Here is a 243,793-nt window from a genome sequence, read left to right on the forward strand (position 1 = left end):
GACACTTACCCTAACCCTCACCCTGATCCTAACCCTAAACCTAACCCTAAACCAAACCTTAAACCTAACATTGAGCCTAACTCTAACCATAACCCTAACCCTTAACCTGAACCTGACCCTAAAACTAAACCTAACCCTAACACTAACCATAAATTTCACCCTATCCTTAACTTAACCCTTACCTTAACCCTAAACCTAACATTGACCCTAAACATAACCTTAGCTTTAAACCTAACCCTAACCCTCACATTGACACTTACCTTAAACCTAACCGTACTCAATCCCTAATATTGACCCTAAGACTAACCCTAACCCTGACAATAACGCTTAACCTAAACCTAACCCTAAACCTAATCCTACCCTAACATTGACCGTAACCTTAACCTAATATTGACCCTAACACAAACCCTAACCCTAACCCTAACACTAAACCTACACTAACCCTAACCCTAATCATAACCCTAACCCTAACCCTAACCTAACAGTAACCCTAACCCTAACCCCAACCCTAACCCTAACCTAACCCTAACCCAAACCCTAACACTAACCTTACCCTTACACTAACCCTAAACCCTAACCCTAACCCTAACGCTGACCTAAACCTAACCCTAACACTAACCCTAACACTAAACCTAACCCAAAACCTAACTCTAACCCTAACACTAACCCTAAACCCTAACCCTAACCCTAACACTAATCCAAACCTAACTCTAAAACTAACCCTAACCCTTAATCCTAACCCTAACCCTAACCCTAATATTTACACTAAACCTAACCATCACCCTAATCCTAACCCTAACCATAACCCTAACCATAAAACCTAACCCTAAACCTAACTCTAACCCTAACCCTTACCCTAACCTAACCCTAACATAAACCCTAAACCTAAACCTAACCCTAACGTTAACCTTAACCCTAAACCCTAACTCTAACCCTAACACAAACCCTAACGATAACTACCCCTAACCCTAACCCTAAACCTTACCCTAATCGTAAAACTAACCCTAACCCTACCCCTAACCCAAACACTAATCCTAACCCTAACCCTAACTCTAAACCTAACCGTAAACTAAACCAAAACCTAACCATAACCCTAATCCTAATACTAACACTAACCCTAACACTAACGCTAAATCTAACCCTAACCTTAACATTTACTATAACCCTAACCCTATCCCTAACCCTAACACTAACCATAACCATAAACCCTAACCCTAACACTAACCCTAACCCTAAAACCTAACCCTAACCCTAAACCTGACGCTGACCCTGACCCTGTCGGTGACTCTAACCCTAAACCTAACCCTAAGCCTAAGCCTAACCCTAACCCTAACCCTAAATCCTAACCCTAAACCTAACACTAATCCTAAACCTATCAGTAATCCTAACCCTATCCTAAACATATCCCTAATCCTAAACCCAACCCTAACCCTAACCCTAAGCTAACCCTAACCCAAACCCTAACCTAACCCTAACCCTAACATTTACCCTAACACTAAACCTTACCCTAAACCTACCCCTAAACCTAACCCTAACCATAACCCTAACGCTAAACCTAACCCTAACATTTACCCTAAACCTAACCCTAATCCTAAACCTAATCCTAACCCTACCCCTATCCCTAACCATAAAACCTAAACCTAAACCTATCCCTAATCCTAACCCTAAACCTAACGCTAACATTTACCATAGCACTAACCCTTACAGTAAACCTAAACCTAACCCTAACCATAACACTAAACCTAACCCAAATCTAACATTCACCCTAACCCTAACCCTAACGTTAAACCTACGCCTACCCTAACCCTAACCCTAACCCAAAATCTAACCCAAAACCTAAACCTAACCATAACCATAACCATAAACCTAACCCTAATATTTACCCTAACACTAACCCTTACATTAATCCTACGCCTAACCCTAACCATAACCCTAACCCTATCTCTAAACCTAACACTAACCCTAACCCTAACCTTAACCATAAACCCTAACACAAACCTATCACTAAACCTAACCCTAAAACCTAACCCTAACCCTAACCGTAACCCTTAACCTAACCCTAACCCTAACCGTAATCCTAACCCTAAACCTAACCCTAACCTAAACCTAACCATAAACTTAACCTTAACCCTAACCCTAACCTAACCCTAAACCAAACCCTAACCCTAATCCTAACCCTAACCCTATCCCTAACCCTAAACCCTAAGGATAAACCTAACCCTAAACCTAACCCAAACCTAACCCTAACCGTAACCCTAACGCTAACCTTAACCCTAACTTAACCTAAACCAAAAGCTAACCCTAACACTAACCCTAACCTTAACCATAAACCCAAACCCAAACCTAACTCTAACTCTATCTGTAAACCCTAACCCTAACCCTAACTCTAACCCTCAACCTAACCCTAATCCTAACCGTAATACTAACCCTCACCCTAACCCTATCTTAACACTAATCCTAACCCTAAACCTAACCCTAAAACCGAACCCTAACCTAACCCTAAACCTAAATCTAACCCAAACAGTAACCCTAAACCTAACACTAACACTAACCTTAACCATAAACCCTAACCCTAAACCAAACCCTAACACTAAACCTAAATCCTATCCCAAACCATAAACCTAAAACTAACCCGAACCCTAACCGTAACCCAACCCTAAACCTAACCCTAACGCAAACACTAATACTAACCCTAACCCTAAACCTAAACCCTAACGCTAAACTAAACCTAAACCTAACATAAATCTAACCCTAACCCTAACACTAACCCTAACCCTAACCCTAAACCTAAACCCTAAACCCTAACCCTAACCCTAACATAATCCTAACCTTAACCCTAACACTGATTTGACCCTCACCCTAACCCTAACCCTAACCCTGACACTTACCCTACCCTCACCCTGATCCTAACCCTAAACCTAACCCTAAACCTAACCTTAAACTTAACATTGAGACTAACTCTAACCATAACCCTAACCCTTAACCTGAACCTGACCCTAAAACTAATCCTAACCCTAACACTAACCATAAATTTGACCATATCCTTAACTATAACCCTTACCTTAACCCTAAACCTAACATTGACCCTAAACATAACCTTAGCTTTAAACCTAACCCTAACCCTCACATTGACCCTTACCTTAAACCTAACCGTACTCAATCCCTAATATTGACCCTAAGACTAACCCTAACCCTAACACTAACGCTTAACCTAAACCTAACCCTAACACTAATCCTACCTTAACATTGACCATAACCTTAACCTAACATTGACCCTAACACAAACCCTAACCCTAACACTAAACCTACCCTAACCCTAAACCTGACCCTGACCCTGACACTGACCCTTACCCTGAGCTAAATTATAAACCTAACCCTAACCCTAAGCCTAAGCCTAACCCTAACCCAACCCTAAAAGTAACCCTAAACCCTAACACTAAACCTAACACTAACCCTAACCCTAATCCTAACCCTAACCCTAACCCTAACCTAACACTAACCCTAACCCTAACCCCAACCCTAACCCTAACCTAACCCTAACCCAAACCCTAACACTAATCTTACCCTTACCCTAACCCTAAACCCTAACCCTAACCCTAACCCTAACGCTAACCTAAACCTAACCCTAACCCTAACCCTAAACCTAACCCAAACCCTAACCCTAACCCTAACACTAACCCTAACATTTACCCTATCCCTAACCCTAAAACTAACCCTAACCCTAAACCTAACCCTAACCCTAACCCTAACACTAACCCTAAACCCTAACCCTAACCCTAACACTAACCTAAACCTAACCTTAACCCTAACCCTTAATCCTAACCCTAACCCTAACCCTAATATTTACCCTAAACCTAGCCCTCACCCTAACCCTAACCCTAACCATAAAACCTAAACCTGAACCTAACCCTAACCCTAACCCTTACCCTAACCTAACCCTAACCTAAACCCTAACCCTAAACCTAACCCTAACCCTAACCTTAACCCTAAACCCTGACTCTAACCCTAACACTAACCCCAACGAAAACTAACCCTAACATAAACCCTAACCTTAAACCTAACCCTGACCCTAACCCTAGCCTAACACTAACTCTAACCCTAAACCTAACCCTAACCCTAACCATAACCCTAGCATTCACCCTAACACTAACCCTTACAGTAACCCTACCCCTAACCCTAAACCTAACCCTAACCCTAACCCTAACCCTAACCTAAATCTAAACCTAACCCTAACCCAAACCATAACCCTAACCCTAACACTAACAGTAATCTTAACCCTAAACCCTAACCCTAAACCTAACCCTACCGTAAACCTAACCCTAAACCTAACCCTAAACCAAACACTAATACTAACCCTAACCCTAACCCTATAACCTAACCCTAAACTAACCCTAAACCTAACACTAACTCTAACCCTAACCCTAACCCTAACACTAACCCTAACCCTAACCCTAACATTTACTATAACCCTAACCCTATACTTAACCCTATCCCTAAACATAACCGTAAACCCTAACCCTAACACTAACCCTAACACTAACCATAACCCTAACCCTAACCCTAAACCCTAACCCTAACCCTAAACATGACCCTGACCCTGACGCTGATCATGACCTGACCGTGATTCTAACGCTAAACCTAACCCTAAGCCTAAGCCTAACCCTAAACCTATCGCTAACACTAACCCTAACCCTAACCCTAACCTAACCCTAACCCAAACCCTAACCCTAAACTTAACCCTACCCTAACCCTAACCCTAAATTTAACCCTAAACCATAACCCTAAACCTAAACCTAACCTAACCCTAACCCTAACCCTAAAACTAATCCTAACTCAAACCCTAACCCTAATCCCTAACCCTAACATAACTCAAAACCTGACGCTAAAACTAAACCCTAACCCTAAACCTAACCCTAACCCTAAACCTATCCCTAACTCTAACACTAATCCTAACCCTAACCCTAAGCCTTACCATAAACCTAACCCTAACATTTACCCTAACACTAACCCTTACCCAAACCCTACCCCTAACCCTAACCATAAAAATAACCCGAACCCTAACCCTAAACCTAACCCTAACATTTACACTAAACCTAACCCTAATCCTAACCCTAATCCTAACCATACCCCTAACCCAAAACCTAACCATAATCCTAACCCTAACCCTAACCATAACCCTAACCCTAACCCTAATCCTATCCCTAACCCTAACCCTTACCATAACCCTAAACCTAACATTGACCCTAAACCTAAACTTAGCTTTAAACCTAACCCTAACCCTAACATGACCCTAACCTTAAACCTAACCCTACTCAATACCTAACATTGACCCTACCCCTACCCTAACCTTAACCTTGACCCTAAACGTAACCCTAACCTTAATTCCATCCCTAAATATAAGCCGAAAACTAACCATAACCAGAACATTGACCCTAAACCTAACCCTAACCCTAATATTGACGTTAACCATAAAACTAAACCTAAAAACAATCCTAAACCTAACCCTAAACCAAATCCTCACATTGACACTAACGCTAACCCTAAACCTAACATTGACTCAAGCCCTAACCCTAAGCCTTACCCTAACATTAACCCTAACACTAAAATAGACCCTAACTCTACCCTAAACCTAACGCGAGCCCTAAACCTAACATTAACCCTAACACTAACCCTAACCCTAACTATAACCCAGCATTTACTATAACCCTAACCCTAACCATAACCACAACCATAAACCCTAACACTAACACTAACCCTAATCCTAAACCTAACCCTAACCTTAAACACTAACACTAACGCTAACCCTAACCCTAACGCTGACCCTGACCCTGACCATGACCCTGACCCTAACACTAAACCTAACGCTAACCCTAAGCCTAGGCCTAACCCTAACCCTAACCTAAACCTAACCGAAACCCTAACCCTAAACCTAACCCTAAACCCTAACCCTAACCCTAAACCTAACCCTGAACCTAACCTAACCGGAACCCTAACCCTAACCCTAACCCTAACCGTAACCTAATCTAACCCAAGCGCTAACCCTAACCCTAACCCTAACCTAACCCTAACCCTAATCGTAACCCTAATATTTACCCTAACCGTAACACTACCCCTACCCCTAACCCTTATCCTAACACTAACCCTAACATTAACCCAAAACCCTAACCTAATCCTAACCCTAACCGTAACCCTAACCCTAACCCAAACCCTAAACCCTACCCTAACCCTAACCCTCACCATAACATATACCATAACTTTAACCCTGACCCTCACCCTAACCCTAAACCAAACCCTAACGCTAACCCTAACCCTAAACATAACCCTAACGCTAACCCTAACCCTAATCCTAACCCTAACCTAACCCTAACCCTAACCCTAACCCTAACCTAACCCTAAACCAAATCCTAACCCTAACCCTAACCCTAACCCTAAACCCTAAGGCTAAACCAAACCCTAACCCTAAACCAAACCTAACCCTAACCTAAATCTAACCCAAAACCTAACCCTAACCCTAAGCCTAACCCTAACCGTAACCCTAACCTAACCCTAACCCAAAACATAACCCTAACCCTAACACTAAACTTAACCCTAAACCCTAACCGAACCCTAACCCTAACCCTAACCCGAAAACGTTACCCTAACCCTAACCCTCAACCTAAACATAACGCAAACCGTAATCCTAACCTAACCCTAACCCTAAACCTAACACTAATCCTAACCCTAAACCTAACCCTAAACCCTAACCCTAAACTAACCCTAAACCTAACCCTAACCCAAACCATAACCGTAACCCTAACCCTAACACTAACCCACCCTAAACCTAACCCTAACATTTACCCTAAACTTAACCCTAAACCTAACCCTAAATATAAACCTCACACTAACCCTAAAACTAACCGAACCCAACCCTAACACTAACCCTAATCATATCCCTAATATTGATCCCATTATTGATCGTAAACCTAACACTAAACCTAACCCTAAACAACACACTCACCCTGAACCTCACCCTCACACTCACCCTCACCCTCACCCTCAAGCTTACGCTCACCCTTACCATCACCCTTACACTAACCCTAACCATAACCCTAACATTGACCCTAACCCTAACCTTAACTCTAACCCTAACCCTAATTCGAATCCTAACCCAAACCCGAACCCTAAACCTACCCGACATTGACACTAACACTGACCCCAACACTCACCCTAACCCTAACCCTAAACCTCATACTCAACCTCACCCTCACCCTAACCCTAACCCTAATCAGACCTTAACCCTAACCTAACCCTAACCCTAATCCTAATATTGACCCTAACACTGACCCTAACACATACCCTAACCCTAAACATAAACATAACCCTAAACTGAACCCTAACCCTTACCCTAACATTGACCCTAAACCAAACCGTAACTCTAACCCTAAACATAACCCTCACACTAAATCTAAACCTAACCATACCCAACCATAACCCTAACCCTAATCATATCACTAATATTGACCCTATCATTGATTCTAAACCTAACCCTTACCCTAATCCTAAATCTCACCCTCACCATCACCCTCACCCTCACCATCACTTTCTCCCTCACCCTCAAGCTCACACTCAACCTCACCCTCAAACTCAACGTAACCCTAACCCTAAACCTAACATTGACCCGAACACTTACCCTAACCCGAACCAGAAACTCAAACCGAATCCGAACCCTAACACTAACCCTAAAACTAACCATAACCCTAAACCTAATATTCACCATAACCCTAAGTCTAACCCTAACACTAAACTTAACCCTAACCCTAAACCTAACATTGACCCTAAACCTAACCCTAACCATAACACTAAACCTAAACCTAACCCTAACATTGACACTAACCCTAACCCTAACCGTAAACCTAACCCAAACCCTAAACCTTAATCTAACAAACCCTAACCCTAAACCTAACATTGACACTAAACCTAACCTTACCCTAACACTAACACTAAAATTGACCCTAACAATAAACCTAAAACTAACCCAAACATGAACCCTAACCCTAACCCTAACCTAACATTGACACTAACCATAACATTAACCCTAAAACTAATGGAAACACTAACGCTAAACCTAACACAACCCTAACACTAACATTGACACTCACTCTAAACCTAACCCAAACCCTAACCCTAACCCTAACATTGAACCTAACACTAACCATATCCAAAATGTAACCATAACCCTAACACTAACACTAACCCTAATATTGACCCTAACACTGACCCTAAGCCTAAACCTAACCCTAACAATCACCGTAATATTGACCCTAAACCTACCCCTAATCCTAACCCTTACCCTAACATTGAACCTACTCCTAACCCTAACCCTAACGTTGACCCTAATCCTAACACTAAACACAACATTAACCCTGACATTGACCCTATCCCTAAACCTATACCGAACCCTAACCCTACGCTACCCCTAACATTGAACCTAACCCTAACCCTAACCCTAACCGTAACATTGACCCTAACCATAAACCTAACCCTAATATTAAACCTAACCCTAACCCTAACACTAAAATTGACCCTAACCCTAACCATAAACCTAACCCTAATATTAAACCTAACCCTAACCCGAACACTAAAATTGAACCTAACCCTAAACCTAACATTGACCCTAACCCTAAACCTAACACTAACCCTAATCCTAAACCTAAAATTAACATTGATCCTAAATCTAACCCTAAACCTAAACCTAACACTAACCCTAAAATTGACCCAACCCCTAACCCGACACTCACCCTCACCCTCACCCTCACCCTCAACCTCATCCTCAACCTCACACTGACCCGAACCCTAAACCTACCCTAAATCTAACCCTAAACCTAACCCTAACACTAACCCTAACCCTAATCCTAACCTTAACACTAACATTAACCCTAACAATGACACTAACCCTGATCCTAAACCTAACACTAACCCTAACCCTAACCCTAAAATTGACCCTAAACCTAACCCTAACCCTAACCCTAACACTAATCTGAAAATTGACCCTAACCATAACCTTAGCCTAAACCTAGCCCTAACCCTAACATTGACCGTAACTCTAACCATTACGCTCACCCTCACCCTCACCCTCACCATCACCCTCACACTCAACCTCACCATAACCCTAACACTAACCCTACCCTAACTCTAAACCTAACCCTAACCCTAACTCTAATTATAACCCTAACCGTAACCCTAACCATAAAATTGACACTAAACCTAACCCTAACGTTAATCCAAATTCTAACATTGACACTAACCCTAACCCTAACACTAACCCGAACACAAAACCGAACCTGAACCCTAACCCTAACCCTAAACCTAACCCTACCATCACCCTAAACCTAACGCTAACCATATCACTAACCCTAACATTGAAACTAACCCTACCCCTAACCCTAACGTTAACCCTAACCATAAAATTGACCCTAATCATAAACCTAACCCTAACCATACCCCTAACCCTAACATTGAAACTAACCCTAACCCTACCCTAAACCTAAATCTAATCCTAACCGTAACCCTAAACTTAACATTGATCATAACCCTAAGCCTAACCCTAACCCTATAACTAACATTGACACTATCCATAACCCTAACCCTAACCCGAGCATTGACCAACACTAAACCTACCCGTATCCCTAACCCTAAACCTACCCCTAACCCTAAACCTAACATTGACCCTAAATCAAACACTAAACCTAACAGTAAATCTAACCATAACCCTAACATTGACCCTAACACTTACACTAACCCTGAACCTAAACCTAACCCTAACCTTAACCCTAACACTGACACTGACCCTAACACTACCCCAATCCTAACAGTAACTTTGAACCTAACCCTAACCCTAACCCTAACCCTATTCTAACATTAAACCTAACACTAACCTTAACCCTAACACTAACATTGTCCATAACCCTAACCCTAAACGTAACCCTAACCCTAACATTGACCCTAAGCCGAACCGTAAATGTAACCCTCCCCCTCAACCTCACCCTCAAACTCACACTCACCCTAATCCTAACCCTATCCTTACCTAAACAAACACTATCCCTAACCCTAACCTTAACCCTATACCTAACCCTACCATTGACCCTAACATTGACCCTAACACTAAACCTAAACTAAACCTAACCATAACCCTAAACCTAACCCTAACTTTTACCATTATCCTAATCATAAACCTAACCTTAAAACTGACCCTAACCCTGACCCTAAACCTAAACCTAAACCTAACACTTAATCTAACCCTAACCCTAAACCTAACCCTAACATTGACCTTAACACTGACCATAACCGTTATCGTAACCCTAACCCTAACCCTGAGACTAACCCTAACCCTAACCCTAACCTATCGCTAACCCGAAACCTAACCATAAACATGTCATTGAAACTAACCATAACACTAAAACTAACCCTAACCCTAACCCTAACATTGACGCTAACCCTAAGCCTAACCCTAACACTAAACAGAACCCTTACCCGAACGCGAACCCTAACCCTATCCCTAAACGTAACACTAACCCTAACCGTAAACGTAACCCTAAACCGAACCCTAACCCCATCCCTAATCCTAACTCTAACCATAACATTAAAGCAAACACTGACCCTAAACCTTACCCTAACGCTAAACCTTAACCTAACCCTAACCCTAAACCTAACCCTAACCCTGAACCTAACCCTAATATTTACCCTAACCCTGAGAGATCCCATACCCTAACCGTAACATTGACCCTAACCCTAACCCCAACCCTAACCCTAACGCTGACACTGACCTATCCTACCACTAACCCTAACACTAACCTTAAACCTAAGCCTAACCTTAAAACTAACCCTAACCATAACATTGACACTAACACTAACCCTAAACCTAACACTCACCCTAAATCTAACCCTAACCCTAACACTAAAATTGACCCTAACCCTAACTTCACCCTAAAACTAACCCTGACACTTACATTGAACCTAACCCTAACCCTAACAGTAAACCTAACCCTAAACCTAAAACTAAACCTAATATTCACCCTAACTTAATATTGACTCTAACCCTAACCCTAACCAGAAACCGAACCCGAACCCGAACCCTAATCCTAAACCTATCGCTAAACCTCACCCTCACCATAACCCTAACCGGAAAATTAACCCTAACCCTAATGTTGACCCTAACCCTAACCCTAATCCTAACCCTAACCCTAACATTGACCCTAACCCTAACCCCAACCCTAACCCTAACATTGACACTAACACTAACACTAACACTAAAACTAAACCTAAACCTAAGCCTAATGCTAACCCTAAACCTAACATTGACCCTAAACGTAACTTTGACCCTAACCCTAAACCAAACCCTAACACTAACATTGACCCTAAACTAACCCTAACCCTAACCCTAATCCGAACATTGACCAAACCTAAACCTAACCCTATCCCCGACACTAATCCTAACACTAACACTAACCCTAACCCTAACATTGACCCTAAAACTACCCTAACCCTGACCCTAACCCTAACTGTAAACCTAACACCAACCCTATCCCTAAACCTAACCCTAACTCTAACCCTAAACCAAACATTGAACCTAACCCTAACTCTAAACCTAACACTAACACTAACATTGAACCTAACCCTTACCCTAACCATAACATTAACACTAAACCTATCCCTAAACCTACCATTGACCCTACACCTAAACCTAACCATAACGCTAACCCTAAATCTATCATTGCCGCTAACCCTAACGATAACACTAACCATAACCCTAACCCTAACATTGACCATAAACCTAAACCTCATCCTAACCCTCACCCTCATATTGACCCTAACCCTAACCCTAAACCCAACCCTAACGCTAACGCTAACATTGACACTAACACTAACCCTAACCCTAAACCTAACCCGAAACCTAACCCTAACCCTAACCCTAAACCTAACATTGACACTAACCCTAACCCTAACCCTAATCCTTACCCTAACATTGATTCTAATCCTAACCCGAACCCTAACCCTAACCCTAATATTGACACTAAACCTAAACCTAATCCTAACCCTAACCCTATAATTGACCCTAAAACTAACACTAACCCTAACCCTAACCATAACATTGACCCTAACTCTAAAACTAACCCTAACCCAAACCCTAATATTGACCCTAATCCTAACCCTAAACCTAAACCTAACATTGACCCTAAACCTATCCCTAACCCTAATCCTAACCCTCTCCCTAATATTGACCCTAACCATAACCCTAACCCTAATATTGACACTAACCCTAACCCTAAACCTAACCCTAACATTGAACCTGACCCTAACCCTTACCCTAATCCTTACCCTAACATTGACCCTAATCCTAAATTTAACCATAACCCTAACGCTAACCCTAACATTGACCCTAATCTGAACCCTAACCCTAACATTAACCCTAACATTGAATCTTAACCTAAACCTAAACTGAACACTAACCCTAACCCTAAACCTAACATTGAACCTAACCCTAAACATAAACCAAACCCTAACACTAACCCTAATCCTAATATTGACCCTAACCATAACCCTAACACTAACCCTAACCCTTACCCTAAACCTAACATTGACCCTAACTTTAAGCCTAACCCAAACCCTAACCCTAACCCTAACCCTAACATTAAACCTAACCCTATACCTAAACCTAACCCTAACATTGACCCTAACCCTAACACTAATATTGACCCTAAACCTAGCCCTAACCATATTCCTAACCCTAACACTAATCCCATCCCAAACCCGAACACGAACCCTAGCCAGAATCCTAACCCTAGCCCTAACCCTAATATTGAATCTAACACTGAGCTTGTTCCTTAACCTAATCCTAAGATTGACCCTAACCATAACCTTAAACTTAACCCTACCACTAAACCTAAACCTAACCCTAAACCAAACCGTAACATTCAACCTAACCCTAACTCTACCCTTATACTAAACCTCACCCTCACCCAAACCCTAACCCTAATCCGACATTAACCCTAAACCTAACCCTGATCCTATCCCTAATCCTAAAATTGACCCCAACACTGACATTAACACTAACCCTAACCCTAACCCTAAACCTAACCCTAAACCTAACCCTAACCCTAACACTAACATTGACCCTAAATCTAACCCTAAACCTAACCCTAAACATAACCCTCAACCTAACCCTAAAATTTACCCTAACCCTATCCCTAACCCAAAAACTAACCATAAACCTAACCTTAACATTGACTCTAACCCTAACCCTAATACTAACTCTAACCCTACCATTGACCCTAACCCTAACACTAACCGTAACACTAAACCTAACACTGACCCTAACACTTACCCTAACCCTAACCCTAAACCTACCATAGCCAATACACTAACCCTAATCCTAATTCTAACCCTAACTTTGACCTAACACTGACCCAAACCTTACACTAAATCTAACCCTAAACCTAACCCTAACCCTAACATTGACCATAACCCTAACCAAAACACTAACACTAACATTGACCCTAATGCTATACCTAACCGGAATCCTAACACTAAACCTAACATTGATCCTAAACCTAACCCTAAACCTAATCCTAACCCTAAGCCTGACATTGACCATAATCCTAACCATAACAGTAACCCTTACATTAACCATAACCCTAACCCTAAAAATGACCCTAACCTTAACTCTAAACATAACATTGACCCTAAATCTAACACTAACCCTAACCCTAACCTGAAACTGAACGTGAAACCGAACACTAACGCTGAACCTACCCCTAACCTTAACCCTCAACCTCACCCTCACCCTAACCCTAACCCTAACATTGACCCTAACCCTAATCCTAACCCTAACCCTAACCATAAACTCAATCTGAACCTGAACACGAACCCTAACCCTAACCCTAACCCATACACACAACATAACCCTAACCTTAAACCTAAATGTAACCCTAAATGTAACATTGACCCTAACCCAAATTTGACCATGTCCATAATCCTAACACTAACCCTAAACCTAACACTAACCCGAACATTGACCAACCCTAACCCAATCCCTAACCCTAACCCTAACCTTAACATTGACCATAACCCTAACCCTTACCCTAACCGTAACCCTAACCATAACCCTAACTTTTACCCTAACACTGACCCTAACCCTGGTCCTAACCCTAACCGTACACTAAACCTAACACTAAACCTAAACCTAAGCCTAACCCTAAACCTAACATTGACCCTAACCCTAACCCTAACCCTAAACCTAACACTAACATTGAACCTAACCCTAACCCTAATCCTAACCCTAACCCTTACCCCAAACCTAACATTGACCTACCTTTAAGCCTAACCCTAACCCTAAACCTAACATTGAACATAACCCTAAACCTAACCATAACCCTAACAATAACCATAACCCTAACATTGACCCTAAACCTAACCCTAAACCTAACACTCACCCTACACCTAACTCTAACCCTAACACTAAAATTGACCCTTACCCTAACACTAAATCTAACCCTTACCCTAACCCTAACCCTAATATTGACCCTAACCCTAACGCTAACCCTAATTGGAAACCGAACCAGAACCTGAACTCTAATCCTGACCTTAACCCTAAACCTAATCCTCACCCTAACCCTAAACCTAATCCGAACTCAACTCTACACCAAACCCTAACCCTAACCCTAATCCTAACATTGAACCCAACACTGACACTAACACTAACCCTAAACCTAACCCTAAACGTAACCCTAACCCTAACACTAACCCTAACCCTAACATTGACCCTAAATCTAACCCTAAACCTAACCCTAAATATAACCTTCACACTAACCCCAAACCTAACCGAAACCAAACCTAACCCTAAACCTATCAATAACCATAATATTGACTCTATCATTGACCCTAAACAAAACCCTAACCCTAACCCTAACCCTAAACCTGACAATGAACCTAAACCTAAACCTAACCCTAACCTAACACACACCCTAAACCTAACATTGACCCTAACCCTAACCCTAAACCTAACACTCACCCTAAACCTAACCCTAACCCTAACATTAAAATTGACTATAACCCTAAATCTAAACCTAACACTTACCCTAACCCTAACCCTAATATTAACCCTAACCCTAACCCTAACTCGAAACCGAACCCGAACCCGAACTCTAATCCTGGTCCTAACCCTTAACCTCACCCTCACACTAACCCTAATCGTAAGCTTAACCCTAACCCAAACTTTGACCCTAAACATAACCCTAATACTAACCATAACCCTAACATTGACCCTAACCCTAACCCCAACCCTAACCCTAACATTGACACTAACACTAACACTAACACTAAAACTAAACCTAAACCTAAGCCTAATGCTAACCCTAAACCTAACATTGACCCTAAACGTAACTTTGACCCTAACCCTAAACCAAACCCTAACACTAACATTGACCCTAAACTAACCCTAACCCTAACCCTAATCCGAACATTGACCAAACCTAAACCTAACCCTATCCCCGACACTAATCCTAACACTAACACTAACCCTAACCCTAACATTGACCCTAAAACTACCCTAACCCTGACCCTAACCCTAACTGTAAACCTAACACCAACCCTATCCCTAAACCTAACCCTAACTCTAACCCTAAACCAAACATTGAACCTAACCCTAACTCTAAACCTAACACTAACACTAACATTGAACCTAACCCTTACCCTAACCATAACATTAACACTAAACCTATCCCTAAACCTACCATTGACCCTACACCTAAACCTAACCATAACGCTAACCCTAAATCTATCATTGCCGCTAACCCTAACGATAACACTAACCATAACCCTAACCCTAACATTGACCATAAACCTAAACCTCATCCTAACCCTCACCCTCATATTGACCCTAACCCTAACCCTAAACCCAACCCTAACGCTAACATTGACACTAACACTAACCCTAACCCTAAACCTAACCCTAAACCTAACCCTAACCATAACCCTAAACCGAACATTGACACTAACCCTAACCCTAACCCTAATCCTTACCCTAACATTGATTCTAATCCTAACCCGAACCCTAACCCTAACCCTAATATTAACCCTAACCCTAACCCTAACTCGAAACCGAACCCGAACCCGAACTCTAATCCTGGTCCTAACCCTTAACCTCACCCTCACACTAACCCTAATCGTAACCTTAACACTAACCCAAACTTTGAACCTAAACCTAACCCTAATACTAACCATAACCCTAACATTGACCCTAACCCTAAACCTAACCCTGAGCCTAACCTTAACCCTAACGTAACCCTAAACCTAAACCTAAACCTAAGCTAAACCTAATATTGACCCTAAACCTAACCCTAACCCTAAACCTAACACTAACATTGAACGTAACCCTAAACCTAACACTAACAGTAGCCCTTACCTTAAACCAAATATTGATACTAACTTTAACCCTAACCCTAACCCTAACCCTAACATTAACCCTAACCCTAACCCTAAACCTAACCCTAACAGTGACCCTACCCTAACCCTAAACCTAAAACTAACCCTAACCCTTACCCTAAAATTGACCCTAAACCTAACCTTAACCCTAAGATTGATCCTAACCTTAACCCTAACACTAATCCTAACCCTAAAACTTACCCGAACCCAAACCCGAACACGAAACCTAACCCGAATCATAACCCTAGCCCTAACCCTAACATTGACCCTAACACTGACGGTAAATTTTACCCTAACCCTAAGATTGACCTTAACCCTAAACTTAACCCTAACCCTAACCCTAAACCTAAACCTAAACAAAACCCTAATCCTAACCATAACATTGACCCTAACCCTACCTCTAACCCTCATACTCAAAATCACGCTCACGCTCACCCTCACCCTAACCCTAATCCTAATCCGACATTAATCCTAAACCTAACCCTGATCCTAACCCTAATCCTAACATAGACACCAACACTTACCCTAACACTAACCCTAATCCTAACCCTAAACCTAAACCTAACACTAACCCTAAATCTAACACTAACATTGACCCTAAATCTAACCCTAAACCTAACGCTAAACATAACATTCATCCTAAACCTAAACCTAACCTAACCCAACTCTAACCCTAACCCTAAACATATCCATAACATTGACCCTATCATTGACCCTAAACCTAACCCTAACCCTAATCCTACATCTCACCCTCAAGCTCACCCTCACCCTCACCCTCTCCCTCACCCTAAACCTAACCCTAACCCTAATATTGACCCGAACCCTAAACCTAACCCTAACCCAAACCCCAAACCGAACCCTTACCCGAACCCGAACACTAACCCTAATACTAACCATATCCCTAACCCTAACCCTAAACCTAACCCTAAACCTAACCCTAACCCCATCCCTAACCCTAACTCTGACCTTAACATTGACCCTAACACTGACCCTAAACATTACCCTAAACCTAACCTTAACCTAAACTTAACCCTAACCCTAAACCTAAACCTAACCCTAAACCTAACATTGACCCTAACACTGACCCCAACACGTACCTTAACCCTAACCCTAAAACTAAACCTAACCATAACCCTAACCCTAACACTAACATTGATCCAAACTGTAAACCTAATCATAACCGTAACATTGACCATGAACCTAACCCTAAGCTTAAGGCTAAACCTTACCCTAACATTGACCATAAAACTAACCCTAAAAATAACCCTAACCCTTACTCTAACATTGACCATAACTCTTACCCTAAGCCTAAACATAACATTGACCCTAACCATAACCATAACCATAACCCTTACCTAAACATTGATCCTAATCCTAACCCTAAACATAACCTTAACCCTAACCCTAACATTGACCCTAACCCTAACCCTACCCTAACATTAACTCTCATATTGACGCTACCCCTAAACCTAAATTGCACCCATACCCTAACTCTAACACTACATTGCACCAACCCCTAAACCTAAAACTAACCCTAACACTAACCCTAACCCTTTCATTGACCCTAAACCTACCCCTAACCCAAACACTAAAATTGACCCTAAACATTACCCTAAACCTAACCCTTATCGTAACCCTAACCCTAACATTGACCCTAATCCTAACCCTAACCCTAACACTAACCCTAACCCGAAACCGTACAAGAAGCCAAACCCTATTCCTAAACCTAACCGTAAACCTCACCCTCACACTAACCCTAACCGTAACCTTAACCCTAACCCTAACATTGACCGTAACCCTAACCGTAATTCTAACCCTAACCCTAACACTAAAACGAAACCTAATCCGACCCGAAACCTAACCCTAATCCTAACCGTAACCCTAACACTAACCCTAAACCTAACCCTAAACCTAACCCTAACCCCATCACTAACCCTAACCGTAACACTAACATTGACCCTATCACTGACTCTAAACCTTACCCTAACCTAACCATAACCTAACCCTAACCCTAACCCTAACCCTAAACCTAACCCTAACCCTATCATTGACCCTATCACTAACACTAACCCTAACCCTAACCCTAACATTGACCCTAACTCTAAACCTAACCCTAACCCAAACCCTACATTGACCCTAAACCTAACCCTCACCCTAAACCTAACCCTCAACCTAACATTGACCTTAACCCTAATCCTAAGTCTAACATTGACAATAACCGTAACCCTAACCTTTACGCTAACCCTTACCCTAAAATTGACCCTAATCCTAACCCTAATCATAACCCTAACCCTTACCTAATATTGAACCTAACCCTAAACCTAATACTAACATTAACCCTGACATTGATCCTAACCCTAAACCTAAACCGAACCCTAACCCTATCCATAACCCTAACATTGTACCTAAACTTAAACCTAACCCTAACCCTAACACTAACCCTAACCCTCAAATTGACCTTAAACTAACCCTAACACTAACCCTATCCCTAACCCTAACTCTAACACTAAAATCGAACCTAACACTAACCCTAAACCTAACCCTTACCCTAACCCTAACACTAACATTGACCCTAACGCTAAACCTATACCTAACCCTAAAGCTCACCCTCAACCTAAACCTAACCGTAACCTAACCCTAACCCTAAAACTAACCCTAACACTAACATTGACCCTAACCCTAACCCTAATCCTAACCCTAACCATAACACTTACCCTAACCCTAAACCTAACACTAAAATATACCCGAACCCTAACCCTAACTAAAATATACCCTAACCCTAACCCTAACCCTAACCCTAAACCAAACATTGATTCCAATCCTAACCCTAACCCTAACACTTACCCTAACATTGATTCTAATCCTAACCCTAAACATAACCCTAACCTTACCAAAACATTGACCCTAATAGAACCTTAACCATAACCCTAACCCTAACCCACATTGACCCTAACCTTAACCCTAACCCTAACATTAAACCTGACATTGACCCTAATCCTAAACCTAACACTAAACCTATCCCGAATCATAAACCTAACACTAAAATTGCCCATAACCTTAACACTAAACCTAAAACATACCCTAACCCTAACATTGACCTAACCCTAACCCTAACACGAAACCAAACAGTATCCAAACTCTAATCCTCAGTGTAACCCTAAACCTCAACCTAAACATAACGCTCACCGTAACCTCAAACCTAACCAAGACTTTGACACAATCCCTAACCCTAATCCTAACCCTAAACCTAACATTGACCCTAACCCTAACCCTAACCCTGACCCTAACCCTAACCCTAACACTAACACTTACCATAAACCTAAACCAAAGCCTAACCCTAAACCTAATATTGACCATAACCTACCCTAACCCTAAACCTAACAGTAACATTGAACTTAAACCTAACCCTAACCCTAACCCTAACCCTTACCCTAAATCTAACATTGACCCTAACTTTAAGCCGAAACCAAACCCTAACATTAACCCTAACCCTAAACCTAAACCTAACCCTAACATTGACCCTAACCCTAACCCTAATCCTAACCCTAACCTAATTTGACACTAACCCTAACCCCAACATTGACACTAACACTATCCCTAAACCTAAATTTATGCCTAAACCTAAACCAAACCCAAACCCTAAACCTAACATTGACCCTAACCCTCACTTTGCCCCTAACCCTAACTCTAACCCTAAACCTAACCCGAACACTAACATTGACCATAATCCTAAACATAACGCTAAACCTAACCATAACCCGAACATTGACGATACCTAACCCTTACCCTATCACTAACCCTAACCGTAACCCTAACCCTAACATTGACTCTAAACCTAACCCTAAACGTAATCATGACACTAACACTAACACTAACCCTAACCCTAAAATTTACCCTAAAACTGACCCTAACCCTAACCCTAACCCTGAACCTCACACGAACCCTACCTCTAAACCTAACACTAAAACTAACCCTAACCCTAAACCTAACATTGAAATTAACCCTAACACTAACCCTAACCCTAACACTAACATTCACCCTAAACCTAACCCTAACCCTTACATTAAACCTAAACCTAACATTGAACCTAACCATAAGCCTAACCCTAACCCTAACCCGAACATTGACCCTAAACCTAAGCCTAACCCTAACCCTAACCCTAACATTTACCCTAACCCTAACCCTAACCTAATCCTAACATTGACCCTAACACTGACACTAACACTTACCCAAATCCTAAGCCTAACCCTAAACCTAAACCTAACCATAACCCTAAGCCTAACATTGACCCTAACTGTAAACCTTACTCTAACCCTAAGATTGACCCTAAGCGTAACCCTAACCCTAATCCTTACATTGACCCTAACCCTGAACTTAAACCTAAACCTCACCCTAAAATTTTCCCTAACCGGAACCTTAACACTAACCCTAACCTTAACATTGACACTAACTCTAACCCTAATCCTAACCCTAACCATATCATTGACCCTAACCCTAAAACTAACCTAACCCTAAACCTAACATTGACCCTAACCCGAACACGAACCCTAACCTAATCCTAAATGTAACCCTAACCCTAACCCTAAACTTAACATTAAACCTAACTGTAAACCCAACCGTAACCCTATCCCTAACCCTAACATTGACCTTAAATTTAACCCTAAACCTAACCCTGACACTGACCCTAACCTGAACCCTAACCCTAACGCTAACATTGACCCTAACCCTAAACCTAACCCAAATCCTAACACTAAACCTAACATTGATGCTTCCCTAACCATAACCCTAAAACTAAAATTGAGCATAACCCTAACTCTAATATTAACCCTTCCACTAACCTTAACCCTAAAAATAACCCTAATATTAACCCTAAACCTGACATTGACCCTAAATCTAACACTAACACTAACCCTAAACTGAAACTGATTACCCAAACCCGAACACTAACGCTAAACCTAAGCCTAAAACAAATCCTCAACCTCACACTAACCCTAACCCTAAACCTAACATTGATCCTAACCCTAACCCTACCCCTACCCTAACCCTAAACCAAACCTAAACCCTAACATTGACACTAAACCTAATCCTAACCCTACACTAACCCTAAAACTTACCCTAACCCTAAACTTAAACCTAACATTGAGACTAACTCTAACTTTGACCCTAACCTTAACCCTTACCCTAAACCTAACCCTAAAACTAACATTGACCCTAACCCTTACTCTAACCCTAACATTGACACTAACAGTAAACCTAACCCTAAACATAACCCTACCCTCACACTAAACATAACCCTAACCCTAAATCTAACCCTAAACATAACATTGACCCTAACCCAACTTTGACCCTGTCCCTAACCCTAACACTAACTCTAAACCTAACACTAACATTGATCCTAACCCTAACCCTAACACTAACCCTAACCGGAAATTGACCAACCCTAACCATAACCTATCCCTAACCCTATCCCTAACACTAACCCTAACCTAACATTGACCCTAACCCTAACGCTTAACCTAACCGTAACCCTAACCATAACCCTAACTTTTACCCTAACACTGACCCTAACCCTGGTCCTAACCCTAAACCTACCCTAATCCTAACCCTAAACCTAAAACTAAGCCTAACACTAAACCTAATATTGACACTACCCCTAACCCTAACCCTAACCCTAACATTGACCCTAACCCTAACCCTAACCCTAAACTAAAACCTAAACCTAACCATAACCGTAAACCTAACATTGACCCTAATCCGAACCGTAACCCTAAACCGACCCTAGCCCATATACAAACCCAGATCCTTACTCTAACCCTAATATTGACCCTAACACAGACCCCAAGCTTAAACTAAACCTAATCCTAATCCTAAACCTAATTCTAACCTTAACCCTAATATTGACCCTAACCTTAATCCTAACCCTAAACCTAACATTGACCCTAACCCTAACCTTAACACTCAACCTAACCCTAAGACTAACATTGACCCTAAACCAAAACCAAAACCTAACCCTAACCAGTACATTCACCAAACCTAAACCTAACACTATCCCCAAACATAATCCTAGCCCTAACACTAACCCTAACCCTAACATTGACCCTAAACCTAACCTTAACCATACCCTCACCCTAACTTTGACCCTAACCCTAACCCTAAGTTAAACCTAACTCTAACACTACATTGAACCTACCCTAAACCTTACCCTATCCCGAAACCTAACCATAACCCTAAAATTAACCCTAACCCTAACATTGACCCAAAACCGAACCATAACCATGTTCGTAACACTAACCCTAACCCTAAACCTAACCCTAATATTGACCCTAAACTGCCCTTATCCCTGACCCTAACCCTAAACGTAAACATAACAATAACCCTAAACCTAAACCTAACCCTAACCCTGAAAGTAAAATGGAACCTAAACCTAACCCTAACCCTAACCCTAAAACTAACATTGAATCTAACCCTAACCCTAACCATAACACTAACACAAACCCTAACCCTAACCCTACCATTGACCCTAAAACTAAACCTAACCCTAACAATAACCCAAAACCGAACATTGACCGTATCCCTAAAACTAACCCTAACCCTAACCCTAAACCTATCATTGACCCTAACCCTAACCCTAACACTCAACCTCAACCTCACCCTCACCCTCACCCTCCGCGTCACCCTAAACCTAAACCTAACCCTTACCTAACCCTAAACCTAACCCTAACCCTAAACCTAAACATATCATTGCTCCTAATCCTAACCCTAACCCTAACCATAATATTGACCCTAACCCTAAATATAACCCTAACCCTATAATTAACCCTACAATTTACCATAACCCTAACCTTAAACCAAACCCTAAACCTAACATTAACACTAACCCTAAACATAACCATAACATTGACCCTAACCCTAACCCTAATCCTAACGCTAACATTGACACTAACCCTAACACTAACCCTAACCCTAACCCTAACATTGACCTTAACCCTAACCCTAACACTAACACTAACCCGAAACCTAACCAGAACCCAAACCCTAACCCTAATCCTAACCGTAATCCTAACACTAATCCTAAACCTAACCCTAAACCTAACCCCAACCCCAACCCTAACTCTAGCCCTAACCCTAACTATGACCCTAACACTAACCCTACCTCTTACCCTAACCCTAACCCTAAACCTAAACCTAGCCATAACCCTAACCGTAACCCTAACATTGACCCTAAACCTAACCCTAACCCTAACCATAACATTGACCCTAACCCTAAACCTAAACCTAACACAAATATTGACCCTAACCCTAACACTAACCCTAACACTAACCATAACTTTAAACCTACACCTATCCCTAAACCTAAACCTGACCCTATCCCTTACCCTAACCTTAACATTCACGATAACACTGACCCTAACCCTGACCCAAAACCTACACCTAACCCTAACTCTAACTCTAACCCTAACCCTAAACCTAAACCTAAACATAAACCTAACCCTAACCCTAACAGTGACCTTAACTCTAAACCTTACCCTAACCCTAATATTGACCCTAACCCTAACCATAACCCTAACCCTCACCATAACCCTAACCCTAACCCTAACTTAACCCTAACCCAAACCCTAACCCTAACCCAAATCCGAACCCTAACCCTAATCCTAACAGTAATCCTAACACTAATTATAAACCTAACACTAAACCTAACCCTAACCCCAACCCTAACTCTAACCCTAACCATAACTATGACCCTAACACTAACCCTACCTCTTACCCTAACCCTAACCCTAAACCTAAACCTAGCCGTAACCCTAACCGTAACCCTAACATTGACCCTAAACATAACCCTAACCCTAACCATAACATTGACCCTAACCCTAAACCTAAACCTAAAACAAACATTGACCATAACCCTAACATTAACCCTAACCCTATCCCTAACCCTAACCCTAAACCGTACCCTAACCCGAACCCGAACGCTAACCCTAAACCGAACCCTATACCGAACCCAAACACTAAAGCTAACCCTAACCGTAACCTTAAACCTACCCCTATTCCTAAACCTAAATCTAACCCTATCCCTTATCCTAACCTTAACATTCACGATAACACTGACCCTAACCCTGACCCAAAACCTACACCTAACCCTAACTCTAACTCTAACCCTAACCCTAAACCTAAACCTAAACATAAACCTAACCCTAACCCTAACAATGAACTTAACTCTAAACCTTAACCTAACCCTAACATTGACCCTAACCCTAACCATAACCCTAACCCTAACATGGACCCTACACCCAAACACTAACCTAAACCTAACACTAACCATAACACTGAGCCTAAACCTAACCCTAACCCTAACCTTAACTCTAAACATAACGCGAACCTTAACCCGAACCCTAACATTGACACTTACATTAACCCTAACCTTAATGCTAAACATTACCCTAAAATTGACCCTAATCCTAACCCAAACCATAACACTAACCGTTACCTAACAGTGACCCTACCCCTAACCCTAAACCGAACCCTAAACCTATCCTTAACCCTAACATTGAACCTAACCGTAAACCGAACCCTAAGCCTATCACTAAACCTAACCCTAATATTGACCCTAACCCTAACCCTAATACTAACCCTAACCCTAACACTAACACTAAAACTAAAATTTACCCTAAACCTAACCCTAAACCTAACCCTTACCGTAACGCTAACCCTAACATTGACCCTAAACCTAACCCTACTCCTAACACTAACCCTAGAGCTCACCCTCACCCTAACCCTAACCATAACCTAATCTAACCCTAACATTGACCCTAACCCTAACCATAATCCTACCCTAACCCTAACATTGACCCTAACCCTAACCCTAACCCCAACCCTAACACTAACATTGACACTAACCCTAACCCTAACCCTAAACCTAACCCTAAACTTAACCCTAACCCTAACCCTAAACCTAACATTGACCTTAATCCTAACCCTAAACCTAACACTTACCCTAACATTGATTCTAATCCTAACCCTAGCCATAACCGTAACCCTAAACCTAACATTGACCCTATACTTAACCCTAACCCTAACATTAACCCTGACATTGACCCTAACCCTAATCCTAAACCGAACCCTAAACCTAACATTGAACCTAACCCTAAACCTAACACTAACCCTAACCCTAACAATGATCCTAACTCTAACCCTAAAATTAACAATAAACCTAAACCTAACCCTACACTAACACTAAAATTGCCCCTAACCCTAACCCTAAACCTAACCCTAACACTCACCCTAACCCTAATATTGACACTAACCCTAACCCTAACCGTAACCCTAACCCTAACCTAACCCTAAACCTAACCCTAACCCTAACACTAAACCTAACATTGACCCTTACCCTAACATTGACCCTATACATAATCCTAAACCTAACGATAACCCTAACCCTAACACTAAACATAACCCTAACCCTAACCCTAAACCTACCTTTGATGCTAACCCTAACCGTATGCCTAACCCTAACCCTAACCCTAATATTGACCCTAAACCTATCTCTAAACCTAACCCTAACCCTTACCTTAAACCTAACATTGACCCAAATCCTAACCCTAAACCTAACTCTAACCCTAACCATAATATTGACCTTAACCCTAACCCTAACCCTAACATTGACCCAAACACTGATACTAACACTGACCCTAACCCTAACTCTAACCCTAATCCTAACGCTAACCCTAACCCTAACCCTAACATTGAACCTAACACTGACCCTAATCCTGACCCTAACCTAAACCTCACACTGACAATAAACCTAACCCTAAACCAACCCTAACACTAACACTATCCCTAACATTGACCCTATCATTGACCCTAACCCTAACCCTAACCCTAAACCTAAACCTCACCCTCACCATCACCCTCACCCTCACCCTCACCCTAACCCTAACCCTATCCCTAACCCTAACATTGACCATAAACCTAACCCTAAACCTAACCCTCACACTCACCCTAAACCTAACCCTAATCTAACCCTAAACCTAACCTTAACCATATCCATAACATTTACCCTATCATTGAACCTAACCCTAAACCTAACCCTAACCCTAAAGCTCACCCTCACCCTCACATTCACCCTCAACCTCACCCTCAACCTCAACCTCAACCTCACCGTCACCCTCACTCTAACCATAACCTTAACCCTAACTTTGACCCTAATCCTAACCCTAACCCTACCCTTATCCTTACATAACATTGACCATAAACCTAACCCTAACCCTAACATTGACCCTAACACTAATCCTAACCTAACCCTAACACTAAGCCTAACCCTAACACTGACCCTAAACTTGACCCTAACCTAACACTAACCTGAACCCTAAACCTAACCCTAACCCTAATCCTAATACTACCCCTAAACTTAACCCTAACCCTAAACCTAACCCCAACCCTCACCCTAACATTGACCCTTACCGTAAACCTAACCCTAACTCTAAACCTAACCTCAACATTGAACCTAAACCTAAACCTAACCGTATCCCTAACCCAAACCTAACGCTAGCCCTATCCCTAATATTGACACTATCATTGACCCTAATACTAACCCTAACCCTAATCCTAACCCACACCCTCACGCTCACACTCATCCTCAACCTCGCCATCACCCTCAAGCTCACCCTAAACCTCACCCTCACTCTAAACCTAACCCTATCCCTAACATTCACCCGAACTTTAATCCTAACCCTAAAACGAATCAGAACCGAAACCCGAACGCAAAACCTAACCCTAACCCTAACCCAAAACCTAACATTGACAATAACCCTAAACCTAACCGTAACCCTAACCCAAATATTGAACCTAAACCTAAACCTAACCTTAACCCTAGCCCTAACATGACCCTAATCCTAACTGTAACCCTAACCCTAAACATAACCCTAACATTGACCAGAACCCTAACCAGAACCCTAACACGAACCCTAACCTAAACTTAACCTAAAATTAACCATAAACCCTAACCCTCACCGTAACCCTAACACTAACGCTAACCTAAGCCTAACCGTAACCCTAATCCTAAACGTAACCTAAGCCTAACACTAACCCTAACCATAAAGCTACCCATAACAATAACCCTAAACCTAACACTAAACCTAACATTAAAACTAACCCTAACCATATCCCAAAACCTAACCTTAACCCTAAACTTGACACTAACTCTAAAACTAACCCTAACCGTAAACCCTAACCCTAAACCCAACCCTAATCCCTAACCCTAACCCTAACGCTAACCCTACCCCGAAACGTTAACATCAACCCTAAATTTAATCCTAACTTAACCCTAACCTTAACGCTAACCATAACATAAGCCTAACCCTAAACATAACCCTAACCAGAGCCAACCTTAACCCTAACTATAAACCTAACCCTAACGCTAATGCTAAAGCCTAATCTTAACCCTAAACCTAATCCTAACTCTAACGTAACCCTAAACTTAACCCTAACTCTAAACCTAACCCTAAACCTAAACCCTAACACTAACCATAAACCTAACCCTAACTTTACCATAACCCTAACCCTAAGCCTAACTTAACCAGACCCCTAACCCCAACCTAACCGTAATCCAAACAGTAACCCTAATCCTTAACCTAAACTAAAACTAACCCTAACATTAAACCTAAACCTAACCATAACCATAACCCTTACCCTAACGCATTCATAACACTAACCCTAACGCTAACCCTAATCAAACCGTAACCCTAACCCTACAGGAACCCTAATCTACCCCTAATCCTAACTCTAACACTAACACTAGCACTAATCCTAACCCTAAACCCTAAGAATAACCGTAACCCTAATCCGAACCTTAACCTAACCCTAACCCTAACCCTAAACCTAAACTTAACCCTAACCCTAACCCTAACTCTACTTAACCCTAATCCTAAAACTAACCTAACACTAACCCTAAACCTAAAATTAACCCTAACCTTAATCATAACCCTAAACCAAACGCTAACATAACCCTAATCCTAACAATAACCTAACCTTAAACCCTAACACTTACCCTAACCCTAATACGAACCCTAACCTAACCCTAACACTTACTGTAACACTAAACATAACCATAACCCTAATCCTAACCCTAACCAAAACCGTAACCCTAACCTAACCCTAACTGAAACTCTAACCCTAACCCTAACCCTAAATTAACCAAACCCTAACATTAACCCTAAACCTAACACTAACCCTAAACATAATGCTAACATAACCCTAACCCTAACCCTAACCTAACCCTAACCTAACCGTAACCCCAACCCTACCCCTAACCGTAACTGAAACCCTAAATAGAACCCTAACCGTAACCCTAACATTAAGCCTAACCCTAATTCTAACCCTAACCCTAACGCTAACATAACCCTAACCCTAACCATAACCCTAAACCCTAAACCTAACCTAATCCGAACCCTAACCTGACCCTATACCTAACCCTAAACTAACACTAACCCTAACCCTAACCTAATTCCTAACCTAACCACAACCCAAACCCTAAACCTATCCGTAACCCTAACTCTAACCTAACCCTAACCCTAACCTAACCCTAATCCTAACCCTATCCCTAACCCTACCCTTAAACGTAACCCTAACACTTATATTACCCTAACCATAACCCTAACCCTAACTTAACCCTAATCCCAACCGTAACCTAACACTAATCCTAACCCTAAACTTAATGAGAACCCTAACCCTAACACTAACCTAACCCTAACTCTAAACCTAATTCTAAACCCTAACCCTAAAACTAACCCTAACCCAATCGTAAACCAGACCAAAACCCTAACTCTAACCCTAACACTAACCCCAACCTAAACCTAAACGTAACCGTAACACTAACCCTAAGCCCCTAAGCCTAAACTAAACCTAACACTAACATTAAACCTAATCCTGTCATAAAAGTACCACGCGCTAACCGATTACAATAACCCCAATAAATTTAATTTAAAAAAAAAAAAAAACTAATCCTAACCCTAACCCTAACCTGAACAGGAAACATATCCCTAAACGTAACCCTAAACCATAAACCTAACCCTAACCCAAACATAAACCCTAACCCTAAACTTAAAAGAAACCCTAACCCTAACCCTAACCCTAACCTAACCCTAATCCTAACCCTAAAACCTAACCCTAACCCTAAACCTAACATACCCTAATCCTAAACCTAAAACCTAACCCTAACCCTTACCCTAAACTAACCCTAACTCTAACCTTAACCCTAACCTAAACCTAACCCTAACGCTAATCTAACCCAAACCCTAACCCTAAGACTAACGCTAAACCAAACCTAAACCCTAACCCAAAACCAAACTCTAACCCTAAAGCTAAACCTAACACTAATCCAAAACATAAACAAATCCCTAACCCTAACCCTTACACTAACCCTAACCTAATCCTAAAATTAACCCTAAGCCTAACCCTAACCTAACCGTAATCCAAACCCTAACCTTAACAATAACCCTTAGCTAACCCTAACCCTAACATTAACTCTAACCATAACCCTAAGCCTAACCCGAACTCTAAAATGATACTAACACTAATATTAACCCTAACCCTAAACCTAACCCTAACCCTAAAGCTAATATAACCCTATATCAAAACAAAACCATAACCTAACATTAACCGTAACCTTAACCTAACCCTAAACCTAACCCTAACCCTAAACATAACCCTAACACTAAAGTAACTCTAACTCTAAACCCTAATCCTAACCCTATCCGTAATCCTAAACTAACCCTAACACAAACCCTAAACCTAACCCGAACCTTAAACTAAACCTAAACTTAATATTAGCCCTAACAATAACCCTAACGCTAACATAACACTAAACCTAAACCTACACCAAAACCAAACCTTAACCGTAACCCTAACCCTAACCAAAACCTACCCCAAACCCTACAACTAAAACTAACACTAAACAAATCCCAAACCTAACATTAATCCTAACCCTAACCCTAACACTAAACTAACCCTAACCCTAACCATAACCCTAACCCTAACCTAACCCTAACCCTAAAGACTATTCCTAAACCGAACAGTAACAGTAACCTAACCCTAACCCAAACCCTAACCCTAACCCTTATCCTAAACTATTCCTAAACTTAAAATAATCCCTAACCCTAACCCTAACCCTAACGCTAACATTACCCTAACTCTAACCCTACCCTAAACCTAACACTATCCCTAACCCTAACACTAACCACAAACCTAACCCTAACCTCACCCTAAACCTAACCCTAAACCTAACTTTAACCCTAACCCTAACCGTAAACCTAAATCTAACCCTAACGCTAAACCTAACATTAACCCTACCCTAACCCAAACCCTATCCTAACCCTAACCCTAAGTCTAACCCTAACCCTAACCCTAAACCCTAACACTAACCCTAACCCTGAACCTAAAACTAACCCTAAACCTAACACATAATCTAACACCAAATCTAACCCTAACCCTAACACTTACCTATCCCTAACCGTAAATCTAAACCTAACCCTAAACTTAACCCTAAAGCTAAACTAACCCTAACCCTAACATTAACCCTAACCCTATCCCTAACACTAACGCTAACATAACCCTAAACCTACTCCTAATCCTAACTTCTAACCTTAACCCTAACCCTGAACCCTAACCCTAACCCTAAACTTAACCAAACCATAATCCTAAACCTAACTCTAAACCTCACCCTAAACTTAACCCTAACCCTAATCTATCCTTGACCCTAACACTAATCCTAACCCTAGCCTTAACCCTAACCCTAACCCTACCCTAACCCTAAACTTAACCTAACCCTAAACTCACACTAACCCTAACATTGACCCTAACTATAAACCTAAACCTAACCCTAACCCTTAACCTAACACTACCCCTAAATCTACCCTAAGTGTAAACCTAACCCTAACCCTAAACATATCCCTAAACGTAACCCTAAACCATAACCCTAACCCTAACCCAAACATAAACCTAACCCTTAATTTAAATGTGACCCTAAAACTAACCATAACCTAACCCTAAACCTAACATTAAACCTAACCCTAACTTTAACCCTAACCCTAATGCTAACATAGCCCTAACCCTAACCCTAACCCTACCATAACCATCACATTCAACCTAACCCTAAATTTAACCGTGACGCTAATGCTAACATAACCCTAACCCTAACCCTAACCCAAACCCTAAACTTAACACTAACCCTAAACTAAACCTAAACTTAACATTAACCCTAACCCTAACCCTAATTCTAACGCTAACATAACTCTAATCCTAAACCTAACCCAAACCGTAACCTAACCGTAATCCTAACCCTAACCTAAAACTAACCCAAACCCTAACCCTAAACTAACCCTAAACCTAACATTGATCCTAACCCTATCCCTAACCCTAACGCTAAACCAAATATAACCCCTAACACTTACCCAAACCCTAACCTAACCCTAACCCTAAACCCTAACACTAACCCTAAACCTAATCCGAACATTATACGAACCCTAACACTAACCCTAACCCTAAAACCTAACATAAACCCTAACCCTAATCCGAACCTTAAACTAACTGTAAACCACCCTAACCTTAACCCTAACCCTAAACGTAACCCTAACACTAAACCTAACCCAAAAGCAAACCCTAACCCTAAACGTAAGCCTAACCCTAACCCTAACCTAACCCTAAAACTAAACCTATACCAAAACTGTAACCTTAACTGAAAACGTAACCCTAACCTAACCCTACCCTACACCTAAACCATAACCATGAACATAACCTAACCTAACACTAACCCTAACCCTAACCCTAACCTTATCCCAAACCTCACCCTAACCCAAACAGTAACCCTAACACTAAGCCTAAACTAAACCTTACACTAAAATTAACCCTAAACCTAACCCTAACCCTAACCCTAACCCTAACCTAAACCTAACCCAAACACTAACCGTAACACTTACCCTAAACTAATCCTAACGCTAACATTACCCTAATCCTAACCCTAACCTTAATTAACCCTAATCCTATCCCTAACCTAACACTAACCCTAAACTAACTGCAATCCTAACCCTAACCCTAACGCTAACGCTAACCGATTCCTAAACCCTAACCCTAACACGAACTCTAACCGTAAACATAACCCTAACACTAACACTAACTCTAACCCTAAACCAAACCTTAAACTTACCCCTAACCCTAACCCCAACCCCAACCTAACCCTAACCCAAACACTAACCCTAACACTAACCCTTAACTAACAATAGCCCTAACGTTAACCCTAACCATAACCCTAACCGTAACGATAACATAACCCTAACCCTAACGCTAACACTAACCTAAAACCCTAACCCTAATCCGAACCGTAACCTAACCCTAACCTTAATCTATCACTATCCGTAAACCTAAACCTAACCCTAAACCTAACCCTAACGCTAAACTAACCCTAACCCTAATATTAACCCTAACCCTACCCTAACCCTAACCCTAAATCTAACCCTAAACTCACACTAACACGAATATTAACACTAACCCTAAACCTAAACCTAACCTCTAACCCTAACACTAACCCCGAACGCTACCCAAAGTGTAAACCTAACCCTAACCCTAAACATATCCCTAAACGTAACCCTAAACCATAACCCTAACCCTAAACCTAACCTAACACTAACCCTTTCCCTAACACTAAACTCTAACTCTAACCCTAAACCTAACCCTAACCCTAACCCAAACCATAACAGTAAACCTAACCATAACACTAAACCTAACATTAACCCTAACCCTAACCCAAACCCTAACCTATCCCTAACCCTATTCCAAACCCTAACCTAACCCTAATGCTAACACTAACCCTAAACCCTAACACTAACCCTAACCCTAATTCGAACCTTAAGCTAATCCAAACCCTAACCCTAAACCTAAACCTTAACCTAACCCTAACATTAACCCTAACCCATAACCTAACCCCAAATCTAAACCTAACCCTAACCCTAACTTAACCCTAACCCAAACACTGACCCTAACACTAACAATAAACTTATCCTAATGCTAACAGTACCCTAATCCTAACCTTAACTTAACCCTAATCCTAACCACAACCTAACACTAACCCTAACCTAACCGTAACCCTAACCCTAACCCTAACGCTAACGCTAACCCAACACTAAACCCTAACCCTAACGCGAACTCTAACCCTAAACCTAACCCTAACTCTAACCCTAACCCTAAACCTAAAGCTAAAATTACCATAACTCTAACCCTAACCCTAACTTAACCATATTCCTAAACCTAAGTTAACACTAACCCTAAACCTAAACTTGACCCTAAGCCTAACCCTAACCCTAACCTAACCCTAACCCTCACCCTAAACCTAAACCCTAACCCTAAACCTAACCCTAACCTAATCCTAAATCGAACCCTAAACCCTAACACTAACCCTAACACTAACGCCAACCTAAACCTAACCCAAACCGTAACCCTAACCCTAAGCCTAAACTAAACCTAACCCTAACATTAAACCTAAACCTAACCCTAACCCTAACCATAACCCTAACCCTAACGCTCACATAAACCTAATCCTAACCCTCACCCTAACCCTAACCCTAACCTAACCATAACCCTAACCCTACCCTAACCCTAACCCTAACCCTAACCTAACCATAACCCTAACCCTACCCTAACCTTATCCAAACCCTAACACTAACCCTAACCCTAACGTAATATTAACCCTAACCCTAAGCCTAAGCCTAACCCTAACCCTAACGCTAACATAACCCTAACCCGAACACTAACCATAAACCTAAAGCGTAACACTAACCCTAAGGCTAATCCGAACATTAACCTAACCCTAACCCTAACCCTAACACTAACCCTAACCTAAACTTAACCTAAAACTAACCATAAACCCTAACCCTTACCGTAACTCTAAAACTACCTAACCCTAACCAAAACCTGTTTTGTTTCCAACAGTAACCCTAACCCTATACTGGTTCGAACACTAACGCTAAAACTATTGGTTCGAACCCTAAACTTAACCCTAACCCTATCGTTGTTCCATCCCTAAACCTAACCCTAACCCTATCCTGTTTCGAACCCGAACCCTAACCATAACCCTAAACCTAACCCTATCCTGGTTCCAACCTTAACTCTAAATCTAACCCTAAACCTATCCTGGGTCCAAACCTAACCCTAACGCTAACCCTATCGTGGTTCCAACCCTAAACCTAACCTTAACCCTATCGTGTACCAACAATAACCTTAAATCTCTCCTGGTTTCAACGCTAACCAGAACCCTATCTTGGTTCCAAACCTAACCAAAGACATTACACTATCCTGGTTCCAACCCTAACACTAACCATAAACCTAACACTATCCTGGTTCAAACACTAACCATAACCCTAACCCTATCCTGGTTCCAACCCGAACCCTAACACTAACCCTATCCTGGTTACAATCCTAACCCTAAACCTAACCCTATCCTGGTTCCAACACTAACCCTAACCCTAACCCTAACCCTATGCTGCTTCCAACCCTAACCGTAATCCTAACCCTAACCCTATCCTGGATCCAACCCTAACCATAATACTAATCCTATCCTGGTTCAAACCCTAAACCTAACCCTAACACTAACCCTATCCTGGTTCCTACCCTAACGCTAAACCTAACCCTAACCCTATCCTGGTTCCACCCCTAAACCTAACCCTATTGGTTCCAACTCTAACTGTAACCCTAAACCTAAACTGGTTCCAACACTAACCCTAAACCTAAACCTATCCTGGTTCCAACCATAACCCTAACCCTAACCCACACCCTATCGTGGTTCCATCCCTAACCCTAACACTAACCCTATTGTGTAGCAACCATAACCTTAACCCTATCCTGGTTCCAACCCTAACCCTAACCCTATCCTGGTTCCAACCCTAAACCTGCTCTATCCTGGTTCCAACCCTAACCCTAACCTTAACCCTATCCTGGATCCCACCCTAACCCTAAACCTAACCCTATCCTGGTTCCAACCATAACAATAACCCTATTCAGGTTCCAACATTAACCTTAACCCTAACCTTATCCTAGTTCCAACTATAACACTAACACTATCCTGGTTCCAACCATAAACTTAACCATAACCCTATCCTGGTTCCAACCCTAACCCTAACCCTAACCCAAGCCCTATGCTGGTTCAAACCCTAACCCTAACCCTAACCCTATCCTGGTACCAACCATAAACCTAATCCTAACCCTAACCCAATCCTGGTTCCAACCCTAAACCTAATCTTAACCATAACCCTATCCTAGTTCCAACACTAAACCTAACCCTAACCATATCCTTGTTCCAACACTAACCCTAACCCTAACCCTAACCCTAACCCTTTCCTGGTTCCAACCCTAACCTTCACCCCAACCCTAAACCCTGCCCTGCCCTGGTTCCAACCATAACCCTAACCCTAACCCTATCCTGATTCCAACCCTAACTCTAACCCTAACCCTATCCTTGTTCCAACCCTAACCCTAACCCTAACCCTAACCCTGTCCTGGTTCCAACCCTAACCCTAACCCTCTCCTGGTCCCACCCTAACACTAACAGGATCCTGGTTCCTATGCTAACCCTAAACATAACCCTATCCTGGTTCCAAACCTAACCCTAACACTAACCCTATCCTGGTTCCAACCATAACAATAACCCTATTCAGGTTCCAACACTAACCTTAACCCTAACCCTATCTTGGTTCCAACCCTAACCCTAACTCTAAACGTATCCTGGTTCCAACTATAATCTCTAAATCAAAGAGATATGTTGTTAAAAGTCAGAAAAAAGGACTTCCGGAAAAATGGCGGAGTGAGGTGAGCCTTTGTAAAGCTCCCCTGGAATTTACAAAGAATCGAACAACAAAAACTCCACAAAGGACTCCCTGCACAGCAGACAAGCAACACGAAGAGGCCCACTACCGACTGATATCACCTACAGGTGGGAGATTCGCGCGAGTGGAGGGAGGAGGAAAGGGAGAAGCGCGCGGAGACGGAGCCACGCGGGCGCAGGACGCAGACCTCGCTCAGTGCGCCGAGCTCGCTGCTTCCCGGAACTACCGCAGCTGCGGGAGAGGGAAGAACTCGGACTGCTAGGGCTCCGCCAGGGCTCCACAGGGCTGAGGGGACAGCATATAACACGGCTGAACCCAACGCTCACGGCAGAGACCTCGGAGAAAAGACTGAGGGAAAAAGGCTGAAAACGGTGGTTTAAGCCCGCACTGCCGAGCAGAGAACGGAGCCTTAGGCACTGAGACTAGCCGCCCCCTCCCTCCCCTCCAAGAGCTCGCCCCGGCCCACCTGTCCGGTGCTAGAAGCGAAACAGTAGCAGTGTCAGATCAAAACAACAGAAAATTTGCTGTTTTGAGATCTGTGGACCGCAAACACAAATTCACAGCCCAACTAGTTCCAGCAAAGGGGAGAGAGCTGTGGAAGCAGGACCGGCTGTGGTGGTGGTCGCCGCCATTGCTCTGGGCCACCTCTCACAACTCACCCCGCCCCTGACCCCACCTATCTGGGCAGATCCCTGCAGGAGTAAACAGAACTGCTGAAATATACCGGCTCTGAATCAGCAGCTGGAAGAGCTTTGGAACATCAAAAGCTCTCCGCATACCCACCGGGACACTGCGCCCTGTGACCTAGACGAACTATTAACAGAGGAGAAGCCCGTCTCCCAGGGAATTCCCCCATTGCGTGAGAAGTTGGAATAGTGCAGAGAAAACATAGCAGTACTGTGTGGGAGAAGAAAAATAAGTTGCAGTTGGAGAAATAATAAAACATTCTACCAACAAATACTGGCAAACAAAAGAAAGATCGCTTCCTATCAACCTGTTGCAGAAGTCACTCCTGTAGATGTCTAGGAAGAGAAATAGTAAACCAGTAATCGCCATGAATAATCAAGGCAACAACATAGCTCAGAAAGAAAGTGAAAAATCTCCAGAGAAGGCACTTAAAGATACAGAAATATGTGACTTAAATGACAGAGAATTCAAGATTGCAGTTCTGAAAAAACTCAACGAAATACAAGAAAACACAGATAGGCAGTTAAAGGAACTCAGAAACTCAATCAAAGAACAGCATGAACATTTTACGAAAGAGATTGAAATCTTAAAAAAGAACCAAATAGAATTTCTGGAGATTAAGAACTCAATAGAAGAAATTAAGAATGAAATAACCAGCTTAGGTAGTAGAGTTGACCAGATGGAGCAAAGAATCAGTGACATCGAAGATAGAAACCTGGAAATGACACAAATTGAAGAAGAAAGAGACTTGAGACTTAAAAGAAATGAAAGAACTCTACAAGAACTTTCTGACTCCATCAGAAAGAGCAATATAAGAATAATGGGCATACCAGAAGGAGAAGAAAGAGAGAAGGGAACAGAGAATATATTCAAACAAATTGTCGATGAGAACTTCCCAAATTTGTGGACAGAACTGGACCCTCGAATCCTAGAAGCAAATAGAACACCTAGTTACCTCAATCCCAACAGACCTTCTCCAAGGCACATTGTATTGAAGCTGTCTAAAATCAACGACAAAGAAAGAATCCTCAAGGCAGCCAGGGAAAAGAAGACGGTAACTTACAAAGGAAAGCCCATTAGATTATCATCAGATTTTTCAGCAGAAACTCTACAAGCCAGGAGGGAGTGGAACCAAATATTCAAACTATTGAAAGAGAGAAATCATGAGCCAAGAATAATATATCCAGCAAAGATATCCTTTAGATATGAAGGAGGAATAAAGACCTTTCCAGACATACAGAAGCTGAGGGAATTTTCTAATACACGACCTGCACTACAAGAAATACTAAAGGAGGCTATTCGACCACCATCAACAGGGACAATTTGTGGCAACCAAAACTCAAAAAGGGGGAGAGTAAAGGCCTGAACCGGAATATGGGAATGGAGAAAGTAAGCGTGCTGAAGAAAATGGAATACTCTAAATATCAAACTTTCTTTTACATAAACTTAAGGGTAACCACTCAAAATAAATCCAGAATTGAAATATATACTGAAATAAAAAAAGAAACAGAGGGAAACATCATAGAATACCACCACACAGAAATAATAGACTAAAACAAAAAGGCAAAGAAACAATGGAGACACAACCTTACCAGAAAACTAAGGATAGAATGACAGGAAATCCTCACATATCAATAATCACCCTAAATGTAAATGGACTGAACTCACCAATAAAAAGGCACAGAGTAGCAGATTGGATCAAAAAACTAAACCCAACCATATGCTGTCTCCAAGAGACACATCTCAGCTACAAGGACAAGCATAGACTCAAAGTGAAAGGGTGGAAATTGACACTCCAAGCAAATGGTACCCAGAGAAAATCAGGTGTAGCCATAATGATATCAGATGAAACAGACTTCAAGGTGAAAAAGATAACAAGAGACAAAGATGGACATTTCATAATGGTGAAGGGGACTGTACAACAAGAAGACATAACAGTCATCAATATTTATGCCCCCAATCAGGGAGCACCGAAATACACCAAGCAACTACTAACAGAACTAAAGGGAGAAATTGACCAAAACACAATTATACTAGGGGACTTAAATACATCATTGAGAGCTATGGATAGATCATCCAAACAGAAAATAAATAACGAAATAGTAGCCCTAAATGACACATTAGATGAAATGGACATAATTGACATTTATAGAGCACTTCATCCTAAAACATCAGACTATACATTCTTTTCTAGTGTACACGGAACGTTCTCAAGGATAGACCATATATTGGGACATAAAATCAGTCTCAACAAATTTAAGAAGATTGAAATCATACCATGCATATTCTCTGATCACAAGGCTTTGAAATTGGATATCAACTGTAAAAAGAAAGCGGGGAAAAACACAAATACATGGAGACTAAACAACATACTTTTAAAGAAGGACTGGGTCAAAGAAGAAATTAGAGGAGAGATCAAAAGATACATAGAAACAAATCACAATGAAAATACATCCTACCAAAATTTTTGGGATGCAGCGAAAGCAGTTTTAAGAGGGAAATTTATCTCATTACAGGCCTATCTCAAGAAACAAGAAAACTCCCAAATAAATAACCTCATGTTACACCTTAAAGAACTAGAAAAAGAAGAACAAGTAAAACCCAAGGTCAGCAGAAGAAAGGAAATAACAAAAATTAGAGCAGAACTAAATGAAATAGAGAACAAAAAGACAATAGAAAAAATTAATGTGACAAAGAGCTGGTTCTTTGAAAAGATTAACAAAATTGACAAACCCTTGGCTAGACTTACTAAGATAAAAGAGAGAAGACACTGATTAACAAAATCAGAAACGTAAAAGGGGAAGTTATCACGGACACCACAGAAATACAAAGGATCATCCAAGAATACTTGAAGGACTATATGCCACCAAATTCAACAACCTAGAAGAAATGGACAAGTTCTTAGAAACATATAGCCTTCCAAGGCTGAACCATGAAGAACTGGAAAATCTAAACAGACCGATCACCAGTAACGAAATTGAATCAGTCATCCAAAACCTTCCCAAAAGCAAAAGTCCGGGACCAGATGGCTTCACTAGTGAATTCTACCAAATCTTCAAAGAGGATCTAATACCAATCCTGCTCAAACTCTTCCAAAAAATTGAAGAAGAGACAGCACTCCCTAACTCATTTTACGAGGCCAACATTACCCTGATACCAAAACCTGGTAAGGACAGCACAAAAAAAGAAAACTACAGACCAATATCTCTAATGAATACCGATGCAAAAATCCTAAATAAAATTCTAGCAAATCGAATACAACAATGCATTAAAAAGATTATTCATCACGACCAAGTGGGGTTCATCCCCGGGGCACAAGGATGGTTCAACATACGCAAATCCATCAATGTGATACATCACATAAACAAAATAAAGGACAAAAATCAGATGATTATATCAATTGATGCAGAAAAAGCATTTGACAAGATACAACATCCATTTATGATTAAAACACTTAATAAAATGGGTATAGAAGGAAAATACCTTAACATAATAAAGGCCATATATGACAAACCCTCTGCTAATCTCATAATTAATGGAGAAAAACTGAAGCCCTTTGCTCTACGTTCAGGAACACGACAGGGATGTCCCCTATCACCTCTGCTTTTCAACATAGTGTTGGAAGTCCTTGCCAGAGCAATCAGGCAAGAGAAAGAAATAAAAGGCATCCAAATTGGGAATGAAGAAGTTAAATTATCACTCTTTGCAGATGACATGATGCTATATATAGAAAACCCTAAAGACTCCACCAAAAAGCTATTAGAAACAATCAACGAATACAGTAAAGTTGCTGGCTACAAAATCAACGCACAAAAGTCCATTGCCTTCCTATATACTAACAATGAAATCTCAGAAAAAGAAATCCAAAAAACAATTCCTTTTGCAATTGCAGCAAAAAGAATAAAATACCTAGGAATAAACTTAACCAAGGATGTGAAAGACCTATATGCTGAAAACTATAAGACATTTTTGAAAGAAATTGAAGAAGACACAAAGAAATGGAAAGACATTCCATGCTCATGGATTGGAAGAATCAACATAGTTAAAATGGCCATATTACCCAAAGCAATATACAGATTCAATGCAATCCCCATCAAAATCCCAATGGCATATTTTAAAGAAATAGAACAAAAAATCATCAGATTTGTTTGGAACCACAAAAGACCCTGAATAGCCAAAGCAATCTTAAGGAAAAAGAACAATAATGGAGGTATCACACTTCCTGACTTTGGCTTGTACTATAGGGCTACAATAATCAAAACAGCATGGTATTGGCAGAAAAACAGACACATAGACCAATGGAATAGAATTGAGAACCCAGAAATAAAACCACATAAATACGGACAGATAATTTTTGACAAAGAAGCCAAAAACATACAATGGAGCAAAGACAGCCTCTTCAATAAATGGTGCTGGGAGAATTGGATAGCCACGTGCAAAAGAATGAAACTGGACTGCTATTTGTCACCATGTACCAAAGTTAATTCAAAATGGATCAAAGACTTAAGCATAAGACCTGACACAATAAACTGCATAGAAGAAGACATAGGTACTAAACTTATGGACCTTGGGTTCAAAGAGCATTTTATGAACTTGACTCCAAAGGCAATGGAAGTAAAAGCTAAAATAAACGAATGGGACTATATGAAACTTAAAAGCTTCTGCACAGCAAAAGAAACCATTGACAAAATAAAGAGGCCACCAACTGAATGGGAGAAGATTTTTGCAAACAGTGCCTCCGATAAGGGGCTAGTATCCAGAATATACAAGGAACTCATGCAACTCAACAACAAAAAAACAAACAACCCAATTGAAAAATGGGCAGAGGACTTGAAGAGACATTTCTCCAAAGAGGACATACAAATGGCAAATAGACATATGAAAAAATGCTCAACATCACTAATCATCAGAGAAATGCAAATCAAGACCACAATGAGATATCACCTCACCCCAGTCAGAATGGCTATCATCAACAAGACAAATAATAACAAATGTTGGAGAGGCTGTGGAGAAAAAGGAACCCTCATACACTGTTGGTGGGAATGCAGACTGGTACAGCCATTATGGAAGGCAGTGTGGAGGTTTCTCAAAGAATTACGAATAGAATTGCCATATGACCCAGCAATCCCTCTTCTGGGTATCTACCCAAAAAATCTGAAAACATTTAGCGATAAAGACACGTGTGCTCCAATGTTCATTGCAGCTTTGTTTACGGTGGCCAAGACATGGAAACAACCAAAATGTCCTTCGATAGATGAATGGATAAAGAAGTTGTGGTATATATACACAATGGAATACTATTCGGCAGTAAGAAAAGATGATATAGGAACATTTGTGACAACATGGATGGATCTTGAGAGAGTAATGCTGAGCGAAACAAGTCAGACAGAAAAAGCAGAGAACCATGTGATTTCACTGATATGTGGTATATAAACCAAAAACAACAAAATAACAAGACAAACATGAGAAACAGAAACTCATAGACACAGACAATAGTTTAGTGGTTGCCAGAGGGTAACGGGGGCGGGGGGTGGGGGGTGGGAGATGAGGGTAAGGGGGATCGAATATATGGTGATGGAAGGAGAACTGACTCTGGGTGGTGAACACACAATGGGATTTATAGATGATGTAATACAGAATTGTTCACCTGAAATCTATGTAATTTTACTAACAATTGTCACCCCAATAAATTTAATAAAAAAAGAAAAAAAAAGAAAAATTAAGAAAAAGCATAAAAAAAGAAAAAGAAAGAAGAAAAACAAGCAAGTTTGTATAAGCTGCAGAAAACCTTCACCTCTGTTGGAAAGCTCTCCAAATTGTATCCCTAATATTCCATGATTTTTCAGACGTTAACGTTTGCCACAGAAAAGTATTGTCAAATCGGGATTAAGCAACCTGAAACACTTCTTTAGTAATAGGCATATAGAGCACAGCTTTATAATACTTCTCAAACACAGGTGATCTTTCTGGAATCTTCCTACTGGGGCACAGTAATTGATTTCTGGTAAAGTACATATTCTTTGGAATATAATGTAACAAACACTACCCCAGAAATAGTTATTTAGGTTATCAATTCAATAAAACGACTTAAAGCATTTGTGTCTATGTTTTCGAGCTTGGAGATACAGGGATGAAGAATAGCCCCTGCCCTCCAAAAGCTCCCGGTTCAGACGGGAACGATGAAATAATTGCAGTGCAGTGCGGTAGAGACTGTGATAGGAGCACAGATTCTTGGAACCAGGGCTGTCAGTGTTTGAGGGGAGTTCTGGAGAATGAGGTGGAAGTTCATCCGTTGGAGAGGAAGAAGGAGGATATTTTAAAGGGAAGAGCCGCAGATGACAGCACAGAGGGCTACTTTTTATTTACTTTCTCTAGTGTATGTTCAAGTTTAGAGGATCTTTTATGAGTTTTCAAATTCAATTTAGAACTATGTAGCTTTTTAAGCTATAAATTGTTTTCTCTGTTTTACAGTTTGATGTTACACCACTTTTAGTTGCTGTGCGTAAGAATGGACAGAAAATGGTGGGATTTTTACACAACAGACATGCAAACATACATGCAGTTGACAAGTGGAAAAGGTACAGTTATTTGTTCTTTTTTTAAAAAACTTAGTATTGTTTTAGAGTGGTAACAGTCACTCAAGTCACAAAGATTAAATTGATAAGACGATTATCCTATAATTACAAAGTTATAAATATCAGCACATCATCAGTTAGGAAGAAAAGCAATTATTCTGACTGGTGAACAGGAAGAACCGTATCCTGCATGATTCATATTCATTTATGATATTGACTGATGTCATTTGTCATTGCAGTTTTTGGTCACATGGTATTATATTAGCTAAAGGGTTTTCACAGTAATTTTACTAGTTTTGTATAGTATGGACTCTAACTTTTAGTTTAGGATACAATATTAGATTTAGTCTCTCTGACAGTTTTTTTAATCTCTACTGTATATTCAGTTTTCCTTAAAAGATGCACGTTAAACATAAATCAGAGTTGATTTGTTGTTTGGATGGCTCTGCTTTAAATTGTTGTCTTCAAGGAATGCTGATGTTATAAGGTTTTCCCTAAGTGACTGTGAATTACTACCACTAGACATTCCTCAGTTTTTATCCTTCTTTATTTCTAGTCTATTTTGATGTTTGTTTGTTTTCTTATTTTTAATTGGTATTTAACCGAATAAACTTTTTATTTAATGAAGACAAGTCATGGATGGGTGATAAAAAAAAGAGATGGGCTTTTGGTTCACTCAGGACTGGGTTCAATGCTCAGCTTTCCTACGTGTCATGTGTGTGACCATAGGAACGTTACTGTCATCACCACACATGTTTCCCAATGTGGAAACGAGGAAAATAATATCTCCTTCAAGGATGGTCATGTGTCATGACCGAACATGTGATTCAGTGCCCAGCACATGAGCACCATTAACTCAACGATGACAATGATTACTAGAATTATTACTGATATTATTGTTTTGAGCCTGCCAAGTAGCTTTAACTTACCTGACTTCTAGCTGACTTTGGATGCACCATATATAAGACTAAGGAAGAAACGGGAAATTCTTCATTGAAATCTTCACCTACTTCAGATAAATGACCTCAGCAGAGTTACTTGTCTGTTAAAGAACTTTAAATTAGCAACTTCTAGGTAGTACCCAAGTGGGGCAAGAGGCGTTTTTGTTTGTTTGTTTTTTTGTTCCTTGATTGTAGCCTTGGACATAATTTACAAGATGAACACTTAAGCATGTAAATGGTTGATTTTATACAGACAAGCAATATATTGAACTTGGTAAAGTCTATCAATGTTGCTGTTTACGTAACTTAAAGTTCCTAAGGGTGAAGTGATCTCTCTGTTATTTCAGAACGGCCCTCATACTTGTTGTAAAGGATACATCCTCAAATACAGTCCGGCTTCTGCTTCAGGAAGGTGTTGATGTCTTTGCTTGAGATTGCATTGGATGGACTGCAGAAGACCAGGGGTTTATTAGAGGTTTGAAGGCATAAGTGTTTACATTGAAATGCTAGTTATCACAAAACTGAGCTTCAAAATACTTTAACTGTTACTTCTTAGGTAACAGGTGAGACTTCATAACTGGGTTCAGGCAGTGGGGGAATGGCAGTGAGTTAGTAGACATCCTCAGCCAGAAACCAAGCAAACGGTCAGACACGTAAGACGTAGCAAAGGGACAGATTCCTTATCCCAGAACTTTGAAGACCTTTATCTCTAGGGATCCCAACATTCTCCATTTCATTCCAAGCATAACCCAGGGTGTCAGGTACCAATAATGTCTCTTCTCTGACTTTTCCAACTAGTTATTTGGGAGTGTAAAGTGTACAGTTTAGCAGGAAATTCTCTATTTTCTGGAGGCTATCGGCTATGCTCCTCCCTTGAATTTTTCAAGAAGCCAAAGTGTTCCTTAAGTCCAAGGGGGACCAACCTCTTTCACAAGTCAGATGGAGAGGGAAGGAAGGTCATTCTAGTCATTCATTGGTTTCCATTGAGTGTGTTGCTGCACGGTTTTATAGAAATGGGTCCTGTCGTCATGACTACCTGTGCTCCCAGGTGCCCTTGCTGATCCCGAGTCCTCGGTGTTCATGGTTTTCCACACTTGGACTTCCAAGTGATGATATTTTTTACTTGACACACATGTGCTTGCTTACATTCTCAGCCCCTATTCCAGAGTACCAGCATCCTGTCATGGGAGCTTGGACTTCTAGCTTTAGCCACACACACCCTTCCCCAACACTGAAAAACTATGCGGGGCCCACATCTTGGCCCAGACCTCATGATGACTTACCCTTTTGAGTGTCTTGTTGTGTCTTCTGCTAGCACATGTTAGTTGGAACATTCTGAGCTGTCAGAGAGGTGCCAGTAATGCTGCAGGAAAAGATCAGACTTTCCTTTCTCCTTTGTTACCAGATCTGTACCCCAACGCCACTTGCTATCCCATGGAGTATCTTTCCTTAGGTCCTGGAAGGTCCCATAACGCCTTTCCCAGAGTAGCAGGCACTAACTTGCCTGTGATTCCTTAGTTAAGATGAGGCTCAGTGATCTGTTTTCCAAAATAATGAAAATCTCTCAAGTGATTTGACTCTCCCTCAGGTTTCAGAATATTTAAAGTTTTGCCTGACATGGAAGTCAGTAAACAGAAAGCTCTGGATCTAAAGGAGGTTACTTGGTGTTAGAATAGCTGCACCCCTTCCATGTCCCATGAATGTGCATGTGTTATATCTTCTAAGTCAACTGGGGATGCCTAGGAAGGTTAGAAAGCTCTGATAGGTCAGAGTTTCAGGAGGTAGACATGAGACAGAAGTAGTCCAAGCCAGGTCTTGACTTCTGTCAGTTTTGTGCCACTGGTGTGATTAGCTACAATAACGGGGCAATTATGTTATCTCACTTATTGAGGTAACATATTTCTAAATGCCTTTAATTACAAATTACATAATAGCTGAGATGTACTGAATTACAAACCACAAAGAAAGAGTAGCTAATAACCAACATTTAAAACATTTTCTGTAAACTGCAACATTTGAATCTTAGATAGAACCTATGAAAAGCACACATTAGTTTATTTGAAATTCCAAAATAATTTCAAAAACTAAAGCTCAAAAAAACTTATTCCATTGGCTTACCATTTTGCTGTATTATCTGTTTGATCCTCTGACAACCTGTAAAATAAGGCAGCGAGATGCTTGGTTTGTAGAGGAGAACTCTGAGCCAAACAGCAGTGACTTCTCCGAAAACGGATCTTGTGGACTATGGAACTAGGATTTCTGAGTTCACGCCACTTGCCCCTGCTAATTCTAATTAACCGACTGAACTATTCTGCCCTCAACATGACTGGTTCACCTTGCTTTTTTGTCTTCTTTAATCACAAGCTTAAGAAAAATTTTGTACAACTTATCATGTTTTTTTTAACTTAAATTTATAGGGATGACAATGATTAGTAATATTACATAGGTTTCAAATGTACAATTCTTTAATATATTGTCTATATATCACATTGTGTGTTGACCAACCAGAGTCAGTTCTCCTTCTGTCACCATATATTTGACCCCCTTTACCCTTTTCTACTATCTATCCCCTCTTCCCCTTACTCTCACAACCACTGAACTGTTGTCTGTGTCAATGAGTTTTTGTTTCTTTATTTGTTTGCCTTTAGAACTTACAAAAGTGAAGCGTATGGGATAATTCACATTTTTATATTAGCTCAGAGATTACCTGAAATACTCTAAGAATTCCATGTATTTGATAAATGTTTTCCTGTCAGTATTAAGACAGTAATATTATCACCTCTTTTATACATAGCAACACCATACTAATTTCTGATTTTAAAAAAGAAAGATGTAAAAAGTCTTCCGACAATAACAGTCGAGGTAAGACTCCTAATAGTGAAGTATTCTTTGTTGTCCTACCAGACATACAGTAAGACTAAGAAAGTTTTACTATTGAAAAAGCTGTTAAAAAAATGTGTATATTGCATGTATATTTTTTCTTTCTTAATTAATGTCTTTCTTAATAATCTAGTATTCAGAATTATTAGAAAGGTTCATTGTAGGCAATTTAAAATCTGAGAGAGTATTGTGTGAAAAGAAACTCATTGATCTAGTCATGACCCCTACAATCCCATATGATATTTGTGTAAATAAGAAAAAAATTTTGTGAGTTACTATGTTGTATGTTTCTTCTATAATCACCTTGCAACAAGTTGGACTTGTTATAAAAACGTATATTTGTTTAAATTTTACACCAAATGGATAACATCTAGTGAATGAATTCTTGTTACTACACAGTGGTTTGTCTCTCCAAAATGTAACTAACACTAGGAACTCCACAATACCTTCCTAGTCCCGTAAACAAATGGCAAACAATAAGAACTGCAAAACTTAGCCAGTGTGAAGGAATGGCAGTGAGACTGTTTTTGAAAGGTATCTCCTGATACAAGTCAGTAAAGCTGTGCCTTGCTGAGAAGCATGGGTTATTTTCCACGTGGATATGCCAACAAGGTCTCACTATTATCACCTTTCTTCCTCATAAGTCAAAACAGAGTGAGACGTGTTGATCTCATTAGAAGAAGCTGTTTTCTTCTGTTAGTTGGATAGTTGTCATGACAGTACAATTTCTCTAGAACAAGATGCTCTGTAGCCATTAGTCAAAAGATAATCGTAATAAATGTTCCCATAGCCTAACTTAGGACTCAAAAGATTATGTTAAAAGCACAAAAATGTTTCACAATGACAAAAACGCTATTCTACTCACTGGATGTGGCACCTTGTGCATTGTACAACATGAAATGCCCGAGGACCCCTTAAACATAGTAGACCTCTATCAAAGCACTGTGTCAGTGACAGTGTGCAAGTTATAGGAAACACAGAGATGAAACGGAATTTGATCTTTAATGTGCCCCTAATACTTTAGAGCTGTCCCTGGTTTATTTCTATGGTTTCTTAAAACAGAATTTTCAAGGGCAATCTTTTCATTCATTTATTTATTTGCCTCTGTAGCCGTTTGCTATGTTACCATCAGGTGTCTTTTAGGTACTAAGTGTTATTTTGATGTTGCAGAACACAAGCATTTTAAAACCACAGTCCCTACCCTCCAAGAGCTTGTTATTATCATTGTCATTTTTATTATTTACTGTACTTTACACAGTGCTTACTAGGTGCCAGAGCCCACTGAGAGCTTATCATTATCATTATTGTTTTTCATTGGGTGTGTAGTATGAGATCTGACAATTAAGTTCAAGAACTTGCCAGCGTGCACTTACATTATTAGCAGCACTGTACAAACAGCTCAGTAAGGTTTCATAACCTTGGTATATCAGTGTCTCAGAGCTGTGTTCGTGTTGACGTGTGGCAGTGTCTTGCTGAGTGGCGCTCATTATTGTTGTTGCATGTTTTTGTGTGCCTTTGCGAGGCTGTCTGAGCTTGAATTAGAGCTATGATCAAACATTAAATTTCTTGTTAAACTTGGCAAGAGGGGAAGTGAAATCAGGAACATGTTAGTCCAGGTTCATGGGGATAATGTCATGAAGAAAACGGCCGTATACAAATGGATTAAACATTTTTCTGAGGGGAAAGATTGCGTCACTGATGAAGAGATGTCATGGTGGCCAGTAACGACCAGAACTGAGGAAAACTTTGCAAAAATTCATCGAATTGTGAGTCAAAATCATTGGCTGACTGTGAGAAGCATAGCAAATCCAGTAAACATCGATAGAGAAACAGATAGGAAAATCTTAACTGAAAATCTTGGCATGAGAAAGGTGTGTACAAAAGTGGATCCAAAGGAGCTCACCGATGAACAAAAGCAAAGGAGAGTCAAAGTTTGTCAAGACCTTTTGGAGAGTGAAGACGATGTTTTGGGCTGTGTTTTCACTGGTGATGAAACATGGGTGTACCGATACGATCCTGAAACAAAGCATTGAAGTGTGCAATGGAAGTCAGCTAATTCTCCACGACCAAAAAAGTTCCATTAGTCCAAATCAAGAGTCAAAACAATTTTGCTAACCTGTTTTGATAGCAAAGGAATTATATATTATTTGGACCTACTGGCCAAACAGTTAACCAAATTTAGTATTTGGAAGTGCTGAAAAGGCTGCATGAAAAAGTTAGAAGGAAACAACGTGAACATTTAGCCCACAATTCATGGCTCTTGCATCACAACAATGCACCAGGCCACACGGCACTGTCTGAAAGACTTTTTAGCCAGTAAACAAATAACTGTATTGGAGCACCCTCCCTACTCACCTGATCTGGCCCCCAATGGCTTCCTTCTTTACCCGAAGATAAAGGAAATACTGAAAGGAACACATTTTGATGACATTCAGGACATCAAGGGTAATATGACAACAGCTCTGATGGCCATTCCAGATAAAGAGTTCCCAAATTGCTTCGCAGGGTGGACTAGGTGCTAGCGTTGGTGTATAGGTTCTGAAGGGAAGTACTTCAAAGGTGACCATAGTGATATTCAGCAGTGAGGTGTGCAGCAATTTTTCTAGGATGACTTCGTGAACCTAATTATCAGACCTCGTGGGCCATACACTTTATGTCCATGATGACGATTTTGGTTGTAAAAATCTGGGTAGGATTTAAGGGAAGTATGCAGCGTGAGTGGGAGTTGTCCAGCTAAAGAGGCAGAAGGACCGTGTTGGGCAGGGGAACCAATAACAAGATTACAGGTTTGGCAGAAAGAACTGCAGACATAGGCTAAGATACACAGTGAACTTTACAGGATTTACGAGCAGTTCAGTTTTGATGGTATAAAAAGCGTGCTATGGGAATGGTTGAGAAGGTGGTGAATACCTAGGTAAGGCAAGCTTAGGAAGGAGTTGCTCTTATCCTGTAGGCCTTGAGAAATATATCAGTTAGAATGTTTTAGCTGCAGGTAATATGTGACCTAATTAACAGTGGTTACAACAGGAGGAACCAGGATGGTTTTGGGGGTTCAGTGATGCCATCAGGATCTCTGTTGTTGTCCCTGTTTCAGTTGTGAGGTCGTCAGTGTTTTAAGTCTCATTTGCTGGCTGGTTAATTAGCAACGGCTCCAAGCATCATATTCTCAACATGACAATATCCAAAGGATGAAGGACTGTTTTTCTGTACATGTTTCTATTTTCTTTTTATGTGTTATTAAAATATAGTTGGCATACAATATTATATCAATTCAGGTGTACAACATAGTGACTTGACACTTATATACCTTGAGCGGTGATCACCACAATATGTCTGGTAAGCATCTATCACCCTTCAAAGTGACTGCGATATTATTGATATTTTCCCTGTGCTGTAAACTACAACCCTGTGGCTTAGATATTTCATCACTGGAAGTTTGTACTTCTCATTCACCTGTTTTTCATTCGTCCCCTCAATTCCCTCTCTTCTGGGAATCATCACGTTGTTGTTTTTTTTAGCTATGGGTCTGTTTCTGTTTTGTTTGTTTTGTTTTTTTAGATTCCACACATAAATGAGATCATAGGTATTTGTCTTTCCCTGTCTTGTTTCACTTAATGTAATACCTCTAGGAACTTCCATATTGTTGCAAAGGGCAAGATTTCATCTTTTATGGATGAGTTATTATTATATCAGTTATATTATGGATGAGTTCATTATTCTAATATCAGTCATAGTATTACTGTATACACACACACACACACACACCCTACAGACACACATATCAAATCCTCTTCATCCATTCACCTATCGAAGGTCACCTATGTTGCTTCCATATCCTGGCTATTACATATACTGCTGCAGCGAACATAGAGGTGCAGATATCTTTTCAAATTAGTGTTTTGGTTTTCTTTGGACAAATACCCAGAAGTAGAATTGCAAGGTTTCATGGCAGTTCTATTTTTAATTTGTTGAGGAATCTCCATACTGTTTCCCACAGTGAATATAACAATTTACAAATCCCAAAAGAGTGCTGGCTCTGTTTTCCCTTTCCTCCACTTCCTTGCTGACATTTGTTATATGGGGCCATGTTGATGATAGCTACCTGACAGTTATGAGGTGGTATTGCACTGCGGTTTTGATTTGCGTTTCCCTGATAATCAGTGATGTTCAGCTATGTGATTCTTTTAAATAGGAAGAAAACTGAGAGGCTGCCAGTAGATACCTTAACATTTACAGGCTGGGGTACGGCACAGGCTGGTTCCCACGCCAGTTAGTGGTAAAGCAGTTACTGATTAGCTTAGTATAATCATTTTTCTTTGTGGAGCTGGAGAGAGGCCATGTTCTTTGTTTATTGGGACAGGAAATATCCACACAGAGTTGTGGTTCTCCAGTGAGAATGAAGACGAACAAATGGCAGGTGGGCAGGGACTCAGCAATGGTTACTGCAGGGATCATGGGAGAGTTTTGAGGAGGTGAGGAACAAGATGAGATGGCATTTGGACACTCTGGTTGTGGTATAAAGTAGGGACCAGCAAGCTTTTTCTGTAAAGGGCCTGATTTTAGGCCATGTGGTCTCTGTCATACCTACTCAAATCTGCCATTATGCTGTGAAAGCAGTCGTGGGCCAACTGAATAGGCAAGACTGTGCTACAGTAAAGCTTTATTTACAAAAGCTGATGGCAGGTTGGAGTTTGCTGGCCCCTCAGATAGAGGATAGATTGAAGAAAAGCACATAAAATAACTGGCAGACAAAGGAGGCTTTTACTTCCTTGGACTAGTATCAGTCCACCATGATGTTTTTACCCATCCACGCTGAAAGAAAAAAATCAGGAAGCTCAATTTATTGAATTTAACATGTTGGTCTTTGCTGGCTTATGTCTTTCTCATTTGTTTTGCTGAAAATAAAACTTATTTAGTTAAGAAGTAACAATAACAGTCGGTTATTAACAGCCATCTGCTAAGAGCCCCTGTTTGACTAGGGCAGTGGCTGTGGCAAAATAAAGCAGAGCCTGGAGAGTGTTATGGTTAATACGATTTTGTGATGATTGAATGTAAAAAGTTAGTGGAGAGAGAGAAACTCAGATGATTCCTAGGTTTCCAGATTGTGCACTAGCATTTCAATGGGACATGAGAAGAGTAATCAGGACGTTATCAGATGGAGAGAGAAGAGCAGCAGGTCAACAGGGAAGACATGTTTTTTTTCTCTGCATGTTGAGTTTGATAGTATATCCATGGGTAACTCATCCTACATGTTGGATATAATTTTTTGTTTTATTTTCACTTATTCTGTTAACCACTTCCTTCTCATAGCAAAGGTATGTTTTTAGTTTTATAAGAAATGAAAAAATTTAGAAACCAAAGGAACTCTATAATCAGTGCACATTATTATACAAGTGATAGTTATATGTTTTTCTGTAAGTATCCCAGTTACTTGATCGATTCATAACTATTATAAAAATAGTTTTCTGCCTAGTTGCAGAAAATTTTCTGCCTAGTTGCAGAAAACTGACAACGAGATCCCTTCATTTTCTCTATAGGAATTGATTCAAGATGTTGCCATTAGGATGTTCTATTTTTTATTCTGATTAAAATAGGATGGTTGCTTGTTTTACAGTATTTTCTGACATCATTTCATTTATCCCCTTTATGCCTTTATTCAAATATATCTAGCTCTACAGGAATCTGCAAAAGAAGAATCAATAAAAAGAAATTTATCAACAGGTAATCTGCAAAATCACCATCTGACCTTAATCATGTAGAAAGCATCCACCCAAATAATGAAAAGTTCATATAATGCAATTTATTAGAGGTTCTTAACACCACAGTTAGGTTTGGTTATCCACTAGAGCACTTTACAGGACTCATCCTGTAGTAGTACTCACACCTGTGATTTATTACAGTGAAAGCAAAATCAGCAAAGAGAAAAGGTGTATGTAACAGGGTCTGGAGGGAACCAGGCACAAGTTTCCAAGACTCATGTCCTGTGGAGTTAGCAGGATGTGCTTAATTTCTCCACTGTTAAATTCTGGCACCACCCGTGAAATGCTGTCTAGTGGTACCAGAGTCTCATTAGACTCAGTGCCTAATGCTTTCATGGCACGCCAGTCACATAGGCAATGTCCCCCTAGCAAGTACCAACATTCCTGATTCCCAGAAGGAAAGCGAGTGTTCAGCACGAACCACCTTGTTTGTACCAGCAGTTCAGGCACCGTGAGCCACCCTTAGTTAGGGAATGGTGGGAACCCTCCCCATATTCAGGTTTCCAGACACCAGCCAAGGGCCAGCCATTCAAGTAGGACTTTCAAAGGATAGCAGTCAGGCCTGCTGTGTGAAATCTTTTCTGCACAACAGTTATAGGCCTGACTTAATTTTGGGTGTAGCTTAAAATATTAATAGCAAGTAATATGGTGACATGCCTTGGTAATGGTTTCAGTTGTATCATCCATTAAAAATGATAGTGCTGGTTACTTTTTTGCCTTTTGGTGAATATTTCACAGGTATTTGTACATACATTACTATGGCAATAACCATGGCAATTTTAATCTTTCCTTTTTATCTGATTAATGTTTCAATATAGCTTTTAAATAAAATCAGCATAATGATTTCTGATTTAAAATTAGGATAAAAGTTGTCCTTTAAGTGTAGGGATGATTCCCTTTTGATTCACTTGGCACTACATCCCTATTCACCATGGTAAAGTGAGATGTTCAATCACATTTATCAGTTATTTTCTTGCCTAAGCATTCCAAAAATTGATTTGCTTTGTTTATGGATTTTCATATGCTTCATTCAGTTGGGCGAATAATCATATTCTGATACTGGATCTTTATATTCATCTTCAAGGTGACTGTTTCGAAAATAGCATTAATGTTTTCATATCTGGTAATAGCAGGTTTAGTGGAAAACTTTTTTGTTTTTTAATTAGTAAGCCTTCGTTATTAGAGCAGGTTTAGGTTCAGGGCAAAATTGAGTGGAGAGTACAGAAAGTCCCCTCAAAGCCCGTATCCCTGTACACACAGAGCCTCCCTCACTGTTGACACCCTGCACCCGAGTGGTACATTTACGACGATCGATGAACTGCACTGACTCAACATTACCACTCACAGCCCACACTTTACATTAGAGTTCACTCTTGCTGTTGTACAATCTGTGGGGTTTGACAAACGTATAAGGACATGTCTCCATCCTTCCAGTATCACACAGAATAAATTCACTCCTAGATATCCTCTGTGGCGTTTCCTCAGCCCTCCCTTCTCCCTAACCTCTGGAAACCACTGGTGTTTTTACTGCTTCTATAGTTTTGCCTTTTCTGAATGTCGTATAGTTGGAATCATACAGTGGCCATCTTTTCGAATGTTTAAAAAATTGAAACTCCAGGGTCATTTAATGTAGTTATTCAAGATAACTTCTTTGTCTTTCAGGGGGGTTTGTTTGCTGTTATTCATTGGCTGAGCATCTGATGATATATGACTTACAAGCTAAAAAAACACGGTATCTATACACATTTGCCACTATGGGGAAGATTGAGAAAAATGGCATCACACAGTGCTGCACAGCAATAACCCTTTGGACCTTCCTACTCTATAAGGTAGGTCCAGATAGACTATCTACCAGTGGAGGGAAACAGTCTCAGGATTTATACTTGATAAAACTGGAATCACAAAGTCTTTCATACTTACCCTGCAATTGGAGAGATGGCCAATTGCTATCTCTGTTGACAGACTCTGAGAGTCTGTTTTCTGTGTTTGGCCGTGCTGCAAAGTAGACTGCCTCTTGACTAAGCTGCTAATGACAGGGTGTTTCATCCTAAACTGAACACCCTTGACTGAAGAGTGGCACAAGCGGTACTGTGTAACAGCAAAGCAAGTGTACTCTCTTCTAACTGCTCTTCATGACAGAAGTCCAGAAAAATCATGCTATTTAAATTTGACATTGTTAGTTTATGATACTGATTTTACTAAAGATACCATTTTCGTCCAGTCTGATGGGTTTGGTTAGGATTACAATCATTGTACGTAGCACTTGACTTGTAGGTATCAAATTTTGACGCATCCCGTTCATTTTTCTTTCATTTTATATAAATATATCCATACATGCACACATATATGTACCTGTATATGTGTGCATATGTGTACATATATATAAACATAAATGTATATATACACACACACACATATATATGAGAGGAAGTAGAAGTTCTTCATGTATTAATTTCCTACCAATTGTATCATTAATATTCACTTTACTATAGTCTTCAGGGGTTGTCCCAAAGAAATATTTTCCATAACTTCACTCTGATAGTTTTAAAGTTCTGTCTTTTTCTATTGTGGATTTACAATGTATTTGAATTTTTTCTTTAATAGTGGATGAGTGTTCTGAAAGAGACCCTTCAAGCAGGTAGGATTTTATGGATTTTTCAAACTCACATGTTAACTGAGAGTACAGAGAGAAGCGAGTAACCTTTATTGACTGTTCTGCTCTGGGCGAGACCCTATACTACGTGCCTAACATTGGTTGTCTTAGGTCCTCGGCACAGTAGCTTTGCACAGTAGCTGTGCTGTTCTGCCTAGTTTTTATTCATTAGACGAGTGTGGGTCCAGGAGGTGGATTAATTGATCCCTGGTTCAATAGTTACCAAGTGGCTGACCCATGATGTGACCTTCAGCCTACTTGTCTTCCAAGTCCATTCTCTGGTCCTTCAGCCTGTACAGAGAAGTTGCTGGGTAGCTCTGGGTTCAAGATTCAGGTACAATTCAGGTGATCTCAAAGAGTCCAATTTAGTTTTGTGTTAACGCTGATTTAGAAGTTTCCTACCAAGTCCAGTTAGCCCAAGCTTTTGTCTAAATGTACTTGACAATTTCAGCAGTAACGAGAGCCTTCTTTTCACCATCAGTGTTTAGGCCAGATCTCAGTTAGCTGTGGCCACAGAACCACAGGTTGTACATAAGCAAGACCTAATCAGGCAAATGTTTTCAGGTATAATGCGATGTACCCTTCTTGGGATGAATCGTTGTTCTGTAAGTGAAGAACATCTACGTATAGACCATGTTGTGTTAGTTCAGCACAAATTGAGAGGCTATTTCTAATTGATTTCTCTACTTACTGAATCCCCAGCCTGTGTTTCCCTTCTGGCTAATACCTTTCCCTTGTTCTAGGAAGTTTTTTCTTTTTTTTCCTAGAGTCTTTCTTCCTTCTTCCATGAGTCTTCTTCATTTTATACTTTTTTCTCTGTTGTTCTCGGGGTTTTTTGTTGTTGTTGTTGATCTGTTGTTTTATTCCACTTCTGCCAGCTAAGTATTCTCCATTTTTCTAGACAGAATAAAAAGTACATAGAATTCCACGGTTTTAACGAATGTTAGCAATTAATTATTCAAAACACCCAGTAGTTCTTCATTCTGCCATGAATGTTTTGGTCAAGTGGTTATTCACATGGAAAGTTTGAAACTCAAAGCGATTATGCAACTTATTTGAGTACAGTGAGTGATGAAATGAGATTAAGTGTAGGTGTCTAAGCCCAGTACACTTCCTTTGTTATCATCTTTTAGGTGAGTGTTTTAATAATGGAAAGGTCTAATGAATGCAGTGGACGAGGATAAGAATGGAATTAGCAAGGGAATCCAAGTTTTAAGAGTAAGGCTTTTAGAATAGAGATCAGATAAGGGAAAAGAGATGAGAATAGTAGGCTATGACAATTTAAAGAGATATTACAAGAAGGAAGAACAAAGGATGTTGGTAGTTTTCTCAAAAAGCAGATTAAAATAAGGTGTTCAAGGGCATCCTGTACAGGTTGCTGCTTTTCTGTTTGTTGAATTGGAGGAACCAGCCTAATTTAAGAATTTATGAAAACATATTAAAATATTTGAGCCCCTGGAAACATTCTCTTTATAGCAAATAGGAATGTGGTATCATCCACCTGCACCCCAACTTAGGGAGGCGGGCTTATGTCCCCTCGAGTTCTAAGGCACTGGATTTTGCTGAACTACATAGATCTATGGCCCAAGGCAGGTGTCTCGTCACCTCCACCTCTTTTCCCAACGTGCTGATGTCCTTCCCATATATATGGAGGGTTGGGCAGAGGGAATACTGCTTGTCAAAACAGTAATGCAGTTGGGTAGGTGGTAACATGCCTGTGTTGGGAGTGGATGACTCCATTTAGCTTATTTTCCAGGAACAGGGAAATAGAGAACTCCTACTGGGTCATTTGAGCCCATCCTTGTTTCAGAACTCTATGCCTTCATAAGCTGAAGTTTTCAAGGTTGGAATTTGCCAGGACACTGTAAGGACAAGTGATCTGGGAGTGAGAAGGCTAACAACATACATATTTGTTCTTTGACTTTTGTACGTGTAACTTGCAAACATTATAAACACTTCAGGGAACTCACTATAGTGTTTTTGAGTGAAAAGATGGAATGGGTAAGTTTAGTAACTGCTTTGTATGTTAAAGAACCAAGATTGCTATTTTTGACTGACACAGGTTAGTCTTTGAACCAGGGACAATGGGGAAGGGACAGTGTATCTTTCTATCTTGATTTAGGTCATCAGTTTTGTCCCAGTTCAGGTTCCAGTAATGTCAGCTATTAATTGGGTTTTCAATTCAGCCTTCAGGACTTTTGGTGAAAACAAAGTAATCTCAGGCATTGACAATATATTGACTGTCATTCTTTGTTATGGACACTTAGAGTGTATCTTCATTAAATATTGCATGAGTTGGGAGTGGTAGAGGCAGAAATAGATAACTAATAGCTTTCCTAAAACAGAGTCCAAATTTTAATTAAATCAAGCAAGAAACTTCATTTAATACAGAAATAGCTGACCTTTTACTTTTTGTTGTTGTTGTTGTTGCTTTTGTAAAGAAATGAACTCACTTATTTTTGTTGTGTTTCTTTACCCTAAAGTCTTACCTGCAAACCTGGCACTAATGATTCAAGGTCTGTATCAGCTGATGGACTCTTCGAAGTTGATACCAAGGTAAAATGCTCCTTTGTGGAATTAACTTTTTTGCTCTGAATTTAGTTTTGTGTAGCACTTACTTGTAAAATTTAGTAGTGGTCCACCTATCATTGTTTTATGTTTGTAATGGAAAATTGGTCAGCATGAACCATTTTATAAAATATGACCATTTGAGGCTTTTTTTTTTTTTTTTTTTAACTTTAGAAAGTATTGAACATAGGAGTTGAAAAAAAGAAGGGACTGGGAAATATATAGTGATAGGATAATTATATTGGGAGGTATCCCACAGTGATGGAGATATGAAATTTGGTTAAGGGTAAGGATTGTTAATATATCTTTTACATTATTCCAACATGACTTTTATAATACTCGTGCCTAAATGAAATCTTTGATGGATTCAATTACATATTGTCATAGTCATGTAACCTTCCTGGTACCTTTCAGTTTTAAAACTATATAGCATATAACATACACTTCTTTTTTTGTTACACTTTGTATTTTGGTATCATATAGTTGTTAGGAGCGAGTGTTTTCCCTATTTTTTTTCTTGTGTTTTTTAGTTATATTCAGTTGACATTCAATAATATTTTATATAAGTTTCAGGTGTACTGGGTTCATAATTTAGACTAAATAATAGTAGAAATTGTGACAATTTAGAATTCAAGTTCTCTTTCTTAAACCCCATATTATAAAGGGATTCCACTATGTTCTAAATCGTTGCATTATGACTATATTTAAATGTCTTCATCTAATTGAGGAGTACATGTTTTGCATAAAATAATAACCAATTTTAGAAGCAGATATTCTTAAAAACCATATAGTAAAATATCAAATTTCAGGATTTTTTTTTTGTTTTTTAAATGTAAAGATTTTCATTTATGTTAGAGTTGACATTGAATATTATGTTAGCCTCAGGTGTACAGCATAGTGGTTAGGCATTTATATCATGTATAAACTGGTACCCCAATTAGTCTGGTATCCCTGACAGCATACTTAGTTATTACAATCTTATTTACTATATTCCTTGTACTGTAACTGACATGTTCATGACTATTTTATAACTGTCAATTTGTACTCCTTAATCCTTTTACCTTGTCAAGCATTCCCCCAACAATCCTCGAACTGGGCAACGATCAGTTAGTTCTCTGCACCTATGAGTTTGTTTCTCTTTTCTATGTCCATTTTTTTTTTTTAGATATCACAAATAAGTGAAATAATGTGATATTTGCCTTTGTCTGTCTGACTTATTTCACTTTGAATAATACCCTCTAGGTCCACCCACGTTGTCACAGATTGTAAGATTTTATTCTTTGTTACAGCCAAGTAGTATATTGTTGTATATATGTACCACTTCTTTTTTATCCAAGACGATGGATACTTCGGTTGCTTCTTTATCTGGAGTATTGTAAATAATGTGACAAGGACCATACAGATGCATACATGTTTTCAAATGAGTGTTTTGGATTTCTGTGGAGAAAAGCCCAGAAGTGGGATTGCTGTGCCACATGGTAGTTCTGTTTTCAAACTTTTGAGGAACTTCCATATTGTTTTCCATTGTGGCTGGTCGGATTTGCAGTCACACCAACAGCGCATGGGGGTTCCCTTCACATCCTCACCAACAGTTGTTGTTTGTTGATTTATTGATGATGGCGATTCAGACAGTTGTGAGGTGATAGCTGATTGTGTATTTAATTTGCATTGCTCTAATGATTAGTGCACTGAGCATGGTTTCGTATGTTTCTTGGCTATCTGTGTGATCTCTTTGGAGAGAAGTCTCTTCAGGTACTCTTCTGATTTTGTAATTGCATTGTTTGTCTTTTGGTGTTAAGTTTTATGAGTTCCTTATATATTTTGGATATCAACCCCTTTATCCGATATATGATTGGCAAATATCTTCTCCCATTCATCTGGTTGTGTTTTCATTTTGTTGATGGTTTCTATTGCTGTGCAAAAAATTTTTAGTTTGATGTCATATATATGGGTCTTGTAGTCCTATCCATTCAGCCACCTTATGTCTTGACTGGAGCATTTAACCTATTTACATTTAAAGTAATTATTTATAGGTATGTGATTATTGCCATTTTATTATTCATATTTCTTCTCCTCTTCGTCCTCATCCTCCTCCTTCTCCTCCTCTTTCTGTTCTTCTTCTCCTCCTCCTTCTCTTTCCTCCTCTTCTCCTTCCCCTTCCCCTTCCCCTGCTCTTTCTCCTTCTCCTTCTTCTCTTCCTCCTCCTCCTCCTTTTCCTCCTTCTCCTTCTTCGTTTCACATTTCTTGTAATACTGGTTTGTTGGTGTTGAACTCCACCATCTTTATCTCTGGAAAGTCTTTACCTCTCCATTGATTCTAAATGAGAATCTAGCTGGATACAGTACTCTTAGTCGAAGATTATTGCTTTTCATCACTTTCAGTATTTGCCAATCCCTTCTGACCCGCACATTTTCTGTTGAGAGATCACCTGACAGTCTTATGAGATCTCCATTGTACATGACTAACTACTTTTCTCTTGATGGTTTTAATATCTTCTCTGTGTCCTTACCCTTTGGCATTTTAATTACGATATGTTTTTATGTGGGCCTGTTTGGGTTCATTTTGTTTGGAACTCTTTGTGTTTCCTGCGCTTGTGTGTCTATTTCCTTCTCCAGGTTAGGAAACATTTCCATCGCTGTGTATTCCAATAGGTTTTCAGTTCCTTGCTCTCTCTCTCTCTCTCTGTCTTCTCCTTTTGATAGTCTTACAAATGTTGTTATACTTGCTACTGTCCCAGAGGTCCCTTAAAGTATTCTCTGTCTTTATTTATTTTTTTACTTATATTCATTTTTTTTTCTGTTCTGATTGGGTGTTTTCTGTGACCTTGTCTACCAAATCACTATTTGAACCTCTGCTTCACCAAATGTGGTGCTGATTCCATCTATAAATTATTCATTTCAGATACTGTATTCTTAATTTTTGACTTTTTTTATGATTTCTATGTCCTTTTTATGTTTGCTGTCTCTTCATTGAAATTGTACTGAGTTTATCTATTCTTCTCCTAATTTCAGTGGTACAATCCAGTGGTACAATCTCCCTGGTCACCGGAGCCAGGAGTTCCAGAAGCTCGTGTGGGTGGTGTGTGCCCTCCTGTTGTACTTGAGCCTTATTGCTGTTGGCGCATCAGTGTGTGGAATGGACGCTCAGGACGACTGGCTGTGACTACAGTAGATGAGCTGATGTGTGTGGGCTGACGTCACAGAGTGGGATCGGCTGTAGCAGGGCTCCGGTGTCTGCTCAGTCCATGGCTTGGGCGTGCCATTTGTGGAGCTAATTGGGTGTTGTTCTGGTGTTGCTGAAGCTGATCACCAGGTGTGTTGGATTTGGGGCCTCTTGGGAGGGGCTGTGGGGCAGGCCCAGGTCAGCTGCTGCTTGTGCCCAACCCGGAGCACCCAGTGGAAGCCAGAAAGTGACCTACTTTTGGTAGCTGCCTTTGTGGGTTTGGAGGCCCCTGGGAGAGGCTATGCTGTGACGCAAGACAGGATGATACATAGGATACTAGAAAGAAACGGAGGTCCTCAATAGCAGCCTTAGTGACTGTCTTAAAACAGAATTGTGATGATGCAACACCTCTGCTTACTGGGTGACTCCCCAGTATGTGAGGGTAAAATTCATATGCTAGCATGACACGTGCCTTCTTTGATTTGGTTCTGAAGTTGCAGCAGTATCTCTATCCCATTCTCAGTGTTCCAGGCTTACCCCATCCCTTTGCGGCCCTCACTTGCAATATGTTGTTTCATCCTCAGGCTTTTGCTCCCTCTGCCCTTCTGGATTCCCCTTCATGCCTTCCCTCAGCCCTCGTATAACTGTCGAGATGCAGCCCTATCTTTGCCGCATCTGCTGAGCTTGCCGGGTACAACTGATTGTTGTCTCTTTTATGTTATGCCCTTTACTATACTTCATTCACTTCAGGTGTACAAGTAGCGAGCGGTACTTTTCTGTTCTTATTTTTTCCTGTATTATAATATCTCTACTCCTACTAGAATGTAGGACAAAATGTTTCATTTGTATTTCCAGCTTCCCCTGGGTCTGTGCCTATGATTTGTTGCCTACAGTAAAGTTTTCTTGTCCCACCGATGGATGGACTGAGTGAGTGAGTGAACGAGTAAATGAATATGATGTTTTCTGAAGTTGGGTTTTTCTTTCTTTTTTTTTTTTACTAGAAAGAAGCAACCAAGCCGGCAATTGGAAAAAGAGAAAATCGTGTGGCTATTATTGAAAGTGCTCAACAAGACCAAACAAACAATGATAATTTGACTTGTGTTGACAGTGCACACCAGGATAATATACGTGGTAATTTAGTGACTATCTATGAATTCTTTCTAGCTTAAGCTCTGCTATAAACAAATCTAACATGTGTAGATCCAAATGTGATACTCATTTCTTTTTTTTTTTTTAATTTTATTTTATTAAATTTATTGGGGTGACAATTATTAGTAAAATTACATAGATTTCAGGTATACAATTCTGTATTACATCATCTGTAAATCCCATTGTGTGTTCATCACCCAGAGTCAGTTCTCCTTCCATCACCATATATTCGATCCCCCTTACCCTCATCTCCCACCCCCCACCCCCCACCCCCCTAACGCTCTGGAAACCACTAAACTATTGTCTGTGTCTATGAGTTTCTGTTTCTCATTTGTTTGTCTTGTACTTTTGTTGTTTTTGGTTTATATACCACATATCAGTGAAATCACATGGTTCTCTGCTTTTTCTGTCTGACTTATTTCGCTCAGCATTACTCTCTCAAGATCCATCCATGTTGTCACAAATGTTCCTATATCATCTTTTCTTACCGCCGAATAGTATTCCATTGTGTATATATACCACAACTTCTTTATCCATTCCTCTATCGAAGGACATTTTGGTTGTTTCCATGTCTTGGCCACCGTAAACAAAGCTGCAATGAACATTGGAGCACACGTGTCTTTATCTCTAAATGTTTTCAGATTTTTTGGGAAGATACCCAGGAGAGGGATTGCTGGGTCATATGGCAATTCTATTCATAATTTTTTGAGGGACCTCCACACTGCCTTCCATAACGGCTACACCAGTCTGCATTCCCACCAACAGTGTATGAGGGTTCCTTTTTCTCCACAGCCTCTCCAACATTTGTTACTATTTGTCTTGTTGATGATAGCCATTCTGACTGGGGTGAGGTGATATCTCATTGTGGTTTTGAAATGCATTTCCCTGATGATTAGTGATGTTGAGCATTTTTTCATATGTCTATTTGCCATTTGTATGTCCTCTTTGGAGAAATGTCTCTTCAACTCCTCTGCCCATTTTTCAATTGGGTTGTTTGTTTTTTTGTTGTTGAGTTGCATGAGTTCCTTGTATATTCTGGATACTAGCCCCTTATCGGAGGCACTGTTTGCAAAAATCTTCTCCCATTCAGTTGGTGGCCTCTTTATTTTCTCGATGGTTTCTTTTGCTGTGCAGAAGCTTTTAAGTTTCATATAGTCCCATTCGTTTATTTTAGCTTTTACTTCCATTGCCTTTGGAGTCAAGTTCATAAAATGCTCTTTGAACCCAAGGTCCATAAGTTTAGTACCTATGTCTTCTTCTATGCAGTTTGTTGTGTCAGGTCTTATGCTTAAGTCTTTGATCCATTTTGAATTAACTTTGGTACATGGTGACAAATAGCAGTCCAGTTTCATTCTTTTGCACGTGGCTATCCAATTCTCCCAGCACCATTTATTGAAGAGGCTGTCTTTGCTCCATTGTGTGTTTTTTGCTTCTTTGTCAAAAATTATCTGTCCATATTTATGAGGTTTTATTTCTGGGTTCTCAATTCTATTCCATTGGTCTATGTGTCTGTTTTTATGCCAATACCATGCTGTTTTGATTATTGTAGCCCTGTAGTACAAGCCAAAGTCAGGAAGTGTGATACCTCCATTATTGTTCTTTTTTCTTAAGATTGCTTTGGCTATTCGGGGTCTTTTGTGGTTCCAAACAAATCTGATGATTTTTTGTTCTATTTCTTTAAAATATGCCATTGGGATTTTGATGGGGATTGCATTGAATCTGTATATTGCTTTGGGTAATATGGCCATTTTAACTATGTTGATTCTTCCAATCCATGAGCACGGAATGTCTTTCCATTTCTTTGTGTCTTCTTCAATTTCTTTCAAAAATGTCTTATAGTTTTCAGCATATAGGTCTTTCACATCCTTGGTTAAGTTTATTCCTAGGTATTTTATTCTTTTTGCTGCAATTGCAAAAGGAATTGTTTTTTGGATTTCTTTTTCTGAGATTTCATTGTTAGTATATAGGAAGGCAATGGACTTTTGTGCGTTGATTTTGTAGCCAGCAACTTTACTGTATTCGTTGACTGTTTCTAATAGCTTTTTGGTGGAGTCTTTAGGGTTTTCTATATATAGCATCATGTCATCTGCAAGGAGTGATAATTTAACTTCTTCATTCCCAATTTGGATGCCTTTTATTTCTTTCTCTTGCCTGATTGCTCTGGCAAGGACTTCCAACACTATGTGGAAAAGCACAGGTGATAGGGGACATCCCTGTCGTGTTCCTGAACGTAGAGCAAAGGGCTTCAGTTTTTCTCCATTAATTATGAGATTAGCAGAGGGCTTGTCATATATGGCCTTTATTATGTTAAGGTGTTTTCCTTCTATGCCCATTTTGTTAAGTGTTTTAATCATAAATGGATGTTGTATCTTGTCAAATGCTTTTTCTGCATCAATTGATATAATCATATGATTTTTGTCCTTTATTTTGTTTATGTGATGTATCACATTGATGGATTTGCGTATGTTGAACCATCCTTGTGCCCCGGGGATGAACCCCACTTGGTCGTGATGAATAATCTTTTTAATGCATTGTTGTATTCGATTTGCTAGAATTTTATTTAGGATTTTTGCATCGGTATTCATAGAGATATTGGTCTATAGTTTTCTTTCTTTGTGCTGTCCTTACCAGGTTTTGGTATCAGGGTAATGTTGGCCTCATAAAATGAGTTAGGGAGTGCTGTCTCTTCTTCAATTTTTTGGAAGAGTTTGTGCAGGATTGGTATTAGATCCTCTTTGAAGGTTTGGTAGAATTCACTAGTGAAGCCATCTGGTCCCGGACTTTTGCTTTTGGGAAGGTTTTGGATGACTGATTCAATTTCGTTACTGGTGATCGGTCTGTTTAGATTTTCCAATTCTTCATGGTTCAGCCTTGGAAGGCTATATGTTTCTAAGAACTTGTCCATTTCTTCTAGGTTGTTGAATTTGGTGGCATATAGTCCTTCAAGTATTCTTGGATGATCCTTTGTATTTCTGTGGTGTCCGTGATAACTTCCCCTTTTACGTTTCTGATTTTGTTAATCAGTGTCTTCTCTCTTTTTATCTTAGTAAGTCTAGCCAAGGGTTTGTCAATTTTGTTAATCTTTTCAAAGAACCAGCTCTTTGTCACATTAATTTTTTCTATTGTCTTTTTGTTCTCTATTTCATTTAGTTCTGCTCTAATTTTTGTTATTTCCTTTCTTCTGCTGACCTTGGGTTTTACTTGTTCTTCTTTTTCTAGTTCTTTAAGGTGTAACATGAGGTTATTTATTTGGGAGTTTTCTTGTTTCTTGAGATAGGCCTGTAATGAGATAAATTTCCCTCTTAAAACTGCTTTCACTGCATCCCAAAAATTTCGGTAGGATGTATTTTCATTGTCATTTGTTTCTATGTATCTTTTGATCTCTCCTCTAATTTCTTCTTTGACCCAGTCCTTCTTTAAAAGTATGTTGTTTAGTCTCCATGTATTTGTGTTTTTTCCCGCTTTCTTTTTACAGTTGATATCCAATTTCAAAGCCTTGTGATCAGAGAATATGCATGGTATGATTTCAATCTTCTTAAATTTGTTGAGACTATTTTTATGTCCCAATATATGGTCTATCCTTGAGAATGTTCCGTGTACACTAGAAAAGAATGTATAGTCTGATGTTTTAGGATGAAGTGCTCTATAAATGTCAATTATGTCCATTTCACCTAATGTGTCATTTAGGGCTACTATTTCGTTATTTATTTTCTGTTTGGATGATCTATCCATAGCTGTCAATGATGTATTTAAGTCCCCTAGTATAATAATTGTTTTGGTCAATTTCTCCCTTTAGTTCTGTTAGTAGTTGCGTGGTGTATTTCGGTGCTCCCTGATTGGGGGCATAAATATTGATGACTGTTATGTCTTCTTGTTGTACAGTCCCCTTCACCATTATGAAATGTCCATCTTTGTTTCTTGTCATCTTTTTCACCTTGAAGTCTGTTTCATCTGATATCATTATGGCTACACCTGATTTTCTCTGGGTACCATTTGCTTGGGGTGTCAATTTCCACCCTTTCACTTTGAGTCTATGCTTGTCCTTGTAGCTGAGATGTGTCTCTTGGAGACAGCATATGGTTGGGTTTAGTTTTTTGATCCAATCTGCTACTCTGTGCCTTTCTATTGGTGACTTCAGTCCATTTACATTTAGGGTGATTATTGATATGTGAGGATTTCCTGTCATTCTATCTTTAGTGTTCTGTTAAGGCTGTGTCTCCATTGTTTCTTTGCCTTTTTGTTGTTGTCTATTATTTCTGTGTGGTGGTATTCTATGATGTTTCCATCTATTTCTTCTTTTATTTCAGTATATATTTCAGTTGTGGGTTTATTCTGAGTGGTTACCCTTAAGTTTATATAAAAGAAAGTTTGATATTTAGAGTATTCCATTTTCTTCAGCACGCTTACTTTCTCCATTCCCATATTCCGGTTCAGGCCTTTACTCTCTCCCTTTTTGAGTTATGGTTGCCACAAATTGTCCCTGTTGATGGTGGTCGAATAGCCTCCTTTAGTATTTCTTGTAGTGCAGGTCGTGTATTAGAAAATTCCCTCAGCTTCTGTATGTCTGGAAAGGTCTTTATTCCTCCTTCATATCTAAAGGATATCTTTGCTGGATATATTATTCTTGGCTCATGATTTCTCTCCTTCAATAGTTTGAATATTTGGTTCCACTCCCTCCTGGCTTGTAGAGTTTCTGCTGAAAAATCTGATGATAATCTAATGGGCTTTCCTTTGTAAGTTACCGTCTTCTTTTCCCTGGCTGCCTTGAGGATTCTTTCTTTGTCGTTGATTTTAGACAGCTTCAATACAATGTGCCTTGGAGAAGGCCTGTTGGGATTGAGGTAACTAGGTGTTCTATTTGCTTCTTGGGTTCGATGGTCCAGTTCTGTCCACAAATTTGGGAAGTTCTCATCGACAATTTGTTTGAATATATTCTCTGTTCCCTTCTCTCTTTCTTCTCCTTCTGGTATTCCCATTATTCTTATATTGCTCTTTCTGATGGAGTCAGAAAGTTCTTGTAGAGTTCTTTCACTTCTTTTAAGTCTCAAGTCTCTTTCTTCTTCTATCTGTGTCATTTCCATGTTTCTATCTTCGATGTCACTGATTCTTTGCTCCATCTGATCAACTCTACTACCTAAGCTGGTTATTTCATTCTTAGTTTCTTCTATTGAGTTCTTAATCTCCAGAAATTCTATTTGGTTCTTTTTTAAAATTTCAGTCTCTTTCGTAAAATGCTCATGCTGTTCTTTGATTGAGTGTCTGAGTTCATTTAACTGCCTATCTGTGTTTTCTTGTATCTCGTTGAGTTTTTCAGAACTGCAATCTTGAATTCTCTGTCATTTAAGTCACATATTTCTGTATCTTTAAGTGCCTTCTCTGGAGATTTTTCACTTTCTTTCTGAGCTATCTTGTTGCCTTGGTTATTCATGGCGATTACTGGTTCACTATTTCTCTTCCTAGACATCTACAGGAGTGACTTCTGCAACAGGTTGATAGGAAGAGGTCTTTCTTTTGTTTTCCAGTACTTGTTGGTAGAATGTTTTATTATTTCTCCAACTGCAATTTATTTTTCTTCTCCCACACGGTAGTGCTATGTTTTCACTGCACTATTCCTGCTTCTCACACAATGGGGGGATTCCCTGGGAGACGGGTGTCTCCTCTGTTAATAGTTCATCTAGGTCACAGGGCGCAGTGTCCTGGTGTGTATGCGGAGAGCTTTTGATGTTCCAAAGCTCTTCCAGCTCTTGATTCAGAGCCCGTATGTTTCAGCAGTTCTGTTTACTCCTGTAGGTGACTTCAGTCAGTAGTGGGCCTCTTCGTCTTGCCTGTTGCTGTGCAGGGAGTCCTTGTGGAGTTTTTGTTGTTCGATTCTTTGTAAATTCCAGGGGAGCTACAGAGGCTCACCTCACGCCGCCATTTTTCCGGAAATCCCGCTCATTTCTTTTAAGCATTTTTTTCTATCTTTTTTCAAAAGTATCCCCACTACTAACAACTGCTTCTTCTTGCAAATGCTTCAACCCCCTGAAATTCTTTTCTGCTATTACTTTTATGGAAATATTCATGACTGAATGTGTATTCAAAATGCATAGTAATATATGTTCACATTAATATATCTGTGGCTGCATTTTATAGTTAAAAAATCATCATTAGGATTAGGAAAAGAAGAAGATATAGAATCACCTTGGCATTCTGAGGTACTGTCTTTCACTATTATTATTATCATTATTATTTTAAATATCACCATTCTGTGATGTTAAAACGAAAAAGGTGTGCTTTGACTTTACTTTCTCACCTCTACATTTCCCCATACAAACCAATTTTTATGGTTTCGCCTATAATTATTAAACTGGCTATGTGTAATATAATAAGACAGTGTAGTACAATTCTGCTAACTTGACTTCCGGAAAAATGGCGGAGTGAGGTGAGCCTCTGTAAAGCTCCCCTGGAATTTACAACAAATCGAACAACAAAAACTCCACAAAGGACTCCCTGCACAGCAGACAGGCAACACGAAGAGGCCCACTACCGACTGAAATCACCTACAGGTGGGAGATTTGCGCGAGTGGAGGGAGGAGGAAAGGGAGAAGTGCGCAGAGACGGAGACGCGGGGGCGGAGGACGCAGACCTAGCTCAGTGCGCCGAGCTCGCTGCTTCCCGGAACTACCGCAGCTACGGGAGATCGGACTGCTAGGGCTCCGCCAGGGCTCCACAGGGCTGACGGGACAGCATATAACACGGCTGAACCCAACGCTCACGGCAGAGACCTCGGAGAAAAGACTGAGGGAAAAAGGCTGAAAACGGTGGTTTAAGCCCGCACTGCCGAGCAGAGACCGGAGCCTTAGGCACTGAGACTAGCCGCCCCCTCCCTCCCCTTCCAGAGCTCGCCCCACCCCCACCTGTCCGGTGCTAGAAGCGAAACAGTAGCAGTGTCAGATCAAAACAACAGAAAATTTGCTGTTTTGAGAACTGTGGGCCGCAAACACAAATTCACAGCCCAACTAGTTCCAGCAAAGGGGAGAGAGCTGTGGAAGCAGGACCGGCTGTGGTGGTGGTCGCCGCCATTGCTCTGGGCCACCTCTCACAACTCACCCCGCCCCTGACCCCACCTATCTGGGCGGATCCCTGCAGGAGTAAACAGAACTGTTGAACTATACGGGCTCTGAATCAGGAGCTGGAAGAGCTTTGGAACATCAAAAGCTCTCCGCATACCCACCGGGACACTGCGCCCTGTGACCTAGACGAACTATTAACAGAGGAGAAGCCCGTCTCCCAGGGAATCCCCCCATTGTGTGAGAAGTTGGAATAGTGCAGAGAAAACATAACACTACTGTGTGAGAGAAGAAAAATAAGTTGCAGTTGGAGAAATAATAAAACATTCTACCAACAAGTACTGGCAAACAAAAGAAAGACCGCTTTCTATCAACCTGTTGCAGAAGTCACTCCTGTAGATGTCTAGGAAGAGAAATAGTAAACCAGTAATCGCCATGAATAACCAAGGCAACAAGACAGCTCAGAAAGAAAGTGAAAAATCTCCAGAGAAGGCACTTAAAGATACAGAAATATGTGACTTAAATGACAGAGAATTCAAGATTGCAGTTCTGAAAAAACTCAACGAGATACAAGAAAACACAGATAGGCAGTTAAAGGAACTCAGAAACTCAATGAAAGAACAGCATGAGCATTTTACGAAAGAGACTGAAATCTTAAAAAAGAACCAAATAGAATTTCTGGAGATTAAGAACTCAATAAAAGAAATTAAGAATGAAATAACCAGCTTAGGTAGTAGAGTTGACCAGATGGAGGAAAGAATCAGTGACATCGAAGATAGAAACCTGGAAATGACACAAATAGAAGAAGAAAGAGACTTTAGACTTAAAAGAAATGAAAGAACTCTACAAGAACTTTCTGACTCCATCAGAAAGAGCAATATAAGAATAATGGGCATACCCGAAGGAGAAGAAAGAGAGAAGGGTACAGAGAATATATTCAAACAAATTGTCGATGAGAACTTCCCAAATTTGTGGACAGAACTGGACCCTCGAATCCAAGAAGCAAATAGAACACCTAGTTACCTCAATCCCAACAGACCTTCTCCAAGGCACATTGTATTGAAGCTGTCTAAAACCAACGACAAAGAAAGAATCCTCAAGGCAGCCAGGGAAAAGAAGACGGTAACTTACAAAGGAAAGCCCATTAGATTATCATCAGATTTTTCAGCAGAAACTCTACAAGCCAGGAGGGAGTGGAACCAAATATTCAAACTATTGAAAGAGAGAAACCATGAGCCAAGAATAATATACCCAGCAAAGATATCCTTTAGATATGAAGGAGGAATAAAGACCTTTCCAGACATACAGAAGCTGAGGGAATTTTCTAATACACGACCTGCACTACAAGAAATACTAAAGGAGGCTATTCGACCACCATCAACAGGGACAATTTGTGGCAACCACAACTCAAAAAGGGGGAGAGTAAAGGCCTGAACCGGAATCTGGGAATGGAGAAAGTAAGCGTGCTGAAGAAAATGGAATACTCTAAATATCAAACTTTCTTTTACATAAACTTAAGGGTAACCACTCAAAATAAATCCAGAATTGAAATATATACTGAAATAAAAGAAGAAACAGAGGGAAACATCATAGAATACCACCACACAGAAATAATAGACAACAACAAAAAGGCAAAGAAACAATGGAGACACAACATTACCAGAAAACTAAGGATAGAATGACAGGAAATCCTCACATATCAATAATCACCCTAAATGTAAATGGACTGAACTCACCAATAAAAAGGCACAGAGTAGCAGATTGGATCAAAAAACTAAACCCAACCATATGCTGTCTCCAAGAGACACATCTCAGCTACAAGGACAAGCATAGACTCAAAGTGAAAGGGTGGAAATTGACACTCCAAGCAAATGGTGCCCAGAGAAAATCAGGTGTAGCCATAATGATATCAGATGAAACAGACTTCAAGGTGAAAAAGATAACAAGAGACAAAGATGGACATTTCATAATGGTGAAGGGGACTGTACAACAAGAAGACATAACAGTCATCAATATTTATGCCCCCAATCAGGGAGCACCGAAATACACCAAGCAACTACTAACAGAACTAAAGGGAGAAATTGACCAAAACACAATTATACTAGGGGACTTAAATACATCATTGACAGCTATGGATAGATCATCCAAACAGAAAATAAATAACGAAATAGTAGCCCTAAATGACACATTAGATGAAATGGACATAATTGACATTTATAGAGCACTTCATCCTAAAACATCAGACTATACATTCTTTCCTAGTGTACACGGAACATTCTCAAGGATAGACCATACATTGGGACATAAAATCAGTCTCAACAAATTTAAGAAGATTGAAATCATACCATGCATATTCTCTGATCACAAGGCTTTGAAATTGGACATCAACTGTAAAAAGAAAGCGGGAAAAAACACAAATACATGGAGATTAAACAACATACTTTTAAAGAAGGACTGGGTCAAAGAAGAAATTAGAGGAGAGATCAAAAGATACATAGAAACAAATGACAATGAAAATACATCCTACCAAAATTTTTGGGATGCAGTGAAAGCAGTTTTAAGAGGGAAATTTATCTCATTACAGGCCTATCTCAAGAAACAAGAAAACTCCCAAATAAATAACCTCATGTTACACCTTAAAGAACTAGAAAAAGAAGAACAAGTAAAACCCAAGGTCAGCAGAAGAAAGGAAATAATAAAAATTAGAGCAGAACTAAATGAAATAGAGAACAAAAAGACAATAGAAAAAATTAATATGACAAAGAGCTGGTTCTTTGAAAAGATTAACAAAATTGACAAACCCTTGGCTAGACTTACTAAGATAAAAGAGAGAAGACACTGATTAACAAAATCAGAAACGTAAAAGGGGAAGTTATCACGGACACCACAGAAATACAAAGGATCATCCAAGAATACTATGAAGGACTATATGCCACCAAATTCAACAACCTAGAAGAAATGGACAAGTTCTTAGAAACATATAGCCTTCCAAGGCTGAACCATGAAGAACTGGAAAATCTAAACAGACCGATCACCAGTAATGAAATTGAATCAGTCATCCAAAACCTTCCCAAAAGCAAAAGTCCGGGACCAGATGGCTTCACTAGTGAATTCTACCAAACCTTCAAAGAGGATCTAATACCAATTCTGCACAAACTCTTCCAAAAAATTGAAGAAGAGACAGTACTCCCTAACTCATTTTATGAGGCCAACATCACCCTGATACCAAAACCTGGTAAGGACAGCACAAAAAAAGAAAACTACAGACCAATATCTCTAATGAATACCGATGCAAAAATCCTAAATAAAATTCTAGCAAATCGAATACAACAATGCATTAAAAAGATTATTCATCACGACCAAGTGGGGTTCATCCCCGGGGCACAAGGATGGTTCAACATACGCAAATCCATCAATGTGATACATCACATAAACAAAATAAAGGACAAAAATCAGATGATTATATCAATTGATGCAGAAAAAGCATTTGACAAGATACAACATCCATTTATGATTAAAACACTTAATAAAATGGGTATAGAAGGAAAATACCTTAACATAATAAAGGCCATATATGACAAGCCCTCTGCTGATCTCATAATTAATGGAGAAAACTGAAGCCCTTTGCTCTACGTTCAGGAACACGACAGGGATGTCCCCTATCACCTGTGCTTTTCCACATAGTGTTGGAAGTCCTTGCCAGAGCAATCAGGCAAGAGAGAGAAATAAAAGGCATCCAAATTGGGAATGAAGAAGTTAAATTATCACTCTTTGCAGATGACATGATGCTATATATAGAAAACCCTAAAGACTCCACCAAAAAGCTATTAGAAACAATCAACGAATACAGTAAAGTTGCCGGCTACAAAATCAACGCACAAAAGTCCATTGCCTTCCTATATACTAACAATGAAATCTCAGAAAAAGAAATCCAAAAAACAATTCCTTTTGCAATTGCAGCAAAAAGAATAAAATACCTAGGAATAAACTTAACCAAGGATGTGAAAGACCTATATGCTGAAAACTATAAGACATTTTTGAAAGAAATTGAAGAAGACACAAAGAAATGGAAAGACATTCCGTGCTCATGGATTGGAAGAATCAACATAGTTAAAATGGCCATATTACCCAAAGCAATATACAGATTCAATGCAATCCCCATCAAAATCAATGGCATATTTTAAAGAAATAGAACAAAAAATCATCAGATTTGTTTGGAACCACAAAAGACCCCAAATAGCCAAAGCAATCTTAAGAAAAAAGAACTATAATGGAGGTATCACACTTCCTGACTTTGGCTTGTACTACAGGGCTACAATAATCAAAACAGCATAGTATTGGCAGAAAAACAGACACATAGACCAATGGAATAGAATTGAGAACCCAGAAATAAAACCTCATGAATATGGACAGATAATTTTTGACAAAGAAGCAAAAAACACACAATGGAGCAAAGACAGCCTCTTCAATAAATGGTGCTGGGAGAATTGGATAGCCACGTGCAAAAGAATGAAACTGGACTGCTATTTGTCACCATGTACCAAAGTTAATTCAAAATGGATCAAAGACTTAAGCATAAGACCTGACACAATAAACTGCACAGAAGAAGACATATGTACTAAACTTATGGACCTTGGGTTCAAAGAGCATTTTATGAACTTGACTCCAAAGGCAATGGAAGTAAAAGCTAAAATAAACAAATGGGACTATATGAAACTTAAAAGCTTCTGCACAGCAAAAGAAACCATTGACAAAATAAAGAGGCCACCAACTGAATGGGAGAAGATTTTTGCAAACAGTGCCTCCGATAAGGGGCTAACATCCAGAATATACAAGGAACTCATGCAACTCAACAACAAAAAAACAAACAACCCAATTGAAAAATGGGCAGAGGACTTGAAGAGACATTTCTCCAAAGAGGACATACAAATGGCAAATAGACATATAAAAAAATGCTCAACCTCACTAATCATCAGAGAAATGCAAATCAAAACCACAATGAGATATCACCTCACCCCAGTCAGAATGGCTATCATCAACAAGACCAATAGTAACAAGTGTTCGAGAGGCTGTGGAGAAAAAGGAACCCTCAAACACTGTTGGTGGGAATGCAGACTGGTGCAGCCATTATGGAAGGCAGTGTGGAGGTTCCTCAAAAAATTACGAATAGAATTGCCATATGACCCAGCAATCCCTCTCCTGGGTATCTACCCAAAAAATCTGAAAACATTTAGAGATAAAGACACGTGTGCTCCAATGTTCATTGCAGCTTTGTTTACGGTGGCCAAGACATGGAAACAACCAAAATGTCCTTCGATAGATGAATGGATAAAGAAGTTGTGGTATATGTACACAATGGAATACTATTCGGCGGTAAGAAAAGATGATATAGGAACATTTGTGACAACATGGATGGATCTTGAGAGAGTAATGCTGAGTGAAATAAGTCAGACAGAAAAAGCAGGGAACCATGTGATTTCACTGATATGTGGTATATAAACCAAAAACAACAAAAGAACAAGACAAACAAATGAGAAACGGAAACTTATAGACACAGATAATAGTTTAGTGGTTGCCAGAGGGTAAGGGGGGTGGGGGGTGGGGGGTGGGAGATGAGGGGAAGGGAGATCGAATATATGGTGATGGAAGGAGAACTGACTCTGGGTGATGAACACACAATGGATTTATAGATGATGTAATACAGAATTGTACACCTGAAATCTATGTAATTTTACTAACAATTGTCACCCCAAAAAATATAATTAAAAAAAAAAAAAGAAAAATGGGCAGACAACCTGAAGAGAGGTTTCTCCAAAGAGGACATACAAATGGCAAATAGACATATGAAAAAATTCTCAACATCACTAATCATCAGAGATATGCAAATAAAAACCACAATGAAATATCACCTCACCCCAGTCAGAATGGCTACAAAAAGACAAATAGTAACAAATGTTGGAGAGGCTGTGGAGAAAAAGGAACCCTCATGCACTGTTGTTGGGAATGCAGACTGGTGCAGCTGCTATGGAAGGCAGTGTGGAGGTTCCTCAAAAAACTATAAATAAAATTACCATATGACCCAGCAATCCCTCTCCAGGGTATCTCCCCAAAATATCTGAAAACATTTATACATAAAGACACGTGTGCTCCAATGTTCATTGCCACTTTATTTACGGTGGCCAAGACATGGAAACAACCAAAATGTCCTTCGGTAGATGAATGGATAATGAAGTTGTGTTATGTATACACAATGGAATACTATTCGGCGGTAAGAAAAGATGAAATAGGCCATTTGTGACAACATGGATGTATCTTGAGAGTATAACTCTAAGCTAAATAAGTCAGACAGAAAAAGCAGAGAACCATGTGATTTCACTGATATGTGGTATATAAAACAAAAACAGCAAAAGAACAAGACAAACAAATCAGAAACAAAAACTCATAGACACAAATAATAGTTTAGTGGTTACCATAGGGCAAGGGGGGCGGGGGGTGGGGGGTGGGAATTGAGGGTAAGGGGGAACAAATATATGGTGATGGAAGGAGAACTGACCCTGGGTGGTGAACACACAATGGGATTTATAGATGATATAATACAGAATTTTACACCTGAAGTCTATGTAATTTTACTAACAATTGTCACCGCAATAAACTTAAAAAAAAGAAAAAAGAAAAATAAATAAATAGATTGAATATTTGGTTCCACTCCCTCCTGGCTTTTAGAGTTTCTGCTGAAAAATCTGATGATAATCTAATGGGCTTACCTTTGTAGGTTACCGTCTTCTTTTCCTTGGCTGCCTGGAGGATTCTTTCTTTGTCATTGATTTTTGACAGCTTTAATACAATGTGCCTTGGATAAGGCCTGTTGGGGTTGAGGTAATTAGGTGTTCTATTTGCTTCTTGGATTCGAATATCCAGTTCTTTCCACAAGTTGGGAAGTTCTCATCGACTATTTGTTCGAATATACTCTCTGTTCCCTTCTCTCCTTCTTCTCCTTCTGGTATGCCCATTATTCTTATGTTGTTCTTTCCGATGGAGTCAGGAAGTTCTTGTAGAGTTCTTTCATTTCTTTTAAGTCTCAAGTCTCTTCTTCCATGCATGTCATTTCCATATTTCTATCATCGATGTCACTGATTCTTTCCTCCATCTGGTCAACACTACTACCCAAGCTGGCTATTTCATTCTTCATTTCTTTTATTGAATTCCTAACCTCCAGAAATTCTATTGGTTCTTTTTGAAAATTTCTATCTCTTTGGTAAAATATTCATGTTGTTCTTTGATTGTGTTTCTGAGTTCATTAAACTGCCTGTCTGTGTTTTCTTGCATCTCCTTGAGTTTTTTAAGAACTGCAATCTTGCATTCTCTGTTATTTAAGTCACATATTTCCATATCTTTACGTTAATTTTCTGGAGACTTTTCACTTTCTTTCTGAGCTATCTTTTTGCCTTGGTTATTCACGGTCAATAATGATTTATGATTTCTCTTTCTAGACATCTACAGGAGTGGATTCTGCAAGAAGTTGACAGAAAAAGGTCTTTCTTTTGTTTTCCAGTATGTGTTGGTAGAATGTTTTATTTTCTCTCCGATTGCAGCCTTTTATTCTCTCTCACACTGTAGTGTTATGTTTTCTCTGCACTATTCCAGCTTCTCACACAATTGGGGGATTTCCTGGACAGTGGGCTTCTCCTGTGAACAGTGGCCTTAGTCATATGACACCACCTCCGTGGAGGGATGTGGAGAGCTTTTGAAGTTCCAAAGCTCTTCCTGCCCCAGATTCAGAGCCTGTGTGCTTCAGCAGATTTGTTTACTCCTGCAGTGATCCACCCAGATAGGTGGGGAGAGGTGCAGGGTGGGTTGTGAGAGGGGCCAGAGCAATGGCAGCGACCACCATCACAGCAAGTCCTGCTTCCACAGCTCCCTCCCCTTTGCCAGAACTAGTTGAACTGCGAGCCCGTGTCTGTGGACCACAGTTCTCAGAACTGCAAATGTTTTGTTCTTTTGATCTCACACTGTTACTGTTCCACTTCTAGCACTGGGCAGGTGGGGGCGGGGCAAGCTCTGGGAGGGTAGGGAGGGGGCGGCTAGTCTCAGTGCCTAAGGCTTCCATTCTCTGTGGCAGTGAGGGCTTAAACCGCCATTTTCAGCCTTCTTCCCTCAGTCTTTTCTCCAAGGTCTCTGCCGTGAGCGTTGGGTTCCGCTGTGTTATGTGCTGCCCCCTCAGCCCTGTGGGCTATAAGCGAAGAGCTAGCAGTCCGAGTTCTTCCCTCTCCCACAGCTGTGGTCATTCTGGGATGCAGAGAGCTTGGAGCACTGAGCTAGGTGTGCATCCTGTGCCCACGCAGCCCCATCTCTGCACTTCTACCTCCTCTCCTCCCCCGCTCATGCAATTTGCCCACCTTTAGGTGATTTCAGTAGTGTGCCTCTTAGTCTTGCCTATCTGGTGTGTTAGGAGTCTTTCGTGTAGTTATAGTTGTTCATTTTGTTGTCAATTCCAGGGGAGGTTTCCAGAGGCTCATCTCACGCCACCATTTTTATGATGTCCGCCTATAGCATTCTTGATAACATCAAAGAAAGAAATTTGAAATTGGAGCTTGATCACACCACTCTCCTACACCCCCCAGCCACACCCATCCTGCCATTCTTTTCAATGGACTGCCATAACGGGCAAGATGCAGTCCAAACTCTTTAGCATGATTTGAAAGGCCTCTTCAGTTTCCATTCCTCCTCGCCTCTCCAGCCTCACTTCTGTCTACTCCGTCATTGAACTCATATTTCATAAGCGCTGCTATGAGAGGCCCTGAGCTCAGTCCCTGCTTTTCTATGGGCTGGCTATAGTGAAGAGCTTGCAATGCCCCTGGCAGATTTTTCTTGCTTCTACAAGTTTTTGGGAGCTGCGCCCTCTGGTTTGACCATGGTCATCCTTCCCAGTTCCTCTGCCCCTAACTTCCCTGGTTAGATCCTCCCCATCATTCAGGACCAAACTTGGGGTCACCTTTTCTGGAAGACTCCCCCTTCCTCCGTTAGATGCCCTTTCTAATGGCAGTCTATCCATAACTTCTCCTTTGCACAGGGCTGAGACAGAGGACAAATAAGTAGCAATTATGGCACTGTATTGTGATGGACTGTTTGTTGGACTATTTCCCAACAGTAAATGGTAGAAGTAAATGGTAGTCTTGATGGTAGAAATAATTACTTATTGATCTTTTATCTTTACTGGTTCCAAGGCAACTCAATATTATCTGTTGAACACATGGAATGAATGTATAAAAGAATGAATGAAAAGGTAATCCAAAATCCCCATATGTCAGTTATAAGCAAAGTTATGAATAGATTGAAATGTTATAGCAAAAGATACTAATCCATGGCAGGAATAAGACATGGGTCAGAGACATGCAGGAGAATTCCATGTTTAGGTTGGTAGGTTTCTGGGGGAGCATAAGTAAGACTGCTGTGGTTAAAATTCCTTGATATTCAGGTTTGGTAGAAGTTAGGTACAAATTTAATTGTATGGGAACTAACACCCTCTAACAAAACAAAGAAAACTTACAGTTAGAAAATCAGCCCAAAACACAGTTTCACAGCTACCCACATGTTCTGCTAACTCTTAGAAAGTTCTCCAGCTTTTAACTATGTAGTGGAGTGGCTGATCAAATGTATTATCAACTAGGGAGTGTTTCAAAGGGAGGACAAAGAGAGAAAATTTGAGCACATCTTTTGAGCCACAATTATATCCACATGTTCAAAAGAAGTAGAATTGTCATAGAAGAGAATGAACATATACTTTTTGTACTGTCCCTCTCAATCTTGACATACACGTCTTGAGAATTTTCACGTGCAGGATTCTACATTATAGAAGAGGTTATTTTCTGGTGGATACATGTCATTAAAAACAAAACAAAATTAGACAAGGCCCTGCCCTCCTGGTGATTTAAACTGGCAATAGACCCGGCACAACAGACAACAAGGAGGCTCTAAGTGCTAACGGAGATCAGGGCAAGTAGTGGAGGGGTAGAGATGAAGTCTCCTCGTCAGGGATTCCCTGAAGTCCTGGCAAGTAGTGAAGGAACAGAACGGGGTGAGGACTGACCCAAAGTGGGCATCTGTCTAGTGCCTGGGAAGGAGAAGACAGAGTGAAGAAGTGACAGGGAGCAAGGGAGAGGAGATAGGGAGGGGCTTGACCAGGAGCAGGAGCTCAGCCTCATCAGAGAGTGAGGACGCAGGAGAAAAAGAGCGAACCTTGAACCTAGTTGAACACAGGCGGATGTTGACGGAGACTGAAGGAGAAGGTCAGACAGGGACAGAAATAGACTGATAACGTGGGGTGTGGGTGCTGAGCTGCTGCCACCCATGGTTGCTGACTGAGTGCATGGCCTATGGTTTGGGGATCTCTTGGGTAGCCTTGGGTGAATCCTCACTGTTTTCCCAGGCTTTCCGTATATGCCTTTAGACACCCACCGCCCAGGCCTGAAGTTCCCACACCAGGCAACCCTCTGGACCAGAGAGTGGCCCCGGCCTTGGACAAGACACCTTATGCCAGGGAAAAGCTGAGGGACTGTACCCCAACCCACTGGACAGGTCCAGCTACTACAGCCGTGCAGGGGAGCAGCTCTTCCAGCAAAGCTGCCCCAGGAGCCTTGTGTTCAGCACCCCCTGCAAATGCTGGACTTGGAGTGGAGTCCCTGAGACCCCTTCAGCCCCAGCACCCAGGCCAGAGCCTGAGATCCCACCACAGCCTGCCTCCCCAGCTCTCCCTGGGGGCTGCAGTCTGGCTCCTGCAGGCCCCTCTGTGGCCTTTCCATACCCAAGCATTAGGCTTTCAGACCTGGGTTCCTTTTGGCCTGGTCTTCCTGGGCTGCCTCTTTTACGTGCAAAATAAATATTTGGTTTACACCCCACTGCCCCAAGATATGGTGATTTTCAGAGACTCTCTAAGCACACTGTTAGTTCAAAAATGGCCCTGGGGAAGGTAGGGAGAGAAGAGGGGAGGGTGGCATAAGCCATGCATAGGTGACAGCCAGGTGAGAAGGCAGTTAATTCAGTTGTGCCAAGCCCTGTGCTGTGTTTCACTGTGAGGACTCCATATCCCAATGGGCAAATTCCAGGACACAGATGACTGCACCTGGGGCACAGCCCTGGGTCTGACACATGCTTCATTGTCTCAGAGACCTTTGGAAAGAACTTTTTTCCAGGTGACCTCCACTCTGGTGTTATTCCTGAGATGCACACGAGATGACAACAAAGACCAGCTTTTCCCGGTGACCTCCTCTCAGCTGTCATTTCCAAGATGTACAATAGATGGCAGTAGAGTATAGCATTTCCAGGTGACATACAAACCGGTGTTATTCCAGAAACTCTTTGGCCCTTCACATGTTTCATCTCACCTACTGCTCCCATTTTCCAGATGAGACAGAGACAATTATTAACTCCATTTCACAGGTATTTAAACGGAAGGCTGATTCTAACACAGTTCTGAGCCCAGAACCAAGGCCAAAATGGGCAAATAGAGGGGCACACACGGGATCCAGACAGAGTAGTAATTCACATAGTCCTTGCAGCATGGGGTTGAAACTTGGTTATTTTATTTGAAGAAAATGTGTACATGACCTATTGGCTCAGCTTGCCGTGCACTCCCCAGGCTGGTTTCAGGGTGGGACCAGGGTAGGCAGCTGCAGACGGGGACAGATGAGGAGGCAGGAGGTGGCCTGGCCCTTCACAGGTTACAACCAGCACCAGATCCCTAGAACAATGATCCCCACTTCTGCGCCCTGCCACCCTTTGGGCCTTTTTAAATCTGTTCTTCAGCCCCGAGGACAGGTCTTCTTCTACCCACGTTCCCTTCCCATGAGGTCACAACTTACAAGAGTTTCCTGGCTGCTCAGAATGGAGTCTGGGGTGGCAGGTTCCTAATTGGGGGGGGGGGGGTTTGAGCCCCAGACGGGCGAAAAGCTGACTTCTGTCCCCTCCAAGAACTAGCTGTGTGACTTCAGGCAAAGAACTAGAAAGTCAGTCTCCTCGCCTATCAGATGGGGTGGCTGTGCAGTTGCGTGAAATGATGCCGGTCAGCTCCTGCCCCACACGTGATGGGCCCTCACTCCCCCTCCCTCTTCCCTTCTCAGTCCTTTCTCTACCTCCATGGGCTGGAAGGATCAAGAGTTTAGCAAACAGTCTCCTTGTGGCAGAATAAGCTCTCTTGTTGGTGTCCACACAGCCACAGTCCCCTGAGTGCTGACTCTGGCATCTGTGCCAGTTTCATCCACAGCGCAGCCCTCACCACAGCCCCTCCCTGGACTTCACAACCCCGCTCACCTCCAAACTCATGGTCCCCGCCTCAGCTCAGGCCAGAGCGCCTCTCACGAGTCTTCTCACGTCTCCCTGCTCCAGTCCCTCTCTTGTCCAGTGCAACCTCCACACTGTGACCAGCTACAACTTTCTAAATTAGGGGTCCTGTCCCTTCCTGTGCATAGAACTACCAACAGCTTCACCTCAGGCTAGAGAATAAAGTCTCTATCATCAGCAGTGTTGAGAATTTTCAGCCCATTTCTTCTCCTGATCTCATTTCCTATCATAGCACCGCAATATGGTCACAGGTACACCAGCTGTCAGCATTAACCTGTCTGGTTGGGTGACTACTCTGGGCTTTAACAGATAGAGGCACCAGCACTGAGACTGAGTTTGAATGCAGGAACCTAAATATTATAAAATAGAGACTTTAGTGAATAATAGTGTATCAGTATTTGTTCATTAACTGTAAAAATTCTGGAAAGAGAGTAGACATTGAAAGTAAAATAAGGGAAACACACTGCACTAAACTGGAAACCTAGAGGAAATGGGTGATTTCCTAGTGAAAATACACATTAATAAAATGAACCCTAAAATAGGGAAAATGCAAACAGATCAATTAGCCATCTACGACCTCTTCCCCCAGCTGGATTTCCTCTCATTGTTGTGGGGTTCTGGGACCTTTTCCCCTGCTGGTTCTCTTCTCGTTGCATCCAGAAGATGGACCGGGGGTTGGCTTGGTGTGGGGTCAGCCCTCTGGAACTGTTTGGGGTGGAAGCAGGTGGGATGAATTCCCATAGGAAAGCTGACATGCTGGACTTGGGCCAGAAAACACATGCTGGGTCAGGGAAAGCGACTGATTCTACATCACTGACAGCCCACTGCACTGCTGAGGGATCCGAAGTCCACAAAAGGAGGGTCCCAGTGTCACTGATGGCCCACTGCATGGCTGAGGGATCCGAAGCCCATGGCAGGTGGGTCCCAGGGTCACTGACAGCCCACTGCACAGCCGAGGGATCCAAAGCCATTGTAAGGGAAGGCTCACAAGGTTGGGGGCTGCTGTCGTCCCACAAAGGCAAAAAGCTTTTCCACTTGCTGAAAAAGCAACGCTGTTGATAGTAAACTCCAGGTTCCTGCCTTGGGCATCAGGTCCTCACATCTCAGACATTGGCCCAGAATAGCCCATGTACCCTCAGAAGGCACACAGACCTCGTTCGTGTCCCTGGGAGGTGGGAGCTTGGAGTATTGAAATTATTCGCACGCAGGTCCAGGGAATTAAAAGAACTAAAAAAGAGAGAGAATTGTTCTATTTATTGATTTAATGTAGTGGAATAATACTTTTAAACCAAGTTAAATTTTATAGTTATCTTCAGGTATCCAAACTACCTAATTTTCCAAACTTCCAAAAATATGTTACTTTTTGAAAGGCTGTTTTTAAGGTTAATTCCTCATAGCACAAACATGTTTTCTATTCACACAATGTTTCTAGGTGTCCAAGACAATACAACTCTGGAACTTTCAACATACTCCAAGTTTTCAAGAATGGCCTTTCTAGATACATGGTACCCAATGAAATCTTATCTCTGGTCTCTGCCATCTTTGGCAGTAATGTGGCTACCATAAACATTCTCTCCATAACACTTCAGCAAGTGGGTAATGAATTTATTTTGTCAGTGAAAATATTTTCCTTTTTATGCCTTGAAAAATTGAATCTAAAGAAGCACTTGGACCACATGTTTAGGAGAGAGTGACAGTTTTAAACTAAGGTTTACATGAAGACATAAACAGTTGCAGTGGCTCCATGTTAAGTGCTAGACACCTCAGAGTGATTATTCCATGTGCAGAGCTCAAATAGGTGGTCCTTTCATACCACAGCTCTTTGTGTTGTGTGCATGTGATACAGCAATTTATAGAGACCTGTAGCACTTTACAGAAAGAACATCAACAGCTACTTTTCTCAAATTTTAGTCCCTAAAATCACTTAAAAAGACCATCACTGTTTCATGGCCTAATGGTCTTACTCAAAATATGTTTGCTATGTTTAGTTCCTCTAAATAAGTGATTCTGTGTGTTCACACTATATACTAAACATCTATCTCTTTACTACTTTATTCTGAGACATAAAGTTGGTATTTACTGTTTGCCAGACACATACAGACATGAGTAAGATAAAGCCTGCGCCCTTCAGGAGATTATAGATTCAACATAGTGACAGGTATATAAACAAATAAAGCTTAACACATTAATTAAAGTTGTGTCATGGGCTCATAAACTGTATCTTCTACCTGTGTGGATTGCATCAGCTCACTGTTTTGTAATTTCATAGGTATCTTTTGTCATCCACTCTTCTCAGATGTCTTGTTAAATTGTGTTGTATTACAAAAAGAATCAATTAATTCACAGATTAATTCAACAAACACATTAGAAGGCAGTTAATGATAAATTCCTTGGGTTAGAGAATTTGGAATAATACAGTATATTGATTATAGTTACCATAAACTTCTAATAACAAATGTTATACAAAATGCTCCAAGGACAGGCCAAATGCGTTATTTTCATTCTTTCCAGATGTCCTATAGCCAGGAAAACATGAGACAACATTTGATTTCTCGGTGTTACTCTGTCATATTAAATACTCAGAAACTCATTTATATTTGCAAAAATATACCCTTCTGAGGAATTAGACCTCTTCTTTCTAGGAAGGGAATTTGGCAATGCAAGGACAGACAAAAATTCAAAATGTTTTTGATTTCTCAGAGAACTGCTAATGGATAGTTTACAAAGTAAGATTATATCACATAAATATTACTTGCTGTATTTGGAGGTATTATAGACCATATATTAGGCCACAAAATAAGTCTCAATAGATTTTAAAATATAGATATGATACAAAGTATCTTTTCTGTCCACAATGGGATGAAGTAGAATTTTTTTTAAAAAAGTAAAAAATTAAAAAAGAATATTTACAGAATTGTGGAAATTGTGTAATACACTTTTTTTTTTTCTTAAAGATTTTATTGGGGAAGGGGAACAGGACTTTATTGGGGAACAGTGTGTACTTCCAGGACTTTTTTTTTTTTCCAAGTCAAGTTGTTATTCTTTCAATCTCAGTTGTGGAGGGTGCCGTTCAGCTTCAAGTTGTTGTCCTTTCAGTCTTAGTTATGGAGGGCGTAACTCAGCTCCAGGTCCAGTTGCCGTTGCTAGTTGCAGGGGGCACAGCCCACCATCCCTTGCGGGAGTTGAACCAGCAACCTTGTGGTTGAGAGGATGCGCTCCAACCAACTGAGCTATCCAGGAGCTCAGTGGCAGCTCAACTCAAGGTGCCATGTTCAATCTTAGTTGCAGGGGGCAGAGCCCACCATCCCTAGCGGGACTCGAGGAATTGAACTGGCAACCTTGTGGTTGAGCACCCACTAGCCCATGTGGGAATTGAACCGGCAGCCTTCGGAGTTAGGAGCACAGAGCTCTAACCACCTGAGCCACCGGGCCGGCGCTTATAATACACTTTTAATCAACGAGTGGATGAAAAAAGAAATCACAGGGGAAAGTAGGAGTAATAAAGCAAAATAACATGGGATACAGTGAAAACAGTGCTAGGGAGAAATTTATACGTATAAATGAAAAAAAAAAAAACAAGGAAAAAACTCAAATCAACAATCTGACTTTACAACTTAAGGAACTAAGAAAAGAAGAACAAACTAAACGAAATGCTACCTAAAGGAAGAAAATAATACAGAATAGACGAGAGACTAGAAAAAAAACAATAGATAAAATAAATGAAACCAAAAGTTGGTTCATTGAAAAGCTCAACAAAATTGACAAAACTATAGCTCAAAGGACTAAGCAAAAAAGAGAGAAGACTGAAATTACAAAAATCATAAATGAAAGTTAGGGACATTACAATTGATTCTATAGAAATGAAAAGTATTATAAGAGATACTATAAACTGTTGAATGCCAAGAAATTGGATAACCTAGAGAAATAAACAAATTCCTAGAAACACAAAATTTATCAAGATATATCATGAAAAAATAGAAAATGTGAATAGACCAATAACTGGTAAGGAGATTGAATCAGTAATCAAAATCTTCCAATAACAAAAAGCCATAGACGTGTTGACTCCACTGGGGAATTCTACCAAAAATTTAAAGAAGAACTGATATCAAACCTTCTCAAACTTTTCCAAAATATTAAAGAGGAAACACTTCCTAAATAATTCTATGAGATCAGTATAATCCTGGTACCAAAGCCAGAAAAAGACACTAAAAGAAAACTATATTATTGACTGTATTCCCTGTGTTGTACACTACATCCATGTGGCTTATTTATTTTGTATCTGGAAGTTTTTAGCTCTTATGGTTATTAGACTTATTGAGCTGAACATATTGTAAGGTATATAAATGTTGAACCACTTTATTTTACACTTGAAACCAATATAATATTGTATGCCAATTATACTTTAATAAAAATTTTTAAATGAAAAAAGAAAACTACAGACCAATATCCCTTATAAATATTGATGCAAAAGTCCTCAACAAGGTACTAGCAAACAGAATTGAATAGCATATTAGAACAATTTTATACCATAACCAAGTGGAATTTATTCCTGGAATGTAAGGATGGGTTGATACTCAAAAATTGATCAATATAATATGCCACATCAACAAAATGAAGTTCAAAAAGAAACCATGATTATCTCAAGTGATGCAGAAAGAACTTTGACAAAATTCAAACCCTTTTATGCTAAAAACACTCAACAAAATAAGAATAGAAAAACTACCTACACATAATAAAACCATATATGTATCAAAAACCCATGTGAGCAACATATTCAATGGTGAAAGGCTGGTAGCTTTTCCATTGTAATAAATAATCTCTTTATAGGACAAAGGCTGAACATAACTGGTGAGATTGACAATGCCTAGCATGTTTTTAAAAAATAAAGAAGAAGATATGCAAGAGACAAGAGAAACAGTAGGAAAAATCTGTTAACTCGTGAAGGATTGAGGGAGAATGAAATATATGCATGTCTTACCAAACTGCTAACCTAGCAACTTCTTAAAGTCATATATAAAATAAATAACAGGCGATTAACTAGGCAGATTACTTTTTGTTTATAATAAATATCTGTAATGTCAAGATACATCAATTCTATTATTGTACCATAATAATGATTAAATCACTTTTATCTCCAGGTATATTCTACGAAATATATGTTCCTTTGAAATTTTTCTATTTCTTATGATCATACTTAGGCATAAGAACAAATTTAAAGTTTGTAAGTCTACATTAAGTTATTAAACTATAGAAAGATTACGTGTAATATATATTACATTGTAATAGCAGCTCAGATTACTCTTTTTCACTTGGGGACAAGAATCTTCTAAAAATTGTTTCTGAGGAGAACAAATATTTCCTTAACTGGCCAGAGGTAAACAACTATAAGGGTATATTATCCAAATGGCAGCCACTAACCACTAAACTTTAAATTAAATGAAATTAAACATTCAGTCAATCGATTGCACTTGGCTGCATGTCAAGTGCTTGCTAACCACATGTGGCTGGTGGCTACCATACTGAATGGAGCGGACACAGAACATCTGCATCATCACAGAGCCTACCCTTGGCTGTTGCTGCCGGAAGGAGAAGCCTCCCAACGCAGAGCAAATAGGGAGATCAGGAGTGTGGGGAGGGCTATGACCTCACTGACTATTTCCTCGATGTGAGGCTATGCCCCCTCGTTTTTAAACCAGTTTCACCACATTATTTGGGAGGAAATACATGAATGCTTTTCTGTCTTTTGGAGTTTGAGAGAAGTGTTGCTTACCCTGTGCTGAGCTGAATCAAAAAAAATTGATTGTGGGAAAAATGGCGGCGTGAGGTGAGCCTCTGTACAGCTCCCCTGGAATTTACAAAGAATCAAACAACAAAAACTCCACAAAGGACTCCCAGCACAGCAGACAAGCAACACGAAGAGGCCCACTACCGACTGAAATCACCTACAGGTGGGAGATTCACGCGAGTGGAGGGAGGAGGAGGAAAGGGAGAAGCGCGGAGACGAACCGCGCGGGCGCAGGACGCAGACCGAGCTCAGTGCGCCGACCTCGCTGCTTCCCGGAACTACCGCAGCTGCGGGAGATCGGACTGCTAGGGCTCCGCCAGGGCTCCACAGGGCTGACGGGACAGCATATAACACGGCTGAACCCAACGCTCACGGCAGAGACCTCGGAGAAAAGACTGAGGGAAAAGGGCTGAAAACGGTGGTTTAAGCCCGCACTGCCGAGCAGAGAACGGAGCCTTAGGCACTGAGACCAGCCGCCCCCTCCCTCCCCTCCCAGAGCTCGCCCCGCCCCCACCTGCCCGGTGCTAGAAGCGAAACAGTAGCAGTGTCAGATCAAAACAACAGAAAATTTGCTGTTTTGAGATCTGTGGACCGCAAACACAAATTCACAGCCCAACTAGTTCCAGCAAAGGGGAGAGAGCTGTGGAAGCAGGACCAGCTGTGGTGGTGCTCGCTGCCATTGCTCTGGGCCACCTCTCACAACTCACCCCGCCCCTGACCCCACCTATCTGGGCGGATCCCTGCAGGAGTAAACAGAACTGCTGAAATATACCGGCTCTGAATCAGCAGCTGGAAGAGCTTTGGAACATCAAAAGCTCTCTGCATACCCACCGGGACACTGCGCCCTGTGACCTAGACGAACTATTAACAGAGGAGAAGCCCGTCTCCCAGGGAATCCCCCCATTGCGTGAGAAGTCGGAATAGTGCAGAGAAAACATAGCACTACTGTGTGGGAGAAGAAAAATAAGTTGCAGTTGGAGAAATAATAAAACATTCTACCAACAAGTACTGGCAAACAAAAGAAAGACCGCTTTCTATCAACCTGTTGCAGACTCACTCCTGTAGATGTCTAGGAAGAGAAATAGTAAACCAGTAATCGCCATGAATAACCAAGGCAACAAGATAGCTCAGAAAGAAAGTGAAAAATCTCCAGAGAAGACACTTAAAGATACAGAAAAAGGTGACTTAAATGACAGAGAATTCAAGATTGCAGTTCTGAAAAAACTCAACGAGATTCAAGAAAACACAGATAGGCACTTAAAGGAACTCAGAAACTCAATCAAAGAACAGCATGAGCATTTTACGAAAGAGATTGAAATCTTAAAAAAGAACCAAATAGAATTTCTGGAGATTAAGAACTCAATAGAAGAAATTAAGAATGAAATAACCAGCTTAGGTAGTAGAGTTGACCAGATGGAGCAAAGAATCAGTGACATCGAAGATAGAAACCTGGAAATGACACAAATAGAAGAAGAAAGAGACTTGAGACTTAAAAGAAATGAAAGAACTCTACAAGAACTTTCTGACTCCATCAGAAAGAGCAATATAAGAATAATGGGCATACCAGAAGGAGAAGAAAGAGAGAAGGGAACAGAGAATATATTCAAACAAATTGTCGATGAGAACTTCCCAAATTTGTGGACAGAACTGGACCCTCGAATCCAAGAAGCAAATAGAACACCTAGTTACCTCAATCCCAACAAGCCTTCTCCAAGGCACATTGTGTTGAAGCTGTCTAAAATCAACGACAAAGAAAGAATCCTCAAGGCAGCCAGGGAAAAGAAGACGGTAACTTACAAAGGAAAGCCCATTAGATTATCATCAGATTTTTCAGCAGAAACTCTACAAGCCAGGAGGGAGTGGAACCAAATATTCAAACTATTGAAAGAGAGAAACCATGAGCCAAGAATAATATATCCAGCAAAGATATCCTTTAGATATGAAGGAGGAATAAAGACCTTTCCAGACATACAGAAGCTGAGGGAATTTTCTAATACACGACCTGCACTACAAGAAATACTAAAGGAGGCTATTCGACCACCATCAACAGGGACAATTTGTGGCAACCACAACTCAAAAAGGGGGAGAGTAAAGGCCTGAACCGGAATCTGGGAATGGAGAAAGTAAGCGTGCTGAAGAAAATGGAATACTCTAAATATCAAACTTTCTTTTACATAAACTTAAGGGTAACCACTCAAAATAAATCCAGAATTGAAATATATACTGAAATAAAAGAAGAAACAGAGGGAAACATCATAGAATACCACCACACAGAAATAATAGACAACAACAAAAAGGCAAAGAAACAATGGAGACACAACCTTACCAGAAAACTAAGGATAGAATGACAGGAAATCCTCACATATCAATATTCCCCCTAAATGTAAATGGACTGAATTCACCAATAAAAAGGCACAGAGTAGCAGATTGGATCAAAAAACTAAACCCAACCATATGCTGTCTCCAAGAGACACATCTCAGCTACAAGGACAAGCATAGACTCAAAGTGAAAGGGTGGAAATTGACACTCCAAGCAAATGGTACCCAGAGAAAATCAGGTGTAGCCATAATGATATCAGATGAAACAGACTTCAAGGTGAAAAAGATGACAAGAGACAAAGATGGACATTTCATAATGGTGAAGGGGACTGTACAACAAGAAGACATAACAGTCATCAATATTTATGCCCCCAACCAGGGAGCACCGAAATACACCAAGCAACTACTAACAGAACTAAAGGGAGAAATTGACCAAAACACAATTATACTAGGGGACTTAAATACATCATTGACAGCTATGGATAGATCATCCAAACAGAAAATAAATAACGAAATAGTAGCCCTAAATGACACATTAGATGAAATGGACATAATTGACATTTATAGAGCACTTCATCCTAAAACATCAGACTATACATTCTTTTCTAGTGTACACGGAACATTCTCAAGGATAGACCATATATTGGGATATAAAATCAGTCTCAACAAATTTAAGAAGATTGAAATCATACCATGCATATTCTCTGATCACAAGGCTTTGAAATTGGACATCAACTGTAAAAAGAAAGCGGGAAAAAACACAAATACATGGAGATTAAACAACATACTTTTAAAGAAGGACTGGGTCAAAGAAGAAATTAGAGGAGAGATCAAAAGATACATAGAAACAAATGACAATGAAAATACATCCTACCAAAATTTTTGGGATGCAGCGAAAGCAGTTTTAAGAGGGAAATTTATCTCATTACAGGCCTATCTCAAGAAACAAGAAAACTCCCAAATAAATAACCTCATGTTACACCTTAAAGATCTAGAAAAAGAAGAACAAGTAAAACCCAAGGTCAGCAGAAGAAAGGAAATAACAAAAATTAGAGCAGAACTAAATGAAATAGAGAACAAAAAGACAATAGAGAAAATTAATATGACAAAGAGCTGGTTCTTTGAAAAGATTAACAAAATTGACAAACCCTTGGCTAGACTTACTAAGATAAAAAGAGAGAAGACACTGATTAACAAAATCAGAAACGTAAAAGGGGAAGTTATCACGGACACCACAGAAATACAAAGGATCATCCAAGAATACTATGAAGGACTATATGCCACCAAATTCAACAACCTAGAAGAAATGGACAAGTTCTTAGAAACATATAGCCTTCCAAGGCTGAACCATGAAGAACTGAAAAATCTAAACAGACCGATCACCAGTAACGAAATTGAATCAGTCATCCAAAACCTTCCCAAAAGCAAAAGTCCGGGACCAGATGGCTTCACTAGTGAATTCTACCAAACCTTCAAAGAGGATCTAATACCAATCCTGCACAAACTCTTCCAAAAAATTGAAGAAGAGACAGTACTCCCTAACTCATTTTACGAGGCCAACATTACCCTGATACCAAAACCTGGTAAGGACAGCACAAAAAAAGAAAACTACAGACCAATATCTCTAATGAATACCGATGCAAAAATCCTAAATAAAATTCTAGCAAATCGAATACAACAATGCATTAAAAAGATTATTCATCACGACCAAGTGGGGTTCATCCCCGGGGCACAAGGATGGTTCAACATATGCAAATCCATCAATGTGATACATCACATAAACAAAATAAAGGACAAAAATCATATGATTATAGCAATTGATGCAGAAAAAGCATTTGACAAGATACAACATCCATTTATGATTAAAACACTTAATAAAATGGGTATAGAAGGAAAATACCTTAACATAATAAAGGCCATATATGACAAGCCCTCTGCTAATCTCATAATTAATGGAGAAAAACTGAAGCCCTTTGCTCTACGTTCAGGAACACCACAGAGATGTCCCCTATCACCTCTGCTTTTCAACATAGTGTTGGACGTCCTTGCCAGAGCAATCAGGCAAGAGAAAGAAATAAAAGGCATCCAAATTGGGAATGAAGAAGTTAAATTATCACTCTTTGCAGATGACATGATGCTATATATAGAAAACCCTAAAGACTCCACCAAAAAGCTATTAGAAACAATCAACGAATACAGTAAAGTTGCCGGCTACAAAATCAACGCACAAAAGTCCATTGCCTTCCTATATACTAACAATGAAATCTCAGAAAAAGAAATCCAAAAAACAATTCCTTTTGCAATTGCAGCAAAAAGAATAAAATACCTAGGAATAAACTTAACCAAGGATGTGAAAGACCTATATGCTGAAAACTATAAGACATTTTTGAAAGAAATTGAAGAAGACACAAAGAAATGGAAAGACATTCCGTGCTCATGGATTGGAAGAATCAGCATAGTTAAAATGGCCATATTACCCAAAGCAATATACAGATTCAATGCAATCCCCATCAAAATCCCAATGGCATATTTTAAAGAAATAGAACAAAAAATCATCAGATTTGTTTGGAACCACAAAAGACCCCGAATAGCCAAAGCAATCTTAAGAAAAAAGAACAATAATGGAGGTATCACACTTCCTGACTTTGGCTTGTACTACAGGGCTACAATAATCAAAACAGCATAGTATTGGCAGAAAAACAGACACATAGACCAATGGAATAGAATTGAGAACCCAGAAATAAAACCACATAAATATGGACAGATAATTTTTGACAAAGAAGCTAAAAACATACAATGGAGCAAAGACAGCCTCTTCAATAAATGGTGCTGGGAGAATTGGATAGCCACATGCAAAAGAATGAAACTGAACTGCTATTTGTCACCATGTACCAAAGTTAATTCAAAATGGATCAAAGACTTAAGCATAAGACCTGACACAATAAACTGCATAGAAGAAAACATAGGTACTAAACTTATGGACCTTGGGTTCAAAGAGCATTTTATGAACTTGACTCCAAAGGCAATGGAAGTAAAAGCTAAAATAAACAAATGGGACTATGTGAAACTTAAAAGCTTCTGCACAGCAAAAGAAACCATTGACAAAATAAAGAGGCCACCAACTGAATGGGAGAAGATTTTTGCAAACAGTGCCTCCGATAAGGGGCTAGTATCCAGAATATACAAGGAACTCATGCAACTCAACAACAAAAAAACAAACAACCCAATTGAAAAATGGGCAGAGGACTTGAAGAGACATTTCTCCAAAGAGGACATACAAATGGCAAATAGACATATGAAAAAATGCTCAACATCACTAATCATCAGAGAAATGCAAATCAAAACCACAATGAGATATCACCTCACCCCAGTCAGAATGGCTATCATCAACAAGACAAATAGTAACAAATGTTGGCGAGGTTGTGGAGAAAAAGGAACCCTCATACACTGTTGGTGGGAATGCAGACTGGTGCAGCCGTTATGGAAGGCAGTGTGGAGGTTTCTCAAAGAATTACAGATAGAATTGCCATATGACCCAGCAATCCCTCTTCTGGGTATCTACCCAAAAAATCTGAAAACATTTAGAGATAAAGACACGTGTGCTCCAATGTTCATTGCTGCTTTGTTTACGGTGGCCAAGACATGGAAACAACCAAAATGTCCTTCGATAGATGAATGGATAAAGAAGTTGTGGTATATATACACAATGGAATACTATTCGGCAGTAAGAAAAGATGATATAGGAACATTTGTGACAACATGGATGGATCTTGAGAGAGTAATGCTGAGCGAAATAAGTCAGACAGAAAAAGCAGAGAACCATGTGATTTCACTGATATGTGGTATATAAACCAAAAACAACAAAAGAACAAGACAAACAAATGAGAAACAGAAACTCATAGACACAGACAATAGTTTAGTGGTTGCCAGAGGGTAAGGGGGGAGGGGGGTGGGGGGTGAGAGATGAGGGTAAGGGGGATCGAATGTATGGTGATGGAAGGAGAACTGACTCTGGGTGGTGAACACACAATGGGATTTATAGATGATGTAATACAGAATTGTACACCTGAAATCTATGTAATTTTACTAACAATTGTCACCCCAATAAATTTAATTAAAAAAAAATTTGATTGTGATGCCTTACTCTCACATTCAAGACGCAGTCGAATAAGCCTCCAACATATACAGTTTTCACTTATCTTAAATAAAGAATCGTAAACTAACAACTAATGAAGGTATAGGAATCTAGTTATAAGAGAAAAATACGCCCTTGACAGACCAATTGGGAGAAGTTGAACTTAACATTTTAGCGGTCTCTTAAATACCTATGGCCTCTTCTGACAAAAGGCATCTCTAAGCTTTATGAGTCTTCAAAGGTCTCTGCAGGACAGGCAGGCAGTTGTTAAACTGCTGCTATACAGGTTCAAATGGGCACAACAGTTTTGGAAAAGAGAAGGGGGAAAAAACGTGTCTCAGTTGAAAACTTCAGGACCTAAAGGAGACAAATGTGTTTGCACTTAAACATTGCCAGAACAGACAGAAAAAAATCTATTGCAGAGGATTTGATATAGAGTCTTTAATGATTTCATGAAGAAGGTTTTGTACTTGGGCCAGAAGATTGCATTTATTTTCCTACAGCTGCTAGGTAAACCAGAGGGTGTGTGTTTTCATTACAATACTTTCTTTGAATTAAAAAAAAGTACTCAAGTCATTTGCTTCAGTAGAAATTCTCCTGAGTGCTTGTATTTGTGTAGGTGGATGGCTACATTTTTGTAGGTGTGTGAGCACTGAGAGAGGCAGATTCAGTGGGAGTCTGCAGAGATGGTGACAAATGCTCCACCCTGCATCACGTCATCTCCAGAAAAGATTCAACAGGGAAGCACAAGTCACAGAGCCACAGCACTCACTGGCTTTAAGAAGTGAGAGAACAAAATAACAAAGTTAAAAAAACAGAAAGCAACTACATTAACCTGCAGTGAAGTAAAGAGAAAAACAAGTACATGAAGCAAGAACGAAATAAAAATCATACTTCTAGGCGAAAAAGAAAAAGGAAAATAAAGATGAAATTAGATTTCCAACCTTTCTCCCTTAATGAAGGAAAATAAGAAAAAATCTGATTCTTTTAATGCCCTCTGGGAACTAGTATAGTTCCTTGTACATAAATATATTATTAATTGTCATGGTTATATTGGTATAATCAGCACAGTACAATTGAATTGAACATATACCCCCCTTTAGCTAAAGAAAAGACAGCCGTCCCCCACCTACCCCAGGATCTCGAAAAGCAGCATCTGGCAGTGGGAAACTGATTCGCTTCTTTACTAGAACTTGTGCTGTAGACGTTTTAACTGTGCCGGGTATTAATTTTCCTCAGTAATTTCTGACTATTCCTGCTCTCTAATTTGCTAGAAGTGTTTTGTCTTGAGATTTAATTCAAACTTATTTCTTCCAGGACGTGTTCACCACTCTTTAGACATCCAAACTTCAGTGTGAAGAGAGAACCACCCTCACACCTGCTGTATGTACGCTGGAGATTCTTTCCCCATGGGCCATCTGGAACCACCCCTGAGTGGGACTGACACCCCACATTCTCAGGACCTTTCCTGCTGGGCTCCTCCACTCCAGGGGCTGGGCAGAACCATACACCCTTCCCTGCCCATTGTCCCTGTACGCACACCGGCTCCAGATGTGTTCAGATGACATACTCATTTCTGCTAGAGAGACTGGGAGTGGCAATTAGGGGTCAAAGAGGCTTCAGGCCAACACTTTTCTCATGAGTAATATTTCAGCACAAAATTCAGAGCCAGCTGCTCTCATTGATTCTTCACCTGATGTAGACCATTTCTATAAACTAGTTGGTCTGACTTTCCTGGAAATGTGATAGGAATGGAACAACGGAAAGGCCTGTGGACATATCCCTATATTCTTCTCTTCTTTCAAACGCTAGAAGGAGGAAAGGAAGTAAAAAAGGCAGGCAGGCAAACTGCTGTGGGTGCAGTTCCTGTGTCTGCGTTTGTGACAAAGAAAGTTTAGCCCATAGCAATGCAGGGTGCTTGTAAGGGTGAGCTGCCAGGTCTGTAAATGGGACACCTAAGAAACTATGTTGGCTCCATGGCTTGCCAGGGGCATATAGTCATTCAAAACCAAAACAGGCATAGCTAATGCACTCTCCCAGCAACCACACAGCAGGCCACCGTGACTAGGGGCCATTATTACCTCCAGCCAGGCATAAAAATACAGGCAGAGGACACTAGGAGGTTTGTTTAATGGTTACAATCGGAGCCTATGTAACCAAGACCCACAGAGACTCAAATGAGGGAATTCTTTACTGATGTGGAGATAGTGCATTCTGGGAGAGAGCACTCCTAATGTACATCAACGTACGCAGAGGTTTTATTACTGAGTTCATTTCCAGGGTCAAGCATGTCTGCTAAACACTTCTCTAATAGTGGCTACTTTCAAATAAAGGACTGGAAATTTAACTTGACCCACTTGTGCCCAAGTATATGAGCACACGTGATAAGCACATTTCACTCCTTTCTAAAAGGCATTATGTGACAAGAAGGTATCTTAGGAGAGAAAAGCTTCCCAATTCTCCTTTGTGTACATGGTACTATTTGGAAAATGACAGCCAAGTGCAGGAACTGAAGGTCACCTCTGCCTCTTGGGCCAGAATCCAGGGGGCTCACTGGCCCTGAAAATATGGATGTAAGCCATACACTACCCTGAAAAAAGGACTGTAATCTATTAAATCTCACAGAAGAAAGGAGGGGAAACATCTGCTTAGGATGATGAGTCCATGGGCAATTGCCAGTCGTGGATAACTCTAAAAAGGTAGCTCCTTATTTGATCTCCTTTGATAAAAGAATAAGAAAAACTTCTTTATCAGAATCGAATCAGTTCAAATATGGGAACTTATTTCTATTTCATGTTGTTACCTTGTCAAACTTTTAGAGAATAGTCCCTAGGATAAAACAAGAATGTTTCTGTATTTCATAACCACTGGACTTTAGCACAGGGCTTTCGTCTGAGAAGTGGCATAAGTGATACTCGCAAGTTCCTTGACTGAGATAGGCATCTGTGTGCTGGATGGGAAAAGGGACTCCACTTTTCTGAAATTAGTGACAGATACTGCATACACCTGACGTTAGTTTTGGTACATCATCAGGCACGCTATTCTAAGCTAGTTCTAAGTAATCTAAGTTCAGTTATTTGAATTATTATTTTATAGAATAATGTTATTTTAGTTTTAAATCTATATAGAATTATGTATTTTCATGCATCACGTTAAAAATTCTTTGTGATGATGTCTGCTAACACCACTTTTGGGTGATTGCTACAACCAGTTGCTACTCTGTTTCCAACAAAAATAATGAAATTTTGCATTGTCCAGGGAAGGAAATAAGCACTACAATATTTCACTGACTTTAGTAATTAGGTAAAACAGGGATTGTACTATTTTTCAAGTACTCTGTAAATACTTCCTATAAAACTATAATGTAGATTGAAAACTTTTGGTACTTACTTTTTAAAATTACCAATAAATTGCCTTGGTAAAAATTAATAGTCGTTAAGCTCATGCTGAATGTGGGTTTTGTTTTGTGAGATTTCTTCAGATCCAAATGAGGACATTTGGTGACACCAAGAAGAAAGCCCTCCCTGGCTGTGAGCTGGGAATGGCACCTTTGTTCTCAGTGGGATGTCTCCTCGGGGATGTGGTGATCAGTCTTATTTATCTGGGACACTGAGTTTGAAGGAGGAAGCAAGGCGATCGATCGTTCTATAGAAGAACCCAGACCTTCGGTGGGCAAGTGCAGAGGGAACGGTAATGACCATGGAACCAGATAACCGCCTCACTTGTGGTCAGATTCTGTAGCTTTTACATCTATAGCACAATTATGAGGCCTCTGAGAAGGTGCAGTGTCATATAAAAGTGGGGTTACATGTGTGAGCAGTTTCGGTTACAGTGAGGAAAAGATAACAGGAAGACAGTTTAAAGAAAAAATATTTTTCTCCTCTGTCTCTTTTTACGTAAAGGATGCAATATGGAATATGGGCAATTTTCTTACTGTGTGTGCCTCCTAAGACTGAGATCGAGGAACCTAGTGAGCGAGTAGGGTGCTCTGAGCAAGCCTCTAGAGAAGTGGTCCCTAGAGGGCCTTCGTCACCTCTGTGTGCCGCCACAGCTTGGGACACTGCACATCTCCTGGGATGCTCACACCCTCCTTGCAGACTCCTGCCCACCCCCATTTGGACAAGCCCTGCACACAACCCCCTTCTCCCTGGTGTCCCTTATTCTGAAGGAGGATAGCTATGGAAGAGAATGAAATAAAAAATATAAATTGTCTATTAAATTTCACTCTTGTTTTTACAAAATTATAAATTAATAACACACATTCTAAACATCTTATCATTCAGAAATTTTAATACCTTTGTAAACTTCAAAAATCTAACTGGATTACATGTTTCTAGAAAGACTTACTGCCTTCTCATGGTCCTCTCAACAAGACCACAGCATTCTTTGTCGGTTGACACTCAAAGTAGTAGAAGTTATTGAAGAATAAATAATAGGCAATTAAGAATTTAAAAGAGTATTGAACAGAAGAATCTCTTTCCCGTGTAGTCCATCAAGCACCTTTATTCATAAACTATATCTGCATACTATGAAATATTAACTAAAGTTGTGTTTGGTGTCTACACAGAATCACTTTTTCAGCCCCCTCCATTAACAAAAAAAAACCCAAAAAGCCAATGATTTCAAATTGTTCCCCTGGCTTTTCTTTCTTTTTTTTTTTTTTTTTAATTTTATTTTATTAAATTTATTGGGGTGACAATTGTTAGTAAAATTACATAGATTTCAGGTATACAATTCTGTATTACATCATCTATAAATCCCATTGTGTGTTCATCACCCAGAGTCAGTTCTCCTTCCATCACCATACATTCGATCCCCCTTACCCTCATCTCCCACCCCCCACCCCCCACCCCCCTTACCCTCTGGCAACCACTAAACTATTATCTGTGTCTATAAGTTTCTGTTTCTCATTTGTTTGTCTTGTTCTTTTGTTGTTTTTGGTTTATATACCACATATCAGTGAAATCACATGGTTCTCTGCTTTTTCTGTCTGACTTATTTCGCTCAGCATTACTCTCTCAAGATCCATCCATGTTGTCACAAATGTTCCTATATCATCTTTTCTTACCGCCGAATAGTATTCCATTGTGTATATATACCACAACTTCTTTATCCATTCATCTATCGAAGGACATTTTGGTTGTTTCCATGTCTTGGCCACCGTAAACAAAGCAGCAATGAACATTGGAGCACACGTGTCTTTATCTCTAAATGTTTTCAGATTTTTTGGGTAGATACCCAGAAGAGGGATTGCTGGGTCATATGGCAATTCTATCCGTAATTTTTTGAGGAACCTCCACACTGCCTTCCATAACGGCTGCACCAGTCTGCATTCCCACCAACAGTGTATGAGGGTTCCTTTTATTCCACAGCCTCTCCAACATTTGTTACTATTTGTCTTGTTGATGATAGCCATTCTGACTGGGGTGAGGTGATATCTCATTGTGGTTTTGATTTGCATTTCTCTGATGATTAGTGATGTTGAGCATTTTTTCATATGTCTATTTGCCATTTGTATGTCCTCTTTGGAGAAATGTCTCTTCAAGTCCTCTGCCCATTTTTCAATTGGGTTGTTTGTTTTTTTGTTGTTGAGTTGCATGAGTTCCTTGTATATTCTGGATACTAGCCCCTTATCCGAGGCACTGTTTGCAAAAATCTTCTCCCATTCAGTTGGTGGCCTCTTTATTTTGTCGATGGTTTCTTTTGCTGTGCAGAAGCTTTTAAGTTTCATATAGTCCCATTCGTTTATTTTAGCTTTTACTTCCATTGCCTTTGGAGTCAAGTTCATAAAATGCTCTTTGAACCCAAGGTCCATAAGTTTAGTACCTATGTTTTCTTCTATGCAGTTTGTTGTGTCAGGTCTTATGCTTAAGTCTTTGATCCATTTTGAATTAACTTTGGTACATGGTGACAAATAGCAGTCCAGTTTCATTCTTTTGCACGTGGCTATCCAATTCTCCCAGCACCATTTATTGAAGAGGCTGTCTTTGCTCCATTGTATGTTTTTAGCTTCTTTGTCAAAAATTATCTGTCCATATTTATGTGGTTTTATTTCTGGGTTCTCAATTCTATTCCATTGGTCTATGTGTCTGTTTTTCTGCCAATACTATGCTGTTTTGATTATTGTGGCCCTGTAGTACAAGCTAAAGTCTGGAAGTGTGATACCTCCATTATTGTTCTTTTTCCTTAAGATTGCTTTGGCTATTCGGGGTCTTTTGTGGTTCCAAACAAATCTGATGATTTTTTGTTCTATTTCTTTAAAATATGCCATTGGGATTTTGATGGGGATTGCATTGAATCTGTATATTGCTTTGGGTAATATGGCCATTTTAACTATGTTGATTCTTCCAATCCATGAGCACGGAATGTCTTTCCATTTCTTTGTGTCTTCTTCAGTTTCTTTCAAAAATGTCTTATAGTTTTCAGCATATAGGTCTTTCACATCCTTGGTTAAGTTTATTCCTAGGTATTTTATTCTTTTTGCTGCAATTGCAAAAGGAATTGTTTTTTGGATTTCTTTTTCTGAGATTTCATTGTTAGTATATAGGAAGGCAATGGACTTTTGTGCGTTGATTTTGTAGCCGGCAACTTTACTGTATTCGTTGATTGTTTCTAATAGCTTTTTGGTGGAGTCTTTAGGGTTTTCTATATATAGCATCATGTCATCTGCAAAGAGTGATAATTTAACTTCTTCATTCCCAATTTGGATGCCTTTTATTTCTTTCTCTTGCCTGATTGCTCTGGCAAGGACGTCCAACACTATGTTGAAAAGCAGAGGTGATAGGGGACATCTCTGTCGTGTTCCTGAACGTAGAGCAAAGGTTTTCAGTTTTTCTCCATTAATTATGAGATTAGCAGAGGGCTTGTCATATATGGCCTTTATTATGTTAAGGTATTTTCCTTCTATACCCATTTTAAGTGTTTTAATCATAAATGGATGTTGTATCTTGTCAAATGCTTTTTCTGCATCAATTGCTATAATCATATGATTTTTGTCCTTTATTTTGTTTATGTGATGTATCACATTGATGGATTTGCGTATGTTGAACCATCCTTGTGCCCCGGGGATGAACCCCACTTGGTCGTGATGAATAATCTTTTTAATGCATTGTTGTATTCGATTTGCTAGAATTTTATTTAGGATTTTTGCATCGGTATTCATTAGAGATATTGGTCTGTAGTTTTCTTTTTTTGTGCTGTCCTTACCAGGTTTTGGTATCAGGGTAATGTTGGCCTCGTAAAATGAGTTAGGGAGTACTGTCTCTTCTTCAATTTTTTGGAAGAGTTTGTGCAGGATTGGTATTAGATCCTCTTTGAAGGTTTGGTAGAATTCACTAGTGAAGCCATCTGGTCCCGGACTTTTGCTTTTGGGAAGGTTTTGGATGACTGATTCAATTTCGTTACTGGTGATCGGTCTGTTTAGATTTTTCAGTTCTTCATGGTTCAGCCTTGGAAGGCTATATGTTTCTAAGAACTTGTCCATTTCTTCTAGGTTGTTGAATTTGGTGGCATATAGTCCTTCAAGTATTCTTGGATGATCCTTTGTATTTCTGTGGTGTCCGTGATAACTTCCCCTTTTACGTTTCTGATTTTGTTAATCAGTGTCTTCTCTCTTTTTATCTTAGTAAGTCTAGCCAAGGGTTTGTCAATTTTGTTAATCTTTTCAAAGAACCAGCTCTTTGTCACATTAATTTTTTCTATTGTCTTTTTGTTCTCTATTTCATTTAGTTCTGCTCTAATTTTTGTTATTTCCTTTCTTCTGCTGACCTTGGGTTTTACTTGTTCTTCTTTTTCTAGTTCTTTAAGGTGTAACATGAGGTTATTTATTTGGGAGTTTTCTTGTTTCTTGAGATAGGCCTGTAATGAGATAAATTTCCCTCTTAAAACTGCTTTCGCTGCATCCCAAAAATTTTGGTAGGATGTATTTTCATTGTCATTTGTTTCTATGTATCTTTTGATCTCTCCTCTAATTTCTTCTTTGACCCAGTCCTTCTTTAAAAGTATGTTGTTTAATCTCCATGTATTTGTGTTTTTTCCCGCTTTCTTTTTACAGTTGATATCCAATTTCAAAGCCTTGTGATCAGAGAATATGCATGGTATGATTTCAATCTTCTTAAATTTGTTGAGACTGATTTTATATCCCAATGTATGGTCTATCCTTGAGAATGTTCCGTGTACACTAGAAAAGAATGTATAGTCTGATGTTTTAGGATGAAGTGCTCTATAAATGTCAATTATGTCCATTTCATCTAATGTGTCATTTAGGGCTACTATTTCGTTATTTATTTTCTGTTTGGATGATCTATCCATAGCTGTCAATGATGTATTTAAGTCCCCTAGTATAATTGTGTTTTGGTCAATTTCTCCCTTTAGTTCTGTTAGTAGTTGCTTGGTGTATTTCGGTGCTCCCTGATTGGGGGCATAAATATTGATGACTGTTATGTCTTCTTGTTGTACAGTCCCCTTCACCATTATGAAATGTCCATCTTTGTTTCTTGTCATCTTTTTCACCTTGAAGTCTGTTTCATCTGATATCATTATGGCTACACCTGATTTTCTCTGGGTACCATTTGCTTGGAGTGTCAATTTCCACCCTTTCACTTTGAGTCTATGCTTGTCCTTGTAGCTGAGATGTGTCTCTTGGAGACAGCATATGGTTGGGTTTAGTTTTTTGATCCAATCTGCTACTCTGTGCCTTTTTATTGGTGAATTCAGTCCATTTACATTTAGGGTGATTATTGATATGTGAGGATTTCCTGTCATTCTATCTTTAGTTTTCTGGTAAGGCTGTGTCTCCATTATTTCTTTGCCTTTTTGTTGTTGTCTATTATTTCTGTGTGGTGGTATTCTATGATGTTTCCCTCTGTTTCTTCTTTTATTTCAGTATGTATTTCAATTCTGGATTTATTTTGAGTGGTTACCCTTAAGTTTATGTAAAAGAAAGTTTGATATTTAGAGTATTCCATTTTCTTCAGCACGCTTACTTTCTCCATTCCCATATTCCGGTTCAGGCCTTTACTCTCCCCCTTTTTGAGTTTTGGTTGCCACAAATTGTCCCTGTTGATGGTGGTCGAATAGCCTCCTTTAGTATTTCTTGTAGTGCAGGTCATGTATTAGAAAATTCCCTCAGCTTCTGTATGTCTGGAAAGGTCTTTATTCCTCCTTCATATCTAAAGGATATCTTTGCTGGATATATTATTCTTGGCTCATGGTTTCTCTCTTTCAATAGTTTGAATATTTGGTTCCACTCCCTCCTGGCTTGTAGAGTTTCTGCTGAAAAAATCTGATGATAATCTAATGTGCTTTCCTTTGTAAGTTACCGTCTTCTTTTCCCTGGCTGCCTTGAGGATTCCTTCTTTGTCGTTGATTTTAGACAGCTTCAACACAGTGTGCCTTGGAGAAGGCTTGTTGGGATTGAGGTAACTAGGTGTTCTATTTGCTTCTTGGATTCGAGGGTCCAGTTCTGTCCACAAATTTGGGAAGTTCTCATCGACAATTTGTTTGAATATATTCTCTGTTCCCTTCTCTCTTTCTTCTCCTTCTGGTATGCCCATTATTCTTATATTGCTCTTTTTGATGGAGTCAGAAAGTTCTTGTAGAGTTCTTTCATTTCTTTTAAGTCTCAAGTCTCTTTCTTCTTCAATTTGTGTCATTTCCAGGTTTCTATCTTCGATGTCACTGATTCTTTCCTCCATCTGATCAACTCTGGTTATTTCATTCTTAATTTCTTCTATTGAGTTCTTAATCTCCAGAAATTCTCTTTGGTTCTTTTTTAAGATTTCAATCTCTTTCGTAAAATGCTCATGCTGTTCTTTGATTGAGTTTCTGAGTTCATTTAACTGCCTATCTGTGTTTTTTTGTATCTCGTTGAGTTTTTTCAGAACTGCAATCTTGAATTCTCTGTCACTTAAGTCACCTATTTCTGTATCTTTAAGTGCCTTCTCTGGAGATTTTTCACTTTCTTTCTGAGCTACCTTGTTGCCTTGGTTATTCATGACGATTACTGCTTTACTATTTCTCTTCCTAGACATCTACAGGAGTGACTTCTGCTATAGGTTGATAGGAAGAGGTCTTTCTTTTGTTTTCCAGTACTTGTTGGTAGAATGTCTTATTATTTCTCCAACTGCAATTTGTTTTTCTTCTCCCACACGGTAGTGCTGTTTTCTCTGCACTATTCCTGCTTCTCAAACAATGGGGGGATTCCCTGGGACACGGGCTTCTCCTCTGTTAATAGTTCGTCTAGGTCACAGGGCGCAGTGTCCCGGTGGGTATGCGGAGAGCTTTTGATGTTCCAAAGCTCTTCCAGCTCCTGATTCAGAGCCGGTATGTTTCAGCAGTTCTGTTTACTCCTGCAGGGATCCGCCCAGATAGGTGGGGTCAGGGGCGGGGTAAGTTGTGAGAGGTGGCCCAGAGCAATGGCGGCAACCACCGCCACAGCCGGTCCTGCTTCCACAGCTCCCTCCCCTTTGCCGGAACTAGTTGGGCTGTGAATTTGTGTCTGCAGCCCACAGTTCTCTAAACAGCAAATTTTCTGTTGTTTTGATCTGACACTGCTACTGTTTCGCTTCTAGCACGGGGCAGGTGGGGGTGGGGCGAGCTCTGGAAGGGGAGGGAGGGGGCGGCTAGTCTCAGTGCCTAAGGCTCCGGTCTCTGCTCGGCAGTGCGGGCTTAAACCACCGTTTTCAGCCTTCTTCCCTCAGTCCTTTCTCCGAGGTCTCTGCCGTGAGCGTTGGGTTCAGCCGTGGTATATGCTGCCCCCTCAGCGCTTTGGAGCCCTGGCGGAGCCCTAGCAGTCCAAGTTCCTCCCTCACTCACCGCTGCGGTAGTTCCGGGAAGCAGCGAGCTCGGAGCACTGAGCTGGGTCTGAGTCCTGCGCCCGCGCGGCTCCGTCTCCACGCACGTCTCCCTTCCCTCCTCCCTCCACTCGCGTGAATCTCCCACCTGTAGGTGATTTCAGTCCGTAGTGGGCTCTTCGTCTTGCCTGTCTGCTGTGCAGGGAGTCCTTTTCCCCCCTGGCTTTTCAATAACTGAACTGTTTCCATTGCTATCCTGAAGGTCCTGAATAGACACCATTCAAAAAGAACTTCCAACAATTAGCAAAAATAGAAACACACGTGGGTTTGCTAACTTCAGACTCTACTTCACCACTGGTCAAGAGTACATTATAACGAATACATGGAAAACACATTGTGTGGTTTTTTTGTGTGTGTTTTTTTTTGCTATCTGTAGTAATGTCTGCAGACACATTCCATGATGTCAGCCGTTGAAGATGACATGTTACTGACTGGAATGCAAGAAAGTGAAAGAGTAATTCCATATGAAAATAAACCCTAAAAGTTGGATAGGAATTCCCTGATTCACTTAATTGATTCTAATAATGAAATGCAACATTATCAAAGGTCTTTTGTTATGTTTAACTCTACTTAAATATAACAATAGATTTAGAATAAACTCTCTAAGATGAGATATCAGAAGTAATGGGGCACTAGACAACAATCCTTCATCAAATGTCACTGCCAATGCCATTACCACCTGTGGTACAAACTGAGTGGAACATGAGTGAGCACATTTCTGGCATTTCTCTCTCTCTCTCTTTTTTTCTTTTTTTTTAAGGAGGGCACAGCTCACAGTGGCCTATGTGGGGATCGAACTGGCAAACTTGGTGTTATTAGCATCACACCCTAACCAACTGAGCTAACCAGTCACCCCATCTAGCATTTCTCGATGCTTGTATGATGACAGAGCAGTCAGTACTCAACCCTCTGCTTGAATAAATTTCCAGAAAACTATTTTTGTCATTTTTAGGTCAATTTAACACATTGAAATTTCAGAACCTCTAAGGTTTATGAGATTCCACAGTATTATTTGAATGAATTGGTTGCGAGTTTAGAGTCACTAAAGTATTAGATAAGTATTTCTCTGCCCTTGTGTTATTAGGCACATCCATTTTAGATGCATTTTAGTTTTATTGAGACATAGGAGGAATTTACCACTGTATTCAGAATTTTAATCAGAAATCTGGAAAGGAAAATGCCAGGGTTAGAACAGCTGGAAAGTAATATCCCCAGGCATTCTGTTTAATTTAGCACCTTTGTGGCTTTTTTTACATGAGGGCAAAAGCACCTTGGGGTGATGCTCCTCAAGGTCAGAAGCACGGGACCCTGAAAACCCTTCCTCATGCTCACTCATTTTCAGCAAGCCAAAGAACTAGTAATCTCGGCAGAGTGCTCATTTTACATAGGAGGAAAACAAGGATGGATAAAACCACTTATGTTGTGTTCTTAATTTAAGTAAGGTAAAAAATGCATTTTGCTGTGTCTAGAGTGCTGATGTTTAACCTGACTTAGCTTAATGTTTAACCTTGCTTTTGTATTAATTGCATAGTGACATGTAATTCATTTTATTGGAATTTAATATAATACAAAGAAATCCCTTTTTCTCCTAGTCTTTCCTATGCTCTGGAAAGGCGGTTCCAGCTAAAGACCTGAGTCATTTCAGTGAGAAATGAAATTTACAAGTATTAATAATGAAATGTCATCTGTCTAGCATCTTTTAAATGAACAAATCTTTGTTAAGCACTTATGATTTTCCCAGTAATCCTAAAAGCTGCTGATAGTTGGGTACCTGCTATGTGTCAGGCACACAAGTTGTCCATACAGTTATGTCACATCAGGGTGTGGACCCTACCCAATACACCCAATAACAGGACATGGTGGGTATTGAATTATAATTTAAATTACAATTCTCCAGGTTAGTGAGCAAAGTAAAACTCAGACATTGCTTTCTCAAAGTCTCTATAATCTCAAGTTGGCATTTCAAAGAAGAAAAGTCAGGAAATATTTTAAAATATTTTGAAATAGATGAGAATAAAAAGACAACTTATTGAAATGTGTGGGGTGCAGCAGCAGCAGTCCTTAAAGGGAAATTGATAGCACTGGGTGCATAAATTACAGAAGAAGAAAGATCTAAAATCAGTCATCTAAGTTTCCACCTTAGGAAACTAAACTCATGAATACAAAACACAAGTTTTATATCAGTTTTGATATCTAAGTGCTATAGATACAGTCCCTGTAAAGAAACAATATATATTACCCTATATTTTATTTATATGTAATATGTTATATACTAAATATATGTCATTTAAAATAATTACTGTCTCAATTATGCTTCAGTAAACAGAAAGAGGTATTATTTTCTTGTTCCAATAATGGAGGAGAACAGACACAGAATAAAACAAAATTATATATATTAGAAGTAATGGTAAAATAAATGGGATGTTACTTCCTATTGACTACAGTTTTATTTGCAGAATAACAAAATCTTGACTTGGAAGAGCTGAGGAACACAGTCCTGAGTCCTCTTTACCAAAATATTTTTTTATGATCTATATCCTCGTTGCCAATAGATTATTCTCAAACATATTAAATTTGTTTCTCAAATTTCTTTCCTGAAGTAAGGAAAGTATTAATCATCACTCTAACCCGCACCAATCTGGCTTCAACTCACTGCCCCGAGAAAATGCTTGTGTGAAAGTCACCAGTAATCTCCAACGGTCGGCAACTTTTAGCACAGGAAAGCATGCCGTGCCATCAAAACATTTTCTGCTTTCACTTCTCTGACACCACACAGAACCAGCTTTCCTTCTTCACGAGCCAACTCTGGGTGTCCTCTGCCGACCTCCAGCAGTACCTGCAGAAGTCACAGCGCCTTCCTTCCAGCACCTTCCTTCTCCCAGGGTCCTCTCTGAAGGCAGCTACATCCATCCCACAACGGGAGGAAGGGCTCCGTGCCCGTGATTCCCAGATGCGTCTCCCAGGCCTCCCCTTTCTCATCAGCTCTGACTCCTGTGTCCATACCCATGTGCCTAACTGATATTTCTCCTGGTGTATCTCAAGCAAACTAAACATCAGGCATAAAATTCCTGATTCTGTTCTAAAAATTGTTCATCCCAATGTATTCTCCATCTCCAAAAATGGCAACAATACCCTTCTAGTTACTCCATCCAAAAATTTGTGAGACATGCTTAATTTTTTTCCTTCTCCTCATGGCTCTAATTCAAGACAATCAGAAGGCCTGTCAGCTCTGCCTTGTAAATGTGTTTCAAAACTGTTGGCTACCAGCCGGCTCCAGCGTCCGCCCAACTGCACGGATGGATATTTCATACTCAGGAACGTTATCAAGGACCCGACTTCCTTCTATCCTTCCATGGTCAAAAGGACAAAGTTCTACACCGATGGGTGTTTGAAGGCCTACTTCACCTCTATTGTGCATGATGTTAATTGCTAGGCTGTCTGGTTTTGACTTGTAGTATTTTAGGAATACAAATTATGGGAAATCACAGTGGTCCAGCTAATTTACAGGGGGTGTGTACTCCACAGACAAGAAGAAAATATATTCACAAGAGGTAAAAGAAAGAGAAAGAGGGATGGAGGGCAAAGCTATAGTTTCAAAATATTTTGCAAAATCCAAATATCAAATGGAAGCACCCTTCATATTTTTCTACATAATTAGGAACGGCACACTTATACAACTTTTAAGAATGCATTTAACATACTTAGTTTAATACAGATGAAGAAAACATGATATTAGTGAATTTCCTTCATTTGGTTATGTGTGATTTATACTAAGTTGTTTTTGACCTTGCATTTCATTTTAAAATTAGCTTCCTTTATTGCTTTTATTCTCAAGTTTAATAAATTTTTTAATTATACATAATATCGCAGAAGTTATTGGCAAACTGTAGATTTTAATCTCAACCAAATTGTCCAGCTTTCATGAAAATGCAGAGGGCCAGAGTCACACATAAAGGTGAATGTGATTTTATAAAAGTGCAATAATAGACGTTTCAATTAAAATTGCAATTTCAAAAGTTGTTATCCAGACTAAATTTTTAATGCTTTGATAAAAGGATTACTATTAAAAGAACCTAATAGTTGTAACTCTCAAACCTGATCACAGCTTTGCAATTCCTTCTCTGTATCTTTCATCATCAACCTAATCTTGCCGGAGGAGACTCCAAGAATATTAAACGTCTTAAAGGAAATAAATGAAACAACCAACATGGGCCTAATGGCAAATTCTATGGTTCTAAACAGTGGATGATCAATGGGAAATATTTTTTTCGCTTTGGGTGACTCATTTGAATACGATATTTCTTTTTCTTTGTTTTTTTCAGAGTTTTTCACATATCTAAAAACACTTGCTTAGTGACTGTACATCTTTTATTTAAAATTTTTATTATTTTGTTCTAATCCACAGAATAGAAATTTTAATACTAGGCAGGGAGGTTTCTTGTGTGTGTGACATTATAGGTACTTCTTTTAAAAATGTGTTCCTAACTAAGGAGTACATTGCAAATGATACCAGGAATAGCCTAGACTTCAGATTCTGTCAGTAGATAATCCTGGACTCAGCCTGAGTTCGGTCACTTGCCAGCTCTGAACCTAGGCAAGACATTTCATCTTTCTAAATCTCAGTTTCCTCTGAGTAAAATGGGAGTAATGAAGTTCTCAGTTGTTAAGGATGAAATGAGTGTGTCAAAATGAAGTGCAGCTCACCCCGCCCACCACCACACAGAGCTCAGAATATTGTAGTTATGAATAAAGGTCCTTATTGTGACGGGACTTAACAGTTGAAGGTACATTTACAGAAGAAATAAACTTTCTAACTACACCTCCTCACTATCATTCCAAGGTTTTTACTTTCATGAGCAGTATGAGGTCAGTATCACTATAAGTTTCAGTGTAAACTATTGAACTGAGTTCTAGAAGTTGAGTTTGAGGGAAAACTTACATGACACGCAATGAGCACTTTCTTCTAGTTGGACCACAGCTTATTCTATTGGATTACCATTTTCCTAAAGAACAAACATACTTATGTCTGGCTTCACCTTTCATTTTTCAAAATCTCACTCATGGATTCTGAAGACCAATGCTGGTAGTTTGAACAATAGGAAAATGTCAATATTCAATTGCTTTGACCTAGAAAAACTGGCTTTAGTTAAATATTACTATGACCAGCAGAGTTGTTCCTCATTTGACAGAATAAATATATTCATAAACATTTTAATTGGAAATAAATTTTCCATTCACTGTATTGTATGCTGCTTTTGAGGGTAGTCTCCTTAATATTAAATACAATTAAAGTTACAGAGCAAGTCTTCTAACATCAAATATTTTCAGAACTTTTTTATAATCATAAAATGAATATAGGAACAAGAAAATAAAAATATAAAATAGAAAAAAATAAGTCATATATAGTTTTATTTGCCAGACATAAATATATTTAGTACTTTGTCATATTTTCTTCTGGTCTTTTTTTTTATTAATAGGTATGTTCATGATGTGATCATTTTCTCTAATGTACAAGATCTGACAATTGAGTTCACAAACTCATCCTAGAAAGAGTGCTACGTACCTCACTGCTGAATATCACTATGGTCACCTTTGAAGTATTCCCCTTGGGAAGCTATGCACTGATACCAGCACCTAGTCCACCCTTCAAAGCAGTTTTGGAACTCTTTTTCTGGAATGGCCATAGAGCTGATGTCATTATTGCCCTTGATGTGCTGAATGTCATCAAAATGTCTTCTTTTTAATATTTCCTTTATCTTCGTGTAAAGGAAGAAGTCATTGGGAGCCAGATCAGGTGAGTAAGGAGGGTGTTCCAATAGTTATTTGTTTACTGGCTAAAAACTCCCTCACAGACAGTGTTGTGTGAGCTGGTACATTGTCATGATGCAAGAGCCATGAATGGTTGGCGAAAAGTTCAGGTGTCTAACTTTTTCACACCGCAGCCTTTTCAGCACTTCTGAATAGTAAACGTAGTTAACTGTTTGTCCAGTTGGTACAGATTCACAATAAATAATTCCTCTGATATCAAAAAAGGTTAGCAACATCGTTGCAACAGGTTCGTGAACTTAATTGTCAGACCTCATATATCTTAGTTTTTAATTTAACATAGAAAAATAACCTTTATTAACAAATTCTTTAATTATTATATAAATCCTTTCTATGACTAAATCACAGTTTATTTAGCCATGTTGCTAGTGTGTGTGTGTATGTGTGTGTGTGTGTGAACTTGCTGACATAATAGGCAGTTTACATAAAGGACTCCAAAATGTGTTTAACACATAACAACTAAGCATCTCTATAAAAACTCTTCAGTAAATATGAAATCAAAATAAATACATATGCATTTAAAACAAACAGCAAGAGTTTATTCAGTTAGACTTACCTAGAATGGAGGCACACACTAAAACTGTTTTATAATTTGAATTCAATATATTAGTAAATATATTAAAAATTCTGTACTTCTAAATCTTGTAATCTATAAATTCAATTAGTTTCTCTTTCAGCAACTGTCCTTTAAAAAAATACAATTAGTAATAAAACCCCCAAAATGTGCTAAGTTTCACTTTTTCTTTTACTTTCTTTGCCCATTCTGGGGGTTTTCAAACTAGGAATAAGAAAAAGAGAAATGAATGCAAATAAGAAAGGACAGCTCCCTGAATGGCAGGCACTGTGAGAAAGGTGACGAGGGAGGTGGAGAAAGCCTTGAAAGGCAGGGCTGGGTGAGAGGCTAAAACAGAGAAAAGCTCTGGATTTTTACACGCAGCTGTCAAGGAAGCAGAACTTCCTGTGTCTGACGTTCTCGGCGCAGTTAAATAAAAAGAGAAAAGGAAGTTGTGTTGTCTGCAGCTTTTCTCCGACTTTATCTAAATATTGCACATGAGCAAAAGAGACCATCAAGCGGTAGGTGCAGCGATAACGACAAAATCATTCAGGAAATATTTTTGGACTGTAGTAATTTTTAAGAAAGTGTAATTTAGCACTGCAGTTATTTGCTTTTAATTTCGCTGCTCCCCTAGATTTTTACTTCCTACTCATTTCATCCAAGAAATCTACAATGTTTTACATAATTTTCTTCAGCTGTTTGATGGACTTATCACCAGGTATTTCCTCAACATGCCAGGGAGAGGGTTAGAATACAACAGGACATTTTATGTTTCACTATTAGAAGATAATGTTTTCATGAACTATTTATTTAAAATTGTTGCTTGTCACCTAAGACTTTTGAAAATGTCTCTCAACTCTGTTGGTATAACAAACCTGAAACCTCCATAAAGATAATGTCACTTAATTTTATGTCAATTATGCAAATCTGAAAAAAATCTTCTCTAAATATTAGGAAATGGAGGATCTTTCAGAACAAGATACAGTTCCAAAGTCGCTGATGGAAAACTGATGTGTCCTTAAACATGGATTGGTGTGGGGAGGACCATAAATACCTAATCACAACTATCATGAAGGAAGAGAATAAAAAGGGAAATCTTAAATACTATACTCCACAGGACTGGGTGTTAAAGAAGCTCAGAATGTTTCTCACATGTTTTCCTTTGTTAGCACAAATAGGTGGTAATGAGAGAAAAGAATTTCTGCCTAATGTGGCACTGAGGGCCATGTGCTCAGATGCACTGTCACCATCACTGGGAATAAACCTGTATGAGACTGGGGAAGCCAGTGTCTCCTGTCTAATATACACTCACTACTGAAATCCTGCATAGGCTTGTCCTGTGTGCAGAATGTGAAAAAACTTGGTCCTCACTAAACAGTGACAAGATGTTGAAAGGGTGTCCCCAAGGAGAAATTGGAGGATGTATATAAAAATGTAAATGTATCTTCTGGTGTTTTATATGTTTAAAGGGAGAAGAAGGAGAAAGGACTCTACCTGAAGCCAACCAGTCTGATGACCTCTGCAGAGGCCAGGAGTCATTTAAGCCCAAACAAAACAACTACCAGAAGTGGGGAAAGAAAGAAGTGAAACCAGGGGGGAAGACAAATAAGGGCATGTGAACCAGGAAGTATACCTGATAAAGAGCTTGTGTAAAAGACCTTAGAATAGGCACAGACGATGGATTCCATGGACAAGTGTGAGGAGAGCCCTGGAGGTTGCGGCATCTTAAAGCACACTTAGTAGAGCTCCCTCACTTTACAAAGGAGAATGCAGATACCTGGAAAGGCTGCCATAGCCAAAATTACAGAACTAGTTGGAAGCAGTGTTTGGGGAAGAGGCTGTTGGGTCCACGTGGGCTGATACTTGCATTTCTTCTTTTCCAAGGTATAGCAATTAGGCCGCATCTGTCCTGGGGCTTGGCTGATGGAACTGAAAGTGTGAGGAAGCCACTTGGGGGGATGGGGACACGGGCTATGATTGACAGGTCTCCTGCTTTTATTATCCTGTGTCAGGCTCCAGGTTGTGGCACATTTTATAATCTGTAGCTCATTTAATACCTTGTTTATCCTGTAAAGTGGGTATTATTGTCCCCATTTTACAGATGATAATAATAACAGGAGCTATTAATTACTGAGCAGTTGTTCCAGCGAGGCACTATTATAGGAATTACACATTTTCTCATTTAATCTTCACCATGACTCTATGAAATAGGATAATGATATCTTTCCTAACTTAAAGATGAAGAAAATGAAACACAAATTGGTAAATAACTTGTCCAAGGTCAACAGCTAGAGAATGTTGGAGTCAGGATTCTAATCCAAACAATCTGGTGTCAAAAATCCATGCTCCTGGGCCGGCCCGGTGGCTCAGGCGGTTCGAGCTCCGTGCTCCTAACTCCGAAAGCTGCCGGTTGGATTCCCACATGGGCCAGTGGGCTCTCAACCACAAGGTTGCCAGTTCAACTCCTCGAGTCCCGCAAGGGATGATGGGCTGCGCCCCCTGCAACTAGAAACGTCAACTGGACCTGGAGCTGAGCTGTGCCCTCCACAACTAAGACTGAAAGAACAACAACTTGAAGCTGAACAGCACCCTCCACAACTGAGATTGAAAGGACAACAACTTGACTTGGAAAAAAATGCCTGGAAGTACACAGTATTCCCCAATAAAGTCCTGTTCCCCTTCCCCAATAAAATCTTAAAAAAAAAAAAAAAAAATCCATGCTCCTGACAAATGGGGAAGTTGAGGTTCAAAAAGTGAAATCATTTCCTCGACGTCTCAGAGCGCGTTGTAACTTGAACTTGAACTCGAGCGTTGTACTGCCAAAGCCTGTCTCTTTCTATGTGGTGTTGGAGAAGAGACAGGGCAAAAGCTAGGTCCCAGCTTAGGAGGGAAAAGACGCACAGGTGCACAAGCACCCTTTTCATGTTCTATGGCGAGCTGCTTTCCTTGAAATGTCCGGAAGCATGCTAGCTGGGCTGTGGTCGGTCCCCCTGTAGTAGCTACCGCACATTCACAGGCAGAAGCAGGAGACCTGCAGCACGAACCTGACCGGCGCTGAAGAAACTCCTGGACCTGCACCGGGGACCAGGCCTGATAGCTGGGAACCACGGAGCTGTGCAGGCAGCGGGGGACTGCACTTTCCACACACACAGAGCTCCTGTCTTACTTACACCAGAAATTTTTTTAAATTAAAATACGCATAGTGCCTGCTTCAGACTTAGCCACCAAGAATCGCAACCTCGGTGAATGGTAATTGCCGTGACAAGGTTGGGTCCACAACTTTCTGGTTTCAAAAACATGATTTTTAATCATCCAAGGCGATTAGGCACTTGGAAACTAAGCAACACTAGCTGAACTCATATATAGCAATTTAATACCAAAATATTAATTTACCTTGAGAGAAGATAGGGAAAAACTATATTCACATCTAAAATACTACCTAATACAAAAGACTATGAAATAAGCCAATCAGTAGTTAGAAACATACAGAATAAAATCAAAGGAAGTTTGTAAAATCAAAGAACAGCTACAAAATGTTTTATTGACCCCTGAGGCATTGTCACTCTGCACTCTGTAGTGGCCGGCTCCGTGGCCACTCACTTCAGCCTCTATCTTGTATTAAATAATGGTTCTCTCCACTCTGGGGGGAGAAAGGGGCTGTTGCATGTTTCATAGTAGGCCACAGTTCCTGTGGTTGTGAGTTTTAGTTCCCTCCCCTCATCAGGAAACACCTCTAAAGGTAAATGAGTGAAGAAGATACCATGACAAGGATAGCCTTGCACACTCGCATGCACTCATTTGCGACAGTGCACACTCATTACTAGTAACTGATTGCTTGTCGTCATATCTTACATTGCAAAACTATGTGTTTTATAGTACTGCACATAGACAAATTTTTACTCCTTAAGTCTCCTTTATCTGGATTGGCAGGTTCCAGGAGACACCGCAGGCACTGTGTCTGAGGGACAGTCCTCCTCTGCTCTGTTTTCTATGATGAGGCTCCAGATAAGATCTCACTGCCTTGTCATTGTGATAAGATAGTGAGTGTAAGGTAATAGTTACTTAAACCCACTTTCTGTGAGTTAGAGTAGTTAATCTCATTGATAAGTAAAACATTTATAAACCTTTTTTTATGGTGAGCTGCTTCTGTGACAATTACCCACATACATTTTACATTTATTTTTATTATGTTCAATTGCCTGACATTTATATTTTTTGGCTTTTTATATACATTTTGGGATGTGAACTATGTGTAGATTGCAGCTACAAATTGCTCTATGCAGTAACTAAAGAAATCAATGGAAAATAAGATTCTATACAACTTAAGTTTATAATTTGTTTTCTGAAAAGTATATATTCTTTCAAGTAAGTGATATCTACGTGGTGTGGTTCCCATGGGGGCAACCAATGTTTTGGGTTAGTTATTAATTTTTTTCCTGATTATGAACAAAGATTTTTTTTTAAAAAAGATACCTGTAACCCAAAGAAACATGCATTGTTAACATTTTCTCCTGCAGTATGTCCTTCTAATAAAGAATGGAGATCATATGTACGAGGTGAGATCAAAAAGTATGGTGAATGTTTAAATTTAAAAAATTATAAGAGTAAAAGACACATTGTCATTAACCCCCCTCAAAAATACTCCCCATCGCTCTGAACACACTTGGAAGAATTAGGGGTGTTGTATGGGTGTCCTTCTTTGGGTGGTGTTAAGTGTCCGAAACATTTCCGAGTTGATGACACACTATTCCTTGTGGCCCACTACTCTTTCTTTTTCTCCCTTGTCGTCTCTTTGCAATCCCGCAGATAAATTCGTGGTGTAACATAAGTTGTATGGAAATAACTATCTAGTCTTTGGGCCTCCTCCCAACTCCCAGTCCTGAACCACCGGTCCTGACTATTTCCTCCACCCCCACCCCGTCTTCCCTCAGCTGAGAGAAAAACGAGGTCAATAAAACTGTTGTGAAGGGAAAATAGAGCCAAGATTTTAAATTCTAGGCAAAATCGATAGAAAACCTGGGGATAACCTATCTAATTTACATTAGTTAGAATGAGAGATAGTATCTGGGTATAAAAACTGAAATTATGCCTAAAACATTTAATTGGAGAAAAATGTGGTGTCATACAGTCTTACAGTCACTTGTTTCGTAAGGTGAGCTTCCTTTTATACATATTAATATATAATGTTGTCTATTTTATAGATGATCTTTTTTAAGCCGTCCTTTACTTAAAGCTGTTAATTCCTTGCTCCAGCATTCGAACCGGGTATAGCTTGCTTTCGTTGACACCGTTTAAACTCTCTGCTGGATTTAAACGGCGTATATTTATGTGTAACAATAAAATGAGTTGAAGTTATTTGGGGATGTCGCTTGAGATAACCAAGAACTCTGTGGGGTGTATCAGAACCAGGGCTGTGAATGGCTGAAAGGTTGAATCTTTGACCTGTTCAAGTACCGCCCATTTCTAAATCCTGACCCAGTCTAGAGGCCAGCTAAGAAAGATTGACGACTTGGATCAGAATCTCAACACTTCTTGGACGGTGTCTTCCCAATGATTTTCAGGTCCATGTGTGCAATGGGATGCAGAGTGAGAAATTTTGGCCGAAAGGTCTTCTATCCAAACTCCTAGTGCAGAAAGGTCATGAGGGAAAACTTGCGGCGTCTGCAGAAGCACGCCGACCTCAGGGACTTCCTTAACCCACACAGTGGGATCCTCTCTGGTTAGACCTAGAATGAGCAGCCTCTTCCTCCTTGCACGAACTTGCAGTTTCTGCCTAGTTGAAAATGGGCGGCCCTGTCCGTTCGGAGTGTGTGTGTGTGTGTGTGTGTGTGTGTGTGTGTACAGAATACGGAATCAGGCAGCTCTGCAATTCCTTCTGAGAGCAGAATTAAAACGCTATCAAAGCCACGTCCCCAACTTCGCTAATGTGAGCATCCGCGCTCCTCCAAGGCCGGAGCTGCCCGGGCGGCGAGAGGCGGCGGCCCGCGGCGCGGCCGCGCGGAACAATGCGGGCCGGGACTTTGTGCGCCCGTCCGCGCCCGCGCGCCGGCACGTACGTCGCCTCCACGTGTGCGGCCGCGAGGTGCATGTGCGGCTCCGGGAGAATATGCTGGAACCGCAGGACGGAGGGAAGGTGGGTGTGGGCGCGCACGACGCCGGCCGCCGGGAGGCAGCCGCGCCGCGAGAGCGCACGGCGCGGCCGGCCGCACAATAAAGTCCGGGGGCGGGCGCCGCGGAGGAGGCCGCCTGGGAGCCGCGCGGGCCTCGCAGGACGCCGACAGCCCTGCGGCCGCACCGGCTTCCCGCCCGGCCCCCGGCCCGCCGCTCGGCGTGGAGACCCCGTAAGTGCGGGCGGCGGCGGGCCCCCTCCCGGCACCGCCGCCCGCGGCCCTGCACCGCCGCCTCTTCCCTCCCGGCGCCCGCGCGGCGGTGCTGCGGCTGTAAACATGGCGCCCCGAAGCGCGCGCCGGGGAGACGCCGGGGCGCGGGCGGCGGGGGCGGCGGGCTGCTGGGCGACGCCGGGGAGGGGGCCGGGGAGGGAGGGGCCCGGGCCGCGGAGCCGGGGAGGAGGGCGGCTGGGCGAGCGGGACGCCGGGCCCGCGGAGAAGCCGGGGCGGCAGGCGGAGGCCGGCGCCCAGGCGGGGGAGGCGGCGCGGCGCGGCCCGGAGCAGAACGGTGGGAAGGGCGCGGGGCCGGGCGGGGCGCGGGGCCGTGTGGAGCGCGGCTGGCTGCAGCCTCTCGGGGCGCCGATCGGGTGTGACCGTCGCTCGCCTTCTCTGCCCGCGGAGCTTTGTGTGCGGCGGGCCGGGCCTGGGGGGGTCCCGCCCGCGCTCCCCTGCCTTCGGCGGGCCCGGAGGGGGAGGAGGCCCAAAGCGAGACCTCGCGAGGCCTGCTGGGGCTGGGAAACCGGGGTGTCGCGTGAGCGCCGCCCGCCAGGTTGGCCCTCCTTGCGCGGCCAGGCCTCGGGGCCGGCTCGGACGCTGCTCTGTGCGCGCGTTCGCTGTAGCAGCTCGTTGATCGGGAGCGATGGTCGAGGTTGGGCTGGCGGCCCCCAAGGACCCACGCGGGGCTCGGTCCGCGTTCCCCAGGGCTGGGAGCCCGCGACAGCGCGGCCTCCGCCGCCTCAGCAGGCCGTCCGGCCCCTGGGACTGCCCGTGCTGTCCGCAAAGGAGCTGCCGGGCCCTGGCTCCTGGGGTGGCCCTGGGACCCCAGCTTCCACGTGCACCGCCCCTCGCGCTGCTCGCCTGGGCCGGCTGTGGACGCTTTACGGTGTGGGCCTGGTGCCGGGCCTGTCCGTGGTCCGGTGTACGTGGCGCTGCCCGGGTTGTATACGGCGTTTCCACTGTGCCCGGCGTGGCGTGGGTACGGAACTCGGTGTGCCTGCTGTACGGTGTGCTCAAGATACCGGTGTGTCCACGGTGCCCCGTTATACTTGGTGTGGGCATGGTGCCCGATGCGCACGTGTTACCTGTGTTACGCGTACAGTGTGTGGTAGTGCCGGCAATCCACGGTGCCGGTGTTATGTAGTGTCTGAATGGTACCTGGTGTGGGCACGTGATACCCAATGTTACATGCAGTGTGTCCGCGGGAGTCCTGTCCTTGCACGTATGAGGTGTCTGAGCTCAAAGCAGGTGGCCAGGTAGCTTTTTCACTCTGAGGTTAAGTCCTGGATCCTCCCGTCTACCTCACCCAGGTGTTCTGCATCCTACTGTGGGCCTTGTCCATGGAGGCAAGAGCCTGCTGAAACATCATCTGTCTGTTGAAAGGCAGAAAGTAAACATTTACTTATTTTACTTTTAAACTGAGAACTGTAGTTGAAGTGTATGTAGTAATTGTGGGGTACATAACCATTTCAGGATTTTGGGTCACTGATTCTAATTAATGGTTGAAGGTTATCAGGCAGATAGCCTTTGTTATACTTGACAAGTTTGAGTGCTTTTTGGTTAGCAAGGTCACCTTTGATTTTTCTGAATTCTAATTTGTACAAGCGGGAGATGAAATACGAATTTTGTGCAGGCATGTTATTTTCCTTGTCTTTGGTTAATTCGTGCTGGTTACAGTCATTTTGGTGGACTCTTCTTTATAAGATGGCCAGGCTGGAAAATCAAAGATTAGAAGATACGGAATGTGTTTATGACATAGTAAAATATTTTTCTTTCTTAGCTCTGTCTGGTTAACAGGATTTCTTTTTTACATCGTATTTTTTTTACATATGTTTGTCATATGACCACTGAATCTCCCTTTTACATTCTGTAATTGGGTGATTTAATTTTTGTAGTTACCTGTTACAAAGTATTTAAATAAACAGGCAAGTGCTTCCAGCTTTACAAAGAAAAAATCACAATGTTAAAATTTAGCTCCTTTGTTCCTATTGAATATTTCTCAGATATCATTGTGTTGCTACTTCGAGTGAATGTCATCTTGCATGTTTCTGTGAATTGTGTGTTTATGTGAACTCCCACCCTTTTGTAACCCGATCCCCATTTTCCTTTAAGGGTTGTTCAGATAGTGTATAACAGAAACATTCATACTCTTTGGCATGCCTTAATTGAGACACTGCAGCTAATTTAGAATTTTGACATTTGTAGTGAAAGTATCAAGTGCTGTCTTAGTATTGCTTAAAGCTGTAAACCTCTGTTGTCTTAATTTTCCTTACTTACCATTACTGTCCTTCAATTGAATCCTACATGGAAAACATCATTTACGCAAAGAGAATGTGTCTAGAAAAAAAATTAAGGAGAAAGTGGATAGACTTATGATAGTTAAAAACTTTTCACTGTTTGAAAAACCTTAACTTGGACTTAACACTGAATTTTTTTTTACAGGGCAATGAGATTGTTTTGTTGCTAGATTAGAGAGGTAGCATAGCGAAATGACTTGGAGGCCAGATGGCTTGGGTCTGAATCTCACTTCTCATTTATTAGCAAAGGGATCTTGGGCAAATACTTGGGCCTCGGTTTCTTCATCTGAAAGACAAGGATGATAGTAACTGTACTATAGGATTACTGATTCATAAACGACTATTAGATCAATTCAATTCAATTTCAGTGTTAATGATTACAGTAGTGTAGAAAGGTGTGAAGCTCCGAAATTACAGCAGGACATGGTCACATATGCCTTGTCTTACTAATTGGTCTGTAGTAGCATATGTCTGAATCTCTAGTTATCTCTGAAGGTTGGAAAGTAAGCATTTGTTATATTCCTTGGGCCTCACTTACTTGAAGCAGTTCTGAGGATCTTTGTATCATTGCTTGTTTTATTTTTGTTGTGCTGAAACATACATAACATAAAATTTACATCTGAACCATTTTTAAGTGTATAGGTCAGTGGTATTAAATATGTAAAATACACTATTGTGCAGTCATCACCACCATCTATCTCCATGGCTCTTTTCATCTTGTAAACCTGAAACTCTGTATCCATTAAACACTTAACTCCCCATTCATCCCTCCTCTCCCCAGCCCCTCACAGCTGCCTATCATTACTTCCTAATATATGATGAACATAACAAATTGCAGTACATAGTGTGAGCATTCTTATTTTAACTATTGGTTTTAAATTAAAAAATTTTGTCTTTCCCTGCATCTTTCTGTAACTGCATCATCCTTTCTGTAACTGCATCAGGTTGTATGTTTTATATTTGCTTGAAGCATATAAACTTTCTAAATAAACACTGCTTGGTACGTCCTCGTTTGATCATTGTGGAACTAATCCCTCACCAACATTTTTACTAGGAATTTTGCCAAAATTAAACAAATAACTGATTTGAGTTTGGTTTCTACCCATGCCTCTTGCAGAATAACTTCCAGTTAGTGCCTTGCAGTGGCATTGCCAAAGTTGCCAAACAGCTCAGGTCTGCTTTGGTGCAGTGACTCCATGAAGGCCTTCAGTGGTCAGAAGGGTCTGCTCGTTACCAGAGGCCTGTCCTCCTATGCTCGTGCTTTTAGAAATGCTTCGGTATACACAAGTTTAGTATACAATTGTGTACCGTGATGGTAATATGTATCACATGTTGTATGTTTACCATGTCTCAGACATTGTGTAAAGTTCTTTATACACACTATCCCACTTTTAAAAATCTTGCACAGAATCATCTTAAAAACATAGCAGTCTTCCTTTCAATTATGGAATGTCATGCCTCCTCGTAGCACATACCTATTCAGGCACGTACACTCTCTAATGCCAAGTGAATGAGCTAGGAGGTTTGTGAGAGAATGTGATCCATATAACAAAATCCCTGTCAAAAGAGGTAACATAAAAAGGAAGATAATGGGAGGAAGATAAAAATCATAATCTAAGTATCAGTTGTAACTAATATTTTAAATATAGGTGCTGCCTTAAGGAAAGATCTTTTTGCATATGTATGCCTGCTATTACTGATTTTCCACTTAAACAATTAAGTTACTTTGTATTGTGAAAATATTTAATATCAAAATTAGAAATGCAAATAAATTAAAAATTTATTTGGAAATAAGAATATTTGTATGCCCATTATGTGTTTAGTTAGGAAATTTAGCAAACTGATAACTCAGTTTTACAAATAATATAATTTATATGGAAGTACTAGTGAATATTTAGACAGTTAATCTTTCATTCTATTTTGGGGTATATTTTTCATTGAATAAATAAGTAGCTAAACGTTTGCCTAACTTTATGTGAAATGAAAGAAATGACAAAGGTAAGGAATACTGTTCTATGAGCATTTTTAGGGGGTCATATTGACTTTATTTTTCAGTGATGAGAGAAATATATTTAGTAGATCACATGTGTTCTTACACATTAGTTAGAAAATGTGTGTTGCTGAAAATTTGTACACAATGTTTTATTTTGTGTAAACTGAGTAATAGTTAAGTATAGTAGATAAACTAATTTTGTTTAAATGTATGCTTTTTAGTTCAAGTAACTCCATGATTAATCTGTTTCATAAGATCACATTAAAATATTGTATTTTTCACAGTGGGTAGAATATGTTTCAATATCTTGAGTTCATTCATTAAACTACTATCTATTAGACCCTTGCTGGATAACACAATTACTGAAGCAAATGCAATAGAGTGTAACAGAAGTAAGTACAGGGGTGTGAGTTAAGGCACGTTGTATTTGAGCTAAGATTACTTTTGAAATCTTAACACTTATGATTTCAAATTTATTCTAATAGTAACTTTGTGATTTTATATTAACTACCTGAGGATTTTTAAAAACAACTCTGTTGTGATTAGTAATTTTTATGTTCTCCAGGTTTTCTAAGCATTTAAGTGAAAGGTTGACCCACTGAAATTTAAAAATTTTTTTTTCCTAGTTTGATCTACTTGTAGCTAAGTAAATTTAAAATATGATTTGAAGAAGGTAGATTCTTCTTTCCTAGTTTAAGCATTAGTCATGTAAGCACTAAAAATATACATATATATATACACACACACACACACACACACACGTATTTATTTTATTTATTTTTTTATTGGGGAACAGTGTATTTTCTCCAGGGCCCATCAGCTCCAAGTTGTTGTCCTTCAGTCTAGTTGTGGAGGGTGCAGCTCAGCTCCAAGTCCAGTCCCGTTTTCAATTTGTAGTTGCAGGTGGCGCAGCCCACCATCCCATGCGGGAATCGAACCGGCAACTTTGTTGTTGAGAGCTTGTGCTCTAACCAACTGAGACATCCAGCCACCCCATACAGGTATTTTTAAATGGATTTGTGTTGAGATTGAGAGAGCTCACAATTGGGATTAAAAATACTATGTTTCTTTGTTGTTGTTGTTTTTATTGGGGAAGGGGAACAGCACTTTATTGGGGAACAGTGTGTACTTCCAGGATTTTTTTTCCAAGTCAAGTTGTCCTTTCAATCTTAGCCGTGGAGGGTGCTGTTCAGCTTTAAGTTGTCCTTTCAGTCTTAGTTGTGGAGGGCGCAGCTCAGCTCCAGGTCCAGTTGCCGTTGCTAGTTGCTAGTTGCAGGGGGCGCAGCCCACCATGCCTTTGCGGGAGTTGAACCGGCGACCTTGTGGTTGAGAGCCCACTGGCCCATGTGGGAATCGAACCGGCAGCTTTCAGAACTAGGAGCACGGAGCTCCAACCGCCTGAGCCACCGGGCCAGCCCCCCTCCCCCCCCCCAAAATGCTATGTTTTTTAAAATCAGGAAGATAACTGTGGTTTATTGGAAGAGGCTGTCATAAATGAATTTTAATTTGATTATATATGCACGTTAGGTCCCTTTAGAAGTCTACTTTGTAAACAGTTTTTAGAAAGCTGGATTTTATTATAAACATTGCTTGTGGCAGCACCATTTAAAAAAAAAAAGTCGCTTATCGAGCACCTAACATACAAGGCAATTTATAGACTGCGTTTAGTCCTTACAACAGTATGAGGAAAGTAGTGTTACAGTATGATGGTACAATAAATTACAATATTATAGTACAATTACAAGTATTCTGTAGCTTATACTAAGAGAACATATCAGGAAGCGAAGTGCCCAGTGCCTGAGGTCACATAATATATGAACGAGTGGGTATTTGAATTCCAGTGTACGACTGCTATGCCTACACTGTCTGCTGTCTCCGTAAAACCCACAGAGTCGTTGGATCTGTGTATTGATGCACTGTCATGTCCCAAATGTGCCAGTCTACCAGAAACAGAACAGTAAAAGAATGTAAAACTAAGCTCACACTTTTTACAGAAGTAGGAGGTGGAAAGAAAAGGAATATTAGAAACTTCCTGGTAATCACAACATTCCATACGTGAAGTTCTGGTCAATTCTAGGTCCACTGGAAACCTAAGAACAAGCATCTATAATTGGCTGATTTTCTTGGTGTCAATGTTGGCAGCTCACATGATGAAGATACTTGCCACGCGATGGGAGGGAGGAACCTACAACTTTCTTTCAACATGTGTAGAAATGTTTGAAAAATATTTGGGATGAACTCCACACTAGAGTGCCATTGCTGCATGAGAAGGGGTGCCCTTTAGCATTCCCTCTGCTGGATAAGTTCAGTCTGGGTCGAAATAGCTAATTTCTGAAAGTTTTTCTAAGTGTGAAGGCTTCAGAGTTCAGTGGGTGTTCACCATCATTTAAAATAAACTACTAGGTGGAGCATATGGTGGAGAAAGAAGTAGGTGACTGAGTTGTAGCGTTCACAGATTCCGACCATCCTGATATTCAGTAGGGAGGTGACAGCGGAATATTAAATGTGGTTTTCTTATATTTCATAGCTATGAAAAGATTTTTAAGAAGAAATATTCTTTAATGAAGGCTAACCATGGGGAAAGCTCTGCGTGTGGAAACTATCTCAACTTGAAAGCCATTATGAACTTCTTAGTTTCTTTGTAGGTTGGTTTATCTGCCTGTTTGTTGGTTTTTCTGTCTCAAAACTGAGAAATGCTGTTTGGGAGATCAGGTCCTTAATTTTCAATTGATTTTTTACATGGAGCCCTTGAGTTAATATAAAATATACCTAGTTTGCCCAGTTCTTGGGGAGAAACAAGTGAGACTAATTTTGGGGAGATTTCCATTAATAACACTTAAAAGATTTGGGGGACGTTTCATTTATGTTAGAGATTTTGTCTTTTTAAAGCATAGAGGATGTAAAATTTAAGGTGGTTGATTTTTCCACTGTAGTTACAATCTAACATTTCTTATGTTTAAAAATAGCACATTTAGTATTATGTATTGTCAAAATACCTGATGGGTTTTATTTTGAGATACTTCACCTACTTGTTTTATTATGCTGCACATATGTATTCTACACACGTAATCTTAAGAAGCCCCTCGCTTCTTCTGATCAGTACTCGGGTTGGATTGTTTCAGGTCAGAAACTTCCATTTGGATAATTTGAAAGTTAAATTTTATTTTCTTAGGATTATTAATAAAACTAGTTTTAGACTCAGTTGTTTTTAAGAGAATTAAAAGCTGAACAACCACCAGTCAGTTTAAAGTTAGACTTTCTTTTGGTTCATTTACATATTTTAAACAAATGTTAATGAAAAATACACTATTGTAGGCCTTAGTTGCAGAAGTATCTGCATCTTACTCTTTTAAATAAATTCTTCTGGATTCTAGTTGACACATTTTGAACAAGAGTGGCCTGGCCTACTCTTCATAGCACGCTGGTTCTCAGTCATGACTGAGTTTCTGAATTGCTTTTTTTCCCCCTTAACACTTTAAATAGGAATGTCTGGAGATGGATTTGGGCTCTATTTTTAAAAGTTTTGTTTTTTTCTAGTTTTAAATTTTTATATTTTTCAGACGGTCTTGGTATATGTGCCTTCTTTTAAGTATTTCTTTTGGGGATGGCTTATAGAAAACAATGTAACCTGTGACCATTAGCTGTATGTCTCAGAAATTGTCTTTCAAGAACAATACTCATAATGTGTTTTAAAGAGGATTGACAGCCTGAAAAATAAATGCGTCCCAGAAGGAAAGACTTCAGGTCTTTTCTGGTTCCGCTACAGTGCTCTGTACTGTCACTGTGCTGCTGGTGAGAGAAGGTAGGTAGCAGAGGGAGGGTTGGGTGGTTCCTGATGGTCCCGCAGCATGTCAGAGAGGAATGCCTTCAGTAGATGGACTGCCTGCCATTCATTGGCAGAGTCTCTGGGCTTCCCTATAATTTGAGCAGCAGCCTAGAGTTCTTGCAGGTGCTGGAGGCAGCTGGTAACCCTGACAAGCTGCAGAAGAACGTGTATGTCTTTCCATAGGCATCCTGCCAGCCACGGTGGGTTGTGCCTGCAGGCAGGAGTGAGAGCATGCAAGGACGTTTTTTGGGCTCTGCTCTGCCTTTCAGGTGATCCTTGGTATTCCTCCAGGTTGGGGGTGTCATTTCATTTCCAGGTTGTTCCCCAGAGACATGGGCACTGCAGGGGCAGGTTCAGTGTCTGAGCTGAGTACCAGGGAGTGTGAGGGAAGAAACCCTGTCACTCGAGCACAGCTGGCTAGCATGCTGCGGTATCCAGTGGCCCCGGGAACCTGTGGAGTGCCTGATAATGTCCATGTGTTTCTGTCCTCTCCTTTCTTATGTAGCGTCCATCACTTCTGTGGATGCCAGGGCGCATAGCAGACGGGACGTTCAGGTGACCGGGCTGAGCTTACCAGACACACTCAAGAATCCCATTAATTGCTACTGTTAGAGTTGCATTTTAAATAGAATATAAATTTTGACCTTGAGGAATGAGTGGAAATGTTAAATGGGTATACTGTTACAAGTCACTATTTGTTTAGTAGAGGTGCCATTTGGTAGAATGATCTTAAGTATTGTAAATAATAGAAAGGGAAGAGGACCTGACGTCTGATTCATGGAAAGTAATTGGCTGTTTTGGATTCGAGCAAATTAAATGCTAAACTGAAAACTGGCCACCAGTCTCTGCTCATAGTCTCCTCAATTCGGGGAGACTGCTTGATTCAGGGTCCCTTTTCTGCACTGTGGCCTGGAATTTGCTACTAGGCAGTGAGATGAGGTCATTGTAAACGTCTCCTCATAATTCTGTCAATCACGGTATTTTGGATTCTGTTCTTAGTCTGACTTTCTAGTCTTATCTCCTGTTCCCTTAAGTAAAACTTTTACTTCAGCCGGTCATTCTGTTTATTCTTTCAGTAAGTGTTTTTTTAATGCACAAATAGTATTGGTTGTATAAGTAATATTTTTTAACTTGCTCAGGTATCGTTTTTTCCCCTCCTCACTCCACCCCCAGTGCTGGAAGTCAGCTTACAATTTAATTTAAAATGTGTTGGGACGTGAGCTCTCTATCCACTTTCACTCGTCTTCATCTTGTTGCCATCCCACAGTGATTTGTCTCCTCATTAACTTCTACAGCATTTAATGTTTTCCTCAACTCGTTCTTATTCTGTTGCCTTTTATTATTATTATTTAGCTGTTATCCCTATAATTATCTTCCCAGTTACTTGACCTGAAAACACTGACGTTTATTTATTTTTTATTTTTGTTAGTTTCAGATGTACAAAGCAATGTAATAGTAAGACATTTAAACACGTCATAAAATGATAACCCACCCACAAGCTACTACCCCTCGGATGTCATATATTTGTTACAGTACCATCACCTATCTTCCTATGTTGTACCCCACATCCCGTGACTATATATGCCTATATATTTAGTTATAATTGACATTCAATATTATTCTACTTCAGCTTCAGGCCTGTAGCACATTGGTCAGGCATCTACACAGTCTATGACGTGATCCCCTTGATAAGTCCAGTGCCCATCTGGCACCTTACATGATCTTTACAGCATTGTTGATTATATTCTCCATACTGTATTAACTACCAATTTGTATTTCTTAATACCTGCACTTTTTTCACCCTGCCCCCAACCCCATTCCCAACTATCATCCTGATAGATCTAGTACCTATCTGGCACGACTCCTAGTTATTACAATACTTTGGACTATATTCCTTATGCTATAACCTACATCCCCATGACTACTGTATAATGCCCAATTTGTACTTAATCCCTTCCCCTTTCACCCATCCTTAACCCCCCCTCCCATCTTAAAGAAGACCCTCTAGGATTCCTTGTAATACTGGTTTGGTGGTGATGAACTCCTTCAGCTTTTTCTTGTCTGGGAAGCTTATATGTCCTTCAATTCTCAATGGTAGCTTTGCTGGGTAGAGCAATCTTGGTTGTATGTCGTTGCTTTTCATCACTTGGAATATTTCCCGCCATTCCCTTCTGGCCTGCAAAGTTTCTGAGGTGAAATCAGCTGCCAGTCTTATGGGGGCTCTCTTGTAGGTAACTAGAAGTTTTTCTCTTGCTGCTTTCAAGTTTCTCTCTTTGGCTTTAACCTTTGGCATTTTAATTATGATGTTATCTTGGTGTGGGCCTCTTTGGGTTTATGTTGTACTTCTTGGGCTTGTATGTGTATTTCCTTCACCAGGTTAGGGAAGTTTTCTCTCGCTGTTTCTTCACAGAGGTTTTCAATTCCTTGCTCTCTTCTCCTTCTGGTATCCCTATAATGCAAATGTTGGTACTCTTGATATTGTCCTGGCGGCCCCTTAAACTCTCATCGATCTTTTGGATTCTTTTTTCTTTTTGCTGTTCTGGTTGGGTGTTTTCTGCTACCTTCTACACTGCTGGTTGGATCCTCTGCTTCATCTAATGTACTGTTGATTCCCTATTATATATTCTTCATTTCCTTTATTATATCCTTTATTTCTGACTGGTTCTATTTTGTGGTTTTCATCTCTATTTTTGTGCTTCCTATCTCTCTGTTGAAGTTCTCCCTGAGATCACTGAGCTTTCTTATAACCAGTATTTGGAACTCTGCATCTGATAGATTGCTTATTCCATTTCGCTTAGTTCTTTTGCTGGAGCTTTGTTCTTTTCTTTTATTTGGGACATGTTTCTTTGTCTCCCCCTTTTGGCTGCCTCCCTGTGTTTGTTTCTGTGTATTAAGTAGGGCTGGTATATCTTCTGGTCTTAGTAGAGTGACCTTATGTTGTAGGTGTGCTGTGGCACCCAGTGGCTCAGTCTTTCTGGTTCACCTGAGCCAAACGCTCCAGGTATGTCCCTTGTGTGGGTTCTGTGTGCCCGAAGGGACACTTGTAGTTGAGCCTTGGTTGATAATTGCACATCAGTGGGAGGGACTGACCCTTAGGCTCACTGGTTGTGAGGACTGGCGATGACCACAGTGCAAGAGCTGTTGTGCAGGGGCTGATCCTATGGAGCAGGATCTGCCTCAGCAGGACCCTGGTGCCTGCCCAGTCAGCCCCTTGGGTGTGTCATCCTTGGAGGCGGCTGGGTGACCACCTCGGAGGGGATCGCTGTAGATCTACTTCAGCCACAGCCCGTGCCCCATCCGGGGCCATCCAGCAGAAGCCAGAAAGAAATCTGCAGATGGCTGCCGTCTGTGCTGTGCTTGGCAGCTCCTTGAAAAGCCAAGCTACAATCCAAGATTGGCTGCCATTAGTGCCGCACTTAGGGCTCCTCAGCCAGAGGTACAGGACACACTGAAGACAGATGCTGCTTGTCTGGGTTCCACGAATCTTTGAGAGTCTAGGAAAGTCTGCAGCTGGAGCCTAAGCAGGCAGTCTGCATGAAAAAGCCACTGGAAGCGGCCTGGGTGTGCCCGAAAGTTGGGCATGTCCAGGTCTCAAATTGCTAGGCCGTGGCAGACTAACGGCAGAGACTCAGAAACGGCGGCCACCTGTGTTCATACACCGGGAAAGGGGAAGGCTCAACAAAGAAACAATGGCCTCTGCCAGCTCCCCCTTCCAGGAGAAAGCCGCCCCTCCAGCCCTCGTCCCAAGCCAGACAACTCAGTTCCCCACTTTATGTCCTTGCCTCCTCTCCAGCTGCTGCCCCAGCGCTGGAGCTCAGAGCGAGTGATTCCATTGGTGGGTAAGTCCACACACACTCCCTTGAAGCACCTGGTAGGGCAGCCGTACACAGTCTCATTCACCATCTCCGCTGCTTTTCACAACCAGAAATTATGGGGACTTCTCTCCCCAGCACTGGAACCCTAGGCTGGGGTGGGGCTGAGATCTCTCACTCCTTTAGGCTGTTGGGGGACCTCTTCCCCCACCTAAAACAGCCCTCCTGATCTTTAATCACACATGCAGGTGTGGGGCCAGCCCGTTCTGCATCTCTGACCTTCATACCAGTCTGGAGGTGGCTGCTTCTGCACGTCCTTAGTTGAAAGGCTTCAGTTCAGCTTGATTTTAGGCGATTCTCAATAGTGGTTGTTTTGTGGATTAGTTGTAATTTTGATGTGGTTGTGAGAGAAAGTAGACAGCGTTTACTGCGCCATGTTGGTGTCTCCCTCACACTGACTTTTAAATATCATTGTAATACCTAGTATGTCCAGTGTGATACACATAGTAGGTTGCATAAGTGTTCATAGGTAAACAGAAGAGTGCCCCTTTATCTTTGCAGTGCCGACAAGGTATAGGCAAAACCCACATTCTGGATGGATTTCTCCTCACACTCTCCTTGCCTACACGCTGGAGGGAAACTAGAGAGCTGATGGGTGACACTGTAGCTTCTCGGAAGCTGACATTGATGGTAATCTGGGCCTTCAGCCATACTTTATTTTTCTGATCAAGCTCATATTCCACTTTCCATGGAGACTTACTAAACTTTCTTCTCTTTCCTCAACTCCTCCCACTTGCTCTTGTGCCCTCTTTGGCCTCTTTCTTCAGAGAGACTGCATTACCTGAGGTCTGCAAACACCTGCACTTATGTCTCCTTTTGTCACTCTCTTCCCGTGTCCAAGACCATACCCTCCAGAAACCTCTCACCTCTTTTATTTTCACCCTCTTCTGTACAGGCTTCCTTCCGTTTGCATTCAGATACACAACATCTACCATTACAAAATAAGCAACAAAACTACACACCCACTGATCTGCTTTTCTTTTGTGTCCTTTCTGAACACTCATCAAAAGCATCGTCTTTCTTCTTCTTTTCTTTCTTCCAGTCCAGCTTCTGCCACCATCATATGGTTGGAGCTGCCCCAGAGGGGTGCTGTGACCTCCAGGCTGCCAAAGTACCGACTTTCCTTTGTGCAGTCCATCACCCTCAGCTTGATTCTGTCGCTGGTTCCTGCATGGTGACAGAATGGGTGCATCAGTTTGTCGCATCACTTCTGGACCTGGCGATATTCAGAGAAGGGAGAGATCATTTATTTCATAGGAGCTAGGAGATGCCCTGAAAGCAGCACACTTCCCCTCACTGAGTCACAGAGCTGTTACTGCACCCGATACCAGGCGATCAGGCAGCTGGGTCACCGTGCTTGGAACAGACTGACCTTCAAAGCTGAAGAGCTGCTGGGAGTCTAATCCTTAGTCTTCTGCTGATCAGTTCTCCAGGTTACAGGCTCAGGTCCTTCATGAGGGCTGTGAGATGCACATTACCTGGCCCCGTGTGCTGTGCTGCCTTTAGCTAGTGCTACAGTCTTTGTTTGCTTCAACCATGCTTAGTGATCCTAAATGTCCTAGAGGCCTGAGGTGAAATGTCAGCTCCTCAGGGAAACTAGTGACTGTCCAAGCAGAGGCGAGGGAACACAACCTCTGTAGCATCTGTACTCAAAACAGCCAGAATTGTTGTGTAGTGGAAATAAATGTTGACTGAGTAGATGACCTGAGTGTTCTAATGTAGAATAATCAAAAGAACTGATGGCAGGGAGCTACAAAATACCCTTGACTGTTCAATTATGGCTAAAATGAGTGTTGCATGTGCTCGGATAGAATCTGTATTAGCTTGTTAGGCTACTACTTTTTACCCAGAAGTATTTACAGAGTTTACTTTCAGAAGAACCAGCACACTTCACACAGTGTGTTAAGATAATTGTAAGACTTCAGATTTTCTTGTACATATAATGTTTTATACATTTTCAAAGATATCACCTTTGAGATGTGTGTTGTTTCAACTCAGTGTGACAGTATAGAAAATAAGAGGTGGCATGTCTCCTAAACGCATGCTGTCATGGATGACGTGCCTTTGTGTGGAGTGTGGGCCACGTGTCTCTCTCTCTGCATGGATTTGCTGTCTGTGATCCAGAACGTGGTCATGTAATTTCTTAGTTGTTTCTTCTGTTGCTTATACATTACAGCAAAATAAAGAGTACAATGAGATTGGCTCTTTGTTATGATAAAATTTCCTTTATGTAGACTGCTCAATAATAGATGGTTTCTAAAAAATCGTGGTTAATGTTCATGTAATCAGAATCTAAATAATGGAAAAGTTCATTTGCAAACTGGTCTAATTTCATGAATTAAAGAGATAATTTTAAAGGTAAATGTATTAAGAAAAAGCAGGTCAGTACAGATCGACGTATCACCTAGATCTCAGTCTGTAGCAGAGTGCCGTGGCTGTTAATGTGCTGAAAGTATACCCCACTATTTGAGTTATCTACTTTCTAACTTCATTCAAACTTTCAATAAGCAAGATTTGTTACTTTAGTGTAAACTGTTAATATCAGACAAAATTGGCTGACTTCCTGTTGTCTCTGCTCTTGAGTACCTTCCACATGGTGCTCAGACATACTTTAAGTAACTCATATTACATCGGTTCTGAAGTCCAGAATCTCAGTCCTTTTCTTTAGATTTGAAGTTTATCTTTATATTGTCTACGAATTATGACACACTGCTTTTGAAAAAAATACTTGAGAGAAACATTCTGGTTGACTTAGCGTGGGCTGGTATGATTGCTATGTGATAAGTGAGTGGCTCGTTAAAAATAATTATTTTTCCCCCTTTCTTCTGCCTCCCCCCTACTCCGGTTCAAGCCGTTGTTTCTCAGTCTAGTTGTGTAGGACACAGCTCCCTGACCCAGCTGGTGTTAGGAGCCTTGCGCTACCCCCGGCTGAGGCGGTTGGTCGCCGGTCGTCAGTCAGCCGCTCACAGCTGTAGCTCACGGCAGCTGCCGGCCACTCCTGGCAGCACACGGCAGCCCGTGGCAGCACACAGTAGCTCATGCCAACTTCCAACTCATGGCCGCCCAGCTCCAGGGAGAGCTGTTGTAAAGGGCACAGCCCACTGGCCCATGTGGAAATCAAACCGGTGGCCTTTGGTGTTAGGAGCACGGCACTCCAACCACCTGAGTGACCAGCCGGCAAAAAAATAATTTTAATATTAGCATTATATGTTCCCCATCTCATGGATTTTTAAGTCCTTGGAAGACAGTGATTGTGTCATTTTAACTGACTTGTTAGCAAAAAATAATGTTAGCAAATTACAGGATCACAGTAACCCTGTTCAGCCATGCTGACATTTATCCAAAGTTGGCTATCTCTAACTGGAAATACCATGAAATCTTCAGTATTTTTCTTTTTTTTTTTGGCCTGCCTGCTTAAAATGGTTTTCAGGACATTTATTTTTATAATATTATAAAAATGGCTATTCAAAACATTTAAATGGTGAAGATCACATTTTGTTACAATTACAGTCGATTCTGGTTATTTGCTGTAGTTATGTCCCATGAAGTCACCACAAACACGGAATTGGCCAACACTGACCCTTTGCTCCTTGGGGAAATGCAAGGTTAGGTTCCTGCGAGTCTCTGGTCACATTTTGTAAACCCAATACCTTTTCATTTATATAGGTTCGTTTGCCAGCATTCTTGTAAAAAAGCCATTCTCAGTGTCAAAAACCTGTTCTTCTACATAACCTTTTTCCTATGTAACATTTACCTGCAAGTTTCCCCCAGAATATCTGTCACCTCTTGAAACATGCCCGCCAGCACTAGTTGGGGGTGGAGGGTGGGGGAGGGGGTGGTTAGCATTTTCCTGACCATGGCTCTCATCTCATGGATCCACAAACTCAGCTGCTTTTCCATCTTCATAGCTTCCTCATGCACTCTAGGTGTTATTTCACACTTTCCAGGATGCCCTTGGCACAGATGGCGCACTCCGCTTCCCCGTTCTGGGCACACCTGATGGCCAAGTGCGTACCGTGTTTCCCCGAAAATAAGACCTAGCCGGATTATCAGCTCTAATTGATCTTTTGTAGCAAAAATTAACATAAGACCTGGTCTTATTTTAATATAAGACCAGGTATAATATAATATATAATATAATGTATAATACTGGGTCTTACATTAATTTTTGCTCCATAAGACGCATTAGAGCTGATGGTCCGGCTAGGACTTATTTTCGGGGAAACACAAAAGCACCATAACTCTGGAGGCTGAGTAAAGCTCCTCTGACACAGCACAGCCTCTGACTACCAGATAGCGCCATACTGGGGTCATTTTAAAGAGCAAGATCACCAAGGAAAAGGACTCACAGTCTGAGCTGGAGGGAGCAGGCAGAGCATCACCCTGCTGCACCCGCGGGGAACAGGGGACGTCAGATGGCTCTGAGTATTGATTGGGGTGCAGATAATCTTAGGGACTTGCGGATTTACAGATAGCAATCTGCGAATAATGCGAGTCCACTGTAGTAGACAAAGTAGCCATAGTTTTTCTGTGTCAGGGTTTTTAGGATGGTTTCATTTTCGTATCTTGTAACTCTTATTTCTTTTTTTTTTTTTTTTTTAATTTAAAATTGTTTTATTGTTCATTCCAAAAAAAAAAAAAAAAAACCAAAACAGTCTCCAGCTACATGGTAAGTCACTTTTAAAATCCAAACAACTTTGCTGTTTTTATATGAAAGGTAATTATGCAATAGTTGTCAGGAATGTTGAATAAGATAAAGTATGTAGGCAGCAGATACCAAAGAAATCCTATATGGTTACACAGTTGTTCAGGCAAACACAAGAAAACTCTGGTTCAGTTTCTATGAACTATCAAAAGGATAAAGACAAAATTAATCAGGCGTTGAATGGCAGCTTTTCAACATAATGAAGACACATAAACAGACAAAATACACCTTCTCATTCTAAAACATTTCTTTTTTAGTTTGTATGTACTTTGAATAATCTTGTATTAAGTTTTGCTGCAACTTTCAATGTTCAAAGTAAATCTATCCTGGTGAAGGTTCTAAGAAGTCGACAGCAGCAGCAGCAGGGGCATAAAACAGTCATTTCACTGCTATTTCCAGATTCTATAAAATCCCAATGCTATTGCCAGGCAAGTAAACACGGAGGCTGCAAGATAACGAATTGTCTCAAGCTTGTTAGATTCCATTAGTGTTTTTAAAGACGCAATTTCAGTGTCAATTTTATTACTGGTCTCTGAAATAATACTTTTGATTTTGGTATCCTTTCTGGTAAATTCTGTGGTTGCTTCCATAAGTTTCTTTTCTTGATCTGTAAACATATCTGTTACTCTGCTCCTTTCTAGGTTGATGTCCAGTTTATTATCTGCTCTGATTCGACTAGTTTCATTTATCAGTTGTTGTTTAACTTGTTCTAATTCAATTTTCATTTTCTCATTCTCTGCCCTCAGATTTGCAAATTCACTTTTCTCTAGGATGACCATATCTTTTCTGATGGCGTCCAAATGAGCCATTAGCTGTTGTACTGTTATTTCCTGTTGAGCTTGAGTGACCATCTCCTTATAGATAGCATCCAAGCTGATATTTGATAAAGTGGTTAATGCTGATACAATTGTTTCTGCTTGTGCTTTGTCAAATCCATGAGTTTCCAAGTCCCGAACCAATGCATGGGTATCAAAAGTTAATTTCCTTTGTTCTAAAGGAGTTATGTCCACTCGCCTCATATCAAATCCTTCCTTGGTTGTGGTGGTTAAGAAGTCTCTCCGCAAGGCCGGCAAGAAACGCCCACAGGGCATTAAAAGCCGGCAGTCCCCACTGCTTTCCGCTAGCAGGAGACGCCAAGCCCCGCGACTCCACATATCCTCAGTTTTCCGGTCTCTTATTTCATTTTATAAAACAATAAATTTTGTCCTGAAATTTCATGGCTTCAAATGAAATATAAGAAAATTCCTCTTGTTTTGAGTTCTGTTATTTGGACATTTTGTTCCCTATTTCTTTTTCCAACCTAGGTAGGGCTTAGTACCATATTTCACCCAAAATAAGACCAGGTCTTACATTAATTTTTGCTCCAAAAGATGCATTAGGGCTTATTTTCAGGGGATGTCTTATTTTTTCATGTACAACAATCTACATTTATTCAAATACAGTCATGTCATCTTCTTCTGGAACATTATCATAACTCTCCAAACCCCGAATTCTGGCTTGAATTTCTTGCGACTCCGTTTCCTGTAGAACCATTGGCCCCAATCTCTCATGTCCAGCAATAGAGCTCTCCTTAAATGAGCCCTTCTTGTCCATGTAGGCTGCTCGTAGTGCATTGGCAACACAGCTGTCAATGATTTTATCCCATGAATTCTTCACCCAAGTCACAACCTCTTGCAGGCTAGGCTTCACAAAGTTTCCAGGCTGAGTTCCATTCTATTTTCAGTGTAATCATTGATTTCCATGTGCAAATGGACCTTGAATGCCTTGTTTATTTCAATGTCAAGAGCCTGGAGATAGGCAGTCATTCCTGCGGGAATCATTATTTGATCTATTCTTCTCTCTGCAAGGAAGTTCTTCATGTCTTTAGCACGGTGAGTGCTGGCTGAATCCCAGACTAGCAGACCTCTTTGGCCACCTCGCAAAACAAGTGGCAGCATTAAATTGACCCTCTTCCTTATAATTGCTGGTGTGCACCACGCTTTTTCTGTTTCAAGAACGTAAATGCCTGAAACACGTTCAGCCTTATCTTTCTTGCCTTTAGTGATGATTAGAGGTGGGGCTTTCTTTCCATCCAGACAAATTGCCAAAATACAGGTAATGTGTGTGCTTTCGTAACCAGTGGAGGGAATGTAGATTGACGAGGCACCCCTCTGATCAGTTGTCCTTTGAGATCCTTGGCCCATAAACATTGCAGGTTTATCTACAGCAATCATGTTGGAGAGTTGGTGTTTAGAAAAGGCAGTGCTATCAACAAAGGACTTGAATGCAAGTGCACATTTAATTACTTCAGTATCTTCCAGCTTGAACAGTGTTGTCGATCTTGGAGACAGTTTGTATTGCTGAAGGAAGCCATCCCGCCAGTGTTGTGAGGCTTTGAATTCTTCTGGGGATATTTCTAACTGTGGTGCCATTGCAAGGGCAAATGCTTGAATATCAGCCCAGCACACAACCAAAGCCTTTGTTCTCCTGTCAGCAATCCATTCACAGATGATGTCTTCCAGCTCAGGAAATAACGGTTACTGACCTGATCTACACTTGCACTTCTTAGCATTTCCCTCGTCCACCTGTTGACTGAGGTTATGGTACTCTGCTTGCCATTTTCGGACCATTCGGAGATCCAACTTCTCTTTGCAGAAAGCCGTAAGATTCTTGTCCTGGGAGTCCTCCATGATTCCTTTAAATCTACCATTAAATAAAGTGTTAATTGAAGATTTACGAGACAGGAGTGGCAACAAAAATGATGACAGTTAAGAATGATGGTCCACACAAAAGAGACGAAAAATAGCAGGCACCAAAATTCAGAAAACATTTCTTTATTTCAGATGAGTGCATTAAGTACGTCCGTTACAACACACGACGTATTGAATTACGAAGATTCGTATTAGACACAACCACATCCGTTTGTTATCAAGTGCGCATGTTATTCGTGTGTTGTGTCTATGCTCCGGTTGGTCATTCGGCAATAAGTCTCGGATTCATCTGTTTACATAGGCGTTTACCTCTTGTCCAGAGGTGCCTGCTTGGGTATTTATAAATAATTATTTATACTACCATTTATTTTAAGTATTAATGTCAATAGTATTTATATTTAATTATATATTAATATTATTTTATAATTCAGTACGTCTGTCATGTGTTGCAACGGAGGTACTAAATTCATCCGTCTGGCTGACAATCTTAACTGGGGCTTCTTTTTGGGGTAGGGCTTATTTTTGGGGTAGGGTTTATGTTACGAGAATCCTGAAAAATCATGCTAGGGCTTATTTTCCAGTTAGGTCTTATTTTCGGGGAAATACGGTATGTATTAGGCCCTTGGTAAATTTGGCTTTAAAACAAGGATCAGAATTTTTCTTTTTTCAGAAAGCATTTCATATGATTAAACAAATCAGATGTACTTCAAAGAATTTGAGATTTTATGGGATAAAATGTACATTGTTTGGGTATATGTTTTTTAAGTTTTAAGTTGTAAAAGGCGATTGACACTAGGGCAAAAATCTTGGAAGAAAAGGTGGATAAATTTGATTATATAAAAATTTTAGAGCCGGCCCAGTGGCTCAGGCGGTTGGAGCTCCATGCTCCTAACTCCGAAGGCTGCCGGTTCGATTCCCACATGGGTCAGTGGGCTCTCAACCACAAGGTTGCCAGTTCAATTCCTCAAGTCCTGCAAGGGATGGTGGGCAGCGCCCCCTGCAACTAAAATTGAACACGGCACCTTGAGCTGAGCTGCCTCTGAGCTCCCGGATGGCTCAGTTGGTTGGAGTGCGTCCTCTCAACCACAAAGTTGCCGGTTGGAGTCCCGCAGGGATGATGGGCTGCGCCCCCTGCAACTAGCAACGGCAACTGGACCTGGAGCTGAGCTGCACCCTCCACAACTAAGACTGAAAGGACAACAACTTGAAGCTGAACAGCACCCTCCACAACTACAATTGAAAGGACAACTTGACTTGGAAAAAAGTCCTGGAAGTACACACTGTTCCCCAATAAAGTCCTGTTCCCCTTCCCCAATAAAATCTTAAAAAAAAAAGAAAAAATTTAAACTGAACAAAAGCCCATTATAAAGGAAGAAACTGGGACAATATTGGCAACATAAATGATACCCAAAGGTTACTTTTCTTCTGGTGTGTAGAAAATTCTGAAGAGTCATTAAGAAAAAGGCAAACAATACAATACATAGAGAACACAAATAAGTGCTTTTCTAAAGAAGAGCTACAAGTATATATATATATAAAAAATTCTTGAAAAGATTTATGGCCTCAATAGCAATCTTAAGGAAAGCAAAATAAAACAGGATATAATTTTTGCATTTTTGGTTTTGGTGAAAATTAAAACAAGACTAAATAATGTAAAAAGGCTAACTAGTATGTATAATATGATAGTTGTGGTCTAAAAACGCATTCCCTTTCTTCAGAGGAGAGTTTCACCCTCTTCCACCATGACCAAAGAGGAGGTCCTGCTGAGAGACCATCTGTCATCAGGGTACTGTTCTCATATTTTAGTGGACAACACATTTAAAATAATTTTAAAAGGGAAAGGAGATGCAAACTTAAAAGAGGTTGCCACGCCACTGAGTGGTAAACGTAAGGAGGAGTAGAAAATTATAAAAACCCAGCACACAGATGCAGAAAGTGTGGCCATTTGGTTTGCAGCCCGTGTTTGCCCCTTAGGGGACATTTGGCAATCTCTGGAAACATTTTTGGTTGTCATGCCTTGGGGGCTACTATTGGCATCTGTAGGGCAGAGGCCAGGGGTGCTGCTGACATCCTAGAACGCACAGGACAGAGAGTCACCTGGTCCTCGAGAGCCCCAAGATTGAGAACTCTGGTGTAGGGCAGGAAGCTCCTGTGTGACCTACTGGGAATAGGTGTGCCACTGTGTGATGATGGCCCTGAGGTACTAAGAAAATGTGTTTGCTGTACACTTGGTGTAAACCGCTATGGGTGTGTCTAATTGTCATTAGATTTCCAGTCATATGTTTTAAAGAAATGTTTAATGCTTAAAGAAATCAGCACTTATTTGGAAGATTTATACATCTTACTTTAAATAGGGATAAAATAGGCATTACTGTATTCTAGTATTTTACCTAATGTGAGTCACATAACTAACTTGTTGAAAAACCTTTCCTCCTTTTTGTGTGAGTAATTTCTTAATGGAATATGCTAATCACAAACACAATGCACACTAGCTTAAAGGCCCTCATTTAAACAAAACAAAACTAGTTTCCTAACTCAGTAATGTGAAAACTATGCATTTAGAAGTGACTGGTAGATTAAATTTATTTGATAGGTAGCATACTTGTAGAGTGCAGAATTTCTGATTATTTGGTCTGAGTTTTCATAAATATGCAGGAAATGAGTCAGAGTACTTATTTAGTAAAACCACAAAATAAAAGTAAAAAATACAATAATGTTTTACATTACGTAGGTACAGATTTTTTCATTGATATTTGAGAGGTGGTCATACAAATAAACTTTTGTTTCTTCAGTATTTTTTGGTAGTAGAGGGGAGGAGGATATTATGAAGAGTTCGTTTTTTTAACAGAATTTTGTAATTCACACTTAATCATTGTTTTCTGTTAAGGATAAATTGTTATGTACAGTAATGAACATTTGATACCTGATGCTTGGGAGTTTTTAGGAAAATAATTTAGACTTAAAATACATGGCAAAATGTTAATTATTGAAGCACAAAATGTTCCTATAATTCTACTTTTTTGTAATATATGCTTGAAATTTTCCGTAACAGTCGTTTTAAAAAGTTAACAATGAAAATAGGCGCTCCTTTCTGGAGGATAGGGAGCTGGTCTCAGGGGAAGTGAGGGGAGACACGTTTAAGAACAAGTGACTGTGGTCTGAAAGTTCCTTTTAAGTTGAAAATTTTTAATAGAAACTATAAAAATAATCCTCTCCAGGCTCTTCAACAAAGTGACATGTCAGTTGGCTTCGGGGACTTGTGTTTTAAGTGCACAATTTAGTGGTTTCTAGCACATTCTCAAGGCTGTGCGGCCATTACCACTAATTGTAGAACACTTTTCATTCTGCAAAAAGAAACCTTGAATCCATGAACTCTCTCCATTCCCTCTCACCGGTCCTGGGCAACCCTTTATCTGCTTACTGACTATGGATTGGCCTATTCTGGACATTTCATATCAGTGGAGTCACAACGTGTAGCCTTTTGTGTCTGGCTCCTTTCACTTAGCATAAAGATTTCGTCCACGTTGTGGCCTATGTCAGTGTTTCATTCCTTTTTGTGGTTCGATAGTATTGCATTATATGAATAATGTTCCAGTAGATGTATCACATTTTGTTCATCCATTCATCAGTTCATGGATCTTTGGGATGTTTTCTCTTTTTGGTTATTATGAATAATGCTGCTATGAAATACACGTGTAAATTTTTGTTGGATATAGGGTTTTTTTGGGAGATAATTGACATATAACATTGTGTAAGTTTAAGGTGTACAATGTGTTGATTTGATACATGTATATATTGCCATATGATTACTATCAGAAGTTAGCTAGCAACTCCATCAGGTCACATAATTAACATTTACACTCTAGTCTCTCAGCAGCTTTCAAGTATATAACATAGGGTTATATATGATCCTAATGCTGTTCATTAGATCCCACAGCTTATTCATCTTCTAACTGCACGCTTCTCCCCTTTGGCCAACAGAATGGGAATCTCTTGGGCATGTACCTAGAACAATTTCTGGGTTATACGGCAATTCCCCCTCTTTTGAGGGGCTGTCAAACTGTGTTCAGAAGCAGCTGCTGCCCGTTTTACATTCTACTAGTTGTGTATGAAGATAGCAGTTATTTTGCTTCTGTGTCCACACTTGTTTGTTTTGATATTTTGCATACAGCCATCCCGAGTGTGAAGTGGTATCTCAAGATGGTTTTGATTTGCATTTCCCTAGTGACTAACGATGTCAGGTATCTTTTGGTGTCTTATTTGCCATTTGTACATCTTCCTTGGAGAAAAGTCCGTTCAAAAACTTTGCCCGTAGGTTGTCTTTTTATTGCTAAGTTGTAAGAATTTTTTGTATATTCTGAGTAGAAGTCCATTATCAGATAAGTGATTTGCAGATATTCTCTCCCATTGTCTGGGTTGTCTTTTCACTTTCTTGATGATGTCCTTTGAAGCACAAAAGTTTTTAATTTTGATGAAGCCCACTTTATATTTTCTTGGTTACATTGTTGAATGACCCCTCATTCTTTTTTATACCCGCTTGTACTCCACTATATATAATGATGCCCCTTACTGTGATCATCCAGTGTGCCCCATTGATTTACAAACAGTGCTACAGTCAGTGGCTTTGTGCGCTTGTCATGGGTGATTTTTGCCTGTGATATTGCTGGGTCAGAGAGTAAATGTGAGTTCTGGTCAAGGTGGTGGAAATATTGTACGCCAGTTGTAATGGAAAAATTTTAAAAAAGTATTAAAAAAAGAGTAAATGCATATGTGATTTTGTGGTTAGACTGTGACATTTGTGTTCCCACCAATAGTGTCTGAAAATGCTTGTTTCTCTACAGCTCTACAGAGGATATTGCCAGGCTCTTAGATTTGTGCTAGTCTGATTGGTGAGAAAAGGTGTATTAAAATGGAGTGTTAAATTTCTTTTGTTATGAGAGCAATTAAGTATCTTTCCAGAAGTTTACAGGCCTTTTGTATTTTTCTGTTTTCTTCCTGTCCATATCTTTTGTCCATTTTATTTTTTCTATTAAGCTTCTCCTGAAAGTTTAGAAGTTACTGACACATTAGGCATATTAGCCCTTCCTTTATGCTATAAATGCAAATGCTTTTTATATTTTTACCTACATTTTGTCATTTATATTTTCACCTTGCTTAAACAGTATTCTGGCCATGCAAAGGGTTATACTTATGTTTGATTTTAGAATTTTCTTGTTGTTGGTCGTGGTAGTCAGATTTATCAGTCTGTTACCCTATTGCTTTGCTTCTGTATTTTGAACCACAGGAATGTTTTTTTCCCACTCTGGTTTAAAAGGAATTTATCCATGCTTTAGTTTATTATTTAGTTTATACTTGCTGATTTCATTATTTTTTTATTTAGGTTTTTGAAACACTAGGAATTAATCCTAGTGTATAAGATGAAGAATCTAGTTGTCGCAACATTACTTTTTAAATATCCTTCTTTTCACCACTGATGTGAATGTCTTTTTTATCACGTAATAGATTTCAGTAAGCACTTGGGGCCAGTATGAGCTTTCTATCTTGTTCTATTCGTCTGTGTCTTTTCATGTGCCAATACCTTACTGTATTGATGTTATATTAATGATTAGCTATATATTAATCTCTGATTGGGCTAGTTCTTCCTTATTATTTTTCTGTTTTGGAAATTTTTTTTCAGTGATAAAAAAACTTTTATTTCTGTATACCAAAAATAATCAGAAAATGAAAATTTGAAATGGTATTACATCATTACAATAGTATAAAATATTAAACACCTAGGAATGGACAAAGTGCAACATTTTTGTGCAAAAATAATAACATGTTATTGCACTAAGTTAAATAAAACCCAAATATATGTTCAGGCATTAGGGGACTCAACATTGTAAAGATGCCCTCCCAAATAATCTATAGATTCAGTGCGGTCCCAATCAAATTCCAAGAAATTAGTAAACTGATTCTAAAATTTACATAATGCAAAAGGCCGAGGATGGCCAAGATAATTTTTTTATTAGTTTCAGGTGCACAAAACAATGTAATAGACATTTATCATTTATATCCCTCACACAGTTACAACCCCTCTCCCCCCATCCACTATCCCTCTGACATTGCACACAGAGCCATTACATTTCCACTGTCTCTATTCCTAATGCTGTACTCTGCGTCTTGTAACCATATATATACATATATGTATAAAATTGTAGTTGACATTCATTATGGTTCAGCTTCAGCTTCCGGTGTACAGTGCAATGATCAGGCATCTACATCATCCCTGAGGTAGTGTCCCTAATGAGACAAATGTCCATCGGATACCCTACAAAATCTTTACAACATTATTGATTACATTCCCCAAATTGACTTTCGTAACCCCATGGCCATTTTGTGGTTACCGACTGTTTTCTAATCCCCTCACCTTCCCCCTTATCCCCACCCCCTCTCCCATCTAGCAACCCTCAGTTTTTCCTCTGTGTCTCCAAAACTGTTTCTGATTAGTTCATTCACTTATTCTTTTCTTTAGATTCCACATATAAGTGAGATCATATGGTATTTGTCTTTCTCTGTCTGACTTATTTCACTTAACATAATGTTCTCTAGGTCCATCCATGTTGTTGCAAATGGTAAGATTTACTCTCTTAATGGTAATACTCCATTGTATAAATGTACCACAGTTTCTTAATACAGTGGTCTACCGATGGGCATTTCAGTTATTTCCATGTCTTGGCTATGGTGTATAATGCTGCAGTAAAAGGGGTGCATACATTTTTTTGAATCAGAGTTTTGGATTTCTCTGGATAGATAACTAGAAGTGGAATTGCTGGATCATAAGGTAGTTCCATTTTCAGATTTTTGAGATACCTCCATACTGTTTTATGTAGTGGCTGCACCAGTCTGCAGTCCCACCAAGAGTGCACAAGGGTTCCCTTTTCTCCACATCCTCGCCAGCACTTGTTGTTTGTTGATTTATTGATGATAGCCGTTTTGACTGGGGTGAGGTGGTATCTCATTGTCGTTTTATTTGCATTTCTCTGATGGTTAGTGAGGTTGAGCATTTCTTCATATGTCTGTTTGCCATCTGTATGTCCTTTTTAGAAAAATGTCTCTTCATGTCCTCTGCCCATTTTTTAATTGGGTTGTTTGTTTTTTTGCAGTTGAGTTGAGTGTGTTTTTTATAAATTTGTGATATTAACCCCTTATCAGATATATCATTGGCAAATATCTTTTCCCATTCAGTAGGATCCCTTTTTGTTTTATTGATGGTTTCCTTTGCTGTGAAAAAACTTTTTAGTTTGATGCAATCCCACATGTTTATTTTTTCTCTTCCCTTGCCCGAGGAGATATATCAGTAAAAATCTTACTCCAGGTAATGTCTGTGAAGTTTCTTCCTATATTTTCTTCTAGGAATTTTATGGTTTCAGATCTTACATTTAAATCTTTAATCCATTTTGAATTTATTCTTGTATATGGTGTAAGGAGGTGGTCCAGCTTCATTTTTTTGCATGTGTCTGTCCAGGTTTCCCAGCACCATTTATTGAATAGACAGTCTTTACCCCACCGTAGATTCTTGCTTCCATTGTTGTAGATTAAATGGCCATATAGGCATGGATTTATTTCTGGACTCTCTATTCTGTTCCATTGATCTATGTGTCTGTTTTTTTATGCCAGTACCATGCTGTTTTGATTACTGTAGCCTTGTAGTATAATTTGATGTCAGGTATTGTTATACCTCCCACTTTGTTCTTATTGCTCAAGATTCCCGAGGGTATCCGGGGTCTTTTATGGTTCCGTATAAATTTTAGGATTATATGTTCTATTTCTGTGAAAAATGTCCTTGGTAGTTTGACAGGAATTGCGTTGAATCTGTATATTGCCTTAGGCAGTATGGACATTTTAACGATACTCTTCCTATCCATGAGCATGGTATGTGTTTCCATCTATTTGTATCCTCTTTAATTTTTCTCTTCAGTGTCTTATAATTTTCTGAGTACAAATCTTGTTTTGGAAATTCTTGCTTATTATTCCTAATGAGTTTTTAAAAACACTTTTCTAGATCCAGGGGAAAAAAAGAATTTAAGAGTGTTTTAATTTAAATCCATTACCTTACACACTGATACAGGGAGAATGGGCATCTTTATGATATTGGGTCTCTCTGTGCAAGAGCATGGAATATCTTTCCATTTATTCAATTACATGTCTGTTTTTCAGGAGCATTTTTAATTTTCACCATATTGGTTTGCATAATTCTTGTTAAGTTTATGACTAGGTATTTCATTTTCTCTAACTATTGTTCATCTATGTGAGGGCATTGATTTCTGCATGTTAATTTTCTGATCTTTACTAAATGTCCTTATTTTGATTATATTTTTCATTTTTTATAGTTTTCTGGATGTGTAATCTTGTCATCTGCAAATAGAGATAGTTATACCTCTTTTTCCAGTTCTGTTCCTCTGATTGCTTTTTCTGTGTAAGTGCGTTGATAAATATCTCCAATTCATTGTTCAGTAAGGGTGGATGTAGTGAGGACTCCTTAATCTTTTCATCATTTTAGCAGAAAATGCTCTTAATATTTGTCCTTTAAGAAAATGCTGGCATTATGGCGTGTTTATATTAAAGAAGTATCCCTCAATTTGTACCTTATTTATTTATTTTTTTTACTTGAGTGGATATTAAATCATGTCAGGTGCTTTTGCAGCACTTGAAGAGGTGATCATATTCTCTGCTCTTCCAGTGTTGTTAATTACAGTGATTTATTTCCTAGCATCGAACCACCGTTGCATTTCTGAATAATGCATTTATTTTAATGGGCTGTTTGATTCTGTTTGCCAAACTTTAAGACTTCTGCAATTTGTATGTATTGTTTATTGTTTACAGCATAAACTTATGTGTTTATTGATTCTACGATAATTGCTCCACTTCCGTCATACTCCCTGAGATGACTCATGCCTCATGGTCCCTCTACTGTGGACAGCTGTGGAGCTCTTGGTTCAGGAATTCCTGTTGCTTCCTTCCTGTGTTAGTCCTGTTTCCTGGGTGACACAGGATCCCGCCTCTTCTTTTTCATGGCTTATTCACATCAGTAACTTCCTGAGAAAGTGTGCATAGGACTTACATTTGGGATTAATTTGCATGACTGAAAAATCTCTGTTCAACCTTTACTAGTTGGTTATTTTAATAGTTATAGAAATTTAGGTTGAAAATAATGTTTCTTCGGAATTAGAAGGCACTCACCCATCATTTCCTGGCTTTCATGTTGCTGTTGAGAAATCTGGTACATGTTGGTTTATGACCTCTCCCATCACTGTGTAAATAAAGCCTGGAAGCTCTTTTTCTCCTTGCATATGTTTTGACATTCTAAGTTGATGTGATTCATGCCTCCCTTCGTCCATTCATAAGCTGGGCCTTGATGTGCCTTTTCCATCTGCAAATGCCTATTTTCAGTGCGAGGTACTTCTCTTGAATTGTTCTTGGATAAATGTTCTCCTCCCCAGATTATTTTCTGAAACTTTTGTTAATAAGGTACTGTATCACATAAAGTTCTCTACTCCGGTCTCTTATTGTGTGTTGTCTTTTGTTTTACTTTTCAGGAGATTGCCTCAACTTTGTCTTCTGTCCCTTTAACTGAATTTGTTATTCATTGTATTTAAAGTTTTTCTGAATTTCCCTGTTTATGGTTTTAGAGATGCTGTTTCCTCTCCTATTCTTCGATGATATTGATTATGTACATTTTGAAAATCTTTACTGTTCCTATTTTATTTGCATACCACCTCCCCTCCCCTCCTTTCTCTTTGCTTGATATGACTGACTGCTTTCTCTCTTTTATTGAGAAATTGTTCTCAAATGTCTGGTGATCATTGTTCATATTTTAGGGTGAGATGCTAATTGAAAATCAGTGGATGGACTTTAGTGTAGGGGTGTCAGGCGGGGCCCGATGGCTTTTTCTTTAGGATCCCTCGGATGTCAGTGTCTAACGGTCCTTTGTGTGGCATGACTTAATTTCTCCAGAAAGGTCTCATTTGGCCTCTTGCCTGAGCCTAAGATAAGGCCCCTGGAATTTGGCAGTAGAAAGAGAATGCCAACTATTCACATTTTATTATGTAGCTTCACCTAGCCCTGTTTTTGGTCTGTATCTTACCACTACTTTTGACTGTTGCTGGCTCAGTCTGTCTGGTTCAGCTTATTCTTAGTGGTGTCTCCCGTTCCCTCGGGGATGAGGGTGGTAGCTGTCCGACTGCAGCTGCCGGCACTGCAGAGCCAGGACTCTGCGCTTCTTATCTAGGCTATGAAATAATACCCTTTATTCAGCATCTCTAATCATTCCAGGACCTGCTGCATCCTGTTCCCAAGTCGTCCTCCAGCTCTGTGCAAGTGGCTTACTTCTCACCACTGTTGCACTATGTAAATTTGCTCTTCCTCTGATTGGCCAAAACACTTACAGTTCCTACAGGTACCTATTGTCTTCATTTTTGTACAGTATATGTTCATCAAAGATGTTTTTTTGTGTTTGTTACTTTTTGAGAAGGGAATGTAAAGGTCCTTACTTTATCATCTTAAAATCTGTAGTCTAAAGATGACCATCTTAGATTATGTTATGTTATCGCCCCTCCAACCCCACTGAAGTTTACAATTCTCTCACTTACTTACAATTGAAATTCTGTGGAAAGCTAAGTCGATTACTCTGGCCTTTGCATCCTGCGTGGTCTGATCTTAGTGTACCTCTGTCCCTTGTCACACCACAGCTGTCTTTATTCACTGCATTCCAGCCACTGTCCTTTCTGCTCCTCAAACATCCCAAGTTCTTGCTCACTGAGGCCTTTGCGTGGCTGTCTTTTTCATCGTTCAAGTCTTAAATAGAATCTCCTTAACTTGTATGATAGGATCAGTTAGGTTTTTCTGGGATAGCAAGCAACCTCCACGTCTCAGTGGTTTAAAAGAACGATGACTCATGCTTATCTGACACATTCATCATGGATTGGCTGGGACGTAAGATGACAGAGCAGCCGCCATCAGCAGCATCGCCATTACCCATGACAGAGAGAAAAAGAAAGAGCAAATGATAGATTCTCAATCTTCCAAAACAGAAGTGGCATAGATCCTGTTCATTCAGATTCCGTTTGCCAGATGTAGTTACATGGCCCAACCTCCTTTCAGGACTGTGGGGAAGTGCAGTCCAACCAGTGCCTGGGACAGGAACCAGACATGTTTGGTGGGCAACACAGATGACTGCTGTGGCAATTTTGAGCAGCCCGTGTAAAGTAGCTTTATTAGGGTCCTCCAGAGAAACAGAACACACACGCACACGCGCGCACTCATGCACAGTCACAGCGAGATTTAGTGTGAAGAATGTGCTATGTGTTTATGGAGGCTGAGGGGTCCCCAGGAGAGCTGGTGGTGAAGTTCCTGTCCAGGCTGAAGACTGGGAAGCCAGAGGAGCTGGTGGTGAAGTGTGGGTCTCCAGTTAGGAGAAGATGAGATGTTCCAGCTCAGCAGTGAGACATAAAAGCAGGTCACAGTTTTCCTTCTTCCACATTTGGTTTTATTCAGGCCCTGAGGGAAATCTGCTTTACTGAATCCAGAAACAGCCTCACAGATACACCCAGAAACAATGTCTAATCAGCTATGTGCGTACCCTGTGGCCAGTGCAGCTGACATACAACATTAACCGTCCCAGGAGCCCTACCCACTGCTGTTCCTATTTTCCTCCTTTTATTTTCTTCCTATGACTTACACTGTCCAAATGAATCTTGTTTTTATGTTTATTGTCTGCCCCCCCACACCAGCTCCATAAGGACAGGAGCCTTCGTGAACTGTGCACCACCATACCCCAAGTGCCAGGAGGTGCTCATAAGAATTCCCTACATGATGACTAGATGAATCTAGAATTTTCCACTGAATGGACTTTACATTTATACTCTCATAGAAGTGCTTCCCTTTTCCCACTTCCTTTAATGTCCATTAAACCAGATTAGGTACACCTTTAGTGTGAATTGCTGTAGACAACTGAGAGTAATTTCCTTTAATGTTAGTCGAGTGTTTTTAGGTATTTGAAATATTTTAGAAAAAGTAGTTAAGTAATCACCGTTAATCAATACAAAACAAAGCTTTGACTGAAAATACAATCAATTTGCTTATAATTTCCTAAACTTTCAACTGTAATGTTGATTTAGATGACTGGTAAAAAAACAACGCAAAACTTCCTTAGCCCTGAGTGTGGAAATGCAAAATTAGGAGTGTTGTCTAGAAGCAGCTATTTTCACTTCTTAGCTGTATAATATTTTTAGGAGATACTTGTTTATCTTAGCTCTATAAGGAGAGACATTTTTGTTATATTTAACCCTCATTTTATATTTAACCCTCATTTTACATTACATTTTTCCAGTTTTTTTCTATTCCTGCATAAATGAATAGAGAACTTGCAAGATTTACTCTCAGCAATTTTCAAATGTACAAGGAAGTTTGTGCTTTCTGACTACCTTTACCCATTTTGCCTACCCCCTACCTCTTCTGCACTCCCCCTTCTCCCTGTCTCCCCTCTTTGCGTTTTCCCCCTTATTCCCTCTTCCCTTTCCAGCTTTCTTTTGAACCTTTTATGAAGTCAGATTTGCTCTTCCTGGTTACAGATGACTACAGCTCAGATTTATGTACAGAGCATTTTAGTTTCTTTCATGGCTAATAGCAATTGGGGCAGATTTTCTTACTTGTATCATCAGGGATGGTTTGGGTTCTGACAGTGGCCTCTGAAAAGGGTGGGGTGAAGATTTGTGATAGAGAGATAGGAATGAGAGGATGTTTCAGGTTTTGCTCTGAACATAGCCATAGGTTTTTATGCAAAGCCAAGAGTAAACACAGGGAACAAAGTAATTGTGGCTACTCCATTGATTCTGCAGACTCAGGTAGGCATATTAAGAATTGGTTTTGAATGTGTTTGAGGACAGAAGTTTTGCAAATAGGTGTTTATAACAGTGATTTTTGAGACTTGATTGGTGTCGACATTTAAATGAAGCTAGCCTTTCTTTCCTCTCCTCTCCCACCCACGATAAATTGCCTTCTGGGGCTCCCTTGAGTGGTGTCTCCTCACAGGTCTGTCCCCCAGCGTGCCTGGCACAAGCATGTTTATCTCCACTGTGTAGCCTAGTGCCTGCAGGTCTGCAGTTAATGTTTGTGACCAAATAAATGCGTGTAAATGAAAGGTGTAAGTAAAACAATAATGATGGCTTTAAAGCCCTTGCTAACGAACTGCTTCAGTCAGACTAAATTAAAGATAAACTTAGTATGACACAAAAATTCTGACACTACCCGGGCACTGACATAGTTTAGTATTGGATGTATTTTTTTTTTACTAACCCAAATAGAATTTACATAAACTATTGACTGCCCATCAGAATTTCTTACTACCTTTCAGAATCTTTTGTGAAGTTAAAAAAAAAAAAGCGCATATCCAGAATCCATCCCTGCAGTCTTTGGCAAGACATGCCGTTTAAAAGGAGTCTTAGGGTTTACATAAACTTATCTTTATAGCAAAGTGTTCTTACTATTTCTCTTAAAAGTGGGACATTAAGTATATGCAATTCCACAAGGTATAAAATAAGGAAAAGTACTCCACTTCCTGCTGCTTACATGTTTTCTGCAAAGATCCTGCATTCCTTTTGAAAGTTCGGGCCGGGCTGCGCTGTGGTCTCCATTGCACTGCGGTCCTGGCGGTTCCTTGTTGGCTTGTTGTTGGATGACGCATCTGCCTGAACTTGCAGTGTGGTTTTGCTGGTAATGAATAATTAAATGTCATAAAAGTTACAGTACTTTTATGAGTTTAAAAACTCAAATATAATCAGCCGTACTTTTAATAGGAAAAAAGAGACTATTGGCAATAAACAGTCATTGCAGTGACTACTGGGAAAGACATTTAAAAAGCAATCTATTAAAAGAATCTTGACATTCAAATCCAACAATTAAAATTCTTTTTATTGGGACAAAATACACATAACAAACAAATCGCCATCTTACCCATTGTAAGTGTACAGACCAGTGGTGTTAAAGACATTCACAGTGGGTGCTGCCATCACCCCCATCACTCCCCATGCAGCTCATTTCATCTTGTGAAACGGAAAGTGCACCTGTTATACAATAACTCCTGTTCTCCTCTCCCCTTCTACTTTCTGTCTCTGAGATTTTTATACTCTAAAGTGCCTCATAGAAGTGGGATCACAAGTGTCTGTCCTCTCGTGACTGGCTCATTTCACTCAGCACAATGTCCTCAGGGTCCCTCCTTACTGTCGCATGTGGCAGGATTCTCTTCCTTTCTCAGGCTGGGTAACGTTCCATGGCCTGTACACACCACGTGTTGTTATCCAGGCATCTGTTGGTGGACGCTTGGGTCACTCCCACGTATTAGCTACTGTGACTAGTGCTGCTGTGAACATGGGTGTTCAGATCTCTCTTCGAGACGCTGCTGCTGTCTGTCCTTTGGGGTGTGTGCCCCGGAGTGGGATTACCATATCTTATAAGATTTGTATTTTTAATTTTTTGAGAAACTTGCATATTGTTTCCACAGCAGCTGCACCATTTACAGCCCCACCAGCAGTGTACAAGGGTTCTTTTCTCCACATCCTCACTAACACTTGTTTTCTTTTTTGTTTTTTTTCGTTTTTAGCAGCCGTCCTAATGGTGTGAGGTAGTATCTCATTGTAGTTTTGATTTGCATTTTCCTAATAACTCCATTACATTTTTAAGTGATCGTCTTTAAAAAAAAATTTCATTGCCATGAAATACTAGTTTCATGTGTACAACATATATCTTACGAAGTGACCCCGCCCCCCAACTACTGTCCATCTTATACCATACAAAGTTATTACAGTATTATTGACTATATTTTCTATACTGTACTTTACATCCCAGGACTGTTTTTATAACTGGCAATTTGTACATCTTAATCCCTTCCTCTTTTTCACCCTCCCCACTCCTCTCCTATCTGGTAGCCATCAATTTGTTCTCTGTATCTGAATTTGTTTTGTTTGTTCGTTTATTTTGTTTTTTAGAATACACATATAAATGAAATCATGATATTTGTCTTTTTCTGTCTGACTTTTTTCACTTTGCATGATACTTTCTAGGTCCACCCATGTTGTTGTCAATGGCAAGATTTCCTTCATTTTTATGTCCAACTAACATTCCATTGTACATATGTATCACCTCTTCTTTATCATCTATTGATGGGCAGTTAGGTTGCTTCCATATCTTGGCTGTTGTAAATAATGGTGAAATGAACATAGTTTGCATATATCTTTTCAAATTAGTATTTTGGGTTTCTTTGGATAAATTCCCAGAAGTGGAATTGCTGGGTCATAAGGAAGTTCTATTTTTAATTTTTTGAGGAACCTCCATACTGTGTTCTGTAGTGACTGCACCCATTTGCAATCCCACCAACAGTGCAGAGGGTTCACTTTATTCCACATCCTCACCAACACTTGTTGTTTGTTAATTGATGATGCCATTCTGTCAGGTGTGAGGTGACATCTCACTGTGGTTTTGATTTGCATCGCCCTGATGATTAGTGATGTTGAGCATCTTTTCATATGTCTATTCACATATGTCCTCTTTGGAGAGATGTCTGTTCAGGTCCTCTGCCCGTTTTTTAATTGGATGTTTTGTTTTGGTGTTGAATTGTATGAGTTCTTTATAAATTTTGGATATTAACCCATTATCGGATGTATTATTAGCGAATATCTTTTCCCATTTAGTAGGTTGCCTTTTTGTTTTGTTGATGGTTTCGTTTGCTGCACAAAAACTCTTTATAGTCCTATTTGTTTTCTTTTTTCTTTTGTTTCCCTTGCCGAGGAGACACATCCCAAAAAAATTACTGAGAGCAGTGTCAGACAGTTTACTGCTTATGTTCTATAAGTTTTATGGTTTTGGTTCTTACATTTACGTCTATAATCCATTTTGTGTTTAATCTTGTATATGATGTAAGACAGTGATCCAGTTTCATTCTTTTGTATTTCTCTGGACAGTTTTCCCAACACCATTTATTGAAGAGATGGTCTTTACCCGTTGTATATTCTTGGCTCCTTTGTCGTAGATTAATTGACCATGTCGATGTGTGTTTACTTCTGAGTTCTGTATTGTGTTCCATTGATCTGTGTGTCTTATTTTTGTGCCCTTGTTGTATAGTTTGATATCAAATAGTGTGATACTTCCAACTTTGTTGTTCTTCCTCAAGATTGCTGTGACTATTCATGGTCTTTTGTGGGTCCATATAAATTTTAGAGTTATTTGCTCTAGTTCTTTGAAAAATGCCATTGGTATTTTTATAGGGATTTCATTGAATTTGTAGATTGCTTTGAGTAGTATGGGTATTGTAACGTTGTTAAATCTTTCTATCCATGAGCATGGTATATCCTTCCATTTATTTGTACCTGCTTCAATTTCTTTGTTCAGTGTCTTAGTTTTTCTGAGTACAGGTCTTTCACCTCCTTCGTTAAATTTATTACTAGGTATTTTATTCTTTTTGATGCAGTTGTAAATAGGGTTGTTTTTTAAATTTCTCTTTCTGATAGTTCTCTGTTGTATAAAAATGCATCTGATTTCTGAATATTAGTTTTGTATCCTGCTATTTTACTGAATTTATTCTAATAATTTTCGGTGAATATTTTAGGGTTCTCTCTATTTAGTATCATGTCATCTGCAAATAATGACAGTTTTACTTTTTCCTTTCCAATTCAGATGCCTTTTATTTCTTTTTCTTGTCTGATTGCTATGGCTAGGACTTCCAAATCTACGTTGAATAATAACGGTGAAAGTGGACATCTCTATCTGGTTCCTGTTCTTAAAGAAAAAGCTTTCTTTAGAATATATAACACCAAGAATAGACCCTAAGGTATACTGTGGACTTTGGGTAATAATGGTGTGTTGGTGTAGATTCACTGATTTTTAACGGATATATCCGCTAGTCAGGGATGTTGATAATTGGGGAAGTTGTGGGCACATAGGAACATGGGACTCTGTATTTTTCTACTGAAAACCTAAAACCGCTCTAAAATGTAAAGTTTCATAATGTTCCTACTTTTAAAAAAGTTTTTTCTAGATGGATTGGGAAGTCTATATTTTAAAAAGTTGTAAAAGACCAGAGGAAAATAGAAGTGAATATTTTTCTGACCTGAGTGCCAAAGGATTTCTAATTATAAAAGGATATGTGGCTAGGTTATAGTATAACTTATGTTTACTAAAAGACAACCAAGAAAATATTTTATGAATATCTTTAATATATAAATAAATTAACATAAAATGAGAAGATGGTATGAATAGACTATCAATAAAAAGTAATTTATAAATTGCTTTGGGAAAATTTCAGCCTAACCTCAGTAACAAAGACATGTACTTACACAGTAAAATTAATTTTTAAATTTTATGTATTATATGATGAAATACTTCAAAGTAGTTTGTTAGATAGTATAAGAACCACTTGAGCCCACCACCAAGAATAAACTCAGAATATACTTGATCATATGTATCAGTGTGGCCTCCTTGGTCAGCCTCTCTTCCCAGCCCCCTAAATAGTCTCTTATTTGCCTATCATGTTTATTATTTCCTTGCAGTAAAAAGTTTCTGCACATAAGTATTTATCACGAAGTAATGCATTGTTTAATTTTGCTTATTTTTAAGATCCTTTCTCCTTTTTTTTTCTGTTTGTAGCATTTGTACTTAAGTAGGTGGAAGGGATTGCATTAAATATGGATAGAGAATATCGATATCAATTGCAATAGAGAATATCAGTATCACCTGGGGGCTTGCCAAAGTTACTTGGACCACTTCACACCTATTAGGATGGTCACTATCAAAAAACCAGAAAATTAGAAGTGTTGATAAAAATGTGGAGAAATTGGAACCCTTTTGTGCTATTGGTGGGAATGTAAAATGGTGCAGCTGTTGTGGAAAACGGTATGGTGGTTCCTCACAAAGTTAAAATAGAACTACCACGTGACTCAGCAACCCCACTCCCGGGCACACACCCCAAAGGACTGACAGCAGCAGCGTCTCGAAGAGAGATCTGAACACTCATGTTCACAGCAGCACTAGTCACAGTAGCTAATACGTGGGAGTGACCCAAGCGTCCACCAACAGATGCCTGGATAACAACACGTGTGTACAGGCCATGGAACGTTACCCAGCCTGAGAAAGGAAGAGTATCCTGCACATGCGACAGTAAGGAGGGACCCTGAGGACATTGTGCTGAGTGAAATGAGCCTGTCACGAGAGGACAGACACTTCTGTGAGGTACTTAGAGTACAAGAATCGGAGAAACAGAAAGTATTAGATTCGTTCAAAAGTAGTTGCAGTTTAAAAGGTTAAAAATAATTGCAAAACTACAATTACTTTTGCACCAATCTAATAGAAGGGTGGGTGCCATGGGTGGGGAAGGGGGAAATGGGAGTTATTGTATAATAGGTGCAGAGTTTCAGTTTTACAAGGTTAAATGAGTTATATGGGGAGTGATGGGGGTGATGGCAGCACCCACTGTGAATGTCTTTAATACCATTGGTCTGTACACTTACAATGGGTAAGATGGCGATTTGTTTGTTATGTGTGTTTTATTACAATAGAAGAAATTGGAAACAATTTCCTGGGAAGTTTTTGGTTATGTATTTTTATTTTTTAAACTGTGGCTTCTTGACAATCACTGTGTAAAGGAGCTCCTCCTCCTCCTCCTGACGGGAGTTTTATCACATTCCCCCAGATGTGTTGGGGCCAGAATAAGATGAGGATCATGTTAATATCGCTGCGTCTTCTCATCTTTCTTTTTGATATCTTAATCTTTGGCATAACATAAATGAAAGCTCACTTTGGGACTTCGTTGTTTATATAACATAGCTGCAAAAGTTGAATTTCATAATTTTATATCAAAAGTTTATCATGTTTATAACTGTGCTAGGCACCTTGAAATACAGATGAAAAAATAAACTTGAATTAGTGGACCCTTTTGGGGGAACTTATAATTATTTGTATGAGGCAATAAGTTCATAAGAGATGTGTAAGCAAATTATACTGGAATACCCAAGAGGATTGAGTTTGATTCAGCTTGATTCTAGGGGAGAGGGTTTGTGAGCAGCAAGTGTGTTGGAGCAAGTCCTAGAAAGAACAAGGAAAATTTTAATAATTAGTAACGGGGCAGTGTAGAACATTCTAGGCAGAGAACTATTAATTAAGCAAAGAGATAGAGATATGAATTAAGTTTTTGGACGTATTTAAAAATTTTGAGTAGTTCAGTTTAGTAGTAATAAACATTTAGGAAAGAATGGACTGAAAAATGTGGTTTGGCCACATCAATGAAGACTTAAAATGACAAGCCTTCTGTGCATATATCTGAGAAACTCATTTTCTGAGATTTGATTAATAAATACCCATATTACTGAACATATTTTCAAGATGATGGATTTTTGTCTGTTTTGTTGTTGCTGTATTCCCATAACATTGAAGGGTGTCTAATATACAACAGGTATGCCTGAGATGTTAAATGAATGAATGATTTTAGATTTCATAAGAAAGAAGAATTTCAGTGGTTATATTTTAAAGAGATCTTGTCCTAATAGGTCCGGTTGTTTTTAGTACTTTTCTGACATGCTTCAAGCGTCACTGTATTCACCTTCCTTGGATTTGTATTCTTTGCAATGTTCTCTTTGCTCCTGTAACTATGAGCATCTCCTTTAAGGTGTCCCTTCATTATAGGGCATGTCTGCCTACCTGTGTGACTTGGTTCAGGTAGATCTCAAAATTCTTTGGTTTTAACTTGACGTCTTTTTTTCTGTATTGCTTAATTCTTTAATCTGGATTTTAACCAGTTCTAGGAATTAAATGACATCACATTTAAGGTTTCAGCTACTTTCTCCCACTGTATTCTTCTGGTTGTTATGTTATGTTGTATAAGTAGTTATATTATTTATTTAGATATTGTCTTTAAATATTAGTTTTGCTCTTGAAAACGTATGTTATAAGTTGAGTTGTTAACTGTTCCTGTTTGTATTCTTTAGTGCTTGCTCGAGGGATTACAATATGCATCCTCAATGTACCACAGTCCCCCTTGAGTTAATAGAATCCCACTTCACATAAACTGGAGGAATTTGCATGATAAAATTATTACTGCCTCTTCCCCCTTTGTTGTGGTGTCATCTATTTTTATGTCAATGTATGTTATAACCCTAATTATACCTAACCATTATTTTTACCTTTGCTTTAAACAGCCAATTAGCTTTCAAAGAAATTAAAATTTCTTTTGAATTTTTCCCACATATTTACCATTTTGTAGTGCTACTTAAGCTAGAGGTAGTGTCTCCCTTACCAGGATTCTCACAGCACATACTTTGGACATTATGTCATAGGCATTAAAATTATAGTTCCATGTATATGTCAAATTTCCTTTGCCAATTTTAGGTTATTTTCTGGCAAGGACTACAGTTTATTAATTTTTAAATACTTCCTTGTGTCTAATATAGTGTCTTATACAAACTAGGCAACTGGTTTTTACGTATGTAAGAATGGCTGAAATTTTGTTCTTTTATCTCTGTATAATACCCCAAGGTGTATTACTACAGTTCACCATTAGATGTCACTTTCTACCATTATATATTCTTATCAATAAATTTCTTAATATAAAGCTTATGAGATTTGGGAAGTTGGCACTCCTATACAAGTGCATTTAAACCGAGACTCTCCATACATTTTAAATTGGTTTCTTTCTAAAAGACACATTCAGATATTATAATTGAAATTTTTATTATCTTTTAGGGTTATATGTCTCAGTCTATACTGAACCAACTGATTTTCCTGAAGTTTTCTTTAAAACGTGAATACTGGCATTAGTTTTTGGTGATTCTCTCTGTGGAGCAAAGTTTGGAACTATTATAAGTAGTAGAGAGAAGAAGTAGGATATTCAGGAGTACCCTGAGATATGTTCGCAATCCTTCTGTTGGTAGTGTAATTCTGAAAACGAACTTATTCCAGAAATTCAGCTGACCCCAAACTCACCAGAAGTGTCTCTAGACAAGATTTGGTGGCAATTGCTGGCTTTATTTGGGTTTGTCAGAGAAAGAGGGAGAATTGACTTGGCTGTGAAAAGAAATGTAGAGGTAGAGAAACAGGATTTGTAGGGCTCTGTCGGCCAGTCACAGAACATGGTTAAGTGCTAAGAATGAGTTTCCCTCACTCTTTCTCTTCCCTTAAGAGACAGGAGGAAGGAGGTTTCAGCCATCCCAGAGGGTTCGATGTCTACTGCATGCCTGCGGGACTGTGCTTTGGGGAAGAAGGCATAGGGCCTTCCTAGCATTCAAGTCCCATGTCCCTCCTGCTGCTGTGCCTGCACTCACTAGCCATCCATGCTGCCACCCGGTCCCCAGTCTTGCCAGGACACACTGCTGGCCATTTTCCTCAGTTCACTCAGAATATTCAAATTTGAATAAAATAGCAACATTGTTTGCAAATAACATAATGCACAACCAGGACCTGCCCAAGCATGTGACATTTCTGATAGGGTGGCTCTGGCACATCTAAGCCAGAAATGACTGTCTTGTATTTTCTGCTTATGGTGTTCTTAGAAAAAAGAGAGAATGTTGTTTTCATTTTTCATTATATCTATGTAAAATTGAAAATTTTGAACCATGCATATAATAAACTAAAGAACCAAAGAATTAGGACATTTAAAATCCATTCTGTATTGATCTGTGAAATTACACACAATATAATGTCAAAAAATGAAATTTTGTGTTGTAATTTGTTTTAGATTAAAATTTAAATGTATATGTTTTTGATATATTGATATAAGGTGGCCACTTGTCCTTTTTAGGAAAACGTTTTTTAACTTTTGGGTCTTAAAGTGTCATTCTTTATGAAATAATGAATGATAATTCTTATGAAGTAATTGGTGATATGTGTTGTAGAAAATAAATAAAACGTTGGCCATGCTATATACTACATCAGTGTACCCAGCGGTAATCAAATTTTACTTCTATTGGTAATCATTCAGTTTGTAATCCATGCTTTTTCCTGTATGTTTTTGTATATTCCTACAGCTAAAGCAGTTAACAGGTCATGGCACGTTTAACAAAAAGACGACAGGCGGATACAAAAGCTATCCAGCATCTTTGGGCTGCCATTGAGATTATACGGAACCAGAAGCAAATTGCCAACATTGACCGTATTACAAAGTAAGTAAATTTAAACAAAAATATTCATGTAAAATTGCTTATAAGACTTTGGGAAAAAAGTTTCAAAAGTGACTTATTTATTATGATAACCAACGTATATTACAAGGTACCAGTCACTTTGTTGCCTTACAGGAGTATGCAGTTAGAAAAATAAAGACAGAAATGTACACAAGCAACTTGTCTTTGGAGGTTTTGTAAATAAATATTATATAACTAAAATACCAGTGCATACTATTTATTATAGCTTTTTAGTTATCAAAAATTTAACCCTTGAAACAAATCTTTGAGTCTTTTATTTAAGAGGCTTTTAGTTGATCACTTTTATGTAAACTGTCTAAAACCAGTCTACTTGTTCATTATTCATTTTAATACAGGACAAGCATGGTATGTGTAGTAAGTACCATCTTTTTAGTTCATAGTCCACTAGCCAAGAACTTTTAACAATTTCATTCTATACTTTAGAAATGTATTAAATAAATCTTCAGTTAAAAAAGACAGTTCTTATTTTTTGTTTCCTAGTTTCCAGTGCTATTTACCTTGGTAGACCAAGATTCAGTATAGAAAAAAATCAGACTACTTTATGAATATTCACTTTACATGTTATACATTAATTATAAGGGAGTCGTCCAATAGAACTTGATTTTGTTTTATTGTATTTGTTTCTCTGGGTATTTTTAAAAGAATAAACCTGAATTTATCTTTTAAAATATTTGAATGATTTTTTTTGGTAAACTAGAATTCTTTTTACTTATTTCTCCCACACAGTTTTTAGATATTATCTGTAAAAAATGGAAAGCGTGATTTTAAAAAATCTTATTTAACTAAATGCTTGTTTTTGCCCTTCCTTATTAATAAGTAACAAAATTGAATACCTTGTATTTTTGTCCCTTACCTATATTCTCATGGAGAAAATTATAAAGGCTAGTTAAGAGGGAATGAATTGGAGAAAGAGAAAGGGAAACTGGTGTTAACCTGTTGTTCTAACTCTGTATTTATCCTTTGAATACTTTCAGTTTCCCATGTAAAGTCCTGGCCCCCTAGGCTATTAGAGGGAAAATAGGTAACACCTATGTGGGAAATAATAAAATGAATAGTACATAATAATTAAAATGACTTTATTATGTTTTTAAATACAGCAAATAATTTGAGTCACGGTAACTAAATACAAATTATCATGAGGTGATACTGGTATAAAAACATTTTTTAAAAAACCTCAAAGACTTAAAAGCCATATTTTCCTATGGTTGGGATTTTAAAAAACCCTAGTTTAAAGCAAATTATTTACAGGAGGCAGTGCAAATAAGATACTGTTTTTTGGATTTGATTTTTAAAATGAAAGTCATTGAAGCGTGACTAAACTGAATTGTTTGGGCTGATACTTCTTTCTACGCCATAGCATCTTTCTCTAAAAGCTTTAGGGACGCAGTCTAGGAAGCTGTGGGACTCTCCCAGTGTGAGATATATATGGTTCAGCCATCCAGTTGCTCTTAGGTTGTGCCCTTCTGCTTATGTGGGGGTCCGAGAATTAGCCCCACAGCAGTGGGTGATCCCAGTGTCTGTGAGGACCCACGTACATATATCAGATCACAGGAGAAGTTACACAGAGGTTGCTGCTAAAGCATGCAGAGGGATTCAACTGTTTCTCTCAGGCTAGCTGTCCTTGATTCAAACCCAGATGAGGACTCCCTATGAAAATAACACTTGAGCCGAGCTCAGTCACATAGCAGTAAATCCCTTACTCAGATTAATAGTATATTCAGCACGGGAGTGGATTCAGTGAACAAACTGCGTGAGGAGTGCTAACATCATTGCACTCATTCTGCATTATGGATTGTTGGTCAGCATTCTCTCCTTTCTTCATCAGTACAGCCTTATTTTTCTTCATCTCCTAAGGTCCACAGATCTTAAAATAAATGTGAGTAAATTTACTTACCTACCAAATAGTCATTGTTTTATCAGTCTCATCTAAAGGTGAAAAACAAAACTAAGAGAATCAAAGGGTGCGTGTTTGAGTGATTGCCAGTGTCTCTTTTGCTGCATCCGGTCTGAGAACATGCCATTTCCTTTTATTACGGGGCCACGCTTCGCAGCATGCTGTACTTCTTTTAGCACGTTTGTCACGGGAAGGAGCTGTGTAGCTCACTGCCTAGCCCAGTGCCTTGGCTTGCTCGTTACACTTGACAATGTAGCTTAGGAAGAAGCATGGGACCATGACAGGAATTCAGGTCTTTTGCTGGAAAGCCTGGTACTCCTCTTCTGTATTCTAAATGTAGGTACTTTTCAAGCCTTGGATAAATTTGATAGCAAGTTATAGCTGATTGTGAACATATAGTTTTCTTTTCATCTGTACAAGTATCTTAAGTTACTGAAAGCTGTAGCAGACTTACTGAAAAGAATGCTACATATTAGTCATTAGGTTTTACTCTGTATTATGACTGGTTAGTGACTGCATTATAAAAATGAAAGCTATACTGCTTTAGTCATGCATTCAAAGTTTTGGACTTTTGGGTCCTGGCTCTTTATAATATTTGGAAGCCTGGCACACCCTAAACATTGTAGTTTACTTGTGTGTAATATTTTAGTTCTTCGTATTTTGTTTGATGTGTCTTAATAAGTCACTTTTAATCTGTAGATTTCTCATTCATCTTGTTGTGTCATTTTTCTTTGTCACTTATTGAAGAAACGGGTTCATTTGCTCTGTGGTTGCCCATAGTCTGGCTTTTGCTGACCACATCCCTGCGGTGTACTTTGACCCGTTGCTCATTCTCTGCGTTTCATGAAAATTGATATTTTATCTGGAGGCTTGGGGTGGGGCGGCTGTGTTCTGTTCTCAGGAGGCCGTGTGTCTGCTGTTTTTCATGTGTTCACGTTAGTAGCCTTGATGCAGGGGCTATATCCAATAACTCCTCAAGGATTGCAAAATGGTGCTAATCTAACTTTCCCTTTCCCTTTTCAACTGGAATACTTCTGCAGGGACATAAGCCTCCCATCATTTAGTGTTTGGTTACTGTGTGGTATGGTTCATACTGGAAAAGTAGATTAACTGATTCTTTTTCTGTGTTTACCAGTTTTCAAAATAGCATCCTCTGATGGAAACCAATTCATGTTTTTAAGTGTCATTTAGAATTTATGCATTTAAATACATTTGATATATTTCAATCCACTTCTGACATAATCCTTATTGACGCTCAAAATTTTCCACCTTTGACCCGTTGGAGCCTCTTCATGCTGGCTGCTAAGTTACCCTGCTTTCTGATACAACAGGGTTTTTTAGGTTCGTCTTGTACACACACGCTGCCCCAGATTTCTCCAGGGGCCTCTGGTTTCTCTCAGTTAAAAAATGGCATTTCAGGAGCATTTTTCTGGCCCTCGGTGTGCTCATTGCTCTTTTCCTGTGACTTTTAGTGGACAAGAGTTAGGAAATAACTATAACTGTAAAAGAACAAATACCTCATGAATTCATACTGTTATTTTCCACTTGAATTTATGACTACTGGGTTTTGCTTAACGTGTATCTGAAATCTGTATCTCTTTTCTACACACTAAGGGTCATGGCGCCCAGGGACATCGTGAGTGGTAACATTTTAGAATATGTCACCCCTCCATTTGTCTTACGCAACATCACACACCAAGCTGTTGTGCGAACAACAATTAACAGTCTGTCGTGGAGACCACATGAATTCTTTATCCGTTGTCTTGAAACAATTATACTGGTTGTGAACGGTTGGAGACAGCAAATACATACACTTCCTTACAGCCGCCATTAGTCTTCTCTAAGATACAGCTCATGCTTACCACTAGTCCTGTGGTTGATATTGAAAGATCCTTCTCTAGTAGATTCCTTTTTTATTGTTCCCCCTACTTTATTGAGACACAGTTGAGATGGTATTAGTTCAAATTGTACAACATAGTGATTTGATATACAGTGTTACCTCGGTTTTCAAACATCTTCTTTGACGAACATTTCGGTTTACGAATGCCGTAAATTTTATGGATCTATTTTTATCTAATTTTAGGTAATAAAATTCATGCTAAATTTGCAGTTTTAGGGGCTGATTTTAAAGGTCTGGAACGGATTAATCCATTTTGCATTACTTTCTATGGGGAAACCGTGCCTCGGTTTTCGAACGTTTCAAAACTTGAACTGTCTTCCGGAACGGATTACGTTTGAAAACCGAGGTACCACTGTATGTATACATTGCAAAATGATCATCATAATAAGTTTAGTTAACATGTATCACATTTTTTTTCTTCGGTTGAGAACTTTTAGATTTACTCTCTTAGCAACTTCCAAATGTGCAGTACAATATTATTAACTGTAGTAACCGTGCTGTGCATTACATCCCCATGGCTTATTTATTTTATAGATGTAAATTCTCCCCCTGCCCCAGAAAAAAAAAAAAAAATTTGCCTCTGGCCACCAGTCTGTTCTCTATCTGTGAGCTTGGTTTTTATAGATTCCACATATAAGTGAGATTACACAGTATTTGTCCTTTTTTTTCCCTGACTTAGCGTAATGCCCTCAGAGTCCATCCACATTGTCACAAAATGATTGAATTTTCTTCTTTTTTGTGGCTGAGTAATAATTCCATTGTACACATGCACGCGAGCACACGCTTTCTTTATCCAGTCATCTTGTCATTGGACACTTAGGTTGTTTCCATGTTTTGGCTGCTATGAACATGGGGGTGCAGGTATCTTCTTGAGAGAGTGATTTCACCTCCTTTGGATAAATACTCAGGACTTGCTGGGTCCGATGATAGTTCTGTTGTAGTGTTTTTTTTTAAAAATTGGGTAAGGGGAACAGAACTTTATTGGGGAACATTGTGTACTTCCAGGATTTTTTTCCAAGTCAAGTTGTTCTCCTTTCAGTCTTAATTGTGGAGGGTGCCGTTCAGCTCCATGTCCAGTTGCCGTTGCTAGTTGCAGAGGGTGCAGCCCACCATCCCTTGCAGGAGTCGAACCGGCAACCTTGTGGTAGAGTGGACGTGCTCCAGCCAACTGAGCCATCTGGCCACCTGGGAGCTGAGCGGCAGCTCATTGACTTCATTCTAGTTGCAGAGGGCACAGCTCGTTGGCCCATGTGGGAATTGAACCGGCAGCCCCTGTTGCCCAGAGCTCGTGCTCTAACCAACTGAGCCACCCGTCCGCCCCTGTTTTAGTTTTTTTGGGGGAACCCCCACTCTTTTCCATAGTGACAACACCGTATAGTAGATTCTTAATCAAAATTTCATGGGAACAAGTTTTGGAGTTCGTGCATATTCATAACAGTTGATCTGCAGCCTTTTTACTTGAAAGTTAGTTTAACTAGACACAGAATCCTTAGCTTATATTTTTTCTTTGGGGTTCTTTTATATATTGTATATTCTGACTTAAAGCGTTACTGTAAAACAGTCCGCTAACTTGATTTCCGTTTTGTTGTGATTGTCGTTTTGCCTGACTTCCCAGTTGGATCTTTTCCCATCTTCTGTGTTTTTCATTTTTATATTATTAGGTTGGTGCAAAAGTAATTGTGGTTCAAAAGGTTAAAAATAATTGTAAAATTCACAATTACTTTTGCACCAACCTAATAAATTCTTTTCATCTTCCTTTTTAAAAGATTTTAGTTGTTAAAGAGCAGTTTTAGGTTTACAACAAAATTGGGTGGAAGGTGCGGAGATTGCCCATGACCTCCCTGCACCCCCCATACGACGCCTGTCCCACTGTCAGTGTCCCCAGATGGTATATTTGTTACAATGGATGAACCTACACTGACACATCATCATAATCCAGAGTCCACAGCTGACATTAGGGCCACTCCTGGTGGTGTCCATTCTGCGGGTGTGGACAAGTGTGTAATGACACGTACCCACCATTCTAGTGTCACTCAGAGCAGTCTCACTGCCCTGAAACCCTCTGTGCTCCCCTGTTCATCCCTCCCCACTGCTCCTAACAACCTCTGATCTTTTCCTGTCCCCATAGTTGTGCCTTTTCCAGAATGTCATCGAGCTGGAATCATACAGTATGTGGACTTTTCTGATTTTTTTTTCACTTAGTCATGTGCATTTAAGGTTCCTCCATGTCTTTTCATGGATTGATGGCTCATTTCTTTTTAGTGCTGAATAATATCCTGTAGTCTGGATGGACCACAGTTTATTTATCCACTTACCTTGCAAAACATCTTGGCTGCTTCCAAGTTCTGGCAGTTATGGGTAAAATTGCAATATATATATATTTTTTAACATTTTCTGCTATGTATTCATTCTTGTGTAACTTTTCGTTTTGACCTCACTTCTGAAGTAATTTTTAAAATTTATTTATAATGTTTAACTCATTTCTGAGTTTTTCCAATTCATCTTTCATGGTTTTCTTTATGTCTTTATTCATTTCTTTGTGTCTTTATTGGAGTACTAGTTAAAGTTTTCCTCTGTCTTGTAGGCACATATCTTGGGTACGCTTACAGTGTAAGGGAATGTTGTTATTCGCCTTTATCTGCAGCCTTTCATGTTGGCCATTTTGATGGGAAATCAGTTTTGCTGAACTTGGATCAGGGAACACTGGTTAGAATAATTTTTCTAGATTGAGCCATGCCCAAAAGCTCCTTCCTACCTCACTTTTAATGCAGTGCTCAAAATACGGCCTTATATTTCCCATGGTTTCCTGCTTTTTCTTCACTGTTTTCTCCACTGCTTTCTTCTGGAACCACCCTTTTCTTTTGTACCTGGTACTGTTCTTACTTTGAAGATCTTTTTGACCTCACTCCAGTAGTATTTGATGGTTTAATTGCTAACAATTTCTTTACAGTGTGGGGCTCTGCCTGGAAGGGAGCCTTGGCTGATTAAGTTTGACTGTTCATGGGGCCCATTAAGCCCCAGCCCATAAGACTTTACTATGAATTCATGAATTACTGTGGAACACCTGGAAGTGGGGTGTGTAACACCCTATCCAGGTTCAGCTGCTGTTCTCAGATTGGCCGGCTGTACTTTCCTGTGACTGTCTGTTATTTTATCCTTCTGTACTCCGTCTCATTAGATACTGTTATGTACCTCTGCTTTCTCCTACACAGGTGCTGATACCAGTTGGGGTTGTAGCTCTTGGATATAAACCCTCACTTGCTCAAATTTGGGGATTTAAAGGGATTTTTCAGCACTTAATTTTGTTGTTTATGTTGTCCAAGCGTGGGGTTTTTTGTTTGTTTATTGCTAACTCTTCTAGTAACTGTCTGAGATTTGGGAGAGATTAAAAACTACGTTATCTCCACCATCTTTCCAGCTCATAGCAGTCTTTTGATTTTTCTTAAAATAAAAAAAATATAGTTGCTAAAGGCACTGGTATTTTCTGAAGTCCAAAAGCAGAGCTAAAAGCAAAGTTTCTACTAGCAGAAGCAAGTCCAAGGAACATTCTGCATGTTTGTATATAACACTAGACACACCAAAATCTCCAGCAGTATCAGCTTCAAGCACAGGATGGTTAGAATATTAAGATTTGTGTTGAAATTTAAAAAGAAATTCCATGAGTGGAAGCCTCAGATCCTCAACCTTATTTGAATAATTAGGGACTAATAATAATTTCCTTATCTCCGTAACAAAGTAATTTTTCTGTGTTGCAAATGTTTCTTTCACCTAATGTGATGACACCTAACTTTTGGGGTTGATAGCAGTGGTGTCCTGTTGGCCGTCACTGAACCCCTAGGAAAGAGTCTTGAGTCCTTTTTACCACTTTTGGTTTTATCTTTTTTAAAAACTGCTAGTGTTCTGTTCAAAAAAGTAGTTTGAATGGTACTATAAATTAAGAGAATCACTGTTGAGATTTGAATATTTCAAGTATTTAAAAATACAACTAAATAACTTTTTCTTTAACAAGTTCTATTTGGGGGTAGAAAGTATTTTTACAAAAAGATTAGAAATCAAAATGCATGTGTGGGATTAAGTTTGATTTATTTTTTATTTTTAATGGTTAGCCTGTCTCTCTGATTTAAAAGCTCGTGTTTATAAGTTTGATTTAATGATAATATGAAATTCCATAGATGTATTAATTTGGGAGTTAAATAAGCACAAAAAGTTTTGGTCTCAGTAAAAACATTTTACGTTCTTAGAAATTGATGTATGTTTTGTGATGTTTAATCATAATGTAAACATGAGTCATTTTGTCATAAAGAAAGTACAGTAGTCAGTTTAGATGAAGATAAACATAGGCTTATATCTTAAAAGAACAGCTTCTCTTTTAGTTTAAAAGTGTAAATACTAAATTATAATTAGCAGATACGAATTAATCAATTTCATGGTATTTGGATAGATGTCATGAAATTGAAGCTTCAAAATATTTGATTACTTAGCATTTATATAAAACAAATATTTATGATACATTTTTATGCTTAAAATTTAGCCCTTGTGTAACAGTTTTTATTTTTATTTTTTAAAAGATTTTTATTAAAATAGAGTGAACATACAATATTATATTACTTTCAGGTGTACATCATATTCAGCAGTACCCACCTAGCACTATACAGAGTTGTTACATTATTGATTACATTACTTATGCTAAAGAAGTGATCACGATAATGAGTCCAGCAGCCATCTGACACTGTACCTGCTGTCACAGTATTACTGATCTTTTCCCCCCTTTTTAAATTTTTCTATTAGCTTTGACATTCAGTATTATTTTGTATTAGTTTTAAGTGTACAGCATATAGTTAGAAATTTATATAATTTATGAAGTGATTCCCCCTGACTTGTACCACCTGGCACTATACATAGTTAGTTATTACCATATTATTGATTATATTCCCTATACTTTATATCCCCATGACAATTTTGTAACTATCAGTTTGTATTTCTTAATCCTTTCACCTTTTTCACCCTGCCCCAACCCCCCACCCATCTATCACCCCGATAGACCTAGTACCCGTCTGCCACCATACATAGTTAGTACAATAGTATTCTCTATATTCCTTATGCTGTACCCTACATCCCCATGACTACTGTGTAACAAGCAATTTGTACTTCTTAATCCCTTCCCCTTTCATCTATCTCCAACCCCCTCCCATCTGGCAACCATCAAAATGTTCTCTGTATCTCTGAGTTTGTTTCTGTTTTGTTAATTTTGTTCTTTAGATTCCACTTATAAGTGAAATCATATGACATTTATCTTTTTTTATATATTATATATATTTTTAATTAAAAAATTTAAATTACAGTTGACATACAATATTATTAGTTTCAGGTATATAACATAGTGATTAGAGATTATATAACTTATGATCACCCTGATAAGTCTACTACCTACTTGACATCATATATAGTTATTATAATATTGACTATATTCCCTGGTCTTTACAACATTATTGATTACATTCCCATTATTGATACATTGAAAATTAATTTTCAAAACCCCGTGGCCATCTTGTGGTTACTGACTGTTTTCTAATCCCCTCACCTTCCCCTTATCCCCACCCCCCTCCCATCTAGCAACCCTCAGTTTTTCCTCCATGTTTCCAAAACTGTTTCTGATTAGTTCATTCACTTATTCTTTTCTTTAGATTCCACATATAAGTGAGATCATATGGTATTTGTCTTTCTCTGTCTGACTTATTTCACTTAACATAATGTTCTCTAGGTCCATCCATGTTGTTGCAAATGGTAAGATTTCTTTCTTCTTTATGGCTGCGTAATACTCCATTGTATCATCAATAAATCAACAAACAACAAGTGCTCGTGTGGATGGGGAGAAAAGGGAACGCTTCTGCACTGTTGGTGGGATTGCAGATTGGTGCAGCCACTATGGAAAACAGTATGGTGGTATCGCAAAAATCTGAAAATGGAACTACCTTATGATCCAGCAATTCCATTCGTAGGTATCTATACGGAGAAATCCAAAACTCTAATTCAAAAAACTTTATGCGCTCCTATGTTTATTGTAGCACTATGCATAATAGTCAAGACATTTGTCTTTTGCTCTCTGACTTATTAACAATCATATGACAAAATCAGGAACAGAAATGAAATTTACTTTTAATCCCTAAATTTCCCAGTTTAATTATAACTCATTGTCGTGTTATTTTTCTAAATGTCACCTATATTTTAACATACAATAAAAACAAGTTATATGACTTCCTTTTTCTGTTTAATCCAGATTATTCACATCTAATTTGGATAATTACAACATGACATTTGAATTTCGTTGTCAGTAATAGTTAATAAGATAATTTAAAGACACATTTTGAAGTAAGTATGGATTTTTATATTAGTCTCTACCAGAATGATTGCCACGTTGGTGTCATTGGGAGATGGCATTTTATTTTTTTGGTGACTGCTATGAAAAGCAGTTGAGCCTTCATGGTTCCTTCCTGTCTTGGTGACTTTGACGTTGTGTTTCTAGAGGTGATCAGTTTGTGACTAGAGGAACATTGGATTGGTAGACTAGTCCCATTCAAGTTAATGTTTCACAATGGGCATCAATTCTATGTATTGCTTACTTGAGGGTCAAACCCCAGTTAGAAAATGTGACCTCTGACCTCTTGTGACATGTTTGGCTTTGAGATTTATGAGTTCTGGAGTTCTTCCTGTCACTACAGATAGACATAAGACCAAACTGTAAGTCTTCTTTGTGTGTAGGTTGCAGCTAGGTATACTTTGTTTATCTGTTTATTACAATTTAATTTTATGAAACCCATAATTTTTAGGAACTGTTTACTGAAGTATAATTTTGCTTTGTGTCTGTCAATTTCTGTTCACTCCTTAGATTTACTCTAGAGGAGGAAAATGGCAATTGCCTAGATTATTAGGTTGTTGCAAAAGTAATTGCAGGTTAAAAGGTTAAAAATAATGGCAAAAACCGCAATTACTTTTGCACTAACCTAATTCTTCTTTAGAAATAAATTAGTTTAAAAAAACACACCACCAGTTAATATTATAGTGTATAATATGTGTAATCCCAAGAATTCTTCACAGCATTACTAACTACATTGTCACTTCAATCTACATTAATTTATTCTTTCGTAAATATCTTTTTATGGTAGCAGATGTCAGGTGTACTTTCGTTTTAACATAATAACAGCCTTGCAGAAGAAGTAACTGATTCTGAATAACCATACTCCACAGTGTGTTTTTTTCAGTGCCATATCTTACGGCATTCCTCTTGGTTGCATTGTTATGTAGCTATTTTCACGTATGACATTTCTGTGCAGTTCTGTGAAGGAAACATACAGACAAGGCACAGAAACGTGTAAATCACCATTAAAGAATAAAATGGTATCACGTAATAGGAGCGGTACTGCAGAGCATGTCTCAGCCCCTGTGAGTGGGGGCAGTAAATGGCACTGCAGGCCTGACTTGTGGGAGAGTCGGGGAGGCCTTTTGGTGGGCAGGGATTAGTCAGTCCTTGGAAGTTGGGTGGGGTTCGGTCAGGCAAAGAGGATAGCCCACGCAGAGACTGCAGGATTTTAAGGGAAAGGGGATTAAGAGGAGAGGGCCAGACTAGGGGGCCTGTTTACGAGCCCTGAGACTTTCATCCTGTAGCTAGAGGGGAGTAATGAATGTGTTTGGAATACGGAAATGGTAAAAGTAAATAGTCGTTTTTCCTCCCCAGGTGGATTGAATGGTGCTCTTCAGTAAAGGTATCTTGAGTTCTCCTGTTCCTCCCTCTCCTGGCCTGGGTTTTAGCCTCTGTCACATCCTGCCTATACTGGTTCCTGATTGGGCTTCCGGCCTCCTGGTCTTGCTAGGCTGGTTCTTCCCATCAGTGGTGTCAGAGGTGTTTTTCCGAACGCCATCTTATCAGAGGCTCCATGATTGAAAGCCTTTTCCTGTTGCCCATAACATCTAGCTTCCTGTCCAGGCATCAGGGCCTCGCCTTTCTCTCCTGCTTCCTGCCCCACACTGCACCCCAGACGCATGCACCGGGTGCCCCGTGTCCACGCTCTCCTGGGCTTGTCTCCTGGGCAGACACTTCAAGTCACATCTCCCCACCTCTTTAGGTCAACCTCAACTTCACATTTTACCAGTTATTTTTCTAGATTTTAGGTCTGATTGTGCTATTCTTAAAATCCTCTTTCCCCATTCTGCATTTGTTGCAGAACCCTTCACATTCCCTTTCCCGCCTGCCTGTGCCCACTCAGCTCCATCTGATGAGAGAGTTTGCTATTGCCTGAGCACTCTACTCTTTGGGTTATTCGTGTTCTTCCTTCATCAATGGACAAAACAAACATACCATTTCCTTTAAGATCCAACTCAGACCTCACCTCCTTTGAGAAATTGATCCATTCCACACTGAGCAATCCCAGTACCCTTCCTCTGTGCTCACATTCTGATATGTAGAAAATTCAGTTTCATTGTTTATGACAGTCTCTTACAGACTTTGAAAGACAGTTCTTCCTTTGCTGGTGTGAGCACCTGGAGAGCAGGCCACACAGCTTCTTGGCTTTGGATCTTAGTGTGAAGCATAGTGGGTTGGGACGAGGCAGTGAGGAAAAGTTTCTTAGTAAGTATGCAGTTACATTGACTGAAGTGGCTGTTTCAAGGAGGATTAGAATAATTAAGAACACAGAGTCATTATTTTGTGACAAGCACTGTGCTTTGTATGATTTTCGCAGCGACTCCACGAGGTCTGTTGTCATTGTTTTCCTGATGAAGACGGTGAAATAAATTGTCTAAAACCACACAGGTTGTCAGCAGAACTGAAATTTGAATGTAGTTTTATCTGATGTCATAGTCTAAGCTCTTAACTGTTGAATATTTTCTTTTGATATTTAATGAATTTATATTTGTATCCTTGCAAACTTTGAAGTCATCTATATAGTGCCTTCGTATTATTTCATTTCACCCTAACAGCAACTCTCTGACATTCAAATTACACCTTCTTTATGGGTGAAGAATGTGAGGCTGAATGAGTAAATTATTTGTCCCAGGTTAAGTATTAGGATTAGGAAGAACCTAGTTCTTCAGAGTATATTCTAAATTTTTAAATAAATTCATTGATGAAAGATCCACAGATGTGCTATTTAGGTTTTGAAGTTTATTAATTTTTGTTCAACGCAAATTTAAAACGAAATACGTGTTGTATGTATACCTATCCATCTCTGAAGCGCCTAGAGGCAGGTCATTATTACTGTTCTTAATTTTTTTATTGTGTAATACACGTAGCATGAACTTTACCATCTTAACCTTATTTAAGTGGACAAATTCAGTGTATTAAATACATTCACACTGTGCGGCCATCACCACATCCACCTCTAGAACGTTTTCAACCGTGTAAAACTGAAACTCATTACCTATTAAACAATAGCTCCCCGTCACCCTGCCCCAGCCCCTGGCCCTGCCCCTCTAATTTCTGTCTTTGTGACTAAGTGCCTCATAGAAATGGGATCACAAGTGTCTGTCCTCTCGTGACTGGCTCATTTCACTCAGCACAATGTCCTCAGGGTCCCTCCTTACTGTCGCATGTGGCAGGATTCTCTTCCTTTCCCAGGCTGGGTAACGTTCCATGGCCTGTACACACCATGTGTTGTTATCCAGGCATCTGTCGGTGGACGCTTGGGTCATTCCCACGTATTAGCTACTGTGACTAGTGCTGCTGTGAACATGGGTGCTTAGATCTCTCTTCGAGACGCTGCTGCTGTCCGTCCTTTGGGGTGTGTGCCTGGGAGTGGGATTACCATATCATATAAGATTTCTATTTTTAATTTTTTGAGAAACTTGCATATTGTTTCCACAGCAGCTGCACCATTTACAGCCCCACCAGCAGTGTACAAGGGTTCTTTTCTCCACATCCTCATAACACTTGTTTTCTGTTTTCTTTTTTTTTTAGCAGCCGTCCTAATGGTGTGAGGTAGTATCTCATTGTAGTTTTGATTTGCATTTTCCTAATAACTTCATTACATTTTTAAGTGATCGTCTTTCTTAAAAAATTTTTTTGACATAAAATGCTATATTAGTTTCATATGTACAACATAGTGATTAGACATTTATATGTCTTACGAAGTGACCTCCCCTATAACTGCTATCCATCTGACATCATACAAAGTTATTACAATATTATTGACTATGTTTTCTATACTGTACTTTACATCCCCAGGACTGTTTTTATAACTGGCCATTTGTACATCTGAATCCCTTCTTCTTTTTCACCCCTCCACATCCTCACCAACACTTACTGTTTTCTGTTATTTTCACGATAGTAGGCATCCTAACGGGTGGGAGGTGACATCTCACTGCAGTTGTGGTTTGCGTTTCCTAAGGATTAGTGATGTGGAGCCTCTTTCCATGTGCTTATTGGCTATTTGTATGTGTTCTTTGGAGAAATGTCTTTTCAAGTCCTTTGCACATATTTGAATTGGGTTGCTTATTGTTGAGTTTTGGGAGTTCTCTATATATTCTGAATATTAATCCCTTATCAGATATGTGATTTGCAGATATTTTCTTCCACTTGTAGATTGCGTTTTTACTACGTGGATAGTGTCTCTCGTACAAAATTTTTCAATTTTCATGACGTCCAGTTTGTCTATTTTTTCTTTTTTGGCTTGCACCTTTGGTGTCATATGCAAAACATTGTCATTGCCAAGTCCAATGTTATGAAGCTTTTGTTTTAATTTTCTTCTAAGAGTTTTATTGTTTTAGGTTTTAATTTAGGTCTTAGATCCATTTTCAGTTAATTTTTATATATGGTGTTAGGTAAGGGTCCAACTTTATTCTGTTGCTCGCAGATATCCAGTTTTCCGAGCACCATTTGTTGAAAAGACTCTTCCCCATTGAATGGTCTTAGCGCTCTTGTCAAACATCATTTGGCTGTATATGTGAGGGCTTTTTTCTGCGCTCTCTATTCTTATCTATTGGTCTATATATTTGTCTTCATGCCAATACCAAACAGTTTTGATTACTGTAGCTTTGTAATAAGTGTAATTACTGTAGCTTTGTAATAATAAATCGGAAGTGGGAGTCCTCCACATTTTTTTTCTTTCTTTGTCAAGATTGTTTTGGATGAGGATTACATATGAAGTTTAGGATGGGTTTTCGTATGTCTGAAAAAAAACGTGGTTGGGATTTTGTTGAAGATTGCATTGACTCTGTAGATCGCTCTGGGTAATATTGACAGTATAACAATATTCTTCTAATCCATAAACATGGGATGTGTTTCATTAATTTTATCTTTAATTTTTTCAGCAATGTTTTGTAATTTTCATTGTACAAATCTTTCACCTTGTTGATTAATTCCTAAGTATTTTATACTTTTTGATGCTGTTGTAAATGGAATTATTTTCATAATTTTTTAGATGGTTGATTGTTCGTATATAGAAATGGAACTGATTTTTGTGTATTGACTTTGTTCTCTGCTACTTTGCTGAATTCATTTATTAGTTAAAACAGCTTTTTTTGGTGAAGTCTTTTAGAGTTTTCTACATATAAGGTAATATCTGCAGAGATGATTTTACATCTTCCTTTCCAGTTGGATGCTTTTTATATCTTATTCTTGCCTGATTGCATGGCTAGAACTTCTACTACTGTGTTTAATGGAAGTGGCGAAAGTGAATTTTGATTTGCAGTGAGCGTCCTTGCCTTATTCCTGATCTTAGAGGAAAAACTTTGTCTTTTAACACTGAGAATGATATTTGCGGTGAGTTTTTAATGTATTGCATTTTTAATACATGATTTCTCTCTCTCTCTCTCTCTCTCTCTCTCTATATATATATATATATATATATATATATATATGTGTGTGTGTGTGTATATGTATATTTATATATATATACACACACACATATATAGTATTATGGGGAGGCAGTTTCCTTCTGTATTCAACTTGTTGAGTGGTTTTGTCATGAAAGAATATTTTTCTGCATTCATTGAAAGAATATGATTTTTATCTTTTATTCTGTTAACGTGGTATATTAGACTTATTGATTTCCATATGTTGAACTATCCTTGCAGAGTTCAACCCAGTGGCAGAGTATTATAATTAAATTTTATTTTTTATTGCTTTAAGTAACATAACCATATGTGAGATTCTTGGAAAATAGAAAGCAGAAAAATAATTACCTACAATTCCTCTACCCAAATTCAAGTAAGGGACCCACTTTAATTGATTTATTTCTGGTCATTGTTGATGCTTGTGTCTTCCTCAGCATTGGTTAGCCTTTTTCAGTGCTGTTACATGGTCCCCATGAGTCATTATTGGTGATGGTTGCACAGCAGTCCATCTGTTGAGACTGTTCAGTAACATACACATTTATTGTAGGTTTACATTATGTCATCTTATTTACCTTCAAAACTACTATAGGTCTTAACACTATGAATTTTACTTACAGAAATGCACATTGGTATGCAGAGAGGTTAAGTGACTCATCCAGGGTCATGCAGCAAGTAAATTGTGGAACTGGTGTTTGAACTGAGATCCATGTGACTTCAAAGGCCTTGCTTTTCCCACTGTCCTTTCATATTGTCCATATGTCATCTATTGAAGTGTTCTGATTATACAAATATCCAGTAATACGGATATCAAGGTGAAAGCTCAGAGGGATCAATGATAACTAGTGCGGGAACCACACACTTAGAACATATTAAGTACTGGGCACTGGGCTGAGTGCCTTACATTTGTCCCCTCATTTAGCTTTTGTTACAGCTCTATAGGTACATATTATCATCTGCTTTTTTTGGTCACCATTCTGCCATTGCTGTATTCTTGGATAAGTTGTGTGTGTTTCCTTTTTTTACCCTACTGTGTTCAGTAATCTGGCATTAAGCATTTCCCATGCTTTGAGTTATTTCCTTACAATGGACACTAGTTGTCTCCAGTCTTCCCTCTAGCACATATCACCATGCGTGGCTCCTATTGTGCAGTCGCGCAACCCGGTCTCCTTTCTGACCTGTGTGAGGGGCTGGGTGTGCATATCCAGAGACATGTACGTACTTCACGTGACGATGTTCAGGACCGTGCCTCTCTCTAATGCTCACAGCGGTGTCCCCAGATGTCTCTGCTTACTCGACGTGCAGATGCATAAATGCTGTCACTCAGATATTGTAATTTGCACTTCTATATTTATTAAGGAGTTTAGGCAGCTCCCAATGTTCTTAGATGGTTTTGGGCTTTCTTTTCTGTGTCTGCTTGTGCTTATCCTTTGCTGTCTTCCCATTGGGGTTGGTGTCTTTTTTCTTTTGATTTGCAGAAGCTCGTGTTATGCTAGATATTATGTTCCTTCTACACTTTCTGCTTTGTAAACGTTTTTTCTCATTTTGTTATCTGTTTATTAACTTTTCCCATAGTGTGCTTTGTTGGACAGAAATGTAATCATATTCAATCTTTTTTGCCTAATGTTTGTGCTTTTGAAATTTTATTTAAATAATAAGGCCACAAGAATATCCCCCTACATTTTCTTTATTAACTGTAGTTTTTCCTTTCATAGTTAGGTCTTTAATGCATCTGTAGTTCTGTGTGGTGGTAGGAAAGGATCCAGTGTTTTTCTATTGTGAGTCTGCTTTCTTCAGAATTTAAACTTTCAAGTCAACAAACCCTTGTGGGAGCTATTTTCGGGGCTCTTCTAGCGCACGTGCCACGTAGTGTAATTGGGCATTAGCAGCGACCTTTGGTTGGCATCAGCCCCTGAAGCCCCTTCCCACTGCTGTGTAAGCTGTACAGGTAAAGATCTTTTTCTTTTCTGTGTATTGGGGTTTGCCAATCACCAAAAAATGGTGACTGGCACGTGACACTCAGCAGTCTTCAGCAATATTTGTTGAATGTTGAGTGAATATAGGCTCTTTCTCTGCAGCAGTAGTCTTTTCAACAGAAAGCTTAATCTTTAATAGAACGAGATTGATTCTAATATCTGTTCTCCAATTAACAAGCTGTGTTTTCTCAAGCATGTCACTTTCCTTCCTTTATCTGCTAAGTAATGTCCCTCAGTAACCACCATCTTAATCAAGATACAGAAAGTTGTCATCACCCCCAAAAATCCCTTGTCTTTCTTTATGGTTCAGTCCTTTATGATTATCCCCAACCCCAGCCAATCAGTAGTTTGCTTTCTATCACAGTGATTAACTTTGCTTATTCTAGAATTTTATTTAATGGAATCACACAGTATATTCTTTTTCATCATTGGCTTTTCTTGGTTAGCATGCTTTGAGATTCATTTGCTGCATATATTGGTGGTTCATTCTTTTTCTTTGCTAAGCAGTATTGCACTACATGGGTACACCAGAGTTTAAAAAATCTGTTTATCTCTCAGGGACATTGGGGATGTTTCCATTTGGGGGTTCTTCTGATAAAGGCAACAATGTCCTTTCGTGTACAGTTGTAGGTGACATGTATTTGGATAAATGCCTACAAGTAGAATACCTGTAAGTGGAGTAAGAGTGAAAAGGCCACTGTTAGTAGTTATACTGGTACAACATATAAAATAGTCCAGAAAAAAGGATGGAAGGTGAATGGTCTTAATTGTGTGTGTGTGCATGTTGTAGTCATATAGAAGAAATACATAGTATATTTTATTAGAACATCATTTGTTCCCAAAATATTTTAGGAACAACTAGAAAAAGATGTAAGTAAATAGTGTAAGGTAATATACATGAGACGGGAATGAGAAGGATGGGGAAAGGAGAAATGAAGTTTAGGACATAAAATGGAGCCAGGAATAAAGCTAACAGAAGAAAGTCCGTGAAGCCCCGCACTTGCTAAGGATGTTATAGATCTGGTTTCCGTTTTCTGGTAGCTAATACAAAGAGGAAGTATCCGCATTTTAATAATGTCCGTAAGGGAACCAATTGCTGAGTTGAACCATAACTATTTCTAGTAGTACTGAAACCAGAAAAAAATTTATTCCTAGGGTATTGTTGCAAAGCTCATGTCAAATGGCAGAGTAGTTAGGCTGAGATCTCAAGCACTATTAATTAATGTTACTGTTACGAAAAAAAAGTATGCCAGAATGGTATTCTACCTTTGCTTGTGCTGTTTTTCCTGCTACAAAGGAAATTGAAACATAAAACTTGCAATATGTTTCCGTTTCAGATAGGAAACAACTACGTTACTCTCAAACCTATAGTGATTTTGAATCATTACACAGATACGTATTTTCATTAGTTGTGTCGTTGTAAGCTGGTGAGTAACGCTTTTTAAAAAGATTTTTTAACAGGCCTGATTCAATCGTGTAAAAGGGAGTGTAAAAGGGAGCAAGCCGTAAAATGTATAATTCATCATTACTGAAATTGAGATTTTTTGAATTGAAAATATTTCCCTTTTTATGTAATGGAATCAATGTTAACTATAAAATAGTTTTCCTGTGTCACATAAAAAATGTTTCCCCCCAAATGAAAACTTAGCCTGTCATGGAAATAATATCTAAGTGTCCACCTAACTTTAAAATAACTATAGATTTTACTTTACTGATTTTATTAGGTTGGTTGGTGTAAAAGTAATTGTGGTTTTTGTAATTGTTTTCAACCTTTTAAACCACAATTACTTTTGCACCAACCTAATAATTAAAGTCACTGCATAAATAATGGAGGTCAAAACCTAATGTAGTAATTTACACTATGCCATTTGTGGGGTAATCATAATAGAGCAACTTTTGAAAGAAAAAGTAATTTTAATACCTTTGTTATTAATGAAAAATATAATGGAAACTCTGTTTTCCTTTTGGTTCCTGTTAATTAATCCCCCCAAATCTTCAGAGTGTATCTATATTCAGAGAACACTAAATTATTTTTAACTATTTCAGAATTGAGGGAAATTAAGACTTAGCAATTATGAGTAAATAAGAAGTATGGAAAGGATATTGGAAAAAATAACAAATTTCACCTCTCTGTTGGCTTTTTCCCTAGTAGTTACTCTGGAGGTCTGTGATGAGTAAATAGTTCTGTGCCTAGTATTTAGCGAGGACAGAACTGTGGAAGGAGGATTATTATATTGTAACCTAGGACCTGTAAAACAAATAGATACTTGCATATTGCATGTTTTTAAATCCTGCATGCCTTTTTTTTTATTGTGCGCCAGGCATTCATATGAAACAGAGATAGATATGCAGGCTCTGAGCTGATGCTGTCTTTTCCTCTAGAAATTGTGTTTCCTTCTGACAGGTGTACCATCAATTTCATATCACCTTAATCTAATCAGGAATTGATTTGATCTAGTGCTTGTGTGAACCAGTCTCTTTCTAGCCTCACCCTCAGCTTAGCTGGTCAGGATCACAATCCAAAGTCTGGGTTTTTCCCTAGGCTGCTTCTGCTAGGGGGCCTCAGCGAGAGCTGCCGTCTCCCTGCCCCCATGACGTTGTGAAAGCCCTGCTTGGCTTCTGAGACTCAGTTGCCTCTTCCAGAATTGGCAGATGCTCCAAAATTAAATGAATTATTTTTTAGTGTTTTGTTTTTTTTTTATCTAGTTTTCGGTGGAAGGATTGATCTGAATAACCTAATCAACCATTACTGGTAGCAGAGCTCTCTCTGTATGCATACATACAGAGGGGGCCAAAAAAAACGTATACACATTTTAAGAAAGGAAAAGACTATTAAAATTATGCTGATGGTAACCACTTTGAGCACCTTTTGTAATTGTAGAAGTCAAACGTGAATTATATGCAACTTTTGTTACTGGTATCTATTGAGTATTACTATTTTAATACAGATTTTTCCTTTCTTAAAATGTGTATACATTTTTTGGGCACCTTCTGTATATATAATTTTAGATTTTGTTCTTTTTATCTTTAATATTATACTGTGAGCATTTTCTCACACCATTATGTTTTTTGAAACATTAGCATTTTTTTTTAAAGGCATTGTATTCTATTGGGTGGGTATATAACTTATTTTATATCCCTAATTTATTTTACTGTTACGGACATTTTAGATCTTTTTTTTTTCCTTAAAACATTTCATTATGTGAGGAACTTTTTTCCTATATAAATCTGTGTCCCATCTCTGGTCATTCCAAAGGAAGAGAATTACTGATTCAAGTGATAGGAGCACCCATGAGGTGTTACTGTATAATGCAAAAGTACTTTCCAGAAGTTTTCTCAGCAACACCATCAGGGGAGATGACAACACCATCAGCAACATCAGGGGAGATGACAGATGTGTTGAGAGTGGCTGTTTTACTGCATCTTTATAACACTTACTGCATCTGATACAATATATAATATAATACCGAGTATAATATAATACTGGGTCTCATATAATATAATACTGGGTCTTATATGAATTTTTGCTCCAAAAGATGCATTAGAACTGGTGGTCCAGCTACGTCTTATTTTTGGGGAAACACGGTATGTTTATTTTGTGGTGGCTCCTTTTCCCCAAAGATACGGTTGTATTTGCACTGTTCTCATTGGTGTGCCCAGCTCCCAATTTGTCCCTGTCAGACAATGTGACAAGGTCCTGAGAGTAAGTCATTATTAGAAGGGTTAAAGACAGGTAATTACTTTTAGGAAATTATGACTCATGAGGTTTCTTACTTTTCTAAAAATGTTAAATCAACAATGACTTTTACCATTAGCTATATATTTTTTGTCTTGGAACATGCTTAATTATCTCAGGGGAGATGACAGATCTGTGTTTTGATACACTTCAGTGCTCAACAGCAGAGGGGAGACATAGGGAGGAAAATTATAGGAAAGGAAATGGAAGGGGTGGGAAAAAATGAAAAAGTTCATAGAAATTGAACATAACATTTAAATATTGGACATTGAAATGATTATGCTGAGTCAAATTAAAGTAGGAGATTAGATGGCCGCTATAAATGCATCTCAAACCCAAATTGCTGTTTTTGCCTCTTTATTTGAGGAAAAGTCCCTGTGATTGATGGAAGCAGCTTGTAAGAAAATGAGATTCCTAGAATGATCGTAACCTGAATTATTGGCATAAGAGTATTTTCACATGCAGTAACCTGCCTGAGTAGTTGATCTAAGAAAAGAAATAATAGATTGGGACCCTTTGTTAAACGAGGTTTGACAATTACGTTTGCAAACTTGCCACCTTGCGCTTACATTGGCAGCACTGTACAAACAGCTTGGTAAGGTTTTATAACTTGGTATATCAGTGTCTCAGAGCTGTGTTCGTGTCGACGTGTGGCGGTGTCTTGCTGAGTGGCGTTCATTATTATTGCGTGTTTTTGTGTGCCGTGGCGAGAATGTCTGAGCTTGAATTATATTTCTTGTTAAACTTAGCAAGAGTGGAAGTAAAATTAGGGACTTGTTAGTCCAAGTTTATGGGGATAATGCCATGAAGAAAACTGCAGTGTACAAATGGAGTAAATGTTTTTCTGAGGGAAGAGAATGTGTCACTGATGAAGAGCGGTCAGGGCGGCCAGTAACAAGCAGAACTGATGAAAAAATTACAAAAATGCTTTGAATTGTGCGACAAAATCATCGGCTGACTGTGAGAAGCACAGCAGACCAAGGAAACATCGACAGAGAAACAGGAAAATCTGAACTGAAAATCTTGGGATGAGAAAGGTGTGTGCAAAAATGGTCCCAAAGGAGCTCACCAATGAACAGAAGCAAAGGAGAGTCGAAGTTTGCCAAGACCTTTTGGAGAGGCAAGACCAAGAGGATGTTTGGGGTCGTGTTATCACTGGTGATGAAACATGGATGTACCAGTACAACCCTGAAACAAAGCATCAAAGTGCACAGCGGAAATCAGCCAGTTCTTCACGACCAAAAAGTTCCGTCAGTCCTAATCAAGAGTGAAAATGATGCTGCTAACCTGTTTTGATATCAGAGGGATTACTCATTATGAATTTGTACCAGCTGGACAGTTAACCAAGTTTACCATTTGGAATTGATGAAAAGGCTGCATGAAAAAGACAAAAACGACCTGAACTTTTCACCAACAATTCATGGCTCTTGGATCATGACAGTGCACCAGCTCACACAGCACTGTCTGTGAGAGAGTTTTTAGCCAGTAAACAAAGAACTGTATTGGAGCACCTCCCTACTCACCAGATCTGGTCCCCAATGACTTCTTTCTTTCCCCAAAGATAAAGGAAATATTGAAAGGAAGACATTTTGATGACATTCAGCACATCAAGGGCAATACGATGACTGCTCTGATGGCCATTCCAGAAAAAGAGTTCCAAAATGGCTTTGAAGTGTCAACTGAGCACTGGCATCAGTGCATAGCTTCCCAAGGGGACTACTTTGAAGGTGACCATAGTGATATTCAGCAATGAGGTGTGTAGCACTTTCTCTAGGATGAATTCATGAACTTAAGTGTCAGACCTTGTATTTATGGTATGATGAATCACTCAGTTCTTCAGGATTTATACTAACTCAGATATACATAGCCTGCAATGCTCAGTAAGAGGAACGTTCCTCATTTACTTAACATCTGTAGCACACTGCCTTAATTCTGCTATTAAAAAAAAACAAGATTAGAATCAATACATAGTTTGAAAGAATAGAAGAGTAGGGGAAAAGTAGGAATTCCTCAAGTATAGGCATTGTTTTATGAACCCGTGTTTGTTGACACTTGCTACTTTATTGGTGATTTCTATCACAAATATTAAGCCAAACATCTTACATACATTTCTCATATAATAAGGCTTGGGTTTATTGTATAGACCCCCCCCCCACACACACACATACACTCTCTCACACACACACACATACACACACAGAAACATCTGGCACATAAGCTATGTTGATAGGTACGTTTTTAACCTTTGGCATACTCGATAGGTCTTTTTGCTAATTCATTGTTCCATTTTAATTTTCTTACTCTTATATTTTGTAATCTTAATTTTGTTTTCAAATCTGCCTTTTACTTTGTTTCTTCCATTGTTATAATTCATAATTTGCCCCCAAATAGCAGATACTTTGTTCTCATTTATTTTTGTGATATTTATTTATGTGATATTTAAGTCATTCACAGTTTAGATGATATTACAAATTACTTTTCTTCACATTGCCTTTTAGTTATTTCACTATCACTTGCTGAATATTGTTACATTTCCCTTCTTTTGTAATGCTTACCTTTCACATTTAGGCAATTGTGTATTTGGACCTATTTCTAGGTATTCTGATCTTTTGTTCTTTTGTTTGAATTTTTGTGTCATACTACGCTGTTTTTAAATGGTTCATATTGTCGGCTATAAGCACATTTCAGGCCAACTTCATTATTGCCATTGTCCTAATAGAAGACTCTGTAATAATTTATATTGGGCAGCATTAGTCATTACTCACTTTTCTTCTCCCTCTTAAACATTTTTTGATATCATCTGTTTCATTTCTGGATGTTTTTTCATATATTACATGTTGAGAAATCCTGAATTGGTCCCTGGGACAAATTTCCTTTATCTAGTAAAAACTGGTGAAGCCTAGATAAAGTCTGTTGTTTAAAATACTAAAGTACAAGCATGCCTCGTTTTATTGGACTTCACTTTATTGTGCTTCACAGATACTGTATTTTTTACAAATGAAAAGCAGGGCCCTCCACTAGCAAAAAAATTATGACTTGCTTTATTGCGGAAGTCTGGAACCAAGCACACAGTATCTCCAAGGTGTGAAGGTGTGCCAGTGTTAATAAATTAATAATCTAAATGTTTAGATATTAAGTAGACGTATTGTGGTCATCATTTTGTAATATGCAGATATTGAACCATTATGTTGTGCACCTGAAACTAATGTTGTATATCAAATATCTCACATAAGTAAATTTTTAGAAAAAGAAATTAAGAAATTTTCATAATTGTACTATTTTATATAAGATGTTAATTTAACACTAGGAGAAGCTCGGTAAAGGGTATATGGGAACTCTACTAGTTTGCAACTCTTCTGCAAATCTAGAATTAATTTAAAATAAAGATTTTTTAAAATCCCATTGAAATTTCTTAATACTCATGTATATACTGTGTTTCCCCAAAATTAAGACCTAGCTAGACCATCAGCTCTAATATGTCTCTTGGAGCAAAAATTAACATAAGACCCGGTGTTATGTTACGTTATATTATACCTGGTCTTATATTAAAATAAGACCCGGTCTTATATTAATTTTTGCTCCAAAAGACGCATTAGAGCTGATGGTCCGGCTAGGTCTTATTTTCGGGGAAACACGGTATTCAACAATTATTTACCGAGTACCAGTTTTATGCAAGGAGCTATCTGAAGTAACTTGTCATCTGCTCCCACTGGTGGCACCTTTCCTGGCTGCAGCTGCAGATACATCAGCAAATAGATCGTGATTAGAAAGGCCTTAAAGGGAAGTAAATAGTGACTGTTTGAAAAAATTTAAATGCATCTGTAACAACTATTTTAAATAATGTATACATGTTCTTAGCCTTTAGGCAACACTTTTTAATGCATGTTAGATCTTACTCTTTATTCTAATTGTCCTAAACCCAGACTTCTTGTTCGGAAAACAAAACCCCTTAACTCAGAGCTTTTGCGTTCCCAGGCTATAGCGGGAGTAGGAGGAAGCACTGTCTGCCTGCTGCCGTTCTCATGTTTCAGTCAGAACCAGCCCTTCATTTACACCCTCTCCTGCTCAGCCTGCATCTGGGGAAAGGGCTGCCCGATCTGTCCTCCATCCTTCGCCCTGTGCATCTTTGTGGTCCTTCAAGAACAAAGGAGCAGAATCAATGGCTGACTTCAGTTCTCTTTGAACTAAGGAATTTGAGCCCAACATGCTGTCAATAAAGAGAAAGTGAAACTTCTTGGTGTCTTACACTCCATGCTTTCCAAATGTTGGAGTGCACAGTGGCTAAGAAGACCCATTTGTGTGGCGGAATTCAGAGGATTATAATGTATCGGAGTAATAGAATGTAATGCCAGACAAAACAGAAAACTGGGACTGGAAAGCAATTTCCTTAATAAAAGCTAGCTACCTGTATCCTGTAGCAAGCATCATATTTATCACTTTGTACTGATAAAATATATCCATCAGTAACCTTTGGCAAGTTTAATGGTTGAACTATTATAAGAATCCCTTGCAAAGTCTGAAGCGAGGCTACCTAGGGTGTACATTGTTCTAGAGTCCTCATCAGTGCAAGAAGAAAGGACAAGTTTAATAGATTTAACTTAGAGCTAATAAAAGAGTTTAGCAAGATTTCTGAATATATACCAGCAACCACTGACCAGAAAATACCATATAAAACAAAATCCTCTTTTCAAAGAAACAAAAATATGCTATATCTAGAAGAATCCAAAAGATGCAGATTTTTATGGAGAAAAATTATAAACCTTTATTAAGGACATAGCTGAAGATTTAAATAAACGGACATACCAAGTTCATCAGTGCAAAGACTTAATATCAATGGTATTCTCCTCAAATTAATCAGTCAAAATCTCAACAGTGTTTTTCATGGATGCTAACTGATGCTAAAATTATTATGGATGAATAACAGATAAGGAAGAACCAAGATGAGTTTGAAAAAGGGGTAACTGACCAAGATTGGCAAGCTTATGTGGGAGAATGGAACTTTTTCCATAATGTTTTTGACAAATTGTGCCATTTTATACCATGATAGTTTTTCACTGATTTCCTTTTTTTAAATTGAGGTATAATTGACAAACAACCTTCTAGTAGTTTCAGGTGTACAACATAATGATTTGATATTCATCTATATTGCAAAATATCACCACAGTAACTATAAAAAGGTGTTTTTCTTGTGATTAAGAATTTTAAGATCTACTTTCAGCAACTTTCAAATATGCAATATGATATTTATATGCATGTTGCATATTTGAAAGTTGCTGAAAGTAGATATGGTATTAATATAACTATTATATTAATGTAGTTACCATTTTATACATTACTTCTCCCTGACTTATTTTGTATTTATTTAAAACTATTTTTCATTTTTCAGTTACAGTTGACATACAATATTGTATTTGTTTCAGGTGTACAGCATAGTGATTAGACATTTATATAATTTATGAAGTGATCTCCCTAATAAGTCTGTTATCTACCTGGCACCATACATACGTCATTACAATATTATCAACTATATTCCCTATGTTGTACTTCCATACCCGTGACTGTTTTGTAACTGCCGATCTGTACTTGTTGATCCCCTCACCTTTTCACCCAGCCCCTCACCCCCACTCCTACCTGGCAACTATCAGTTTGTTCTTATCTATGAGTCTGTTTCTGTTTCATATGGTCGAGTAATATTCCATTGTATGTGTGTATCACCCCTTCTTTATCCAGTTGTCTGTTGATGGACACTTAGGTTTCTTCCATATCTTGGCTATTGTAAATAATGCTGCAATGAACGCACAGATCCATATGTCCCTTCAAAGTAGTGCTTGGGTTTCTTCAGATAAATACCCAGAAATGGGATAACTGGGGTCTTCTTTGTCTCTTGATGGAGCCTTTGTTTTAAAGTCTATTTTGTCTGCTACAAATATTGCTATCCCAGCTTTTTCATTTGTTTCCATTTTCATGAAATATCTTTTTCTATCCTTTTATTTTTAGTCTATGCGAGTCTCTCAATCTGGAGTAAGTCTATGAAGGAAGCATATGTAAGGATCTTGTTTTCTTATCCATTCAGCCACCCTATGTCTTGTGATTGGAGCATTTAATCTATTTATATTTAAAATAATTGTTGATAGATATATGGTTATTGCCATTTTATTCATATTTTTTAATCTCTTTTTTTTCTTCTTAAAGAAGTCCCTATAAGATTCCTTGTAATAGTGGTTTGGTGGTGATGAACTCCTTTAGCTCTTTCTTGTCTGGGAAGCTCCTTATCTGTCCTTCAATTTTAAATGATAGTTTAGCTGGGTAATCTTGGTTGTAGGTCCTTGCTTTTGTCACTTTGACTATTTTGTGCCAATCCCTTCTGGCCTGCAAAGTTTCTGTTGAGAAATCAGCTGACAGTCTTATGGGAGCTCCCTCGTTGGTAACTAACTGCTTTTCTCTTGCTACTTTTAAGATTCTCGCCTTGTGTTTAACCTTTGGCATTTTAATTATGATGTTGTCTTGGTGTCGGCTTCTTTGGGTTCATCTTGTTTCAACTCTGTGTACTTCCTGGGCTTGTATGTCTTTCCTTCACCAGGTTAGGGAAGTTTTTTTTGTCATTTCTTCAAACAGGTTTGCAGTTCCTTGCTCTCTCTCCACTTTCTGATACAAATGTTGGTATGCTTGATGTTGTCCCAGAGGCCCCTTTAAACTATCCTCCTTTTTTTGGATTCTTTTTCTTTTTCCTGTTTTAATTGGGTGTTTTCTGCTACCTTCTGTGTTGCTGATTCAATCCTTTGCTTCATCTAATCTGTTGATCCCCTCTAATGTATTCTTCAGTTATTGTATTCGTCATTTATGACTTTTTTAAAAAATGTTTTCCACCTCCATTTTTATGCTTCCTATCTCTCTTTGTTGAAGTTCTTTCTGTGATCATTGAGCATCCTTATGAACAGCATTTTGAACTCTGCATCTGGTAGGTTGCATGTCTCCATTTTGTTTAGTTCTTTTTCTGGAACTTTGTTCTGTTCTTTCATTTGGGACATGTTTCTTTGTGTCCCCATTTTAGCTGCCTCCCTGTGTTTGTTTCTATGTAGTAGGTAGGGCTGCTATGCCTCCTGGTCTCGGTAGAGTGGCCTTATGTAGTAGGTGTGCTGTGGGGCCCAGAGGTTCAGTCTCCCTGGTCACCTGAGCCATGCACTCCAGGTGTATTTCTTGTGTGGGTTCTTGTGCCCCCCTATTGTAGTTGAGCCTTGGCTGCTGTTTGCACGTCAGTGGGAAGGATAGACTCTCAGGCTGATGGGTTGTGAGGACTGGTCGTAACTGCAGTGGAGGAGCTGCTATGCAGGGGCTGATCCTATAGAGGAGGATTAAGCTTAGCAGAGCTCTGGTGCCTGCCCAGTCTGTCCTTGGGATGTGTCGTTTGTGGAGGCAGCCAAGTGAATGCTTGTCTCGGCCGGAAGCTGGCCAATGGGAACAGTGGTTCTGGGACCTCTTGGGAGCACATCACTTCCTGTGAACCACAAGGTGCTCTTCAGATGTGGGTGCAGACTAGGGCAGGGCTCCATCTCTGTTTTTTTCAAGTTATCCAGCTTGTCCCAATGCCGTTGATTAATTAGTCTTTCCCCTAGTAATTTGAAATGCCACCTTTATTATAATTCAAATGTGTATTTGAGTTTCTTTCTGAACTTTGTTTTGTTCCATTGGTCTGCTCTCCATGCACTAGGTCGACTATACTTTAATTACTTTGGCACTGTAACGTTTACACATTTGATAGTAGTCTTAATTTTCCAGGGAAGTTCTTGTTGAATTCTCTATAGAACTTTAGAATCAACTTGCCTACTTTGTGGTAGTATTTGCTTAAATTATCTCATAGGCAGTTTGGATTTTATTGTCTTCCATCCAAATATCAGTTATGTCTTTCCAGTTCATCTTCTTTTGTGTCAGTAGAATTTCAGAATTTTCTTCATAAAGATCTTGTCATTTCTTCTATTTTTACTGTTTTATTTTTCTTACTGCTATTGTAAATGATTGGATTTTGTCTTATTTTAAATCTCCTGTTTTTGGCTTCTGTATATGCACGCTGTAAATTTTACTATATTAGTTTTTATCCAAACAAATAATTGATTAAATTATTTGATTATTTAAAACAGCACATCAGCTGATTTCTTGGGTTTTCTAGCTATGTGATATGCAAATAATGGTAATTTTAACTCCTTACCAACTTTCACACCCCACTACTTTCTCTGTTTCAGCTGTGTTGGTTAATACTTTTGAAAGAGTGTTAAAGACATCTTTGAACATTCCTGATCGTGTTAAGGAAGTGTTTAGTCCTATTTTGTTGGGAGCTGGATGTTGAATTTTACTAAATACTGTCTCAACATGTATAGACATCTTCATGATTTCTCACTTTTGATCTATTAATGGGATGAATTATATTTCTATATTTCTTAACAGTAAATATTCCTAGAAATCCTGGAATTAAACACTCACTTGTGGTGCATTCTTTTGACATTTGAATGTATTAATGTATTAGCATTTATTAATTTATATTAATATTTAACATTAGAGTATATATTTAAATATTTAGGATTTTTATACCAGTATTATTATGGGACACTAGTTCATCTGTGCTATTTTTGTGGGGTTTTGTTATCATTGTTATGCCAGATCCTATGCTTTCCTTCTCTGCTATGTGCAGAGAGTCACACATAGCAGAGAAGGAAAAAGAGTAAGTCACATTGAAGGTAATATGGTCATTAAAAAGTTTGAAGAATTAGCCTTGTGAATATGTCCCTGCCTTGTGTTTTTTGGGGGAAGCTCTTTGTCAACTTTCGGTTGTTGTTTTTTGTTTGTTTTTTTTTGGAAATTGTCCTTTTTAAAAAGTTGACTTTTCCTGTGGGCAAGCTTTGGGCATTTCTATTTTTCTAGAAAATCGTAGTGTTTTTCTTACATTTTTGCACAGAAATGAACAAAGTAGCTGCTTATGACTCTTTTAATTTCCTTTTTACATATGGCTATGTCTCTGTAGACATTTCTTAGTTTGTATGTTTCTGTATTTTGTTTCTTAATGATTGATTAGATTAGCTAGTGTTATCTCTATTTTTCCTTAAGAAGGAGCACTTGCATTAATATTGTTCTACAGTTTTTTATTTTTAACCAGCATTGCTTTAGCTTTTTAATTATTGTTTTTAGATTTTTTGCAATTTTAGAAAATCTTTTTGATTCAATGGTTTATGAGAGTTTTCTAGTTTTGTTATTAATATCTGGTTAAATTTCGTGGTGACTAGCAAATGTCTATCATTTTTGAGATATATTAAGGTCATTTTTGTGACTGACTTTCTCCTTGGTTATAGTGAATGTTTCTTGGACCTATTGAAGGTAATGTTTGAGTTTCAGAATAAATTTGACTAGATCTGTTTTATTAATTAATAAACTTAATTAAAGGTCTTCTGTATCCATACTTAATTTTGTGCATTTGATGTTTTTGCGGACTAAGAGAAGTGAATTAAAGTCTCAGTTCTGTACTCCTGTCAGTACTCCCTTTATCTCTTACAGTTTTTGCTTTATAACTGCCTGTGCCGTTTGCCTTTTTACAAAACGAGTTTTTCCCAATTGCAGTGTTGATCCCTGCTGCATTTGGATTGCATTTTTATGATATGTCTTTGCTCATTCTTTTTCAATTTTTCTGAGTCACTTGTGTGTCTCTTATAGACAGTGCATTTTTTGTTTTGTGATTCAATCTGTCTTTTTCTTTTTAATTGTTGAGTTTAGCCAATTTGCATTTATTGAAAAGACAGACTTGGTGTTGGTCCTCTCCTCCTATTTGATACACTGTTTTTATTGTTTCTTTTGTTGTTTTTATTTCACTACATAATGTGTTTTTATGAGTTTCTTCATTTAATTTGGAAAGCTTTTGATTTTGTTCTAAGGGCTACCTTTATAAGCTTAAGTAGTATGCTTAATTCCTAAGATAATGTCGGTTGGCTTCCTGCAGTGAACAGTGAGAAAATTAGTATATTTTTGCTTTGACTCATCTCCCTTCCCCACATTCAAAACCTCAGTTTATTTCTGGTAGTGTCGACCTTTATATAAAAACATATACATGATTTATCACCTTAGACCTTTAGTTAGCAAAGGTGACAAAATCAGTGTATGTGGACCAACTTCACTTCATCCTTCTGTGTCAGAGCCAACGTTACTATCACCATAATCCCAGCCTCTTTCTTCTGAGACCTTCCGTTAACTGCACTGGTAGAGAAACCAGACACTGTTGCCTGCCACAAACTGCAAAGCAGAGTGCGTGCCCCCCAGCCCTCTGATGGCTTTACTTTTCTTTGCTGAAATTTGTCCTCTGAGTTTAGAAGATTCTTCAGCAATGAGTTCTTACATGTTCAAAATGATTTGTTTGAATGCTGATACTTAAATGACAGATTAATTGATCTAAAATTCTTGTACCCTACCTAATTTTCTCCAGGACTGTGGGCGTTAGCCCCTGCCCGCCAGCATGGACTGTTTCTCTGGAGGGTTTGAGGCTGGCCTGACTGGTGTCCTGAGAGGTTTTTGTGTCTGGATATCCAGTGGCCTCATGGATGTCCAGAAGTTTATTGATAGTGTGTGTTGGGGTTTGATTAGAGGTGAATGGAAAATGGTACAAATTCACTTGTATCTGTAACATTTTATTTCCTTAAAAAACAAAAGAAGATATGAAGCAAATATGCCAACATGTTAATATGAATTCAATATAATTGGTGAATACAAGGGAGTCTCCAGTATTACTCTCTGTGGTCCAGGGTATGTTTGAAATATTACATTTTTTTAAACTTAAATAAATGCCGTGTAACTCAGGGAGAACTTGTACGCTTTAGTGATCCAGTCCCAGGTATATTTTATTGAACATCAACTTTTGTTTTATTAATCACAACATGCATTGTTTTCTTTATATGTTGACAATCACTCATGTAATTCCTGTATTTTCTTTGGTGTTATTTCCTAAGTTTTGGGTAAAAGTATTTTCTACTCCAAAGTTATATGGCTAGAGATTATAAAATTCTAAATTTAGAATCTGTAGAGTGGAAATTAGAGGTAATTGCTCCAGAGACTAAAAGTAAATGGGATGCTTGACTAAAATCTGTTAAGTAATTTATATTTGCTTGTTTGGGACTATTTTGAACAAACGTTTCTCTAAACATACAAAACAGAATTAAGGTTTATAATATCATGGTAATCCAGTCAAGTGTTCAGGACTCCTTCCTTTCTTTTGGCACAGCTCTCATGAGTATCAATCATGCCAGAAGAGAAATAAATCACCTCTAGCTTCTTATTTTTATTCATTCTTATGTTTTAGTACTAAGGGATTTTAAAATTTGTTTTTCTCTGTGCTCAGGTATATGTCTCGAGTCCACGGTATGCATCCAAAAGAGACCACCCGCCAGCTGAGCTTAGCTGTGAAAGATGGTCTTATTGTTGAAACTCTCACTGTGGGCTGCAAAGGTTCAAAAGCTGGTATTGAACAAGAAGGATATTGGTTGCCAGGAGATGAGATTGTAAGTATGTTTTATCTGATAAATTTGGAGAAGCTGACTTTTCCATTTTTGAACGTTACTTAAATACAATCTATAGAAACTCATTTTCAGAAGTTAGTAATATTTCACTTTAACATTTTTATTCACATTAAGGACCTGTTTTGGTAGGACGGATACTCCCTTCTGTTTTTTTTACTAGTAGAAAACTCACTTTTATTAGGAGCTCGCTTTTTCTGTGTAGGTTACTTGGAATTGCAAAAGTTCAAACAAAACAAGCAAAAGCCCTTTTAATGTACACACAATTAATGGTATTCCTAAGTGTTTCCTGTAATAAATATTAGTAAAAATGTTTCAATGCAGGATAATCCTGATGCTGTTTTGACAGATTGGAGGGCTAAACTCTTCCCAGGGGAGTATCTCGCTTCAGGTTGGACATTGTCAGAGCCCAGAACCACGCTTCAGGAGGGGTCTGCAGAGGACGAGTTTCCAGAATTAGATGCCCCTGGCCAGTTCTTCGCTGACTAGTGATGATAGTGGGTTTTGTGGCACACGGACAGAAATCACAGGAAAGACAGAAAGTTAATTTTCGTTATATTTTTACCTAGTTCTTGTTACTTTGACTCCTCTTTTAAGTTATGCCAATTTAATCTTCTGTTTCCTTTTGGTATATAATTTTATACTCCCACACATAAACAGTATAGTTTTCTTCTTATGTAAAGATTAGATTCACGTGTAAATTTCTGTCTTCCCACCTCATTTGTGTTCGATATTTCTAATACCTTGATTAGAAAAGTCTTACTTTTTGCAGCGGAACATCATTGCAGGTGATAGGTTTCAAATTTAATAGATGTTAGTTTTCTTTAGTTTCTGATAGGAATAGATTTAACATTAGGTATTTTGAGAGGTTTTTATTGTGAATTCTGGAAAAGCTGAAAGTATAAAAATGACAACAACAGTCTTAAAATTGATTCTTTGTGGAAACATTTCCCAAAACCTTTGCATTGTGTTTCCCTTCTGGGTCTACAGCAGACAAGCCAGCAGACACACACTCAGCAGTCAGCTCTGAGCTGTGAACTCATGGCATGTCCTCTGTGGCGGGCTGGTCCATGGGGGCAGCTAGGACAAGTTACAGACTTAGAGAAGTTCAGTTTTAACACTGTTTTTGTTAGTTTAACGTATGCCTTCAAAGTCTCAGGAAAAACACTCATGTTTTCCACAAACAGAAGACATGGAAGAAAAAATGTTTAATTTTGCTAGTATCATTTGATTTTTACATTAGAAGTGTTCTTTTAAACTTGAGTAAAAATGTTTTTATCAAAATAATTTTTCTGATGACTTACATATGGAAAAGTAAAGCTTTTACTTTACTTTCAAAGAAACTCTGGATGCCAAGGTATAATAATATCAAATGATGGAAATCTGTCTCCATTAGACACTTAAGGGAGGGCCATTGATAATCAATAGATTATATAGTCAAAATAATTCAGATAATATAAAATTTCTAATCTCAAAACACTTGGAAACTTACAGGTTTAGTATAGAAGGCTAGCCTGATAATTATTGAGATTTACAAATAGTAAGTACAACTTAATCCAAAGCATTTTGCTTTGTGGATCTGTATACATTTTTTCATAAAAGTAATTTTATTTCTCTTTACTTTTTAGATTTGTGCTTTTCTACATACTTTTTTTCCTCTTCAAGGTGAAGTTTCTTGTTTAGTTTAATTCAACAAGTAGTTAATGAGTTCAGCACTACATTAGATTTTGTATTCTATTTTTTATTTTTACATGTTCTTACTGAACATATTTATAGCAGCATCCTTTTCTTTTTCCTAGATGAAATGTCATGAAAATCAAACAACCAGTGTACAATTTTTATTTATTCATGTTGGTTCTTATTCACAAACATTTTTATAGTAAGTGTGCATGTATGATGTAAGTACAAGTGAGTATATAAAAATTGTTTCTAATCGATGAAATGCGCAAATACTAAAATTTCAGAGGCAATAATAATATACTGTGTTTCCCCAAAAATAAGATCTAGTCGGACTGGGTCTTATATTAATTTTTGCTCCAAGAGATGCATTAGAGCTGATGGTCTGGCTGGGTCTTATTTCGGGGAAACACAGTAGTATAGTAGAAAGAGGTAAGGGCTTATATGTAATAATACGCAGGGTTTCAGTCCCACCTCAAGCATTTAGTTGAGGAAATTTCTTAACCTCTGACACTCATTCCTTAACCGTGATGCAGGCATATTAATATTTATTGTATTTGATTGTTTCAAGGATTAAATGAGAGTCTATAAAGCATATGACTGTATACTCAAAGCAAATTTTTGACCAGTGAATAATAAATATGCTTAAAACAAGAAATGACTATATGTAGTATAGCAAAAACACACAGATTTCTTACTAACCATACATGCAAAAATTCTCATCAGGTTCTTTTTACTTTTTTTGACCTGTATCAAACAAAAGGACATTTGTATAGATGTTTCCTTTAAGTCACTGGACCTATATTTAAGATGTAACCATCAAGTGTTGAGACCTGTGTTTATCTCATGAATGTGGCTGGTTTACCACCTGGCTACCCAGGGGCTATCATGTACTACAATTTTCATGTCCTCAGAGTACTCTAGAAGGACACCTAGCTGACATGTGTAACGTTTGGCACAGCACAAACATCTCACGCTGGCCAACTGTGTGTGTGTTTGTAGGGATTGCTGTGGCCCACTGTGTTTATGGGGGCCAATTGTGAACTCCATAACTTAGAAAGGACCACTCCTCAGATAGCAGTGTGTTTATTCAGCAGTTTCTAGCATATGGCAATAAAATTCCTATTGTAACAAAAATCAATCTTAGCGAAGAGCCACCATTTCTGATTTTCACGAAAGAACTCTATGGGCTAATGACAGCCCTGCCTGCTGGCATTTGAGTCTGGGACCCTCTTTTATAGTTTCTCTACCTTGTATATGATATGCTGCCTCTAAAAACTTGAGTTTTTAAATTGAAGGATTTACATTATTATTCATCTTGTTAACTTTCTGACTCGGTGTCAAGAAGAAAGAAGTCAAGAAAATACATATGGTGTTGGGAAGGAAAGGAATAGAATTTTTTTTAAGCCTTTAATTCAAACTTACAAATATTCTTGGCTCAGGGAAGTTTTGTCATTTAAAAAAATGGATTAACATAGCACTTCTTTTCCTTCTGTGGCCTCTAAAAATAGTTAGCAGTAGCTCAGGGATGAGGGAAAAAGTTAATTTCTCTTGATAAGCCCCACAACTTGTATCCCCTGAGATACTTTGTATTAGCAAGGAGGCTGGGCTCTCCTCATCTTCGCTTTCACATCTATGGTGGGAAAGACAAGGTAGGCGAGAGTGTGGTTTCCTTTATGCCCCACAACTATGGCTGAGCACAGGGCTTGTTGGTGTCACTTTTCATTGCACGTGTTACCTGTTTTTCCAGTGCTTATTTTTAAAAACTCGATTCAATTGAAAAATATGCATATCTTGAGCAACATTATTTTTATTATATCCAGCAATGATATAATACCAGCCTAACTCTAATAATATGTCTGGATATAATTATATGTAATCTCTTTAAGAGGAAGAAGCCTGTATAAGTGGGAGGTGGTAGCCTCCATTGTATTGAGATTTCTTGTAGACTGGAATGAATTTTAGACAGTTTGAGACGCTGATCTCAACCACCATTTGTAGCCTGATTGAAGTGATAATTCCTTTGGAGAAGCTGTGATAAAATTAGGCAATAGATAAGCATCTTCATGGTGACATTTTAAATATATTCATTGGAGATAATAGAATGAAAAATATAATTAAAAATAAAGCCCCTCAATTTAAATGGTTTGCTTAAATATTAGTCAATAAACAAGCAAAACTTTATGTATCAATCAATTTTTAAAATGACATGATTGCTGAACCTGGGAAACTTGTAAATTTTCTGTGGTCATCTTAAACTTCCAGATGTGTATGTCATTAATATTCACTCATAGGATACAAATAATTTTTTGCTAGATGGTTTTCATAGCTTTGAAATTTTATTAGTAAGAGGCTAATAGACCAGGGCACAGAGTGAAACTGTGATGTCGGACCATTCAGTGTTTTGTTATATCAAGGCCTTTTTTCTTTCAATTTTTTACAAAAAGATTCATACATGTTCTCATAGATTACTTCATCATTTGCTTTCTCTAAAGAAATATACATGAATGGCTACATTCAATCCACATTTGATCACAATATTACATGACATTTATTCTAACAATTTGAGAAATATATTTCTTGGGCAGAATTTTACCATTTGTTGGGCTCAGTTAGATTTAGTATTTAGTAGTTCCCTTTGTAATAAACATAAGTTATGAGTTAAATTCTTAACTCAAGGTGCTCACTAAATATAGGAAGTTCTTATAAAAGTATTTAATATAGATTTGCAGGTAACTTTGAGTTATGGATCATTTGCAGATAAAACATATCAAATATGTGTTTTGATATTGAGCCTGTTCATATTATTTGGTGACTTTTCAACTTTATTCGTAGTCCCTGGCACAAAGCTACGACTCTGTCCTATTATTTGACAGATACTTTTGATCTGATATTAAATAATGTGGCCACCAGTGTAGATAGAGGATGACTTCAAAGTGTAAAAAAATCACATGTGCTGTGAAACTACTACTGTCTGTACTCACCTGCCAAATCTGGACTCAGAGTTTCATTCCTTCTTTCTTACTTAATGCCAGTTCAAAAATGTGTTAGTGTAGGAACCGCAGCTTGCATTTTCAGTTAGAATCCTTGTACCAGTTTTGTTGCTTATGATTCAGGAGCAACTGCAAACATGAGCTCAGGTCTTGGCAGATATGCCCTGCTTCAGTTTGAATGTTTGCTTTTCATGTAATCAAGTTTGCCCCACCAAGCAGGACCTCATGCTACTTTTAAAGTAGGACTAAATGAAAAGGTGGGATGAATTCTGTATTTTTGCTGTTTTTTCATTTAAGGTTTTGATACATAACTAATGAAAATACATATTTTGTGGTTTCTTGAAGAGATTTACGTGTTATATTGGGGATAAATGGATTTAGTATTAACTGACACCAGGCCGAGATGGGCACTTTGCTCGCTGTCATCATCTGCTTATCCTGATTCCAAATGCCCAAACAAAAGAAGCTATGGTTTGTGCAGCTGCTGAAACTTAGCTAAACTCATACGTTTTAGATCAGAGGAAGGATTGAACTTATGTCTTATTCTTCAGAAATGACACCGTTAAATAACTGAGGCAAGGAGAGCTCCCTTACTTTGTTCTTGAAAAAATATTGAGAGGCCTGCTGAATTCAAACAGCTCGACTCTCCCAGCCTACTTCATAAGGATGACAAGTGCAGTAAACTTTTTAAAGTTTCAGTCTTTGCATTTTCCTTGTTGTGATTACAGTTGTCATAAATTAATCGTGTTCAGTATCCTGAGTGTAAACTTCATGCCCCTTGGATACCTTTGATGTTTTTAAAAGGTGAAATATATTTTATTATATTTATGTTAATTATGTGCGGAACTACACATTTCTTCCAAAGGTCCATTACCTATCTCAGGTACAAAAATATAAATGTTTGTTTATTCTGTAAAGTATTAAATATTGGTGATTATTAATTAGAAACCAGTTATGCTATGATTCTGTGTGTATTCCAACTGATGTACTTACACTTAGAAATGATTCTTGCTTTGGTAAAGAATTTTCATTTTATTCAGTAGAATACTTTGGGTCATGCTACTTATTCTATTATACTCTTTTCAGCTTAATATTGATTGTGTGTATGTGTGTGTATGCACGTGTGTGTGGGTAAGAGAGACATCTTTTTTCTCCTGTCTAAATTTTACTATTTCATCAAGCAATGTTACAATATTTATATTCAAATAATTTTTTAAATTAATAGAAATATTTAATCAAATTCTTACCTCAGTGGTTAACTGAATTTATTAACAGAATTAAATTAAACCTCGAATTATAGAGAAGTTAATTTTACATTGTACCTATGTTGACATACCACATCAAACACATATTTGATAATGTATGATTTATCTGCTCATTATGTATAAACAGGGAATACTTTAAAAGTTAGAATCTCTTTTGCATCTGATGAGAGTGAATTATAGTTTAGGAGGCCCTTGTTCCAGACAGTTCTCCGATGGGCCCTCCTACATCACTGTTATCTCTCAATTGACTGAACAATATTTTTTGCTCTGTCTAGCTTACAGAAATGTTGTGAGAATTAGTTGTAATGAACTTAAAGCCCTGGAGAAGGATTTGCACATGCATGACAAGTGTCACATCATTTTGTGACTTGTTCATTCCTTTTTTGTGCACTATGGCAAACAGATCATCTTAACACCAGCTAACACTTAGCATAGTAACTTAGTTGATCCTTATAAAAACCCTATAAGCTAGGCGTTGTTATTTGGTTCATTTTACAGATAGAAAATAATATATAGAGACGCTAAGGATTCTGCCTCAGATACTAAGGATTCTGCCTCACATAGCTTGTGAGTGCCGGAGCCAGATTTGAGCCGGTCTGGCTCCAGTCTTAAATGCTGTAAATGGTGACAGAGACTAAGCCAGCAGGCTGCTTCTAGATGGTGGAATGTTTTCTAGGAGGTTCTGAAGACAGCCTGTGTCAGTTTACACTGTGGGAAGTATTGAGTTTACCATGTTCACATTCATCACTCCTAATGATTACTAAACTACAGCTTGAACCAGTTATGTGCACATTTATAATGGCACCAAATTTATTGTTAGTAAAATGTTTTCCTAACATCATGATAGATTTCATGGCAGACTTCCTAGAGAGATTTTCTCTATGTCCTTTTGTAACTTTTATGTTAGTATCTAAAGTTTCCTCTTAAACTAGTAATGACTCTTGAGTTTGCATGCTGCTGCCTTTTCATTCATGATTAGCACATTCATGGATTATCAGTTGACATCATCTGCAAAATAATGTAAGTCATAGAGCAAACAGTTTGACTATGTACGAAATCCCTTTAGTTCTGTGTATTGCCTGATACTGAGTCAAGTTATGGTAGAGAGACCAAGATGATTTTGTTTTTATTTTGAAAGGCCTACAGTATGCAGCCTTTCTTCAGGACAGCAACCCCAAACAAGGTGAACTAATTTTGCACTATGTTATTTTACTTTAATTCTTTTTTTTTGTTTTGTTTTGTATTACATTTCTATCTTTCTTTAGGCTAGTTTAGTTAACTCGTACTGAAATTGTTCATTAAAACCATAGTGTCTTTACATTGCTTGTAGTTTTGGATTTTGTGCTAGTAGGTTTGCATTTTAAAAACTTTCTTGTAGTATCGAAGTGGCATTTCACACATGCTGGGTCAAGTGTATCAGAGTAGCTGCTGACATCTGGTGAAATCCAGGGAAAATGCAGGCTTAGTTTTTGTGCATATGTTTTAGACTATTAGTCAAAGCACTATATAAAAGACAAGTTATAGGCCACTCTGCCTAACGTAAGCTTGCTTATATGAGTTACACCTCCAAAAATGTGTCCTGGGTTCAGAATCCAAAAACTTGACTTGTCTTGTTGAACTTGACTTTTGCATATTTTGTATATTCTAAATAGCTATTGCTCTGATGAACAGCATGTACATTCCCAACCCATATGTTCTCTTACGTCAGATAACAGAATTAGTTATATGCCATTATATAAACCTGCATCCAATGTTTCTCTGTTTTACTTCATTTGAATTATACTGTCATTTCTATAATTGTTATGAAAAGCTAGGTCAACTATTAAACACCCCATGGAAGAAAGATCCATGTCATCTCGTTTCCTGGGTGGATGGGAGAGGGTGGGGGATAGGAAGAGGGAGGAGGTAGTGTGGAGAGGCTGGAGCTGTGCACCACAATGGCATCCTTTTGCTCCCTGTTCTTAGTCAACCTAGTAACTACCGATTTAAGAATCATAGGAAGATGAATTAATGTGAAAAAGGTCAAATGATGAAGGATGGCAGTTTCTTTGTTAATGAGTCAGATATAAGCCACCAAGTCCTTTAAGATGTTTACCAACAGCTATGAGGAAAATATTCTGAAATACTTTATTTGAAACTTGGAAAGAGTTCTGTTCATTAAAAAGAGAACAAAGTATCTTCTCTGAAACCTACTAATTCATCAGTGATTTTTGATGCCAAAATTAAAATGCAACGTATAGGAGCTTCGTTCAATGGTTGCACAGAGACTGTCGTTTTGTGCAGCTAAGACCACACATGTGCTTTGTCTCTGTGCCACTGTGCCAGACTTGGTGATGTAGATTTTTTTCCTATCATGCACAGATTAGGATTTTATGTCAGATTCAGTATCTTGTGATTTTTAAAGCAGTTTGACTAAAGGTACTCCACCAATGTGAGTTTACAGAGCACATAAGAAAGTCAGACAATTAAGTTCACAAAGTTTCTACCATGTGAGCACACGGTGGGAATTTCTGAACTTAATTGCCCAACCTTCATATATATCTGCTAGAAATGTTGTTGTTTTTTTTCTTTATCATTTTGGTCAATAAAGACTACCAATTTCTTAACAAAAAGCAAACCAAAGAGTTTACTTTTTTGCTGAATTGACTAATGTGCTCGAGCCATGACTCTGAATGTGTGTTGGAAGATGTGAATTTTGGAACACTAGCGACTGCCTTCCTTTTTATAGGAAGGGGTAGTAGCTTCTCCAGGTGATCAGCAGCAGAAGTTAACACAGTTAACCCTCGGTGCAGCCGGGTCACTGCCTGCCACGCACGTGCTGTGTCAAAGCCATTGGAGCATTACCAACATCAGAGAAAACGAGCAGTGTAGACAAATTTGGAGATTCAGGACCCCCATTGGCAGTGGCCTTGATTACGCCAAATGTGGGTTAAACCCTTGTTGGTTTGGTTACCACATCTAGAAAAGAAAGCTGAGAATGAATTCATCACTCTTACTTAACACATGTATTTTTTGACAAAAGCTAAGAGTGATATTTATGAAGAACGAGTTCTAAATTAAGAGAGCTTATAACATCTTCCTGTTTATGTTTAAATGGTATTGGCTGTACAAAAAAGAGCGTAACCAAAAACATGTTGAAGCAAACCTGTATACCTGCAGTTATGTTCTTTTATTTCCAGGAATATCCCAATAAGAAAATGAGCCTCCTTCCTTTTTTTGTTTTTTACGGCAATGTCCTTTGGAGAATGTGATTAAACCCTTAGTTTCATATTTTCAATTTATTTTTCCAAATTCAACAGACCCTGAAAATTTGACAACCTATCACAACATGGACATTCTGATTAATGGTTATTTTCAATAAAGCATCCAATACCATGGATGAGAAGATAAGAATAGTGAGCATCATCATTTATTACTATTTTCTCTGTTCCCACAGTGTGCTAATTAAGTACTTAACTATATTTTTTAAAAGAGCAAAACAAAACAGCGGTTTATTTGAAATAGTAAGCTATAGATGTTTGTTGGGGTGTTCAGTTCACTGAAGAAATTATTCCATAGATTGTATTTTAAAAAATAAAAGATAATGTTAGAATTGGGTTTGGCTTTGGACTTAACTTCATTTTGGACTGGTTTTGCTATCAGATAACCTTAAGATATTTTGAATATTAATACTGTTTAGGAAAGAATTTGAAATTTAAAGAAGCAAATACCTAGATATTTTTTCCCTCTTGTTTTAACACAGTAAATGTCTGAAATTGTTTAAAATGCCTAACTTCTGATGGACTTTAGTTTCAATTTTGTTCTTAGTTATTGCAGATATTGACAAAATGTCATACGAAATTATTTTGTATTTTTTGTAGGACTGGGAAACAGAAAATCATGACTGGTATTGTTTTGAATGCCATTTGCCTGGAGAGGTGTTGATATGTGACCTGTGTTTTCGTGTGTATCATTCCAAGTGTTTGTCTGATGAGTACAGGCTTAGAGACAGCAGTAGTCACTGGCAGTGCCCAGTTTGCAGGGTGAGTACCTATCTGAGCTTTAATGTGCTGGTCAGAGGGTTGGAATTCATTAACACTAGCTGCACAAAGATACCGCAGGTGGTCGCGCCAGGTTGATGGATAAAGTACTGGAGGGTGGGGGTTGTCTACTGAAATGATGGTAAATGAACATAGAGCACTTACGGATGGGCGTCACAGCACACGTGACACATCTAGGGTATGGGTTTTAGAAAGTTGTAATCACATAAAAATACTCTCTCTTCCCTCACTTTACACTTGCCTCTGGCTGTGTGATCCCTTTCACGGATAGCCTTTGGGAATAAAGAAACCTCCCACACCAAGGTCTGTTCGATGTGTCATCTGTGCTACTCAGAAAACACAGCAAAAGGCACATTGTTGGAGACATTCTGTATCTGCTTCCCATTTATATCCATGTGATGGAGGCTTTATTTTTTGTCATATCGTGGGCTAGTTTCTTTCTTGCTTACTTATTTGGAGGGTGGAGGGATGGGACAATTGTATATAAAGAATTTTTGTTTAAAGCAAAATGAAATAGGTTGGTAGGTAAAATAGGTATTTGGCACAATTATTTTCATTCGTCTTACTTCCCCACTGAAAAGTGTACATGACTGTGCTTGTTGATTTCAGAATGTGGTGTGTGTGCGCATGTACGAGGTGTGCCATACCTGAATACTACATCGTACGGCATTGATAGTGATTAGCAAGGAATTATTTGACTGGAAGCTCTATTATTTTGTACTTAAAATTATTAAGATACTTATTTGGAACCATGCAAATTACCCAGATTACTCATGAGTTCAATTTGTGAATATGCTGTGTAATACTAAAGTATCTTAAATATTCATTTATTCTTCCGAAAAAAGTTTTGTCTTCATAATTTTTCTCCTCTTTGGTATCAACCAAACATTTTCCACTGTATGATGAGCAAAATACAGCATACATTCTAATCTTCCCTTAGTACCTGTAGTTTTGTATTACCTACATGTACATACACCATCCTATCTGCGTACTGTACATATTCCACAGGCAGACAGCAGACAGTTGGGATCACATTAAAAACATAATGATGGCTTACAATAATAAAATGCTGAGTGCTAGCTGAGTGGCGATAAATCCTGAGGTCTGAACATGTCGGTGTCAGTCCTCAAGTTGTAGGCCTCCTCTTTGAGCTCTGCAAACGTACATGTGTCTACAAGAAATTATTATAAGTGATGGTGTGGGAACTGCATTGCTATTCATATTCTCATGGATTTGGGTTTGCATTGTAAAAGCAAATGTGTATCCTGTTTCTAGTACGAGGTGACACTACAGGAAGTAAAGAATTAATGAGATCTTATTATGGTAATAAAAATATGAAAGATGGGGGTCATTGATCAAATAGTATAGACGCAGGAACTTAGGAAATATAATTCTGGACATACCTGTGTCTATATAGCCATAGCTTTTTAATGTTTAATATGTAGTCCTTATTTTCATAGTAAAGAACTGAAACAAAAACAGGGATTTTTGAGGATGGGTGTTCCATATTCTTTACATGAAGAATGGAAATTGAACAAGTATGCCTCTAAAGGACACATGTGATACTTCTTCCATTGGAATTTACCATCAAATTGTCAGATTCCATTTTCTATGTGTGTTTGTTTGCTCTACTCTTTACTGATTAGATGATTTCTTTTTTTTTTTAATTTCAGATGTTTTACTGGCTCAGAGAAACATGATAGCAGAAGTAGAACTTAGCTTACCTGTCTTTATTTTTCTTTTCTTCCCCTGGTTTTCTTTGTCTTTGTCAGTCTAGATATTCTCACATTGTGATAAAATTAGGCTTACTGAGATGATGCTTTGAGTCAATAAAAACGTCATCAATTCATTTGTGTCATAGACTGTGGACTACTCTTTGGTTAGGCTCAAAAGGCTTAGGTCTGGGTCAGGATGGAGAGTTTTATCTTGAGCTTTAAAACTTCCAAAGAAATAGTTTTTTTCTATGTTACATTATTCTACAATTTTAATTTTTATGTTTAAGAAAAAGATCAGTGCTAACAGTTCCTTTCCTGGGACAAGAGGTAATAACAACCTTGAAATTTGAATGGAATTTTGAATGTCTTTAAAGTTTTTGGTTGATTTATTTTTTTAAACGAAGTGTCAAAACTTCAAGTAAAGCTATTTTTTATAATCTTAACATGAGAGTGACTGACCAGATCTAAATATTTGTGGACTAAGAGAACTGACAGACTGAAACTTAAGAAAAACCAGAATAATGAGCTTCTCTATTTTTGTTTTTCATTAATCTTTGGAAAGAATACAGATATCTTAGATATACAAATGAGGAATTTTGAAGATAAGGTGTCCAGAACCAGCTTCAGTGCAGGTATATCAAATGATAGATGGAAGCCAGCCATCTAAAATTGAAGATTAAAGTGTTTCAAATATCTTAGAACAATCAGAAGACTGTTTCAATTTACATAATCTCTGTCCCTTACAGCATTGAAAAAGTCGCTGAGAATATCAATTCTAGTTAAAAATAAAAATAAAAGTACGTGTGAGGATTTGTTAAAAAAAAAAAGTCACTGAGAATAGGTTGTGTCACCTAGTCAGCTTAAGCAGATTTATCTCAAATGTCTGACTGCTTCTGAAATGTTTAAGAGGGCAGTGATAGGAGTTTTTCTCCATTTAAAATAGTTTTATCAATTTTCATAGTAAATCTCAAGAATCTCATAACCTTGAGGCTATTTCTTTGGAATGTTTGCCTTTCTGAAAAATAATTAAACTATTAGTTTACAGACACAGTAGATTGTTATTGAAAAGTAGCCTTTTGAAGAAAATTTGAGTAATGTTCTGTTTCACACTATTGTTACTGAAAACTCTCATTATTTAAAAAATAAATAAAATAAAAGGGGATTTAAAATTTTTTAAAGTTTGCTGTTAAAGATTCACATAATTTAGAGAAGGGTGAAAACAAACATAAAGTTCCTGTAGATGCTTTCGCACAGCAGGCGAAGGTTCTCAGACCTCCCCTGCTCTCTCGTCTGTTTGGATCTGCGTCTGTGTCACTTTGTGTACTTTCTGGATGGAGCCAGTTTGCTTCCTTTCAGCAGTGTCCCGGTCTTTTTTCTAGGCATCATGATGTGCCATAATTTGCTCAGCCAGTTCCCCACTGATGCACATCACCTTGTTCCCACTGTCCCATCTGATCAGTAACATTGTGTTGACACTTACCTGGCAGAGTCATGTTCATGTTGCTATGTGCCCGTCAGGCCATGCTCTCTAGTCTCAATAGCAGTCTTCTTGTTGTACTTTATTTCTGCACGAAACTAAAGTTTATATTTTGTTTATGGATGTATTTGAAGTTTATATTCCAGAAGTAGCCATGAATTTTGCAGGAAAAATAAGAGAAAACCTTATTTTTATTTATTTATTTATTTATTTATTGGGAACATGGGGGAACAGTGTGTTTCTCCAGGGCCCATCAGCTCCAAGTCAAGTCGTTGTCCTTCAATCTAGTTGTGCAGGGTGCAGCTGAACTCCATGTCTAGTTGCCGTTTTCAATCTGTAGTTGCAGGGGACGCAGCCCACCATCCCATGCGGAAATTGAATTAGCAACCTTGTCATCAAGAGCTTGCTCTCTAACCAACTGAGCCATCTGGCTGCCACTCCAGAAGCTCAGTGGCAGCTCATTGTCTTCACTCTAGTTGTGGAGGGCGCAGCTCACTGGCCCATGTGGGAATCAAACCGGCAGCCCTGTTCAGAGCTTGCGCTCTAACCAACTGAGCCATTGGGCCGCCACTGAGTGAATATTGCATTTGAGGTTTTATTTGCTTAAAGGATATATCTTTAAAACTGTCAAACAGTTGTATTGTTTAATTGACAATTGTCAATTGTATTGTTTAAAAAGAGAAATAAATTTACATGTATCTGTAGTTCGGTCTGATCACCTTCATAAGATAAATTCATTGAAGTGGAATTCTTAAATTTAAAGGATAGGCACATTTATATTTGTGATGAAAATGACTATGTTGGTCTGCAGAAAATTATACCCATTTATGGCTACATGAAAGTATTTTCCTATCTTTTGTTAACTAATTTGATAGGGTAAAAATGGATGTCTTATTTTAATGTTGCTTCATTTTCATATATATATTTTCCAAATTACAAAGTCATTTTATCCTTTGGTGCTCTAGTTACAGAGGGCAGGCCGGGGTATGTCCACAAGGCCATGTGCCTGCGTGTGTATGTGCGCGCACATGCACATATGTATGCATGCTGCATGGCTGGCATGTGTACATGCATGGGTGCGTGTGTGCAAGCATGTGTGTGGGAGTTAGGGGTATGTGTGCATGTGTGTTGTGTGAGCAAGCGTGCATGTGTGCGTGCGCTGCACGCTTGCTGGCCTCCAGAATCTCATGACACAGTGTGAGTGATGACTGCTTGAAATGTTTGTAATATATGGGCAACGTGATGTGTTATAAGGAGCCTAGGACCACCCCAAGGCTGGCACTGTGTTGCCTTTGAGAGCAGCGCATTCTGGAGGCCTTTTTGTGGGAATGGAAATGTTTTCTCTGTGCTGTCCAGGAGGAGCCGCCGGCCACGTGTGTCTGTAGAGCACTTGAATGTGGCTTGTCAGACCCAGGAGCTAGGTTTCAATTGGGCACCTGTGGCTCATGGCTACCCAGTGTATGAGATAACACAGTTTTAGAACTTCATGTTCTAAATTCCCATAGTACTCCGAGAGAAGATCTTTGGGATGCATTGTCGGCCTATGCCTGGCCTGGCATTTTGTCTTCCCATCAAGCCATCGTTATGACCTAGAAGAATTCTAAAGGAAGGAGATATATCAGCTTTTCCCTTGTGTATACAGCAGATGGGATAGCAGACCCTGCATCACGGCTGTAAGACAGTTCAGTGTAATATGTAGTGCACAGATTAATGGCTGTCACATTTGACAGTGTTGCATTTGCTCTGGTGGTATCTCGTCACACATCAAAAAGTTAACTTTAGGGGGGAAATACTATGGCAAAACAAAATAGTTGGCACTTTTTAGCTTAATTTTGAGATGTAATATAAAAGTGGGCCCCTATTTCTCCCTCCCTCATGTAACATGTTCATGTTTCTTACATACATGAATTTTGTTTTCATAAGTTGGAGGAGTTAGAGATCCATATTACTGCTCCTTGTAAGTTCAGATAGTGAAAATTTTATATGTGGAGTAAAATACGTCATTAGGGGGCAGAATTTAGTGCTCTGAATTGTGTAGTATGTGCCTTTACTGTAAGCATGTAGAAAGTCCTAGAATGGGACACAGTGACCTACTTTTGTCCCCTTTTCCATGTGTGGGCTTCTGAGATAGAACATTACTCCTGTGAAACCCAGCCAAAGATTTTTATCTTAGGCTTTTATAATTGTTCTATATTAATATAAAACTTTTATATTATGATTTTTTTATGACCCAACTTTGGTTCTATTTACCTCCCGTTTATGATGTACTTAATGGTGATTTTATATGAAAGGATCAGTTTAAGTCACGAAGAAAGGAATTCAAGGTAATGGGTGGGGGATTTGTTATTCCATTGTGTCTTTAAAAACTGGAAAATACTCATCCCCTACATTTCAGGTGGCAGTGTTCTATTTAAGGCTCACAAATTTTTAAATTGTGTTAATATACAAATTGTGTGGTGAGTCAACCTAGCCCATTAATAAAATATAGAAACACAAGAAAATGTAGATAAGGAAATGAAGAAGAATCTTTATGGAAGAATTTTATTAATAATTTTAAAAGTATGATGGTCCTTCCTGGAGTCTCTCCCAGCGTGGTGGCCCTGATGGTCTGAGCCCTGTTCCCACCGTCAGGTGTCTGGAGAGATCTGAGGAAGAGCGCCCCTTAGTGGTCATTCCAGCTGATTGGAACTGTTCCTAAAATTTCCTACTACTACAGCTGCTCTTTAAAATGTTTGGAATGAAGATACATATTTTTGCAGGAAATTTAATAGTTTAAAAATATATACACAGAAAATAGTCTATAGGAAATCATTTCAAATTAACTTTTAAATTGGATGTTTAGCCCCAGGTACTATATATTTTTTTCACATGGGTTATAGTATACTCATTCGGCAGATACTGAAAATGAAAGAATTTAACTTGTCAACTAAAACAAAACCAAGACTAGGTCACCATTAGGCCACCCGGAGTTTATCAAGTGGCACGTACTGGCTTGTCAGTGTTGACTTAGTTCTGGGTGAGTTAGTTATATTTTGAGTCATGTGCAGAGATTTTTGGTTGTTCAGAAATGATGAAAGCTCTTTCTTGAAATTGGCGATAGAAACTTAATTCTGAATCCATTGTTCATTCTTTTGGGTATGTAGGCAGTACAGTTTTTTAAATTATTATTCTGGAAGTCAGGAGAATGCTCATTTAATGTTCAGAATGAAATGGGGCAAAATGCTAAATGAAAATGTTTTGAACATAAATTCCTTACTATGTATTTACTATGACACTGCAGTTCTTGCTTTCTGGTCAGTCTTCTCGTGTTAATGTGGGAATTCAGTAATATTTTTATCCTGAAAGTGAGTACATACCTTTACCGTCAAGATGCATATTAATGAATCGGGAATGGAGATATGATTTTTAAATATAATAGAAATAGAAGCCCCATTTTTTGGGGGGGTTCTTTGGTCTTTTTTTTTTTTTTAACTGATAGACAATCATAGTATTAAACTATGAATGAACTTCAAATATTTTTTACAATTTTTAAAGTCAAATGGGTCATACCATTTTTATACTAACAAAGTAGAAAGTTAATTTTAAAAAGTTTCTTGTCTAAATCAAGTACTTTATAAGGCAGTTTTACTATTCATCACAGGCTTGACTAGGGGAAAAAGTAATGGGGACATTGATAAAGCCAGAGGATTTTAAAAATTGGATGTGGGATATAAAGCTGTAAAGTCTCACTGTTGTTACCTAGACTCTTTATGAAGCTACCTGGACCCAAACAAGAAAGAAAAAACTGCATGTTTTCCACATCGCCGTCCATGATAAATTTCACAGTATTATGGTCAGCAAGGCTTGGATGTGTGTGCAAAATGTTTGGGGGGTGGTGTATTTGGTCTTTGTGATATATGTACTCGGTGGCATGTTTAGAATCTTAATTGAATTTTATCTTTGATTTTTAACTCCAAGGGATTAAGGAGACAATAGTTGGGCTGGTTACCACTTAATCTAGATAAACAGAAAGCTCATTTAGTGTTTTGAAATGTTGATAGACTGCTAGTAAAGTGCCCAGTTTCCTTTCACCACCTGCAGATGCAGAAATAGGGGAGAAGGTGTGGGCAGGCGGGAAGGAGCCTTCCTGCTGGGGGGTGGTCAGCCCCAGTGAGTGGAGAGCAAGTGATACCAGCTCATGACCTGAAAACAGACACACGAACTTATTTTCAGAAGAGAATGGAAAGGCTTACTCCACTGAGGAATGCATCTGCCTCTGCCTTTTAAATCTTGTTCTTTTTTTTAAAAGTTAGTGTTGTGTAGAAGGGGGGAACACGTGGGTCCTAAACCTTATTCCATGGTGTTTCTCTGAATGTCCCTTTCCATTCTCAAGTCCCTAGAACATGCCACAAAGGAGCCAAAAGTTACCCCACAAGTACATTCAGTATTGAATGATGGAATTCCTGACATGTGTAATTAATTATACCCCTCTGTCTGTAGCAATTTTTTGTGACTATGTGCATGTTTGGACTTACAAATACTGCATATTTTTACAACAACAGTTGGTTTTGTGGCATGTACAGTTAATTTGAAATCCTCTAGCAGTGGCTAACTCGCTCAAGATTGCCTGCTACAGAGCTGATCCTATCATATGAACTTAGTCAAAGCTTGCTAACCTCAGGCAGAGAGCAAAGAGTTGTTTTGTGGGCATGAATCAGCTGAGGTGGAGCAGCTTCAGTGCTGTCTGCACGTCTGGAGCAGGTCTGGGGCACCGCGCATCCGCGTCAGAGATCGTGCAGGACCCGCTCCCCATGGGCCAAGTGGGTGGCCTCGTGTTCCCAACATGCTCCAAGGGTCCACCTCAAGATATTCTTAGTCGTTTGAATTATCCTCCAACTTCCAACTTTTAGCTGTAAGAAGGCATATTTGTGATATCTTAAGGGAAGTTGTAAAACTTAAATAAATTGCCAGAAACTCATGTGCAAATGAGTGTTGCTGAATTGGTTGTGGAGACTTAGTGGGGTTAGAAGGGTCCATGTGGTAACCATGTGCGGAAGTGAGTGAGCCTCGTTTGCCACCATTAACACCCGCAGTAAGTGTGCATTCTAATCTTCTCGTCTTGTATGGAGAGTTAACTCAGTGTGTCGGTAGTGGGGGTGAAAAAGACTGAATGTTGTATGTGTTTCTAAATTTATCCTAAAAAATGATTGTCATCGATGGGCTGCTAGGGTCCCAGTGGTGTAGGAAGAGGAATGACAGGACTTTGGGCTACTTTTGCCAGGCCAGTTCTACTGTTCAAGTCTCAGGTGTTGGGGTTTCTTGTGAATACTGTTTCCTTTGTAGTCAGTCATTACTGGTGTTGGTCGAGGGTACCGTAGAGCCTGATTTCAGTAACAGCATAGACAATCTATGTGCAGATAAAATTTACTACCATGTTTCCCTGGAAATAACCCTAGCTGGACAATCAGCTCGAATGCATCTTTTGGAGCAAAAATTAATAATAAGAGCCGGTCTTATATTACATTATATTGCATTATATAAGACCGGGTCTTATATGAGATCAGGTCTTATATAAGACATGATATTATATTATAATGTATTATATTATACCCGGTCTTATAGTAAAATAAGACCAGGTCTTAATTTTCTTTTGCTCCAAAAGATGCATTAGAGCTGATTGTCCAGCTAGGTCATATTTTCAGGGAAACACAGTGGGATTCTTTTCTGTTCTGTGGTTCTGCATTATTATAGAGGAGAGCTTGGAGCTCCTGATTCTGCAAACAATACAGGTATTCATGCAGATTCGTGTTTCTCCAGTGGCATACAAGGGCCACCTGTCCCCAGAATCATCTGCTGTGCTGCTTTAGAACACATTCTGGCTGAGGCTCAGGAATCTGCTTTCCAGCAAGTACCCAGGTGGTTGTGAACTCACTAACATTTAAATGAGCCTTTGGTGATTAGAAGTCAACAGTGATATGTAGGTGTTCTCTGGTGATGAAATGGTTCACACACCAGAAGTAAACAGAATCGTTTATAGTGGCCAGAATGTGCTAGCCCAGCTTGGGTGTGATTAACTGTTTCACATTTTGTAAGGATCTTCTATTTTCGAGTTCATCTACATAGAATATTTTTTCCAGTAGGCAGGGGAGCTGTTGTCAGTTCCGTTCACCGAGTATTTACTGTGTGCTAGATAGATAGCTAGGGGTTCTGGCAGGAAAACCTTGAACTAGACCAACTAGTGCTGCTTTCCAGAACTAAAGAGTCTAGTCAGGAGTAGGCAATCTGCAGCCTGCCACCTGTTTGTGTCCTGCTCATGAGCTAAGAATGGGTGCTACGTTTTTAAATGGTTGGAGAAAAATCAAAAGGGGAACAGAATTTTGTGAAAATTACAAGAAATTACAATGTCAGTCTGCACAAGTCTTCTTGGCACACAGCCACGACCACTTCCTCTCCACAGTGGCAGCGGGGTGGCCAGGACAGAGGCCACCGAGCCCTCCAAGCTTAAACAGTCATGCTGGCCCTCCTTCCACAGGAAAGGTTTGCAGCCCTGGGGAGTCTGCTGCCAGACAACATTCTGGATATTGGAAGTCCAAAAAGTACGAGGCCCTTGTCTTTGTCACAGGCTTGGGGGCTTGGATTTGAACTCTCATGTGGAAGATACTGTGATTTCCGTTTTTGCACTCCTTGTTTTCTTCTGGGTATTTGCTCTACTGAAATACTTGCACAGGCTCGCTGAGTTAAAATACAGTTTTATAACTGAAGAACAGGGTCTCTAGGGAACACTGACATTCCAGACCATTTAACCCTCAGTGTCCCTGGGCATTGCAGTCAGTCATAGTTTCTCGTACCTTCTTCCAGCCAGACATACCCGTAAGGCACTGAGCCTTATGGGTGGCACTTTATTCATGGGTTGTCTCTGGCATCTGCCGAGACTCTTCCGATTTACTCTGACCCAGCCGTTATTGGTAACTGGCTTAAGCATCCCTTATTCAGGAAGATGGTTGCAGTTTTCTGTTGTTTCTCCCGTAGAGTAAATGGAAGCAGCCCCTCAGTTAGTGCAGCATCTCCAAGAGCTGCTCCCTTTAGTGGGCGTCTTCTGCGTATGCGAAGCAAGGGCTCTACCACTGAGTTACGTCCCCCTCAGCATCTGCGTGTTTGTAACCAACACAGCTGCTGTCAAGTGATGACTGTTAGTTTAAAATGGTTGCATCGACTTTGGCCACAGAATAGGAAGTTTGTTGACAATTTGCAGATGTTGACCCAAATCACTCCTGTGGGCTGCCGGGTGATGGAAACAGTTACCAGGACCCACTGAGCTTGGCTAGGGTGTGTTCTGAGCTGTACCCTGTCACAGAGCGAGTCCTGAAGTCGGCAAGTAAAGAGGAGCTGCCGTTCTTCAAAGCCCGAGGAAGGGCTGGGTCTGAAATGATCTGTAGACATCATACAGTGTCACGTTATGTTTTCTGAACTTGTCCATTGTCCACAGCTGTCTGCTTAGCTATGTTCCAAAGACAACAGTGCTCCCTTAGAAGCTAGCCCTGTGCTTAGGTTAGTCAGAGTGGCTTTTTCTCCAGCCATTATAGATGCCTTGGTCTGTGCATGTCCCAGAAGGCATCTCAGGACGTTACCGAAGGCATCCCTGGAAGCCTTAGGTGCAGCTCAGGGACCGGCTGCCGTGGCGGTGACTTCCTTTGTAAATTCTCAGCCTCTAACTTATAACTGGACACTGTCAGCAGTAAAGCTCACACATTTAGCCAACGTGGAAGTACTGACAGCAAATGTGTTGTCCCTGCACATCATTGGGGGAGGTTTTACCTGTGTTCAGGGTCCTCTCTCGTCTGCTCCAGCTGCGAGCAGGCGGCACGGGGCCAGCACACAGCTGTACCAGGATAGCCGCGCACTCCCCACCCCAAGAGCTGCGCGTTTCCGTTCTTGTCCTGCATGTGCAGTAGAGTCCCGTGTTTGTCAGCAGCACAGATGCATGGGCAGCACTAGAGAAGAAAATTAAACCAGGTAACAGAGGCTTTTCACAAAATCATTTTCTTTTGTCTGTGAAACTCCTTTTGATGTGTCCTCCATGCAGCCCAACCACTGACGTTCCTAATACAGTACCTGCAAAGAGTGAAAAAGTAATTAAAACTTAAGAGCATTTCTGTCCATTTGAGACACACTGCATGTGTCCGTGTGAGGGCACAGCCTCTGTTAGGGTGCCGGGCAGTGGTTCTTTCAGGGCTGCATGTCAGCAACACGTGGGTGTCAGCACCACGAGTGCCAGGCCCCTCCCCCGGCAGCACTGGCATACTCGGGTGGCACCTTCCTCTTTGTGCTAAAATGTCCTTTGCAGGGGTTCGCATAAGTCTTGAACATACCATTTGATGAACAAATAAATGCACACACACCCGTGTTCCCAAGTGCCACCGAGGCAGAGAATGTGACTATTGAATCCCTTTCCCCAGGCAGTTGTTCTCATTACTGGTCTGTGGCACCTGCTCTAGAACTTGACAAAAGTGGGTATGGGTGTTTTTAAAGGCTTCCTGGGCAGCTGTCCTGCACAGAGTCGGTCAGCATTGACATAGGAGAGTGGGTCTGGGCAGCACTCTGTTAAGTGGGGTAAAGGGCCTCTGGAGTAACGCTGGGAAGGAGGGTGGGGGACTCATGTCTGTGTAACCGTGGAGGTCGTCGTCTGTCCACATTCCTTTTACATTTTGCTGGAGGTAGTCCTTTCCAGGATCTCAGCACCAGTTTTAATTGCACGTAGAGGGAGAAAAGCTCGAGCAGCTTGGCTCTGAGCACGTGCAGACACAGCATAGAAGCAGATTAGTGCTCTGTGTGTACCACTTAACTTCTGTCAGATTAAGGCCTTCCGCCTGACTCTGCATTTGCAATCTGCCAACAAGAAAGAAATGTTGCTGCATGTGGTGGCACCAGTTGAGCAGTTCATTCAAAAATGTTTGCACAGATGAGACCAAAGTGCAAACATTGTGATGTGACATCGCATTACATGTACATCTGTGACTGGAAGCAAGCACTGAAAATGGACCTTTCTTTGTTTAAACGGGAGCAATCTAGTGCACAAGTTACCCAATTTAGCAAAGTAAAATGGGTTTTCCTTACTGTTTCAAAGTGTTTCAGTAATTTGTTTCACAGAAAGAACGTTAGTAGGACATTTCAGCTCTGGTGATACTCCCAACTCCAGCACGGCCTAGTTTTGCCCAGGCAGAAGCACTGAGTTGCATTATTTTCCAAGGCTCTAAAAACAAAAGAGGTTTCATTCCAACTGACAGTGAAGCACTCATGGGGTGATGAAAACGTATTCCTGCTCACACATGGAATATATCTCCCCGGGGACAGGGGCGAGCTGTGGTGGGCATGACGCGACCCTGGCCACTGCAATCCCTTGGGAGACTGCAGACCAGATTTAGGGAAAAGTAATTTGTATTTCAGCCTCCATGAAGTGATGACTGTATATTTCCCCTGTAAAATGTACCTAGTTAAAGGAACGACAGCCCCACAGATAGTGTTACACCTGATGGAGATTGCTGTTATATGTGAATTGACACAATTTAGGATTTTGCAATCAGATTGGTATTTGGGGTCAGCAGTTGGAACGCTGTACCCACAATGTTTGTCAAGATTGAGCATGTAGTTGGAAGCACCTGTGATGATTCTCTTTTTCAGGGAATGTGGGTTTCCCAAGAAGTGAGAACAGAGCAGCTTCTTGGCCCTCTTAGCTTTCCTCTCTCCTTATGAGACCATTTATTTAGTATAGAAAGACATGGAAACATGTCCATGTTGCAAAGACTTGTGTCCGTAGTGTAAGCAGCTGCCTGTGCCCCAGACCTGAGCCCCCGCCCCCTCTATACCACTGTGTGCTGGACGATTGGGAACGGCTGTTCTCTTCCGGTGGCTGTGTGCTCAAGGCTCCCTGGGGAGCTGGGCACAAATGAGAACTTACAAGCCACCTCAAAGCTCCCGTCCCCCAAAGAGTATAAACCGGGGTCAGGAAATGTCGTTGCCTCTTCAATTCCACATCGATACCCTTGGTGCTTGGTCTTGACCAAGTGTCACAACCCCCTGAAGAATTAACGGATAGATGGGTGAACAAGAAGATACAGAGGAAAGTGTAGCTCAGATGCTCAGGGGTGAAGCCCAGATGCATTTTAACAAGTTCCACTGGCATCTCTGGGTGAGACCAGGACTGGGAGAGCTGCCCTGTAATTGGCATAAATCCAGGAGTTGTGCATAGGTCACATATAAAGCTGGGTGAGGAGGGACATCCACTGTCCGTGCAGGCGAGAAGTGGAAGTGGGGCACCTTAGATGTGCAGTCAGGAAACTAGTTAGGAAAATGGTTCATTTTCATTCACTTTTCATCTCAGACATTTTACTACTGTGTGTGTATTATCAATTTGCTTAGGGTCTAGCTGAGAATTATCAGTTACATGAGAAATGTCTGCATCTCCCTTCACTGTGTTGAGCATAGTAAGATGACTTCCTGTGTCATGGCTCTGCTGGGAGTCAGAAGCTAGTGGCCTGATGCCGTGAAAGCGCCTGCTTGGTTGTGGTCTAGACCTCTGATGGCCGGGTGTCTGCTGCGGGGTCTTAACCTTGACTGGGCAAAGGGGACGTCTGTCATGTCTCCTAGCTGTCCAGAAAGGACATGAAAGGTAGGATCCTCGGGGTTTTTTCCTTCATGTGAAGTTAGAATTTCTGGGAGAAAAATTGAAGAAACTAATTAGCATTAGGCCAGACTAATAGAAATTGGAGTTCTTACTGAACAGATCAGTAGCACTTTAAAGCACTACGCAGGCATGTACCACCGCAATGTACCACACAGTCCCTAAGTGACACGGACTTCTGGTAACCTTCTGTAAGGAAGAAGGATATTATTTTGAAATTTACCATTCACTCTTGCTAATTTAAAATAACGCTACAGGACTTCATTGATTTTTTTTTTTTTTTTTTTTTTTGTAAAATAAGTGATTCTACATTATGTCGTTATTATATCATCTTTATCGTCATTATTTCTTTTTATCTGAAAATTGGTTTAAGTTTCAAAATATTAAGAAAATACAAAATGCATAATTACCTAAGGTATTATATCAAGTACAACATAATACATTCAGTTCTTGTTACAGTAAATGCTATTTTTGCAATGCAAATTTCAAAGATTTCTCTGTACCAAATATGATGGAAACTGTGCATCTTTTAATGAAATCTTTGAATACCACTATCTGTCATATATGGGAGTCTAGAGACGTAAATGACCAGATTTCACATCTGGCCTTTTCTGTTTTAACAGAGTGTCAAGAAGAAAAATGCGAACAAACAGGAGCTGGGCACGTACCTGAGGTTCATCGTCTCCCGCATGAAGGAGCGGGTGAGTCCGAAGGGTGTTTGAGTCCCCAGAGACACTGTAAAACTCTGTGACCAACGAGGACCCAATAGATTAGGGCAGTGTGAAGGGTGGGGACCTGCTGTCACGTTTCTTTTCTACAGTGAATAGTTCTATAAAAGGCTTTCAGGTTTTTTGTTTTGTCTTTGTTTGTGAACAGGCATTTATTCCTTTAGCTTCATTAGATTAGAAACACATTTTAAAAATTCGTTTATCAGAATGAACATTTCTGTGGATAATTAGTGTTTAAAATGAACTGGGACTTGCCACGGTAACCGTCCTTTCTATCAGAACCTCGAGGACTCACATGAAACTCCACAGGGCACGTTCATTTTCTGTTCAGTTCTAAAGTACTTGTTTAGAGATTGATGTAGCCATGTTTAAAACTGATGTGTCTAACCACCTTTCAGGCTATAGACCTTAACAAAAAGGGGAAAGACAGCAAACACCCGATGTACCGGAGGCTGGTGCACTCAGCGGTCGACGTCCCCACCATCCAGGAGGTAAAGCTACCTTCCACGCATCCCAGGCTCACCCATAGTTCCCAGGTGGCCAGGTGCCTTTCTGGTGCCCGTCTGTCAGGCACTATGGCCAATGGGCGTGGCCAGCACACGCAAGGGTCATATGCTTGCTCTGGTGCATGCATGGCGGCACCCAGTAAAAGGCCTGGCGTTAAGCAACCTGTAGACCTTTTGCTACTTGCTGGTTAAAGCAAATGTGCGGGCGTGGGCAGTATAACGTCCCTTCATGTTCCATCAGGGGTGGAGTCTTGGGAAACAGTGAATTGTTAATACTTAATTACTAATTACAGTAAAACCCAATAGAACACTTAGCCATGTTTCCAGCTAAGGTTGTGAATTACTGATTCTGTACCTTATGCGTCATTTTGAAATTTTAAAATCTTATGGTTGGCCATAATAGCTTATAGGGAGACCATACTAATTATTTGAAATTATCTTACAAGTTTCCTAACCCCCTTATATCAGCTAAGAAAGAATGAAGATGTATTATTTTGATGGAAGAAAAGGGTAAATGAAGGTTCCCTTAAAGTGGCTGGCACATCCTGGAAGGAAAACAAGTAATTTTAATTTCACCTCCTCGCTGCACATTTTATAGCCTCTTTTCCTAAACTCCAAGGCCTCTAAAGAATGGGGAACCAGCTGCTCTACCTACCCACCTCGGCTGCTGCCGCCCATTCTCCCCACCCGGCATCTTCGCAGATCCCGTCTGATCCTTTTGGCTCCACAGAGAATACTAGACGGGGGTGGGGGGGGGTTGGTGGGGGGTGTCTTGGCAGGTGCTGGCCATGAGCAGAGGCACCTCTATTTTGTAGCGAAAATAGGGGAAGACGTGATTTTTATGCTTTCAGGAGCTTACAGTCCAGACCAACATGCAATCCATGAGGGTGTACACCTCACAAATCACAAAGGTGCTTTGTGATCTGGGGTGCAGTTGTCATCACCTGGGTACATGTTGGGCCCCTGGGGAGCTCTGGCCAATGGATGTGCCTGAGTGTAGCCAAGCCCAATGCAACCTGAAATCCAGGGGGAGTTCAGATGCCAACATTTGTAGATAAGCCCTGCAACCCTAGGTGACAGACAGGAGGCACCTCCAGCTGGGAGACAGAAAGGTGGGTTCTTAATGATTCTTTAGAGGCCTTAGCATTTTAGCATTTAAAGGACAAGCTATTTTCAAACCTATTTCCTGAAAGTATCACCAGAATAAGATAATGCCTCCTTGCTATACAAGTTAACTTTGCTAGTTAACTTTGTCATACCCCCTTCTAAAAATGTGTCCCCCCGCCATCCCCCCAAAAAAACAGCCCTCAAATTTCCTCCATGACCCTTCCCTTTGGCAGCTAAAGCAAAACTACAAGAGAATCCAGTGATGGAAATCCTTGACGTATAACACTCCAATGTAGGAGAAAGCCTGGCATTGCCTCCGTGCCTAGAGGAAGCCATGGGCCTTTGTTTTTAGTTATTCATGTTAGTGCCTCATCCCAACTCAGAATTATAAACACACCTCCTTCATAGTATGGCAAACCAGCACAGAGGCCAATAGCTCCTTTTTTTGTTTTTCAGTCTTTATTCTCTGGTGTTATAAAAATGGGAGGTATGTATGCAGGCCCAAGCTTCCACTACTTCCAACAGTTACCAGCAGCAGGCTGCCAACTCACTATCATGAATCAGCACCGAGGACAGCGGTGGTGCAGGACACCAGGCCTGATGCACTTGCCCATGCTGTCACGTCCCACCTGCATTGCACACGGAGCCATGGGCGTCCCTTATGCTCAGTCCATCAACACGGGAAGATTCTGCTCTGACCATGCTCAAGCCATGGTAGCATAATGCAGGCAAATATATTCACTAGTGACTCTTGCCTTTTTGTTTTTTGGCCTCTGCAGAAAGTGAATGAAGGGAAATACCGAAGTTACGAAGAGTTCAAAGCTGACGCTCAGCTGCTTCTCCACAACACAGTGATTTTTTATGGAGGTTGAATAGTATTTGTTTTTTCTCGTTTGCATGTTTTTCCATACCATTTACATTTCAGGTTAAAAATACCTTTTATAAAATATTACATTAAGTTAATATTTTAATGATCCATAAGTAATAATGTTATGGTTTAACTCTTAAAAGTATTTGGTAATGTAGTCATAGCTTATAGAATTGACTGTCACACAGCAGAACACTAGTATACTAAATGATGAAAGTACTATTCTTTATAGTTTTATGTTTAAACTTACAAACTTAATTGAGATGCTTCTTAAAAGCATTGTGATTAATTCCGGTCATTTCCCTATTAATATCCTATCATTTAAAGGTAAAGAAAGAGGCTGCTCTATAACTAGAGAATTAGTGTTACGTTAGATACAAAATTAAAGCTGCCTGTAGAATTTTATTTTGCTACCTGAACTTTTCGTTTTAAACGGTACATGTCTACTTTCATCAAACTGAAAATTTAAATGGCTATTAACTTTGATAGTCTTGTTTCCCGATGACTGATAATAGATATGTCTTTAATTACAGCAGACAGCGAGCAAGCGGACATAGCAAGGATGCTGTATAAAGACACCTGCCATGAGGTACTGTCCAGGCGTAGTAATTAAACTCTTGCTCTATTCCATGTTAATTTAGTTCAGAATTCCACCCATCTTATATACATTTTAATTTTGTAATTTCCTTTAAATATAATTTTATTTCCGTATTTGATGTACATGGGAAATAATGCAAATAGAGGGGGGAAATTCTGGCAGACACTACTCAGAGAGATCCTGGGAGATGTAGTTTTTAAGTAACTTCTACAAAGAAACTTTGTTTGCTCTACTACCCTGAAGGGTATGAGTCACATAATGCATTCTGGCACCTGGCAGATGCTTGATTAGTGTTACCATATTTGAATGAAAGATTCAAATTTGAGTTCCTACTAGACTACACAAGCAAAAAAACAACCAAACAACAAAGTTCATATTTATACAGTGAATGAAATACACATTTAGGAAAGGTGTTTTCTGTGTGGTCTTTCTTATTTGAAGCCTCCAACCTGTAACCATACTACCTATCTTTGCAAAAATGTCTCAATCTATGTAAAAAAAATTTTCTTGAATTCATTTCAAATTTGACTTTCTTTTACTCATTCAACAAATATTTAGTGAGTGTCTGCTATGTGCTTTGCAGTGTATTAGGAGGAGTGGAATGGTGGTGGAGGTACTGGCTTCCTGCTCATGGAGCTATGTATTCTAAGGAAGGAGAATCAGAAACAGAAACTGACAAAATAGACTTCTTTACAAGTTGTAAAAGAATGTTACGAAAGAAAACAGGGACTGAAATGGAGAATAGGCAAAGAAGTAAGGGCTGCTGTTACTGGTAGTGGGTCTTCTGTGTGGGTAGATGAGGAAGGCCTTTCTGAGAAAGCATTTTCGGGTGTTGACCTGTCAGAGACATTGTGAGGCTGGAAGGCAGAGGTCAGACATGCCAGGCCCTGCAAGGAATTTGTCTTCTATTCCCAGTTCTGGGACCATGGGAAAGAGGCAGGCTCTTCCAGTATTTATTGAAAACTTAAAAATGTAAGCTGGAACGAAATTCAAGGCAATCTGTGCACATGAAAGAGAATATTAATTTACATGGACCTATTTTGCATAGTTTAATGCACATGTATATTTTATTCAGGCTAACATGGTTGCTTTTCTTTTTCAGTTGGATGAACTACAGCTTTGCAAGAATTGCTTCTATTTGTCAAATGCTCGTCCTGACAACTGGTTCTGCTACCCTTGTGTATGTGACATTTTGTGGTTTTGGGTTTTTACCTCTTAAGTATATGATGCTCTGAGGAAGTTTACTTCCAATATGCTTAAAGATTATATTCCTTCCTAAATGTTTCTTTGTGTCATAGTACATATGGTTTTAATGAGTATAAAACCTTAGACACGGGAAAACACCTTGGGATCCTAATTCATTTCTGACTATAAAATGAGGACCTAAGAATAAACATTGGGTCCCTTAACATTAGAATGAAGTAGATTTTTGCTTTTCCTCTCATTCTTTCACAAAATATCTAAGGCTTTATATATGTTTATGGCTGTGTAATTTCTCCTGAAATGACATGATTTCAGGAAGGGTGCTGACAAGAAGCCTGTGAGTGTTCTGGGGACCCCAAAGGCACGGGGGTCAGAGGCTGCCTATGAGCAGCCAGTCTTCCAGAAGTTGCTGTGCTTCTCAGTTACTTGAGAGTTTCATTAAAATTTGGATCTCTGATGAGGTAGGTCCGAAGCAGGGCCTAAATCCTCCTGTTTGTAACAGGCTCGTGAAGCACAGTGACAGCCTGCCATGTGCCCCTGCCACCCACATGGCTCTGAGACCAGCACAGCCCAGAGTGCTGCCAGCAGACTCTCCTGTAACGCAGATTCTAATTTTGGGGTGTTTTTCTTGGAGGCAAAATGAATTAATCCAGAAAAAAAGTTCTGTGTGTTTAGGAGTTAGAAAATAAATCTTCAACATGATGAATTACACTTGACCAAATAGTTCAGTATTAATGGTATACTTGTATTTAATACTTTAATATGACAAGGTAAAACATTTTATTTCCAGATACCTAATCATGAGCTGGTTTGGGCTAAAATGAAAGGTTTTGGATTCTGGCCAGCCAAAGTCATGCAGAAAGAGGACAATCAGGTTGACGTCCGCTTCTTTGGTCACCACCACCAAAGGTAACCACGTCCCCACGGGCAGCAGTCAGAGCTGAGCCTGTGGGATGCTTCCTACATGAAGCTGCTTGTAAATGGAGGAAACGAATCAGCACATGACTTGACTAGGCAGCTTGTCAAGGATGTCTATAAATCGTATTTCTGGGTATATTTCAGATGTTGTTTACTAAACAGGACCGTTTCAGTCGCTGACACTGGGACTGCATTCATAGTGGCTGTGAAGGGGACGGGTTCTCAGGATGTGTCCATTTCATAGTGTCGTCGTGACATTACGGCTGTTTTAGCCCTTTTTTTCTAAGGATGTTAAAAAAGCCACAGACAAAAATTACAACTCGGGAGTAGAAAAGTGTGTCAGTCTCATGATCTGAGAACGTTTATGAATACCTCACATGTGCATAAGAATTACATGCATAGAACTACCAGACGTTTCCAGTCTAGATTCTCAAAGTTTCTGTTGCTGGGGAGATGTATACAGCAAAGTTTTAAAAATTACATTTTCATAATATAAAAACATGTATCCCAAGGGTAAAAACTATTTTTATTACTATAAAATTATTGTTGCATGGTTAATATATCATACCAAGCATGCTGAACTATACTGTAAAACTATAGCTACCTCCTTCATTGTGATGTTAAGGCCTTAAAATTCACTGCACATTGAAAATTAAAAAGTCTAAAATCTTATCCTAACTCATGTGTCATTAACAGCATTGACTCTAAAAATGTGAAATTCAAGTTTTCTGAACTATCACAGGACTCAGAAATTTAATGAGTCTAACTAATCATACCACAATAGGAAAAAGAATCATGTGTCATTTTGGGGGGTTGATTTAACACAGATTTTTAAAGGGAAGAAGTGCCAATAGTCAGCTACAGGGTCAAAGTCATACTTTTGCAAGGATTTCAGTTTACAGCCTGTGAAGTGTCTCCTGTCAGCCTGAGGGGCAGCTGTCTTGTGCAGTTGTTACTGTGAGATGCTATAGAAGAAGAGGCTTCATTCCTCTCCGTAGTAAACTTTTCGTTGGTCTTCATTTAATTTAAACAGAATTTCAGTTACAAGAAACCAGTGGATAGTGTAAATTTCCAAAAAGGTCATTTTGTTTTTCCATAGACGCACACTTACCTGACACTGCTTTCATGGCAAGAAACATTAATTAAATAATGATACCATAATTCAGTACAAAATGAGTGTCTAATTGTGTGCTTAGTAAGTGGTGATCACCCTCGCTTGTTTCCGTCCCAGTGAAGCAGGCCAGCTGGGAAAGGTGGGCTCGGCCAGATGGCTGGTTCGTAGGCTTGTGTCCTGCCACCATCATTTCCTGCTCTAGTTTCGGTCAAGTTATTTAGCCTCCCTGAGCCTTGTTTCCTCACTTGTAAAATAGGGGCGTCAGTAGTACCTATCTTATAGGGGTTGTAAGATTTAAAGACATTGTTGTATATAAAGACCTAAGCTTAGTGCCTGCCATGTAGAGATACTTAATAAACGTTAGCATTGTAATACAAATTTGTGAACAAGAGAGGAAAAGTTTGATTCATGTTTTAAAATTTCATTAAATAAAAGTTAGCTTAGAATAAAACAAGAATCCAACAGTTATTTTTTAAAACCGTACTGCCAGGTGAGAATAACTGACAGAATTCTTTTAACTCTATTTTTCTTTCTTTTTCATCACTTTTCAAACAGTTTTATAGTATCTCCAATATGAGGTAATATACTGAATGACATAAAACAAATTATGCAGATTTTATCTAAAAAATTTTGGACAGATGGGTCTCTAAGGCCTTTATTTTAGAAAATAAAATCTACAATTTTACTATCAATCTAGTCTTTTTGCTGTGCCTTTCCTGGTTACATTGTGACCAGTAAGATCTATGAAGTGAATGAATGATTTATACTCTGTCATATTAGAATATTTGATGTATTGAAAAACGAACTATACAAAAATTAAAACCATGAGTTTTAATTACTTAAGCAACACCAAGAGCTGATGGCCAATAAGGACTACCAGCTGCAAGTTTTCCTTAATATTCTTTTTTTTAACCATTTTGAAGTGTATAGTTCAGTGGTATTGAGTGAATTCACACTGTTGTGCTGTGTCGCCACCAGTAAATATGCATCATGTCTTTTACATGTCAGTGGGAGAAAACGTGTCAGTGGTCTCGGGCTAGTCCCTTCTGCACCCTGAAATGTCCCCATCCCTGGGCCCTGAGCTCCTTGTAATGTGATGCTGCAAGAGGCGAGCTGACTCGTCTGCTGAGTCCGAGTGGGGGTCTGCCTGCCGGCCAGGAAGGAGCGGATGAGGTCTGCCTGGCGGCTCCGCTGACTCTCTCGGCTGGAGCTGGCAGGAAATCAGGGGCTGCAAGAAACAGTGGCAACGTTTTGAGTTCATTTGCTTGCACATCTCTGAGCCATTTTCGTTCTGCATGTATTCAGAGCATTCAGAATAAAAAACTGCTTAGGTACAGCTAAATTAGATTATATCCCTTTTTATTAGACACCCTGAACTGTTGGGTGTTCTTTGTTTGCCTTTTTCATTTTTATTTTTTGGTAGATCAGATTGAATACCCAGTGATAGTCTTTAAAACTGAAATCTGATTGTCTACAGTCATGGAATTGATTAAGAGAGAATAGGAATGTATGTATGAACAGCACTGAGAATTAAGTCCCATGTTAAGAATAGATGTGAATCGATTTTATTATATCCAAGGCATAAATGGATAAGCTAAGGGGAAAATCCAATCGATTTTATTATATCCAAGGCATAAATGGATAAGCTAAGTGGAAAATCCAAGTGCTGGTCCCAGGCAGTCAGCACTGCTTGTAACAGAAATCTCTCTCAAAAACCTACTGCTTTTAAACATGAACTAACATACTTTTATTGATTGTCTGGTACGTAACAGGCGCTCAGTAGATAATCTGTTGACTGAAAGAGTAGATAAAATATTCCCTAAACATCTAGTGGCAAGGAACTCTTCCATAAGCAAATTCTCCTGTGCACTGTTTGCATTAGAGTTTAGAGGTTTTCAAAATACATTTTTCTTTGATTTCTAACAAGCACTTGTGTCCGAAGAGACTATGTTGATGTAATATTTATAAACATTTACATAACAATTCAAATTTAATAATTTTAGCTGTCAGCATATAACAGTATGAATTATTATATATTTAAAATGTGCTTTTAAATTGTAAAGCATATAGCATAGTTTCTACAAGCAAGCTAGAAGTCTGCATTTATGGCGTGGACTCGTGAGCTGTGATTCTCTAAGATGCCTTCAGAGCAGTCACAGGCCTGGGATTTCTGAAACTCTGAAATTGTAGGCCGGGAATGAAAACTGTGACATCTCACACATGTAAACAGGAGACTGAAAAGAAGAAATCTTGGTGTGTTCATAGTGCTGTAGCCCACCGTGGAGCCTGTGCTCTGGAAAATGTCTTAACTGTCAGGCACGCAGCAGCCTAGTTTCCTACCTCACTTGTGATGCCCCTCAACCTGGACTTCCACCCTTACACAGTCCCTGTCTAAATCCTGCCGGTCTTTGAACATGGAGCCCCAGTGACACCCTCTTCCTGTCTAGAGCACCCTGGCGTCACCTGGGCTGTGTTGCATTCGCATCATTCCTGACAAAGTGTAAGGTTCTTCGAGGCGATGGCATGATATGTGGAAGTTCCATCCTAGTAGCCAGGCTCCTTGGTGCCGTCACAGGGCTCCGGCCACCAGTTACTAGCTTAGCGTCACCCCTTCTGGGCACCACGTCCTCCAGCTGTTTGAGAGGTGGTCACGCTGGGCAGACAGGTCCCGTCCACAGCCGTGGGTGGTGTGGTACCTCCCGCTTGTACAAAGTACAGCGCACGGCGTTCCAGAGGGGCCCGCTTCAGTCCAGTTTAGTGATTAGGGCCCCGGAAAAGTTGCTTGAATTTTTACCATTTTTCCTGATAGAACCAAGTACAGTGTTTCATCCTACGGTGTTAGGTCAGTAATGCATGTAATTCAGACACACTTAAAGCTGTGGTTTGCTGGATGAAACAAATATGTGTGTCCTCGTTAATCGGGGTCCGTCTAATGAGTAGGATGTGATGTACATATGACTTAATAGATAACAGATTTCAGATGCCCTCACATTATGTGTCTCATGAAAATTTCTGGGCATTTTCAAGTGATTCTGCAGTTCTAGTCTACAAAGAGCTGGATTTTGAATAGCATAGTGCTAACCCTTTGGAAAGGGCTTATGCAGAATGTAGATAGAGACTATGTCAAGCTTAAGCTGGCTGAAGGAAATTAGCACTCTGAGGCTCTGACAGCCGTTCCACGTCCGAGGCTTTTCTCTGATGCCCACCTCACCCGTTCCTGCGTGGTGAGCGTGTTCTCCAAGCTGGAGCTGCCAGATACAGTAGGCTGTCCTGTATGGTGGGTACGGCCCAGCGCCACTTGGGGAGTCTCTTAACTACACCTTGCAATGTTGCCAGGGCTTGGATCCCTTCTGAAAACATACAGGATATTACAGTGAACGTCCATCGGCTGCATGTTAAGCGCAGTATGGGTTGGAAAAAGGCTTGTGATGAGCTGGAGCTGCATCAGCGTTTCCTTCGTGAGGGAAGATTTTGGAAGTCTAAGAATGAGGACCGTGGGGAAGAGGAGGCAGAGTCCAGTATCTCCTCTACCAGCAATGAACAGGTGAGCGGTGTCCTGCGAGGAACCACCTGTGAGCGTCCTTAGTGCACCCCTCTTTGCGACGGCAGGTTCTCAGGTTTCTCCTTCCTTCCTATAAACATCTGTAAAGTGCTCTGCAAAGGAGACCCAACCAGTTCAGAGAGACAGATAAACCCCCACAGCCCTGCCCTGGCCATGCCAATGCGGAGAGCACACTGCCCTGTGGGCCTCCACCTTACTCTGGAGGGGTGGCTGGAAAGGGCAGCTTCCAGGTGGATGGGGCGAGTAACCCCCATTACCTGTAGGTCCATCACTAGTGTTTTCACCACAGAAGTGATTCCTAGTGTCAGGAATAATGTGCTATTACTTTTACGGTGCCCACAGCTGAAGGTCACTCAAGAACCAAGAGCAAAGAAAGGACGACGTAATCAAAGTGTGGAACCCAAAAAAGAAGTAAGTTGTGCACTTGGCAGAGTCAGGTGGCAGGAAACAGGAAATATTTTCAAAGTTTTGGTCAAGGCAATTGCTGGGATGTGTGCCCGTGGGATGTGTGGCCATCACTCAAGTCCTGTCAGCCAGGTGTGGCGGTGGGGGCGGGCACTCCTGGGATTCATGTTTGCTCATGCAGTTTTATCCAACACACCAGTTAGCCCAACATTTTAAAACTGGAGGAAACTATGGCGAGGCTCAGACTTTCAAAAGTAAACAACCCACACACATTTTAAAACCAGTTGTAAATCTGGGCTTAGTCCACACGCAGACTCGGCGAAAAGTGGTTTAGGACTTTAGGAAAATTGTTGGTGAATCTAGTCTGAAGAAGTGACTATACATTGGTAATGGTTTCATATTTTGTATGATAAAGGTTTTTTTTAGCCTACTTTAAAAGCAGAAATGTTTAGAATTGTAGCTATTGCATGGATTTTTTTGGTTTATTTTTAAGTGTGGTAAAATATACCTAATAGAATTCACCATCTTAATTATGTGGTTTTTAACAGCACTTTATTCTGTGGCTTGTTCTTGAACTGGTTTCACACTGAAGTGCTTCTTGCCCTCCAGGAACCAGAACCTGAAACCGAAGCCGTCAGTTCCAGCCAGGAAATCCCCACCATGCCTCAGCCAATCGAAAAAGTTTCTGTGTCAACTCAGACCAAGAAGTTAAGTGCCTCTTCACCAAGGATGCTGCATCGGAGCACCCAGACCGCCAGTGACGGCGTGTGTCAGAGCATGTGTCATGACAAGTACACCAAGATTTTCAACGACTTCAAGGACCGCATGAAGTCTGACCACAAGCGAGAAACTGAAAGAGTTGTCCGAGAAGCCCTGGAAAAGGTGAGGGGCCCACCCGGCACGGTGCCCTGCCCCTGCCCCTGCCCCTGCCCCTGCCCCTGCCCTGGGCATGGTGGGCAGTTCTGTGGCCGGTGAGCTTCCACTCACGCATCAGCCAGGGAGCTGCTTCTCCACCGTAGAAATACAGTAGAAAAGTGTCTTTTCTAATACTTCCCTCAGCAGTAGTACTTTTCTCCCCTAACCATTTGCAGCCCTTAGTTACATAAGGTGACGAGGTACATCATTTCAGTACAAACTATGTGTTACGGTTTTGTTCTGAGTGTCCATGGTCTTGTACATTGTGGGCTGACTTGGTTTTCATTTCAGCTGCGTTCTGAGATGGAAGAAGAGAAAAGACAAGCTGTAAATAAGGCCGTGGCCAACATGCAAGGTGAGGTGGACAGAAAATGTAAGCAAGTGAAGGACAAGTGCAAAGAGGAGTTCGTGGAGGAGATCAAGAAGCTGGCAACGCAGCACAAGCAGCTCATCTCTCAGACCAAGAAGAAGCAGTGGGTGAGTGAGGGGCAGGCAGTGTGCTTCAGAACCTGGCCGCTGCAGACGGGCCAGGGGGCGGGTGCGGGGGCGAAAACAGACGTGGGATGGAGGGAGGGAGGTCTGTGTGTACAGATCAAGCGTGGAATTGGCAGTGTCACTTACTGTACAGTTCCACTGAAATCTGTGATCTCGGCGCCAGACCCCGCAGAACTGAGCTCTGCTCAGGATTGTTGTGTCAGGTGGAGACTGTGACGCTTCATTACAGAGCTTGTTAGTGTTTCCCCAAAACTAAGACCTAACCGGAAAATAAGCCCTAGTATGGTTTTTCAGGATGACATCCCCTGAACATAAGCCCTAATGCGTCTTTTGGAGCTAAACTTAATATAAGACCCGGTCTTATTTTCGGGAAAACACAGTAGTTAATTTACATGACTTCTCCATCTCTGCTTCTGTTTCATGTGGATAAACCCGCTCACCCTGACTCTTGCCTCCTGATAGGGGATATCTAAATTGTGAAATTATAAATGTAAGTGTCACACTAACAGATTGGGATTTTCAGAATTTACTTGACTTTTATACAGTAGAGTCTATGAAAGAAATTGATTACTTTTACTGTATAATAGTGACATCTCACTGGTCTTTAACTGCACTTAGAATCTGAGAAATAGTTCAGGATTTCCTCCTTCCTTGTAGCTGAGTAACATTCTGTCATATATATGTTCTGCCCCCTCTCTGTTCATCTGCCCGTTGACAGACACTTGGCTTGCTTCCATGTTTGACTATTGGAAGTACTTTGCTGGGTCTTAAGTGGTTCTATCTTTAACTTTTTGAGGATCTTCCATACTGTTTTCCGTAGTGGCTGCACCAGTCTGCAATCCCACCAACAGTGCACGAGGGACCCCTTTTCTCCACATCCTCTCAGCACTTGTTATGTGTTAGGATGACGATAGCCATCTTCAGAAGTGTGAGGTGGTATCTCACTGGTTCTGGTTCGCATTTCCCTGATGACTATTAGTGACGTTGAGCATCTCTTCATGTACCTGTTGGCATTCCTATATCTTTTTTGATAAATGTCTATTCTCAAGTCCCTTGCCTATCTTTGAATTGAGGTTTTTTGTTGTTGAGTTTTAAGAGCTCTCTATATGTATTCTGGATATTAATCCCTTATCAGCTATATGATTTGCAAATCATTTCTCCCATTCTGTGGATAACTTTCAAAAAGTCCTGTTGGTTTACTATCTCTTGTGTTACCTGTGCCTTTGGTGTCATATCCAAATCATCACCAAATCCAATGTCATGAAGCTTCTGTCCTATATTTTCTTCTAAGAGTTTTATTGTCTTAAGTCTTACATTTACATCTGTGATCCATTTTGAGTTAATTTTTGTATATGGTGTTAGGTGAGAGTTCAACTTCTTTCCAGCACCATTAAATGGTCTTGGCAACCTCGTGAAAAATCATTTGACCAAAAATGTGAGGGTTTATTTCTTGGGTGCTCTATTCTATTCCTCTGGTCTGTCTGTCTTGATGGCACTACTGCACAGTTTTGACTACCATAGCTTTGTAGTAGGTTGAAATAAGGAAGCGAGAGTCCTCCAGACGTGCTGTTTTTTTCATGACTGTTTTGGCTATTTGGGATCCCTTAAGATTCAACATGAAAATTAGGAGGGGCTTTTCTATACCTACTAAAAATGTCATGGGAATTTTGACAGGATTGCATTGAATCTGTAGAGCACGCTCAGTAGTCCTGACATTTTCATAATATTAAGTCTTTTAAACTGTGAACATTTATTCTTTAATTTCTTTCAGACACATTTTGTAGTTTTCATCGTACACGTCTTTCGCCTCCTTGGTTTTATTCTTATTTTGAACTGTTTTGAATAGAATTTTTTATAATTTCCTTATGACATTGTTCATCACTTGTGTGTAGAAATGCAGCCAATTGTAGTGTGTTGTCTGTGTCCTGCTGTTTTGCTGAATTAATGTATAAGATCTCACAGCTTCGTCCTGGAGTCTTCAGGGTTTTCTACATAGAGCACATCGTATGCAGAGATCATTTCACTTCTTCCTTTTCAATTTGGATGCTTTTATTCTTCTTTGCCTAGCCGCTCCAGCTAGGACTTCGGGGATGGTGTTGAGTAGCAGGTGTGAAAGCTGGCAGGCACCCTTGTCTTGTTCCTGGTCTAAAGGAACACTTGGTCTTGCACCATTGAGTGTGATGTTTGCTGTGGACTCGTCATATGTGGCTCGCATCATGTGGAGGTAGTTTCCTTCTATTCCTGTTTTGTGGAGTGTCTTTATCGTGCCAGGGTGTTGAATTTTGTTAGATGCTTTTTCTGCATCAATTGAGATGATCATGCTTATGTTTTCCTTCATTATGTCGATGTGGTGTTACAACATTGGCCGATTTCACTCGACCATCCACACATTACAGGACTATATGATCATGGGATTGTAATCTTTTTAAAAAGCTGCTGAAAGTCCATTTGCTAGTATTCTGCGGAGGGTCCTGTCCCAGTGTTCGTAAGGCCTGATCCGTAGTTTTATTGTGGTGTCTTTGGCTTTGGTGTCAGAGTTTGGCGGACTCATAGAGTTTTGGAAGTGTTTACTCCTATTCAGTTTTTTGGGAAAAATTCAAGGATTGGTGTTAGGTCTTCCTTAACGGTTTGGTAGAATTTACTTAAGCTGTCATGTCCAGAGCTCTTTATTATTGGGATATCTTTGATTTCTGGTTCGCTTTCCTTACTAGTTATGGGTCTACTCAGATTTTCTGCTTCTTTGTAATTTAGTCTTGGTAGGTTTTGTGTTTCTAGGAATTTGTCCATTTCATCTAGGTTGCCCAATTTGGTGTGTATAATTCTGGTGTGTATAATTGTTAATAGTGTGTTGTTACAATCGTGTATTTCTGTGGAATTAGTAGTAAGGTCCCCACTTTTGTTTCTGGTTTTCTTGAGTCCCCTCTTTTCTGAGTCCATCTAACTAAAAGTTTGTCAATGTTGTTGATCTTTTTGAAGAACCAACTTTCATTGATTTTTTTCCCTCTATTTTTCTACTCTCTAATCTTTATTATTTCCTTCCTCCTGCTAGCTTTGGGTATAGTTTGTTTTTCCTGATTCCTTAAGGTGGACTTTTAGCTTACTGATTTCAGACCTTTCTTTTCTTACAGTCGGTATTTGCAATGATAACTTTCCCTCCGACACCGCCTTTCTGCGTCCCTTAAGTTTCAGTATGTTAAGCTTTCTGAGTTCCCTGTGATTTCTTCTTTGATCCATTGGTTGTTCAAAAGTGTATTGTTTAATTTTGACAACTCTGAATTTTCCAGTTCTTTTCTTTTTAATTGCTTGATTCCATTATTGTTGTCAGAGAAGATCCTTTTTTTGATATCTACCTTTTAAAATATATTGAGATGTAATTTGTAAGCTGACATACGGTCTGTCCTGGAAAATGTCCCATGTACACGCTCTGGGTCTGTTTGGTTTATTGTGGATTTTGTCCTCCATTTCCTTATCTTCTGTCTGGTTGTTCTATGCACTTGTGAATGGGGTGTTGACATCTCCCTTCAAGTGTTATTGTAAAAGTGTTTTTCCCTTCAGTTCTGTCAATTTTTGTTTCATATATTTTGATGGTGTGTCGTTAGGTATGTAAATGTTCATATTAATAGAAGGCTCCATACACCAAGAAAATACAACTATATAGTATCTTTCTCTTTGTAACCCTCTTCAATTTAAAGTCTATTTTGCCTGACAGTCATACAGCAACCCTGCTCTCTAGATTACTATTTGCACAGGACATCGTTTCCCATGCACGTTTTTCACTTTTTCTTTTTTTAATTAAATTTATTGGGGTGACAATTGTTAGTAAAATTACATAGATTTCAGGTGTACAATTCTGTATTACATCATCTATAAATCCCATTGAGTGTTCATCACCCAGAGTCAGTTCTCCTTCCATCACCATATATTTGATCCCCCTTACCTTCATCTCCCACCCCCACCCCCCTTACCCTCTGGTAACCACTAAACTATTGTCTGTGTCTATGAGTTTCTGTTTCTCATTTGTTTGTCATGTTCTTTTGTTGTTTTTGGTTTATATACCACATATCAGTGAAATCACATGGTTCTCTGCTTTTTCTGTCTGACTTATTTCGCTCAGCATTACACTCTCAAGATCCATCCATGTTGTCACAAATGTTCCTATATCATCTTTTCTTACCGCCGAATAGTATTCCATTGTGTATATATACCACAACTTCTTTATCCATTCATCTATCGAAGGACATTTTGGTTGTTTCCATGTCTTGGCCACCGTAAACAAAGCTGCAATGAACATTGGAGCACACGTGTCTTTATCTCTAAATGTTTTCAGATTTTTTGGGTAGATACCCAGGAGAGGGAATGCTGGGTCATATGGCAATTCTATTCATAATTTTTTGGGGAACCTCCACACTGCCTTCCATAACGGCTGCACCAGTCTGCATTCCCACCAACAGTGTGTGAGGGTTCCTTTTTCTCCACAACCTCTCCAACACTTGTTACTATTTGTCTTGTTGATGATAGCCATTCTGACTGGGGTGAGGTGATATCTCATTGTGGTTTTGATTTGCATTTCTCTGATGATTAGTGATGTTGAGCATTTTTTCATATGTCTATTTGCCATCTGTATGTCCTCTTTGGAGAAATGTCTCTTCAAGTCCTCTGCCCATTTTTCAATTGGATTGTTTGTTTTTTTGTTGTTGAGTTGCATGAGTTCCTTGTATATTCTGGATGTTAGCCCCTTATCGGAGGCACTGTTTGCAAAAATCTTCTCCCATTCAGTTGGTGGCCTCTTTATTTTGTCAATGGTTTCTTTTGCTGTGCAGAAGCTTTTAAGTTTCATATAGTCCCATTTGTTTATTTTAGCTTTTACTTCCATTGCCTTTGGAGTCAAGTTCATAAAATGCTCTTTGAACCCAAGGTCCATAAGTTTAGTACCTATGTTTTCTTCTATGCAGTTTATTGTGTCAGGTCTTATGCTTAAGTCTTTGATCCATTTTGAATTAACTTTGGTACATGGTGACAAATAGCAGTCCAGTTTTCATTCTTTTGCACGTGGCTATCCAATTCTCCCAGCACCATTTATTGAAGAGGCTGTCTTTGCTCCATTGTATGTTTCTAGCTTCTTTGTCAAAAATTATCTGTCCATATTTATGTGGTTTTATTTCTGGGTTCTCAATTCTATTCCATTGGTCTATGTGTCTGTTTTTCAGACAATACCATGCTGTTTTGATTATTGTAGCCCTGTAGTACAAGCCAAAGTCAGGAAGTGTGATACCTCCAATATTGTTCTCTTTTCTTAAGATTGCTTTAGCTATTCGGGGTCTTTTGTGGTTCCAAACAAATCTGATGATTTTTTGTTCTATTTCTTTAAAATATGCCATTGGGATTTTGATGGGGATTGCATTGAATCTGTATATTGCTTTGGGTAATATGGCCATTTTAACTATGTTGATTCTTCCAATCCATGAGCACGGAATATGTTTCCATTTCTTTGTGTCTTCTTCAGTTTCTTTCAAAAATGTCTTATAGTTTTCAGCATATAGGTCTTTCACATCCTTGGTTAAGTTTATTCCTAGGTATTTTATTCTTTTTGCTGCAATTGCAAAAGGAATTGTTTTTTGTATTTCTTTTTCTGAGATTTCATTGTTAGTATATAGGAATGCAATGGACTTTTGTGCGTTGATTTTGTAGCCAGCAACTTTACTGTATTCGTTGATTGTTTCTAATAGCGTTTTGGTGGAGTCTTTAGGGTTTTCTATATGTAGCATCATGTCATCTGCAAAGAGTGATAATTTAACTTCTTCATTCCCAATTTGGATGCCTTTTATTTCTTTCTCTTGCCTGATTGCTCTGGCAAGGACTTCCAAAACTATGTGGAAAAGCAGAGGTGATAGGGGACATCCCTGTCGTGTTCCTGAACGTAGAGCAAAGGGCTTCAGTTTTTCTCCATTAATTATGAGATTAGCAGAGGGCTTGTCATATATGGCCTTTATTATGTTAAGGTATTTTCCTTCTATACCCATTTTATTAAGTGTTTTAATCATAAATGGATGTTGTATCTTGTCAAATGCTTTTTCTGCATCAATTGATATAATCATATGATTTTTGTCCTTTATGTTGTTTGTGTGATGTATCACATTGATGGCTTTGCGTATGTTGAACCATCCTTGTGCCCCGGGGATGAACCCCACTTGGTCGTGATGAATAATCTTTTTAATGCATTGTTGTATTCGATTTGCTAGAATTTTATTTAGGATTTTTGCATCGGTATTCATTAGAGATATTGGTCTGGAGTTTTCTTTTTTTGTGCTGGCCTTACCAGGTTTTGGTATCAGGGTAATGTTGGCCTCATAAAATGAGTTAGGGAGTACTGTCTCTTCTTCAATTTTTGGAAGAGTTTGTGCAGACTTGGTATTAGATCCTCTTTGAAGGTTTGGTAGAATTCACTAGTGAAGCCATCTGGTCCCGGACTTTTGCTTTTGGGAAGGTTTTGGATGACTGATTCAATTTCGTTACTGGTGATCGGTCTGTTTAGATTTTTCAGTTCTTCATGGTTCAGCCTTGGAAGGCTATATGTTTCTAAGAACTTGTCCATTTCTTCTAGGTTGTTGAATTTGGTGGCATATAGTCCTTCATAGTATTCTTGGATGATCCTTTGTATTTCTGTGGTGTCCGTGATAACTTCCCCTTTTACGTTTCTGATTTTGTTAATCAGTGTCTTCTCTCTTTTTATCTTAGTAAGTCTAGCCAAGGGTTTGTCAATTTTGTTAATCTTTTCAAAGAACCAGCTCTTTGTCACATTAATTTTTTCTATTGTCTTTTTGTTCTCTATTTCATTTGGTTCTGCTCTGATTTTTTGTTATTTCCTTTCTTCCGCTGACCTTGGGTTTTACTTGTTCTTCTTCTTCTAGTTCTTTAAGGTGTAACATGAGGTTATTTATTTGGGAGTTTTCTTGTTTCTTGAGATAGGCCTGTAATGAGATAAATTTCCCTCTTAAAACTGCTTTCGCTGCATCCCAAAAATTTTAGTAGGATGTATTTTCATTGTCATTTGTTTCTATGTATCTTTTGATCTCTCCTCTAATTTTTCTTTGACCCAGTCCTTCTTTAAAAGTATGTTGTTTAATCTCCATGTATTTGTGTTTTTCCCCCGCTTTCTTTTTGCAGTTGATATCCAATTTCAAAGCCTTGTGATCAGAGAATATGCTTGGTATGATTTCAATCTTCTTAAATTTGTTGAGACTGATTTTATGTCCCAATATATGGTCTATCCTTGAGAATGTTCCGTGTACACTAGAAAAGAATGTATAGTCTGATGTTTTAGGATGAAGTGCTCTATAAATGTCAGTTATGTCCATTTCATCTAATGTGTCATTTAGGGCTACTATTTCGTTGTTTATTTTCTGTTCGGATGATCTATTCATAGCTGTCAATGATGTATTTAAGTCCCCTAGTATAATAATTGTTTTGGTCAATTTCTCCCTTTAGTTCTGTTAGTAGTTGCTTGGTGTATTTCGGTGCTCCGTGATTGGGGGCATAAATATTGATGACTGTTATGTCTTCTTGTTGTACAGTCCCCTTAACCATTATGAAATGTCCATCTTTGTCTCTTGTTATCTTTTTCACCTTGAAGTCTGTTTCATCTGATATCATTATGGCTACACCTGATTTTCTCTGGGTACCATTTGCTTGGAGTGTCAATGTCCACCCTTTCACTTTGAATCTATGCTTGTCCTTGTAGCTGAGATGTGTCTCTTGGAGACAGCATATAGTTGGGTTTAGTTTTTTGATCCAATCTGCTACTCTGTGCCTTTTTATTGGTGAGTTCAGTCCATTTACAGTTAGGGTGATTATTGATATGTGAGGATTTCCTGTCATTCTATCTTTAGTTTTGTTGTAAGGCTGTGTCTCCATTGTTTCTTTGCCTTTTTGTTGTTGTCTATTATTTCTGTGTGGTGGTATTCTATGATGTTTCCCTCTGTTTCTTCTTTTATTTCAGTATATATTTCAGTTCTGGATTTTTTTTGAGTCGTTACCCTTAAGTTTATGTAAAAGAAAGTTTGATATTTAGAGTATTCCATTTTCTTCAGCACGCTTACTTTCTCCATTCCCATATTCCGGTTCAGGCCTTTACTCTCCCCTTTTTTATGTTTTGGTTGCCACAAATTGTCCCTGTTGATGGTGGTCGAATAGCCTCCTTTAGTATTTCTTGTGTATTAGAAAATTCCCTCAGCTTCTGTATGTCTGGAAAGGTCTTTATTCCTCCTTCATATCTAAAGCATATCTTTGCTGGATATATTATTCTTGGCTCATGATTTCTCTCTTTCAATAGTTTGAATATTTGGTTCCACTCCCTCCTGGCTTATAGAGTTTCTGCTGAAAAATCTGATCATGATCTAATGGGCTTTCCTTTGTAAGTTACCGTCTTATTTTCCCTGGCTGCCTTGAGGATTCTTTCTTTGTCGTTGATTTTAGACAACTTCAATACAATGTGCCTTGGGGAAGGCCTGTTGGGGTTGAGGTAACTAGGTGTTCTATTTGCTTCTTGGATTCGAGGGTCCAGTTCTGTCCACAAGTTTGGGAAGTTCTCATCGACAATTTGTTTGAATATATTCTCTGTTCCCTTCTCTCTTTCTTCTCCTTCTGGTATGCCCATTATTCTTATATTGCTCTTTCTGATGGAGTCAGAAAGTTCTTGTAGAGTTCTTTCATTTCTTTGAAGTCTCAAGTCTCTTTCTTCTTCCATCTGAGTAATTTCCAGGTTTCTATCTTCGATGTCACTGATTCTTTCCTCCATCTGGTCAACTCTACTACCTAAACTGGTTATTTCATTCGTAATTTCTTCTATTGAGTTCTTAATCTCCAGGAATTTTATTTGGTTCTTTTTTAAAATTTCAATCTCTTTCGTAAAATGCTCATGCTGTTCTTTGATTGTGTTTCTGAGTTCATTTAACTGCCTATCTGTGTTTTCTTGTATCTCATTGTTTTTTCAGAACTGCAATCTTGAATTCCCTGTCTTTTAAGTCACATATTTCTGTATCTTTAAGTGCCTTTTCTGGAGATTTTTCACTTTCTTTCTGAGCTATCTTGTTGCCTTGGTTATTCATTTTGATTACTGGTTTACTATTTCTCTTCCTAGACATCTACAGGAGTGACTTCTGCAACTGGTTGATAGAAAGCGGCCTTTCTTTTGTTTTCCAGTACTTGTTGGTAGAATGTTTTATTATTTCTCCAACTGCAGCTTATTTTTCTTCTCCCACACGGTAGTGCTATGTTTTCTCTGCACTATTCCATCTTCTCACACAATGGGGGGATTCCCTGGGAGACGGGCTTCTCCTCTGTTAATAGTTCATCTAAGTCACAGGGCGCAATGTCCCCGTGGGTATGCGGAGAGCTTTTGATGTTCCAAAGCTCTTCCAGCTCCTGATTCAGAGCCCGTATATTTCAGCAGTTCTTTTTACTCCTGAAGGGATCCGCCCAGATAGGTGGGGTCAGGGGCGGGGTGAGTTGTGAGAGGTGGCCCAGAGCAATGGCGGCGACCACCACCACAGCTGGTCCTGCTTCCTCAGCTCCCTCCCCTTTGCCGGAACTAGTTGGGCTGTGAATTTGTGTCTGCGGCCCACAGTTCTCAAAACAGCAAATTTTCTGTTGTTTTGATCTGACACTGCTACTGTTTCGCTTCTAGCACCGGGCAGGTGGGGGCAGGGCGAGCTCTGGGAGGGGAGGGAGGAGGCAGCTGGTCTCAGTGCCTAAGGCTCCGTTCTCTGCTCGGCAGTGCAGGCTTAAACCACCGTTTTCAGCCTTCTTCCCTCAGTCCTTTCTCCGAGGTCTCTGCCGTGAGCGTTGGGTTCAGCCGTGTTATATGCTGTCCCCTCTGCCCTGTGGGCCATAAGCGGAGCCCTAGCAGTCCGAGTTCTTCCCTCTCCCGCAGCTGCGGTAGTTCCGGGAAGCAGCGAGCTCGGAGCACTGAGCTAGGTCTGCGTCCTGTGCCTGCGGGGCTCCGTCTCCGCGCACTTCTCCCTTTCCTCCTCCCTCCACTCGCGCGAATCTCCCACCTGTAGGTGATTTCGGTAGTGGGCCTCTTCGTCTTGCCTGTCTGCTGTGCAGGGAGTCCTTTGTGCAGTTTTTGTTCCTTTCGTTGTAAATTCCAGGGGAGTTTTACAGAGGCCATTGTTCCGGAAGTCTCCCGCTTTTCAGTTTCAAACTGTTTGTGTGTTACTCCAGTGAGTATCCAACAGACAGCACGTATTAGGACCATGTGTTTTTTAGCCATTCTGCCAGTCTCTTTTTGACTAGAGAGTTTAATCCGTGTAACTATTGCATTGTTTTGTGCACCCGAAACTAATCTAAAAAATGTGGAAAATAAAGTGTTAAGAGGGCAGTTTGTGTTCTATACACCCCATATCTTTTCGTCCCTCATTTCCTGAATATCTGTCTATTGTGTTCAATAGATTTTTTTGTGTGTGAATTGTTTATTTTCTTTGTGTATATTCTATAGCTCTTTTCTTTGCAGTGACCATGGGGACTATATTTAAGCACCTAAAGTAGCTTAACTTCAACAACATACAAAACTTGGCTCCTTGCAGCTGTCCCCACCTGTTTCAACTGTTGTCACAAAATTACATCTCTGCACACTGTGTGCCCAGAAACGTAAATTAAAAATTCTTTTAAATGCATTACTCTTCTAAAATATATAGAAAACAAGATTTGGAGTTTTGGAGTTTACAAATGAAATGTACAATAGGATTGACTAGCTTTTATACTAACAACTTTTTAAAAAATCTGTTCAATCTCTTCAATTGTGTAGAAAACAAAAGGTACAGTTAAAAGGCATTGTGACAATAGCACTAGCTTTTACACGTGTCCAGGATGAACCTTCACTGAGCTGTTTGGAACTGCCTCAGCTTCTCTTTATCTGGGAATTTAAAATTTTTTCACTTTTGAAGGACAGTTTTGCTGAATATAGCATTCTCTGTTAACAGTTTTTTTCTTTTAGCACTTTGATATATCACCTACTGGCCTCCAGAGTTTCTGATGAGAACTCTGACGATACAGTGATGATCCTTTGCTTGCTTCTCCCTTACTGCTTTCATGATTCTAGTAACATTTGCTTTGGAAAGTATGGTTATAAGTGTCCTGATGTGGGTCTCTTGGAGCTCATTGTGCTTCCTGGATATTTCTATTCAGACCTTTCATCAGATTGGGAACTTTTCAGCCCTTATTTCTTCAAATATTCTTTATGCCCTTTTCTCTCTCTCTCCTTGTGGAAATCCAAACACGTGTATTGTGCTGTCCCTCAAGTCCCTTAGGCTCTGCCCACTTCTCATCAATCTTTTCTTTTCCTCATACTTGTTAATTTGCATTGTACCTCCTCAAAGCTGCCTGAACTCCCTCTAGTGATTTTCACTTCGGTTACTGGACTGTTCAGTACCAGATTTTCCTTTTGGTTTCCTTGTATTGATATTTCCATTTTGTTCAGACATCATTTTCTTGACTTTCTCCACATCTTCCTTTACCATATTTCCCCAAAAATAAGACCTGGCCGGATCATCAGCTCTAATGCATCTTTTAGAGCAAAAAAAGACCCGATATCATATCATATCATATCATATAGCATATAGCATATAGCATATATCATATCATATCATATCATATCATATTCCCGGTCTTATATAAGACCCAATCTTATATTAAAATAAGACCGGGTCTTATTTTTGTTCCAAAAGACGCATTAGAGCTGATTGTCTGGATAGGTCTTATTTTGGGGGAAACAAAGTTCTTTGAGCATTTTTATTAGTTGTTTTATAGTCTTTGTCAAATATAACTGCCGTTAGGGTGTTTGGAGGTCATGTGTTTCTATTTCTTTGTAACTTCATGATTCATGGTTGAACACTGGACATCTGAATCTAATAATATGGTAACTCTGGAACACTGTTTCTCCCCCTTCTCAGGGTTGTTTGATGGCTGTGCCAAGAATCAGCCTGAAGTGTAAACTAAGTGTCTTCTTGGCCTTTCCTGGGGCACATTCACTGATGTTCCTGTATATGCCGTTGGTTTTGAGTGTCCTAGTCTTTAATGTCTGGTTCCTGGGAGGGGTTGTTAAAGGACATTGGCCCTTTAACTGTCCTGTAAGTCACTTCAGCTGGAGAGGAGAGGGCTTGTGACAGTGGGGAGAGATACAACAGCGGCTGTCCCCTTGCTGCCCCCTTGACCCGAAGCAGCAGTCAGCACGCCGCTCTGCACTCTGGCGGGCGGGGGCCTTTTGTTCAGCCTGGCTCCCACAGGCACAGCTGCCCGCCGTGGGGCCGGGATGTGCTAAGAGAGGAGACTGACCCAAATCAACAACATCCTGTCCACACCTCCCCTGGAAGCCTTCAGCACACCCAAGTTGCCAGTTACTTCACACGGGTTGTGGTCAGGGCAGGACAGATTCCTGGTGTCTTCCATTGTGTTTCCAGAAGCCACTCAAGACCTTCTTAAGGAAGTAGAAATTACTTAGTCTGTGTGCTGCTGAGAATGACCCAGCACAGATGGAGGAGGCTGTCCAGCTAAGCGTGGCCACATCCCTCAGCCTCTGTCCGCTGTTGTTGGGCTCGTGCGTCAGCCACACTCTGTGTTCTCGCAGTGTTCGTTCCAGGACGAGCCGGGAGGAGCTGTAAAAGCGCTTCCCGAGTGTGCCATCGTAGCTGGCTGCTGTGCACTCAGGCCCTGTCTAACCCGGCCCGGTCTCTCGCCCACAGTGCTACAACTGTGAGGAGGAGGCCATGTACCACTGCTGCTGGAATACGTCCTACTGCTCCATCAAGTGCCAGCAGGAGCACTGGCACGCCGAGCACAAGCGCACCTGTCGCCGGAAAAGATGAAGGCGGGTTCCCGCTGGGAAGCGCCGCAGCCACTCCTCAGACACGACGGTTTTTGTTTCCAAGAAGCCAAAATTGTTTAGAATTTGCTTCCCATTTTGCACCAGCCTTTAAACACTTTTCGTGAAGAAATTTTGCACAGTAGTTTGAATCTTTTGTTAATGTCCCTCTGGAATTTTCAGGGGGTAAAAGTACCATCAGTGGAGGGTATTATTTTAAATGAAATTTAATTGAGAATTTGTTGCATTTACAGCAAATTTTAAAACATTTTTAGGTTTTACAGAGATTTTAACCTTTAAACAACAAACAGATCTTTAAAAAATAACAGGTGAATACAAGTGAGTTTAACAAATAAACATTTAAAATGGATCTGAATGTAAGAACTACAGAACTGTTTCAGAAAAAAAAACAAAACATACTACCTTGATGTGAAATTTATTTCTTAACCTTGTTGAGCTGGTTTTGTTCAACTTAATTTACCGTTTAAAGGCATTACCTATTGGTTATGCCAGTGGGTATGAGATTGAATTTAGGGAACAGGGTTGACACAGCAGGTGCTGGTCCTGCGTATTTTTTCTTAAATATTTCCCAGTTGTGTTTTTCATTATTTCTTTTCAATATATAACTTTTATAACAAATTATTAGCTTTGATCTTGTAGTTTAAAATTGCAGGGAACTGGGGTAATCTTTTACTGAGCTGGATCTTAGAGAAAATGAATATTTAAATTTTAAAGTTTGCACATTTCATCTTTGTCCTAACATGAGTGCTTGTAACAAAATAAGAAAAATAAGCCAAAAACTACCTTAATCCATACATGAAATTATAGATGAGGCGTACAAATTTGTTTAATGCTTCCCGTCCCTCCCCAAATATCATCTGATTGCCTATTATCTGGTGTCACCTCGTATATTGTGAGTTAATTAATGCTAAAAGGAAAGAAAGCACTTAAGTTTCACAGAAGCCGTTATGTTTGTAGTAATGGATCATTGCCTACTAATGAGCTCCATCACTGTACACAGAATGAAGAATAATGCATGTTAATTTTCTTGTATTAAAGATGCCGTGATTTGTAAAAAGTCTGTATTTTGCGGAATGTCTGGATTAAGAAGCATTACCAATAGGAATGGATCGATAGTTGAATAATGATTTTTTTATACATAGATATATAAAATACAACCAGGAAAACTTAAATTACTTTTTTTTAAGAAAAATCTCACAATTATGTTTTTTCAAAGACTGATCTTAGACCAAGTCAAATTCCCATTTATCGTTTAGTTATTTTTTAAGGTTAGAGAAATAATTTGTAAATATTTATTTAGACCTTTGATATTTATTAAAGCAATTACACACAATGGAAGTGAAAGAATCAGGAGAAAAACCTTTTAAAAAGTTTTCTCCAGGTTTGTCAGGGTCACTCTAAAGATAAAAATGTAACTAAGTCTTCTGTGACATAATCACCCATCAGTCCTGGTGCTGTTGCAGGTGCTGGTGACACAAGTTAATCGACAAGCTGCTGCCAGTGGTGCCCATGGCTTGTAAGCACGGGCGCAGCCGTCTCAGCGCCGCATCTACAGGACATACTGACTTGGCATCCCCGTCCCTCCTGGTCACTGTCAGGCCGCAGTTCTGCCACCATGCCATGTGGCCCCGTGGAGACATCGCCACCAAGACACTTACCTTCTCTGATCGTTTTTCAAGTTTTAAAACTTCGATCCACCCCTATGAGAGCAAGTTATTGTGGAAATACTTTCGGTGTAAAACCATTCCAGAGTGTGTACTATTTACTGATAGCTGCATGAACGTAAGACTCGTGTTACTTTGGCTTTTTTGTCTCCGTTGACACGGTTGCACATTTCCAAGTTACTACAGCGTGAAAACTGTGTGTTTAAAAAAAACAAAAAACAAAATTAAAAAAAGATTGTGGCCTGGTTTTGTAAAAGTTTTAGGTAAAATTACAATTGATTGTTTTAGGAATCATGATTAAAAATTTTCTGCAAATCATAAAGCTATATCGAGATGTTGAGCTTAGCCACTCTGCACATTGTAAGTACTCATTGTGGCTGTCCAGTTCTACGATGCATTCTGGCATTTTGTAAGCTGCTCTGACTAGCAATATATAGATTCATTTAATGTGTTAACATTGGTAATAAATGTATTTAAAAAAACTGGCCTCACTACATTGTTGATTCACGCTGTTCCCCCGCACCAAACCAGACAGCCCAGATCACATGGTCATCATCCCTGACAGGTGGTCCACTGAGGATAAATTTCATGTAAAGATTGT

The 243,793-nt window shown here is 39.5% G+C and overlaps 1 protein-coding gene and 1 pseudogene across 20 annotated transcripts; one reads left to right on the top strand and one right to left on the bottom strand.

Annotated features, from left to right (window-relative positions):
* Positions 1-117,057: 117,057 nt before the first annotated feature.
* On the top strand, positions 117,058-242,585 carry ZMYND11 (zinc finger MYND-type containing 11). Of its 20 annotated transcripts, XM_074325074.2 has the most exons (17): positions 117,697-117,894; positions 159,363-159,497; positions 192,234-192,393; positions 199,482-199,526; positions 201,643-201,738; positions 202,204-202,365; positions 216,856-216,933; positions 217,359-217,451; positions 219,353-219,440; positions 219,975-220,030; positions 221,142-221,219; positions 222,033-222,151; positions 226,611-226,818; positions 227,179-227,247; positions 227,851-228,123; positions 228,448-228,633; positions 241,389-242,585. In XM_074325074.2, the coding sequence occupies exons 5-17, from the start codon at positions 201,688-201,690 to the stop codon at positions 241,509-241,511; spliced, it is 1,584 nt and encodes a 527-aa protein (XP_074181175.1). In that variant the 5' UTR covers positions 117,697-117,894; positions 159,363-159,497; positions 192,234-192,393; positions 199,482-199,526; positions 201,643-201,687; the 3' UTR covers positions 241,512-242,585. The 20 variants fall into 20 exon arrangements, with proteins under 20 accessions (XP_074181172.1, XP_019574858.1, XP_019574857.1 ...); XM_019719300.3 differs by lacking the exons at positions 117,697-117,894; positions 201,643-201,738 and adding an exon at positions 117,531-117,686; XM_074325073.2 differs by lacking the exon at positions 199,482-199,526 and having other exon boundaries at positions 117,621-117,894.
* Positions 134,554-135,814, bottom strand: LOC141570046 (coiled-coil domain-containing protein 90B, mitochondrial pseudogene; annotated as a pseudogene).
* Positions 242,586-243,793: the final 1,208 nt, after the last annotated feature.

Source organism: Rhinolophus sinicus, chromosome 1, assembly GCF_057876585.1.
Source record: "Rhinolophus sinicus isolate RSI-liver-muscle chromosome 1, RSI-T2T, whole genome shotgun sequence".
NCBI classification, from domain to species: Eukaryota; Metazoa; Chordata; class Mammalia; order Chiroptera; family Rhinolophidae; genus Rhinolophus; species Rhinolophus sinicus.

Excerpts from the sequence above, each read along its gene's own strand:
- ZMYND11 (XM_019719298.3), top strand. The coding sequence starts at position 117,559 with ATGCGGGCCGGGACTTTGTGCGCCCGTCCGCGCCCGCGCGCCGGCACG. Across the intron at positions 117,687-192,233 it reads AACCGCAGGACGGAGGGAAG|GTATATGTCTCGAGTCCACG; the intron begins GTGGGTGTGGGC and ends CTCTGTGCTCAG. Across the intron at positions 228,634-241,388 it reads AGACCAAGAAGAAGCAGTGG|TGCTACAACTGTGAGGAGGA; the intron begins GTGAGTGAGGGG and ends TCTCGCCCACAG.